Below are 288,358 nucleotides of genomic sequence, written 5' to 3'. Positions count from 1 at the left end.
TTTTGGGGTCACAAGTGCCTACGCGTCATTAATCTTTAACAGATTTGGGCACCCGCCGCACATCATGCCTTAGAAAGCCCCTCCATATATATTGTGTAATCACTTCGGAAGATACGTTTTTCTCTCTCTTTACTCATTTCTTTAGCAAGGCCGTTCATTACTTTACACTGCTACCAGGTGTGTGGGAAGACATGACAAAATTGCCCATCTCCCTGTGATTTGTTGACATGCCTGCCAGGGCATTTCCACCGCTCTGGTAGGACCTTTTAATAATGATACCTTGCATTTAGTTGTGCATTACAGTAAATTTGTCATCGCTCTGCAACTATCATTTGTAGTCCTTATGCTCATTTGCTAGATAGCTAAATTGCCTAAGACTCACACTGCAGTGGCTGGGTTGTATCACCTCATTAAGCAAAAGAAAACGCAGTTTCATTCAAAACCAGCAGATAGGCTGGCAATGCGTTTCAACCAGAAATCCTTCATGCCCACTCAATCTCTAAAACACCTCGAGTCAGAAATGTTTTCTTCAGCTTAAGAACCAGCTAGGAGTCCTGTTTTACAGGTGACAATGCTTTTTTAATGCAAAGGAACCTTCTAGGAGCTGAAAATGCCTTCCCTGCATGTCTCTTGTTTTCTCAAAGCCAGGACAGTCTGGGCGTTGCTCTGACTTCCAGAAATGTCAGGAACTTCGGAGTTTGCTCCTCTTTCAGCTCTGTACCTTTCCTGTCCGTGACGTACTTTGAATTCCTGACCAGGTGGGGCTGAAGGAGCTCACCTGCTTTAATGTGATGCCTGTGCCCTTTGCGGGACGAGCCCAGAGCAGCACTGGTGTGGGTTGAACACTCTGGCATTTTGCTGAGCTTCCCAGCTCATGCGGAGCTATAATCCGTCATTGGTAAGCTCTGCCTAACTAGGCTGGCTTAAAGTTCGCTTGGGCTCAGCCAAGCTGCCACCATTGTGCTGTAAACATCCTGATAAAAGGGCAGCCTGCTCCCTTCAGCGTCTGCTCTCTCTGTCTCTCCCTCTGAAGGCTACTGAACGCATGAAAAAGTACAAGATTGTCCCTTCTTCTACTTTCTTGTCATGAGATTCCGCCCGCTTGTCTACCTGGAACTGAGCAAATCTTCCCGTGACAATCACTGCAGACGTTTCGCAATTAATGAGGCAGGCTGGGGATAAGTGGGTTATTCCCCTCTGATTCATTATCGTGGCGCAACACCCTTCTACCAGTTCACTCCTCGGGCGTCCACAACTTCTCGTCTCCTCACTCTCTACATATTCTTCCCTCCCATTTCCCGACTCCGGTCTCTCTGTTCTCATTTCTGACAGCTCCAGACCCCCCTTTTGCTCCTCTGGACACTCACTTTTATTTTGCACCTGAAGTGGTGACATCTCAGGATGGGTCAGATCGGTTTATGAAAGGCAGGTCGCGCCGGACTGACGTGATCTCTACGAAAAGATGACCCACGAAGTGGATGAGGGAAAGCTGTACAATGGACTTTAGCGAAGCCTTTGACACCATTTCCCACAGCAGAAAGAAATTCAGGGAATGTCTGAAACCCGGGAAAGAAGATTTTCTTTTGCTGCTAATCTTAAACATACTCTGAAAATTAGGATAGAAGGGTTTTAGCAGCATGTGGTAAGTGGAGCAGAGATTTTTTCTTTTCGTAATTTGATCAAAAGATGATTTTACCTGAAGCAAAAAGCTCCGAAAGGGAAATACACATGCAGTGCTGGGGATGGGTGAGTCAGACAAACAACAAAACCAAACCAGTCTGCAGAGTATTTTCATTGTACTCCATAGTCGCTGAATTTCAGCCTGAAACTGAAAATGACGAATGGCATTGGATTGATTGACAAGGGAAGCGACAGATGTCTTAGGACAAGAATAGCTATTTGAGCTGTTAGAAAGCAAACGCTGTTTTTTACATGCAAAGACTAGTTTGACACATTTTGGAATATCGGGACAGAAAATATGGGCTAAGAAATAAGATACAGAAAGAGGCAGAGGGAAAACGAGACAGAGAAGGGGGCCCGTGAGCAGATGATACACAAAGGAAGACTCTGATTTCATAGGAAAGCTGTGAAACAGTGGTGAACCCATGAGGGTAGAGACACGGAGACAGGTCTGCCTGTCTGTCCAGACCGATGCTGAGATCACCAGGGGTTTTTTCTTCATCTGCAGCAATCGCTTCTCTGCTTTATTTTGTTTTCTCCCCACTTCATTTCTTCCCGGAGCACGTGTCAAATCACATCCCAATGGGGACAATAAAGAAAGATCGGACAGTTGGTGTTTCAGTGCGAAAGTCAATGCCATGAAGGCAAAGCTCAAGTTTTATCTCCCAGATAACTGCTAACAAAATATAAATGCCTTTGCCCCGATATTCATGCCAGCTGCTTGTCTTTATTGTGTTAGAACTGGATTCAACAAGCTTGAATGTCTCATTCTTCTCTGCTGCCTCGTGGAGAAGCACGAGGGTCACAAGTTTTCTTTGGGTTGGGTTCCTTTGTACTGTGAATGGCAGTGGTAAGCCAATAGCTGGATCTTTTCAAGACCTACAACTTAAATGACCATACTGGGATAAGACTCTTAGCAAGATGGGAGGAAAGAAAAGAAAGGAACTTTTTGACAAAGAAAGCAACTAAATAAAAACGCTTAACTGTTAAGGTGCATCAAGATCTCACTCTATATAACTTCAGAATAAAACAACGTAACATTTCCTCTGCCCAATTAAAAATAAAATAGCATAATAATAATTTAAAAAGCTACCCGAATGGTTCCTCACTTAATCCTCAGGAAATTACATCTACTTATTGCTTTAACCATGCTGACTGAAGTCTGTATCACCACAAGTTATATCTTCGAGCTATCACACATGCAGGGAAGATTCCAGATCCTTTGGCTTTTCACCTGACCAACCTTTGTGATAACCCCTCAGACAAACGTAACAGTGGGAGGAAAAGTGTATTTGAGCCTGGGGAGAGACAGCGCCTGCCCAGGTATTCCTACTGCCATCTCTCCCTAGGATGGACGGGCCCCATCTCAGACTAAATGGACTTAAAACCTTTTTGCGTTGATATACGCTTCGACGTTATGATAATTAAAATATGTGATTTCAGACACTGGCTCCTCTACTTCTTGAGCATCTTTGGATTTAGCACAAGGCCCATCCAGGGTGTGTTTTGGAGCAGCCCTTTGCCTAAATAGCTGTTATACCGGAGACGGAGGCAAACATGAAACTGTGTTAAGTACATCAACTGCTAGTGAATAAAAAGAGAAAGTTTTGCATACAACTGAGAAGCAGCTTCTCCGAGTAATTCCTGTATTTTAGTGGTGATTCTACAGTTGGAATAATTTCTTAGATGCACTTTTCAGATGGGAACAGAACAGCTTTCTTTTCCGCCGAGGTAAATTGGGCAGCGAGGATCAGCTCGGCTGGACTACACTCAATTTACAACATGCGCATACCACAGTTTTAGCCATGAGCTCAGGGGGAACATTCTAATTGGGGACATTGCAGAGTCCTAGATAATCCAGAGACTATTTTTAAGCTGGAGTAAATCACTCTAGAAGGCCATGTTGTCTCACTTTCAAACGTCTTCGTGTTGAAATGACGTGCACAGCTATACGTGAATGCGAATTTTAGGAAAGGTTGTTTATGAGAAACAGCAATAAGACCTTATTAAATTAGCTTATTATTGAATTAATGTACCGCCTTGGTTCTGCCAGTAGCTGAGCAGATGTTTCAGAGAAAGGTGCATGAGTATCTTTTGATACCAGTCACTACATGGAGAGCTACCTTCGTTAACCACACAGCCAATTACTGTAGATTATCCCTTTCCAAAATGAAGAAACCCCTACAGCTAATTTTATTATGTTTTCCCTTTTTGCTACATAAGCTCAAAGATTCTAGTCAGTGGTTACTAGCAATAGATCCAGTATGACATAAGATGATAAATAATGTTTGGAGTCTTATTCAGTGTATTACAGCCTACCACAACATTCTAGACTATAAAATGGGAATCTATTTCAGTTGGACAGAAAAGCTCGCGATACGTCACAATTAAAGATGTCTCATTTAGTTCTGCTGGTTTGCAACAGCGAACCTCAGATGTGCAAACTTGCTCTTTCAAGTCTCTTAGGAACGTTTTGCCTTAATTTGAGCAAATGTTTCCTTTCTTTTCTGACAATTGTCATTTTTAATTCACGACAAGGTGTCACGTTAGTCTTTTCCACTGTGTACTCTATTCCCTCTTGCTTTCAGGCACCTTTTGAAATCTATAAGCTACACAATTTACAAGGAAGCTTATTACATGTATAGAAAGTGGCAAAGAGAGAACGATAAGAGCTTGTTTCCCTACCCAACAAGACAAAAAAGGGAAAGGAAACTCTCTGCATTATACTGCAGTTTATGCCTTTTTTATGAAGAGTTTTACTAAACTTCTTATCAGCATACGGCAAAAAGCTGGTGTGTTAGCACAGTCCCCTCTGACCTGTGGATGATGACACCAAAACCGACTCTTCCATTTGCTGTCACATACTAAGAATTACTGTCACAAAGGTACATTTGTATTCTAGAATTAATTTTTCCAAACAAAAGGGAAGTGATTCATTTAAGACTATAGAGTGAACCTCGAACGCATATTTAACTACAGAGGTCGCATGGCACCACTGATCTTGTGCTACCATAACAAAGCGCTTGACAAATACCACGTTTTCCCAGGGACTAACTGGCTCTTCATACCAAATTGTTAAACATTATTTCTAAGACTCGACAAAAACGGATCACTAGTTTTTATATATATCACAAAGGAAACCTCAAATGGCAAAGCGCTCTAGAAAGGTAAAAGTGATGTGACAAAATCCACTTATAAAATCATGTCCAACGTGGTTCTAACAAATCTAGACTAAATCTGCAGGGAGACTGAGTTTTCGGGCTGTATAAAATGTCCAGCTGAGAACTCCACACAGTAGCGTAGTGAGAGATGTTGATGGTCTGGAACCACCCCAGCTGGATTAACGAATGGTCCTTAATGAACTCATCTGGCTCCTGCTTCGTGTGAGTCAGGGAACGCGTGGCGATGTAACACAGGCCGCAAGCACAACCCGGAGTAAACGGGATTATTTATTGCTTCCAAGAGCGTAGCCACAATTCTGCAGACACTTCACAAGCTCTTTTGGGAGCGAAGGTGAAGCCGAGTCCCTCGGGTGCGTCTGAAATAGGCCCCTTTCCAAGGGAATGTCACATTGCTCTGAACGCACCCCCGATAATTCACCACCACCTCTGGTGGTTCAAGGGCTGCTGATATGCGTTGTTAAATAGCTTACATTAGGTTAAATAATTCACTATGGAAGGACAACCAAGCTGAAAAGGAAGAGCAGATGGCTAACTTAACAGAGCAGAACATATTGCTATGCTAAGCATTAATTAATTCAATTGGAAACTATTGCTTTGGCGATGGCTGAGCTCCAGGAGAAAAACTGGTAGACCTGGGAGTGTGCGCTGATGTCTTGAGAACTTACAACATGAACTGCTTATCTACCACCATTCACAAACACTCGTTATTTAAGAGAATTTCCAGGGAAATAATCCAAAATTCACGTAAAAAGAGCGTGCGCATAGAACAAGCTCTGAACTCTTGGAGGTAAAGGGTTTGGTCCAGGGAAGACGCAACAGAATGATTGGCATGAACTTTCCCCAAGGGAGAAACCTCTGTTCTTACAGTCATTCTATGATAATTGTAAGTAGAGCAAAACAACTGTGTGTAACACACCCATACGAGCAAAAAGGGCAATTTAAAAAACGCTGGCATTAAACTTACTTATCCTTTGGGAAGTATACAGACAAAACGAGGGTATGTCTGCCTAATGAACTATAAAGTGCAAATGAAGCAACCTGTATAGATACGTACAGTGTATCTACTCCACAATTTCTGTTACCGTGTGATTCGGTTTGAGTTTATTTCTTTTTTAATAACATTGATTTTTAATTGTGATTGTTGTATTAATATTTGGCCACTTCTGGTAACTTCTACTGGCTTTGTGCTTACAGCTCTGGTTTCCAGCTTGTCCAATTCTTGATTAAAAAGGGTCTTTAGGTGCCTGCTGGTTAGCGCTGGCCTACCAGCCGTCAGCCATCAATAACTTAAAGCAGTTTTAAAGTCATCAACAAGAAGGCAGAAAATAGATCAGAAGATTTATGTCTTCATAGGTAACACGCATTTGCTTGACACAACAAACACGCTCTTGAGGAAACCTCATAGAAAATGCTAAGCTTAAAAATAAGAGCTCTACTTAGATTTCTGGACTGTGTAAAATATATTCTGCCTTTTCAGAAAAAAACCCTTTACTACAAGCACAAAACCAAGGATTGAGCCAAGCTTAAGAGGGAAGCCAAGCAAGACTTCCTCACTCAATTCTCAACAAGGAAATAATAATAATTCTGGAGTTTGGCAAAAAAGGACATGAGTGCAAGGGTGGAGGAGAAAGCAACGGCTGGGTACAGGAATCACAGAACCATGGGGTGGTTTGGGTTGAAAGGGACCTTTAAAGATCATTTTGGATCATTTAGATGATCTTTGGATATCATCTGGTGCAACCACCTAGTTCAAGCGTGTCCAATTCACGTTCCCCGGGGGCCACATTGGCCTGGCGGTCGCCTTCGAAGGGCCGAATGTCATTGTAGGCCTGTGTCAATGTAAATACTCCTACATTGATACAGGCCTAAAATGACATTTGGCCCTTTGAATTAGACGCCGGTCTAGTTCATTTATCACAGGACCATGTATCTCTCTGAGACATGGAAGAGTCCAGGGGAAATAAACGACTATGGGAAGGAGAAGGAGAATGTGGAAAAAGAAAAAGGGGCCCGATGTGAAAACGAGGGATGGAATTCACAGCAGTATCAGCTGCACCTGCACGAGGCATTCACACACATTAACGACCAGCTAATAGACGATCACACCATATAAAGTTACCTCCTCAGCTTTCTTCTGAATTACATGATTTATGAGTCAACTGTGAAAAGACACAAGATAATCTGTCTGAAGGACATTGCTGCTCACACATCTCCCAGAAATCCTGGGCTCTGCTACACAGGAATTGACCTCACACCACAAAAGAGAAAGGAAGACACAAGATCTCTGAGGCAAAAGCAGCACCAGTATCACATCACGTTTTAGAGGTGTGAGGGACGGGACAACTGCTGCTGAAAGATTTCTGCGGTGCCAAAGACCTCTCAAAAAGTCAGCCTGAGATATTTAGTTGGCAGTTTGCTGAGGAACCTTTTCCGTTTTGTGTTAAAAAAAGCCTACAGCTCCTGCTATTAGAAATCCTGCATTCAGCCTCCACTATGGTTGCCATGAACACCGATACCACTGGAAAAACCTTTCTCAGGCTATTTTATTAAGGACATACAGTTGGAAGCTGTAGTTAACTATCAGCTCTTTGCACTTTTTTTCCCCTCCAGCAGCAAAAGGCCCAGTATTTGCTTCCTATTCAAAGAATGTCGTCCTTTTCTTGTGTTCCAGATTGGTTCTGCTGCACTTTGGATGCCAAACAGCATTGTGCTCCACTGTGGAAATACTAACATTTGGATGGACAACAAAGACAGGAATGTCTTTGATAACTGGTGCGGCCAGTTATAATCTGGGTGGGTACACCTAGGAACTAACAGGGATCAACTATTAGACATTCATCATTTTCAAACCTTCTGAGAAATAAACAAAACGTTTTGCACCTTCTTTACGATGTACTATGCGTTCAGTAATGATTTGCCTGTAAGAGGCAGGTTTGGATACAGCAGGATAACTATCAGTTTCTAAAAGGGATGTATACATATACATATTAATATTGATGTTTGTGAAAGATCTGCAGCAGAAAAGAGGGTAAAAAACTAGATGTCCACTGGGGAGAGGCAGAAAAGGATGAGTTTCCAAATAGCAGCAACGGGTAGAAGGAGAAACCTTTCACAGAACGGTGGTGAAGCGCTAGGATGAATTATCTAGGCAGGTTATGGTGTGTCATTGGAGGTCTCTGGTAACATTCTGAAACAGTCAGAAATCTTAAGATCAAGTTGCTCCTGGTGTAGAAAAGCTGGGTAAGTAAGATGAGCTCTCAGAACCCCTGTGTGGCCTGTCCGTATTCACATATACAGCCTTCTTTTCCCCTCTAAGGCAAGACAGAACTGTGACGCACATGCTAATCTATGTAAACCAGTCATTTATTATTTTAATGCTTCATTTTTAGGTGCCTAATTCACTCTTTCTCAGTAATGGAGACATGTGGATTTACGGGATGGAAGAACGTGAAAAATTAGAAAAGCGTTTGTTTTTTCGCCTCCTGCATTTTCAGTGATGTGACACAGATTGGCCTGGAGCTGCACCTGTCCCCCTGGAAAATGAAGGATGGATCAGAACCTCCGCTGAAATAATGATAAATAGCATCAAAGTGATTTTGGAGACGTCATAATGATTTGCACCAAAAGAAGGTAATGTCTCGTGTTGGTAACGCAGGCAGTTTGATAAAGGAAAAAACGAGATAATTTTGGGACCCGAGCTACAGAAGTTGTCTCCATGTGGAAAGGACTGATACCGCTTTGGGTACAAAGGATAGAAGAATGAGCCTTGTACTGCTGGCCCAGGCTGCCCAGGGGGGTTGTGGAGTCTCCTTCTGTGCAGACATTCAAACCCGCCTGGACACCTTCCTGTGGAACCTCAGCTGGGTGTTCCTGCTCCATGGGGGGATTGACCTGGATGAGCTTTCCAGGGCCCTTCCAACCCCTGACATCCTGGGATTCTGTGGATGCTGGTTAATCTCGTTTTTTGCCTTAATTTTTATTTTTTTAAATACCCACTCTGTCCTATAGAAATGCTGTTTCATGTAGTCAAACCATATCTACCCATGTGATGTTTCTTTACTTCCATTTAGACGGTGATCTCAGACAGGGTTTGGTCTTGTTTCAGAGCGTTGAAGAACTTTGCTCCATAGTATATTGATGCTATAACAAATTGTATTGTTTACCAATTCATGTGGCTCTGCACAGCTCACAGAAAAGCAAATGACATTTTTCCAATGCTGCTAAACATCCTTTAATTATTTCTTTACATTCCTATGAACTCAAATGCAAATGCTAATGTTCAGTCACATATTTAATTGTGACTTAAAGAAGAAACTGATTTCAATGTCCTGAATCCAGCGCATGATGAGATATGATTCCCCCCACTCCCCGCTATTTAATTTCACCCAGGAGTCAGCTGCACTAATTATTAACAAGGGATTTCTCAAGTTAATCATCCTCTTAGAAGACTTTTGAGACCTTAACTTGTGTTTACTGGAGGGCCTTTTGAAATGCAAATCACTTATGCCAACTTCAGAAAGCCCCAAACTCGATCTGGATTCATTTGTAAGTATTTAAAGATCAAAGTCACTCCAGCCCAGAAAGAGGACGCAAAGTCTTTTTCTTCCAAAACACTGATTTATTTTCCCTGCAAACTTTCAGAGAAGTGTTTTGTCTCGTACTTTTTGGTACCTGCAAACAGCAGTCAGAAACCCTTCCGACCGTTTGTCTAAAGATTAATAAGCCGTAAGATTTGTTTCTTTATTTCATAACCTTTCCCAGCGCAAGAGGTCACTCAATCTATGAAGATGACAGGTTTGGATATAACTTTCCAGCATTCAAAATGGGCGGCCCATGGTAAATTATACAGCTTGTGCTTTTTTGGGCAGTGGCTGTCGGTGTTTTTCATCTGCGGCTTTTCTGCAAAGGAGCCGAGGTCTCGCGGCCCCATTCGTCACACAGAAAGGACTCGGCGCTGGAGCCCATTCAAAAATTCTCATGGACCACATTTTCAGAAGTGAAGTGTCTGAACTTATCTATTACACCAAGTCAGAAGGAACCGTGGCTGCTCCAAAATACATCAGACCATTTGTACCCAGAGCCCTGTTTGGTACTATTACACTAGATCTTAACATGCATTAGATAAATTATTCCAGACTGCGAGTTCCAATGCCATCTGGATGAATTCATTTCAACATGCCACCCATATTACAGTCTCAAACGTAACGATTCTGTTATTATACTTACTGCTGGACCCGTGTGAAGAACTGCTGTGGTGCGCTAGAGTAACACTGTCAAAGGACATTCTGTGATCCAAGTGCTATTCCCCAAATTAATTCCAACATCTGACCCCGTCAGACTTCACAGCAGAGGCCTCACCAAAGGTATAACATCAATACTTGACCTAGGAGGCTGTAGATGTTTAAATTACACCCAAATTCATAGCAGCTGGAGAGATTCGTGGAAGAAAAATACAGATAGTACTCTCAATAAGATTAATGTCATCCAATTTCTGGCTCCAGGTATCCTTGGCTTTGAAGGAACATGACGAGAGTGTTTAGTGCTGTTCTTACACAACGGCCTGCTGGAGGAATCCCATTTGACTCTAATTAATGACCTGACTCCAATACGCATTAATACACACTCTAATGTTGCATTATGCACATTCGATAGATGAGAACACCGACCAGCTTCTGACATTATAGCCCAATACCAACATCGTGACGGGACTATAGCCCTTCTGCACGTCAACACAGCATTTTGGTGGCAAAAGCTGTTTTATCAAACTTCAGCTTTTTTTGTTTTCTCTTTTTTCAGCTTAGCCGAAGAGTTAAATGCAAAAAAAGGACGACGTAAAAACTGATTTTAAAGCACAGTTTATCCAAACTGCAATTCAGTTACTCACATACTGCATGAGAGGGGTTTTTATTTCAGTCTGTCTAAGCCACAGATGCCAAACTCACTGGTTAAAGGCAGCAAGTGCTCCAGGAGACATTACACGAGTCAGGTCAGAGAGCAGGCAGGAAAGGAGACGACAAACCACAGGTCACTCCTGCGCAGGGACAGGAACCCAAGGCACCAGCTATAATTAACTAGTGCTAGAAAGCATCGCTCACCTTCCTGCTGAAATAAATGGGCCCGCATTTACCAAAGTCAGCACACCTGGGACATTCACACCGGCAGAATATCTGACCCACACACCCACAGGTTCTTTCAGGCTCATTCTGGCCTGCGAACAACATAATTTTCATCCGTTCTGCGGCTGACATCTGCTGCTGCCTCGGCTGCTTTTTGTCACATAACCCCATTTACGATCTCTATTTACCTTCTTTACCGGGGGATTAGTACGATTCCAATCAGATAACGTCTCTTTCAAAGAGAAGATTACAAACGGTGCGGTAAAGTTGGTAAGATATTTTTAAAAAGCCAGGAGAAGGCAGTTACTGCTCAGCACGAGGGTAAGGGAGGGTGGAGAGGTTAATACACTCCACAGACCCGTTGCTTAAATTAAACACGTCCTTTGAATGGTATCTAGCAATAAGTTACGCTGGGTAGGATATTAAATTGCCTCAGTCTTGCTGTTTTCTTCTCTTCCCTTTTATCCGTTCAGTGAGTCCTGACTCCTGCCCAAGGGACCCGGCAAAACGCCTCAGCTCCAAAGCCTCCTCAGAAAATCGCTTTTAGGGCCTTGTCCCTGCATGCGTTTTTCTGCTCACACCTGGGCTGCAAACTGCTCCAAAATGAGCAGTTTATATCCATTTAGTCTCAGGATTCGGCAGGTATTTCACTGCGGCCATAGTTAAAGATTTACATATGCATTTCGCAGCGTTTTGATGCTGGCGGTGGACGCGCACATGCCAATATCATCCTTCAATTTGACCTCATACCGATGTTAGACTATGTAAGAGTGCTTAGAAACTGTTGGTGTATTTATTTACACACATAGGCAATTGCCGTTTGCATTTCCTCACATGTTAAAATGAGATAAGGTGTTATGCTCGGATGAAAATCCACTGCCTGTAGTTCACATTCACAACCGATGCACCGGCTTCAGGCCTACTACATGGAACATCGCTAACTTGATACTTAATATTAACCCAGGGAACAAATGTTTCAGAATCACAGCTCCAAAAGCCACAAGCTGAGGTGATGTGGAGCGTGGAAGAGGCTCTGAGTGATCTCCATAAGCTCGGACGTGGGCATCCAGGTCTTCTGGGCCACCTGGGCCTCCCAAACACCTCAAAAGCTCCTCCTGCCCACACCACAGCTCGCAATCCAAACCTCATTATGAACTGACAAACTCCATAAAGCCCAGTTTCTGGAATGGGAATGGAATAATCCCTCTCTAATGCAAGAAAATTGACATACTTACTCAAGATAATTAAATATTACATGCATGTATAATTAATAGGTGTCTAAGCCATCCAGAACAACAAATCCATCTTCATTTAAATTTCAAAACGGAGGACATTTAGATAGAAACTGATGGATGCAATCACGATTATTACTTTCCCCCCCCACCAAGTCCCTGACAGCGATTGTTTGTAAGTTCTTGGCACCGAGAACCTCTGTTTTCATTGAAGTCAGTGGTAAAACCCCCATGGGACTAAACCTGACAGCAGACACTGCCAGCACAAAACAAGGGCTTTGTAAAGTGCATCCTAATGTTTCTTCCAGGATGGGAACTGTGGCAATTTTCATATACAGCAGTTTAGTTTTACGACATTTTCTATTCCATTTTAGAACAAATACAAGTGTTCTACATATATCCCTAGGAAACACCCCTTGGTAAGGTTACAGTTCAAACTGAAGTGGGAAGCGGGCTGTTGTCAATTCAGACTGATTACATTTTAAATGGGGCTTCGGTGCATAATGATTAATATTTCACTATAATTATTTGTCCCAATTAAACGTAGCATGATTAAGTGGCATTTTCCCCTGTGCAGTTAAACTGCTTTGCTTTTTTTTTTTTCCCAAGTAATGATAAAATTAATTAAGGAAGGTTTGAGTTGCTTATTTTGCAATTTAAACTGCTCTTCTTTTTCAAATGCTAATTGAGAAATTTAATTTCTCCGGTATGGTTCTATTGTAAACAAAAGTGGCTGCGATCTGAAAATTAAAAAGAAAAAATCAATGATCCTTTCCAGGAAAATAAAAATAAGATAAAAGAGATTTACAGTATTAAGACCAATAATAGCTCTTGTTGACTTGGTCACCCAATTTGCATGTGATGATGACTTCTTGGTGTTTAGTTTATGAAATACATTAGATACAACAATGGAAAGAAACGGACTCTTTACAATTCTGAAATAAATAACTTCTGCTTTTTCTATGGATAAACAACGTTTCATCCAATTCCTTAACTGTATTCCTTAAACACGTGTTCATTAGAGCATAAGCAAAACAGCGCTGGGTGCGCGGGGGATTTACTCCGCCCAACACTCACACCTTTTAACAATAAGAAGTGTGCTTAAGGACAGTAAGGTGTTACATATTCATAATGACCCCAGGAACGCCCATACATATTCATTACCTTTCACGATTCTTATTAAAATGAGTCTCAGATAACCCTTTCCACAGTCTCCTCTTGACCCTCCCCTGCTGCGCCTGCGCAGTCACTTGGTGGTTTTGAGGAGGGGTCTTTGGATGAAGGCTCCTTCAGCTTCGTCACAGTGAACATTTTACCTTTGGCTCATTGTGATGAATTGGCTGGAACCCAAGTCAACCTAAATCAGTCTGGCACCCCCTTTTTGCTGTAAATCTTGGCTCTCTTGTCTGCTCAAGGGTTACAGCTGGTGCTGTAAAACTTCTGATCTCGGCATTCCACGAGGTTCTGTTTTTTTATTAACAAAACTGGTTACATACAGCTCTAAACTAGATACTCATTATGCGGCTTAAAGTGTTAGTTCGTTAGTAGGCCCTTATTATGTGGTTGGTTAACTCTTAAAATGTTGGTTCCCTCTATCAATACAACTTCATAAACAAGTTTCATGACTTTTTACATAGAACTTAACCACCTTTTCCTTTTTCCAGGTTCAGAGCCCATGCCTCATTTGGTTATATCTGTAAACATTAAACATCTTAGCACGAATCACAACTGCATTTCTCACAATTCCAATATTTGAAACTTCCGTGAAATAAAAATGCACTAACTGAAAGCTGCTGAAAAAACTCTTTGCATGTTACTTTTCTAATAGATGAAGGGGGTTCACCTCCAAATTTTAAAAGAAAAAGTAGATGTGCAGAAGGATAATTAAGCAGATGGCTAGAAAGGAAAATGAATGAAAATATAAAGTAAACACTTTGCAGGGGTAATAATAATAAGCCATATTATGAGAGAAAGAAAAAAACATAAAATTAAAAGAAAAGAGGTTGAATATTGGCAGAAGAACTTGACCGCTCGTGACTCCTGACAATGAAAAGAACAAAATGGCTCGTCAACAGAACTTTTACAGATGAGAAGTTCCAACTTGCTCTGGAATTCCCTTCCCTTGGATATTCATTATATTCTGGCAGATATTTTTAAACCTGCCTGTGGGATTTGGATGCCCAATTCCCATTAAAATGAATGTAAATTAATGGGAAACGACTAACCAAATTAATTAATTGAATTAAAATTAATGAGAGCTGGGCATCCATATCCTTAAGGCAAGTTTTAAAATTTCAGCCGGTGACTTTTAGGACAACGTATAGACATAAATATAGGGTTTGGATATCCACTGACCAACGGTAAATATGGGAAGGTGTTTCTGGCAGATCCTGGAAAACAGACGTCACTTCTGTCACTGGATGACTGACATCTCTCCAAACACTGACCAACGCTAAGGAAATGATGGTATTAAAAACCCTCTATATCTATATCCACATCCCAGGCGATGGCTGTTCATAATTCAGCTTAATTCCAGATAAAATGAGCTATCAGAACATGATTTAGAGCTGTAGTTTGATTTTTAAAGAGGGATTGTCATAATATATTTAAACGTTAGTATATCCTATTATTCAGAATTCCCCACAGATTTCACTAACTGTCACTTCTAGCGCTATTATTTCCTATTTCTAGAATATATTGATCATTTCCATTTAGTATATTTAAAGCTAGTGATTCCTCCCACATAGCTCTCCTATCATAAAAACCAGCCCGTAAAGTTTACAGGCCAGCAAGGAGCCGGCCACTAATACAAATAATGGATTTATATTAGCATCACAAGCAGAATTTTGGTCTCCCAAAAGCATTTATACAATTTGCTGATGACAAAAACCACACAGCAATAGAAACAACAACGTACCCGTGGAAATCCAATTGATTTAACATTGTTTGGCAGTTTTTCGAGTGACCTTCCATCAGTTTTTACCTGTAGTGAAGAATTCTAGATATTGAGTGACCTCAACCAGTCGATTATTAGGACAAATTCACTTCTTGTAAAAGCATCGACACAGAATTCTCTTGGGAGATGAAGGTACGGCAAACATGAGACCTGCACGCACCGTTTGGGTCAAGAACAGAACTTTCTATGAAATAAATTAGCTAAAGCAACAGCCTAGTACTGACTTCAGTGTCATAGTTGGGCCTTGACACTGGAAGTTCTCTTCCAATAAGTTTCATAAGCATTTTCATTCACATAGGCTGTCAGAGAATGAAGTTTTTCATGTCATTCAATAACGGAAAAGCACCACTTTATATAAAACACGGCGTCTTTCAGATTACATCCCATGTGCAGGACTGTGTTTTTATGTCAATGTTTTACAAAAGTAACATTAAACAGGCTGTTTCGAGCACTCTCTCATTTTTCTGACTGCAGGATGATATGGACTTTTAGGCTAACGGAGTCTAACAGAGTGAACGCTCCTTATCAGTCCTGCAGAATAGGACACAGGCACATCCCAAAGGAATTTTGTTCTTGCGGAAATCATTCTACCATTTCACGATTGTGACCACATGTCCACATTAAAACACTGATCATCCCTCTCAGGGACATGGGGTAGTGCCAGAGTCAGGTTATGGTTGGACTCAATGATCCTGAATGGTATCTTCCAACCTAAATGATTCCATCATTCTATGATTATTTTTTATTATTACTCTATCTGGTAGACACTGCTGTACAAATAGGCCACCATATAAACCGAGCTGAAATGGAAATTAGAAGTGAATCATCCAGATCACTGGCCTATTTCTATGCTTGACTTCCAGCCCTCAAAAAAGTGCCTCCTATTGCAGCTGTGACAAGTGACAATAGGTTGGTTTTAAATGACATATGAGGGTTTAGCACAAAAATTACAAAGGTTATTTGTTGTCCCATTATGCCCTGTTATACACACAACTATTGGCCACATCTGTTCATTATCTCAAACTTCCACAGCTTTTCCATTCTGCTTTTTTACTAATTTATCACCAGACACATCTAAACAAGAACTCCTGTCACATTAAGCACTTTAAAGGATTTAGACTATATGCTTGTTACTGTAAATGTTGAGTGTCATTAATAAAACGGCTGCTAAATTTAAATAAACTCCAGACTTTCACATAGGAACGCACGCGGATATAAAAGCCGGGAAAAAGATCAGATTTATAATGTCATAAAGGATAATTACTGAGAACATTATCGAGGCAAAATTTCTACTGTACTCCCTGTAATTAGCGTCCAAGGATCTATCTGAAACACAGCGGTTCAGAGGAAACACAGCACAGCTCGTCAGCTTCACCACAGATTCACGGCTTAAGCGCAGTTTTGGTGACAGCAAAAGATACGCATCGGCTTTTGGAGCCTTTTCTAACACTGCTACCCAACTATATGTTTTATTGTAATTAGATAATGAGAACTTTTTAAATATTTATGCCTTCCTATGCAATTCTTCCAGGAGAATATGGAAGATGTACAGAAGGAGCTGCAGAAGATACAGCTTTTATGGAAAATAGTGTCCTGAAGAGCTCCCATCCGCATCTCAGCTTGAATAAAGTCTCTTTTTTAAGACTACCTGAAAAAGAAGCGTTTCCACCTACGTATTACAAACCCCGAACAAATCCTGGCAGATATCATAAAAGAAAGCTGAATGTTCCAAGTGGTGAAATCACATTTTGAAAACTTTGAATGAACGACTGTGTTCTAGGGGTGTTTTTCTCTATACAAAAGAGAGAAACCTAGAGATGTTTCCAACCTCGCTGCTGATTTTCAGTGTTGAGCTGCCAGTACACAGCGGTTTTCTGCACAAAAGCGACGCTTTAGTTACCGAAGCAGGGCATGGAGCGAGCGCTGTGACTGTCACTGAAGTCACTTTGGAACCGCTGCGGTTGGATTCCCGCCGGGCCTGGGGCTGCTGAAGATCATCACGTGTTGATGCTGCACGCTGACTTGGCTACGTCCCAACCTGTATTTTTACGTGTGGTGGTAAGAAGAGGGAGAAAACCACTTAGTGAATGAATTCACACGGCCTGAACCCCCGGGAGATGCGGGGATCTCCAGCGACAGCATCTCCTGGGAGCGCTGGCGTTAATACATCGGTGTTGGAGCGTTCGAATCCAGGGATGACAGCGGCGTTCAACTACGACGTTACAAGCCTGCAACAAACCTCTGGAGACCTTTATTTACTCCAGTGCTATTCTTTTTGGAGCCCAGATAATTGGAACAATCCAATGTATAGTCTCTCTGACATGCTGGGGTGTTACAGCAGACCTCTGTCATGACACATCATATCTGTCTGTGAGGAAAGCGTAAAACAAAGCCCAGCCTACATTTTTCCCTAGAGAATTTTCTGCTGCTTGCCAAACCTGTCCCACAGTCCACCCTTGCTGCAAATACCGAGTGATTTATCAACAGCATGTGCTCTTTGAGTATTTCCTTCCAGCTGTTTCGGATGTGCGTGTCACTGTTCCATTAACAAAACGTTAGGCGCTATGATATATGCAGTCATAACTGTATTCACACATACACTTCTCCCACAAAAATAAGACAGGGTCTTATATGAATTTTTGCTCCAAAAGATGCGCTAGGGCTTATTTTCAGGGGACATCTTATTTTTTCCATGAACAACAATCTGCATTTATTCTTGAACAAAAAAATCAACATTTATTCCAATATAGTCATGTCATCACACCTGTCCTGCTGCATTCTACCGCCAATTAATTTTAGATTTTCCATGTATAGCTGCCTGGACAGTATTTAAATTGACTTTTTTGTGAACTGAAACTAGGGCTTATTTTCGGAGCAGGGCTTATATTTTGAGCATTCCCCAAAATCCTGAAGGATCATGCTAGGGCTTATTTATTGGGGTAGGGCTTATTTTTGGGGAAATAGGGTACACTCCCCACCCTCAGCTTTAAAAAAAAAAAAAAAATATTAAAAATTGTTATCTTATAAAAAGAGTTATATTTGCTACCACGGGCCAAAGAAATAGTGGCATTTATTTAAGTACTTTCGCTCTATCAACCACTGTTGGAGGTGGGATGCCAAAAAATACAAGATGAGGCCAAGAATGGGATCTTCTCTTCATAGAAAACTCAGTAGGTCCAGATAAAATATCTTAATGTGTCTTCGGGATGTCTGGAAAGTTAAGCCCTGCTTGCCTGTGAATTCTGAGTTTAGTACCTAATTGATCACCTGTGTGTTGTTCACGACTAAAAGTCAAGGGACACCGGCACGACATCCGTCTCATATCAGGACCAAGTTCTGTTGTCTTAATTGTTATAAATGTGTTTTTCACTGACCAACACTACTCGGTTACCACTGTTGGGTGGCCCTACTGACTCTCACAAGAATGATATTTCCAAATAGAGAAGAACCACCAACACAAAGCCCTTCTGACAGATTTTCCAACCTTGCCAACACCCCCGTGTGTCTGCAAGCGAGCAAAAGTGTGTTTGCTTAACCTCAGACAGCGGTTTGACAACGCACTCAATCTGGCTGCGCACTCCCAGGAGCGATTACAAATACTGCAGCCGCATGATAAAAATCCTATTTACTCTCTAGCAATATTTCTTGAACAGTATGAGCCAGCAGAGAAAATTTTGTGCCAGATAAGTTTCCGCCTGTGTGCCATGCTAAACTTTATACTGATATTGTCCGTCTTTCTGCACCGTCTAACTTTGGAAAAGTCAATGCGTACTAAATAGAATCAATCAGAATCATAAGGCAGTGTGATTTTTAATATACTGTCTGCTTCGTGTTACTTAGTAAGCTGAATTTGCTGAAATCTTGAGCTGTACGTTGTAAGGTTCTGTTCATATTCACCAAACTTGCACCTAATGAATGGAAACAGAAGTGGCGGCGGCGAACAGCTGCGAGATAAGGCCTGGTTTGCGCTTTGCTGGGAAGAAATAGGATTCGCTCAGACAAAACAGCACCTTCAAGGCTATGAACTATAAAAAATACCTGCAGTTAAACAAAGCAAAGGCCTGTGCGAGGTCAGCGAAAAGCGAGAAGCAAGAAGACCCCAGACTCAACTATTGCTGTTGGACTGAATCACGGTGTGAGTGGCGGGTAAATAGTTGTGAGGTATAAAAACCCGGGGATTTCTGTGCTGGGCTGGGCCCTCTGCGAACGCACCAGCTCGAGCCCGCCCTGCTGCTGTCCTACTCCATTACATTATCTATTTCTATGAACTTCGATACCTGAGATCTTGCTTTGAGAGCCCTGGGATCCAGACTTGGGAGCGACCTGACACCGGGAGGGGAGGTGAGCGGGTTGAGATGCAGAACGGTGAAACTTTGAAACCCCAGCCAAGCGAGGTAAAGAATCGGGTGTGCACACATAACCCTTTGGTCATGAATACATATAATCCCTTACCTGTTTTCCTTTGCTTTCTATGCCTCTTAGACTTGAACCGCTGCCCAATACTGGGGCCAAGCCTGGACCCAGCCCCACCGGGACTCCTGTCTGAGAAGGAGTTCGGAGAGCAAAGGGGTCCATTCTGTTTACGGTCAATCAGTTCCCGTTCACCTCCTTACTCTGTCACCCAAGACACAAGTTCAGTGTGAACATAAGGCAAAAAGACCTTGTAAGTTTATTTTTATTACACAAATGCCTTGAAGGCTCAGGAAATGTGCAACTTGCTGTGTAAATGCTGTAGGTGCACCTGCTGTCACAGCCACCGTCTCTAAAAACTTATAAACCCAACGTAATGAAAAGCGTAATACAATAATTGTTCTAGAAAACATGAGTAATGAAAACACTCTTATTACATTTTACTTCTTATGCAAGTCAAATATTTGTTTCAAAAATTGCCCAGATGTAATAAAAAGGGATAAAGCCAGAAAGGAATTTTAGGAGCAAGATTCAATTGTGGAGATGAACCAACTTCTTCTCTAGGTTCTTGTTCCATCTTTCATGTTTCACCAACCATTTCTTTTTGGTTAAATCACACCTCACTTGTCATTGCAGGCAATGAACCAAAACCATCTCAGAAAGCGCCAGCCAGAGAAATGGAGCGACTTGCCCAAGGTCACAGAAGAAACTCGGAAATTATCTGAGTCACAGTCCGATGGTTCGACATCCTCCCTCAATAGACCTCATTAATAACAACTGGCTGAATTATATTAATAGGAATTAATTTTGTCCAGGCTGGAGTTGAGTATGGTAGGAATATAACAGAACGATTACAGATGGTTCTCCGTGGCATTTCTAGCACTTAACTATGATATATACAAGTAAGTGCGTGACACCATGACAAGTGAAAGGTCTCACATGAGCGTCGTTATAAAAGAAAAATGGAACGTGTAGGTTAATAGGCACTCCAATACAAATTCCTTTTCATGTGCAGAAGTTCTCGCATTGTTTTATTTGTTTTGCCATGGCAGGGGCATTTATACAGACTCCCCCTCATGTCTAAAAAGTAATGAGCTTACGTTGCATTCCATAGGATAATGGATGGAAAACACAAAGCATCCTTTGCCGTAGTTTGAAATTCATATTCCAGAGCACCAGGATGGACATTGCCAGCCTATGAACTTCACGCGTGTACTTAGTACATGTGGTTTTTTGGACTCGGATTCTGTCTAGTTATGTTCTCCATGGAGTTTTATTATACTAGAGCAACGTGGCAATGCAGATTTTGCACTGTTGCTAAGTAAACCATATTTTTTTCAATGGTTGTTGTTTGATAAATGCTAAAGCAGCAGCTTTTGGTGTTCCAAGATAACACCGGAGAGCTGTAACCAACACATTCATGCTCAGCTCATGAGTCTCAGCTTTCTTCTTGTGTTTGCGTCTTCCACATTTGAGCCCACAAAGCATGTTTTCCAACAATTAACTAAAGTGAGGTGGTGTCTGTTCCCTCTGCAGTTTCTACGCCCCTTTTTCTGCCAGCCTATGACTTTGCTACTCAGCAATATCCATTCTGTGCCAATTAACAGGCAAATTAATACGGCAATAAAGGTTGGTCGGCTTTAGTTTAGAGCCTCTTGATTTCCCTTAAGGATTTCCTTCACCTTCCTGCATTAGATATTTTGTCCATCAGTATATTAGAAGCATTCACCTGAGACAAGAGTTACCTACCAAAGCAAACACGAATTTGCATGTAGACGACTTGCTTGATTTCCGCTGATAGAGGTTACCTGGAAATACTGATTCATTAAACTGGAGATTCCAGAATGGACGTCTGGTTTGGTCCAAAATGTCATAATTCGACTCATTTCCCATCCTTCTCACCACCATTAATGCAAAATCCCAGAAGAGCTGATAAAGATTTTGCCTGCTGTGCGTCTATACCTGGCACGATGTGGCCGTAAATACTGCACAATGTCCTGTTCTGCATTTCCTGCAAAGTCTATTAGTATCCACAAAATGTAAATCTATAACCACTGACATCTTTAATACCCTGAATCATTCCCAAACATTAAGGCTCTCACAGTGTGACAATATAAAGAAATATATGCTGATTTAACGCCACAATGCAAGATTTCTTCACAAAACACTCGGAACTTGGAGCACACTCTCATTTGCTAATACTCATTCCAAAGGCGTAGAGATTCAAATCCCTCTGCCCATCTACATCCGTAATGACAGCTCTTTGCCTATATATGTGGAGACTCACTACTGTACATTGAGTTCGTGCTGCATAGATAATAGTATCAGAAACAGAAAATATGCTCAGGTTTTCTATAATGTATTACAAGGCCAAACCCTGAAGCTCTTATTCAGCTGCATAAACAATAAAGTCATTATTTTTAGTTTCTGCACTCTGTTGCATGGATTCTGCCCCCAAAACATGGTTCTCATATCATTATTTCAGCCCTAAAATTATTCACGTTCTAGAGTGACATGACCATTTCTCATTTCCACCTCTGCAGACCAGTTTCTTCAGTAGGAATGGAGGATTTGAGGCTGGCTTGCTAATGCTGATGGACTAAGTTCTTGTCCGCGTTACGTCTCACAGCACGACTTCTCCTTTTTGCTCCGCCTCTATGGGATCATTTATTTCTCATATTTAATTCACCATCGACTTTCTGTTTGGAGTTGTTTAGCTATTCAGAACAAGGCAAAACTAGACGTCCCTGTTTTCATATAAATACGTATGCAAAGTAGCATGGAAATAACTTTCTTAGTAATTGCCGTATCAATTGCTTCCTCCCAAAGTAATTCATTATTTGAGCCATTACCTGAAAGACCTTCCTCACCCTGCCCTACATCAGAGCAGGGCTTCGTTTCCTCTTGGAAATCAGTGATTTGGTTAAGACTTTTAATCTCAAACCCGCTAAATTGTGATAACAATTAGGTTGATTTCCTTGCCTCTGCAAGTGCTATACAAAAAGCCATCAATCAAGGTGTATCTAATTATGAAACTAAGTTAAGAGGTGTTTGAACAAGATGGCTGAGATTCTCAAGGGACCAGAGAATTGAATTGGTACTTCAGACATATCAAATTAGTTAATGATTTGGGGACCTTTATTCTGCAAGAGCATGTAAATTAAAAAAGAATAATGAAATTCATTAAAGCTTGGCAACATGGAGGAAGGAGGACATGTGGGCCTTGCTGCACGTAATTTTTAGAACCTGCTTTATCTTAGTAGAATGAAAAGCAGCTTGGTGAGGGGAGTGCTTTTCTTCTGGAATTCACATTACAAATGACCACAGTTTGCTGTGTATATCTAATTATCAAGCACAACTCATCCCTTGAATTATTTCAAGCACTTTTCAACTACTCTGGCTCAGACTTGCTATAGTTGGGTGGGTGGACTTAGTCCTTGCACATCCAACATCCAGAGGACTTGGGGGGACCTTTCCCAGCCACCAAGCAGCTCCTTTTTGGAGCAATAAGGAGGAAGAGTGATGGAAGATGATCTGAAAGGAGGCTGGAGCATGGAGGGCGTTGGTCTCTTCTCCCAAGGAACAAGTGATGGGATCAGAGGAAATGGCCTCAAGTTGCACCAGGGGAGGCTGAGGTTGGATCTGGGGAACAATTTCTTCTTCCTAATTGGATACTACAAAAAAATTCTTCATGGAGAGGGTTGTAAATCACTGGAACAGCTGCCCAGGGCAGTGGTGGAGTCACCGTCCCTGGAGAGGTCTAAAGGACATGTAGATGAGGTTCTCAGGGACATGGGTTAGTGCTAGAGTTGGGTTATGGTTGGACTGGATGATCTTGGGGGTCTCTTCCAACCAAAGTGATTCTGGGATTCTAGTACACCCCACGATGTGCACAGAGAGCACCAGGACACACGAGCAGTGTCGGTACCTGCCCTTACAGACTTGACACACGAGGAGAAGTTTATTTAAGCCAGATGGTTAGAAACAGCGCTTATGCTAATCTTGCATTCATCCTCTCTATATTAAGATTCTGTTTTATAAATCAAGCTTGCTGCTTACGAGTGCTTAGAGTCTTTAAAGTCCATCCTGAATCAACACACAGAAAGCACCCATGTCCTTTGAATTAAGGAGTGAATAGCTTGACGACAACACCTTTGAAGAGGGCTGGAGTGGTCTACGTACATTCAACTTCAAGTGGCAGGTAGATTGGTAGAACACTTCAGGTCACACTCTGCACTGAATCCTGTTACCACGTTAGATTCTCTTCTAGTTTTTAATTAACCTTTAGTTTGAGAATCTAGCATACTTTTGTGAAGTACCTGATCGGCACCCATTTTAGCAATATTCTTGAAGTGTGCTGTTATAAAGGTGGATAACAGAAACAATGACCTGTTGCTGCATTTGAGGTGTTTTTGGTTTTCTTTTTCCAAAAGTGAGTATGAAATATAGCACTGAGATTCCAGTAAGAACTCAGAAGACGTTTTTAGACTAGGAAAAAGCAACTGGGTAAGTTCCTTGCATATTCATTCATGCTGTAATACAGTCGCTCAGTAACACTGTTGGTATCAGTTGATATGATTCCTCTAAGCAGAGCAATTCCAAAATCCAGTTTCAGAGCCTGACCTACAAATACAGGTGAAAAACTGATATGTTGCCAGCTCAGAATATTACTACACATTTTTACTCTGCCCACTGAGAAACAGTGACAAAACGTGTGTTTTACTCCGCATTATTTGCTCCAAAGTGTGCGGTACCCACACGAGATAACCTCAGACTTCACCAGATGAGCGCGAGTTTATCACCCGAATCGCGCTGCCAGAGGACATCAGGCACTAAACCAAACGTTTTCTGGTTGGGATTCATTTTGAAGAACTGGATGACTTAGCACACCTCAAATTTCGCTTCCGTTTACGTATCTGTCATCTTTTTATCCCCCCCCACTGCTCATGACCTACAAGGTTTTGGGGATCACCCACTCCAGTCAGATATATTTGCAGGACATGGTTGCCTGGGGTTACCAGCCAACATAACAAGGTGTATTTCCAAATATTTGTTTTTTTCTTTTGAAAATTAAAAGCTATTATTTAAGTGCCTACTAGGACCACATTTAACCCAGGTATTTCATATATGGGGACCTGGAACATAAAGAGGAAACTACTCACACAAGTAAACATTCCATTGGAAAATACTGATTAGAAAACAAGCAGAAAAATAACCATAATAATTGAATCCTTTAAAACCACTTGACTGGTTTTAGCCAATGCAACTAGATCCAGGTTCATGGCAGCTTCAGTTTTCAACATCTGCTAATTTCTTAATTAAATATGTTCAAGAAAATAATTACGAAAGTCCGTTTCCAGTGCTTTTGGAACTCAGCCAGTAAATAAGTGCTGAGTAAACAAGCTGTTAATATATAATTATCCGAAAAGTAGATTTTGGTCTCCAAGCATGGCTCGGCAATTCTGGAATCCACCACCCAGGAAAACTAAGATACTTTTGACTTGAAAATCCCTCCCAAACCACAAACATGCAGCCAAGGGTGGCGAAGATTGGCCTGATATCATCGAGGGATCAGCAACAAAATTAATTTAGCTCATTCCACTAGGATTGCACGTCAGATTCCAATATATTACCATTTGCTCTCAATTTCCAAAAATGCTTCTAGCTCCCTGGGTACACAAGCACTATAACTTGACCTAATCTGTTTCCTTACCCTGTGCTTTCCCTAATTGTTTCCTCGTCTTTAACATCATTTTTAAATTTCATGGGCTTTTTTTTAAGACGACACGATAATGAGTCACCGGGTCCATCCCACCCTGTGCCGCAATCCTGTGTTATGTGTTCCCAAGCACAAGACCTTAAACTTGTCCTTGTCGCAATTAATCAGGTTCTTGTTCTTGCATATTCCGCCCTATTCATTGTAATGTATCTATTCACACACAACTCTTGAAAGAGGTGTTCTTTTTGCTCCTGAAGCAACCCAAAAACATGGTGTCCAGAAAAGCGTCAAGTCACAGCACAATTATTTTTGAGCGACGCTGGTTTTGCAATCTAGTCTGAAACCTTTTCTTAGTTGCTCCAGCGTTTCTGCAATCGATTCGAAGAGTTCCGACTGATTTCAGGGGGGTTTGGAACAGGCCTTTGCTAAATGGGATTTTACTTCTTCGGGGTTCCAACGGCCGTTATTTCCTCCTGTTCAAAATGTGGTTCTCTTAGGGCTTTGTTAGCACAGAGAAGCCCTGAACTGACATCCTGAAAAGAAGAAAGACTCACGGAAGCACAAAATCCTGCAGCCAGCGTGAGTTATTCCATTTGCTCGCAGTACGGAATTGAGAACAGAGACGCGGATTCTCACCGGCATTAGTCAGAGCCCTCAAACAAACCAAAAATCAGTAAGAAGAAACTCTGTCATTTCCCCGCTTTTTGATATTTTGTCATTTCTTCCTATGGAGACAAATTGTGCGTGAGAGAAAAAAGGGGATTGCATTATAATATCTGGTCTGATACAGTCTAACGGGGTAAAGATCTCACATTTGTATTTATCTTCACTGGTCTCTCCACCCAAAGGGCAAATTGGACTTGTATTTTTGAGATAATTCACTTTGAGTCTCAGAGGAATCTCGAATGTTAGAGCATGTGAGTAGAAAATAACATTTCTACCATATCTTATTAAAAATCCTGCTCTTTCACGGTTTTGTAAACTTTCGTATAAAATGCATTCCAATAAAATGTTTTAATCATGCTGTATTCAGTATCTTTCTTTGATCCAATTTCTTCCTAATTATTTAGGGTCAAGCACATCCTTAGGCTGTCCCCATGGAGATGCGGTAAATACTCAATAGCATTTACAACAGGTTCATAAAATGTGTCTTTATTACAAGCACAATGCTACATCCCTTACCACCCGGAGTGGCTTTTTAGGATGAGAACTGTGCGATCTGTCTCTGCGCTGATTCATGCATGACAAACTCAGCTAAAAAGCACATCCGTGATTTAAAAGCTTTTCTCTTTAACTCACAGAGCAGCCAAGTCAGTCAGCTAGAAAACACCTCAGGATTTGTATTTATTTATGCTTTTTTTTTTTTGCAAACTTACTGTTTTCAAATAAGAGAACAGACCTGATACCTAAAATCAGAAATGGGTAATCAAATCAGTGTCTTCAACTTGCAGATTTCACAGTTTCAGGCCTAGTTTCTGGACTGGTTCCTCATTGTAACATTGCCACGAAGATACAAGTGGTGAAATGTGGTTTTTGAGATGAAGAAAAGGGTCAATCCCTTGGTGAGTGGGCAGAAAGCTGGAACAGTCTGACAAGGAAAATCCTTCATTAGTGTGTTTCGAAAAGTGCATTTTGTTTCATTGCTAATCTGAAAGGGGCAGAATGAGACGAAAAGCTGCAATTCCAGAGAAAGAAATCCACTTCCATATGCAAACCTAAGCAATAAAAGATCACATTTTGCATCATTTTCTTGGATACTTATCAGTTGTTCTTTTTCAGTCGCTCCTTTCCAGCACGGCCTCCTGCACCACTGAAGAGCAGGAATTTCGACACCGTGACGTTTGACAGATGTGGAGAATTTCTCGCTTCCTCCGCTGTTTATAAACATGATCGTATCAAAATTTGTTTTGCCAAGGGCGAACATTACCTCTGGAAGGAAGTCATGAGGAAGAAAGCCGTATTTCAGGAGCTGTCTGCAGCACTTCCATTAGCCCAAGGTACATTCCCCGGGTCCCCAAGGTTCCATGCTCTGCGAGGCACATTACCCACTATGTGCGCCGCTTCCATTTTCCTGACAGGAACAATTACAAATGCCACGCAAGAATAATTTCCTACAAAGCACTGAAACAGGCACCAGGAATTCTCTTAAGGAGCAGTAACAAATGCTCATGCTAATGCTGCAAGCAAAAATACTGACTAGTAAACAGGTTTAGAGTTATCTTAAAACCTCATTATATGCATTTATATCAGGGCACTAAGTATTATCTGACATGCTAATCGTGACCTTCAAGGCTTCAGCATAACATTTAAACGAGTTTTCTTGTTCAGATCGTGGAACTCTTCACCCCATCCCTGTCCCAGTAACACCAGCAAGAGCTGCCATGTGTCCCATTGAGACTGGCACACGTTGCACTGGTATTTTGGATTAAAAACCAAAGGAGTGAGGGAAAGAGAAATTTGCTTTAATCCCCCAACACACGCAAAGCTGAAGAGTCAATGCAAATTCACTCCACAAGGACTGCATTTTCTTGCTGACTAGGTATTTGGGCTTTAATTCTTGAAGAACTGATAGTACACGCAGAACGCTCAAGTGCTGCCTTACTCTTTTATAGGAATATTAATTTTTGAATATACCTTGATATACAGCACTACGAATGAAACAACCTGTTCTCAACAACCACTTTGTTTTGACCGGAGGATACGCCGCCGTCATAGATTCATTTTTAATTTTCCTCTGGACGGCTCCAGGATATTTTGGCGCTTTTTCCACCATTTCTTGCCCTCAGCTCCTGTGTCTGTGGAGTGAGGAATAACCGAGCAGAACGCTGTTTAATAAAGCACAGAACCGGAGCAGGGAAGATATATAAGTGAGCGCTAACATAACTTATCTGAGCCGGCGCTGCAGGTGGCTGACGTTGGAAAGGAGCTGGGAAAAGAGGTGCGCTCGCAGCTGATAAAGGTCCTTCCGACAAGGTTAATGGAAGAGCCTCTCCCACCAATTATTTGTTTTGCAGGACTTCAGTCTGTTTGCTGTCACGTTTGGCTGGATTTTGTATTCTTTAAGGTTAAGCTCTTGATATTCCCCCCTCCCCAACTATTTGGTGCAGCGGCACTTTCCCCTGAAAAATGCTATCTCATCAGAACAGTGACGGTTTTGAGAAGCAGCACAATAAACTCATAGAGTCATTTTGGTTGGAAGAGCCCCTCAGGATCATCGAGTCCAACCATAATCCACCCCATGTCCTGAGAACCTCATGTCCGTCTGTCCAACCCTCCAGGGATGGTGACTCCAGCACTGCCCTGGGCAGCCTGTTCCAATGCCCCACAGCCCTTTGGGGAAGAAATTGTTCCCAGATCCAACCTCAACCTCCCCTGGCGCAACTTGAGGCCGTTTCCTCTCATCTTGTCACTTGGGAGAAGAGACCAACCCCCTCCATGCTCAACCTCCTCTCAGGCAGTTGTAGACCACCAACAAAGTCAACAAGAAGCCTTCTCTGGTCCAGGATGGCATTTGTGCTTCATACAGAGGAGAGAAAGATAAACCCAGCACAGGTGGAAGGTGAGAGATCCCATTTCAAGCCCACCTTCTGCCTGGCTCTCAAGAGGGCCTTGAAACTACACCTGAGCTGCTCGGCTCACGGCTCCTGTATGGCTATGCTAGAGCATGCGAATTCTTTCCAAAAGCAAAATAACATCGAGCCTTCAAAACAAGAGCTGTTTTTCTGCCGTTCAGCTGGGCTGAGCAGATGCCTTCAACTCTATCATCTTAAAATTAGGCAGGTCTTTAATGACCTGAGAACACACCTGCCTGCTGCTTCTCTGCTCCAAACTTAGCTCTCCTCAAGTGTTTTAGGACAACCATTGCAAATGCTACTTTCTTGTAGTAAAAATGTTTTGTGCAGCTGAAAATGGTTTCCCATCCAGCCACAATAACAACAGCATCTATTGGCCAAGTATCACTGGAGAGTGGTGACTGAAGACCGGTGACTACTGTGACTTTTCAGGCAGAGGCAGAAGTCAACCAGAATCTTTTGGGTTCTGGTTGGTTGGTTGGTTTGATCTGGTTTTTTGTTTGGTTTGGTTTGGTTTTTTCTCCTATTTTGTCATTATCATCTCCCCCAACCGACTGCACCCCTTCAAGCATCTCGACAGCTTTTTGCTTTCCAAGAGTTTGCTGAATCCCAAAGCATGGATTTTTAAGCTACAGGAATAAACAAACTTATTCCTCATTGGCAAAAATGTGCTGATCCCGATATTGATTACTAAAGATGTGCTTGAGCCTTGTTATAATGACTTAAAATTCCCAGTCCAAAACCGCAATTACTTTTGCACCATCTAACAGCATGCCTGCTCTACAGGGCCTTGGCCATTTGTCCCAAAAAACAGAGATGTTCAACCGAATTTTGGCACCAATATTAAGCCCCAAGGCACTACAAGTCTTTGAGGAGCACTTCTTCATGAACATACCCACAAACTGGGCTGAGCTGTCTGGCCGCCGTTTCCCCAGATCCTCCTGTTGCCCCAGTTAGGCGCAAAGGCAGGACATTAATCATGGATGATGAGTTAAAATTTACTGAGGAAAGAACGGTCAGGGACAGAGGCTTCTGCAGACAAAACAGTCTGTTTTCAGGAAAAACGCCACTCGGATAATCAGAACAACTTCCATCTCCTCCTCAAACCCTGTGTTTTGCACAGGCTGAGACAGAGGGAGCTTCACAGCCTTTCAAAACCCCTTTGAGGACACCTCTTTGATGGGGCTCGGCCCATCCGGACAGGATCACGCAATTAACCATTTTGGGACTGCATTTGTGGCCAGGAGCCCCCGTTCTTTGTGTTGTTTTGTGCTGTTTGTGTTGAGAAGAGGCCTAGTTTAATTGGACACTAAACCCTTTCACCGCAGGGCTCTTTGAAGGGCAAGTAAACTGCAATAATTCCAACATCACCTTCACAGCTTTTTTCTTCCATCTGCAGTTGCAAAGCACACTGGGAAAAAAAAAAAAAAAGGATTAAAAAAAGAAATCGATAAAGATTAATAAATATGTTGTTGACCTACCCTTTAATCCCTCTTCACAAAAGTGCCCAGTTAGCTGCCGATTTGCATCGGCTGATCTGCTGCTGTTTATACAGGTCTTGAATTTCCATCAATTCCACTTCCCAGGGAGCCCCTTCTTGTTTCAACTTTTAGAAACTAATAGTTTAACACCTTATTTTTCCCCAAGAATAAGGTTGGGATGAAGAAATCATCCTAGACCAGACCGAACCCAATAGATAGCTCCATTTCAAACACTAAACTTTGTGAAGTTTTTTTTTCTTCTGGAGCATTACTTATGGAATTTTTGAGCTTCTTTCTGCACTATTCTCCGATCTAATGCTGCTCATTCGAGCGGGATGCTGTCACACAGGGTTTGAACTGTACCTACAGGAACAAATCCCTCCTGCTTCCTCCACCCCACTGGGTTTCACCGTTTGGTTACACAGCTTTGATATCCACATGGAAATCCATTCCAACTAGTTCATTAGTACAGAAAAGTTGCATTTCAGATAAAGGCTACCCGTTATCATTACATATAGCTAAAAGAGACATGCCAGTGCTAGACAGGACCTTCTAAAACCTGTTTTACTTGTTAAGATGGGATTATCATCTACTTTTAGCACATAATCTGCTGACGCGCGTCAGACGCTGACGGAGCTTTTGAACGGCTGGCGAGTCGCACCGATCTGATCTGTGAGCCTTTCCTGAAAGGCAGGAAAAGCCAGCAGCAAAAAGCCATTTATTAAATGCCTGCAGGCGTTCCCAAGCCACTGTACCTCAAATCGCCTTCCACAACATTCCAACTGCTGTTTCCACCCGTGCCCTGATGACCCTGTCAAGCATATTAATCGCATATGGTTGATACTATACAGAGGGAGAATGTACTGTAGTTGTGGCAAATAATGGAGATGCACCATATTATTAAATGCAAAGTATTTCTTCTACAGCTGAAATTTTTCATTGATATTGCATTATCCACTCTTAGGACAGCAAAAAGTATTTTGGGGAAGACTCTCATAGATCAATGTCTTTTAAGCGCAAAATGTTTCTTTGGTGTGTACATTCGTGAACTGAGGCTTGGGGGTGTTTCAAGTTTGCTGCTGCCCCCAGCATTTAGAAATGCAGCATACCTCATATATCTGTGGAACAGAATGGTCATTTATATGCTTTGGGTATCTTGTATTAAACAAGAGGTGTACAGAGATTTTTCTTCAATGAAATAAATCATCTTTGTTTCAAAAATGCGGGGAAAAAAACGCAGTTTAATGTTCTGTTCTTTAAAAGACAGCCCTGCAGTTTCCTAACCCTTTCAGGGCCACCCCAGCTCACCATCTGAAATCCTTACCCACGTCCTCCCCAATATGGTATCTTGAGTTTTCTGAGTAGGGGATTCAGCCTTATTTCTACTTGTTCAGGTAAATATTAGCTCCTTTTTTCTCCTTAAGCAGCGAAAAGATGGCAGAAAATGTAAGACTTTGTTTTTTCATGATGTATTTCTACTTGGGCCATCTGAATGACTCAGTCCCAAAGAGTTGATAAGGTCTAAAAGCAGGAAAACATTATTCTCCGATATCTGCTATTTAGAAAAGGCGAGAACTCTCTTCGAGTGGATTTAAGTAACATTTTGGCTCTAGAAGTTACACACGTGCTATTTCTTCACTAGTGCGAGCCAACATTTGGTGTCTGCCCTGCTTCCAGATATTAAAAATCACCTTGCTTAACTGTATCTTTCTTCCCATCTTAAACTGCGGTTGCTCATTTCCTGAAACTTGCTCCTCGCTCACACCCGAGTCAGACGCCGCAATAACCGGGGTCTCTTCATTCCTGAAGGTTTACAGGTCATGGGGAGATACCAGCCAGACGTCTCATCTATTCCCACCTGCCTTCACCAGCCACACTCCATTCACGGCTGACACAAAAACGACAAAAGCAGCAGCTAACAAGACGGTACAAGCCAGACCAATCTGACTACGATTGGACATGCTGAGCGGGTAGAAAGACATTATCCAGCAATGGGTTTCATGTGGGTATTTCATTTATGGATGGAGTTATGCTGACCCCCAACCGTAACATCCGCACGTTTCATGTGCACCCACTCTCAGGCCTAACAGCTCATTTCAGCAGCTCTTCTTGTATGGATGGACCCCCCTTGACCTGACATCAGAGCACACAGATCACCAAACCCAGGAATATACATTCTATAGAGGTCTTAAAGAAACATTTAGAATGCCTTTTGACCCAGTGTTGCACACAAACAGATATATCGCACGTTTTCGGGTGTTCTTGCTATGAAAGAAAGCATCCTCGTTTTGCACAAGCCCTTCAGAATGTGTTAGGTAGCGTGTTTATTTAATCTACGGCAAACCTTAATCGGTGTTGGGGATAAGCATGTACGGAATCATGGTGAGAAAGGAAACAGGAAAACAAACAAAAGTCCTAAAGTCACAAAAATAAGTGCAGTTAAGAGCTACAATTAAGAGTTCGAATTTCCTTTCAATGTTATACTCTCTGTAGGCCATTTTTGATCAGGATTAGGAGGCGTAAGACATGCTGTTTGTTTCCCTGCAAGAAACGCCACAAAGGAGGGTACGGAACTATGAGTAAACCCCAAATTACATCACCTCATCGCATTTCGATTAGTGAAGTTCTCGGTCCACTAGGACGCCTGGCACTGTGTACCATGAAAACCTCAGGCCTACAAGGTGACCTCAGGGCCACCGCTCGCACCTCGGCACAGGTGACACTTGCAGCCTCGGGAAAAGGGAACAGAACACCTGTGAAAGCCAAACAAAAACCAAACCAGCTTGAGACGCATTATGGACAAGTCACGGAAGGGCCATGAAGGAGTCACGGCACAGTGACAAGAAGATTTAGGGAGATAAAGTGAACTTTCCTTGGTAGTGGCCACAGCCACCCAGCCTTTTCAAAGTCTTTGAGCCATTGCGGAAGCGGCTGTCTGGTGTTTGAACAGAAGTTGTCACTGCAGCGTGGGTTTTCCCGAACCACCTTGGGAAGTACTGTGGTGACTTACAATAAGGATCAAGGTGGAAAAACTGAAAATATTTCTCACTGTTCCTTCTCTCCTTCCTTTCTGACCTAAAGATCTTCTCCGCAATACACAAAATAACAGAAATATAGGGTATATATTGCCGACAACTGCTGGCTTCACAGCACAAGCTGCTGAAGGGTGTGGGTGTGATAAACCTCCAAGGCACACGAACTCTTCCAAAACTGCTATCATGTTGCTCTAAATTCTACGGAAATATCTCTATAGAAGTCTTGAGACAACTCAAATGTATAAAACTAATTTCCCTTCAGGAAAATACTTTAAAAAAATAATTATAAAGAAATCACTCCATCGATTTCCAGGTACAAACCATGTTAAGAGAAGTCTTAATTGTACCTACCATACAACTGTCCTTAAAAATTGGTGGTGGGTTGACCTTGACCTTCTCATTCCTCCTCCTCAACAGCATCTTGGTGGGTGGAAATAAAGTGAAAAGGCTAAAGATCATATACCAATTACCTTCACAGGCAAACCAGACTCATCTTGGGGAAAATTAATACAACTGATCACCAGTTAAGTTACATTTGGGTAGGAGAAACAAAGACAAACCCACCTTAGGCTATGCATCACCCATGTGTAACCACTGTTCAGATTGATTTGTAGGTTTGCACTAAATGGATTTTCGAAACTGTTTTCCCTAAACCCTTCCCTCCCACATCTATAATTAACAGTGGAAGATTTCAAAATAATCACGACATCTGCACCTCTTTCAAATATGAGTTATTGCTGGCTTTTGGTTAAACTTGATGTTTTACCGAGGAAACGTTTGGTTCCTTGCACTGAGACGTTCAGACACGAGCAGAAAAATAAACCTGGAGAGAGCAGCACTGCAAGGCTTCCCAGGCTGTAAGGAATAAGCTAACACTAGTTAATTTTAGCTTTGGGACCAGATTCATTTGTGCTGTCTGGTTTCTTTGTTTTGTGCCTTGCGTTTTCCCTCCTTTGCGCTGCTCCCAGTACAAGCTGGCCCAAAAGCCCAGCTCTCCAGTTAGCAAACTCGGCTGAAGCACATTCATCTGCAGCTGGAGATCGGAATAAGGAAAACAAGAGGCACTCCAGGATGGAGATGTGATGGGAAAACACCCAAAGAGAAAATATATTGCCACGCCAGTTTGTCGGTGTTTCCCGCACAGAGAAATACACATCCCACCACATCTGTTGTCATGGAAAGAGCTAAGACTTTGAATGCTTCGCTTGCCGCTAAATTCATCGGGATAAATTGTGATGTGTTTCTAGGGAAACTGTCACGGAAAACATCCCCTGCGACCTGTTGTTAAGGTCAGGGGCTCGTCCTCAGCCTCACCCGAGCCCCACGGCAGGGACGAGGGACACTCGGAGCTCATTCCCTGCTGCAGTCCCCAGGATCAGCTTGGCTGCTGAACCTTCCCACCACAAGTGCCTCTGACGCTTATTTTCTGGTTCTACTTAACCCATTTCTCAGCAAACTGGCCTACAAAAGGGAAAGGTCTCATTCTGTGAAATTAGCAGCTCTATCACAACATTTATTGACACGTTAACATCACTGTGGTGGTACAGCCCATTAAAATCATATTCTCTATGTAAAGAAACCCCATGGGGACATCACGACTCCTGTGACAGTGTTATGCGTATGACAGACTGATGTGCATTTTGCAGACTGCTTTATCAACAAATATTAAAAACCCTCACAGCAAATATACTCATTTAAAGCCATTGATAGGGGGCTGGGAAGAAAGCAAACCTAGAAAATTCCCCAAGGAGACACGGACACGAATCCTGCTGCTGTGAAAAGGAACAACAGGGGTTAGAGAGGAAAGTGCCTTTATGTGAGTGGAGCAAACATGGATGCGGTACGTGGAGGAAGGACTAGAAGAGGACGCTCATAAATGCAGAGAGTTTACGGATTTCTGTTTATTCCACAGTTCCTGTCTTTCTCGCTCATCTCTGCTGGTGCCAGGGTCACAAACAATTAAAACAGAAAAGCAGATGAGTTTCCGAGTTCTGGACGGTGCGAGTGTGTTGGTTCTTTGGAAAGGACAAAAAAGGGGAAAACCAAAGAAAACCAAATCTGTTCCATGCCGGTGTGGATGAACGGGGGAAGCAAGGCTCTGATTCCAGTCACATCCTCACAGCTGTGGAAAACCTTCCGGAAAGTTCTGTAGGTCAGAGGTGTGATCTTCACTCTGCATCCCCCTCTCCTCAGGGTCAATATCCCCACAGCTCCCGACCAGCGGTGACACCGCAGCACAGGTGACACCACCCACGCTCCCAAGGCCTCTGTGATGTCACCGTGCGTTGCCATGACGACCCCACGCTGTCCCCAAGGCCATCTGGCCGCTGACAGCCCAACTGTCTGGTCGGATTGCCCAGCGCTCTCCAGTGCCTGTCACTGCGAGAAGAGCAGACGAGCCCAAACTCATTGATCCTCATCCTCACCCTCATCCTCAGCCAACTTCATCCTCATCCATCATCACCCAACCTTATCCTCGTCCAACGTCATCCATCCTCAGCCAACCTCATCGTCTTCCGTCATCGTTCAACCTCTTCCCCGTCCATTATCGTCCAGTATCATCCTCTTCCACTCTCATCGTCACCCTCGTCATTCCTCCACCACCCTCATCCTCACCCCGTTTCGCCACCGCAGCTGAGACAGGTGAGGGACCGGGACTTGTCCTGGGGAGGTTTCAGAGCTTCCCTGCCCCAGTTCAGCACCAATGACGGGCTCCATTGCCTGTGATGGCAGATTCATCACCAGCTGGAAGCGCTTTGGGCACCGAGGGAAATTCTGTCCGGCTGCTCTTTATGAGGAGCCAGCCCCTCCGTGCTGGCAAATCCTCCTCCTGTCTGCCCCGCTGCAGGAAAAGCAGCACGTGGGGTGCACGGGGCAAAGGACCATGTGGGTCTGAGGCAAACATGAGCCCGTTAGCCCCTAGAGACTCCTCCTTGTGCAGAAAACAGGAGAGAAAAACTGCAAGTGGTGAAAAAACAAAATCTTTCCTTCCCGGCCCTTTTCACTCCAACAAATTGGGGTGAGGAAATCCAGCCCCCCAAAGAAATCACGTTTGGAATGGGAAATTGTGGGGACAGGAGACCGTCAGGATGGGAAACAAATGCGGAGCTGAGAAATCATTGTTAGGAAACCGTCATTCAGGGCAAACCAGGCCAGGCAATCAGCAGCAGGACGGGAAATCCCTGGGATGGGAAGTTGTGCTGTGAAACTCAAGCCCTCACCCCTCTGTGCTTCCCCAACAGAGAGGATCCCTCTGCAGCTGCCCATGGCGTCGAAGGGACGGACCAGGAGCTTCACCACCCCGGCCGTGGCACCACCGGTCCCTGCCCACGTGCTGCCCTCTGTCCCAGGGCTGCTGGTGTCCCCCCAGCCTGCCCAGTTCCACCCTGTCACCCACCAGCTGGGACAGGGCAGCGTCTGGCAGGGGGTGCCGGGGGCCCTGGGGCAGCTGGTGCAGCTCCCGCAAGGGGTGCAGCTGTGCCAGGGGGTGCAGCCAGCCCAGCTCCCCCAAGGGGAGCAGCTGCTGCATGGGCTCCAGCTCCCCCAACCTGGGCACCCCGTCCAGCTCCCCCAGGGGCTGCAGCTGGTCCCGGGGCTGCAGCAGGTCCCGCTCCACCAAGGGCTGCAGCTCCAACCAGGGGTGCAGATCCTGCAGGGCCCCCAAGGGCTCCAGCTGCCCCAGGGGGTGCAGCAGGTGCAGCTCCCCCAAGGGGTCCAGCTGGTCCAGCTCCCCCAAGGGGTCCAGCTGGCCCCTGCCCCTGCTGCCTGTCCCCCATCCTACCCCTGGGGACAGCAGGTGGTCACAGGGACCACGCTGGTGCCACATCAGCCCATGGGGCTAGGGCTGTGGGCTGGGGTCCAGGGGCAGCCCCTGTACCCCACAGGCTCTTTCCAGTTGCCTGTGCCCCCGAAACAACGTGGCCCCGCAGCTCGGCGGGCGCAGGGCCCCCCTGTGCCCCACACCCTGCCCGGCAGTGCCCAGGAGCCAGCGGAGGCCTCCGGCAGGGACGGGGTGGCCATGGGGCTGGGCGTCCCCGCTGCCAGCCCCCACCAGCCCGCCCTGGCCGCACCAGCAGACACAACCACCGGGAAGCCCACAGGTGAGTGCTGGGCTGGCAGAGCCCGCGGGCGGGTGGCCGAGCTGAGCACAGCTCCCATCACCCACCTTGGGGGGCTTTGTTTGCTTTGGCAGGAGTGGTGACCACCCCGGCAGCCCTGGGGAGCCTGGTGGAGCTGCCCCAGCAGGGACCGGACGCCTGCACTGAGGCCGTTCCTGAGCCAGCAGAGGACACCACGGCTGATGACGTGTCCGCCTGGCTCGACGCCATGGATGTGGGGGACGCCATCCCCGATGTCCCCGTCAGCCCCGACTTGGCCGCCTTCCTCAGGGAGCTCCCCGACCTCTCTGAGTACGTGGCACAGGGCGGCTGCCCAAAGCAGCCAGCGCTGGCACTGGGGCTGGGGGACAGCGAGGTCACCAACCCAATGTCCCTGACACCCCAAACCCAGCACCTGCCTCAACGAGCTCCCCGATCTCTCCAAGCACAGGGCACAGGACACCAGCCCCAGAGAGCGAGGGCCGGTGGCACTGGGGCTGCAGGACGGCGAGGTCACCAGCCGTGTCCCCAGCTCTCCCGCCTTCCTCAGCCAGCTGCCCGACCTCTCCGAGTACGTGGCACAGGGCGGCTGCCTCAAGGACAGACTGGTGGCCGTGGGGCTGGGGGATGGCGAGGACACCGTCCCTCATGGCCTTCATTTCCCCAACAGCCTCCTGGAGATTGACGGTTTCTGGGAGCCCACGGCCGACAGCACCCACCCCCAGGAACAAGTGGTGCTGTCACCGCTCGGGGACAGCGGGGACACCGGCTGTACAACCCACGGCCCCAGCGTGACCAACGATGTCTACGACGAGCTCCCCAAGTACGTGGATGAGGGCAGCTGTCCCCAGGAGCCCGTGGTGGCGGGGGGCTGAGGGATGGTGAGGACACCGTCCCCCATGTCCCCACGTCCCCCACTTGACCCCCTCCCTCAACATCTCCCCACCTCTCGGAGCGCAGGGCAGATGGCGGCTGCATGGAGGAGCCAGCGGCAGCGGAGCCGCTCCTGGATGGGGCCACAGAGCTGCCCCCCTGCCTGCAGAGGAGTCCCCTGCAGAGCCCTGAGCAGAGTCCCCAGCAGCCGGCAGAGGACAGTCCCATGGGCAGTCCCTGCAGGGACAACCAGCCGGAAGAAATTATGTGGCCTTGGCTCAGCCCCCTGAGGATCCCACTGCTGAGCCCCCTGTCCAGCCCTCCACCTGCTCCCCAGACAGAAGACCTGAAGTGGCCTTGGCTCAGCCCCATGCGGATCCCCTTGCTGAGCCCCCTGCCCAGCCCTCCACTTGCTCCCCAGCCAGAAGACCTGAAGTGGCCTTGGCTCAGCCCCATGCGGATCCCCTTGCTGAGCCCCCTGCCCAGCCCTCCACCTGCTCCCCAGCCTCAGCCGCCCTCCACGGCCCAACTGATGGAGGAGCTGCTTCCCCGCCTGCCCCTGACACCGGGCACCGGCTGCTGCTGGGGGCTGCCAGGACCGGGAGCCGCAGCGGCCAACAATGCCAAGCGCCCAGTGCCAGCCAGAGACCCCCAGGGGCAGGAGATGTCACCGCCTGACGAGATCCCAGCAAAGCGGAGCAGAAGATGAGGGACACCAGGACCCCCCTGCCCAGCACGACAGCGCTGGCCCCGGTCCTGCCAAGCGCCGGCTCTGACACCTTCACCACTGCCTCCAGCGCCAGTGATGGCAAGAAAGAGATGGCAAGAAGGAGCCGGCAAGAAGGAGCCGGCAAGAAGGAGCTGGCAGCGGCATCGAGGAGCAAGGATGCACCAGGGGATCCAAACTGCAGGAGCGGGTGACCCTGTCAATGTCACTGGACAGTGCCAGTTTTGTGCAGAGGGACACGGACTGGAAGGAGACACCAGTACGGCCACCAGTAACGCACCACTCCAGCACCGTCCCCATGGCTCCCACACCCAGAGGAGATGAGGAGAGAGAGACGGGCACCCTCCCACCCTCTCCAGCCTCAGCACCTCCCAGATCCCGCTTTCGCGCTTCTGCCATTAAATCAGTTCGGTGTTGGCTTTGCGGCGCCTCTGCCCGCGGCATTTGTGCGCTGGGAGGGGTGAACGCAGCCCCTGCCCAACCCGAGGGCGCTGAGCTGGGCTGGGAACAGACACGGAGAGAGGATGTGGACAGAGAGCATCGCTCCAGGGGATGGGCACCCGGGGGAGAAACCATGGGGACAGCATCAGTGCTGGGGTAACGGAGGCACCATCACTGCCCCAGTGTCACCGTCACTGCCCCAGCGTCACCGTCACAGACCCTGAGCTGCTCTCACGGGACATTCGCACCCGTTCCGTGCCAACTGAGGCCAGAGCGCAGAGGAGAGAATTTCAAGGGCAAACACTTTTTCCCGTGCAGGCCATGCCCCAGCCCTACTGAGACATCCCAAATGGGGCCTTAAGGGGGTTCTGATGCCCTTCAGTCCTGCAGGTACAAGGTGACTTCACTGATCACCAACACTCACACCTCCCCTCACTGAGCACAGTCCAACGTGGCAAAGCAGCTCTAGGTTCGCAGCATTTGTTCTTAAGGCTTTTGGCTACAACTACAGCCAAGAAAATTTACCGTTAGAAGCAACCGGCTTTCCCTCCTTGATCGGCACCTCTCTCTCCATCAGCTCTGTGCATTTCTTTAGTTCCTGGGCAGGACGCACCGAGATTTTCCTCATTCAAAGAGAGGAGAAAGCACAGTCACAAGCCTGCAGAAAACCTGCACAAATTAAGGACCAATTGAATACAACCACCACTTGTGGTTACTGTTGATGGCGAGGAAGTGGAAAGAATGAAGAATTAAAGCTGTTCCATCAGCGACACCAGGACCGTGAGGAAGCTGCTGTGGCCTCCAACCCCAATGCCTGTGCAGAGCTGCTCCTCACTTCAGCTCTACACGCATACGGGACATGGCTCTTGACTTGTGGCCGCAGGAATATCTCAGTTGGCAGCTTCACAGACATGGTGGGGAGGGGGATGATGTCGGGCTCACCCTTGACAAGATGTGGGACGAGACGCCAAGGACGGGGGGGTCTAGTGAGGACCCTCAGCTGGTGGCCCTGGGACGTGTTGGCCTCACTGCAGCACTCCTGGAGTCTCATGGGGAGGAGCCAGGGGCTCCTGAGGTACCAGAGGCCAACAGGGAAACCCCACTGACATACTGCAAAGGAATTTAGGGACTGATGTCACCGTGCGTTGCCATGCTGACTCCATGCAGTCCCCAAGGCCACCAGGCAGATGACAGCCCACCTGTCTGGCCGCATTTCCGAGTGCTCTGCAGTGTCTGTGACTGCGAGAAGCAGCAGCAGACAAGGCCAAACTCATCCACCCTCATCCTCGTCCCTTTGACTGTGACGGCTGAGACAGGAGACGGACCAGGACCTGTGCCGAGGCCGTTCCTGAGCTGGCGCAGGACACCGTGGCCGATAACGTGCACGCCTGGCTCGACGCCATGGATGTGGGGGACACCATCCACGATGTCCCCGACAGCCCTGACTTGGCCGCTTCCCTGACCTCTCCGAGTACGTGGCACAGGGCGGCTGCCCCAGAAACAGAGTGGTGGCCGTGGGGCTGGGGGACAGCGGGGACACCGTCCCTCGTGGCCTTCATTTCCCCAACAGCCTCACTGAGGCTACACGCGATAATCTGGGGGATTTTGGTGCTGTCTTTGTTTTGTTTTGTTTCCTTCCCCCCAGGGAACTTATGAGAAAACAAAGGTACATTTCTGTGTCATGAGCAGACATGGCGAGATTCAGGCCACTCATGGGGAAATATTTTACCCCCTGAGGGTGGTCAGAGCCTGTTTCTGAACCTCTTGCAAGTCCCATACGATGCCATCTGCATGGACAGGGGACACTGCTGTTCCTGCAGCAGCCCTGTGGTGGAAGCAGAAGAACCTCAGATGGAGCGGACAATTCCCCTGGGGCTCTTCTCTGTATAGGCCGCAGGTGGGTGATGAGGCATTTGCAGGGAGCTGGGACTGAACTGCTGAGAAAAATGCTCCTTACTAAGTTCTCCTTGACACCCCAGGGACACACATGGCCTGCCTGATTTCAACACTGACAGCTCTGCTTGCTGCCGTGTTCAATAACATGGGCCTGTGAGGAAGGGGGCAGGCCAGGCTTGGGTTTAGCTTAGAATCATAGAATCATGGAATGTCCTGGGCTGGAAGGACACACAGGATCATGGAGTCCAACTGCTGTCCCTGCACAGGACACCCCACAGGTCACCCCGTGTGTCTGAGGACGCTGTCCAGTCTCTTCTTGAACACTGTCAGGTTGGGGCCGTGACACCTCCCTGGGAGCCTGTTCAGTGTCCAGCACCTCTGGGTGAAGAACCTTTTCCTCATGTCCCACTGACCCTCCCTGGCACATCTTCTGCCATTCCCTGGGCTCTGTCACTGTCACAGAGAAGAGCTCAGCCCTGCCCCTCCTGCTCCTGCTGAGGAACCTGCAGCCCCATGAGCTCTGCCCTCAGTCCCCTCTGCTCCAGCTGAGCAAACCCAGAGACTTCAGCCGCTCCTCATACGGCTTCCCCTCCAAACCTTCACCAACTTTGCAGACTCTTCTGGACATTCTCCAGCAGCTTTGTCTCCTTTTCTCCTGTGTCCCCAGCCCTGCACTCAGTGAATGCTCCAGGTGAGGCCGAGCAGAGTGGGACAATGCCCTCCCTGCCCGGCTGGCCGTGCTGTGCTGGATGCACCAGGACACGGGTCCCTCTTGGCCCCAGGGACACTCTTGGCTCTTGTTCAACTTGCCCAACGTGTTCAACTTGTTCTGTACAGCCAGGGTTGCCAGGTCCCAGGTGCAAAATCCGGCACTTGCCCTGGTTGAACTTCATGCAGCTGGAGATTGCCCAGTTCTCCAGTTTGCCCAGATCCCTCTGCCGGGCCTCTCTGCCCTCCAGAGCGTCGACAGCTCTTCCCAGTTTTGTGTCATCCGCAAATTTGCCAAGCAACCCCTCAAGTCTTGAGTCTAAGTCATTTAGGAAGGCGTTGAAGAGCGCTGGCCCTAAGATGGATCCCTGTGGAACCCGCTGGTGACTGGTCCCCAGCCCTACATGACCCCATTCACCAGAACCCTTTGAGCCCGGCCCGTCAGCCAAGTGCTCACCCGCTGTACTGTGTGTTCATCCAGCTGTGTGCTGGACATCTTGTCCAGAGGACACTGTGAGAGACACGACCCAAGACTCCTCTAAAATCCAGAAGGATCACATTGACAGGCTTCCCTTGGTCGACTAGGTGGGTGACCTTGTCACAGAACGAAATTAAGTTTGTCAAGCAGGACTTTCCCCTCATGAACCCGTCCTGGCTGAGACCAACGACTGTGCTGTCGTTCTGATGTCTTTCAATAACTCCCAGAACAATCTCCTCCATGATTTCGCCATGCACAGAAGTGAGGCTGACAGGCCTGCAGTCACCGGGGTCATCCCTGTTGTTCTCCTTGGAGGCTGGGACAACGTTTTCCATCTTCCAGCCATCCCAGCCCTCTCCAGATTCCCAGAAGCGCTGAAAAGTCACGGAGAGAGTTCTCGCTATGCCGTCAGCAGCTCTTCAAGCACCCCTGGATGATCCCATCATGCCCCATCCACTTGTAGGGTTCAGGCTGCAGTAGCAGAGCCCGTACGAGCTCTGCATTGATTGGGAGTTCATTGCTCTCTCAGCCATGGTTCTCTAACCAGGGCTATGGGGGCCTCCAAATCCATCTTCAGTGTTGAAGACTGAGGCGAAGAAAGCATGAAACTTCTCTGCTTTGTCTACATCCCTGCTAATAAGGTGATCATGCACATCAACTAATGGGCCAATATTCTTTCTAGTTTGTCCTTTGCCATTAATGTATTTTCAAAAGCCCCTTTTATTGTCCTTCACAGCACTGGCCAGCTTCAATTCTAGGGGAGCTCTGGCAGCACAAACTTCCTCATGGAAAGAGCTAAGACTTTGAATGCTTCGCTTGCCGCTAAATTCATCGGGATAAATTGTGATGTGTTTCTAGGGAAACTGTCACGGAAAACACCCTCTGCGACCTGTTGTTAAGGTCAGGGGCTCGTCCTCAGCCTCACCCGAGCCCCACGGCAGGGACGAGGGACACTCGGAGCTCATTCCCTGCTGCAGTCCCCAGGATCAGCTTGGCTGCTGAACCTTCCCACCACAAGTGCCTCTGACGCTTATTTTCTGGTTCTACTTAACCCATTTCTCAGCAAACTGGCCTACAAAAGGGAAAGGTCTCATTCTGTGAAATTAGCAGCTCTATCACAACGTTTATTGACACGTTAACATCACTGTGGTGGTATAGTCCATTAAAATCATATTCTCTATGTAAATAAACCCCATGGTGACATCACGACACCTGTGACAGTGTTATGCGTATGACAGACTGATGTGCATTTTGCAGACTGCTTTATCAACAAATATTAAAAACCCTCACAGCAAATATACTCATTTAAAGCCATTGATAGGGGGCTGGGAATAAAGCAAACGTAGAAAATTCCCCAAGGAGACACGGACACGAATCCTGCTGCTGTGAAAAGGAACAACAGGGGTTAGAGAGGAAAGTGCCTTTATGTGAGTGGAGCAAACATGGATGCGGTACGTGGAGGAAGGACTAGAAGAGGACGCTCATAAATGCAGAGAGTTTACGGATTTCTGTTTATTTCACAGTTCCTGGCTTTCTCGCTCATCTCTGCTGGTGCCAGGGTCACAAACAATTAAAACAGAAAAGCAGATGAGTTTCCGAGTTCTGGACGATGCGAGTGTGTTGGTTCTTTGGAAAGGACAAAAAAGGGGAAAACCAAAGAAAACCAACTCTGTTCCATGCCGGTGTGGATGAACGGGGGAAGCAAGGCTCTGATTCCAGTCACATCCTCACAGCTGTGGAAAACCTTCTGGAAAGTTCTGTAGGTCAGAGGTGTGATCTCCACTCTGCATCCCCCTCTCCTCAGGGTCAATAACCCCACAGCTCCCGACCAGCGGTGACACCGCAGCACAGGTGACACCACCCGGGTTCTCAAGGCCTCTGTGATGTCACCGTGCGTTGCCATGACGACCCCACGCTGTCCCCAAGGCCATCTGGCCGCTGACAGCCCAACTGTCTGGTCGGATTGCCCAGCGCTCTCCAGTGCCTGTCACTGCGAGAAGAGCAGACGAGCCCAAACTCATTGATCCTCATCCTGATCCATCCTCAACCAACCTCATCCTCATCCATCATCACCCAACCTTATCCTCGTCCATCCTCATCCTCAACCAACCTCATCCTCATCCATCATCACCCAACCTTATCCTCGTCCAACCTCATCCATCCTCACCCAACCTCCTCTTCCGTCATCGTTCAACCTCTTCCCCGTCCATCATTGTCCCGTATCATCCTCATCCACCCTCATCCTCACCCTCGTCATTCCTCGACCACCCTCATCCTCACCCCGTTTCGCCACCGCAGCTGAGACAGGTGAGGGACCGGGACTTGTCCTGGGGAGGTTTCAGAGCTTCCCTGCCCCGGTTCAGCACCAATGACGGGCTCCATTGCCTGTGATGGCAGATTCATCACCAGCTGGAAGTGCTTTGGGCACCGGGGGAAATTCTGTCCGGCTGCTCTTTACGAGGAGCCAGCCCCTCCGTGCTGGCAAATCCTCCTCCTGTCTGCCCCGCTGCAGGAAAAGCAGCACGTGGGGTGCACGGGGCAAAGGACCATGTGGGTCTGAGGCAAACATGAGCCCGTTAGCCCCTAGAGACTCCTCCTTGTGCAGAAAACAGGAGAGAAAAACTGCAGGTAGTGAAAAAACAAAATCTTTCCTTCCCAACCCTCTTCACTCCAACAAATTGGGGTGAGGAAATCCAGCCACCCGAAAGAAATCACATTTGGAATGGGAAATTGTGGGGACAGGAGACCGTCAGGATGGGAAACAAATGCGGAGCTGAGAAATCATTGTTAGGAAACCGTCATTCAGGGCAAACCAGGCCAGGCAATCAGCAGCAGGACGGGAAATCCCTGGGATGGGAAGTTGTGCTGTGAAACTCAAGCCCTCACCCCTCTGTGCTTCCCCGACAGAGAGGATCCCTCTGCAGCTGCCCATGGCGTCGAAGGGACGGACCAGGAGCTTCACCACCCCGGCCGTGGCACCACCGGTCCCTGCCCACGTGCTGCCCTCTGTCCCAGGGCTGCTGGTGTCCCCCCAGCCTGCCCAGTTCCACCCTGTCACCCACCAGCTGGGACAGGGCAGCGCCTGGCAGGGGGTGCCGGGGGCCCTGGGGCAGCTGGTGCAGCTCCCGCAAGGGGTGCAGCTGTGCCAGGGGGTGCAGCCAGCCCAGCTCCCCCAAGGGGAGCAGGTGCTGCATGGGCTCCAGCTCCCCCAACCTGGGCACCCCGTCCAGCTCCCCCAAGGGCTGCAGCTGGTCCCGGGGCTGCAGCAGGTCCCGCTCCCCCAAGGGCTGCAGCTCCAACCAGGAGTGCAGATCCTGCAGGGCCCCCAAGGGCTCCAGCTGCCCCAGGGGGTGCAGCAGGTCCAGCTCCCCCAAGGGGTCCAGCTGGTCCAGCTCCCCCAAGGGGTCCAGCTGGCCCCTGCCCCTGCTGCCTGTCCCCCATCCTACCCCTGGGGACAGCAGGTGGTCACAGGGACCACACTGGTGCCACATCAGCCCACAGGGCTGGGGCTGTGGGCTGGGGTCCAGGGGCAGCCCCTGTACCCCACAGGCTCTTTCCAGTTGCCTGTGCCCCCGAAACAACGTGGCCCCGCAGCTCAGCGGGCGCAGGGCCCCCCTGTGCCCCACACCCTGCCCGGCAGTGCCCAGGAGCCAGCAGAGGCCTCCGGCAGGGACGGGGTGGCCATGGAGCTGGGCGTCCCCGCTGCCAGCCCCCACCAGCCCGCCCTGGCCGCACCAGCAGACACAACCACCGGGGAGCCCACAGGTGAGTGCTGGGCTGGCAGAGCCCGCGGGCGGGTGGCCGAGCTGAGCACAGCTGCCATCACCCACCTTGGGGGGCTTTGTTGGCTTTGGCAGAAGCGGTGACCACCCCGGCAGCCCTAGAGAGCCTGGTGGAGCTGCCCCAGCAGGGACCAAACACCTGCACTGGGGCCGTTCCTGAGCCGGCACAGGACACCGCGGCTGATGACGTGTCCGCCTGGCTCGACGCCATGGATGTGGGGGACGCCATCCCCGATGTCCCCGTCAGCCCCGACTTGGCCGCCTTCCTCAGGGAGCTCCCCGACCTCTCTGAGTACGTGGCACAGGGCGGCTGCCCAAAGCAGCCAGCGCTGGCACTGGGGCTGGGGGACAGCGAGGTCACCAACCCAATGTCCCTGACACCCCAAACCCAGCACCTGCCTCAACGAGCTCCCCGATCTCTCCGAGCACAGGGCACAGGACACCAGCCCCAGAGAGCGAGGGCCGGTGGCACTGGGGCTGCAGGACGGCGAGGTCACCAGCCGTGTCCCCAGCTCTCCCGCCTTCCTCAGCCAGCTGCCCGACCTCTCCGAGTACGTGGCACAGGGCGGCTGCCCCAAGGACGGACTGGTGCCCGTGGGGCTGGGGGATGGCGAGGACACCGTCCCTCATGGCCTTCATTTCCCCAACAGCCTCCTGGAGATTGACGGTTTCTGGGAGCCCACGGCCGACAGCACCCACTCCCAGGAACAAGTGGTGCTGTCACCGCTCGGGGACAGCGGGGACACCGGCTGTACAACCCACGGCCCCAGCGTGACCAACGATGTCTACGACGAGCTCCCCAAGTACGTGTATGACAGCAGCTGTCCCCAGGAGCCCGTGGTGGCGGGGGGCTGAGGGATGGTGAGGACACCGTCCCCCATGTCCCCACGTCCCCCACTTGACCCCCTCCCTCAACATCTCCCCACCTCTCGGAGCGCAGGGCAGATGGCGGCTGCACGGAGGAGCCAGCGGCAGCGGAGCCGCTCCTGGATGGGGCCACAGAGCTGCCCCCCTGCCTGCAGAGGAGTCCCCTGCAGAGCCCTGAGCAGAGTCCCCAGCAGCCGGCAGAGGACAGTCCCATGGGCAGTCCCTGCAGGGACAACCAGCCGGAAGAAATGATGTGGCCTTGGCTCAGCCCCCTGAGGATCCCACTGCTGAGCCCCCTGCCCAGCCCTCCACCAGCTCCCCAGACAGAAGACCTGAAGTGGCCTTGGCTCAGCCCCATGCGGATCCCCTTGCTGAGCCCCCTGCCCAGCCCTCCACCTGCCCCCCAGCCTCAGCCGCCCTCCACGGCCCAACTGATGGAGGAGCTGCTCCCCCGCCTGCCCCTGACACCGGGCACCGGCTGCTGCTGGGGGCTGCCAGGACCGGGAGCCGCAGCGGCCAACAATGCCAAGCGCCCAGTGCCAGCCAGAGACCCCCAGGGGCAGGAGATGTCACCGCCTGACGAGATCCCAGCAAAGCGGAGCAGAAGATGAGGGACACCAGGACCCCCCTGCCCAGCACGACAGCGCTGGCCCCGGTCCTGCCAAGCGCCGGCTCTGACACCTTCACCACTGCCTCCAGCGCCAGTGATGGCAAGAAAGAGATGGCAAGAAGGAGCCGGCAAGAAGGAGCCGGCAAGAAGGAGCTGGCAGCGGCATCGAGGAGCAAGGATGCACCAGGGGATCCAAACTGCAGGAGCGGGTGACCCTGTCAATGTCACTGGACAGTGCCAGTTATGTGCAGAGGGACACGGACTGGAAGGAGACACCAGTACGGCCACCAGTAACGCACCACTCCAGCACCGTCCCCATGGCTCCCACACCCAGAGGAGATGAGGAGACAGAGACGGGCACTCTCCCACCCTCTCCAGCCTCAGCACCTCCCAGATCCCGCTTTCGGGCTTCTGCCATTAAATCACTTCGGTGTTGGCTTTGCGGCGCCTCTGCCCGCGGCATTTGTGCGCTGGGAGGGGTGAACACAGCCCCTGCCGAACCCGAGGGCGCTGAGCTGGGCTGGGAACAGACACGGAGAGAGGATGGGGACAGAGAGCATCGCTCCAAGGGATGGGCACCCGGGGGAGAAACCATGGGGACAGCATCAGTGCTGGGGTAACGGAGGCACCGTCACTGCCCCAGTGTCACCGTCACTGCCCCAGCGTCACCGTCACAGACCCTGAGCTGCTCTCACGGGACATTCGCACCCATTCCGTGCCGACTGAGGCCAGAGCGCAGAGGAGAGAATTTCAAGGGCAAACACTTTTTCCCGTGCAGGCCGTGCCCCAGCCCTACTGAGACATCCCAAATGGGGCCTTAAGGGGGTTCTGATGCCCTTCAGTCCTGCAGGTACAAGGTGACTTCACTGATCACCAACACTCACACCTCCCCTCACTGAGCACAGTTCAACGTGGCAAAGCAGCTCTAGGTTCGCAGCATTTGTTCTTAAGGCTTTTGGCTACAACTACAGCCAAGAAAATTTACCGTTAGAAGCAACCGGCTTTCCCTCCTTGATCGGCACCTCTCTCTCCATCAGCTCTGTGCATTTCTTTAGTTCCTGGGCAGGACGCACCAAGATTTTCCTCATTCAAAGAGAGGAGAAAGCACAGTCACAAGCCTGCAGAAAACCTGCACAAATTAAGGACCAATTGAATACAACCACCACTTGTGGTTACTGTTGATGAGGAGGAAGTGGAAAGAATGAAGAATTAAAGCTGTCAGGGACACCAGGACCGCGAGGAAGCTGCTGTGGCCTCCAACCCCAATGCCTGTGCAGAGCTGCTCCTCACTTGAGCTCTACACGCATACGGGACGTGGCTCTTGACCTGTGGCCACAGGAATATCTCAGTTGGCAGCTTCATGGACATGATGGGGAGGGGGATGATGTCGGGCTCACCCTTGACAAGCTGTGGGACGAGACGCCAAGGACGGGGGGTCTAGTGAGGACCCTCAGCTGGTGGCCCTGGGACGTGTTGGCCTCACTGCAGCACTCCTGGAGTCTCATGGGGATGAGCCAGGGGCTCCTGAGGTACCAGAGGCCAACAGGGAAACCCCACTGACATACTGCAAAGGAATTTAGGGACTGATGTCACCGAGCGTTGCCATGATGACTCCATGCCGTCCCCAAGGCCACCAGGCAGATGACAGCCCACCTGTCTGGCCGCATTTCCGAGTGCTCTGCAGTGTCTGTGACTGCGAGAAGCAGCAGCAGACAAGGCCAAACTCGTCCACCCTCATCCTCTTCCCTTTGACTGTGATGGCTGAGACAGGAGACTGACCAGGACCTGTGCTGAGGCCATTCCTGAGCCCAGGACACCGTGGCCGATGACGTGCACGCCTGGCTCGACGCCATGGATGTGGGGGACACCATCCACGATGTCCCCGACAGCCCTGACTTGGCCGCCTCCCTGACCTCTCTGAGTACGTGGCACAGGGCGGCTGCCCCGAGAACGGAGCGGTGGCCGTGGGGCTGGGGGACAGCGGGGACACCGTCCCTCATGGCCTTCATTTCCCCAACAGCCTCACTGAGGCCACAAGCGATAATCCGGGGGATTTTGGTGGTGTCTTTGTTTTGTTTTGTTTCCTTCCCCCCAGGGAACTTATGAGAAAACAAAGGTACATTTCTGTGTCATGAGCAGACATGGCGAGATTCAGGCCACTCATGGGGAAATATTTTAGCCCCTGAGGGTGGTCAGAGCCTGTTTCTGAACCTCTTGCAAGTCCCATACGATGCCATCTGCATGGACAGGGGACACTGCTGTTCCTGCAGCAGCCCTGTGGTGGAAGCAGAAGAACCTCAGATGGAGAGGACAATTCCCCTGGGGCTCTTCTCTTTATAGGCCGCAGGTGGGTGATGAGGCATTTGCAGGGAGCTGGGACTGAACTGCTGAGAAAAATGCTCCTTACTAAGTTCTCCTTGACACCCCAGGGACACACATGGCCTGTCTGATTTCAACACTGACAGCTCTGCTTGCTGCCGTGTTCAATAACATGGGCCTGTGAGGAAGGGGGCAGGCCAGCCTCTGGGTTTAGTGAGGCTGACAGGTCTGTAGTCGCCGGGGTCATCCCTGTTGTTCTCCTTGTAGGTTGGGACAACATTTTCCATCTTCCAGCCTTCCCAGCCCTCTCCAGATTCCCAGAAGCGCTGAAAAGTCATGGAGAGAGTTCTCGCTATGCCGTCAGCAGCTCTTCAAGCACCCCTGGATGATCCCATCATGCCCCATCCACTTGTAGGGTTCAGGCTGCAGTAGCAGAGCCCGTACGAGCTCTGCATTGATTGGGAGTTCATTGCTCTCTCAGCCATGGTTCTCTAACCCAAGGATACGGGGACCCCCAACTCCATCTTCAGTGTTGAAGACTGAGGCGAAGAAAGCATGAAACTTCTCTGCTTTGTCTACATCCCTGCTAATAAGGTGATCATGCACATCAACTAATGGGCCAATATTATTTCTAGTTTGTCCTTTGCCATTAATGTATTTTCAAAAGCCCCTTTTATTGTCCTTCACAGCACTGGCCAGCTTCAATTCTAGGGGAGCTCTGGCAGCACAAACTTCCTCATGGAAAGAGCTAAGACTTTGAATGCTTCGCTTGCCGCTAAAGTCATCGGGATAAATTGTGATGTGTTTCTAGGGAAACTGTCACGGAAAACATCCCCTGCGACCTGTTGTTAAGGTCAGGGGCTCGTCCTCAGCCTCACCCGAGCCCCACGGCAGGGACGAGGGACACTCGGAGCTCATTCCCTGCTGCAGTCCCCAGGATCAGCTTGGCTGCTGAACCTTCCCACCACAAGTGCCTCTGACGCTTATTTTCTGGTTCAACTTAACCCATTTCTCAGCAAACTGGCCTACAAAAGGGAAAGGTCTCATTCTGTGAAATTAGCAGCTCTATCACAACATTTATTGACACGTTAACATCACTGTGGTAGTACAGCCCATTAAAATCATATTCTCTATGTAAAGAAACCCCATGGGGACATCACGACACCTGTGACAGTGTTATGCGTATGACAGACTGATGTGCATTTTGCAGACTGCTTTATCAACAAATATTAAAAACCCTCACAGCAAATATACTCATTAAAAGCCATTGATAGGGGGCTGGGAAGAAAGCAAACGTAGAAAATTCCCCAAGGAGACACGGACACGAATCCTGCTGCTGTGAAAAGGAACAACAGGGGTTAGAGAGGAAAGTGCCTTTATGTGAGTGGAGCAAACATGGATGCGGTACGTGGAGGAAGGACTAGAAGAGGACGCTCATAAATGCAGAGAGTTTACGGATTTCTGTTTATTTCACAGTTCCTGGCTTTCTCGCTCATCTCTGCTGGTGCCAGGGTCACAAACAATTAAAACAGAAAAGCAGATGAGTTTCTGAGTTCTGGACGGTGCGAGTGTGTTGGTTCTATGGAAAGGACAAAAAAGGGGAAAACCAAAGAAAACCAAATCTGTTCCATGCCGGTGTGGATGAACGGGGGAAGCAAGGCTCAGATTCCAGTCACATCCTCACAGCTGTGGAAAACCTTCCGGAAAGTTCTGTAGGTCAGAGGTGTGATCTTCACTCTCCATCCCCCTCTCCTCAGGGTCAATATCCCCACAGCTCCCGACCAGCGGTGACACCGCAGCACAGGCGACACCACCCACGCTCCCAAGGCCTCTGTGATGTCACCGTGCGTTGCCATGACGACCCCACACTGTCCCCAAGGCCATCTGGCCGCTGACAGCCCAACTGTCTGGTCGGATTGCCCAGCGCTCTCCAGTGCCTGTCACTGCGAGAAGAGCAGACGAGCCCAAACTCATTGATCCTCATCCTCACCCTCATCCTTAGCCAACCTCATCCTCATCCATCATCACCCAAACTTAACCTCGTCCAACCTCATCCATCCTCAGCCAACCTCATCGTCTTCCATCATCGTTCAACCTCTTCCCCGTCCATCATCGTCCAGTATCATCCTCTTCCACTCTCATCCTCACCCTCGTCATTCCTCCACCACCCTCATCCTCACCCCGTTTCGCCACCGCAGCTGAGACAGGTGAGGGACCGGGACTTGTCCTGGGGAGGTTTCAGAGCTTCCCTGCCCCAGTTCAGCACCAATGACGGGCTCCAATGCCTGTGATGGCAGATTCATCACCAGCTGGAAGTGCTTTGGGCACCGGGGGAAATTCTGTCCGGCTGCTCTTTACGAGGAGCCAGCCCCTCCGTGCTGGCAAATCCTTCTCCTGTCTGCCCCGCTGCAGGAAAAGCAGCACGTGGGGTGCACGGGGCAAAGGACCTTGTGGGTCTGAGGCAAACATGAGCCCGTTAGCCCCTAGAGACTCCTCCTTGTGCAGAAAACAGCAGAGAAAAAATGAAGGTAGTGCAAAAGCGACATCTTTCCTTCCCAGTCTTCTTCACTCCAACAAATTGGGGTGAGGAAATCCAGCCCCCCAAAGAAATCACATTTGGAATGGGAAATTGTGGAGACAGGAGACCGTCAAGATGGGAAACGAATGCGGAGCTGAGAAATCATTGTTAGGAAACCATCATTCAGGGCAAACCAGGCCAGGCAATCAGCAGCAGGACGGGAAATCCCTGGGATGGGAAGTTGTGCTGCGAAACTCAAGCCCTCACCCCTCTGTGCTTCCCCGACAGAGAGGATCCCTCTGCAGCTGCCCATGGCGTCGAAGGGACGGACCAGGAGCTTCACCACCCCGGCCGTGGCACCACCGGTCCCTGCCCACGTGCTGCCCTCTGTCCCAGGGCTGCTGGTGTCCCCCCAGCCTGCCCAGTTCCACCCTGTCACCCACCAGCTGGGACAGGGCAGCGCCTGGCAGGGGGTGCCGGGGGCCCTGGGGCAGCTGGTGCAGCTCCCGCAAGGGGTGCAGCTGTGCCAGGGGGTGCAGCCAGCCCAGCTCCCCCAAGGGGAGCAGCTGCTGCATGGGCTCCAGCTCCCCCAACCTGGGCACCCCGTCCAGCTCCCCCAAGGGCTGCAGCTGGTCCCGGGGCTGCAGCAGGTCCCGCTCCCCCAAGGGCTGCAGCTCCAACCAGGGGTGCAGATCCTGCAGGGCCCCCAAGGGCTCCAGCTGCCCCAGGGGGTGCAGCAGGTCCAGCTCCCCCAAGGGGTCCAGCTGGTCCAGCTCCCCCAAGGGGTCCAGCTGGCCCCTGCCCCTGCTGCCTGTCCCCCATCCTACCCCTGGGGACAGCAGGTGGTCACAGGGACCACACTGGTGCCACATCAGCCCATGGGGCTGGGGCTGTGGGCTGGGGTCCAGGGGCAGCCCCTGTACCCCACAGGCTCTTTCCAGTTGCCTGTGCCCCCGAAACAACGTGGCCCCGCAGCTCGGCGGGCGCAGGGCCCCCCTGTGCCCCACACCCTGCCCGGCAGCACCCAGGAGCCAGCGGAGGCCTCCGGCAGGGACGGGGTGGCCATGGAGCTGGGCGTCCCCGCTGCCAGCCCCCACCAGCCCGCCCTGGCCGCACCAGCAGACACAACCACCGGGGAGCCCACAGGTGAGTGCTGGGCTGGCAGAGCCCGCGGGCGGGTGGCCGAGCTGAGCACAGCTGCCATCACCCACCTTGGGGGGCTTTGTTTGCTTTGGCAGGAGTGGTGACCACCCCGGCAGCCCTAGAGAGCCTGGTGGAGCTGCCCCAGCAGGGACCAAACACCTGCACTGGGGCCGTTCCTGAGCCGGCACAGGACACCACGGCTGATGACGTGTCCGCCTGGCTCGACGCCATGGATGTGGGGGACGCCATCCCCGATGTCCCCGTCAGCCCCGACTTGGCCGCCTTCCTCAGGGAGCTCCCCGACCTCTCTGAGTACGTGGCACAGGGCGGCTGCCCAAAGCAGCCAGTGCTGGCACTGGGGCTGGGGGACAGCGAGGTCACCAACCCAATGTCCCTGACACCCCAAACCCAGCACCTGCCTCAACGAGCTCCCCGATCTCTCCGAGCACAGGGCACAGGACACCAGCCCCAGAGAGCGAGGGCCGGTGGCACTGGGGCTGCAGGACGGCGAGGTCACCAGCCGTGTCCCCAGCTCTCCCGCCTTCCTCAGCCAGCTGCCCGACCTCTCCGAGTACGTGGCGCAGGGCGGCTGCCCCAAGGACGGACTGGTGGCCGTGGGGCTGGGGGACGGCGAGGACACCGTCCCTCATGGCCTTCATTTCCCCAACAGCCTCCTGGAGATTGACGGTTTCTGGGAGCCCACGGCCGACAGCACCCACTCCCAGGAACAAGTGGTGCTGTCACCGCTCGGGGACAGCGGGGACACCGGCTGTACAACCCACGGCCCCAGCGTGACCAACGATGTCTACGACGAGCTCCCCAAGTACGTGTATGACAGCAGCTGTCCCCAGGAGCCCGTGGTGGCGGGGGGCTGAGGGATGGTGAGGACACCGTCCCCCATGTCCCCACGTCCCCCACTTGACCCCCTCCCTCAACATCTCCCCACCTCTCGGAGCGCAGGGCAGATGGCGGCTGCACGGAGGAGCCAGCGGCAGCGGAGCCGCTCCTGGATGGGGCCACAGAGCTGCCCCCCTGCCTGCAGAGGAGTCCCCTGCAGAGCCCTGAGCAGAGTCCCCAGCAGCCGGCAGAGGACAGTCCCATGGGCAGTCCCTGCAGGGACAACCAGCCGGAAGAAATGATGTGGCCTTGGCTCAGCCCCCTGAGGATCCCACTGCTGAGCCCCCTGCCCAGCCCTCCACCAGCTCCCCAGACAGAAGACCTGAAGTGGCCTTGGCTCAGCCCCATGCGGATCCCCTTGCTGAGCCCCCTGCCCAGCCCTCCACCTGCTCCCCAGCCAGAAGACCTGAAGTGGCCTTGGCTCAGCCCCATGCGGATCCCCTTGCTGAGCCCCCTGCCCAGCCCTCCACCTGCCCCCCAGCCTCAGCCGCCCTCCACGGCCCAACTGATGGAGGAGCTGCTCCCCCGCCTGCCCCTGACACCGGGCACCGGCTGCTGCGGGGGGCTGCCAGGACCGGGAGCCGCAGCGGCCAACAATGCCAAGCGCCCAGTGCCAGCCAGAGACCCCCAGGGGCAGGAGATGTCACCGCCTGACGAGATCCCAGCAAAGCGGAGCAGAAGATGAGGGACACCAGGACCCCCCTGCCCAGCACGACAGCGCTGGCCCCGGTCCTGCCAAGCGCCGGCTCTGACACCTTCACCACTGCCTCCAGCGCCAGTGATGGCAAGAAAGAGATGGCAAGAAGGAGCCGGCAAGAAGGAGCCGGCAAGAAGGAGCTGGCAGCGGCATCGAGGAGCAAGGATGCACCAGGGGATCCAAACTGCAGGAGCGGGTGACCCTGTCAATGTCACTGGACAGTGCCAGTTTTGTGCAGAGGGACACGGACTGGAAGGAGACACCAGTACGGCCACCAGTAACGCACCACTCCAGCACCGTCCCCATGGCTCCCACACCCAGAGGAGATGAGGAGACAGAGACGGGCACTCTCCCACCCTCTCCAGCCTCAGCACCTCCCAGATCCCGCTTTCGGGCTTCTGCCATTAAATCACTTCGGTGTTGGCTTTGCGGCGCCTCTGCCCGCGGCATTTGTGCGCTGGGAGGGGTGAACACAGCCCCTGCCGAACCCGAGGGCGCTGAGCTGGGCTGGGAACAGACACGGAGAGAGGATGGGGACAGAGAGCATCGCTCCAGGGGATGGGCACCCGGGGGAGAAACCATGGGGACAGCATCAGTGCTGGGGTAACGGAGGCACCGTCACTGCCCCAGTGTCACCGTCACTGCCCCAGCGTCACCGTCACAGACCCTGAGCTGCTCTCACGGGACATTCGCATCCATTCCGTGCCGACTGAGGCCAGAGCGCAGAGGAGAGAATTTCAAGGGCAAACACTTTTTCCCGTGCAGGCCGTGCCCCAGCCCTACTGAGACATCCCAAATGGGGCCTTAAGGGGGTTCTGATGCCCTTCAGTCCTGCAGGTACAAGGTGACTTCACTGATCACCAACACTCACACCTCCCCTCACTGAGCACAGTTCAACGTGGCAAAGCAGCTCTAGGTTCGCAGCATTTGTTCTTAAGGCTTTTGGCTACAACTACAGCCAAGAAAATTTACCGTTAGAAGCAACCGGCTTTCCCTCCTTGATCGGCACCTCTCTCTCCATCAGCTCTGTGCATTCCTTTAGTTCCTGGGCAGGACGCACCAAGATTTTCCTCATTCAAAGAGAGAAGAAAGCGCAGTCACAAGCCTGCAGAAAACCTGCACAAATTAAGGACCAATTGAATACAACCACCACTTGTGGTTACTGTTGATGAGGAGGAAGTGGAAAGAATGAAGAATTAAAGCTGTCAGGGACACCAGGACCGCGAGGAAGCTGCTGTGGCCTCCAACCCCAATGCCTGTGCAGAGCTGCTCCTCACTTCAGCTCTACACGCATACGGGACGTGGCTCTTGACTTGTGGCCACAGGAATATCTCAGTTGGCAGCTTCATGGACATGATGGGGAGGGGGATGATGTCGGGCTCACCCTTGACAAGCTGTGGGACGAGACGCCAAGGACGGGGGGTCTAGTGAGGACCCTCAGCTGGTGGCCCTGGTCTGTGTTGGCCTCACTGCAGCACTCCTGGAGTCTCATGGGGAGGAGCCAGGGGCTCCTGAGGTACCAGAGGCCAACAGGGAAACCCCACTGACATACTGCAAAGGAATTTAGGGACTGATGTCACCGAGCGTTGCCATGCTGACTCCATGCCGTCCGCAAGGCCACCAGGCAGATGACAGCCCACCTGTCTGGCCGCATTTCCGAGTGCTCTGCAGTGTCTGTGACTGCGAGAAGCAGCAGCAGACAAGGCCAAACTCGTCCACCCTCATCCTCTTCCCTTTGACTGTGATGGCTGAGACAGGAGACAGACCAGGACCTGAGCTGAGGCCGTTCCTGAGCCCAGGACACCGTGGCCGATGACGTGCACGCCTGGCTCGACGCCATGGATGTGGGGGACGCCATCCACGATGTCCCCGACAGCCCTGACTTGGCCGCCTCCCTGACCTCTCCAAGTACGTGGCACAGGGCGGCTGCCCCGAGAACGGAGCGGTGGCCATGGGGCTGGGGGACAGCGGGGACACCGTCCCTCATGGCCTTCATTTCCCCAACAGCCTCACTGAGGCCACAAGCGATAATCCGGGGGATTTTGGTGGTGTCTTTGTTTTGTTTTGTTTCCTTCCCCCCAGGGAACTTATGAGAAAACAAAGGTACATTTCTGTGTCATGAGCAGACATGGCAAGATTCAGGCCACTCATGGGGAAATATTTTACCCCCTGAGGGTGGTCAGAGCCTGTTTCTGAACCTCTTGCAAGTCCCATACGATGCCATCTGCATGGACAGGGGACACTGCTGTTCCTGCAGCAGCCCTGTGGTGGAAGCAGAAGAACCTCGGATGGAGAGGACAATTCCCCTGGGGCTCTTCTCTGTATAGGCCGCAGGTGGGTGATGAGGCATTTGCAGGGAGCTGGGACTGACCTGCTGAGAAAAATGCTCCTTGACACCCCAGGGACACACATGGCCTGCCTGATTTCAACACTGACAGCTCTGCTTGCTGCCGTGTTCAATAACATGGGCCTGTGAGGAAGGGGGCAGGCCAGCCTCTGGGTTTAGTGAGGCTGACAGGTCTGTAGTCGCCGGGGTCATCCCTGTTGTTCTTCTTGTAGGTTGGGACAACATTTTCCATCTTCCAGCCTTCCCAGCCCTCTCCAGATTCCCAGAAGCGCTGAAAAGTCATGGAGAGAGTTCTCCCTATGCCGTCAGCAGCTCTTCAAGCACCCCTGGATGATCCCATCATGCCCCATCCACTTGTAGGGTTCCAGCTGCAGTAGCAGAGCCCGTACGAGCTCTGCATTGATTGGGAGTTCATTGCTCTCTCAGCCATGGTTCTCTAACCCAGGGATACGGGGACCCCCAACTCCATCTTCAGTGTTGAAGACTGAGGCGAAGAAAGCATGAAACTTCTCTGCTTTGTCTACATCCCTGCTAATAAGGTGATCATGCACATCAACTAATGGGCCAATATTCTTTCTAGTTTGTCCTTTGCCATTAATGTATTTTCAAAAGCCCCTTTTATTGTCCTTCACAGCACTGGCCAGCTTCAATTCTAGGGGAGCTCTGGCAGCACAAACTTCCTCATGGAAAGAGCTAAGACTTTGAATGCTTCGCTTGCCGCTAAAGTCATCGGGATAAATTGTGATGTGTTTCTAGGGAAACTGTCACGGAAAACATCCCCTGCGACCTGTTGTTAAGGTCAGGGGCTCGTCCTCAGCCTCACCCGAGCCCCACGGCAGGGACGAGGGACACTCGGAGCTCATTCCCTGCTGCAGTCCCCAGGATCAGCTTGGCTGCTGAACCTTCCCACCACAAGTGCCTCTGATGCTTATTTTCTGGTTCAACTTAACCCATTTCTCAGCAAACTGGCCTACAAAAGGGAAAGGTCTCATTCTGTGAAATTAGCAGCTCTATCACAACATTTATTGACACGTTAACATCACTGTGGTAGTACAGCCCATTAAAATCATATTCTCTATGTAAAGAAACCCCATGGGGACATCACGACACCTGTGACAGTGTTATGCGTATGACAGACTGATGTGCATTTTGCAGACTGCTTTATCAACAAATATTAAAAACCCTCACAGCAAATATACTCATTAAAAGCCATTGATAGGGGGCTGGCAAGAAAGCAAACGTAGAAAATTCCCCAAGGAGACACGGACACGAATCCTGCTGCTGTGAAAAGGAACAACAGGGGTTAGAGAGGAAAGTGCCTTTATGTGAGTGGAGCAAACATGGATGCGGTACGTGGAGGAAGGACTAGAAGAGGACGCTCATAAATGCAGAGAGTTTACGGATTTCTGTTTATTTCACAGTTCCTGGCTTTCTCGCTCATCTCTGCTGGTGCCAGGGTCACAAACAATTAAAACAGAAAAGCAGATGAGTTTCCGAGTTCTGGACGATGCGAGTGTGTTGGTTCTTTGGAAAGGACAAAAAAGGGGAAAACCAAAGAAAACCAAATCTGTTCCATGCCGGTGTGGATGAACGGGGGAAGCAAGGCTCTGATTCCAGTCACATCCTCACAGCTGTGGAAAACCTTCTGGAAAGTTCTGTAGGTCAGAGGTGTGATCTCCACTCTGCATCCCCCTCTCCTCAGGGTCAAGATCCCCACAGCTCCCAACCAGCGGTGACACCGCAGCACAGGTGACACCACCCACGCTCCCAAGGCCTCTGTGATGTCACCGTGCGTTGCCATGACGACCCCACACTGTCCCCAAGGCCATCTGGCCGCTGACAGCCCAACTGTCTGGTCGGATTGCCCAGCGCTCTCCAGTGCCTGTCACTGCGAGAAGAGCAGACGAGCCCAAACTCACTGATCCTCATCCTCACCCTCATCCTCAGCCAACCTCATCCTCATCCATCATCACCCAAACTTAACCTCGTCCAACCTCATCCATCCTCAGCCAACCTCATCGTCTTCCATCATCGTTCAACCTCTTCCCCGTCCATCATCGTCCCGTATCATCCTCTTCCACTCTCATCGTCACCCTTGTCATTCCTCCACCACCCTCATCCTCACCCCGTTTCGCCACCGCAGCTGAGACAGGTGAGGGACCGGGACTTGTCCCGGGGAGGTTTCAGAGTTTCCCTGCCCCAGTTCAGCACCAATGACGGGCTCCATTGCCTGTGATGGCAGATTCATCACCAGCTGGAAGTGCTTTGGGCACCGGGGGAAATTCTGTCTGGCTGCTCTTTACGAGAAGCCAGCCCCTCCGTGCTGGCAAATCCTCCTCCTGTCTGCCCCGCTGCAGGAAAAGCAGCACGTGGGATGCACGGGGCAAAGGACCATGTGGGTCTGAGGCAAACATGAGCCCGTTAGCCCCTAGAGACTCCTCCTTGTGCAGAAAACAGCAGAGAAAAAATGCAGGTAGTGCAAAAGCGACATCTTTCCTTCCCAGTCTTCTTCACTCCAACAAATTGGGGTGAGGAAATCCAGCCCCCCAAAGAAATCATATTTGGAATGGGAAATTGTGGAGACAGGAGACCGTCAGGATGGGAAATGAATGCGGAGCTGAGAAATCATTGTTAGGAAACCATCATTCAGGGCAAACCAGGCCAGGCAATCAGCAGCAGGACGGGAAATCCCTGGGATGGGAAGTTGTGCTGTGAAACTCAAGCCCTCACCCCTCTGTGCTTCCCCAACAGAGAGGATCCCTCTGCAGCTGCCCATGGCGTCGAAGGGACGGACCAGGAGCTTCACCACCATGGCCGTGGCACCACCGGTCCCTGCCCACGTGCTGCCCTCTGTCCCAGGGCTGCTGGTGTCCCCCCAGCCTGCCCAGTTCCACCCTGTCACCCACCAGCTGGGACAGGGCAGCGCCTGGCAGGGGGTGCCGGGGGCCCTGGGGCAGCTGGTGCAGCTCCCGCAAGGGGTGCAGCTGTGCCAGGGGGTGCAGCCAGCCCAGCTCCCCCAAGGGGAGCAGCTGCTGCATGGGCTCCAGCTCCCCCAACCTGGGCACCCCGTCCAGCTCCCCCAGGGGCTGCAGCTGGTCCCGGGGGTGCAGCAGGTCCCGCTCCCCCAAGGGCTGCAGCTCCAACCAGGGGTGCAGATCCTGCAGGGCCCCCAAGGGCTCCAGCTGTCCCAGGGGGTGCAGCAGGTCCAGCTCCCCCAAGGGGTCCAGCTGGTCCAGCTCCCCCAAGGGGTCCAGCTGGCCCCTGCCCCTGCTGCCTGTCCCCCATCCTACCCCTGGGGACAGCAGGTGGTCACAGGGACCACGCTGGTGCCACATCAGCCCATGGGGCTAGGGCTGTGGGCTGGGGTCCAGGGGCAGCCCCTGTACCCCACAGGCTCTTTCCAGTTGCCTGTGCCCCCGAAACAACGTGGCCCCACGGCTCGGCGGGCGCAGAACCCCCCTGTGCCCCACACCCTGCCCGGCAGTGCCCAGGAGCCAGCGGAGGCCTCCGGCAGGGACGGGGTGGCCATGGAGGTGGGCGTCCCCGCTGCCAGCCCCCACCAGCCCGCCCTGGCCGCACCAGCAGACACAACCACCGCGGAGCCCACAGGTGAGTGCTGGGCTGGCAGAGCCCGCGGGCGGGTGGCCGAGCTGAGCACAGCTGCCATCACCCACCTTGGGGGGCTTTGTTTGCTTTGGCAGGAGCGGTGACCACCCCGGCAGCCCTGGGGAGCCTGGGGGATCTGCCCCAGCAGGGACCAAACACCTGCACTGGGGCCGTTCCTGAGCCGGCACAGGACACCGCGGCCGATAACGTGTCCGCCTGGCTCGACGCCATGGATGTGGGGGACGCCATCCCCGATGTCCCCGTCAGCCCCGACTTCGCCGCCTTCCTCAGGGAGCTCCCTGACCTCTCTGAGTACGTGGCACAGGGCGGCTGCCCAAAGCAGCCAGCGCTGGCACTGGGGCTGGGGGACAGCGAGGTCACCAACCCAATGTCCCTGACTCCCCAAACCCAGCACCTGCCTCAACGAGCTCCCCGATCTCTCTGAGCACAGGGCACAGGACACCAGCCCCAGAGAGCGAGGGCCGGTGGCACTGGGGCTGCAGGACGGCGAGGTCACCAGCCGTGTCCCCAGCTCTCCCGCCTTCCTCAGCCAGCTGCCCGACCTCTCCGAGTACGTGGCACAGGGCGGCTGCCCCAAGGACGGACTGGTGCCCGTGGGGCTGGGGGACGGCGAGGACACCGTCCCTCATGGCCTTCATTTCCCCAACAGCCTCCTGGAGATTGACGGTTTCTGGGAGCCCACGGCCGACAGCACCCACTCCCAGGAACAAGTGGTGCTGTCACCGCTCGGGGACAGCGGGGACACCGGCTGTACAACCCACGGCCCCAGCGTGACCAACGATGTCTACGACGAGCTCCCCAAGTACGTGTATGAGGGCAGCTGTCCCCAGGAGCCTGTGGTGGCGGGGGGCTGAGGGATGGTGAGGACACCGTCCCCCATGTCCCCACGTCCCCCACTTGACCCCCTCCCTCAACATCTCCCCACCTCTCGGAGCGCAGGGCAGATGGCGGCTGCACGGAGGAGCCAGCGGCAGCGGAGCCGCTCCTGGATGGGGCCACAGAGCTGCCCCCCTGCCTGCAGAGGAGTCCCCTGCAGAGCCCTGAGCAGAGTCCCCAGCAGCCGGCAGAGGACAGTCCCATGGGCAGTCCCTGCAGGGACAACCAGCCGGAAGAAATGATGTGGCCTTGGCTCAGCCCCCTGAGGATCCCACTGCTGAGCCCCCTGCCCAGCCCTCCACCAGCTCCCCAGCCAGAAGACCTGAAGTGGCCTTGGCTCAGCCCCATGCGGATCCCCTTGCTGAGCCCCCTGCCCAGCCCTCCACCTGCTCCCCAGCCAGAAGACCTGAAGTGGCCTTGGCTCAGCCCCATGCGGATCCCACTGCTGAGCCCCCTGCCCAGCCCTCCACCTGCCCCCCAGCCTCAGCCGCCCTCCACGGCCCAACTGATGGAGGAGCTGCTCCCCCGCCTGCCCCTGACACCGGGCACCGGCTGCTGCGGGGGGCTGCCAGGACCGGGAGCCGCAGCGGCCAACAATGCCAAGCGCCCAGTGCCAGCCAGAGACCCCCAGGGGCAGGAGATGTCACCGCCTGACGAGATCCCAGCAAAGCGGAGCAGAAGATGAGGGACACCAGGACCCCCCTGCCCAGCACGACAGCGCTGGCCCCGGTCCTGCCAAGCGCCGGCTCTGACACCTTCACCACTGCCTCCAGCGCCAGTGATGGCAAGAAAGAGATGGCAAGAAGGAGCCGGCAAGAAGGAGCCGGCAAGAAGGAGCTGGCAGCGGCATCGAGGAGCAAGGATGCACCAGGGGATCCAAACTGCAGGAGCGGGTGACCCTGTCAATGTCACTGGACAGTGCCAGTTTTGTGCAGAGGGACACGGACTGGAAGGAGACACCAGTACGGCCACCAGTAACGCACCACTCCAGCACCGTCCCCATGGCTCCCACACCCAGAGGAGATGAGGAGACAGAGACGGGCACTCTCCCACCCTCTCCAGCCTCAGCACCTCCCAGATCCCGCTTTCGGGCTTCTGCCATTAAATCACTTCGGTGTTGGCTTTGCGGCGCCTCTGCCCGCGGCATTTGTGCGCTGGGAGGGGTGAACACAGCCCCTGCCCAACCCGAGGGCGCTGAGCTGGGCTGGGAACAGACACGGAGAGAGGATGGGGACAGAGAGCATCGCTCCAAGGGATGGGCACCCGGGGGAGAAACCATGGGGACAGCATCAGTGCTGGGGTAACGGAGGCACCGTCACTGCCCCAGTGTCACCGTCACTGCCCCAGCGTCACCGTCACAGACCCTGAGCTGCTCTCACAGGACATTCGCGCCCGTCCCATGCCGACTGAGGCCAGAGCGCAGAGGAGAGAATTTCAAGGGCAAACACTTTTTCCCGTGCAGGCCGTGCCCCAGCCCTACTGAGACATCCCAAATGGGGCCTTAAGGGGGTTCTGATGCCCTTCAGTCCTGCAGGTACAAGGCGACTTCACTGATCACCAACACTCACACCTCTCCTCACTGAGCACAGTCCAACGTGGCAAAGCAGCTCTAGGTTCACAGCAGTTGTTCTTAAGGCTTTTGGCTACAACTACAGCCAAGAAAATTTACAGTTAGAAGCAACCGGCTTTCCCTCCTTGATCGGCACCTCTCTCTCCATCAGCTCTGTGCATTTCTTTAGTTCCTGGGCAGGACGCACCGAGATTTTCCTCATTCAAAGAGAGGAGAAAGCGCAGTCACAAGCCTGCAGAAAACCTGCACAAATTAAGGACCAATTGAATACAACCACCACTTGTGGTTACTGTTGATGAGGAGGAAGTGGAAAGAATGAAGAATTAAAGCTGTTCCATCAGGGACACCAGGACCGCGAGGAAGCTGCTGTGGCCTCCAACCCCAATGCCTGTGCAGAGCTGCTCCTCACTTCAGCTCTACACGCATACGGGACATGGCTCTTGACTTGTGGCCACAGGAATATCTCAGTTGGCAGCTTCATGGACATGATGGGGAGGGGGATGATGTCGGGCTCACCCTTGACAAGCTGTGGGACGAGACGCCAAGGACGGGGGGTCTAGTGAGGACCCTCAGCTGGTGGCCCTGGTCTGTGTTGGCCTCACTGCAGCACTCCTGGAGTCTCATGGGGAGGAGCCAGGGGCTCCTGAGGTACCAGAGGCCAACAGGGAAACCCCACTGACATACTGCAAAGGAATTTAGGGACTGATGTCACCGAGCGTTGCCATGCTGACTCCATGCCGTCCCCAAGGCCACCAGGCAGATGACAGCCCACCTGTCTGGCCGCATTTCCGAGTGCTCTGCAGTGTCTGTGACTGCGAGAAGCAGCAGCAGACAAGGCCAAACTCGTCCACCCTCATCCTCTTCCCTTTGACTGTGATGGCTGAGACAGGAGACAGACCAGGACCTGAGCTGAGGCCGTTCCTGAGCCCAGGACACCGTGGCCGATGACGTGCACGCCTGGCTCGACGCCATGGATGTGGGGGACGCCATCCACGATGTCCCCGACAGCCCTGACTTGGCCGCCTCCCTGACCTCTCCGAGTACGTGGCACAGGGCGGCTGCCCCGAGAACGGAGCGGTGGCCATGGGGCTGGGGGACAGCGGGGACACCGTCCCTCATGGCCTTCATTTCCCCAACAGCCTCACTGAGGCCACAAGTGATAATCCGGGGGATTTTGGTGGTGTCTTTGTTTTGTTTTGTTTCCTTCCCCCCAGGGAACTTATGAGAAAACAAAGGTACATTTCTGTGTCATGAGCAGACATGGCAAGATTCAGGCCACTCATGGGGAAATATTTTAGCCCCTGAGGGTGGTCAGAGCCTGTTTCTGAACCTCTTGCAAGTCCCATACGATGCCATCTGCATGGACAGGGGACACTGCTGTTCCTGCAGCAGCCCTGTGGTGGAAGCAGAAGAACCTCGGATGGAGAGGACAATTCCCCTGGGGCTCTTCTCTGTATAGGCCGCAGGTGGGTGATGAGGCATTTGCAGGGAGCTGGGACTGACCTGCTGAGAAAAATGCTCCTTGACACCCCAGGGACACACATGGCCTGCCTGATTTCAACACTGACAGCTCTGCTTGCTGCCGTGTTCAATAACATGGGCCTGTGAGGAAGGGGGCAGGCCAGCCTCTGGGTTTAGTGAGGCTGACAGGTCTGTAGTCGCCGGGGTCATCCCTGTTGTTCTCCTTGTAGGTTGGGACAACATTTTCCATCTTCCAGCCTTCCCAGCCCTCTCCAGATTCCCAGAAGCGCTGAAAAGTCATGGAGAGAGTTCTCCCTATGCCGTCAGCAGCTCTTCAAGCACCCCTGGATGATCCCATCATGCCCCATCCACTTGTAGGGTTCCAGCTGCAGTAGCAGAGCCCGTACGAGCTCTGCATTGATTGGGAGTTCATTGCTCTCTCAGCCATGGTTCTCTAACCCAGGGATACGGGGACCCCCAACTCCATCTTCAGTGTTGAAGACTGAGGCGAAGAAAGCATGAAACTTCTCTGCTTTGTCTACATCCCTGCTAATAAGGTGATCATGCACATCAACTAATGGGCCAATATTCTTTCTAGTTTGTCCTTTGCCATTAATGTATTTTCAAAAGCCCCTTTTATTGTCCTTCACAGCACTGGCCAGCTTCAATTCTAGGGGAGCTCTGGCAGCACAAACTTCCTCATGGAAAGAGCTAAGACTTTGAATGCTTCGCTTGCCGCTAAAGTCATCGGGATAAATTGTGATGTGTTTCTAGGGAAACTGTCACGGAAAACATCCCCTGCGACCTGTTGTTAAGGTCAGGGGCTCGTCCTCAGCCTCACCCGAGCCCCACGGCAGGGACGAGGGACACTCGGAGCTCATTCCCTGCTGCAGTCCCCAGGATCAGCTTGGCTGCTGAACCTTCCCACCACAAGTGCCTCTGATGCTTATTTTCTGGTTCAACTTAACCCATTTCTCAGCAAACTGGCCTACAAAAGGGAAAGGTCTCATTCTGTGAAATTAGCAGCTCTATCACAACATTTATTGACACGTTAACATCACTGTGGTAGTACAGCCCATTAAAATCATATTCTCTATGTAAAGAAACCCCATGGGGACATCACGACACCTGTGACAGTGTTATGCGTATGACAGACTGATGTGCATTTTGCAGACTGCTTTATCAACAAATATTAAAAACCCTCACAGCAAATATACTCATTAAAAGCCATTGATAGGGGGCTGGCAAGAAAGCAAACGTAGAAAATTCCCCAAGGAGACACGGACACGAATCCTGCTGCTGTGAAAAGGAACAACAGGGGTTAGAGAGGAAAGTGCCTTTATGTGAGTGGAGCAAACATGGATGCGGTACGTGGAGGAAGGACTAGAAGAGGACGCTCATAAATGCAGAGAGTTTACGGATTTCTGTTTATTTCACAGTTCCTGGCTTTCTCGCTCATCTCTGCTGGTGCCAGGGTCACAAACAATTAAAACAGAAAAGCAGATGAGTTTCCGAGTTCTGGACGATGCGAGTGTGTTGGTTCTTTGGAAAGGACAAAAAAGGGGAAAACCAAAGAAAACCAAATCTGTTCCATGCCGGTGTGGATGAACGGGGGAAGCAAGGCTCTGATTCCAGTCACATCCTCACAGCTGTGGAAAACCTTCTGGAAAGTTCTGTAGGTCAGAGGTGTGATCTCCACTCTGCATCCCCCTCTCCTCAGGGTCAAGATCCCCACAGCTCCCAACCAGCGGTGACACCGCAGCACAGGTGACACCACCCACGCTCCCAAGGCCTCTGTGATGTCACCGTGCGTTGCCATGACGACCCCACACTGTCCCCAAGGCCATCTGGCCGCTGACAGCCCAACTGTCTGGTCGGATTGCCCAGCGCTCTCCAGTGCCTGTCACTGCGAGAAGAGCAGACGAGCCCAAACTCACTGATCCTCATCCTCACCCTCATCCTCAGCCAACCTCATCCTCATCCATCATCACCCAAACTTAACCTCGTCCAACCTCATCCATCCTCAGCCAACCTCATCGTCTTCCATCATCGTTCAACCTCTTCCCCGTCCATCATCGTCCCGTATCATCCTCTTCCACTCTCATCGTCACCCTTGTCATTCCTCCACCACCCTCATCCTCACCCCGTTTCGCCACCGCAGCTGAGACAGGTGAGGGACCGGGACTTGTCCCGGGGAGGTTTCAGAGTTTCCCTGCCCCAGTTCAGCACCAATGACGGGCTCCATTGCCTGTGATGGCAGATTCATCACCAGCTGGAAGTGCTTTGGGCACCGGGGGAAATTCTGTCTGGCTGCTCTTTACGAGAAGCCAGCCCCTCCGTGCTGGCAAATCCTCCTCCTGTCTGCCCCGCTGCAGGAAAAGCAGCACGTGGGATGCACGGGGCAAAGGACCATGTGGGTCTGAGGCAAACATGAGCCCGTTAGCCCCTAGAGACTCCTCCTTGTGCAGAAAACAGCAGAGAAAAAATGCAGGTAGTGCAAAAGCGACATCTTTCCTTCCCAGTCTTCTTCACTCCAACAAATTGGGGTGAGGAAATCCAGCCCCCCAAAGAAATCATATTTGGAATGGGAAATTGTGGAGACAGGAGACCGTCAGGATGGGAAATGAATGCGGAGCTGAGAAATCATTGTTAGGAAACCATCATTCAGGGCAAACCAGGCCAGGCAATCAGCAGCAGGACGGGAAATCCCTGGGATGGGAAGTTGTGCTGTGAAACTCAAGCCCTCACCCCTCTGTGCTTCCCCAACAGAGAGGATCCCTCTGCAGCTGCCCATGGCGTCGAAGGGACGGACCAGGAGCTTCACCACCATGGCCGTGGCACCACCGGTCCCTGCCCACGTGCTGCCCTCTGTCCCAGGGCTGCTGGTGTCCCCCCAGCCTGCCCAGTTCCACCCTGTCACCCACCAGCTGGGACAGGGCAGCGCCTGGCAGGGGGTGCCGGGGGCCCTGGGGCAGCTGGTGCAGCTCCCGCAAGGGGTGCAGCTGTGCCAGGGGGTGCAGCCAGCCCAGCTCCCCCAAGGGGAGCAGCTGCTGCATGGGCTCCAGCTCCCCCAACCTGGGCACCCCGTCCAGCTCCCCCAGGGGCTGCAGCTGGTCCCGGGGGTGCAGCAGGTCCCGCTCCCCCAAGGGCTGCAGCTCCAACCAGGGGTGCAGATCCTGCAGGGCCCCCAAGGGCTCCAGCTGTCCCAGGGGGTGCAGCAGGTCCAGCTCCCCCAAGGGGTCCAGCTGGTCCAGCTCCCCCAAGGGGTCCAGCTGGCACCTGCCCCTGCTGCCTGTCCCCCATCCTACCCCTGGGGACAGCAGGTGGTCACAGGGACCACGCTGGTGCCACATCAGCCCATGGGGCTAGGGCTGTGGGCTGGGGTCCAGGGGCAGCCCCTGTACCCCACAGGCTCTTTCCAGTTGCCTGTGCCCCCGAAACAACGTGGCCCCACGGCTCGGCGGGCGCAGAACCCCCCTGTGCCCCACACCCTGCCCGGCAGTGCCCAGGAGCCAGCGGAGGCCTCCGGCAGGGACGGGGTGGCCATGGAGGTGGGCGTCCCCGCTGCCAGCCCCCACCAGCCCGCCCTGGCCGCACCAGCAGACACAACCACCGCGGAGCCCACAGGTGAGTGCTGGGCTGGCAGAGCCCGCGGGCGGGTGGCCGAGCTGAGCACAGCTGCCATCACCCACCTTGGGGGGCTTTGTTTGCTTTGGCAGGAGCGGTGACCACCCCGGCAGCCCTGGGGAGCCTGGGGGATCTGCCCCAGCAGGGACCAAACACCTGCACTGGGGCCGTTCCTGAGCCGGCACAGGACACCGCGGCCGATAACGTGTCCGCCTGGCTCGACGCCATGGATGTGGGGGACGCCATCCCCGATGTCCCCGTCAGCCCCGACTTCGCCGCCTTCCTCAGGGAGCTCCCTGACCTCTCTGAGTACGTGGCACAGGGCGGCTGCCCAAAGCAGCCAGCGCTGGCACTGGGGCTGGGGGACAGCGAGGTCACCAACCCAATGTCCCTGACTCCCCAAACCCAGCACCTGCCTCAACGAGCTCCCCGATCTCTCTGAGCACAGGGCACAGGACACCAGCCCCAGAGAGCGAGGGCCGGTGGCACTGGGGCTGCAGGACGGCGAGGTCACCAGCCGTGTCCCCAGCTCTCCCGCCTTCCTCAGCCAGCTGCCCGACCTCTCCGAGTACGTGGCACAGGGCGGCTGCCCCAAGGACGGACTGGTGCCCGTGGGGCTGGGGGACGGCGAGGACACCGTCCCTCATGGCCTTCATTTCCCCAACAGCCTCCTGGAGATTGACGGTTTCTGGGAGCCCACGGCCGACAGCACCCACTCCCAGGAACAAGTGGTGCTGTCACCGCTCGGGGACAGCGGGGACACCGGCTGTACAACCCACGGCCCCAGCGTGACCAACGATGTCTACGACGAGCTCCCCAAGTACGTGTATGAGGGCAGCTGTCCCCAGGAGCCTGTGGTGGCGGGGGGCTGAGGGATGGTGAGGACACCGTCCCCCATGTCCCCACGTCCCCCACTTGACCCCCTCCCTCAACATCTCCCCACCTCTCGGAGCGCAGGGCAGATGGCGGCTGCACGGAGGAGCCAGCGGCAGCGGAGCCGCTCCTGGATGGGGCCACAGAGCTGCCCCCCTGCCTGCAGAGGAGTCCCCTGCAGAGCCCTGAGCAGAGTCCCCAGCAGCCGGCAGAGGACAGTCCCATGGGCAGTCCCTGCAGGGACAACCAGCCGGAAGAAATGATGTGGCCTTGGCTCAGCCCCCTGAGGATCCCACTGCTGAGCCCCCTGCCCAGCCCTCCACCAGCTCCCCAGCCAGAAGACCTGAAGTGGCCTTGGCTCAGCCCCATGCGGATCCCCTTGCTGAGCCCCCTGCCCAGCCCTCCACCTGCTCCCCAGCCAGAAGACCTGAAGTGGCCTTGGCTCAGCCCCATGCGGATCCCACTGCTGAGCCCCCTGCCCAGCCCTCCACCTGCCCCCCAGCCTCAGCCGCCCTCCACGGCCCAACTGATGGAGGAGCTGCTCCCCCGCCTGCCCCTGACACCGGGCACCGGCTGCTGCGGGGGGCTGCCAGGACCGGGAGCCGCAGCGGCCAACAATGCCAAGCGCCCAGTGCCAGCCAGAGACCCCCAGGGGCAGGAGATGTCACCGCCTGACGAGATCCCAGCAAAGCGGAGCAGAAGATGAGGGACACCAGGACCCCCCTGCCCAGCACGACAGCGCTGGCCCCGGTCCTGCCAAGCGCCGGCTCTGACACCTTCACCACTGCCTCCAGCGCCAGTGATGGCAAGAAAGAGATGGCAAGAAGGAGCCGGCAAGAAGGAGCCGGCAAGAAGGAGCTGGCAGCGGCATCGAGGAGCAAGGATGCACCAGGGGATCCAAACTGCAGGAGCGGGTGACCCTGTCAATGTCACTGGACAGTGCCAGTTTTGTGCAGAGGGACACGGACTGGAAGGAGACACCAGTACGGCCACCAGTAACGCACCACTCCAGCACCGTCCCCATGGCTCCCACACCCAGAGGAGATGAGGAGACAGAGACGGGCACTCTCCCACCCTCTCCAGCCTCAGCACCTCCCAGATCCCGCTTTCGGGCTTCTGCCATTAAATCACTTCGGTGTTGGCTTTGCGGCGCCTCTGCCCGCGGCATTTGTGCGCTGGGAGGGGTGAACACAGCCCCTGCCCAACCCGAGGGCGCTGAGCTGGGCTGGGAACAGACACGGAGAGAGGATGGGGACAGAGAGCATCGCTCCAAGGGATGGGCACCCGGGGGAGAAACCATGGGGACAGCATCAGTGCTGGGGTAACGGAGGCACCGTCACTGCCCCAGTGTCACCGTCACTGCCCCAGCGTCACCGTCACAGACCCTGAGCTGCTCTCACAGGACATTCGCGCCCGTCCCATGCCGACTGAGGCCAGAGCGCAGAGGAGAGAATTTCAAGGGCAAACACTTTTTCCCGTGCAGGCCGTGCCCCAGCCCTACTGAGACATCCCAAATGGGGCCTTAAGGGGGTTCTGATGCCCTTCAGTCCTGCAGGTACAAGGCGACTTCACTGATCACCAACACTCACACCTCTCCTCACTGAGCACAGTCCAACGTGGCAAAGCAGCTCTAGGTTCACAGCAGTTGTTCTTAAGGCTTTTGGCTACAACTACAGCCAAGAAAATTTACAGTTAGAAGCAACCGGCTTTCCCTCCTTGATCGGCACCTCTCTCTCCATCAGCTCTGTGCATTTCTTTAGTTCCTGGGCAGGACGCACCGAGATTTTCCTCATTCAAAGAGAGGAGAAAGCGCAGTCACAAGCCTGCAGAAAACCTGCACAAATTAAGGACCAATTGAATACAACCACCACTTGTGGTTACTGTTGATGAGGAGGAAGTGGAAAGAATGAAGAATTAAAGCTGTTCCATCAGGGACACCAGGACCGCGAGGAAGCTGCTGTGGCCTCCAACCCCAATGCCTGTGCAGAGCTGCTCCTCACTTCAGCTCTACACGCATACGGGACATGGCTCTTGACTTGTGGCCACAGGAATATCTCAGTTGGCAGCTTCATGGACATGATGGGGAGGGGGATGATGTCGGGCTCACCCTTGACAAGCTGTGGGACGAGACGCCAAGGACGGGGGGTCTAGTGAGGACCCTCAGCTGGTGGCCCTGGTCTGTGTTGGCCTCACTGCAGCACTCCTGGAGTCTCATGGGGAGGAGCCAGGGGCTCCTGAGGTACCAGAGGCCAACAGGGAAACCCCACTGACATACTGCAAAGGAATTTAGGGACTGATGTCACCGAGCGTTGCCATGCTGACTCCATGCCGTCCCCAAGGCCACCAGGCAGATGACAGCCCACCTGTCTGGCCGCATTTCCGAGTGCTCTGCAGTGTCTGTGACTGCGAGAAGCAGCAGCAGACAAGGCCAAACTCGTCCACCCTCATCCTCTTCCCTTTGACTGTGATGGCTGAGACAGGAGACAGACCAGGACCTGAGCTGAGGCCGTTCCTGAGCCCAGGACACCGTGGCCGATGACGTGCACGCCTGGCTCGACGCCATGGATGTGGGGGACGCCATCCACGATGTCCCCGACAGCCCTGACTTGGCCGCCTCCCTGACCTCTCCGAGTACGTGGCACAGGGCGGCTGCCCCGAGAACGGAGCGGTGGCCATGGGGCTGGGGGACAGCGGGGACACCGTCCCTCATGGCCTTCATTTCCCCAACAGCCTCACTGAGGCCACAAGTGATAATCCGGGGGATTTTGGTGGTGTCTTTGTTTTGTTTTGTTTCCTTCCCCCCAGGGAACTTATGAGAAAACAAAGGTACATTTCTGTGTCATGAGCAGACATGGCAAGATTCAGGCCACTCATGGGGAAATATTTTAGCCCCTGAGGGTGGTCAGAGCCTGTTTCTGAACCTCTTGCAAGTCCCATACGATGCCATCTGCATGGACAGGGGACACTGCTGTTCCTGCAGCAGCCCTGTGGTGGAAGCAGAAGAACCTCGGATGGAGAGGACAATTCCCCTGGGGCTCTTCTCTGTATAGGCCGCAGGTGGGTGATGAGGCATTTGCAGGGAGCTGGGACTGACCTGCTGAGAAAAATGCTCCTTGACACCCCAGGGACACACATGGCCTGCCTGATTTCAACACTGACAGCTCTGCTTGCTGCCGTGTTCAATAACATGGGCCTGTGAGGAAGGGGGCAGGCCAGCCTCTGGGTTTAGTGAGGCTGACAGGTCTGTAGTCGCCGGGGTCATCCCTGTTGTTCTCCTTGTAGGTTGGGACAACATTTTCCATCTTCCAGCCTTCCCAGCCCTCTCCAGATTCCCAGAAGCGCTGAAAAGTCATGGAGAGAGTTCTCCCTATGCCGTCAGCAGCTCTTCAAGCACCCCTGGATGATCCCATCATGCCCCATCCACTTGTAGGGTTCCAGCTGCAGTAGCAGAGCCCGTACGAGCTCTGCATTGATTGGGAGTTCATTGCTCTCTCAGCCATGGTTCTCTAACCCAGGGATACGGGGACCCCCAACTCCATCTTCAGTGTTGAAGACTGAGGCGAAGAAAGCATGAAACTTCTCTGCTTTGTCTACATCCCTGCTAATAAGGTGATCATGCACATCAACTAATGGGCCAATATTCTTTCTAGTTTGTCCTTTGCCATTAATGTATTTTCAAAAGCCCCTTTTATTGTCCTTCACAGCACTGGCCAGCTTCAATTCTAGGGGAGCTCTGGCAGCACAAACTTCCTCATGGAAAGAGCTAAGACTTTGAATGCTTCGCTTGCCGCTAAAGTCATCGGGATAAATTGTGATGTGTTTCTAGGGAAACTGTCACGGAAAACATCCCCTGCGACCTGTTGTTAAGGTCAGGGGCTCGTCCTCAGCCTCACCCGAGCCCCACGGCAGGGACGAGGGACACTCGGAGCTCATTCCCTGCTGCAGTCCCCAGGATCAGCTTGGCTGCTGAACCTTCCCACCACAAGTGCCTCTGACGCTTATTTTCTGGTTCTACTTAACCCATTTCTCAGCAAACTGGCCTACAAAAGGGAAAGGTCTCATTCTGTGAAATTAGCAGCTCTATCACAACATTTATTGACACGTTAACATCACTGTGGTAGTACAGCCCATTAAAATCATATTCTCTATGTAAAGAAACCCCATGGGGACATCACGACTCCTGTGACAGTGTTATGCGTATGACAGACTGATGTGCATTTTGCAGACTGCTTTATCAACAAATATTAAAAACCCTCACAGCAAATATACTCATTAAAAGCCATTGATAGGGGGCTGGGAAGAAAGCAAACGTAGAAAATTCCCCAAGGAGAAACGGACACGAATCCTGGTGCTGTGAAAAGGAACAACAGGGGTTAGAGAGGAAAGTGCCTTTATGTGAGTGGAGCAAACATGGATGCGGTACGTGGAGGAAGGACTAGAAGAGGACGCTCATAAATGCAGAGAGTTTACGGATTTCTGTTTATTTCACAGTTCCTGGCTTTCTCGCTCATCTCTGCTGGTGCCAGGGTCACAAACAATTAAAACAGAAAAGCAGATGAGTTTCCGAGTTCTGGACGGTGCGAGTGTGTTGGTTCTATGGAAAGGACAAAAAAGGGGAAAACCAAAGAAAACCAAATCTGTTCCATGCCGGTGTGGATGAATGGGGGAAGCAAGGCTCAGATTCCAGTCACATCCTCACAGCTGTGGAAAACCTTCCGGAAAGTTCTGTAGGTCAGAGGTGTGATCTCCACTCTGCATCCCCCTCTCCTCAGGGTCAATAACCCCACAGCTCCCGACCAGCGGTGACACCGCAGCACAGGTGACACCACCCGGGTTCTCAAGGCCTCTGTGATGTCACCGTGCGTTGCCATGACGACCCCAGGCTGTCCCCAAGGCCATCTGGCCGCTGACAGCCCAACTGTCTGGTCGGATTGCCCAGCGCTCTCCAGTGCCTGTCACTGCGAGAAGAGCAGACGAGCCCAAACTCATTGATCCTCATCCTGATCCATCCTCAACCAACCTCATCCTCATCCATCATCACCCAACCTTATCCTCGTCCATCCTCATCCTCAACCAACCTCATCCTCATCCATCATCACCCAACCTTATCCTCGTCCAACCTCATCCATCCTCACCCAACCTCGTCTTCCGTCATCATTCAACCTCTTCCCCGTCCATCATCATCCCGTATCATCCTCATCCACCCTCATCCTCACCCTCGTCATTCCTCGACCACCCTCATCCTCACCCCGTTTCGCCACCGCAGCTGAGACAGGTGAGGGACCGGGACTTGTCCTGGGGAGGTTTCAGAGCTTCCCTGCCCCGGTTCAGCACCAATGACGGGCTCCATTGCCTGTGATGGCAGATTCATCTCCAGCTGGAAGCACTTTGGGCACCAGGGGAAATTCTGTCCGGCTGCTCTTTACGAGGAGCCAGCCCCTCCGTGCTGGCAAATCCTCCTCCTGTCTGCCCCGCTGCAGGAAAAGCAGCACGTGGGGTGCACATGGCAGAGGACCATGTGGGTCTGAGGCAAACATGAGCCCGTTAGGCCCTAGAGACTCCTCCTTGTGCAGAAAACAGCAGAGAAAAACTGCAGGTAGTGAAAAAACAACATCTTTCCTTCCCAACCCTCTTCACTCCAACAAATTGGGGTGAGGAAATCCAGCCCCCCCAAAGAAATCACATTTGGAATGGGAAATTGTGGGGACAGGAGACCGTCAGGATGGGAAACAAATGCGGAGCTGAGAAATCATTGTTACGAAACCGTCATTCAGGGCAAACCAGGCCAGGCAATCAGCAGCGGGACGGGAAATCCCTGGGATGGGAAGTTGTGCTGTGAAACTCAAGCCCTCACCCCTCTGTGCTTCCCCGACAGAGAGGATCCCTCTGCAGCTGCCCATGGCGTCGAAGGGACGGACCAGGAGCTTCACCACCCCGGCCGTGGCACCACCGGTCCCTGCCCACGTGCTGCCCTCTGTCCCAGGGCTGCTGGTGTCCCCCCAGCCTGCCCAGTTCCACCCTGTCACCCACCAGCTGGGACAGGGCAGCGCCTGGCAGGGGGTGCCGGGGGCCCTGGGGCAGCTGGTGCAGCTCCCGCAAGGGGTGCAGCTGTGCCAGGGGGTGCAGCCAGCCCAGCTCCCCCAAGGGGAGCAGCTGCTGCATGGGCTCCAGCTCCCCCAACCTGGGCACCCCGTCCAGCTCCCCCAAGGGCTGCAGCTGGTCCCGGGGCTGCAGCAGGTCCCGCTCCCCCAAGGGCTGCAGCTCCAACCAGGGGTGCAGATCCTGCAGGGCCCCCAAGGGCTCCAGCTGCCCCAGGGGGTGCAGCAGGTCCAGCTCCCCCAAGGGGTCCAGCTGGTCCAGCTCCCCCAAGGGGTCCAGCTGGCCCCTGCCCCTGCTGCCTGTCCCCCATCCTACCCCTGGGGACAGCAGGTGGTCACAGGGACCACGCTGGTGCCACAGCAGCCCATGGGGCTGGGGCCATGGGCTGGGGTCCAGGGGCAGCCTCTGTACCCAACAGGCTCTTTCCAGTTGCCTGTCCCCCTAAAACACCGTGGCCCTGCAGCTCAGCGGGCGCAGGGCTGCCCTGTGCCCCACACCCTGCCCGGCAGTGCCCAGGAGCCAGCGGAGGCCTCCGGCAGGAACGGGGTGGCCATGGGGCTGGGCGTCCCCGCTGCCAGCCCCCACCAGCCCGCCCTGGCCGCACCAGCAGACACAACCACCGGGGAGCCCACAGGTGAGTGCTGGGCTGGCAGAGCCCGCGGGCGGGTGGCCGAGCTGAGCACAGCTGCCATCACCCACCTTGGGGGGCTTTGTTTGCTTTGGCAGGAGTGGTGACCACCCTGGCAGCCCTGGGGAGCCTGGGGGATCTGCCCCAGCAGGGACCGGACGCCTGCACTGAGGCCGTTCCTGAGCCAGCACAGGACACCGTGGCCGATAACGTGTCCGCCTGGCTCCACACCATGGATGTGGGGGACGCCATCCCCGATGTCCCCGTCAGCCCCGACTTGGCCGCCTTCCTCAGGGAGCTCCCCGACCTCTCTGAGTACGTGGCACAGGGCGGCTGCCCAAAGCAGCCAGCGCTGGCACTGGGGCTGGGGGACAGCGAGGTCACCAACCCAATGTCCCTGACTCCACAAACCCAGCACCTGCCTCAACGAGCTCCCCGATCTCTCCGAGCACAGGGCACAGGACACCAGCCCCAGAGAGCGAGGGCCGGTGGCACTGGGGCTGCAGGACAGCGAGGTCACCAGCCGTGTCCCCAGCTCTCCCGCCTTCCTCAGCCAGCTGCCCGACCTCTCCGAGTACGTGGCACAGGGCGGCTGCCTCAAGGACAGACTGGTGCCCGTGGGGCTGGGGGATGGCGAGGACACCGTCCCTCATGGCCTTCATTTCCCCAACAGCCTCCTGGAGATTGACGGTTTCTGGGAGCCCGCAGCTGAGAGCACCCACCCCCAGGAACAAGTGGTGCTGTCACCGCTCGGGGACAGCGGGGACACCGGCTGTACAACCCACGGCCCCAGCGTGACCAATGATGTCTACAACGAGCTCCCCAAGTACGTGTATGACAGCAGCTGCCCCCAGGAGCCCCTGGTGGCGGGGGGCTGAGGGATGGTGAGGACACTGTTCCCCATGTCTCCACTTGACCCCCTCCCTCAACATCTCCCCACCTCTCGGAGCGCAGGGCAGATGGCGGCTGCACGGAGGAGCCAGCGGCAGCGGAGCCGCTCCTGGATGGGGCCACAGAGCTGCCCCCCTGCCTGCAGAGGAGTCCCCTGCAGAGCCCTGAGCAGAGTCCCCAGCAGCCGGCAGAGGACAGTCCCATGGGCAGTCCCTGCAGGGACAACCAGCCGGAAGAAATGATGTGGCCTTGGCTCAGCCCTCTGAGGATCCCACTGCTGAGCCCCCTGCCCAGCCCTCCACCTGCTCCCCAGCCAGAAGAACTGAAGTGGCCTTGGCTCAGCCCCATGCGGATCCCCTTGCTGAGCCCCCTGCCCAGCCCTCCACCTGCTCCCCAGCCAGAAGACCTGAAGTGGCCTTGGCTCAGCCCCATGCGGATCCCCTTGCTGAGCCCCCTGCCCAGCCCTCCACCTGCTCCCCAGCCTCAGCCGCCCTCCACGGCCCAACTGATGGAGGAGCTGCTCCCCCGCCTGCCCCTGACACCGGGCACCGGCTGCTGCTGGGGGCTGCCAGGACCGGGAGCCGCAGGGGCCAACAATGCCAAGCGCCCCGTGACAGCCAGAGACCCCCAGGGGCAGGAGATGTCACCGCCTGACGAGATCCCAGCAAAGCGGAGCAGAAGATGAGGGACACCAGGACCCCCCTGCCCAGCACGACAGCGCTGGCCCCGGTCCTGCCAAGCGCCGGCTCTGACACCTTCACCTGGCGACCCTGCTGGCTCCAACCCTGGAGAAGAGGCCACGGCCCTGACTGGCACCTCATGGTCACCCAGAGGAACCAGCACCCAAGAACCAGACAGAGACCGGCACCCACCCACCCTCTCCACTCCCAGCACCTCCCAGATCCCGCTTTCGCGCTTCTGCCATTAAATCAGTTCGGTGTTGGCTTTGCGGCGCCTCTGCCCGCGGCATTTGTGCGCTGGGAGGGGTGAACGCAGCCCCTGCCCAACCCGAGGGCGCTGAGCTGGGCTGGGAATGGACACAGAGAGAGGATGGGGACAGAGAGCATCGCTCCAGGGGATGGGCGCCCGGGGGAGAAACCATGGGGACGGCATCAGTGCTGGGGTAACAGAGGCACCGTCACTGCCCCAGTGTCACCGTCACTGCCCCAGCGTCACCGTCACAGACCCTGAGCTGCTCTCACGGGACATTCGCACCCGTTCCGTGCCAACTGAGGCCAGAGCGCAGAGGAGACAATTTCAAGGGCAAACACTTTTTCCCGTGCAGGCCGTGCCCCAGCCCTACTGAGACATCCCAAATGGGGCCTTAAGGGGGTTCTGATGCCCTTCAGTCCTGCAGGTACAAGGTGACTTCACTGATCACCAACACTCACAGCTCCCCTCACTGAGCACAGTCCAACGTGGCAAAGCAGCTCTAGGTTCGCAGCATTTGTTCTTAAGGCTTTTGGCTACAACTACAGCCAAGAAAATTTACAGTTAGAAGCAACCGGCTTTCCCTCCTTGATCGGCACCTCTCTCTCCATCAGCTCTGTGCATTTCTTTAGTTCCTGGGCAGGACGCACCGAGATTTTCCTCATTCAAAGAGAGGAGAAAGCGCAGTCACAAGCCTGCAGAAAACCTGCATCCACATGCACGGTGCAACACAGGAACAGGCTTGAGGCCCTGCACATACACAGAGTATTGAACTAAGGTCCTGTTTTCCTAACCAGGGAGAAATTATGTATCAGCTGAATACAACCACCCCTTGTGGTTACTGTTGATGGCGAGGAAGTGGAAAGAATGAACACGGGACCACGAGGAAGCTGTGGCCTCGCACCCCAGTGCCTGTGCAGAGCAGCACAACGTGATCTCAGGGCTCTCTTCATTCACTCGGCTCCCATAACGCGCTTTGCAGCCAGCCCTGGGTGCCGCGGCGTTTGGGCAGTGGCGCTGCAGGCTGAGCTCCGGCTCCGGCAGGGCCGCACCAGCTCCTGCCAGCAAGCTGGGATGGGGAACATTCCCCATTTTCCCCAAACACAGGAAAAATATGGTAAATGCTCTGCCAGTCTTCACACAGCCCTCATTCCAAAGTGACTCGGAGACCAGAGTGTTTTACTACACATAATATCCATTTAAATTGCCCACGCAGCTCCCAGTATCATAAAGGCTATATCTGCTTATTTTTGTTGATGTTTCTTCTATTTCCTTAAAAACATATAAATTGGTACAGAAACCTCAAATCCGCTAATATTGCTAGTACCTGCTATAAACAAAGCTCTTCATCCCAATCCAAACATCGTTATTTGATAGATATACTTTGCTGAACAGCTGCCAGGCACTCAATTAATATAAGGTGTCTCGGAAGCACTAAAGCCATACGCTGACTCCTGGTGTACAAAGGTGAGTACAAACACGTGTCTATAGGTAAGGAGGTTGGTTTCGCAGAGCCCAGGCTATGTAAGAGCTTCACAAGCACAGCAAACACTTCACTAAAACATAAAGTCAACATACAACGCTTTTCTAAGGCAAGTGCTTGAAGATGCTCACCCCATTCCTCAGTGCTCCATCTTGCTTATGGTTTGATTTGCTGGGAAGGAGACGGCACCTGAGGAGACCAACACACGGGACTTCACAACCCCTTAGGAAAAAATAAAGGAAAAAAAACCCCACCAAACACACAAGACTGTGTTTCTGAACCTCTTGCAAGTCCCATACGATGCCATCTGCATGGACAGGTGACACTGCTGCTCCTGCAGCAGCCCTGTGGTGGAAGTAGAAGAACCTCAGATGGAGAGGACAATTCACCTGGGGCTCTTCTGAGGCCACAGGTGGGTGATGAGGCATTTGCAGGGAGCGGGGACTGAACTGCTGAGAAAAATGCTCCATACTAAGTTCTCCTTGATAGCCCAGGGTGCTCCAAAAAGACAGAGCCAATCTGAAAGCTACACTGCTTTGAAATTGGGCGCATCCCTTTGAAACACCCTGTAGACTCAAGTGTTCTCTAGGATAAGGAGGCTTTAGGGAGGGGTACAGGTTTTGGGTTGGAAGCTGAGCTGGTGAAGATGTCCCTGCTCATGGCAGGGGTTGGACTGGATGAGCTTTGAAGGTCCCTTCCAACCCCAAATATTCCATGGTTCTATGGTTCTAGGAAACAAGGGGAGGTGAGAGCTGCTGAAGAGTTAAAATGGACAGATGTGGACACAGAGAGAACTGAGGTTGTATCTGGAGCTGGATTAAGACCACAGCTCTTAAAGGGACAACTTTTTCTGTGAAAGGAATTAAGTTAATGATATCAATTATCAGCTGTTGCAATTAGAAGACTACAGAAGCCAGTGACAGTCCAAAGCACAGCTGTTAATTATGTCCTTTTCCCTGCACAATGAGGTTTTCAGCCCCTTCCCAGGGCTGTGTTGGATATCACAAATTAATTGCTGCACGAAAATGACAGCAGGACAAGGCCCATAAACTTCAGTACAAACAGCAAAAATAAGATAATAAATGAATAAAAACCCAGAGCAACTAACTGCTTCTCCACTCACAAACAAAAACAGAACAAACCAAACAGGAAGATGGGAAGGAAATGTTTTATCCGTCAAGATTTAACTGCACCATTACTTTGGCTCTTTATGGGCCAAGAGAATAATCTTTTTCGGTGCCTGTGTCAGGTAGAATCAATCATTAATTTATAATATGTGCTTTGTAACCTGGTTCTCTCTTCCTAACTAGCAGTTGGCTAAATTACTTTGCAATGTTAAATCCATAAATATGATACGCTGTCTCTTCAGGCTCCAGGGATGTTTTCAGCTGTTAATCAAGCTGCCTCACTTCTTGATTTTAGTTGTCTGGCTCCACTGTGACTATTAATTGTTTGTTCGGCATCAGGACACGAGTATTAGAAATCAGCAGATGGCACTGATACCAGTAACGCTTGGCTAATACTAAACACACACATTGAAACACAATCGCCTTTTATTTTTGAGGAAACACCTCCTGATACAATTGTGAAACCTAAGCAAATGCCATTAACTGCGGAGAAGGCGATTGCAAAGGCAGCACAAAAGGATCACAGCTTGGTAATATGTTGGTTTTCTTCCTTGAGCCTGAGACATTCTTGTATCGGGGAGAAAGACAATTAATAATAGTCCCGTATTCATCTTCTCTGTTCCACTCACGATTTACAAACCACAGTCTCATCCCCTTCCCCAGGATGATCCTTCCTGCCCTTCTGTGTTCATTTTCTAGCTCTCTTACATCTTTTTTTGATGCAGGTAATCAGAACACCAAATAATACGCACCACGCCGGGATATTCTAGTTACATACATTACATTTGGGGGGATTTTTTTCCCCTTTCCAAAAAAACCCTAACGCGATTTGATTGTGACTGTAATGGAGCGACGGTGTGAAGAGTTTGTAAATGTATATATTATAACTTCTCAAGGTGTAGTATTTTGCAGTTCAATATTGAAACCTAGACTGGTTTTCGTATATGTTCATCACCGTTGAATTTCATCTACTCTTTTATTATCTATTGAGTTACTTTTCCAAGATCCTTCTGCAATCCTTCTTAACTCAGCTTTCCTGGTTTTCGAATATTTCCGGCAAACCCGGTCACCTTTAAAAAACATTATAGGAACAAAACACTCTTCCCAAACAACTGACTTGCTCTACTGCATAACATCTGTATACTTCCCCAGACACTTCTCTATTAAGACATTAAAATACCTTTTAAATGGGCATGAAACACTGAATTGCTGATTCTTCGCTTTACCTAATTTCAATAGACCTTTGAAAGCAGCGTACGGATCACGTTTGCATGAACAACTCAAAGGCTGTGGAAATAACAAAGGCATCCTGAGAACCAATTAAACCTTCCGTAGGGTTACTGTGCCGAAAGGAGGCATTGTTATGCACTTTTTTTTCCAATTTACAGAAAGTGAGGAGTGATATTGCCATGGCTTAGTAACCACCTGCTGAGCAACGTCAACTGCAAAGCCGCACATTGAAATGAGCGTCCCGGCCATTTGCAGGAACTGTTTGATAGCTTAAAAAGGGATGGATTTACTTGTTTTCTAACACGATAAACGCAACGACGACGTTTGAATTAGAACCGAGCTGCTATTTTTACAGGGTTGAAAAGTTCATAAGCAAATAAAACTTTGCAAGGCAGACACAAGCCTGGTACGTGAAACTTGGCACCTTCTGATCCCTTTCTTCGCTTTTTAGAGCCCCTCGCCGCCCGTCAGGTGTTTGTCCCTACTAACAACTGTTATGAATCTACTATCGATATCACTGTTATGGGTGGTTTTCCACCTCCTGCCACCCACACTTATGTAGAAGTGTGGGAAATGGGAAAAAGCCTTTCTGAAGGTTTCTCTCCTTGTCTAAACGACGGGTTCAGGTTCTCGGTTTATTCAGAGGCATGTGATAAACAAAGCTGATCCAAGATGCTGATCTGATCCATCAGCTCCAGCCTCCCGATACTTCTGTTCTCGGCCAGCCAAGAATGGCCACTAGAGATTGCAGGGAAACAACCCATCTCACTTCTCTTTTCACCCTGAAGGTAATTTCAGCATCGGGTGTTGAAGAAAGTACAGCAGGACTTCACCTTTGCACTGGGATCATCTTATTATTGCACGTCCAGCCCCACAGTATCTACCAGTGGTACCACAAAAACAAAAGAGCATAAAATCTGATCCATGTATCTTAAGGGTTGGCCTGAGGAAACATTTTTGTTTCATTTATCACAGTATCTAAGCAAAGAACAGGCATCTCAGGGAACTGCAAGAATAAAAGCAGCGTAACAGATTGGCACAGGCTTTAACGCCTTAACGCCAAAATGGCAATGCCTGTAACTTCTGAATTTTAAGATGCAGCTGGCATTGAGAGATATAATGTGAGTTACAACAAAGCACTAGAGCTCTAAAGCAACCTTCCACACTTAACGGATCCAATTAACCATTTTGAAATAGACACATGCTCACTTGCTTACGACATGATAGGAACCTCCAAGGCAGGATAAATTGGGTCATACCAGCAGCATCAAGATCAGCATCAGGATGTGTCAAGTTGCAAACAAAAAGCCACCTCAGGTACCTGTACACAGAGATACCGGCTCATCTCTCACCGCTGCAGGTGCTACAGCCACTCTGAAGCTTCATGGCTGAAGACGCTGGTTCATACTGAATATAATGTTTTTTAAAGTATGGTCTCTGCTGTAAAAATATTCATGACATAGAAAAGTACCTTTGTTTTCTCCTAATTTCCTTGGGGGGAAGGAAATAAAACAAAACAAAGCCGCCACCAAATCCCCCCAGATTATCGCTGCTTCCCATATTGATGGGAAAGCTCATCGTCTCGATAGAGCTCGAGATGTAAAGAGCAACAGCCAGGCCACAGGGACCGCTGAGGCCTGAAGAGTCAGCGAATGCTCTCGTGCTGAACAACGGAGAGAATGAACAACCTGACCACGACATGAGGGAGTAAGTAACACCCAGACAATAACACCCTAAATCTCTTTTCCACATGCTAGTCAGACATACTCCGCACGCTAGGGTAACCATAGCACAGGCACACTCTGCCTCATATAAAATACATGTGGCAAATGCTGTAGATAAATGGCTTTGTCAGCTTGCAAAATTCTGGGTAATTATCGAAATTAAAATTTTAAGACAAGGTAAATTGCTGCATTAGCCTTTTGAAAGTACAATTTAATTATTCTCTACGTGGTTTGCATTATTGCAAGCTTTTGGTTGGAAAGAATATGTCACTCCTCTTAATTGCTCCAAAGGCCACTAGGAAATCCGATTTATACACATTCATCAACACATCAGTTTATTTTTAAAATATCCTGGGTTTTAAAGGCTTTTCCATGGCTGTAAGTGCTGTCTATAGTAAAGAAAGTGTAACTGGAGTTGGAAGAGCATCAGCCCTTGTAGTTAACACTGGGCATCGAATCCCAGCGCTGTGCTTCCCCTTTTCTTCGTGTTAATTTGTTAATTCAGAGGTTCTAATCTTGTTTCCATTTCAGCAAACAGCTCCCAGTATGCAGACTGCATTTTCCTCTAAATCGCACCCTTTCTGATGTCTGCTCATACTTTTTTTCTGGCAATATGTATTTTTTTCTGGTTATATTGACAGCTCCTAGAGAATATACAAAAATACATCAAATAATGTGTATGTGCAGTTAGTGAACAGAATAACTGCAGGACTCAGGGGACTCTTCTGTTGTTATCACTTTTAGATAAGACTATTTTCAATAATGGAGCTACAGCTACAAAGATGTAATGACCACAAAGACGGGGGGGATAATAGTTCAAAAACATGTGTTCCCTCATTTTCACCACCCATCTATACAGAAAGAGTTCAATTCTTTTCCCCTCCACTCCCCACCCTCAAGAATTTCAATATTACTCACCGAAGAATCCCCAAAGAGCACCTGAAATATCTCTTACAGTCGGGGCAGTTCTACCAATATGTTCCGACTTAGTGTAAATGAGAAAGGTATCCCTGGGAGGATCCCATATATTGAAGTGTTGCCTTTCAGGCTTATTGTAGCCAAACGCAATTCAATAGTTTTCTCTGACTGACTGGACTTTATCCCGCAGAATGAAAAAGCATCTTATTATAAAGATATTAGCCCTCTATTGAGCACACAATGGACTGTTTGGGGGATTTTGTCTGCCGAACAAAGTTAGTTCTTATTTGTCACAGTGACTCTGTCAAGGTCCAAGAAAGAGCATTTCAAGCTGTGTGCCTGCAGTGGGAAGCAGATCGAGGATGATGAGGCTCTGAGACGAAATGTGATGGACCAGCTGGAGGTCTTACCAAAGGCAGAGCAAATGGAGACACACATGGGCTTGTCATCGGCTCTCAACTGACAGGAGAATCACCGGGGAGCAGATTTAAAAGAGCTACACAATTTCTGCAAGCAAAATACACCTGTCCCTGGGCTTACTCACTAAAATAGAGGGAGGTAAATCAGTGAATAACAAGAATAACTCACCAGAAGGATGAAGGCACCACTGTTAGTTCTGGCATGCAGCTGAAGGCACCAGCAGAGCGGGTTGAGCTCCGTGTGCGGCTGGCGGGGAGGATGGGGGGTGCGGGTGACGATGAGGATGAGCTTGGCCTGACCAGCCTCTGCAAGCTGATCCATCTGCACAGGACCTTCCTCCTGGAGGGAAGCGGCGAGGGAGCCACAAACTGCGTTCGCGCCACTGGTAACAACAAAAGCAGAAAGGCGTTTTGGCAAGGGTTGTTGCTGACCCAGCTCCAACCACAGCATCACAGAATCGTTTTGGTTGGAAGAGCCCCTCAGGATCATGGAGTCAACCCATACCCCACCCCTGGCACTGCCCCATGTCCTGAGAACCTCATGTCCGTCTGTCCAACCCTCCAGGGATGGTGACTCCAGCACTGCCCTGGGCAGCCTGTTCCAATGCCCCACAGCCCTTTGGGGAAGAAATTGTTCCCCACATCCAACCTCAACCTCCCCTGGTGCAACTTGAGGCCGTTTCCTCTGCTCCTGGCGCTTGTTCCTGGGGAGCAGAGCCCGACCCCCCCGGCTCCAAGCTCCTTTCAGGCAGTTCAGAGATCAGAAGGTCTCCCCTCAGCTCCTGTTCTCCAGCTGAACCCCCCAGGTCCCTCAGCCGCTCCCATCACACTTGTGCTCCAGCCCCTCACCAGCTCCATTCCCTTCTCTCAACTCGCTCCAGCACCTCAAGGCCTTTCTTGAGCCCTCAGGTGATTTTGGTGCCACTGGCGCCGCCATTTTGTGCACTGAGGTGATCCCGCCACCCCTGGTGCCGCCATTTTGAGCCCTGAGCTGAGGGGCCCAGAACTGCCCCAGGATTGGCGGTTTGGCCTCCCCAGGTCCCAGCACAGGTTCGGTCACTGCCCTGGGCCTGCTGGCCACACCAGTGCTGGTCCCAGCCAGGATGCTGGTGGCCTCTTGGCCACCTGGGCCCACGCTGGCTCATGTTCAGCCGCTGGCACCAACACCCCCAGGGCCTTTTCCTGGGGCACTTTCCAGCCGCTCCTCCCCAGCCTGCAGCGTTGCTGGAACCGCCCTTTCCCTTGTCTCTTTACTCTCCAACAGAGGGAAACAAAAGTAAGGGAGGTAGTTTTGAGCCAGATCCTGCAGTGTTGAGCCCAAGAGGTGAATAAGTGGCAGTAAGACCCAAGATGGGTAACAGATCATACCCTCTTCCTTCAGCAAACCACAATTCACAAAAGCACAATTCTGCCGCATTGACTTTTGTCTACGTGCGTTACACCAGGGCGAGAGATAGCCCAAGTTGTTGTCTTCAAAGAACACGATTAACTATTTAATCCTGAAAGCCTCACCAAGTCATCTTCTTGTTTAAGTCCTAACATGGCAGCTCCTGAAAAGCTTCATTTCCACAATATGTGGATGGACACGAAGACTTTAAGTATTTTCTGTTTATCTCGCATCTTTCTGGTATTGCCGGTGCTTTCTCCTTTTCAGGAAGCCTTATCAAATCCATACTCCACGTCCCTGAGAATCTCATGTGTTTCATTTATTCCTGAAGCAGAAAGGACTTGTCACAGCAAGATGATGTAATACTAATGAAAATCTGCAGGTTTATAAGCAGATGGTTGACAGCAACATTCAAGATGGCAAAATTTCAGAATAAAAGAATATGGAGAAAAAATCCTTTACCAATACTAAGGTGGAAACAATTGATCTTGGATACGTATCTCAAAAACTAAAAAATTATTAATATTTTTGAGGACTTGCAGCAGATTTTACTTTTTAATGTAATGTGTAATAAAAAGTAAGCTATGTCAATGAAAAAAAAGACGGTAAAGAAAAAGAGCCCTTGGAACTCTTTCAGAAAAACAAAATGAAAAGCAACAGTGTATGGTGAAAGGCACATCCTGTCATCTGGGGGAAAATCCTCCTAGATCCTGAATCCAGATCTGTCAGGTCACCCAATGTTCCAGGTGTTTCTCCGGCGGAAGGGCACAGAAGGCCTGACAAGGTGTCCTTAGGCTGGCACGCTTTGCCATGTTCCCTATTGAACTGCAACAAGAGGTGACGATGCCTCGCGTGTTAAGTGATGTTTGCACGGCGCCTTCCTTAGTCCTTGCAAAATCGATTTATCTATTTAAAGAAATCTCAGTCGCTCACAAGTCTGTCCTGTTGAGATAAGGCATCATCGCCTATACATTACATAGTGTTATGACACACGTAAATATAGGACTAATTCTGACCTTCTGTGCAACTCCCAGGATACATGCAGTTTAACTCTCCAGCTTGTAAAAGGGCATTAATAACTTTAATATATCAAGATATTACTCAGAGGACTGAACAGACGGACATCACCGGACTTTATAAATATAGCGGGCTCTGAAAGGCACATCAGTTTATGGTAAAAAGCTATGAAAATTCGCATTTGATTTATTAGTCGTGCACGCACCGGAATTTTAAAATTGCTGAAAGCCGTATTTTCAAGGACTCAGCAGCTTTCCTGGGCTGTGCAACACTGCCATACAAACCTCCCAGTCCGCAGGTGACCTAAGAGCGCTGGGTTCGACTCGCATGATTTGCACAGCTCTTTAATTATCTTGCGACCCAGGGAGCTGCAACGTCCGATGAAGCTGCTCCTATAGCTGGGACTGCACGACTTCTCCGGGGTCTAACCAGGCTGGGGCCACTCGCTGCCCTGCGCTCACTCTGAGCTGCCCCGGCTTTTCCAAGACTTGCAGGAATTCACTGTTTTGGGGTCTGTACCCTGGTGTGGGGTTTGGCCGCACACAACCTGTGGGGCTGAAGCTGGGGCTCCTGCGGTAAGGCACTGGGATCTGTCTGCTCTACGGCCACGCACAGCACAAGTCGTGCTTTCTTGGGTTAAAAACTCCTCTTATTGGTGTTTTAATGAACGTTTCTTAACAAATGTCCTCCTGTGGGCACCCCCAGAAGTGTGCGGAGTCTTCCCACTCGCACAACACTCTTGCAGGGTAACCAACCTTTCCTTCTGACACCAGCCCGTTAAGAATCAATCCATGCATGACACAAAATGTGCATTTTGGGTTCTTTCTAGACAAGCAAGGAAGTTGTCAGATAGTTTCAAATTACTTAACAACAACATTTCCAGACTCTCCTTTCTCTCGTTGAAGACAAGCAAACGAAGATTCACCATAACTTGTCATAATATCTCAGTCTAGTGAAAAGAAAGCAGTATCAGCTGGATACACAACAGCCTTACGACCCAGCTCACCTGGCTATGGCGCGTAATACAATTCTATACCAGTTGTTTGAAGGAAGGCAAAAACAACGAACAAGAAAATATACCTCTTATTTGCTGGAATAGCACTTTCTTTTAAATATTATAAACTTTGGAATATAATGAACCTGTATTTCACTTGCGTGGAAGGCCCTCACACAGTAGAAGAAGCAAGGTAGATATGTGAATCAAACCTATATTTTAATATCATCTCAACTGTAATTAAACAAAGGAGAATCAGGGCAAGATGAAACATCTACACTATAGAATGAATTTTTGCACTCTTAAGTACCTTCATTGGAAATGTACTTTTTCTTCACGACACAGGAGTAGCCAGAACTATAAAAGCATAATTTAACGCCATAGTAAAAATAAATCGTAACACATTTATTCTATATCATATTTATTATGAATGTTTCTGCTCAGCAGGATTGTTAAAAATTAACATACTGTAAGTCACTGAGTGGAAGTTTAGAAGGCAAAAGGTGAATCTGTCATTTGCCAATAGATCGGAATTTGAACAAAACCCAGGCATGCTACTGTCATACGTCTGTTATCTACCCAAACCACAAAAACTGTGGGAGTGCTGAGTAACTCCTACTCTTCAAGACTGCACAAGCTGAGCTTTTCAACGCATACGTTGCAGTTTTGGGTCAGTGGTGTCAGGCTTTCACCCCTAAGCCCTATGGAGACGGGAAGAAACGCAAAAATATTGAGGCCTACAGCTCAGGTTGTTAATGCCGCGGATGGGGAGGAAGCACAAAGGCGGGATTTATTCTGCTTTGTCTCTGTATCCCAGTGTGTGGCGACTCGTGTTGTCTCAGAAACCAGCATTTTTGGAGGGGATTACGTCTATCTTTTCCAGTCAGAAGAACTGTTAACCCAACCGCTGGCTTCCATCCCCGTTTATCGACGCCTCATTTCTCTGCTTCTGCCAACCTGGGCCCGCAGAGAAAGATTTTCAGTAACTCACAGCCACGTCTAAGCCAACAGCTCCTTTTGTCTTCTCACTGTAGGTCTGTATAGAAAAAATAGTCTCATTTTCTTTCTGTTTGTTGCTGCTGTTTCCCCTTCTGGAAAACGGATAAAACATCAATACCCTCAGTAGTGCTGCAGCTGCTGAACAATGTGTACGTTGCTCGGGTATTTTCAAGACGCCTGAATTAAGGAGTTTGCAAAGATTTTGGCTTTAAAGGGTGCTCCTGCAAGGCAGTATTGTCCTATAGCAATACGGCAGATGTTGATACTTGAGTGCTGCCGACAGAAACTCACGTGGAATGAAGATTCGGGACCACGATCCTGCATCCCCCGTGCAGAACATCAAAGGCAGCGGGGTGGTATTCTCGGGGAAAAGATTTTGATTTCCCATGAGAAAGAACAAAGTCATCTTAAATTGTACACCTGTCTATTCAGGAGGATGCTGGAGAAAGTATCCATTATTTACAAGCTAGATTGCTCAAAGCATTTAGTTTCTCCCAGTTTCTTCTGACTTCTGGGAAGGAAAAACCACCTTAAATTGCCTCCTGTCTTTCTGTAGTTCCAGGCGCGTCTCTTGTGCTTTTTCCACCTCTGCTTTTATTCATGAGTTGTCACTAAAGTAAGAAAGCAAGTGGAAAACAACGCAAAATAAAACAACAGAGCGCTCAGAGAGCCTGACAGTAGGTTTTGCCCTAGGGCCACCAGTTCAAACCCATCATAAATCAGCAGCAGCTCGAGCATCCGATATTTAATGGTTGTCTGACGACATACAAGGTTTTGTGTGGCAGATCCAGGCTGTCACGGCAATGAAGTCTTTGCAGACCCAATAGAGAATATATGTATAGAGAGTGAGGTCAGGAATAAAAACATGAAAAAACAAATATTAAAAACAAAAGTTGGAATCCTACATGTTTTCTTTTCAATCACACTAAAGTGCTCTTGTTCTAAACACCAGTTGAATGAGTGGGAAAGAATCAAACTCTTAATGGAAACTGGATAACAGGTATTAACTTAATGCTTCTAACCACTCTTACGAAACAACACGAGACAGAACAGGCTGAGAAAAGAGATTAATGAATGAGATAGCCCAGTCCTTTCCTTCTGTGCTGAAGTTGCATCCTCTGTTACTTAGGGAAAAATACCTATTTTATTACTGAAACAGCCACTATGCCTCAATATAATCTTATGGAAAATCAGCATTGTCCTTCTGTAAAAAAAAAAGGATAATTAAAAAAGGGATCACTAAATCACTTCCACTGACAAGGACATTATTTCTATGGGATTGAAGCCCGGTTTCCATCCAGGTGTTCCCGTGTCAGGGTGAAGAGAAGCTCTGCCGTCCTCTGCTCCCATCTGCAGCGTTTTGCTCGCTCCATCCAGGAGATTTTCTACCTCCGGGGGGAAAAGCCGCTAATTTTTGCACAGGATTGCTGCAGCTCAGCTTCCAAATGAGATCCTCCATCTCCAGCAAAATTAGCTGCTTGACGGCAGAATGATTCTACGAACTTTGCTGGCCGGGGTTATCTGGAGTGCAGATTAGAGTGTCATAAAGGTGCTTTCTGGTGTTGAAATGTGTGACAATATACGGAGCACAATTAAGCTGCTTTATTGCTGGTTTACTAGGGAGTTGATAGCCAGGGCAACGTTTGTTGGTGGTATTGTTACAAAGAGGGGATTTTTATTACAGCTTTTCATAGAATCAGAGAATGTTCTGACTTGGAAGGGACCCACAAGGATCATAGAGTCCAACTCCTGAATTGACCATTTCCAGCCATTGAAAAAAAACTACGTCCCTTCATTAAACCAATAGTGTTAAATGTCTTTTGCTGTCCAAGCGTACTGATAAAAGTGTGCATCTGATTGTTAATTAACGACACATGAACCAGGGAGACCTGTGGCTCCTTTGTAATGGCTGCTTCAAGTAATCAAACGTACAAGTTATAAAACAATTAAATGACATTGTCACCATTGCAAGTCGCCCTGTGTCACCAGCGCCACGCGACCACCTCCACAGCTCTAGGGTTACGTGTGGTCACAGCAATCTCTCCTTGTGGCCACCACAAGTCACACATCTCCTCCCAGGAACTCGGCGTGAATCGTGCCGTGCTGTCTGCCGTACTGCTCTCACCCAGGGAAGTTTTTATCACATAGGTCCTTTGTGTTAGGAAGGGCTAATCTTTTGGTCCTTGATGCACAGTACAGATCACAGAGAACGGTTGGGGTTGCAGGACCTCTGTAGATCCCCAGTGCAACCCCTGCTCACGCAGGGTCACAGAGCAGATCACACAGGTGGGTCCAGGCGGGTTTGAATGTCTCAGAGAAGGAGACTCCACACCCGCTCTGGGCAGCCTGGGCCAGGCTCTGGCACCTCCCAGCAAACAAGTTCTGCTCATGTTCACATGGAGCCTCCTGTGTTTCAGTCTGTGCCCGTTGCCACTCACCCTGGCGCTGGGCACCACTGAACAGAGTCTGGTCCATCCTCTGACACCCACCCTGAGATATTGATCCATTGATCAGATCCCTCTCAGTTTCTCTTCTCCAGCTCAACAGCCCCAGCTCTCTCAGTGTCTCCTCAGCACAAAGATGCTCCAGACCCCTCAGCATCTTTGTGTCCCTGCACTGGACTCTCTCCAGTGATTCCTTGTCCCTGTGCTTGTCCTACATGCTCACAGAAATTCTGCCACTGCCCTAGAGTAACCAACCCCGCTTTTCCCACTATTCCTGCTATTAACGCTCCAGTGTAAATTTAAACCTCATTGAATGCCGCCAAACACCCACCTGCATGATCACGGACTTTTTTGAAGCGTGCTCGGCTGAAAAAAACCCATTCGTGGTGCAAAAGCCAGACATCAACTTCACTGTCAAGTTCCTCGTCCCGAGCATTTCAAAATAACCACTTCACGATGAAGACTTTAATCATGTCAGCTATTCTTAATGCTGTTTAGCTTTTCGGCGTGTATTTCTTTTGGGAAAGCAGCTCTTCACTATACCCATCTGTGAGGGGGCGCTGGGTGGATGGTGTTCGCCTCCAGAACAGCACCGGTATGCTGGGACCAAGAAGGGAAATGGCAGCCAGTTTGCTGCCTCCACACCAGGAACCTTATTACACGTGATGAATAATAGCTCCGGATAAATAAACATGCACTCCTTTTTCCAGAATAATTGGCTTTATCTTCTGCCTAGCAGCTAGAAGCTCTACTTCTAATTTACTCTTTTTCTTATTCACTTTCTGATGTAACAGTTCAATGAGGGTTTAAATTCCTTTCCCCATGCAGCCCTTTTATCGTGCTTCTAATTACCTCACCTAATTGCTCTGAACTGGTATGAGCCCGTGCATTTTTAAAAGATTTTCTTTAATTACAATTCTTTACTGAAGAAAACGTCACTGAAATACATCTTACTAAAACAAAAAAGCATCTTCCAACCTCTTGAAAACACGGAAGTTCAGTTTATTTTAACTTCGCCCTCATCTTGTCCACGAAATCATGAATCACCACACACAAAAATACACAAAATATTAAAACAAGAAAATCCTAGAAAAAGGAAATGATAATATAATACCTGACATTCCCAAAGTGGGTCCTAGGGATAAAAATTAACAACTGCTTATTTTATGAGCGTAAGATATGTTTTGGATTTTCACCTACTAAATGTTTTCATAATTCTGATGTATTGTCCTTTTAAATAATCTAACGCATTATCTGAGATCACTCCAACACAAATCCCCAAAAGGGAACAATCATTTATTCGTTTAATGATATGAGAAGCTGAAACTCTGAAGACCGGTGCATCTTTATGTACATGTATTGGCTCATTTCTTGCTTTGCAAGGCTTAGCTTCAACTTTCCCATTAACCACCAGCACAACAGACAAAATATTCTCTGTTGCCTAGGATGGCTTTTCTCTCAGTGATGTGTATCACAGCTGCTATATGAAAGATGAATGTTACCCCTCATTGGTATCCTCTACAATTTAATTAATTTCTCAGCAGTATATTAATTAGGCAACAAAGTCAACCTAGAACTCTGGTACTTATGAGATCAGAAATTGATACCAACTTTCCTAAGTCAGCAAAACAAAGTCATGTATGAGGGCATTGCCTGTTTATGATAGAATCACAGAATCATTCAGGTTGGAATAGCCCCTCAAGATCATTGATTCCACCCATACCCCACCCCTGGCACTGCCCCATGTCCTGAGAACCTCATGTCCGTCTGTCCAACCCTCCAGGGATAAGAAACACCCGTTATAAGAACACCTGCTGTCCACCAGGACCGCGGGAGGTTGCTCAGGAAACGACCAGTGCACGCAAAGCTGGCTCACAAGGAACGTTGGTTTCTGCCCTCTCTAATGACCACATCCCACAGGATGAAGTATTCATGAACCTGCAAATGGCTGTGAAATGAGGACAGCTATGGACATGCTGAGATGGAAGTGTCTGGTGATTTCAACACTGCCATCCTTGGGCAAGAACAGAAATCTTCCACGGAAGACAAATTCAACCCAATCCACACCCCTCTGATGAGCAGAGAGACTTAGGCTTCAATAAAGCCTTTAACACCGTATCCCACAGCATCACTTTCTACAACTGCCTGAAAGGAAGTTGAAGCACGGAGGGTGCTGGTCTCTGCTCCCCAGGAACAAGCGCCAGGAGCAGAGGAAACGGCCTCAAGTTGCACCAGGGGAGGTTGAGGTTGGATCTGGGGAACAATTTCTTCCCCAAAGGGCTGTGGGGCATTGGAACAGGCTGCCCAGGGCAGTGCTGGAGTCACCATCCCTGGAGGGCTGGACAGACGGACATGATGTTCTCAGGACATGGGGCAGTGCCAGGGGTGGGTTGTGGTTGGACTCAATGATCTTAAGGGTCTCTTCCAACCTAAATGATTCTATGATTCTAAAAGCATTCACTGTCCATCATCGGGGCAATTCCAACAAACCACTCCAGTTTTAGTGGCACTAAACACAGCAGGCTGAAAGAGGATAAAAGCTATTTTGCCATGGCCATACACTTGCTGGCAATGCCTATGGCCTCGAGGACAGACCTGCTGCAAACGGGACCTTGGAAATCAGAAGCCAGCTCCGAGCAGGGCTGGAAGCGGCTCTGCGCAGGGAGCAATGGCGAAGGTGTCCTGGGTTAGTGTGACAAGTCATCCAACCGAAGTTCTGGGGTTAAAGTTCTTCAACACATGGAATACATGGAATCCTTCCTTCACAGAAGGACACTTCACTTGGTTTGTTTATTCCGGGGCAGTTCCTTCTAATTCGGCCCTCGGGGCTTAAGCGGAGTGTCCCAAAGGTTTTCTTTGCTGAAGAACCTCACGGCACAACATAAACACGGCTTTGTGTCCGAGGTTGCAATGAATCACTCAGGAGTTACACGCACGGTGGACTCACTGCCAGGTTACCAGAGAAAGATTTTAAGTGTTCTTTTCACTGCTTTAAATAGGATGTAAATATACACAAAGTGCTCAGGTAATTGTCTGTTGAGTTCTAAGGGAAATAAGAAAGATTACGCTCAAGTCAGAGGCTCCTCTTGTTGTCGTCGCTTAAAAGAATGAATCCTGTCTGCAATCGCTAACTTAAAGATATATAAATCCTTTCGGTTTTAGGCTGGCCTGCTCATATAACAAAGTAAGTGTGACATGCAAAACACCTGATCATGAACTACAGACACCACTGACCATGCAGCTTTAGGCCTTTTGAAGCCCGCACAATTAGATGAGTTGCTTTAACACATATCTGGAGACTGCTGGATAAAGTGTCCTTCAGCTGAACACCACTCATCATACGCTAAAAGGATTGTGTAATGCACTATGTAAAAGTGTAACCAACTGGCTCTTTAGGGTGTGAACTCAGTGGCGAGATTTTCTATATAACACCTTTTATTTTCTTCCTAGCGTGCTGGCTTTGTTCAGCATCCCGACCTGCCCAACTCCACAATGAAACATCTCATCTCTGTGTGCTAAATTGGGCTCAGCTGTGTGCACAGCGGGCAGAGAACCCGCAGTTTTGGGACAAAAGCCTCGTATATGTGTCACACAGAATCACAGAATCCCAGAATGTCAGGGGTTGGAGGGCCCTGGAAAGCTCATCCAGGTCAATCCCCCCATGGAGCAGGAACACCCAGCTGAGGTTCCACAGGAAGGTGTCCAGGCGGGTTTGAATGTCTGCAGAGAAGGAGACTCCACAGCCTCCCTGGGCAGCCTGGGCCAGGCTCTGCCACCCTCACCAGGAACAAGTTTCTTCTCATATTTCAGTGGAACCTCCTGTGTTCCAGTTTGTACCCATTACCCCTTGTCCTATCATTGGTTGTCACCGAGAAGAGCCTGGCTCCATCCTCCTGACACTGCCCCTTTCCATATTGATCCCCATGAATGAGTCCCCCCTCAGTCTCCTCTTCTCCAGCTCCAGAGCCCCAGCTCCCTCAGCCTTTCCTCACACGGGAGATGCTCCACTCCCTTCAGCATCTTGGTGGCTGCGCTGGACTCTCTCCAGCAGTTCCCTGTCCTTCTGGAACTGAGGGGCCACAACTGGACACAATATTCCAGGTGTGGTCTCCCCAGGGCAGAGCAGAGGGGCAGGAGAACCTCTCTGACCTACTGACCACCCCCTTCTAACCCACCCCAGGTACCATTGGCTTCCTGGCCACAAGGGCCCAGTGCTGGCTCATGCTCACCCTGCTGTCCTCAGGACCCCCAGCTCCCTTTCCCCTACACTGCTCTCCGACAGCTCATTCCTCAACAGTGCTGAAGACAAACCTGTCCTTAAGTTACTATCTGAGAACAATCTACAAAGCGTGGTTTTGATACCTGGGCACAGGATAAACCATCAGAACCGGCGGAATGAGCAAAACGAGAACGCGTGACAGAAGTGCTTTTAATGTACTAAGAATGTCGCGGTGCTTCAGCCAGGACCCGGTTTGGCTGAACGACGTACTTCTCAAAAAATAACAGGGGAGGCAGGCCCCGTGCCCCAAAGTTTGCAATCTAAGCAAAAGCACGGTTTGCCATAAGGGCAAACCCATGTGGAAGAATCAGTGTCTCCTATTCTCTTCGGATTCTTTGAGAATAGCAACAAATAATGGATAAAATGAGTCAAAGTAATTTATTTGGATTTTCAAAAGCCTTTTGTCAAGCTCTCTAGAGAACATCAAACTCAGCAGTCTTGCAAAAAGAGGTAAAACAGCAGAAAAAAACCCTACTTTAATCAGTGAGAAAACCATAACGCTTTGGAGCTGCAAGATTTCCATACCTGGACAGAAATGTACAGACTTAATATAGCAAATATAGTAAAGTTTGCCAATTATTTGGGTAAGTTTAGATGAAAGGAGACACATTAAAGCAGTTCAAAGGAATCCAACGAAGCTGGATGAACAGGAGGGATATTGGCTCACAGGCAGGTACCGATATTGGAATAAACAGTTTGAGCTACTCAGACACACTCCTGGTCCCTCTTCTGGAAACACCACCCAAAAGCCCCATGATTGGAGTGAAGGAAAGTCTCACAGACCTGAGCACATCTCAGACTTTTGCTTTTGAACGTGTACAAACTAAGGGCGCTGGTCAGAACTCTTAAAAAAGGAAAAGTTCCTATGCAAAATTTTGGTCTGGATTTAGGAGTCAGGCACGACTAACGCTCAGCACCAAGTCATGCTGCCTCCTGCTATCGAAAAGCGCCTTTTTACCCTGCCGGGGGTGGTTATACCTGAATTTCCGGCAGGGGGGACAAACCCCCGTGTTTTTCACTGTGTTGGGGTGGGTTATCCAGGTCTCTCTTTTTGTTTGGCTTTCTTGCTCGCCCATTGAGCTGAGGTGTCATGCTCCACGCTATATATTGATTTAAAAGCACAACGGCGGCTGGTGCCTGCCTTTAAATCTATGATGATAACCTTTCCACGGAAGACTCTTAATCAATAACTCGCCGTATCTTTGATGTCCTTGGATCTATCTCAGCGATGCATTTCTTACTAATCACACCCTCTCAAGGTGAGCGGAACAGCAACACCTAAAAGGCGGCTTTTCCGCAGCACGGGGTCGGCCACTGACGTGCACGGAGCGCTGAGGAGCATCACCTGGGCAGCAGGTGATCCACGGCTCTGCCAGCGGCAGCACCAGAATTAGCGCGGCCGTGCTGACCGCCGGGCCGATGCTACGCTTTGCTAAATAAAACACATCGCACCCATTAGCAAAGCCGAGATTGACAGACAGCACCCAAACATGTAATACATGCAGAATTACTAAGGCGCAGCCTTCTAATATGTCTGAACAAACAAATTCCAGCCCGTTTCAAGGTTTAGATCGTTGTACTTTTCCATCAAAGCAGCCAGCCTTGGGCACATGGAGATACTTTCTTCATTGCATCCTTGAAATAATATGTGTTTGCCATTCCTCTGCTGCCATCTGCCCTCCAACACGTATGCGTGCAGCCAGGTTTGTCCTCCCTTCAGAAAGCTTCAAAGGCATTAAGCCAAAGACTAAAACCAACAAACGGGTCTTAACAACATGCGTTCCCACTTTCTTAAAGACATTTAAAAAGAAAACGATACGGTGATATCAAACTAGAAAACGAAAGGATGACTTATTACCCACTGCAAGGAAACTCCCTCAATAAAAAAGAACTGCAGGCATTTAAGTGGTATAATGGTATATTCCGTGTCCCCCAGCGGGCAGGTTGGTGGGATGGGGTTGGTTTGTGCCCGTTTTAATCCTCTCCTTATCACGAGATCTTTTGGAGCGGTGTTGCAAACCAGGATCGGTGATAGAAATAAAATCAATAGAAGTTCCAAAGCACATTAAAGCCCCTTTATATGGTAAATCTGAACAGATAAATGTGCCCGGGAACAGGAAGTGTTCAGGCTGCGGTGCAAGGTGACACATCTGCCTTTCACATCACAAAAACAACAGGCCAGATGTTTTCTTTGGGGTAGTTTTTCTCCTTTCTCGCGTTCGTTCGCACTGAAAGTGAGGAGGAATAATTAACAATACGTGTTTAACGTTCCTCAAGCACACAAAGCTCTGAAGTCGAAAAGAGGTGCTGAGGGAAGGCAAGAATTTTTTCTCGGTGTAATTCAGTGCCTCAAGTATTTAAGCCTTGTGTGTAACTGGGCCATATGTTCTCTGTAGGACACATGGGACTGAAGAGGTGTCTCTTACTCCATACAGCCTGACTTCAGGAAAACACCTTATAATTTTAGAAGCCGGGCAGATCCTGCTATTCACCGTCCTATGGAAAAAGCCCAAGTCCACGGACAACCCCGTTGGTTTATTTCTTTCATGGCTATCTCTTTGTTTCTCCATATCCCACAGAATAAGAAACACCAACCAGTGTTATATCGGATTAACTGAGACATGAAAGAGTAAATATCCCCTTTTTTTTCTGCTTATAGCTCTCATCCGTGAGCTCCGAGCGTTGCAGCACGGTGCCAAAGAAAGAGGATTAGATGTAATTCAGTTCAAAGCTACTCTGATAAAAATCCAACCCAAGAATCTAACTTATTTCAGATGCCCTCTCCCTCCTTACCCACCTATCGCTGCCAGTTGCTGCGCTGCCAAGAGACCGACGGAAGGTTAGAAACAAGCCCCTTCCGAAGCAGGAACAGGCGGTGGTTATCGCACCATCTGTCAGCAGAGCCCGCGCTGCCCGGCTGCTGCGGCTCCATCTCCACGTGCCCCCGGCCCCCTGCCCGCTCGCGCTACGTCTGGATGATATCCGAAAGCAGCTCGGCGTTTCCAGCCACTCTTCTCCTTTTTCCCCGTTTTTACAGAGATCCTCCATACGAACGCATTAATTCACGCGGGTGTCTCGCTTGTCTTGATGGAGAAATGGGGAATCTACAATTTTACTTTGACGGTGGGAGCGAGGAAGGAAAAAGGGTGAAAAAAGTGTAAAATCTTCAGTATTTCCACTTATTAGAGAGACTTTTCCAAACGCCTCGCTAACGGATTGCTTTAAATCACCTAAGAAGTTAAAAAAGCAATTACATGTAATGATAAATTACTCCTTCAGGTGGGCTGCAGGTGTCACATCTGACGCAAAGTGGAGCAATGTACAGAACGTGTCAGCTTCTTCCCTTGCACACGGGTTATTCGCAAACAGATCGGAACTACGGAGCCACCTTTGCTGTCACTGCTCTCCACAGCGCTTGCGAAGGGACTTAACGTGAATGTTTCCGTTAGCAGCAAAATGCATCGACTAAACTAAAATAAACAACCAAAAAACAAAGCACCAACACGAAACTCCCCCATTTTTAGATGTCCCTGAGCCACGCATTTTCACAGAGATCCATACAAGTCACAGCCTAAGAACAAGTTAAATTAACAATACAAGCTGTGATCTAATTAGAAGTCAACGCCAGCTCCAGACTGACCTTCCTGGCCAATAACAACTATATTTGACTCTTTTGTTAAATCGGAATAAGGTACCAGATGGGGAAACCAACCGATATTCATGTGCAAACCCAGCGATGGTGCGTCTGTAATATGAAAAGATAACGTACCATATGTGCTCCAAAAATGAACCAAAGTAAAAGGCAGCTAATTCGCTTCATTTTCATTTAGCTGGTCTGAGCTTCCATTTGCAGGCACTGAAGGTGAAACCTGAACCGCTGATCTTAATCATTGTTATGTCCATGCAAAGATCTACAGTCGTACACGTTCCCATAGGAACAAAGGGGATCATTTACAAAGATACAACGAGGATGGTGTGAAGTATTACACATCGGGAAATATTTTGCTGAGAACAAGGAACTGGACCTCATGAGTTTTCCTTGAAATAATACAGTTTATGCTGTTCATTATTTATACTTTGAAATAAACTGCTCTGCCTGTTGGTGGAAGCTGCAAAGGACACGTTCCCAACAGCCAGCCCATTGCTAAAGTTACTCCCTCAAGTTTCTGCTCCATAATCCAAAAAAAGGCCGATCTTATGCTGCATCTGCTGCCTAGCGGCGAGACTAATAGCACCTCGTGGCTTTATGTAGCCACATATTTCAATGAGACTTGTAGCGAGGTTACTGTTTTATTGATCTCTTATCCGCGGTTTATTAGGGTTGAAATTGGCCACTGGATTCAAAAGGTAAGAGGAGGAGGGTGATATCAAAGCTTTGGCAGACAGAGAACTCGCTTATCAGATTTTTCCTTAGGACAACCAAAGCTACAAAACCGAGAAACACACCACAACGGAAATAAATGAAAATAATCCTAATAATTGAAAGAAAAATCCTTGATGGGCTTCAGAGTTCAGGCTACAAAAGGCTGCCCCGTACAATGAGCTATGGTCACGTAGCTTAGGCGGAAAAGAGATGGGTATCTTCTCATATTGCTCCCAAAGCTATTAAATACTGGCAAGATCAGTTTAGCACATATTTTGGAAGCTCGTAACAGGCCTGTTAGTGAGGTTATTACTCTGTAAAACTAATTCTTGCAATAGCTGCTGGTGCTGCTTCTCTTCTTCTATAGTAAGTTAAACAAATCTGCTCCCTGGACAGTTGAACAAATACAAATGGCAATACTATGCCCCCACTCTAATCTACCATCTTGTGTCCAGCAGCCTGTGAGAGTTAAAGTAAAAATCCATAACGGTAAATTCAGCGCAAATAAACCAAAGCTAAAAATCCATGGAAGTAAGTGTGAGGCCCAGAAGCGGCACAACAGCCCATCTCTGTGCTGGGGACAACCCCCAAATGCAATTAATGGGCACGTTCCTTCTGCAAAGAAGGGTGAAAATACACCGCTCTGGTGTTAAATGACACATAGGGCTATGTGTTTATTTGAGTGTTTCCTGCTGACTTAATCTCTGTGCACAGAACTTAGGTATGGCTTCCAGAGCCGTTTCTTTTGCGATCGGCACCCACCACAACCACGTGCACTGAACGAGAAAACTCTGGATTCTTGCCTGTGATCGAAGCAAAACTCACCTGAGATCCTATGTTAGCATTTGACAAATATCCTCCTATCAACAATGTTTGCATTGCAAGCGCAATGTACATATAGGCACATCAAAAATCAAAGCTTCTAAAGCAGCAGCAGGGATTTGAGACCTGCTCTATTTCCTTACCTCGGGCCATTTAATGAGGGTTGCTCGTTAAGGGATATGGTTGGGGCTCCTTGTGCACAGTTTAAAGCAAGGTGAAGATCACTGAAGCCACTGCAGAGCCTGTTATCTCCTCCCCAACCAGGGCTATCATCACCCAAAAGCTTTTCAAGCTAAAATAAAAGTGGCTTGGAAGGAGCTGTGAGATTGCTGGCAAAAGACAGCTTGAAAATAGATTCTAGCTGAAGGAAAACGGCTCCTGGGAAACTTTCATCTATGGATCTCAAACAAACCCCGAGGGTCTGCTTGCAGTGCCTGGTGAGAGCTGAACAGCATTGTAGGTGTTAATGAGCCCTGAACAGGCTGAGGTTGCAAAATGAACCAGGACCAGCCTCTGATGCCCAGGAAGGGAAGAAGCGAGGAAAAGCCCCCACTAAAAATAAATCCTGGTCGCATGTGCCCAAAGTGGTTTTTAATACCCTTCCCTCCTCCTTCCACCAATCTCACAGCACAGCCAAAGTTCCAGGGTTTCCCAGCCCGGAATTCCTATTCGCTACCCCAAAACTCCACTGAGCCCAGCGTTCCTCCCTCATCTTCCCACCTCAGAGCCGCTTTTGGGGAGATGAATTTCTTCCTTCTCTCTCATCCACCCGTTTGTTTGCTGAACGGTATTTTTCTCCCCATCCTGGTCCGCTTTGCTCACGCCCCTCCCCACCTAAATAACCGATGTCTGAACCTCATCCCGAAAGCTCCTTTGCTCGCTGCAATCTGAGCTGCCCCACACCGACCCCGCTCCGCTGCCTCATTTCGGGTGCGTTTGACACCTCCTTTCCCCCATGGAATGTGCAGAAGGCGACAGGGGAGCAAAAAGTCCCGTTAGACTAGATCTGTGGAAATACATTTCTATTTTCATACAGGTCAACATGGAAAAGTGAATGATACTTTTTTGGCCCAAAAAGGCTTGTTTTGCATTTCTTTCACCGTACGGCAAGGCTGCAATAAAACGAATTCACAGTCTTATTTGGGCTGAACAAAACATTCCGTCCATTTTAAAACTTGTGGCAGCCTGTGAGAATCAACTCAGCAGCATTTCTTTTTAATGAATACATACGAGACGGATAACACAACCACATAGCTTCACACACCCATCAGCTTTACAACAGACGCGCCAAGTTCAGCCTCTAAATAGGCTGAGATTCATTAATTAGCCCCCCCAGTCAACGTAGGGTCACATCCAGCAATTACAGAATGAAGAGTAAAATCCCTCGAGAACGGGTCAAGCAAAACAGCTGCGGCAGATGTTGCCCGGGCAGAAAGCAGCAGACACACCAACAAGAGGAAACATCTAAAGTTCTGAAGAGCAGTAGAGGGCTGGCGCAGGCGGTTTGTGCCCCGCAGAGATTCATCCAGCGCTGGCGGCAGCCGAGCACCGCGCAGGGCCTACGCTGTGATCAGCGACCCTGTCTAGAAAGGCCAGACTATGAAAGCTATTTAGAGAATAGTCTTTTTCCTCCAAAAATTCTCCACTTATTAACATGGAAAGTGATTTCTTAACAAAAGTCAAAATTTCCTGCAGGGAAGAGATTGTTCCCGTAGGATAAGGTTGTTAATTAAACCCCGTGTTTCCCTCTAAGGCAAACGAGCTGCTTTGGCCGTGTGTGTCTTACCAGCCTTTAAAGGTCTTTGCCCGCCACGGAGCTGCTGTGAGACGGGAATCTGCAAGGTGGCCGGTTCCCCCTTCCCTGCTTAGAAGGGACAAAACGGTAAGAGGACCTACTGTGTTGTCCCTTTTCTCCCCGTTATCACTCCCTTTCCCTGCGTACGCACACAAACCCAGCCCTGATGCAAGGTCCTCGGAGTTCTGGGATCCAAGCAAACCAGCAGGGCAGCCCAACGGGGTTTTAATGAGCTGGGGGGGTCAGAACGAGCTGTGCCGGCGTCTCACGGACTATCTCTGCCCAGCGGTGATGGGCAGATCGGCATCGCCCCACCACGACCCTCCCTGGCCCCACCACGTCTCAATAGCTCCTTTTTCTTAATTGTTTGTTTTAGTTTATTTAATAAGAAATCTGGAGTGATTTAGAAGTATCTATAAGAATTTCTCGCCGAGTTGGGGGCCATGTTTCATTTAGCTGGGAGACACAAAAAGAGCTTGTTTACTCTTTTTTCATTGGAATCAAGTATGCGCTGTTTCTATAGCAACCCCAACACTCTAACTGTTGTGCAGACAGAAAGCGTTTAACCCTTTGAAGTCTAAGGACCGGAATCGTTCCGAATCGATACCACAATAATTACACTTTATCATACAGTCAGGCTTTGTTTAACAAAGCATGGCGCGGGCTTTGTGCTTTATTTTGTGAAATATATCCTGCCCAAGTTTGTGGCTTATTGACTCATGGGGCCATGAGAAGCAAGGAGACGTTACTATGCTTGAATTTATGACCAGGGCGAAAAAATAACTGTTGTAGCATTGAGAGCTTGCGGTGCTTGACCCCCAATCTACGAACTCAACTGAAAATGTGCGGGATCCTTAAGAGCAGATAAGAAACCCAGCAGAACAGTTTTAGAATAACTGGACATAACACAAATCCCAGGTTGGAAACCACAATTGTGATGGTCCTGACCTCGCGGTTTATTCATCCCTCTACCGAACATTTATCTGATGGCAACACCTTCAGAAAACAACCTTTTTTCCCTCATTTCTCCTACCTCCAACCACATAAGCCCTTTCCTTCAAAGCAGCTTATGGCACATGATGCTTCCCTCTGGTTAAACCTCTAATATCCCCAACTGGGTAACACAAGCACAAAAACCATTGGGATATCTAAATATTTGTAGCATTTTGGATGGTTCTGTTCTGGATTGAAGTGCCGTGACTAAACGCATGGCTCAAACACGCAGTATCGCACCCTATCTGCTGATGAAAAATCTGAGACGGACTAAAGCAACTTAGGGATCTTTTCTATGAGGTTTGCAGAGGTTTCCATGAAGATGTTTTTTCTATATGTCTGCTAGAAGGCGCAATATTGATTGACCTAGATTTTGCTTGTATGAGACGAGACGTAACACTATCCCTAAATAATCTCGGAGGAGTTTCAGTGAGCACAATACCAAGGCAAAGATCTTTCTCAAAACACCGATTTAGGGCAATTATTTGCTTTCTTCAGAATGATTGTAGAAAACTTCATTGCTGGGGCCAAGGAGGAAAAAAACATAAAGAAACAGTGATGGAATGCATAACCGGAGCTTGGTGATCTACCCTTTTAGCTAAATTGCTCCATTTCTTTCTCTTCAAGTTCCAAATTGGACAAATTTCAAACACGCACATATGTATTCTATATGGTTACAGCGTGCTTTTAAATACTTTGTATTTCAGAAATAGAGGAGTGAATTGATGTGTGATAATGAAAGAGGAGGAGGCTCCCTGGCGCAGCAGTCTGAATGTATGCACACCACAAATACAGCGCCGCAGCGCAGATTTGCTGATTAACTGGCCAACCAACCTCTGGCTGGGAACCACGGCGCTGCTCGCCAGATTCCCCCGCGACTTCGGTTTCCAGCGTTGGGGTTGAGAAAGGGTGGAAACGTCTAAATTGCTGTTGGGAGAATGTGAGAGTCGGTCTGAAGATGGAGCAGTATTTGCCTGAACTTCGCTATCAAGAACTTAAGAGGACTGAAGCTGAGACCGAAAGAACCCATGGACAATGACTTGGAGAGAGACCCGAGGAGCAGCATTGTGTTGCACTCTTTCTCCGATACCGGGTGGCTCCTGCTAACAACGGCTGTTGTGTGGACTTTGCCTGCTTCTCCAGCCAAACCAGCCCCAGCCTCCTGAAAGGGATTGTTATGAGGGTCTCTTTGACCCAGGGACAATCGCTGCCATCCAGAAGATGTGTGCTCACCTGCAGCCTCAGTCACACCTGTCCCTCACCTGCTCCCCCAAACAACGGCCAACAAAAAGGAGCATGCCCAGAAGCTCGCCAAGGGTCCTGAGGTCATCCAGTGGACCAGAGAAAGGCCCCTGAATGCTGGACACGTAAGCGTTGGCAAAAGAAAGCGTGAATCTTTCAAGCCTGCACAGTACAAGCTTGGGCTGCGAAAACAATAGGAGCAAGGGGGGGTGAAGCAGCATAAAAGGTGACTCCAGAATGAACACCGTTGATGATCTTCCCACCAGAGGATCCCAAACCATGACACAGGACTGGCTTGACTGAATCATAACCCCTTGGCATTTTGGTCGCCTTCATTTTGCGCTCTGAGATCAAGGTAAAAGAACCATCAGGAGTCCATCGCCGAATGGACCGTGACAGAAGGGCCGGGCGCTGACGCCGCGGGTCGGGGTTCGATGGGAGCGCAGAACGGAGCGGCTCTGCAGCCTGACTGCGGCAGGCGGGGGGTGATCAGAGACAGGGGCTGTTCGCCCAGCAAAGACACCAGAGCAAGACAAAGTGTCTGAGATATAAATAAAGAGTGTGTTACTACCAGGGATCAACATACATACAGGTCATAGAGTAATAAAAACAACACAAGTGACGAGATAGAATTGGCTGCATCACTCAAAATATTCTTTCATGTTGTGGTCCATAATGATCATAAGAAAATATAAAATGAAGCTGGCAAGCTGTAATTAAAGGTAAAGTGGCTTAATAGGGGACGTGTCCTAAGGTGGTTTTCTAGAGGGCAAGTCATCTTTTTAGGCTGGATTTTCTTGCAAGATTCATTTCCACAAAGTTTAAAACACAGGTTGTCCTGTAGTGTGCAGAGAAGTTTCACTTTGTACCTCTGAGGCCAGGACAAAGTAACATTTCACTTTTTAAAAAGTTGACTTTAAAAGTCGAGTCACACCACACGTTAGTGAGGAGGATTTTTTTCCTTCTCTGGAATGTGGGCAAGTTAAATGAGTGTTGCTTTTCACTGAAACCAGACTTATTGAGCTTAACCACCTCTACACTAATTAAAGCATCTCTCATCCCGTTTGACCTATTCAGCATTATACTGCGAGCTTCGAATGGGTTTCACAAAGCCAAGGCAGTAATAAGTAGTTAATAGTGGTTTATTATTTCTCAGGTACAATGAAGATATTTCTCTGGCTACAGCCAAGAGCCCCTGGGGAGGCAAAGTGTGTAAGACGAGTGGGAACGTACCCTCTCAGCACCACTGCTTCTGCGCAAAGGGGAAATAACATTCAGTGTCTGTATGATCTGCTGAGGACAGCACCAGATGAACACCAGACACTGACTATTCATTAGGAAACTGCAAAGAGGAGTCACTTTTCTTTTCTTTTTTTTTTCAAGAAATGTTGTCTCTTAGCAACTCAGCTTCTCTGGCTCCAAATAATGAATTAGAATATGACAATGTCAGGTTATTTTCCACAGTAATTTTGAAATTTGGCTTAATTGACGCTTATGCTCTAGCTGGATTACCAAACAAGAAGCTGGCAGCTACATTGGTAAATAATTTGGGGTTTAAAGGGCGGCCCTTCAGAGACCAGAGCTTGATGCCGGACTGAAATTTGTGGCTGGACGCACCTACAGAAACATTTCCCTCAAGACTCTGGAAACCCAAACCCCTTTTGGGGCCTGATGGTGTAAATGTCAGAAGTTCCTGAGCTCCTCCTGGGTTCTCACCTTGCCGTTTTCATATTATCATAACAATTCACTTGCGAGTTTACACAAAAGCAGAAGACTGATACGCCCAGAGATGCTGCATGTTCTGTAGAATCTATGCTCCGATATAGTTATACAAATACAACACAGCTTAGTGCCTTCAAAATAAAATATCGCAGTTCAGCTGCATAAAGGTCACTCTCAGGTCCCACTGCCATCATTTAAACACGGGGATCCACTGAGTTGCAGTAGCTGGGCTTTGAAGCATAATGAACCCGAAGGGCGGAAGAATGTCCTCTGAATCTCCTCCAAACTGAAATGTGAAAATCAAACTGGGTGGAGTGTTGATGTGCTGGAGGCTGGGAAGGCCATACAGAGGGGTCTGGCCCGGCTGGATCCATGGGCTGAGGCCAATGGTCTGAGGTTCCCCAAGGTCCTGCACTTGGGTCACAACAACCCCATGAACGCTGCAGGCTGGGGAGGAGCGGCTGGAAAGTGCCCCAGGAAAAGGCCCTGGGGGTGTTGGTGCCAGCGGCTGAACATGAGCCAGCGTGTGCCCAGGTGGCCAAGAGGCCACCAGCATCCTGGCTGGGACCAGCACTGGTGTGGCCAGCAGGCCCAGGGCAGTGACCAGACCTGTGCTGGGACCTGGGGAGGACAAACCGCCAATCCTGGGGCAGCTCTGGGACCCTCACACCAAGAAAGGCCTTGAGGTGCTGGAGTGAGTGGAGAGAAGGGAATGGAGCTGGTGAGGGGCTGGAGCACAAGTGTGATGGGAGCGGCTGAGGGACCTGGGGGGTTCAGCTGGAGAACAGGAGCTGAGGGGAGACCTTCTGATCTCTGAACTGCCTGAAAGGAGCTTGGAGCCAGGGGGGTCGGGCTCTGCTCCCCATGAACAAGCACCAGGAGCAGAGGAAACGGCCTCAAGTTGCACCAGGGGAGGTTGAGGTTGGATCCGGGGAACAATTTCTTCCTGGAGAGGGCTGTGGGGCATTGGAACAGGCTGCCCAGGGCAGTGCTGGAGTCACCGTCCCTGCAGGGTTGGACAGACGGACATGAGGTTCTCAGGACATGGGGCAGTGCCAGGGGTGGGGTATGGGTGGACTCCATGATCCTGAGGGGCTCCTCCAACCAAAACGATTCTATGTTATTATTCCCATAAAAGAAAACGAGGTCAAAGGAATAATCATAGTTCTGTTGCCTATGGCATATGAAATACATTTTAAAATCCTCCTAGCTCATACTGAAGGTTCATGATTTCTTTAAAATGGCAGACGACACAGTCTTTGAACCTTTTAAATATTTAATTTGTATGTTTTTAAATCCAAAAGTTTGGAATGCAAGGTGCAGTGAGGAAAGCGAATATTTTTGTTCTGGTAAACAAAAGTGTTGCTAATGAGTCGTAATCAAGAGACACTGCAGGGACACAGGACATAAAACAAAACAGCGAGGGAATCCAATATGCTGCCATTCCTGGCAGTTCTAAAAATTAATTCAAAACTGCATCCATTAAAAGAGTAATGGAAAAGTAGAGCTCCATGTCTGTAAATATTAGGACTGTGGCTGATAGCTTCATTTTCTCCCCTACCTCAATCAAATATGGTAGCTTACAGCTAAATTACACAATGTGGCCACAGTTTGTAAACAAAACCATCAACGTTACAAATGTTTGTGCCTAATAAACAGATATTCCACTGTATCAGTTGGAATTACGCCTCGTGCAATAGCTGCTCATTTCCAAAGAGGTATATCTGTTATTAAGCATCTGATTATTCATTTCTCCACTCCCAGTGCAAAATGGTTGAACAGAAAGGAGCCTGCTGCTGCCACATTTTTACAAATCACCCCCAAAATCTTCCTAAAGTAGCTCCCATTCTGTTCCAGATCGAATTGCCCCAGACAGCCGTATGTTGTCAGCCTGACCCAGATGCTTAAAACGCAGTCATGTTTACGCTTTAAACTGGAAAAAACCAATCGTTGAGTATGATAATCCAAGAATCAGCCTGTGCCCCGCTGCACCTCGGTGGATTTCACTGCCTGGTCTTTTCTCATCCTTGTGTAACCCCAGCATCCCTGCTTCATTTAATTCCTTAAGCTTTAATTAAAAAACTGCAATGAAAGCCAGCAAGACAAAGCAGCTGAAAATTCCTTGATAGCTCGCGGAACAGCTAATATCGCTCTGAGAAGAGGCAGCGAGCACCACATCCGAATACAAAGGCGGTCTATGGAAACTTAATCTCCCCTGTTTCATCCCGCGTGTACTTCACAGAGCTGCTCTTTTATTTATGTTCTTGCGCCGGGGGAAGGGGGAACCATAAAACTTGTGCAGTTTGTGTGTACATCCACTCTGGTTTTCTCCTCCCGTCTTTCTGCAGGAGAATAACAACAAAATGTTATTAAGGACGCTTCTTTTTTAAAACACAAAGCCCTCGCCTCCGTGTGGGGCGACAGGGAGACTTGGTCATCAACCCGGGTTGGTTTGGTGCTGCAAGAGAGGGACATTTTTATCACCTATAAACTCACTTCCCAACTACCAAAGGTTTTATCTGAGTGCGAACCTTCCTTCCCGGGTGTTTTGCACAGGCACTGCGATCAGCTCGCAGCTCACAACAAAGCCACCGGTGAATCGAGAACATTTTCAGGTGTCTTTTCAAGTGTTCTCAAGTCATCCCAAAATGGAAACAAAACCAGACCTTACCACCCAATGTCTATTCGCATGAAAATGGGTAATAAAAATCATTCTAATCAGTAAGTTCTATAAACCTGGATGTGGTTACAACCAGTGCGATCCTGCGTTTCCAAAAGCCCTTAGGAAGCCCCGGTCTCCTGGCCCACCAGGACCATTGAGCCCGATCCTACATTGTCTCACAGGCAGGTTTTGCACAACGGCATTTAAGGCCACCAAAGCCGGAACCAAACGTAGGCGCAGCTTTCACTGAACGACATTTTACATCAAAATAACAGGCGGCTAGAGGAGAAGGCCCCAGTGTATTAAATATTCTAATGTGGTGGGTGGACCTCTGACCTTCATTCAATATAAATGTTAGTCTTTCCCAAAAATTGGTGACCATGCTTTAAATTCTCCATTTTCTGACCGGTTTTGAGCCATAATGGGCTGGCACTGAAGTAAAGTATGCTCTGCATTCCCTTTTTATACAGTTGACTTCTTCAGTTCAGTAGTTTTACGGCTTTCAATTTGACTTTTTAAATACGAGTTTATAGCGTTTCACCTTTCCCTCAAATGAATAAGCGTGTGAGAACTTTGCTGTTTGATTAAGTTATCATGCATGAAGAACCAGAAAAATTTAAGACAATTGTTCATTTAAATGGCTGTTAATTACATCCTCCTGACACAGTTATTGTACTATAAGCACACTTTGGATAAAACTGCTGTACTATCTAATTGAACTCAAAAATATTTCTGACATTTTAATGAACACACCAATTAGTTTTATTTTACAAGACTTCCAAATGAACCGCAGAGGATTAGAAAATGACATTCAAGGTCTGCATATAATTAAATTGCATAACACAGAAGGGGTAAACGCAGTGTCATGTTAAGAAAAAGATACGTCGGGCCACATCAGCATTCCAGATGTGTGCGAGTCAATAAGGGCTTTGTAGAACAGACGCCACTCGCTTTTTGCCACCACAGCTGGCAGAAGTCAATGCAATGACACAGCGTCACTGTCACCAGTCGCAGATCGCGAGGGGCCACCGGGGCCACTGTCCTATTCCTCCTCAGAGACCCCATTTCTATTTCACTTCCGTGAGGATTTTTCCGTAGTTATTTGCGTAAATCAAGTGAGGTTCCCAGAGCCAGCGGAGCTGTGGGGAACGAACCAGGTGCCAAGGACAAACACTTGGACTTCAGGACAACAGCGGAGCACACGAGGCTTCCTACATGGGAGATCAGCTGCACAGAACAGATATTAAAGGCATTTAAATCAGTTAAATTAGACTTAACGGATTTCACAGCCGCCTGGATGCATTTGACTAAGCTGCTGAAAAAGCGGGACAGATCACACGAGTTTTCCATGGAAATAAAGGGTCTGGGCTTCTCTCCCCAGCAGGAAACTCAGACCAAAGGAAGGAGCACCCTGTTTCCCTAAAAACAACACAGGTTCTTATACAATTTTTGCCTTTTTTCAACATGGGCACTATTTAAATTGACTTTTTTAATGAACAGTTTTCACTGTGATGTGTAGCGACAAAATAAGCGTAGTCAAGGAAAAAGGGAAGAAAATAGTGGTGGGGAGGAAATATCAGTAAACTTGGAACAACATTCAATTATAAAACCGGATACAAAATTCAATGCTCAGGAGCATCCATCTGAATTTCATTATGCTCTAAGTAGAATCTGGTACTTGTTAAAGAGGACAAATGTTCTTGTGAGATACGCTGCTCACGATAAAAAAGGTAAATAGAACGAACTAATCGGTCTTTGTGCCAAAGCCGAAAAGAGGAAAGCAAAAATCAAGGATGAATGTTCAGCTCTGGAGGAGGTTGCCACTTAGACAAATAAAGCCACAGGGTCTTGGTTTTTCTATGTAAATCAATTTACGCCAAGGGAATTACTCAATCTATACCACAATGTATGAGCAAGTTTTTGTTCTCTGAGATATTGTTTGCTTGTTTTGGACTGGGCTTCCTCACCGCCAGCCCCAAAATACCGAAGAAAGGAGGAAAAGGCATTGCTAGAATTTTAGGAGCTGTATCTGTGTGGTTAGAGAAGCCCCTCCAATTCTGCACGTTCTAGGACAGCGTTGCATCCCTAGAAAAAAGCTTAGATCTCTCACACTGTCCTAATAAGAATGTAGAAATTAATAGGAATTTGTCCTTGGAGTAGTCAGCATAAACCAGAGAAGGTAAAATAAATCAATAGCTGAGTAATCTCAGAGAAACACAACTGATCCGATTTGTCCTGAAATTCAGCAACCACTATCACCTTTAATTTGCTAGATCCCACACAAACATTAAATTAAAGAGTGGCTAAAGCAATTCCACATCCTGATTTTGACAATTTTATATCGCTGTAACTATAGACTTGCGTAGCATCGCTGCCAATCTCCTCCCTAAAGTGCCCAACTAGATCCTCTATTTAACAGTTACCTGCATTTAAATCCTTAAGTCATCGGGTCATTTCCTATATGTGGAGGCAACCGTGCAAATGTAAAGCCTGATCCTTACACAGTCTCGATCAATATAACTTTGCTAAGGGAGAAAAAATAGAAGTATAAAATGCTTGACTGCGCAAGGCTTTCTCACTTAACACATCTTAACAGCAAAGAAGTACTGATAGATGGCTAAAAACATCAAAAACTTACTAGATGTTGGTGAAACATGGAAAACTGCACGTAATTCAGTAAATCAAATACAAGTTTTCACACTGGGACGCCAAAGCTCCATCCAGAAACAACAGCATTTCCAAAAGTATTTCCTAAAATATTTATTTCCGTATTGTTTAAAAGCAGTTCTTCAAAAGACTCATTCCTTGTGCTTGGTGGAGAGATCCATTTTAAAGGTATATGGAATTCGCTGTATGGAACGAAGAGGCACTAAGGTTAGATAATGTCTTACCTGTATCAGTATATGTATATTCGACTTCATTTAGCTGTGTTTTGGCATATTTTGCCACTTTATATGCAACACAAGGTTGGTTGCCTAAAACTTAATGTCCCAAATACATTTGTGTTTACTTCTCATGCCTATTTTAACATCTGCTCCACAGCAGAACATTTAGTCCATTATCTAGACAATGTATATTTACCACATAGAGTGTGAAGTCTATAAATCAGTAATATTTCTTACCCCATCTATTGCATAAATGATGCTCAGACCTTCCAAGAAAAATCTGTCTACAGAACCCCAGCTGGTTGGGTTTTGGGACCTCTGCAGATCCCCAGTGCAACCCCTGCTCACGCAGGGTCACAGAGCAGATCACACAGGTGGGGCCAGGCGGGTTTGAATGGCTCAGAGAAGGAGACTCCACACCCGCTCTGGGCAGCCTGGGCCAGGCTCTGGCACCTCCCAGCAAACAAGTTCTGCTCATGTTCAGATGGAGCCTCCTGTGCTTCAGTCTGTGCCCGTTGCCCCTCACCCTGGCGCTGGGCACCACTGAACAGAGTCTGGTCCATCCTCTGACACCCACCCTGAGATATTGATCCATTGATCAGATCCCTCTCAGCTTCTCTTCTCCAGCTCAACAGCCCCAGCTCTCTCAGTGTCTCCTCAGCACAAAGATGCTCCAGACCCCTCAGCATCTTTGTGTCCCTCCCTGGGCTTTCTCCAGTGATTCCTTGTCCTTCTCAAACTGGGCAGCCCAGAACAAGACTACAGTTTTATTAGTTTTACTTGGTTCTCTTTTAACTTGCATCACTGGTGGTCTCCTAACGTGGTGTCCACCGAAGATTGCTGTCTCCATCCTGAGAGGAAAACCATGGCAACCGTGTCACCGCACCACTGGAAACCCCTTGCCCCCCAGTTCCTGTGGCTGTTTGCGCTTGGTCCTTTGCAGACGTCACCTCCGCAGACCCTGGTGGCTCCCCATAGCTCCTCATGCACAACCAGAGCAAGGAAAGCTGAGGTTTTCAGAGCACTTAAATGAACAGAGGAGACCTCTATCAGAGATGACCTCATGGCAGCCTACGGCTCCTTCAGCAGGGGAGCAGGAGGGGCAGGGCTGAGCTCTTCTCTGTGACAGTGACAGAGCCCAGGGAACGGCACAAGATGTGCCAGGGAGGGTCAGTGGGACATGAGGAAAAGGTTCTTCACCCAGAGGTGCTGGACACTGAACAGGCTCCCAGGGAGGTGTCACGGCCCAACCTGACAGTGTTCAAGAAGAGACTGGACAACGTCCTCAGACACACGGGGTGAGCTGTGGGGTGTCCTGTGCAGGGACAGCAGTTGGACTCCATGATCCTGTGGGTCCTTCAGCTCAGGACATTCTGTGATTCTATGAAGCTGAAGGATCACAGTGAAACTCTGGACATGCGGAAAACGGACGGGAAAAGATTCAAACCGCTTCAGCCCTTGTCTGCAAGCAAAGGGACAGGGACAATGTGTGGAAGGGAGCGATGTTTCTGATAACTGCTGATTCAAGGGCACTTGATGTGTTTAACAGTTCACACGGGAAGGTTGACTCCGCTCCTCACAGAAATGACATCCGAGACTGACAGATTCTCGTCGGGTTCCACGGGGAAACAAGGCCAACTGCAAATTGCCAGAGGCTGCACAAGTATCCCGGGAAAGCATCACTAAATGCTCTATTTTACCTCCTTCCCCAGGCACCTGCTGCTGGCGCCAGCTGGAGGCAGGACACGGGGTTAACTGGGTTGCTGATTTGATTGGAGTTGGCCCCTCTTGCGAGATGATTGTGTTGCGCCTCGTACCCCGATTAGTGCTCGACCTCATTGGCCGCCTTGCCCTGGTTTCTCGAAGTTCGCAGCCACGTTTCACACAGAACGACAACAGGAATTCTGAGGGCAGGATGGCTGGGTGACACAAAACACGTGGGTGCCAGATCTCCAGGGACAGCCGAAGACCCTTGGGCACCACCAGCATCCTGATGGCCATTCTGCCTGTGCTAGAGGCACTGACCAAGTCAAAATCATCATTTACCACTCGTGTCCTACCGTATCACTCACCACTTCCACTCCAGCCCTCTCCCCAGGCACCAGCGACCTGTCCCAGCCCCTCTCCCCTGCTTGAATGTGCCAGAGCCAAAGTGATACCCCCCTCCCCAAAACCTTACCTCCTCTGCTGTGCTGCAAAACTGAACTTCACCTATACCGCTAACAACCCTAAACTGCTGTGGCTACGAAGCCACCGAGCCATCAGAAAGCAAGCCTGTCTTCTGCTGCTCATACAGCCAGATAATTCAGGCAGCAGGAACGCAAGCCATGATGGTGGAGGAGCCGACCAGGAGAGGTGCACTGCTGGATCTCATCCTCACTAACAAAGAGGGTCTGGTTGAAGCAGTAAAGGTTGAGGGCTGCCTGGGTTGCAGTGACCACGAGATGGTGGAGTTCAGCATCTCGTGTGGCAGGAACAGAATAGCAAGTAGAATTGCAACCCTGGACTTTGGCAGGGCTAATTTCGGCCTTTTCAAGCAACTGCTGAGGGAAACCCCATGGGCAAGACTGCTTGAAGGAAAAGGGGCCCAAGAGAGCTGGATTGCATTCAGAGATTGCTTCTTCCATGCTCAGGATCAGAGCATCCCCACACGTAGGAAGTCGAGGAAGGGAGCCAGAAGGCCTGCGTGGTTGAATAGGGATCTGTTGGGTATGCTCAAGCAGAAGAGGCGAGTTTACAGGTCATGGAAGCAGGGACTGGCCACTTGGGAGGAATATAAGGCTGCTGTTAGAGGATGCAGGAAGGCAGCTAGGGTAGCCAAGGCCTCCTTAGAATTACAGCTGGCGAGAGGGGTCAAGGACAGCAAGAAGAACTTTTTCAAATACATAGCAGATAAAACTAATACCAGAGGCAATGTAGGCCCACTGATGAATGAGGTGGGTGCCCTGGTGGCAGAAGACACAGAGAAGGCAGAATTGCTGAATGCCGCCTTTGTCTCTGTCTACTCCGCTGGAGGATGTCCTGGGGAACCCTGTACCCCTGAGACCCCGGATGAAGCCAGGTTAATGGAGGAGTTTGCTTTAGTCGATGAGGACTGGGTTAGGGAACAATTAAGTAGTCTGGACGTCCATAAACCCATGGGTCCAGATGGGATGCATCCGCGGGTGCTGAGGGAGCTGGCTGAAGTCATTGCTAGACCGCTATCCATCATTTTTGCCAAGTCTTGGGAAACGGGAGAGGTGCCCGAGGATTGGAGGAAAGCAAATGTCACTCCAGTCTTTAAAAAGGGCAAGAAGGAGGACCCGGGTAATTATAGACCGGTCAGCCTCACCTCTGTCCCTGGGAAAGTAATGGAACAGCTTATCCTTGGTGCCATCTCAAGGCACATAAGGGATAAGAGGATCATTAGGGGCAGTCAGCATGGCTTTACCAAGGGTAAGTCATGCTTGACCAACCTCATAGCCTTTTATGAGAATGTAACAAGGTGGATGGATGATGGCAGAGCGGTGGATGTGGTCTACCTTGACTTCAGTAAAGCCTTTGACACAGTCCCTCACAGCATCCTCACAGCTAAATTGAGGAGGTGTGGTCTCGACAATAGAGTAGTGAGGTGGGTTGCAAACTGGCTTAAAGAGAGAAGCCAGAGAGTGGTGGTCAATGGTGCGGAGTCCAGTTGGAGGCCAGTATCTAGTGGAGTGCCTCAGGGGTCAGTACTGGGGCCAATATTATTCAATATATTCATTAATGATTTAGACGAGGGAATTGAGTGTACTATCAGCAAGTTTGCTGATGACACTAAGCTGGGAGGAGTGGCTGACACGCCAGAAGGCTGTGCCGCCATCCAGCGGGACCTGGACAGGCTGGAGAGTTGGGCGGGGGATAATCTGATGGAATTTAACAAGGGAAAGTGTAGAGTCCTGCATCTGGGCAGGAACAACCCCAGGTTCCAGTATAGGTTGGGGCATGACCTATTAGAGAGCAGTGTAGGGGAAAGGGACCTGGGGATCCTGGTGGACAACAGGATGATCATGAGCCAGCACTGTGCCCTTGTGGCCAGGAAGGCCAATGGCATCCTTGGGTGTATTACAAGGGGGGTGGTCAGTAGATCGAGAGAGGTCCTCCTTCCCCTCTACTCCGCCCTGGTGAGACCCCATCTAGAATATTGTGTTCAGTTCTGGGCCCCTCAGTTCAAGAAGGACAGGGAACTGCTGGAGAGGGTCCAGCGTAGGGCAACAAAGATGATTAAGGGAGTGGAGCATCTCCCTTATGAAGAAAGGCTGAGGGAGCTGGGGCTCTTTAGTTTGGAGAAGAGGAGACTGAGGGGTGACCTTATTAATGTTTATAAATATATAAAGGGTGAGTGCCATGAGGATGGAGTCAGGCTCTTCTCAGTGGCAAACAATGATAGGACAAGGGGCAATGGGATCAAGCTGGAACACAAGAGGTTCCACTTAAATTTGAGAAAGAACTTCTTCTCAGTGAGGGTAACAGAGCACTGGAACAGGCTGCCCAGGGAGGTTGTGGAGTCTCCTTCCCTGGAGACATTCAAAGCCCGCCTGGACACCTTCCTGTGCGACCTCACCTAGGCGTTCCTGCTCCAGCAGGGGGATTGGACTAGATGATCTTTTGAGGTCCCTTCCAATCCCAAACATACTGTGATACTGTGATACTGTGATACTGTGAAATCTGATTTATTCAGTCCTCCTGAGTCAATCTTGCAATTGTGAAGGGCTACATACATATGAAGGTACCCAACACGAAATCCAGAGGCAGAGAACCTTCATAAGGCAAGTAAAATGCAGCATAAAAGTAAGGACAATGCACACCGAGTACAAAGATAGACAATGTCCAGCAGCTCTGGCATTCAGAAAGGTTCAAATACCCAAAAACAATTTATGCACTGAGACTGTCCTCAAGGGAAGGTGTAAGAGATGCAGTTATCAGTTGTACATGGGTAACATCCCATTCCACAGACAGTCAGGTACTGGAGATTTGCTGCAAGAGAAGGTGAGCTGGATGAACGTGAATCCAGCACGGCAGCGCTCGTGTTGGAGAAAAGTTTGGTTGAAATAACCGATCACCAGTATCTCTGTTTGTGCCAACCCACAGGAGAAAAGAGTTTAGCTCTAATTTCAGGCAATGACAATGATGGATATTAGTACCTACACTGAGCCCACAAATAGATGAATAAAATATAAATATAAAGGGCCACAGATGTATACCTGTCAAACACTCAAATGACTAATTCAAGAAAAAACAGAAATAAAAAAATGAAGCATGCAGAAGAGATTGGCATGAGGTGGGAGAATGTCTGATTCTTGTCAAACGATCCCAAAAGAGAATTATTTAAGAGCTAAAAATACGGAGGGAGAGACTGTGATTCAGTTGCGAAGGCACTAAAGACAGCGGTTTCTGAATACAGCCTACAGTTAGAGTTTAAGACATCAAAGTTACTGTATTATTAATGTGCCTTAAGCAGCAGGTAAACTGGCAATCTCTTCCTCTGCAGGCACCTGGTGCCCCCACAAAAGAACGCCGTGTTTGACATCCCCGTCATGCGGCGCAGGCTGTCTGGCAAGGGACGAGCTGACGAGAGGGATCCTGGTGTGGCTTTCACACCTGTTGCTGTGTAGACCTTAAAAAAATAAATATCTATACATATTAAAAAGGCCAAGCAACATATAAGCTTTATCTTCAAGGATGCTGGCGCCTCTGTTTCGGCACCAGGTGGGCTGTGGTTGCCGTCACCCTCCGGCGCTGCTCCAATGAGGAGGGTGTCATTAGGAGAAGGGCCTGGTAGGCTCCAGCAAGAGGAGCAGGAATAGTCTGCAGAAAGCAATATTTTATCTATCATCTATCTATCTATCTATCTATCTATCTATCTATCTATCTATCTATCTACCACCTATCTTAATCCATTTGTAGAAAGCTGTAGATTTCCCTAGAAACCGCTGAGCTGGATGCAATTGGATTCTCGATGAACAGACCGTCCCATCTAAAGGTGTTAATCTTACCTTTCATATAAAGGCATATAAAGGTGTTTTCAGATATTACCATACCTTTAACTAAGCACCTACCTGCACTTTGAAAGGGTCACAATAATTCTTCTTAAAGAAAAAGCCCCAAAATTCCAACATCTTAATGCAGTCACTTTCCTTTTATAGAGAGGCCTTTCCCAAATGGCTTTAGATTGATGTAGCAGCTCACCCTGTGACAGCAAGTTAGGCAAAATAACCCACCCTTACCGTCATTGTGTAAGTTTCCTTACCTTCTCTACTGTTGAAAAATGGTATTAAAAATTTAACAGACGCTTTAGCAAAGGAATTTTTCAAATGCACCCCTATTTAATTCCAAAAGCATCGTGAGGCTGAACCAACATGAATTCTGCACAGAGCTGTTCACTGGCCTCTGGCACAGAAAAAGTACTTAATAAGAAAATTCAGCAGCTCTCTCAATTGGAGACACAAACAAATAATGGCCGCAGTTAGTGGCAAAACGCTATTTGAGATTTATTCTGGAAGACGCACCTTTCCATTTAATAGATGTACTACTGGGTGTTGTGAATGTCGTGATGCAGCACCCCGTGATCCACGCGGCGGCTGAAGGGCTGTGCAAAGGTATGATTAGAAGTCTTAAGTGTGTTATTCTTCCCTTTGTTACTCATTCAGATTCAAGTGCTGAAAAAACCTCCGCGGCTCTAAGAAACCAACTTTTTATCTGATGAAGTGCCTGCCTTGCCTGCGAATTGAAAGTGTAATGGGAAAAAAAGAAGATGCAGTAACATGAAAAGTTAACTGAAGAAGTTTTTTTAATGAAATAAGGTTTTCTAATTTCTACTGCAGTATTTCTACTCCCACTATTTACTCCGATTTCAGTGCTTGTTCCTTAAAGTCAATGATTCCCTCCTCAGTTCATCACATTTAAATGCTACACTCCCAACAAGTGAACATACGGCGGCTCCTTCCTCCCTTTTCCCTCTCATCTCCACCACCACTCTTCTATCCATATTCCTTTAATTGGAAACATTCATTTTAATTCTGCTTCGTACAGGATGAGCAGTTTGTCTTCAATCACGACGGGGCAGGCTCCGGCGCAGCCTGCAGGCTGAAAATCCACAGTGCCTCTGCCATCCGAGCCGCTTTTCCAGTCACTCGGCACCTGGAAGTTTGGAAGCGCAGCGGCGTGGGACGCGCGATGAAGATGGATCGCTGCGTTTTTAATGAGCAGCCCTTCAATATTTACTCGGTTAAAAGACAGTGGATACTTTATCTTGCCTGTCATAACAAATACGTTCCTCCCGGCAACTCGTGTTTAACGCTACGTTGACAAATGTGGCAAATGCAAGCATAACTTTTAAAATTTTAAAGGGAACGGACCTGTAGTTTAACTTGGTTTGGGTTTTTTTTGTTTTGTTTTTCTCCGCTATTCTTTTAATTTTATAAACGCAGTGCTTATGCGAGAGCTGAAGACAGTTCCTGCAGTTTAAGTCTAAAACACCGATTCAGCATCATTTCCTTATAACTTCTCAGCTTCATGCTCAATAGCGTAAGTCAACAGAAATAAAAAGGTTAATGCGGAAGTCCTGAAGTCTGATAATAAGGACCAGCTTCCCAGCCTGGCAGCCAAAATGGGATTTACCGCTCTAAGGACGAGGACAAAGCGACGCCTCCCTATATACGGCGTTTATCAAAACGGTTCCTCCAGCCCCTTCGCAAGCATCGTCTTCCTTGCAGACCCTAAAAAGGATTTGAGTGGGCTCAAAAAATAACGTCAGGGTGGTAAAGATAAAAGAGACTGGTCCTTCTTACCTCACCGGCTGTTCTAACAGCGACTTCCCCTTGCCCGGGTGTGCTTTACATGGTCACACAGACGTGGCTGCGGGAAAGGGCAGCAGGAACTGCTGGTTCTCAGCTTCCTGGGAGCCCTCAACATCACATTTCCTGACACGACTTCCCGCTATTTCACTTGGATGTTGCCAACCAACAGCGGGTCCACCGAGCCATGTTCCCTCCTTTCGCAATTCAGCTGGAGCTGACGATCGAATTTTCAGGTCAAAAGAAAATGCATAAAGTATGGAAAAGTCACAGAGGACAAGAATAAGGAACATGTGAGCTGGCAGAGGAAGGGATGGATCTAGAATGGGGTTTATGGATGAGAGACGCGGGGAAGAACGTGGCGTGGGAGTCACGGGGCCGCAATGCAACAGTTGACTTGTGTACGCGCACAAGCTCCGTTCTACCTGCACATCACACAGAAATGCACAGACATTCGCCTTCCAGCCTTCTGACAGCAGCAATAATAGAAAAATATATCTCTGAGTATTCCTATTTTCCCCCCAGTCAAAGTCCAGCCAGATTCCCTATTTATCATCATTTACTCCAGTACATACCCAGGCCAATTATCTTGCTGTCACCGCTTGCAAATGGTGTCTTGGTATCATGGGATTCCTGTTCGGAAGCCTTGTTTTGATTTTGAGGCCTCTAATCTTTATCAGCTATTCCACACCACCCATCACTGTCAGCATCCCGAGCAACATCAGGGCCGTATAGCACGTGAATCATCCTGCAGCTCATCCTCCGCATTCAGACTGCCCCGAAAAGTAATTAACCCTCTGGTTTGATGAGTCATTCAATGAACCAGCTGCATGGCTCAAAAAGGTTTTCTGAGCAGTGTGGCCCAACAAGACTTCTGCCAGAGTTGATACGAAGAATTCTTGCTTCTAAGAAACAGGCACAGACCCTTTCAGAAATACTTCGGAATGAAAGGGCCTTGGAGAGCATCCCCTTGCCAAGCGATGCTCTCCCACAGAACTTACGCTTCTCCCTGTAAGTCTAAGTGCAACGTGTAAGTCCCAGCCTAAAGGATCTTCAGGCGCCCCACGTGGATTAAATAGCAGACGAGGTCAATGGCTCCTTGCTCACAAACACAGGGCAATTTCCACACCTCCTTCCTTCGCTTCTGCTCGGCTGTTCGGCTTTAGTTCTGCATCGAATCAAAGTGCTTTATTAAATGAGAGGAGGTAATTACAGCCGCGCCAAAGCCTGCTGAAGCACAAACAATGCGGGATAAGGTGACTGATGGTGGAAGATATTATGTGTATGAGAAATAAATATGCCTCTGACTATAAAAAAAAAAAGTATTGACAACCATTTTTTATCTTAATAACTTTATCAAAAGCGACATTAATGGTGCAGAAAAAAGCACAGTTTATTAACTGAAAGTATGATGATGTGGTTTCTCATCTTTTTGTGAATTAATTTCATTATAAAAATTCCTTTTCTCAGCCTCTTCGCTACGCAGAACAGAGGAAAAGAGGGAGATAACACTATGAACTGCTTTGGAAATATCCAACTCAGAATTCTTTATATTTTTGGATTTTTGTCTGGTTGGTGTGGGTTTTTTACAATCCAACAACCAAAGGAGGACATTTTGACACTGAGTCAAAGCTTCGATCCCATTGTTAAGCGGGAAAATGAATGAAAAAATCCCCAGGTTTTAAAAACAACAACAAAAAAAGAATTTATAAAAACCTATTTTTACCTTGAAAAAGATGATAAACATGTAATTCTTGGACTTCACAGGTACACTGCAGAGTAGCATATGGAGGTGCCTCCCTTGCCCCTTCCCTCTGATTCCACTCACACCAGCAGCGGTGGGAACAGAGCCTTTAACGGGGCATCTGACACTAAACATTCCCCCCAAACTGTGCCTGTTTTTCCAAGCAGACTTTTAGAATCATCGGATCATTTGGGCTGGAAGAGACCTCACCTCCCTCTTATGACTACTTGACTCGGTAACTTCCTTCCGCAGCTCCAGCATCTATCAGAACACGGAATCTGGAAATACATTGATTATTATTATTCGCTTCTCCCCACCTCTTTTCTCACTACAAGCAACACCAACGGGCGGCTCCATTCTCCAGGATGAAAAATAAAGTTTTAAGATATCATCTTAAATCGACAAGAGTCTTCTCTTGTTATAGCACATGAGCATGTAGAAATGGTTATGAAATACACAGAAGACAAACAGAACACAGACCCCTCCATCCTCGTCACACAGCTGCAATTCCTATTGCGGTCACGCCGAGCTGTGCGTTCTCACGTTAGAAATATGAAGTGTGGAAGAGGTTTTTAGTGCCGTTATTTATTGGACAGGTTCTCCACATTTTCACCATCCATAACTCACGCCTTTGAGTGGATTCGCTGCCGATTCCCCTAAGTCATGTACAGAAGGTCTCCGAGCACGGGATTTCTAAAAGACCATTTTTTAAATTTCACATTTACATGCATTCCATCTGCACGCTGAGAACATTAAATATCATAGATGGAGAGTTAATGTCTCATTTTTTAAAATTATGCAGTTTTGTAATTACATTAAATGAGGGGATACTGACTTTTAGAAACTGCGTTCCAAGTCTCTTCCTATTGCCAAAGGAGTCAGGAGTATCTTTAAATAAGTTTGTGCTGTAGGGACCCTTTAATGATCCATCTGCTGGAACTAGAAGAGGAGAAAGTGGTGGAATCCTAAGAAATGAACCTTCAATTCTCCATACATTAATAAAGAGTTCAGCCATTCATCAGCAGCAAGACTTTAACCAAGTTTTTCAAAGTTATATCCATTTACGCTTAAGAACAGGCTTCCATTAGTTCTCTCCAACACCCAAAGAGAATTAAACATATGAACTGAAAATTTCTTACCCAAGTCTATTTTTCACAACTCATAGCTAGAAATCCATTATAAGAATCTCAGGAAGAATTATTTCATTTTCACCCTTCACCTAATTATATTAATTTTCAAAGACAATAAGACTACAGAGACACCTGTATTTGACTGATTTTACTTAGTTCCTTTTTTGTATCATGGTAAATATACTTACAGAGTTCCCAGTAAACCACCAACTGCAGTTTGCTATTTCTCAAAGTCTTTAGGAAATGCCTGGGAACCGTGCCGGTAAATATGATTTAGCTAAAATCTGGTTATTTGGGTTTGGTGCCAGAGTATTTGGTGGAAATCTATAGACGACCTCATAGTCATTGAGAGGTTGGCGCGTACAATCCACTTTAATATTGCAGCATAACTTTCATGCAGAGTTTACTCTCCAGGTTAAATATAATTCAAGTTAGATGGCAACTATAGAGACTCTGCTCTTTTTCTTCCTGCAGAACAGCACTTGAGTAGCAGGCGAGCGGCATCTGCAATCGGCAGGAAGATTTACAAAAGCAGCAGATTTTCCCCCGATTGCTTTTCGACTGAATTATATCCTCGGACCAAAAAGGGTTCGTGTCATTCAGCAGAGGTGCTGCGACAAAACAACTTCTTCGGCTAAAACAAATCCACAGGTAAGTAGTGTTGATCATGACGAAATGTCTGGTGGTGCCTTGGGTTGTCCTGTTTTGATTTGGAGACTATGTGGAGATAGACCCCTAAATGAAAGAGCCAACAAAAGCAGTGACAACCTCATCCAAATACCAACAATACGCTGAACAAAATCAGGGAGTTAACACTGAATATGGGATTGAAGATGCTGCTGTGAAAATCTTGTTTTTCAGATAAGGGGAGATAAGGTTCCAGTTAAGTTCCCAGGCTCCAGTGTAAGTTGGGGAATGAGCTGTTGGAGAGCAGTGTAGGGGAAAGGGAGCTGGGGGTCCTGGGGACAGTAGGGTGACCATGAGCCAGCACTGGGCCCTTGTGGCCAGGAAGGCCAATGGTACCTGGGGTGGGTTAGAAGGGGGTGGTCAGTAGGTCAGAGAGGTTCTCCTGCCCCTCTGCTCTGCCCTGGGGAGACCACACCTGGAATATTGTGTCCAGTTGTGGCCCCTCAGTTCCAGAAGGACATGGAACTGCTGGACAGAGTCCAGCGCAGCCACCAAGATGCTGAAGGGAGTGGAGCATCTCCCGTGTGAGGAAAGGCTGAGGGAGCTGGGGCTCTGGAGCTGGAGAAGAGGAGACTGAGGGGGGACTCATTCATGGGGATCAATATGGAAAGGGGCAGTGTCAGGAGGATGGAGCCAGGCTCTTCTCGGTGACAACCAGTGACAGGACAAGGGGCAATGGGTACAAACTGGAACACAGGAGGTTCCACTTGAATATGAGAAGAAACTTGTTCCCGGTAAGGGTGTCAGAGCCTGGCCCAGGCTGCCCAGGGAGGTTGTGGAGTCTCCTTCTCTGCAGACATTCAAACCCGCCTGGACACCTTCCTGTGGAACCTCAGCTGGGTGTTCCTGCTCCATGGGGGGATTGACCTGGATGAGTTTTCCAGGTCCCTTCCAACCCCTGACACTCTGTGATTCTGTGGTTCTGTGGCCATCGCTTGGTGTCACAGTCAGATGTCAAAAGTGCAGTTAAAAGGCACGGAAAGAGTTTGTTTTGCTGCAGAGCGAAAGGCGCAGAGCACAGGAGCAATAGAGGGTTGGGACTTAACAGTAAACAAAATATTCCTTTTTTTTTTAACAAAGACATCCCATTGAAGTTTTACAACCTCAAAAAAAAATGGTGCATGCTGCAAAAACCACACTGAAAAGGTCATTTTGCCAGGACCATACCTGTTTTAAGGACTTCTTTTCAAAAAGCAAAGGCAGTTCTTAAAAAAAAGGGGGCAAAACGCCGGTTTTGGAGCTGATTTTTGACGGTGTTTGCTGTCGGCAGCTGAGTCAGGAGAAGCAGCAGGTACCGACCACCCGAGGACAGGCAGCCATGGACTCAAAGCCCCTGAAACCAAAGGGGCTTCGATGGCCCCGCATCCCGCAGCTTTTGAGGGCCAACGGTGGATGGGCTGCCACTGAAACAAAGCCTGGCCCCGTTCCGAGGTGCTGCCAGCTCCCTAACGCCCCCCAAGTACAAAGGCCGGTGCAGACAAAGAAAAACGTCTTTTATTCCTCTCTTCCGCACAGTTTTGCTCTTCAGCAGGTAATTTTTATTTAGGTTACTTTCTACTATAAATTCACCCCTTTGGTGGTGTAACCATTTCCTCTGATGTCAAGTCTACCGCTATCAGTAAGATATCCCAGTGGTTAATTAACCTGCTTGTTCAAACCAAACAAAAGCACAAAAACCCAAAACACACACACGAAAAACCCGAACCAAACCAAAACATTTTAGCTTCAACTTCGGGACATCAGGTCTTGTAACAGTCACAACCAACCATCAAAATCTCTCTTTAAAATTGCTCTTTCCTGTGTTGGAGTTGCAAGTTACATACCCTGTTTCCCCAAAAATAAGACCTACCCTGAAAATAAGCCCTAGCATGATTTTTTGAGGATGCTCGAAATATAAGCCCCACTCCTAAAATAAGCCCTAGTTACAGTTCATCAAGAAGGTCATTTAAATCGTGTCCAGGCAGCTATACTCATAAAAAAGTAAAATTAATTGGCAATAGAATGCAGCAGGACAGATGTGACACAATGTGACAACATGACTATATTTGAATAAATGTTGATTTTTTTTGTTCAAGAATAAATGTAGGTAGTTGTTCAGGGAAAAATAAGACATCTCCTGAAAATAAGCCCTAACGCAGCTTTTGGAGCAACGATTAATATAAGACCCTGTCTTATTTTGAGGGAAACAGGCTACTTTGTGCTTCCTCATCTTTCCAAGCGTCCCCTCCCGGCGCGCAGCCCCTGCACAAAGTCACCGCTTCCCAGAACAGCCACCGCCAAAATTGTTTTTATTACTAAATGCAAGACCACCTGCCCCACTTCATACATTCTCAATGCAATGGCCCCGAGTGGTGTGGTTCTGTTCTCAGGACCACCTCACCCCTCAATTCCCTTGAAACACCAACACAATCCATCCCATTCCATGCTCAGATGTGGCCATTCCCCAATACACCTGCTCAGGTTTGCTGGAGTGTATGCTGTGGGTAGTTTTTTCTTTGGTTTTTTGTATGCAGCTTCTTTTTTCCAACTGAGACCGAATGAGTTAAAAGAAGGGGAAAAAAAACCCATAAATATTAAGCGATTCCAAGTAGGAAGAGCTAAGCTAAAGTATTTTTTAGTATTTTCAACTGTAGTCAACTTTGAATAACATGCACAATGCAAAGAAATTACCCAAGTGTAAAAGACATTTATCTGAACAAGTAAATGACAATGGCACTGAGAGCAAATCCGCCTGCGACCAGAGCTGCCAAAAGCCTTTCCTGCTTTCTCACAGTTCCAGAGGCAGGGTCTAACTCAGCTCAGCACATCTGTCTCCAGCAGCTTTTCTGGCAACCGCATGCAGGAAGAGACAGTTACTGATGGCTAAGAAAATACAGAAAATATATACGTATATACCTAAAGGAGCCGTTTGCAGCCTCTGTTTTCCTGGCTTCATTGGCATTCGTATGTGTAAATCAATGACTTCACTGATTTCAGTGAGATAATTCTAAAGTGTAGAGGTAAAAATGTGTCTAGGTGCCTTCCGATTTTAGTGAAAGCTTTGAACGCTACAAGAGCCACCTGAGCTTCTTAACTATGACCGGGTTGTACTTTCACCATGTTTTTTGTCCTTGTCTTCCAGCATAAAGACAAAGAACGAGGTGCAGTATCAAATACAGAGACGTGCTACCTCTGTTGTAGACAAATGTCCCCACGCTGGCCGTGTCGACCCGGCTTCCCTGTATTTCTCCGGGAGGAATATTGAGGAATCCGGAAAATCAAGTGCTGAGTTATCTGAGGTGTTACCTGCAGCGATTATCAAGACTTTAAGGGCAAGTGCTACATAATTCTTAGAGCTGAAAAAAGGTGTTTAAGTGAGATAAAATGGCATGGTTCAAAATACCAGAGGCTATCACGTAAGCAGGTGTTCAACTGACGGAATAGTCTCCAATGCCTTATATAAATATAGGAGTAGTTACATTGATACAGGCCTACAATGACATTCAGCCCTTTGCAGGCGACCGCCAGGCCGATGTGGCCCCCGGGGAACATGAGTTTGACACCCCTGACTTATATTAAAGGTACCCAGAGATGGTATTTATTGATTTAAAGTGGTGCTGTGTGGGCCTAGAGAACCCTCCAATCCTGATTTTGACAATAACTCTTAACAGGCCCTTGTCCCATCCACTTGACCTCTGTCTTTCTACTTCTCCTCAAGCATCTGGTGGTATCACCAATTCAAAATTCATCAAGACGAGGATTTTGCTGTTTGTGAAGCATCTTGCACACCGTGGCCTTGGTGTCCGGGCTGCTCGTTCCTGCCGCTGCATAACTAAGGCACAACAAGTACCAACAAGTTCCTCTCCATACAAGGGCCGTTGGTTGATCTTTTTAATTTTCTTTGTTTCGTGGGGTTTATTTCCCCAGAGAAACTCCGAAGAGGGTGGCTGCAATTCCAGCAGGGTCACTCTGGTCATCAAAAATCCCAATTCAAAGCGGAATATTCATTTTAGAGCTATTTGAACCTGTTGGCATCGTCACTTCCAGTGAGCGGATGGGGTTTTAAAAGCATTCCTTTCCTCTGCGTTGGTATCAGGAAACCAGCGGCCGTCCCACAACGCATCCAGGCTGTACGCATACAGATTATATTTGTTCTTTTTAGTCAGTGATCCTCATTTCTTTTATTTCCCATTTGACCCCTCTCGACTGGCAGCTAAAAATTTCAATTTAAGCAACCGGTCGAGGTTCATTTACTAGAACTTATAAGCAGAAATAGTGCTCTGATTAGCAATGAGGCTCTCGCCCTCCGAAGAATAAAGAGAAACCAGATTTGGAGAAGAGTATGAATATGTATACAATACCGAGGCTGTTATACAAGGATGATATGATTCATTTAAATTACCTCCGGTTATTTACTGCACTTTTTAAAAGTTCTGCAGTTTGCAAGAGGAGCCAAGCTCGAACAAAGTGTCAGCAGATATTACACATTCTTAGGCATGCGCTTTAGTCCTGGCTTACAGCTTTCCCGTTCTATTGTTCATCTGCTCCTGGTTATGTCTATTACTGGAATCCTCTGCTTGCCCAAGTGCCTCAAACCCACCACTTTGTTTTTTTCTTGGGCCTTTCCCACCTTGGTTTTGCCTTCAGGTACCTGAAACAACCAAACTGCGTGGTGCCATTGAGCAACGGAAATTATGAAGATAAGACAAAGGGAACTGAAGCCAAATGCAGCGTTTTCATTATATCCAGACCATCAAAAAAACATATTTTGGCTTGGGAAAAATTGTTACTCATGTTGAATTCATACATCACATGAATCTACGTATTCATATAGAAGCTGCAGTATTATATCTAAACAGGAGCACTGAACACATTCTCCCATCTGAATTTAATTTTGTCCAGCTAAATAACATTTATTAACGCAGACACTAAATGGATCTAATTGCAAGACCTGACAAATGCAATCCTGTCAGATTAAGACTGATATTGACTAAATGTTATTATGAAAACCGGCTGCGTTCCTGTTTGACCTGGCAAACACCCCACTGATTTCCGAAAAAAACCAACCAGGCATTGGCTAGTAAGGATAACAGTGGCAGCCTGAGCTGTCCCAACAACAATATTTGCATTGCTCAAACTCACGACACCTAATTCAGCACTTTTCACCCTGTTTTTTCGTTTCCCAGCTAGAAGAACCCATGCAAGCAGCCTGTTTGCGCACCCCCTGGCCACGGCCTTTTATCCAAACACCTGTATCCGCATGCAAACAAGACAACGGGTCGATACTCGTTATTTGCTATTCCCTGTTTGTCATTTGTTATTTTAATTATCTTGGGCTATAATCATTTCAGGTGGCTGATTAGGGAGTAGTCGAGTCACCGAGGAGGAGATCGCACGTCCCGAATGGCAAACGGGTCGGGCAGCCAGGGACCGATGTGACCATTGCGGTGAACACGGCAAATGAACACGTTTATTAAAAAGAAAAAGCAACCTCCAAAATGTGCCAGAGCTAGGCAAAAAATACATTTAATCAACTAGCACGCAACAGTTAATAGCTCTAATGGTTATTCTGAATTTAACAAAAAAAACCTTCAGTGTTTTTTCTTTTCATGGGATCACAGAATCCTTTTGGTTGGCCTCGGGGGTCAGTACTGGGGCCGGTATTATTCAATATAGTCATCAATGATTTGGATGAGGGAACAGAGTGACTGTCAGCAAGTTTGCTGGTGACACCAAGCTGGGAGGAGCGGCTGACACTGGAAGCTGTGCTGTCATCCAGAGACCTGGACAGGCTGGAGAGTTGAGCGGGGAAAAATTTAACGAAATATGACAAGGGAAGGTGTAGAGTCTTGCATCTGGGCAGGAACAACCCCAGGTTCCAGTGTAAGTTGGGGAATGACCTATTAGAGAGCAGTGTAGGGGAAAGGGACCTGGGGACAGTAGGGTGACCATGAGCCAGCACTGGGCCCTTGTGGCCAGGAAGGCCAATGGTACCTGGGGTGGGTTAGAAGGGGGTGGTCAGTAGGTCAGAGAGGTTCTCCTGCCCCTCTGCTCTGCCCTGGGGAGACCACACCTGGAATATTGTGTCCAGTTGTGGCCCCTCAGTTCCAGAAGGACAGGGAACTGCTGGAGAGAGTCCAGCGCAGCCACCAAGATGCTGAAGGGAGTGGAGCATCTCCCGTGTGAGGAAAGGCTGAGGGAGCTGGGGCTCTGGAGCTGGAGAAGGCTGAGGGGGGACTCATTCATGGGGATCAATATGGAAAGGGGGAGTGTCAGGAGGATGGAGCCAGGCTCTTCTCAGTGACAACCAGTGACAGGACAAGGGGCAATGGGTACAAACTGGAACACCGGAGGTTCCACTTGAATATGAGAAGAAACTTGTTTGGGGTGAGGGTGGCAGAGCCTGGCCCAGGCTGCCCAGGGAGGTTGTGGAGTCTCCTTCTCTGCAGACATGCAAACCCGCCTGGACACCTTCCTGTGGAACCTCAGCTGGGTGTTCCTGCTCCATGGGGGGATTGACCTGGAGGAGCTTTCCAGGTCCCTTCCAACCCCTGACATTCTGGGATTCTGTGTGAAGCACAGCGTCTACTCTTAGTTCAATCACAGAAGTCCAAATGACCTGCATGATGAAATCATGAAACAGGTGTCCTGAAAAGAGTTGTGACATCATTTACAATAAAAACCAAAAAGCCTTGGGTACCACCATCAGTAAAAGGATGGACTGAAGCTGCTTTAAGTTCAGTTTTTCCCATACTCACAGTAATGGGCTTACCCAGAGCCAGAAATGCAACATTGGGTACTGTCAGACAACTGCTCGCAATTGATTCTGCAGGTTTCTCATGGTTATTAAGTCAGATTTGGGTTGGGTTTTTTTTGTGGAGATCAACAATAAGCCTGTTTGGTGCCAACATCGATGCACTACCATGAAATCATCCTAAATCAGACCTACTGCTCTGAGAAACCGAGAGATAAGGACTCACAGTTGTTTGTGTATGTGATGACAGGAAAACATGAATTTATTCAAATTTAACGTCTTCCAGGTAAAACCAAAAATCTATAGTCAGCTAAATGATTTGCCTGATAAATGCATCTGTTTCTTAATGAGCCTTTTTCATTTTATTCTGAGGTAGTCTGACCAAGTGGTGTGTCTGAGCACATCATCAGTAACCTTGAGGACAAGAAGTCAATATCTGGGAAAAATCCTTGCAGCAAGATGCCAGAAAACTTAAAACTGACCATCTCCGCAGGGACAGCTGCTGGGTGATGACTGGGCATGTGTGACATGTTGGTATTTAAAAAGGATTAAGTATACAGAATAAAAGACGGGAGCTTCCAGCTGTGGGCTGAGAAGACTGAATTCCAGACCCTGTGTATCTGCAGGTCCACCTGCAACATTTTGAGCGCCATCCCCAGCTATATATGTTTATCTTTTGTGTGAGAACAAGAAGCAAAGGTTTAGTGGAACTTTGCGACTCGCAGAACTGCACATCGAGCGCACACCTGCGACCCCAGGGAAAACAGGGAAGCGCCAAAAGAGAAATCCTTCTCGTTTAAGGGAAGAGAAGGAAATTTTCATGCTTGAAAACAACGATAGGCTGTAATTTTTACTTCTTCTCTTTTTAATTTTGGAATTCATAATTTCACTAGCTAGATGGCAAAATCCAAAATACCTGACCGACGTTACTCATCACCAGCGTATTAAAGCATTAACATCATGGAGAGATTGATGCTGTTGCTATAGGTGTTTTTCTTTAAATAAATTCTAGTCTCTTTAAAACATTCACAGCCTAGAGACAGGTAGAGATTTTACTGTTCCCCTTCATTCTCCCTTGGGGATTTGTGCCGGCTTTTGTTTCTCAGCTGGTTGTATTATTACCAGCCCTAACATGCTCCAGTAGCCCCAGTGATCTGAGAGCACTGAAAAAAATCAACCCTGAGAACGGCAATGCTGGCAGCTTAGTGGAACAAAGAAGCCGACAAGCTCTGCTTTCAAATGGCAATCAATATTAGCTTACATCGCGCCTCACAGACAAGACAGATTCGACAAATAGGATCAAAAACCTACCTCCAATTGACTTTCGTAAAGGAATGTTTCTCCTGTATTCCGTTTATGTTTTCTAGAGGTTATTGAAGTTGTTTAATACTGTTCTTGTGTCATCAGAGAATTTGTTATTATAACTGAATATCTTTTGTGCTTAGAGAACTTCAATCAGCGAAAAACAAAGATACAGAAAAGATATTCCAAATAGCTCAGTAACATGTAAGTAAGCAGGAGACGTTACCATGTTGCTCGCTTCTCCCTGCCAGGTGAGATTCACTTCATTATTCAGGCAGAACGCTCTTTCACACAGACAGCAACGTGGAAACTTCTGCATGTTTGATTCTTCACTAAATCTGCGTTTCACTAAACCTCCTATTTCAACATCTACACGGAACGTTTGCCCCATTTTAAAAAGCACGGTCACCTCCTTTTCTGAACTGCTAGTTCGCTAGTTTACCCCAGCAAAGAATAAACCTTTTCAACATCCTTACTAAACATCCTCAGAGACTGCTCTGGCTGGAGATGTATTCCCATTAAGACAGAAGAAAATTTCACCAAGAAAATCAAGTGTGCCTATTTTAAGGTGATGATTTCATCGATCCGATAATAATTTCAGCTACGCAGAAAATGATCCACGGCACACTGAACAGCACTATCTACAAACAGAGCAAATACACGTACTTCATTAATGGATTTGCACAAAAATTAATACTGTTTGCTAATACTGGTCTAATATACACGCTGAGCCTACTATATGGATCAGGTTGAATTCCTCATTGCCATGCACGTCATGCAGTCGTCTAAATCAATGGGAAAAAAAATCAACAGAATGCTATCAAACTGAAATGGCCCCCGAGTTGTATTGAACCAACGGAGCAGATTTCACGAGGAAGACATCAAAGAACAATCAGTCTTGGACTGTTCAGCATTTCGAATGCAAAGAGTCAATCTTGATTTCTAACAATTAGCAAAGGCAGATGCCAAAACACAGAAATATGAAGTAACAATGTCTACACGGCTATACCAGAGCAAAGGGACAAGAAGTGTTACAGTGAAAAAAACCTAGAACTACAGATACTCTGTCAAACTTGAGCTAACTAAATGCAGGCCAGCTTCCAGAAACAGAAAAGTAACGTGTTCAGATAGTGCTGTTTCCAAGTCCTGCACTCAATAAGGTTCACTCCTAAGGCCAGGCCTAGATCTGATCTATTAAAATGTGCAGATTAAGGTCAAGTCTGAGAGAGGGACGGTGCCTGCAGGAGCGGCACCCTACAGGGGGACGGGAGCTGGAAACGAACTGCGACAAATCCCGCTGGTCAGGAACTGGCCGGTCTCAGGGCCTTTGTGTCTTTGGTGAAGTTCTGCAGCCAAAGTTGAACAAATTTGTTCCTTTTGATCGCAGGGTGAAACATCAGGGAAGTGACCGTCCCTGTGCTGGGACCCGGGGAGGCCAAACCGCCAATCCTGGGGCAGTTCTGGGCCCCTCATGCCAAGAAAGGCCTTGAGGTGCTGGAGCGAGCTGAGAGAAGGGAACGGAGCTGGTGAGGGGCTGGAGCACAAGTGTGATGGGAGCGGCTGAGGGACCTGGGGGGTTCAGCTGGAGAACAGGAGCTGAGGGGAGACCTTCTGATCTCTGAACTGCCTGAAAGGAGCTTGGAGCCAGGGGGGTCGGGCTCTGCTCCCCAGGAACAAGCGCCAGGAGCAGAGGAAACGGCCTCAAGTTGCACCAGGGGAGGTTGAGGTTGGATGTGGGGAACAATTTCTTCCCCAAAGGGCTGTGGGGCATTGGAACAGGCTGCCCAGGGCAGTGCTGGAGTCACCAGCCCTGGAGGGTTGGACAGATGGACATGAGGTTCCCAGGACACGCGGCAGTGCCAGGGGTCAGTTATGGCTTGAAATGATGACCTTGAGGGTCTCCTCTAACCAAAATGATTCCACGATGAGCACAAGCCATGGTTACGGCTGCTCCAGGCAGGTACAACATGGGCCCAGCTCGCTCCTTGTCTGGGAATGGCTTTTCCACCCCACAGACAGACCCGAATGGTCCTTTATTTACACACCACCCCCATTTTTTGGCTCCAAGAGCTCTGTCCCCTGCAGCCGGGAGCTGTGCTGCCCCACAGATACAATCCCAATGAGCAACCAGACACACAAGATAGAGACTTCTTTTTTTATCCAGGAGACGGAGAGCAAGCTGCAAAAAGAAATCACATACAGTTTGTTTGCTTCTGAGCCCTTCCCATCTCGCTTCTCAGAATAAGCAGAAGTGTCTATAAAAACTGAATATGACATATATTGTCGTTATTATTATCCTCCTTGCGCTGTAAAAGGAACGGAGTTAGCTCACCACGTTTGTCTCTTCTATTTACTCTGCTTCCCTTTTCCAGATAAATCCTCTCTCCATATGCATTTCTCAGAACAGCACCTGGATTGCTTTTATCATTTTTTAGTCCAATTTCTCTTTAATTAAAACGTGCACTTGCCGAATTAGAATAAAATATCACTAGTGGCAACCGTTACAGACAAAGGTCCCCCTGGATATCTCAGCAAGGTTTTTGTTATATTCTGTGGTTGCTCTTGTTTCGTTGCCCTGCTTCATCCAGGGTTACAAAACACAATCTAAACCCCTCAGACAGCCACATGTGCTAAACTCTCGTATCGACTTTTAAGAGTTTGATGGTGGATTTTCAGATGTACCCAGCAGAGCTCTGGAGCCTGATTCCGCTCCCCGTTAGCGCGCTGCAGACCTCCATTCTCACACCCAATCCCACCAGACACCCTACACACAAATCCCATAAACATCTCAATATTTGGTGTCCGAAGTGCTTCAGCTCTCCCCTCGCTCCAGATTTCCCTCTGTGTAAATGTGGCTCTCGGACCCCCCCGTTCTGACCGTTCCCATCTCCCCTCACCCAGACCCCAAATCTCCAGGACATGGCTGCACAGGCCAGGGAGAACCACCAACACTGTACTGCAAGACTGGCCAGGAATCCCCTCACTTGCACTTCCATGGACTTTTATGGACTGGTAGAAGGCTTAACACAAACTGGAGTTTAACGGGTCTTCGTTAAAAAATGCATGAAGTCATTTTTAATTATGGTCGTTATCAGGAGTACAAAGCTAAAGAAATTCAGGGTCTTTTGTACAAATCAGAAAACTGCAGTTTTTAGCCAACCTAAGCTAAGAAACACAAACCCCCATGCAGCAAGGATGGCACCAGCACTTTTGGCTGACCACCAGCATTTCCCACATGTGGGGAGCAATGCATCTTATTTGTGAGTTCTTATTTCTATAAAAACAATGATTCATGCTTTTTTCCCTCCCCCCAAAAAGCCTTTGTTTCTGGGAGTCTGGTCTGACATACATGGCATGCAAAGAACTGAGCCTGGACCAGTTCATGGTGATGAACTCACTAATCCAAATGCGAGGAGGTGCTACCTGGATCACGCCATGGTAATGTGAGAGTCGGTCTGAAGATGGAGCAGTATTTGCCTGAACATCGCCATCAAGAACTTAGAGAACTGAGGCTCTGACAGAAAGAAGAGATGGACAATGACTTGGAGAGGGGCCCGAGGAGCAGCATTGTGTTGCACTCTTTCTCCGATATGGGGTGGCTCCTGCTAACAACGGCTGTTGTGTGGACTTTGCCTGCTGCTTCAGCCAAACCAGCCCGCACCTCCTGAAAGCTGTTGTTATGAGGGTCTCTTTGACCCAGGGACAATCGCTGCCGTCCAGAAGATGTGTGCTCACCTGCAGCCTCAGTCACACCTGTCCCTCACCTGCTCCCTCAAACAACGGCCAACAAAAAGGAGCACGCCCAGAAGCTCGTCAAGGGTCCTGAGGTCACCCAATGGGCCAGAGAAAGGCCCCTGAATGCTGGACACATAAGCGCTGGCAAAAGAAAGCGTGGATCTTTTGAGCATGCGCAGTACGAGCCTGGGTTGCGAAGTCTAGGCAGAGACTGGCCTGAAACAACGGGAGCGAGGGGGGATGAAGAGACATAAGAGATGACTCCAGAATGGACACCATTGAAGATCTTCCCACCAGAGGATCCCGAACCAGGATGGAGGACCGGCAGGACTCCACGGGACCAGAGACCAGAGGGACGCTTCTGAAACTGGACTGGTGATAAACACAACCTCATGTCTCATCTTTACTTTTACTTTTCCTTTTCCCCGTTTCTTTTCCCTTTTCCCTTTTCTTACTTTCTCTATCGCGTGCCACTTTACGGGCAAATTAATAAAGTAACACTGCTTGATTGAATTATAATCCCTTGGCATTTTGGTCGCCTTAATTTTGCACTCTGAGATCGAGGTAAAAGAACCATCACAAGTCCATCATCAAATGGACCGTGACAGGTAATGAGGCCTCATCGGCGCTGTTTAAGAGCAACGAAACACATATGTTGGTGACCAACAGTTTGTACCACCAGAATCACAGACGGGTTGGGGTTGGAAGGGCCCTCTGGTGATCATCCAGACCAACCTACCTGCTAAAGTATGGTCACATATTATTCATCTTGATGACCAAGGAAGACCCCCCCTATACCTCCCATGTTCATTATATAGTTTTGTTCATGTTCATCTTTATTACCATTCCTAAGCAGATAGCTGAGAGCCACCACTGACAGTGACCATTCTTCCTACAAATCCTATGCCCAGGGAGTTACCCTATAGACGTGATGTATTATTTGCATCATATTTGAGCCTTGTAACTAAGAGACAGTCTGTAATAGATCACCGCTGGTAATGTATAAGCAGGACTGGGTTTGATTGCAGGTCCTCTGGTCACACCAAATACATCAGATTTTCCTCCCATCTCCTCCCCAGGGTCTGCAGTGCAGACAGAAAACGGGGAAAAGTTCGCTCTGGATTTTTTACCTTCTGCTCAGGGATCTCTTTTGTGTACCTTCCACCAGAGGTGACACTGGGATCTCGGTTTAGGTGACATGTGCTTCAGCGCTGGGTTTTGCTGCTCTTCTCACATTTTTGGACATTTGCTTCAAGCCCAGCAAAGGTTGGAAGCATCAAGGGGTTTCTTCACTGCTCGGAGCAACCTGTTGTCCTAGTGGAGCCCTGAAGTTTAAGCAAGCTTAAGAACTTGCTCCGAGACTTGGGGACATTCACTCGGCCTGATGACGTTCAGGTCAAGCCAGAATTAGGGCCTGAAGTTGTAAGTTTCTCGGTCTCGGCCAAGAGCGGTTACTTGGTGAACCACGGAAGCAACGAGACTATTTAATTAACCTGAAATCTCCCACTGGCACAAAATTAAAGCTCTTTTGCCAGAATCATTAGTAATTTGCAAGCTCCGTTCAGCAGGAGAGTTAACGGATATTTGATCCAATGTGCCCTTTCCAGGAAATGACAGCCTTTATGGTGGAGGGGTGGGGGGGACTCGCTCCAAAATCCGACCCATCAAGCGGAGCATTTGGAATACGTCATGCTTAAAAGGCTGTTAACCCTCACTGTCGTTTCACAGCACGTGCTGGAGAATGAGGATGCTGTACTGCCTTCCTTCTCCTCCCAAACCTGACATACATCTGGATTTTAAATGGTTGTTAATACGTACCTGCAGGCAGCAGCAGGGAGGGAAGGCGGCAGAGCCCTCATCACCTCCCTCGACTGCGTCATGCTCTAAACTAGGAAAAAGCAATTAGTTATTGTATATATCATGTATATTTGGCTTAAGTCATTGTCAGGAGCTAAATTTTTTATTGATGACAATTCACGTATCAGGTAATTGCACACGGGATGGAGTGGAGCATCCACAGGGGCAGCCCAGGAAACACCACCCCAAAGAAAAAGCCTAACAAAGCCAGGCTTATCTGTACAGTGCTGCTTGCGAGAGCAGTCTAGCCCACAAAAAACACTGCCCCCTGCTGTTTTATTCTACTCATGTTCAAAGGAGGAACATTGCCTACCGTCCTCATAAATAAACAGGATTACATGATAGGATGGGTTCTGCAACGAGCTCCGCTGTCTCTGCCCATGGGCGACCTCCCCAGCAAAAAGACTTGTGGGGACACAAGCCAGAGCAATGGGAAGAATTCTGTGACAATGGTCCCACAGTTTGGTGTACGGGGCAGCTGCTCTTCAGGGATGAGAAGTGAAACATTGGAAGTGCCTACATCTTTCATTTCCTTTGCTATCGAGTGTCATGTGCCAGAGTGAGGAAAAATCCAGCACAGCTTAAACACGAGCAACGGTGACCACAGAGGAGATGGGGAAAGATCCAAAAGTGGCCAGTTTGGAAATCGTTTTGATGAACTTGCTAAGAGTAACTTGAAGTGATACACGATATAAATGAGCCTGTTGGAAACCTGTAGCTTCTGCAAGCACTTTATCAAGACAAGGAGAGATGAGGCTGAGCTGCCAAAAGACAATATTTGTCCTGTACCTTTACACGCACCAGGAGTTTCCAGTTAGCTGGAGATAAGGATAATTGAATTAAAAACCTATATAAATGACAGATCTGTAATTTGAAGAGGAAAAAATGGGCTGAGCTAAAGATAACTCACGCAGCCTTTTTTTCCCCTATAATTTCACTTTGGTCCTATAGACAATTTTAAACAGAAAGCAGATCATTCTCCTGTTTGACAGCGCACTGATAGGATTATTTTCACGTATATCTGGCACCAAATATCGCGACGTGGTTGCAATAGTTCCTGACACCGGGACACTCTCCCTGCCGGGTCGGACCAGCACAGTGACGTGGATCAGAACCAGGGATATCTGCATGTCCACCCGTCTGTAATACATAGGTGACACACACAGCTGTCTGTTAAAACGTGATTTCATTTTATTTCTTTAGCCTGAAACAAGTTTACAACTAGTTTGCTATTTTTTCTGCATTTCTTTCACCTTGAGCAATTGAACTACACTAAAATCAGCTTCTCCCTCAGTCCGTTTTTCTTAAGGATCACAGGGTAACTCAGGCTGGAAGGGATCTCGAGAGGTCTCTTCAAGAAGAGACTGGACAACATCCTCAGACACATGGTGTGAAATGTGGGGTGTCCTGTACAGGGACAGCAGTTGGACTCCATGATCCTGTGGGTCCTTCCAGCTCAGGACATCCTATGATTCGATGACTCTAGGTTTCTGGTACAACCTTCTACTGAAGACAGGGGCAGCTCTGCCTTCACACCAAGTTGCTCAGGGCTTGATCTGGTCAGGACATGAAACCTTGGAGGCTGGAGACCCCAGAATCTCAGTTCTTGTCCCTTGTCTCCCACCTCCACTGGCCTCACTCCAGTTTGCCCAAGTCAATGATTTTGGTTCTTCCCAACCTGTACGTAGCTTCTCCTGACCCATGAGGTTCCCCTTTGACTCTAAGCCCTCCTGACTTCATGTAGCTTGGGAAAAGAGATTTCTGCTGGGCACAGCAACACGCTCAGGAGCTTGTCTATACCAGATTCACCCTGAAATGAAGCCTTGGGTCAGTCTTTACGTTCTCCATAAGCAAAGAAGGTGAATTCCTTGATGCTTGTCAAGTGGTTCTGTGCTAGTCCGTTATCTCTTATAAGGAGCTTTCCTTTCCCAAAGTTACATGTTGGACAGAATCATTTTGGCTGGGGAGACCCTCAAGGTCATGGAGTCCAACCATATCCCACCCCAGCACTGCCCCATGTCCTGAGAACCTCATGTCCATCTGTCCAACCCTCCAGGGATGGTGACTCCAGCACTGCCCTGGGCAGCCTGTTCCAATGCCCCACAGCCCTTTCCAGGAAGATACTTTCATGCTGAGCAGCGCAGTGAGGCCACAGACCACGGGCAGATCCATCAGCGCAGCCCAGCGCAGCCCGTCTGCACTGCACGGACACAGCCCAAGTTTACACACTGGGTTTACATACTTTGATCAGAAATTACATCTTAAGGCATCTTTATACATTAATTTCTCCTTCAAGTCGTCCTTCAATTTAAGATGGCCTGACAGAGATTCTACACAGGCCATTCTTCTCACAACATACTCAACAGTCTCACAGATGCACTTTCCAGAAGAAAAAATACCTGTTCAGTTTCTTTTGCTTCATTGCGATGACAAAATGTCCAGGAGCAGGTTGGATGGGGTTTGACCAAGGCTTCCAACACCAATATTTTTTACCTAACTTTATAACAGCTTACAGTCTTTACTTATAAGAGAGAATCCAACAAAAGCAAGAATACTATATTGTTATCTTTTTTTAAATGGGAAAAGATGAATATTATGTCTTGTGAGCAGGCTATATATGGCAATGAGTTACATTTATTCATCCCACCGACTGAACATGGGGGCATGAAATCAGTACAAGAGATAAAAATGGATGCTTTTCTGCATATGTTATGAAATTTATGGATGCACCTTTGCTCGCATTGTTCCAAAGGGAAAATTTTTCACAGTAGGCATCAGTTGCTTAATTAGCACAGAATAATTAAAACTCACTGCAGGGAAAATTCCATAGCCCCACAGCAATTATATAGGGAGAGTTCTTGGGTACTGCATGTACAATACAAAAATAACTTTCAGGTAGGTTACCAAAAAAACAGCAGCTATTCAAAAGTGCCTTGTAACTGCAAGAGTCCTCAAGCAACTAAGACAACTAAACCAGAAAAAACCCCAATCTAACAGCCATCAGTGAGGTCCAAGCAAGAAGGATTTAAATGCTTTCATTTGGTTTTCCAGGGTCAGTTCTTCTTATTGATCTATGTAGATTCCTGAACCTAGAGAAATAAATCCAGTGTAATTAGGCACCTTCAGAGTTCATTAATAATCGTGAAATAGTTCAATCAGGACCAACAAGTGCTCATTTACAGTATACTTCTTTTTAGTATTCATATAGTCATCAATTTCAACAGATTTTAGACTTGTAAAAAGTTAATTTAATACCCTTGTTTGATGCAGAAGAAGTCAAAACTGTCCATATGAAAATGTTTTTGCCTACAGAATGGCACATGTCTTGGTAACAGAACGAAAAGAAGCATCTGTCACGATCAGTGACAAATTTTAGTTAGACATGGGTTTGGTGATATATAAAAATAAAGCTCATTAATTTATTTTGTGCTTCCCACTTCCTTTTGGTACCAATATTCCCACACAAGCTTTCTTTTTCATTTTGCTTTCACCTCACTATTTCATTCCTTCATTAGAGAGCAGTGCAGGGGACAGGGACCTGGGGGTCCTGGGGACAGCAGGGTGACCATGAGCCAGCACTGGGCCCTTGTGGCCAGGAAGGCCAATGATACCTGGGGTGGGTTAGAAGGGGGTGGTCAGTAGGTCAGAGAGGTTCTCCTGCCCCTCTGCTCTGCCCTGGGGAGACCACACCTGGAATATTGTGTCCAGTTGTGGCCCCTCAGTTCCAGAAGGACAGGGAACTGCTGCAGAGAGTCCAGCGCAGCCACCAAGATGCTGAAGGGAGTGGAGCATCTCCCGTGTGAGGAAAGGCTGAGGGAGCTGGGGCTCTGGAGCTGGACAAGAGGAGACTGAGGGGGGACTCATTCATGGGGATCAATATGGAAAGGGGCAGTGTCAGGAGGATGGAGCCAGGCTCTTCTCGGTGACAACCAATGATAGGACAAGGGGCAATGGGTACAAACTGGAACACAAGAGGTTCCACTTGAATATGAGAAGAAACTTCTTCATGGTGAGGGTGTCAGAGCCTGGCCCAGGCTGCCCAGGGAGGTTGTGGAGTCTCCTTCTCTGCAGACATTCAAACCCGCCTGGACACCTTCCTGTGGAACCTCAGCTGGGTGTTCCTGCTCCATGGGGGGATTGACCTGGATGAGCTTTCGAGGTCTCTTCCAACCCCTGACATTCTGGAATTCTGGGATTCTCTCCCAGGCAGCATCAAACCCATATTAACCTGGAAGTTCTTTCCTTTGCATGGTGCCATTAACTCCAGTCACTTCCATCTGGCTGGTTCCTTCGCACCTGAAAATCACCCATTTCTCATGCCTGGCAATGCCTCGTTACGGACAGAAATACCCAACACAATCAGGGTGCTTGTGCAGGGCTCCGAGCTGCTATGTCCACGTGCTGCTGCATCCCAGCAGGTCCTGCTCTGCACGCTATCATCTGAATTTTAAACCTGTGTCAGGCTTCAGTTCAGCTTAAAACACAAGACAGTGGTATCTACGAACAGAACAACTTTTCTTCTCATCTTACTTTACTAAAAATATCAATAAGCTCCGAATATATTTGGCTTTGGTGTTCTGTATGGGTCGCAATGATGTAAAGCTTTTGCAGAGGTTTTTTCTGGTGAAGAAGCTGCCACACAATTGGAAAGACTTTGGGTGTGAGATCTCCCATACCGGACATGCTCACGAGAACACCTCACGCCTCTTGTTTTGCGGACAAATAGATGCGTGATGCAGATAGATTCCACAGTTGAGCTGGGTTTAGGGGCATGGGAAAGGAGGGAAAACCAACGCAGGTTTACATAGAACAGCTAATAGATCGTTGAACTCATCTTCTCCCCAAAGTTGGCGTCCAAAGAAGCCCGTCCCAGGGCCAGCCTCAAACCTGACTTGTTGTCTCCAGCCACCTTTCAAGAACATGTTCCTCTGCATCTCAAAAAAGGTCAAAAAAGCCTCACTCTGCCCTCCTGTCCTAAAGATTAACTTAAGCCAAGCCTTACTCATCTCCCTTTGAATAGGCCCCTTCACTGTAAGCCCTTCAGGCCATCTGCGTTTTCACCAGTCGGTCCTGGATGAAAATCAGCAAGGAGAATGTCCACAAAACTCATTAAAAAGTCTTATTTATGTAATTTATTAATAACCATAACATTACACTCCCTTCATAGTGGAGTAAATTAATAAGTAAACAAGATACTATGCAGTGAAGATTGTGCCTGCTGCAAAAATAACATCTAGAGCTTGCTTTATTAACTTCTGCAAAGCATCTGGGGAATTGAAAGAGGAAACAAATCCCCTTTTCGGGTCATTTAAGCCAATTTATAAGGGACAAAATCACATCAAGACGCCATGAACAGATTTGTCCAGGTGTAAGTTACGCAGAACCTGAATTACTGTGACATTTTAAAATTAAATGACTGAAAAAATGATTTAATATGAACCAGTGTGGTTGGGTACACTACGTGACAAGCTGTATTTGTTGCTGCGATTCATAATGCACTCGCTGTCTGATGGAGATGCTTTTTCCATCGCTCTGGTTTCATTAGCTGCCATGGAATCACTCCTGTTTACGCCACCGTTACTGAGACCGCTTTAATTCTGAATATGCTCTCTTTTGAGAACGGGAGATCCTTAAATGACGCTACTGTACCTTTTATTAAGGGGAGACAGAGCAAAGGCGGTGATGGATTTGCAGACACACTAAACAGAGAAGTGGAGGCGAGAGTTCAGTCGAGGAGAACGCCAAGGTGATATACGGTGAGGATAAAGATAAGTTCTGATCGGGTAAGAAAGTTAAAGCCTTTGGAATAAATCTTCTACGGCGGAGTAACGTCCCGAAGCAGGAGCTTACCCGATGAGTAAGTTTGATCTCTGTCCCTGAATACGGCATCAACTTCATGCCCCACCACACACGCGGGTGTGATTTAGCAGCATTTTTAACTGGGGAAAGCCAGGTTCATCTTGTCAGCTTCACTTACTTGGTGTATGTATATATACATATATATATATATATGGCATTCCCGACCCTATGCCTACACCACTCGACCAGCATATGGGAAGCTGTCATTTGTGACCAGCAAAAATCAATTTGCTGTTCTTGGTATTACTGCAGCCACTAAAGACAAGTGTCCAAAGATAAGCCAGACCTGTCAAGTCTGGAATAAGCATCAGTTCCGGTCTTGCTCCGCTAAGTCGCCCATCAGATTAAAGGCACTAAGCTCCTACAAGTGCAGTGATACAAAATTTGTCTGTAAAATACTCTGGGAAGCTTTACAAAGGCAAATTTCTACGAAGCACATGAATTCCCATTCTCTGTCGATGGAATGTGCCTAACTAGCATTTCTGCCTTGAAAAATCGAGTCCTTTCTGGCTCTGAAAGTATGAGGTAGTTACTATAAATGAAGGTGCTGTGTTTCCCATCTTTATAGCATAAATCTCTCCACAAGGACAGAATAAATCTGTCCTGAAAGGATGAATTGCAAGACCTGGACCTCAGCACTCTGCTGGAAAAGCAGCTCATGGGCATCCCGTATCACACTCCAGGGTGTGTGATACAACAGAATCATTCTGGTTGGAAGGGACCCTCACGATCATCGAGTCCAGCCATAACTCCAGCACCAAACCCTGTCCATCAGAACCTTGTCTATGCACCTTCGAAACCCCTGCAGCGATGGTGACTCCACCACTTCACTTTCTGCTGCTGTTTGACTAAAGCCAGGAGAACAGGAGTATCAAGAAAGTCCCACAAACTTCCCTTGCAACCTCATTTCCCTCTTTTTGACTCATGAGCTCCCTTCCGCAGCTCAAGCATCTATCAGAATAGAGAATCTGGAAATGTATTTACTACAATAGAGATTATTATTAGTCACTTCTCCCCACCTCTTTTCTCACTCGAAGAAACACCAATGGGCAGCTGAAGTCCTGTCCCAACGTCTGTCTTGTCCTGGGCTTTGCAGCGGTGCCGTGGAGGCCCATCCACTTGGCCTGAATCAATTTGCCTAAGACCAAGCAAATATTATACTCACCAAAATGCTTCTCCACATATTCTCCCTGTTTTCTGGTCATTCTGATGACTTTGAACAAGAAGTGATGCGTGGTCCTATCAGGCTGAACTACAGTCGCCAGTGCCAAAAGTGGAATCTCGAACCCTCGCAGCAGGTCCTGCGGGAGATCTGGTGAAGCCAGAGAGTCCCCTGGATCCCATCCCAAAAACAACTCTGTGGAGCTGATGGAGCTCCCAGAATGAGCTCCTTAAGCATATGTAATTTCCACGATGCCGGCAGCTCAATTAACTCCAACAGATATTATCCATATGCTTAAAGGCTTTACTAGCTCGCAGTCCGAGCTATTAGCAGCAATATCATTTACTGATTGAAATAGACTTTTCACATTATAAATATTGTCAGCTGGAAAGCCTCAGCTTGGGTTTGAGGGGGAGAAACATGGGCAAGGAGCACGGGATAAATATTCCATATGGCAATACTCAAAAGGAAACAACTCATGTAATACAACAACAAACCCCTAGTTGTCCCGTACTGAAGCAGCTGGATGGTTAATTATGTTTCTATCAAATACATAAGCAAACCATAAGCAATACACACTGGTAGGTAAACTCTCATTACCGCTCCTCCCAGCCAAAGCTGGGTCCAAGATCTTACGGGGAAAAATGATTTCTTAACTACTTGCATATTTTAAACTGTGAGCAAAACTTTTGTTCTTACTTACTTGTAATAAATAGGAACTAGAACCAAAATTGTCAAGGGGAAGGGTAGAGCTTGGTGCTTGACTTTCAAAATAAACGCCTACTTCATTCTGAAATACTGAACAGTCAACTGTGGTTATTGTAATAGTTTTTAAATGCCACTTATCTACAAAAATGTCTAAGCAGAAAACCAGATGGTTAAAGGGATAAATAATTGGAGGGAAAAAACATTTCAAAACCTTCTGTAATGGCCCAACATGAAACGTCGTTTGCTTCACCGGGAACAAAAAAATCCAGATTTTATCCACTGAATTGCAATGTTGCAGAAGAATCGCAAATTTTGGCTCCAGGGGTAATCCTTTGTATCTTATGAGCTTAACAGAAGTAAAGGTGCCAAGTTCCTATTAGCATAAAATAAATCCGTTTAAAAAGCTGCCAGGCCTGAAAGAACAATTGCAATCAACTAGCATGGCTTTCTGTACAACACGACTTTGCTGGGTTTAATCCAGGGGGTATTTTTCAGGACTCTTTCCAACACAAAACCTAAAATCGCACCCAGGGCCCATCCAAGCCCTGACAGCAACACGAAAAATGGCATCGCCCTTGGTACCTGACTCCTCCACTATTAAATATCCATACACGTACACCTGAATTTGTTTGCTTTAGAATGGGAGGAATTAAATGCAGTCATGACTTGGATCTTTATTCCTGTTTGACGGGAAACATTAGTAAACACTGCTATAAAACACAAGTGCAACATTTCCCATCGGGTCTGACCTCTAAAAACGCCACTTGCACCTCAGCATGAAGGGAACATCTTTTAAACATCCCCGTTTTCCAGCAAAGGTTGATGGAAACGTCCCCATAAAGCATATGTTCGAAACTATTAATTGTATTGCAGGAAATGAAATCTCAGCAACGTTACGCAGAAACCCCAGATGTTGTATCGGCAAAGCCAGTTTCACCCATTGCTGGTTGGTGTAACCACCCCAAATCCAGATGATTCCTTTCCTTTAGGTGTTCGCCGAGGCGCGAGAGTTCAGCATCTCAGGGGCGGATGAGTTTGAAGACAAGTGCAATAAGAAGAAGGTTTCTGTAGAGTGAAGAAGCTGATGTTATGGGAGATCAAGGCACAGCATCCTGAAAAGCTTACAGAAAACCATGCAGCGTGAGGGCGCACGCCCCATCGACATCCCAAGGAATTTAAGCAGCAGCTGGAAATAAAGCTGGTCCACAAATACTTTCTCTGAATCAGGATGAACAGACTGTATATGGTTAATAAAGTATGGTAATCTAAATGCTTTTAAAATGATGAAGATATGGAGGATGCAAAGTTTTTCGATCGTCTGAACTGGACTTCCCTATTTGACAATGATGCCCTGTATAGCAGATAGCTATGTAAACCTGACGTTAAAGATTAGGTATGTACAAACGAAAGTAACTGTGGGGTTTTAGGTGATTTGTATAATAAAAATGGAAACTAACAACTAACCTTGAAGGTGACTGGTCAAAAGAAAGATCAGAAAGGCACGGTCTTCCAGAGATGGCTGGAGAAAATGAAGATTAGGTGAACAAGGAAAGATCTGATCGGGAGATCAGGATCAGACTGGAGATCCCCAATATAAGCACGAGCTGTGCCAGATCACTTTGGGCAAAGTTCTTCTGAAGATGCTGGGGAGACCAGGCAGTGAACTCAAACGACAATCAGAAGATAAAACAAGGACACTAATAGAATCATGGAATCATTTTGGCTGGAGGAGACCCTCAAGGTCATCAAATCAACCCATACCCCACCCCTGGCACTGCCCCATGTCCTGAGAACCTCATGTCCGTCTGTCCAACCCTCCAGGGATGGTGACTCCAGCACTGCCCTGGGCAGCCTGTTCCAGTGTTTAATAATCCTTTCTGGAAATAAATTGTTCCCCAGATCCAACCTCAGTCTCCCCTGGCGCAACTTGAGGCCTGGGGAGTAGAGCCCGACCCCCCTGGCTCCAAGCTCCTTTCAGGCAGTTCAGAGATCAGAAGGTCTCCCCTCAGCTCGTGTTCTCCAGCTGAACCCCCCAGATCCCTCAGCCGCTCCCATCACACTTGTGCTCCAGCCCCTCACCAGCTCCGTTCCCTTCTCTCAGCTCGCTCCAGCACCTCAAGGCCTTTCTTGGCGTGAGGGGCCCAGAACTGAACACAGAACCAAGAAGCAGAACTCTTAGAAAGTCTTGTGTAGCAACACATGAGAGGCACAGCAGGAAAAGGTCACTTTTAATAACTGGGTAGGGGTAGATGCCCTATTCACTATCTGCAAAACACACAGCAAGAGCTCCCTGTAGCTAAACATGAGCCAACTGCTTAGACTGTTTCACCAAACACCCAAGTCTAAACATTAGATCCCTTAATTTACACAGCAGTTGAATCAGCGTTTATTTCCTTTTATAAAATAAAATTGTATTTATTCTCCCTCTTTCTGCAACTTTTTGTTAAATAAGGCACAAAGTTCTAAAGCACAGAAGTGACAGAGAACAAGTGCGCTGACTTTCTGCAAATACGTGGCAGGCTAATTGCAGATTTTTCCTCCTCGAATCAGAGCAAAAAAGAGCAACTGATGACTACAGCTGGCTGAATGCGGCAATCATTACCCTTGTTATAATGATATATTGCAATAACAACCGCAATACTTGATCCCCGTGGATGGTTCTATAATGACCGTGGATTATGCTGAGAAAATGCTATTCCTAATTTTATTCTTAATGGAGTGTGAAAGTCTTGCTATGTGGTAGAGACTAATAGTCACTTTAAACGCAATTTACATCACTCAAAGAACATGTATGCTTCATGGTATTAATTAAGGGATACCACGAAAGGTTTGGTTGACAAGAAATGGTGGATTTCTTACTTCAAGCCAAATGGAGCACTTATCTCACTACAAGAACTCTTATTATAATTTAAGAAAGCACATTTTAGCGCCGATAGTGTGTGGCCGTGCAAAAGAGCACGCGTGGCCCTCAGAACGCTCGCTATCCACGTAATTAAACCACCTTGGCAATTGCAGAGCAGTAGTCAAAAGTCAAATCTTAATGACCTGGAAAAACAATACTTCAATTTTCTGTCTCAAATCCCCAAATTACCATGATGAACACAACATCCTTCTAACCGGTGAAAAAACAGGGACTCTTTTCCTTATTTTTGGATAGTTCCTGGGTATTAAAGACATTATTTGCAGCGGCTTTGTGAACCATCAGTTTTGAGTAGTTTAATCACGTAAGTTCTTGCCCCCTTCTGTGGCATTTTTGTTGAAAATACCGTTTTCTCCCTATTTTTTTTGGTTGTTGTTGCTAAACTTCCACTCCATTAATGCCAAAATACGGACATTAGACGTGTGGTGCATATTTCCCAGGGGGTGAAATGTTGCTGCCTTGCCCGAAGTGGTGAAAGCACGAGACGAAAAATCTGGCCCAAAGTGCAATTGTTACCTGAAATCAAGGAACTTGAGCTTGAGACGTCGGTAGGTCCTTGTTTCATGGGCATTTTGCAGCAAATGCATTTTCTGAAGTCATTCAGGCAGCTCATCAGCATGTCTGTCTGTCTGTCTATCTATCCATCCATCTATTTAATTAATGTGCTATAACTGAGCCAAGAGAAGATATTACCTAAGGGAAGGAGGCTGGGGAAAAATCCTAAGCCATTTTTTTGGGATGGATTCATAGAGGATCATCCTCCCGTCCACAAACAGGTGAACCTGCGAATATGACCAGTGTTTCTCCACAATAAACCTCATTTTAGCCCTGAGAAATAGCCAAAGCTTTAGAGAATAGCTCAGCCATCTGCGCCTGCAGGTGTTTACACCACAGAATAAATGAAGGAGTGACACGGCATCCAGAAGGTTACAGTTGAATAATTACCGTGGAAAACTCAAAATCCGACGCGCCATTTCAGCGACTGAAGACGGAGGGTTTTTCTCTGTCCTTTGAAAATCGGTTTCTGCTTCAGTTTAGTTTGCCCAACTGCCCGAAGGACAGCGTATCAATACCTGTTCGAACACAGTATCTCTTTCTTTTTGATTCAGTTGATGCAAGAAATTCAGTTTCCAGCGCTGAGCACGAAGAGCTGAGCTTTATTATCTCCAGCTTGTTTGGCGAGAACTTCTGGTTTTGTCTGAAAATCTCTAGAAATGTTCCGTCCGGACACGGTGAAAAGAAACACACGGAAAAATGCGGGATGGGGGATGCTCCCAAGCCTTTTTTCCCTAATATGATCCTGTTTTGTGGAAAGCGTTGGCATTTCACACACAGTTTTCAGAGGTGAAGGTCAACCTTGAGATTAATTACACACTGTCCACCTTCCACACGCATCAGGTATGTGGTACTAACAGTAACACAAAGTGCTTAGATCTCATCACAACTGGGCTGGCCTTGAAAAATTGAAAAGGCATTTTTAAAATTAATCAAACATCGCTATTTCAGCACTGAAACACGAGAAATTATTCCATTCATGGAGAGCTGCTGAATTTGGAAACAGGAAGTTTTTTAATATATTGCTTCTAAGCATCATATACGATAAATTCTTAATAATGAGAAATGTTCACAACATCTTATAATGTAAAATTCGGCACCTTTTTTAGGCAAGGGAAATGCTTCACCTTTCCTAAAACTGTTGAAAATCGAAACAAAATAGATTAAAAAAATTAATTGAAACATTTTAATGGGTTGAGAGAGGTTCTCCTGCCCCTCTACTTTGCCCTGGGGAGACCACACCTGGAATATTGTGTCCAGTTGTGGCCCCTCAGTTCCAAAAGGACAGGGAACTGCTGCAGAGAGTCCAGCGCAGCCACCAAGATGCTGAAGGGAGTGGAGCATCTCCCGTGTGAGGAAAGGCTGAGGGAGCTGGGGCTCTGGAGCTGGAGAAGAGGAGACTGAGGGGGGACTCATTCATGGGGATCAATATGGAAAGGGTGAGTGTCAGGAGGATGGAGCCAGGCTCTTCTCGGTGACAACCAACGGTAGGGCAAGGGGCAATGGGTACAAACTGGAACACAGGAGGTTCCACTTGAATATGAGAAGAAACTTGTTCCTGGTGAGGGTGGCAGAGCCTGGCCCAGGCTGCCCAGGGGGGTTGTGGAGTCTCCTTCTCTGCAGACATTCAAACCCGCCTGGACACCTTCCTGTGGAACCTCAGCTGGGTGTTCCTGCTCCATGGGGGGATTAACCTGGATGAGCTTCCCACGGCCCTTCCAACCCCTGAGATTCTGGGATTCTGTGAGAGGAGATAACTATCAGAAACTTTCATATAGCAGGTACTATACTGAGCCACAGCAGCGGTGGATTTAAGGCTATTTAGAGACAAGCTATGCACAAGAATAAATAAATCAGTAATTAAGCGTTCTGGTATCTTCCTCATGTGATACAAGATCTTTTATTTTTCTGTATTCACAGAAGACCGTGGACACAAATTTCCACAGCACTTAACAAGCAAAGCAATTAGTAGGACTCTGAGTAGGACAGGGATTGCAGCTAAAGCCCAAGATCTGGCTGGGTTAGTAACACTAGATGCATTCGGGTGGCAATCACAAAAATACTTAGAATTAAATATACAGCAGTAAAAAAACCTAACAGCAAACCTGGACATGGGTTATCTCTGTAAAGCAGATGTTATTAATATATCATATGCTAGCTGGTGTGCAGAGGAACTAATAAAATGATTTACAGCTCTAATTATTCTTATTTTAGTATGTGGAATGAACCATACTGAGATGCAAATCCAGGAAACCCCGCTGAATATTCCTAATAAAGGAATTTAATCGTGACTTTGAGCAAGACCCATGTGTGCAGGTCGATACAAAAGGCTATTTCTGAATATGATTTTATAAGTCCCTACCCAAAGGGCAGCAGTTCCGGCAGAGGCTGTTGAACACAACAGCCCAGGATCCATGTGGCTTTTTGTCCCTCGGTTCCAGCATCCAACATCCGCTCAATATTATTAATTTTTCCTCTTAATTAGCAACATCTAATTCTTTGCTTCGGTGTTGTAGTTTTCAGAGGACAACTACCATGGAGCAGAATCCAAAACACATGTCTCAGCAGCATCATCCGTTTTTAGTTTTGGTATTTTAGCCCCAACTTCAGTCAGTTTTACCGTCAGGATGTAAATCAAGTAACAGGCAAACGTGCTAAAAAATAAACAACATATGTCATCACAGAATCACAGAATCCCAGAATGCCAGGGGTTGGAAGGGACCTGGAAAGCTCATCCAGGTCAATCCCCCCATGGAGCAGGAACACCCAGCTGAGGTTCCACAGGAAGGTGTCCAGGCGGGTTTGAATGTCTGCAGAGAAGGAGACTCCACAACCTCCCTGGGCAGCCTGGGCCAGGCTCTGACACCCTCACCCCAAACAAGTTTCTTCTCATATTCAAGTGGAACCTCCTGTGTTCCAGTTTGCACCCATTGCCCCTTGTCCTCTCACCGAGAAGAGCCTGGCTCCATCCTCCTGACACTGCCCCTTTCCATATTGATCCCCATGAATGAGTCCCCCCTCAGTCTCCTCTTGTCCAGCTCCAGAGCCCCAGCTCCCTCAGCCTTTCCTCACACGGGAGATGCTCCACTCCCTTCAGCATCTTTGTTGCCCTGCACTGGACTCTCTGCAGCAGTTCCCTGTCCTTCTGGAACTGAGGGGCCACAACTGGACACAATATTCCAGGTGTGGTCTCCCCAGGGCAGAGCAGAGGGGCAGGAGAACCTCTCTGACCTACTGACCACCCCCTTCTAACCCACCCCAGGTACCATTGGCCTTCCTGGCCACAAGGGCCCAGTGCTGGCTCATGGTCACCCTGCTGTCCCCAGGACCCCCAGCTCCCTGTCCCCTACACTGCTCTCTAAATGTCTTCTGTTCTTATGTTTTGAAGTGAAACTGCGTTTTATAAAATTGCATAATGCAATTTTTTCCCGGTGTAATAAGCCTCCTCCTCCAAAGGCAGGTTGGCTTTTCATTCCGAGTTTTTCAAATGCTTTTGGCGTCCACCTCTGAGAACAGAAAAGCAAATTTTCTCCTCCTTTTTTTTTCCTCCTTTCCCCAGCACGTAGTTGTCACTAAAAACAGAGCAGGGGAAAGGTGGTGAGATGTGAGAAACCTCACTTTGCAACTACTTTTGCAGCTGCACAAAAAGCCAGGAAACTCAGACAATTCAGAGTATTGCGGCAGGAACTGCAACACGACACAGGTGAGCTGCGATAAAAGCAAGGAAACGGGGACACACGTTTCCTGTAGTGAGTGTGGGAACAACCACCAGAATCACCGGGTACAAACTCATAAAATATTTCCAAAATTAAATCTGGCACCGTATTCCATTCCACTCAAGTGTTTTTTCCCGCCGCAGAGCGATGCTGGGTAAGGCGGTGCGAATATTTGCTGCCAGTATTTTGCATGGAAATTTAATAATTAACCTGTTGTTTCGCAGGTGCTGAATAATATTAATTGGGGCAGTGATATTTGCAGCAGCATTTTGATGGTATTTTTGCCGCACAAAGGTCTGCGCTTCATGTGAAAACACAGATTTCCCTGTTTGCTCCCTTGTCATAATCAATTGGGAGACACGGGTGCCTCTGCATGAGCAAATGTATAGATTTTTCTCCCACACGCCGGTAATTTTGTGTCCCTGCGTCACCACCACTTCAGCTTGTCCAACGCACCTCTCAGCAGTGGGAGCCTGAGGTTATCTCAAGGTACGTTATGAAACCCATCACCGGGGTGTGGAGAAGATGCGCTGAGGAACGGGGACAAAGGTTTTGTTACATGTGGCACTATTTATTCTACATTGCACTGTCACGCATGGCAAATAAAGCAAACAATAAAGGGTATTTTTGTGCTTCCTGCCACCTGGGAGTTTTTACATTTCACATGTTTTACTGCAGCAGAAAACATACAGGCATTCCTAAGCATTCCTAATCAGCCTTCATGTCTGAAATATAATTGGAGTTTGCTGATTACCACTGGTTTCACCCAAATTAGAGCATTAAATTGCAGAATCATGCATTCATGTATATTCAGATCTGGGAGGGCGGACGTTCATACACTACCTGGCTTCTTACTCAGAAACACTCTCATTCAATGAGATGCTGTCCAGCAGAATAAATTAATCAAAATATTATTATCACCATTTTTCTTACTATATTTTCTCTTCCTTTGCTGTCTATTAAACTCTTCTTATCTCAACTCACAAGGTTTCTTTTTTCTTTCCAATCCTCTAAGCATCCCACTTGGGTCAGAAGTGAGTGAGTGGCTACGTGGTCCTGTTTGCTGGCCGGGGTAAACCACACCAATCACTTAGCCCCTCCACCTATTGCTGTTGACTCCTGGGTTACCAGAGCACAAGAGTGGAACAGAAGAAGCCTGATACCCGTCCTCTGATCTTCCACGGTTTACCACGCCAGTCTCATCCTCTCTGCTCCCTGAATATTAAGGAGAAATATTATTTACCACCGTAACTACTATAAATGCAAGAGAAAGCGGTAGGCTATGCACATAATTCCTATCTGGTGGTTCTAAGGCACCATTTTTCCCCAGATAGGAGAGGAATAAAAGTGGATATTCTTGCAAGAGATCAAAAGCGGAGCGGACGGAACTACGGCAGAAAAAGAAACGCGCACAAATAATTGGGCTTAGCAGAAAGGTGGTGCCTCGGACAAACAGATATGGGAAGGGCTTTGTGAAAAACAAATGAAACGGAGACACAAAAATAAACAAAGAGAAAGAAAAATACATGGCATAAAGCTAACAGGCTTAGACTTACCTGAGAGTGTATGTATTTAACGGGATTGCTCTGCTTGCCCTCGGCACTTCAAACTGCAGGGCTGGTACCTCTGTTTTTCAGATCATAGCCTTGTAGATCCGCCGTGAAGTTAAACTATGCCCACAGGCACCAGACTATCTGGTTATTAGGTTTACTGTCTCCCTGTAGTTTGGACATCTTTGGGTCTCTATGAGGCTATTGTGAGCACAGTAATTTCATCCTGTGCTATCACAGCACCAGAAAAGTACATAATGAAAATGAATGCAGATCTCCAAAACTTTTAAAACTTTTGTAGAAAACAATTCAAAGTAAGAATAGACACAGCTTAGGAAATGACTGCATAGAAACCATGAGCAGTTTGCTTTATGAAAAAGAAATTATAATACAGGCCTATTTATAGAACTTTATAAGGCAGAAAGATTAAAAACAAGCTTTTCAAATACTATTGTAAAGAAAGTTCAGGTTTGTACTGAACTGTACTGGTACTTTCGTAAAGTTCAGGCCCAGAACTGCCCGAGGACTGGTGCTTTGTCCTCCCCAGGTCCCAGCACAGGTTCGGTCACTGCCCTGGGCCTGCTGGCCACACCAGTGCTGGTCCCAGCCAGGATGCTGGTGGCCTCTTGGCCACCTGGGCACACGCTGGCTCATGTTCAGCCACTGGCACCAACACCCCCAGGGCCTTTTCCTGGGGCGCTTTCCAGCCGCTCTTCCCCAGCCTGCAGCGTTCATGGGGTTGTTGGGACCCAAGTGCAGGACCTTGGGGAACCTCAGACAATTGGCCTCAGCCCATGGATCCAGCCGGGCCAGACCCCTCTGTATGGCCTTCCCAGCCTCCAGCACATCAACACTCCACCCAACATGGTGTCATCTGCAAACTGAGGGTGCCCTTGATCCCCTCATCCAGATCATTGATAAAGAGATGAAACAGAACTGGCCCCAGTGCTGAGCCCTGGGGACACCACTCGTGACCGGTCAGCAACTGCATTTGGCTCCGTTCACCACAACTCTTTGGGCTCAGCAGAAAACACAGAAGTTTGGGCTGTGGTGCTGGTTGTGGCTGTGGTTGCTGTCTGGGCTGACAGACTCCTGACAGTTTCCCTCAAACCAATGACGGACTTTGCTTTTACACCAAAATATCCTCCAGCACAGCAGTGTCCATGATAACAACCTCATCACGTTTGGAGGCAGATGCTCTAAATTAGCTGTGCTCTACAAACGGGAGCAGCAACAAGGTGGGGAGAATGGAAAGGCCATCAGAAAGACCAAAGCCTTTTGCCAAAGGTCACGTTTCATACCAACGCATTTAACTTCATTTAAAAATGCTTCTTGCCACAAGACTCCTCAAGACTCCTTCTTTTTAACACAGCATCAACAAATAGGCACTTTGGCTTCCTATTTTAGCTCTTTTCTTTCTTTTCAGTGAGAAAAAGAAAAGAAAACCCTGGAAATAAAGCAAGTCCTTTGACTTCAGCCCTGAAAACTGCTGGGACTGTTTAAACTCCATAAGCATTTAGTTTGTTCAGCTCTTTGGCACAGTAACAGAAAGCACGGCTTCTGTCAAACCATTTAAGTACTGGTATCACTTCACCGACAAGCAAGTCTTTGGATCTCCACAATGTGCTGCCAAAGCAGCTGAGAAGGATTTAACATGCCTGAATTTCATCACTTTGCCACAAGCAAGAAGCACTACGCTGAATTTTTAAGCAAGTCTGTGAATAAGTACTATGGAGAACAAACCTAAGAAGTGCTTTATTTTAATATGGCAGAAGGAAAGTTGCACGGCAAAGGAAATCACCTCAATTCCTAACTTATTTTACTCCATCTTTTTGAAATATTTCACTTACATTTCTATCCTTTTCCAGTTGTATGTGCCGTACCATTAACTGAGATGCCTAAACAAAAGTTTGGTCTAACCAAAAAAGAAACATTATTACCTAGGTAAGACAAGGAAAGTGATTTTTCAACAATTTCACAACTTTGTATTCAGTTGTCCAATAAAAGATTAACTAAAATCAATCCTCCAAGCGATTTGGTTTTTCTGAAACTGTTTCCCAATGAAAAACAAACCTGAACATGCGACACCTGATTAAAAAGTTCCACCTAGTTGTAATTAGTATGTTCCCAGTACCGTGTGGTACTAGCGTAAAAGAACAGGCACAAAGTCCACGCGCTCTTAGCTGGTGCGGACTCAGCCTTTTTGGAACGCAGAAATCGCACGAATACGAAACTCGGATAAATAGGGTGTCTATAAAAAGAAGGTGAGTGCCAGAGAGGAGTCTGGATGAAAGGAAATTGAGAATATAAATCACACATGTTAAAAAGAATGGTACTATTGCTTGTTCCTGGGCTGGATGTCTGGTAGGATGGGCAGTTGCCTCTCACCACCCCAGCATGGGATGTTATTTATTCCCAAGACTGTCTAGTTTGGAAGAAGCAACCTCAGCTGCATTGAAACTCCTAAAATAAACCACCTCTCCACCTTCAGCAAGTGTTCCCACGCTAAAGCATCACCTAATCTTCATGGAAAAAGTTTTCAAAGACTACAATAGGCCGCTTTGTTTTCTTGCGAGGTTCAGTGTGTTTTATCCACACCTTCGAGCTGTGAGGTGCCAGCTGAAATAATCTGGTTTACACAAGAACCAGTTAATGAGAACCAAAGCGATGCCAAGTGAACTTGGTGTGATCATTGCAACCCCCTCCCCATGCAGCAAACTGCCAGTGACCATCAGATCTATTCCAGCTGCTTTGGGCCCCGGATATACGTTCTGATATATCAGTCATTTGTTACTCACTCCTTCCTTTAAGGATCGCTCTTGATAGCTCGTCAACACCGCCCAATTATGGTTGGCTCACGATTTTGTTTCACCTGAGCAGATTAAAAAAAAAAGTGGATTTTAATTTAAAGATTGTAAAGGTTTTCTCTCTTGTGAAAATACTTCAGAGAGCTTCAGTGAGAGCTGAAAATCAATACTGTTTTCTTTTTCCTAGAAATGCTGGTTATTTCCCAGCCGGGCGCTGGAGCGCAGGGCAGAGGGAAAGGCGCACACATCCATCTCGTGGATTCACCGCGGCTTCGTCCCTGGCTCCCGGCTCCACGGCATTAAATCCTGCTGTGTTGACTCGGAGTTTGACACGCTCCTAAATCTTCAGTCCCCAAGCTGAAGCGTCTCAAAATCATGTGTTTCACTAGCTCAGACCATAAGTGTCACCTTCACTGGAAATTCTCTTGTCCCAAGTGTGCTTAAAACATCCTCGTACTTTCTGATGAGCTTGGGCCACGCTCCAAAGCAATCGCAAAGCCAACACCCTGCAAGGGGATGTTTTTGGTTGCTTGTTGCTTTCCTAAGCACCCTTTACAGCCCTGCGCAAAGTGGGGCTGCTATTATGCAAAAGCAATTTAACAGGAGACGAGTTATGACTGAGAGGATCCACACAGGTGGTCATGGGGTTTAATTAATGCGTTCGCTTCGCACCTTTAATTAATCTGTGACAATGTTCTCGAGTGTCACTGAGGCAAAGACTTTGTGGCCCGAGGCTCGGCAGAAACATTTCACATTGGATGGGTTTGCCCGGGCAGATGGGGCTGTACCAACACCAAGGGATGGACCAGGACCGACAGAGACGCGATAGCTTTCTGTAATATAAAAATAGGCAAATAAATCAATAATCAGCTACAAAAGACTGTGAAAAAAAGAAAAACAATGTTGTCTAAAAGCAGGAATGAATGCTGCTGTATTAATGAACCACCTCTCTGAGTTCATCTATTAAGCCGTGCCATTGGAATAACGTACCAGACAGATTTTTTATCAACAGGCTTATTTTACAGACTCTGCTTCCAAACATTTTTAATCTATTCAGTTCAGTCTGTCCCGAAGTGTTCTCAGCAAACGGAGCTGTATGTCAGCATTTGTCTGCGCTGCACAAACAGGGGATTTGCTGACACGGCAAATCGGAAGCTGGTTAATTGCATCAAATTTCTCCCTGAAAAGGCTTTTTAACTACCCTGGAATATCATCGCGGTGCATGTTTGAATATTTCCTTCGGTTCTCTGGTGACAAAACTGCTGAGGTGGTTGTTCTCACATCTATGATTGATCCAAAGAAAAGAAAGGATGAAAAAACAGGCAAAGCAAAAAAAAAAAGGCACATTTTAAGCCTAGTGCAAACACCCAGATGAGAGATGCTCCAAAGGAGGCGATTCTGTACAGCACTGATTTCCACGCATTTCATCTTTCAGCAATGTTTGCTTCTAAATATCAGACACTAAAGCGAGGTCCCTCTTACTGACAGAATGGGACATTATTTTGGTGGCTTTTGACCATATTTTACCTTGTAATTTGTTCTCAGTGGTAAATATTTGATGAGCCTTTGATCGCTTTAAGTTATTTTTTGTCTGTGGGATATCAAACTTGTCTTGCTTATTAATTTACCATAGTATCTTATGCCTGTGTTATTTCAGGTGGGTGTGATTGCCTTTATTCACAGATCACTTGGTCCATCTTTTCCCCTTTTCAAATATTTTGAGAACGAGAACTAAATTTTAAACAGAAAAAGAGACAACTCACGAATTAAAAGGCAACTCTACATTGCTCTAAGCGTGTCAATCAGAAGGCGCTTAAAGCAGCCAAACTGATGCAAACTGTTGGTGGTGGCCATGTGGTGTGACACTATTTGCAATCTCTGCGCCTGGGGCTTTCAGATCTTCAAGCCATCAGACACTCATATTCCATTGTGGATGTGGACTCCTGATTCCCTCCAGTTTCTCTTAACATTACAGACTTCTTTGGGTGAATAAATCAAGGCCTAATTAGAACTTTAAGTTGTTTCTTCTCTTTGTCAACTTTTACCACCCCATCACCAGGGTTGACAGTAAGGAAAATGCGCTTATTTTTGAGCTATTCAATCTCATCTCCTGTAATCTTGGTGCAAAACCGCATCTCAAGATGGGCAGCAGGACTCGGAGCCCGAGCACTGAAGCCATGAACGAAACATCCTCTTGGCCGACTCTGCCGCCCCTTTAACGTCCTGGGCAAAATTTCACAGCATCCTCTATTATTCTGACATCTGATTTGCCTGTAATGCCACAACTTTGAAATACACCTAATCAGTTCCAAAATCCTAAATGAAATCAAGTGTTTTGACTTTGTCACTAAATCATCATCCACAAAAGCTGCCACACGCTGCTGAGACGTCTTCTCCCACCTGCTGGAAGCCCCTACACCCAGTTTGATTTGCTATGTCAACAGGTCGTTGAGTTTCTGCTCCCAGTAAGACGTGCATTTGACACACAACTCCTAACCAGACATCCAGAAGGGCAGGGTTGAGTTGCAGATGACGCAGCTGGGACTGGAGCAATGACAGCAGAGAGTCCAAAGGGAGAAAGAAGAGCTGAAGGACACAGGAACTTCATAAGCCAAGTCTCCATAGGGGCTGCAGAGGGCCAGAGAATGGGGAAGAGCAAACTGAGGGCAAAACTAAATCTGTAATTATATTATGGACCTGGATTAACAGTGATGAATGAACTCTGGCACAGAATTAGAGGTGAGAGAGTCAAAGAAGGAAGATGAAAATGGAGATGGGTAAAGATAATGGGGATAACACGTCACAGGAAAACAAGGCGAGTAATCAAATAGAGACAGTGATCAGGAGGAGGTGGAAGCAACACAGGGCTGGAAAAGAAACTACTTCACAATATTAAGCTGGTACAGTGTGAGGTAAAGAGTGGGTGATCAGAAAGGAGTCTTTGAGATGAAGGAAAATGAGATCTATAGACTTTAGAGGACTACGTAAAGGAAGAGAGAAGTCCTGGAAAACTTCCTGTGTTATTCACAGAACCCCAGGCTGGTTGGGCTGCAGGATCTCTGTAGATCCCCAGTGCAACCCCTGCTCACGCAGGGTCACAGAGCAGATCACACAGGTGGGTCCAGGCGGGTTTGAATGTCTCAGAGAAGGAGACTCCACACCCGCTCTGGGCAGCCTGGGCCAGGCTCTGGCACCTCCCAGCAAACAAGTTTCTGCTCATGTTCAGATGGAGCCTCCTGTGTTTCAGTCTGTGCCTGTTGCCCCTCACCCTGGCGTTGGGCACCACTGAACAGAGTCTGGTCCATCCTCTGACACCCACCCTGAGCTATTGATCCATTGATCAGATCCCTCTCAGCTTCTCTTCTCCAGCTCAACAGCCCCAGCTCTCTCAGTGTCTCCTCAGCACAAAGATGCTCCAGACCCCTCAGCATCTTTCCCCCCCACATATGTAGAGTTTTTTCTCCTTTCACCCGAAGACAAGAAATCATTCCAGCCCATCAGTACTCAGCAATCCAAACTTAAGCTGGAGCAGCAAAGTGTGATTATTCACATAAGTCACACGGCGGTTGTTGTTCTGTTCCCTTCATGGCTGAATGTAACTTATAATTAGTAATTGAAGCAGCCAGCGGGGCTTTGAATCTCAACGGAAAAGACAGCGGAGACGCAGGCTTGTTCTGATTTATTCTGTCTGGGAAAATCCGTTAGCTAAGGCTCAGCACACGTCCTCTCCGTTATTAACCTTCCCAGCACAAGCCAGCGAGCAAAGCTGTGCTGGGGGAGCCTGTGCCACGGGGAGTAACCATGTACAGCACAATATTTGACTATTTGCACATCTGAAGGTGGAGAGGGAGAGGCTGCTGCAAGTTTTGCTAAAACTCTTTAAATTCCCACGGGATATATGAATTTGCATGCTCCTGAATATCCTGGCTGGCACTGGTTTGCACAGGAACGGGTGAACAAGAGCAGAATATCTGAGGATCTTTAGAGATGGAAAATCCCGCTTACGACTTTGGGCAGGAACATAACACTTAATCCAAATATTAGTCTTACCATACAGGGACAATTTTGGGTCTGTTCACAACTTGTTCCCTGGCCCCTTGCACACACAAGCTGCACATACACAGACACAACCAATGAACCTTCCTCCTCATCTGCAGATGCACAGCAAAGAGACCTAATCTGCTTTCTAACGGCACCAACAGTCATTTACTATGTTACAAAACAAAGAAAAATTAAGATGTAACCTGTGGTTCAGTTACCTGTGACCCCAAATCCATTCTGATTGTGGACACAGTGGGATTTTAAGCTGTGTAAATATATCCAAATTAATACTGCACAAGATAAGAAAAATAAAACCACAGAAAATGAATATGTCAGATGGTAGTGCTTAGCAACTCAAGAGAAAAATCTTGATATTGAAAGGTTTTTAAGCCCTTTTTAGAAGATTTTAAACCCTAAAGAAAAAAGGAAAGCAAAGAGCAAGGAGACAGGACTCAAGGATTGGCTCATTCTGAAGAGCAAAGGAGACCAACATTTCCCCATTGTGGGGTAACGAACATATTAACACTCAGCCTAATTACTTGGTAACTATATGCTCTGTGCATTAGCCCAGGTACTCATGGATTATGCGTGTTGTGAATAACCTCCAGCAGGATTCCTCTGCACAAAGGGCACGATGCTCAAGCAGAAGTGGTTTCCCTTTGTGTCACAAGAGGTGGGGACACTTTTCACCCATTCATCAACTGAAAAAGTCCTTGCTTTATCACAGAAACACCTGGACAAAAAGAACCATGTCCCCAGATTTTTGTTGTATGTTGTCATTGAAGGAGAGTAGAGGACCTTGGGGGACAAGCAAATATATCATTTTAATTAACAACTAATTGCTCCCGACACCTGCTAAGCCTCTCTCCTGCCAGAACCTGTATCTGAAGGACGTCTGTGCACCGCTGTATCAACACATGGGAACAGAGAGCAACTTCCATGGTCAGGATGGAACTTCCTCCCTTCATTTCCTTTTTGAGAAAGCACAGCATTTTGGTTTTAAATCCTACAATCAAGAAGAAAGAGGAGCAGATTTTCAGCTAGTGAAAACCAGCAATGATTTCCATGCAAGCGAGAATTTTATTTGTAGCTACAACTCCTGAAAAGTTATATATAGAACAAATCAATCGCCGATTTAAAAATATATATATGCACCACTATTCTCCTTTGTGGAGAGGAATTCAGCCAAAAAAACATTTTAAAAATAATACGTACATGTAACCTTGAGATTATGGGGAAAAACCCACATAGAGCAAGCTGGAGGAAGGTTTAATTACATGTTCTCAGGTATAACATTGGCATCGTCCCACCTTATATTGTTCTACTTGTATCATTAGCTTTTATTAGCACACTAGATTCATCACATCCTGGTTTATGACACGCTGTAATGTAAATCAATGCGGTGCCTCCCAAATGACTAATATAAGCTTGCTAGCTCAACTATAAAAGAAAGACTTGACAGATGGGAAGCCAACAGAAAACTGCAGAAGGCTGTTAAACTTATTTTTCACCGTTTTATATCAAAGCATACAGCTGGAAATTAGACTATTTTTATAGGTTAAGTATCAATGGAAGAGAATGACGGAGCACTGCAAGTCCCCCTTTGCCTGGGCCCCCCAAGCTACTCTCCACATGAAGTTCACATCGTTTTAACAATATTGCTGTCCCAAAAACATCTTGTAGACCCTGTTACACTGCTATGAAGCATCCTGGAAGCCACAGAGTTTATTCCCCAGTGGAAAGAGGATTAAAAAGATGATCCCATGTCTTCTGGAAGAAGCTGATGCCCAGTTTTCTGTCACTGTCCTCATACAAGAGGTCACTCCAGCTGGGACATGAGTCAGCCGCTCCCATCACACTTGTGCTCCAGCCCCTCACCAGCCCCGTTCCCTTCTCTCCACTCGCTCCAGCACCTCAAGGCCTTTCTTGGTGTGAGGGGCCCAGAACTGTCCCCAGGACTGGTGGCTTGGCCTCCCCAGGTCCCAGCACAGGTTCGGTCACTGCCCTGGGCCTGCTGGCCACACCAGTGCTGGTCCCAGCCAGGATGCTGGTGGCCTCTTGGCCACCTGGGCACACGCTGGCTCATGTTCAGCCGCTGGCACCAACACCCCCAGGGCCTTTTCCTGGGGCACTTTCCAGCCGCTCTTCCCCAGCCTGCAGCGTTCATGGGGTTGTTGGGACCCAAGTGCAGGACCTTGGGGAACCTCAGACAATTGGCCTCAGCCCATGGATCCAGCCGGGCCAGACCCCTCTGTATGGCCTTCCCAGCCTCCAGCACATCAACACTCCACCCAACATGGTGTCATCTGCAAACTGACTGAGAGTACCCTCGATCCCCTCATCCAGACCATTGATAAAGAGATGAAACAGAACTGGCCCCAGTGCTGAGCCCTGGGGACACCACTCATGACGGGCCAACAACTGCATGTGGCTCCATTCACCACAACTCTTTGTTGGGTTAGTCAAGACACATAGGCAGCAGGGAAAATTCAGAGGTCACTACACCTCCGCAGATCACCTACATAATAAGTTTTTCATGTACCCCTTACTCAAAATGAGAGAGAACAGAGACAGAGACAGGAACCAGAAGAGCTCCAGCAGCTCCAGCAGCAGAGGCTCACGCTGGGTTTTCTTCCTCCGAGGGAAGATTTTGGTGACTTTTCGGAAACCGTGCCATCTGTGACAGGCCAAAGGTGCAAACTCCTTCAAATGGTTTTGCCACCTATACCAGTGTTGGTGTCAGCCCGAGTTTAACTTAATTACATTAATCAGTTTGACAATCTGAGAGGAGATGGTGGTTAGCAGCTCTGGAGCAGGGGGGGACATTAGCAAGGAAAATGGTGATAAAATCAAATTCCCTTACGGACAAAGAATTGCGAGTAATTACTAAGGGGGGTGAGGTGTGTAGCAGTGGGTAGTGCTGCAAAGTGAAATGTCTCTACTAGGGCCACATTTTCTGATGAAACAGAAATGAGTATTTTGGTTCCCAGTCTCTCCTGAAGTTATTTTACAGGGCTTGGCTTGTTCCAATCAGAACTGCTTTGAAACAGTGTTCTCCTATCAGCTCTTTTTACACTTATTTTTTTCCCAAAATGTGTATTCTTTCAGATTTAGGGATTATTTAAATATATTATCCTTAAGAGGTTAAAAGAAATTATTAAAAAAAAAATCTCCCAAGAAATAACAGTTTGAATCTCACCTGTGATGGGCTTGCTCTATTCCAAATGAGATTCTCAATGGCATTTGTAATCAACAACCAACTCCTTGATGTTGTTTAAGTCGAGTAAACAGAAATCCAGTTATCCTCCCAGGTAATACTCAAAATGGAAAGTGGTTCTTGGGACATACCGTATTTTGCAGTTCCCTATTGCTAAATTCCGTTTAGAAAGAGCAGTTAAATTAGAGATAAACAGATACGCACATCGATATAAATAACTTAGCTTGAAAGACCCGTTTCCCTAAATTGGTGCAGCACCCTAATGCTTGGACACTTCAATCATTTCCAACCTCATTGAAAGGGATTAGCCCTACTTCAGTGAATTACAGGCTCACACTAACACTAAGGTATATTAACATCGTTGAGCAATTACGCCAGGGGGTTCTCAAACCATTTAATTAGCCTAACACCATGCGCTAAGATGGAGCAGGCGGCAGAGGACTCGGCCATTTAAACGTATGGCAGCTCAATAACCAGCACCTAGAAGTAATTGAAGAGCAAAAAGCAGGACTGAATGGAGCCTTTCTGGGAAGGAAAGGGGGGAGAGAGAAAAAGGCTAAACACGAAACAGAAGCCAAAGTGACAAGCAAAAAAGTATAGTCTCACAAATAGAATTTACAACATCTGCTGTTTTCTCTACAGTGAAACATTGAATCTAGGGGGAGTCGGAGGTTGGAGCATTATGAAACGGAGCATGCTAAAAACAGATCGGTGGCTCTACAAGAGTATCTGAGTTTGGGAGGAAAATCTATCCCGAATTGGAACAACAACAATAACAAAGTTGAGATATCCTGATGTTCCTTTGGCTTGGTTTGGATTCCCTGAAACATTTAATTTCAACAAATTTTGTTGATATTCTGGTTTATTGCATTTTCAACTTCCCAGTAAAAATTAGCTTTAAGTTTTACAATAGCTCAGAAGAGGTGGCCATTTGTCAAGAGGATGCCTCAAATCTATTACAACAGATTATTAAAGCTCACAGAGAAGCTTTCTCAGAAAGAATCATTTTCATGTAAATGAGCAGCCTAAATTACAGCGGTTCATGGGCATTTTGCGACCACTGCTGGCTAAGACTTTGTGTTTTGCTGTAATAAATCAACATGAGTGACACACTGCTCCAAAATATCTGTGTTGGCTCCCAATTTGAGGAGAGTAATGCTGTCTCCTGGACATCCAAGAGACAGTCCTTGATGTGATTACCTCTTGCAAGACACAGTAAACCCTCAGAAGCAGATGCTACTGCAATACATCAAAGCCTTCTTGCTCGCCAGCTTAGTGAAAATCACAGAGTTGGGGTCGGGCTCCAACCACATCCTGAGGTGCTTATGGGCACAAGCAGAAGTAACAGACTTTTACTACCTTCCATCCATCTATCCATCTACCTTCTATCTGATGATTTTGCTGCCCATCAACATACCACAGTAGGAATTCCTGTTTCCATAGAGTCATTTTGGTTGGATGGACACTCAAAATCATGGAGTCCAACCGTAACCTAACCCCGGCACTGCCCCATGTCCTGAGAACCTCATGTCCGTCTGTCCAGCCCTCCAGGGATGGTGACTCCAGCACTGCCCTGGGCAGCCTGTTCCAATGCCCCACAGCCCTTTGGGGAAGAAATTGTTCACCCAGATCCAACCTCAACCTCCCCTGGCGCAACTTGAGGCCATTTCCTCTCATCCTATCACCAGTTACTGGGTGAAGAGACCCTCTCAGCAGGAGTTACCACGTGCAGACAGGGATTTCTCACTGCTTGGTCTGATCTCCACCATCGTGAGTGTTTCCATCTTTCATTTACTTACATTTTTGATAACACAAACACGTGGACGAACATTAATTTGGAATTCCAACACTAAGCACACGGAGGGGACAAGATGAAAAATGAACAGGTGACATTGTCTCCATCACCGCCCTGGATACATCTATGGAACGTACAGAACTTCACAGTGACCCACGACATAAAAAACCTGAACATCAGAAAACAAAGTCTGCAAACAGCGTTTGCAATTATATCGCAAGAAGCTTAAATATCCAGTTGAGACAATGAGACAGGACACGTGGAAACTCCAATCAAAGCAAAGCCAGTGAAATGTCTCAGTCTTTTCAATAAACGGATTATGTTTTCTGGTAAGAAATCTGACGTCAAGCTTGAGAAAGAAAAAAACGTCACATTCTAGGAGCTTTTCTAAATGCAGAAACAAGGTTTTTAATTCGGTAAGCCTTTTTCTAATTCTTGCAAAATTATAACAGAAACAAAGAAAAATACGCATGAAAGTGGGAAAAGAACAAACACGAGATAATGAAGTGGCAAAGCACCAAGTCGTTTCTGGAACTAATCAGAAATGCCTTGGAAAACTTGACTCCGTGAGCGCAGCTCCCTTCACAGCCCGTCGCGCTCGGAATCAGCATCTTCAGTTGCTCCTATTACCTGAGTTTGTGTGGACAAGTTTTATTTGGCTGTTGGTTTTGGAAGCATTTGGGCAAACGCAAAAAGCCCCACAACAACCAAGGAAACAAAACCCAGCGAAGCAACAAGCAGCCAACCGACAACAACAAAATCAAACAAATGAAGAAGAGAAGAGAAAACCTTTAAAGGAATGCTTTAATTTTGCATTACGGTACGATTTTTTTCTACTTTCTATAAATATACAGTATAAAACTTCAAAGGAAACGCAAAGCAACCAGACTTATTCGCTATAATTTAATTCACGGTGAATGTAATTTTAAAAACCAACGTGCAGGAAAAGAGGAATTTGACAATTCAAAATGCCGTCTTGGAACTGAACTTGGACTCTTTTCAACGCTATAGACTATTTCAGAAGCTGGACCCTGCTAAGTGCTGACTTGACCATTACGCACTTATGTGCTGGGCTTCCATGAGCCACGTTATCTTCCCAGTTTGGGATCCAAGAGAGAAACCATTAGACAATCCACTCAGATCTAATTTCCATTGCACTGAGTGTCTTCAATGTGCAGGTCCAAGATGAGTACTAAGATTAGTCTCCCTTAATTTCTCTTTTTCAGCAACAAGGCAGTAACGAAAGCCATGTGAAGGGACCTCGAGTCTCATCAGCGCTTCTCTCCTAAAGCTTCAGAAACCAGGAGAGCTCATGTCACATCCTCAGAGTCTGAACTCAGCCTGATGCAGAAGCAGAAATGGATATTTTGGTATTTTTAAGCTTTTTTTCTTCCAAGTCTTGCCTTTGGGAAACTTGCAGAACTCCAATATTTCTTTCACAAATAAATGAGTGACCACTCCGCATTTTTTTGGTCAAATCACAGCTGTTACAAGGAATACAAAATCTAACCTTTGACCCGCCAAAACTACAGAAAAATAAACCCGCTCCAACTGGTTTAAGCATAAATTATTTAAAGGAGTGGGGAAGCTATAGCTTTATTTTGCTGACGGGAGGTCTGGTCAGATCTGTTGAGTCAGTCGTTTAACTCCAGTAAGAAACAAACCCAATCATTCCCACACCCACTGAAGCCATTTCAACATCCACACCCAGTGAACCCCTCGCCCCCTCTCTCCAGTGACTCCTCAGCAGCCCTCACAAGCATGAACTGGGGTTTTTCTGGGCAGGAACAGTAAATCCAGCTTGTCAGGAGGCACTGATCCCGACTTGCAAAGCCTGGCATCCTCTTAACATTGTGTGTGCCAGGCCCAGCATACAGACCAGCCCACATGTGACGGCTGCAGAAACTGTTAGCCTGGGAACAGCCCCGGTCAGTGCTCAGATCATAGAATCACAGAATGGTTTGGGTTGGAGGGACCTTCAAAGCTCCCCCAGTGCCCCCCCTGCCATGAGCAGGGACATCTTCACCAGCTCAGGTTGCTCAGAGCCCCGTCCAGCCTGGCCTGGGATGTCTCCAGGGATGGTTCATCCACCACCTCTCTGGCCAACCTGGGCCAGGCTCTCACCACCCTCAGGGACAACAATTTCTTCCTCATGTCCAGCCTGAATCTCCCTCCTTTAGTTTAAACCACCAGCCCTTGTCCTATCACAACAGGCCCTGCTCAAAAGTCTGTCCCCATCTTTCTTATTGTCTCCTTTTAAGTCCAGAAAGGCCACAATAAGGTCTCCTCAGAGCTTCTCTTCTCTGGCTGAACACCCCAACTCTCTCAGCCTGACATGAGATCCTCAGATATCCTAGAATCACAGAATCATTTTGGTTGGAAGAGCCCCTCAGGATCACGAAGTCCAACCATAACCCACCCCTGGCACTGCCCCATGTCCTGAGAACCTCATCTCCGTCTGTCCAACCCTCCAGGATGGTGACTCCAGCACTGCCCTGGGCAGCCTGTTCCAATGCCCCACAGCCCTTTGGGGAAGAAATTGTTCCCCACATTCAACCTCAACCTCCCCTGGTGCAACTTGAGGCCGTTTCGTCTGCTCCTGGTGCCTGACATGAGCCAGACCTTAGATTTTCCAGACCTTGGACTTTCCAGATGTCTTCACCAATTTGGTCAGAACGAGCAAAATTTTGCAAACAGATAAAGGAAGAATGACCCTAATTTTGAAGTCTACAGACCAGCAGTTCTGCAGCAGGGAGAACAGAGGGTACAAGACCACGAGATCCCTGTCTTCGGTGTGGCTCTCCAGTATATAAATCAGGATGGGCATCTCAATCAGAGAAATTCCGTGGCTGAGGTGGTGTCCTACCCTTTGACCAGGTAATGACACACTCCAGAACACCGAGTTTACATGATGTCTCTCAGTCGCCATCACAGCAACAGATAATACACCCGCTATGAACAACACTGGAAGAAATGAACCCCGTGTGCCAGGGTGTGCAGAGCGGCTGCAGCTCCCGCCCGGCGCAGCGCTGCCGGGGCCATCGCAAAAGCCTTTAAATCCCCCTGTTGGAAGCGGAGAAGGAAAAACTGCACTTAATTATAACAGCAGAATCTGCTACATCACTGATGGATGGATGGAAACAGAAAAACATTTTTTCTCATTAATTTACAAATCGTCAAATTAGAGAGAAAAAGTGAGTTATTGCCCCACCTGTTTTGACAATTTTAGTCTCTTAAATACATGAATTCGCTAAACCATTTTCCTTCTTTAAGAAAAAAAAAAAGGGAATGACAGAGAATCTAGAAATATGTTAATCTCTTTCCTTCATCAAACAACCATGAATATACATGACCATACTTATATTACTACTTCCAACCACTTTGATTTATGTTATGGATAACATGTTTATATAAAACTAATCTCCAAAAGAAGGAAAAGAAGAAAAACCCACAACAACATCAACAGTAGGAAATCAAATATCACCTAAATGAAACCAATCCCTAAAGTAGGCCAGACAAAAAGCGGTAAAGTACCCGCGGTTTCTGAAGAACTTTACTATGAAGGTTTTTCTTAATATGAAGATTTGTGAAAATATGATTTATAAAGTTACAGCCGAAGGCAATGACGCTGCCTGACCTAGGAAACCTGCTCCCACATCTAGTTATTGATATTTGTCACTTCTGATTTCATGTTAGTGGGTCCCAATCGCACACCCAGATCATTAATCTAACCCAGAGCAAGCTGGTTTCGGTGTGGCACGAGTGTAACTGAACAAACTCCCACTCGTAAAGCTTCTGCGATACCTGTTTTCTGAGGGATGCTGGTGTTTCCATGTGCTGTGCTTTGCAGACAGTTGGCAGCTCTACCCTGGGTCGTACGGGCCAGATCATGTCTACATGACAGATAACTGTCGCAGATACAGGTTTCTGGGGTGGTTCGGTGCTCACTCCACTCTTCAGAGCAATGGAAAGGACATTCTTCCGCATGGTTCGCTGCTCCCAAAAATAGACAGTATCATTAGTGCTATCTAATGAACCTTAATCTTAATGACGAGCGCACGCTTAATGAGACCCAAGCATGCGGGCATGAAGCGGATCGGTTGCGCTGTATCCATTTTAATGAATTTTCTTGATGTTTTCCTATTTTAAAATGGAGAGTGCGTTGGTACCTACGTGATCCATGGGCAGGTATCTACCTGTTCCCATTTTTCTGCCAAACCCTAAGTGAATCATGAAACGTGGTTTTTTCCAATGCAATATATGCATTATTTATTCTCCTGTTGTTCTGGAGATACAAAATGCACGTTCTTCAAAGAACTGCATTGTGGTTATCGGAAATAACGATCTATATGTATTCCAGGACTTCATTTATAATTCCCCAAGTGTTTTATAACGTGCAGGAGGCAGAGCTAAAGATCTTTAAGATATTTTGGAGTAAATATATATTACTGTGTTTGTCTGGATTTCTTCGGGCAGGTCTCATTACCAGAACTCTTGCATTTACCTTTCTGTTCTATTTATGTGCTCTGTTTTCACGTTGCTTTGCCTAGTTTGGATAGGAGTAAGTTTTGTAAGAGATATTTTTATGAGCCATAGCCAGCGAAACCAAGAAAAGACAGTTTAAAAATTGATATGCAATATTTATGAATATTTCAGTGTACAAAGAACTAAATCTGATTTCCAGAGCCTCCGAAATAAACCTTTAGAAACAGGAATTCAGTCCTGATGGCCGTGCAAAGAGCAATTTGGGTTTTATGTGATTATGAGGAAGTTTCAGCTCCTCCAAATAAATATATTATGGGTGAGAAAATGAGTAACTTCTTTTTTTAAAAAAACCCATCTCTGATTGATGGTTATTCTGGAAATCTCTCTTTTTATGGGCTTGTAAAAGATAACGCTAAAGCAGATGGAAATCCTGCCAAGTCCACAAATTCGTTATTAATGGGAAATGTATTGTGAAGAATAAACTACTGGATTTAGAAATGCTTCATCATTTTAAGACACCTCTAAAAGAAGCCATGACCCCTTTGTGCTCTAGGTACCTGCTCTATTAAGTGGTCATAAAGCAAAACGGCAAAAATGTTTGGGGTTTTTCTTTCTCATTGCAAAATCGGTTGGTCCATACTGGTACTTCTGAGCATCTTTTTCTCTGCGAAAAGAGTTGTGAGCCACAAACAGGAAAGTCCTCATTTACACCAATTGTCAAAAATGGTGCCGCTTTCTCCACCCACACCTTCCATACATCTTAACTGGGTCTTATGCAAATCCTCCGGGTATATCGTTTGGTTAAAGTGAAAACTGTGATCAACGCACAACGTGTTCCCTCACAGCGGCCTTTGCTGACAGCCCTGTAAAATTCAGTATAAATGAATATTAACGTTTGCAGATTCAAAACATAAATCCCACTTAAATACATATCAGTCCTGCACTTACTGAATAGGGGTTGTTTAAAGTTCCTATAGCAGACATTGTAGAAAGACAAGAGAAATCTATCCAGAAAATATTTTTAAAAACAGAAAAAAATAAAAGTTGAGAACACTCTTATCCATCTCTCTCCACGTTGTGCTGCTATTGAAGTGCTGAGATGCTTGTCCCAGCCTTGCATCTGGGGACCTGCTTACCAATATGTGGAAAGGCCGCCCTGAGACAGAGTACAAGCCTGTTAGGTCTGATATTCTGTATTTATTGGTAGTTTTGCGGGGAAAGAGCACTAGAAAAAGGAAGGAGAGCCATCCTTTCTCCATCATTCCCTCCCAGCTTTTGCCGGTCTGTACTTCAGGGAGCTCCTAAGCGGAGATTTAAACCGCAGTATCACGTTTAACTGCTCTCCAAAGACCGCTCTTCCCTGAATTCTAACCCATTTACTCCTCACCCTTGCTATGGCACTGGGTAATATCAAGTTTTTTTCCTTCTCCATTTGTTTGGTAGCCCCTTTCTTCCTCCACTGTGCTGGCTCTGGCTGCATGCTAAAGATTTGATCAGCTCAGTGAATGAAAACATGGTTTTGTTCATACGATTTTTGCCATTATATTAGGGAGGAAGAAAGTGTGCTTGTCCAGCTGACAGAAACTAAGTGGCTGTATCTGCCGCCTCCTGCTTCCTTATCATCTGCTTTCTATTGTTTCTGGAAAAAAAAACCCTTTCTAATGGGGAAGAAACTAGCTAAAAAGCACAGAGTAAGGACTGGAGTAATTCAAAAGGACGTTTTTCTGTCCTTGGATGTTAAAGCCATGACCCCATTTGTGAACATGAATGAGATGTATGGATGTTCACTCCGTCACCTCGGCACAGAGAACATCCCTAATCTGTTCAGATAGCCTGAGGGGTGAGAGCCACGGACACGCTCTCTGCACCTCTACTCCTACAGAAGCTATTCCATTTGTGCGTATGAAATCCCTAACGCCAATCCCAGAATCTTTCTTTCTTCTGTGTGTCCTCTCACGGGCACAGCCCCTACTCAGATGTGCTCTGGGGGACCAGAAAACAGCCCCTGGAGAGAGGACAGGCTGCGATAGGGGTGGGGGAAAGTGCAGAATCACAACAGTTTGTGTTGAAGGACCTTCCCAGCTCCCCCAGTGCCCCCCCTGCCATGAGCAGGGACATCTTCACCAGCCCAGGTTGCTCAGACCCCGTCCAGCCTGGCCTGGGATGTCTCCAGGGATGGTTCATCCACCACCTCTCTGGCCAACCTGGGCCAGGCTCTCACCACCCTCAGGGACAACAATTTCTTCCTCATGTCTGGCCCAAATCTCCCTCCTTTAGTTTAAACCATCACCCCATGTCCTATCACAACAGGCCCTGCTCATAAGTCTGTCCCCATCTTTCTTATTGGTCCCTTTTAAGTCCAGAAAGGTCGCACTAAGGTCTCCCGGAGCCTCTCTTCTCCAGCTGAACACCCCAACTCTCTCAGCCTGTCCTCCCAGCAGAGCTGTTCCAGCCTCAGATCATCATACTGTATGACATATGATGATTATATTATGTGGTATATAACAACACACGTATCATTATATTATAATTTCCAATGCCTTACATTACACTCATTTCTTAACATTAATCCATCCTGGTGGAGTCTACAGTCAACTTCAGCACTGGTCCAAGGTGTGACAGCACAAACGCAGGTTTTCTGGGCCAGGCTGACCTCAAACCATCTCTGACTTCAATCACCGTGTGTACATCGACCCCTACAGAGCTACAGTCTCCAATGGATCCCGGTCTGTGCAGCCAACGCACCCTGTGGGCAGCGGACCAAACCTCTCGGTGCCTCGGTCCCCTGCAAAGTGCCCTAATATTCCTTTTCCCCTCTGTATCTATTAAGCGGTGGCAATTTGTGAGCGCAGCCAGCTTTAGGCAGCTGTTATTAACCAGCTGGTCGTGATACACCGCGGTGGTGCCAACAGCTCGAACAACAACCGAAAGCTCAGAATCCTGGCACTGACTGCTTACATCTAAATTGATTTCCTGAAATGATAATACACAAATAACAGAAGCAAAACAAAGCAAAACAAATGACGGTTCTAACTGACAGTTGCTATTGTACTTGAAAATGAAAGCACCTCACTAAAGTGATTTTGCTGCGAGACAGCATCTTTCAGGAAGAGCTACTGGAAAAGAACTTTCCATTTGAAATAATAATCGCATATATACCTGTGACTGAACTGCCAATGAAAGAGAAGGCCTTGAGACAGTCATAAAGCTCAGACAGATTCATTTGTCTAGAGACGATGCTGTTTTCCTCCACCGCCCTTGCGAGACTGAATTATGCAGCAGGTGGATCCGTCTCATTTCTCAGGTCGCTTCCCTCTCGCTGCCACCCACGAGCAGGACAAGCACAACGTGAGCACCTCATTGCCTAAATCACAGCAGAAAACACACAATGCATTTTCTTATCGTGCCACTCGCTGTCCCAAATCTAACAAAAACCCCTTTCCCACTCATTCCTTCCCGCTTTCTCTGCTTTTCTGGTGCAGCTTGGCTCTATCCTTGTCTAGTTTTTCGTCGTGCAAAGCAACAATCACTGCATGACACAATTTCTGTGTTGCAAATAGCAAGTCAACCATAATTACTATTTTTTGGCTAAGATTATTTTCCGGAGGTGCCCCTAACTCTTCCAAAAATGAGGAACTTGAGTTGTGTGATTATGCATTTTTACAGTTGTCTTCAGTGACAGGGATTGTGCTGCGCTACAGGTAAAGAAAGATACAGTCAGTGTATTGGAATGATCAGAATCCAGTGATTCCCCTGGAATTACCGTAAAGACAAAATCAACCTGATGCTTTCAGCCAAAAAAAGCCAAAAATTGAACATATTCAGAAGGAAAATGTTGACTGTGAGTTCATCTGTGGGGTGATAACACATAATAGTGAGCATCTGTATATTTTGATGCATCTTATTTACACCCAGGGAAGACACTGGGAATGCTCTAAAATTCAAGGGCCCTACAGTCATGTGGAATTTACACGAAAACTGGCGAAAATGTTATACCTGACATGCAAATTCATTGCAAAAATATGCAACGTACTTTTTCAACCATAGCAAATATGCAAAAATATGGTTGCAAACGGAACGGGAAAGCACAGAGGCATTGTGGTTTTCACTCTGGTACCATGGCAGGGAGCAAAAGCCTGAGAAGACTGCATTTTTATTTTCTGTATTCCATTTGTTCACCTTCTTTTACTAGGAATGAGACATAATTAAAATTATTGCAACATTTTTAGTAGCTGATCTAAAATGACTTAAAACAGGGTTTAAGAAAAACAAATAAAAGGTATTTCCAGTGCCTGTCAGCATCAGTTTTCTTGTCAAATTTAATAGAAAACAGCTAATGAGGGCAACTCAGCCCCACTAAGGCAGCTCAAAATGCAAACTTGATTTTCAGAATACTCCCCTCCGTATTTAATATGGTGATGATTACAAGAAAAGCCGTGCTCCAATATGGTAATTCTGCCTCTGTTTTTCTGCTGATGTGACTCTTCATTTGAAGATGACTCTCAATCTCTTTTCCGCAGAAGATCAAAGCGAGACAGCCAGTTTGTACCAGATGCCATCATACAAAATTACATTTAAGAGATCTCCAGTGTAATTAAAAACTCTGCATAAACCATCTCAAAGAGAAAGACATACTGTACCAATCCTCCACCCTTTAAACAGCTCCTGGGAAGGTGACAAAATGTGACTTAAAACTTATGCTAAAAGCGCCATTTTCTTCCTTTGAAGTCCTAATTAATTATTTCACCTGAAAATCGCTGTAAACAGGAGGGTGTGGGTCTGTTTGCATATTGAGATATGTGGGTATAGCTGAGATATATATACATATGAGATATATGCATCTGAGATATCCCCACTGACGTACAGACCATGGCAAGCTCTGGGGAGCAACCGCGTCTTGGACCAAGAAATGCAGGGATAGAATATGGCCATGGGATTGTGCCTGTGGTTGGGACATGTCCTGTCACCAAGGCTGTCATGGAGCTGAAGTGACACAACTGGTTGGTCACAGTGTCCTGACCCCATCAAGAAGTCCCAGTCACAAGTGGGACCTCTGTCTCCCCCGGTAGTGCTTGGCACGTGTGAATGGCCAAGGCCAGAGGAGAAGAGATGGACTGACCCAGCTTCTGCTTCCAAAACCCAGCCCAAAATGCTACCAAGAAGAAAGGAGGATGCCAGAGAGAAAAGCCTCTGTTTCAGAGCTGAATCTTGATTAATTTAGCTTGTAATATCACGGGGTTTTTCCACCACTTTCTTCAAGTTTTTGACCAAATCTCTTGTTGCCTGGTACTCTGCCCTGGGGAGGCCCCATCTGCAGTTCTGGGCTCCCCAGTTGAAGAAGGACAAGGAATTATTGGAGAGTCCAGGGAGGGACACAAAGGTGCTGAGGGGTCTGGAGCATCTTTGTGCTGAGGAGACACATAGAGCTGGGGCTGTTGAGTTGGAGAAGAGAAGCTGAGAGGGATCTGCTCAATGGATCGATATCTCAGGGGGGGTGTCAGAGGATGGACCAGACTTCCAAGGGAAGGCTGTCTCCCCCCAACTGCTTTTATTTAACACGTCGCAAAGGTTCCGCATTGACTCAGCACCACAAAGGACTCTCACTGAAATGCATCCAGCCAATTGAGGATGCCAAGAACTTGACTATAAGCAGCTTCTACTGTTTATAGACTTGAAAAGGATGAAAACATCCGCTCTGGCGTCTGAAGGGGCTGCCAAATCCATCCAGGAGAGCAAGGAACGGAGGTAGTGTTCATTAACCCTTCGCTATTCACTTTTTTAATAAAATGAGATACATCTAGGCCCAAGCAATGAGCAAGATTTCTTTTTAAAAGACACACAGAAAATACAAGGCACTTGGCAAAGTTTTTCTTTGAGTGCCTTGGCAGCTTGTCATTGATAACGGAATTGTTGTCTGTTTCTCAGGCATTTGCAATTTAATTTAACCACAAAATCTACCACTTCTTGCACAGATTTCTCCACAACGTGGCTATTTACCTTCCCGACCCAGGAAGAAATACATTAGATGATTTAAAGGGTAGCCCTTAATGCAATTTAAAGCCTTGCAAATTGATTTTCCTTAATGAACTTTATATCCTGACATCCTGTCTTTTTAGCTCTAGTACATTCAATTAGGCTATAATCAGTTATTAAGGGGTAGATAATGGAAATGTGACATCATCCGCACATGGCAGAAAATTTTGCAAGAGATTAATTAAAATCTCATTTTCATGCAAGAGTGGGCCATCTGAGCCAAAAGGTGCCTACGATAATTGCCAAAGTACAAAAATTTTTAAAAAGCAAAAAAAAAAGGTCCCAGAAAACCGAAGATGAAGAAGGAAGAACCTGGGGAGATGCTGAGATGAGTGAGAACCGTTAGCAGGTGTAAGAGACAGAACCTTTGCACCTTCAATAAATATCCATCTAAATGATGGAAGAACCAACACTGTGTGTTTCACTCCATTCCTATAAGAGTTGACCACATTTCTCCATGGATAAAAAGCCAGAACCATTCGTGTTGTACATCCAGATACGCACATGTTAAGAGCAGTATTAGTGCTACTTAAAGCAGAGAGGCTTTTGTGGGTTTTGCTAATGTTAACTCCTGATAGAGAGGAGCTCTGGGCTCAAAATATGTATCTAAACGGAAGAAAACAGCTCAGCAATTCCATTTGCCCCATATGAAAGAAGGAAAAACTGTTGTTATTTTGCCAAGAAAATGGATGTTTACCTGATAGAACCTTCTCTGTCAGCATTTCTGTACAGTTCTCCCCACTCAATATCACGGCGGGATGGCTGTAGAGGATTCACGTTCCAGAGGTCCGTAAGTCAGGGCCTGGTTATCCTTCCCTCTGTTTGTTTTTAAATAGGGATATTCTAACTATTCTCAAAACTAACTGAAATATGTAATGGTCACATTAACAACCAAGAACTTTGGAATAACAGTATCCATATCACTGCAGTAAGTTTGGAGACCCTCACTTGTCAGAACTTAAACAAAAAACAACCCCCCAAATCACCGCTACTCAATAAAACAAGCCAACAGAGCGCATAACAGCTCTTATAGTAACATTCATCACTGCTTTTCCAAACGGCATCCCAAAGCATGCCGACCTATCAGCAATTTTGGGATGTTACCTCTAAGGGAGGTGCTGGAGGGAAAGAAAATGAATAGAATAGAATAGAATAGAATAGAATAGAATAGAATAGAATAGAATAGAATAGAATAGAATAGAATAGAATAGAATAGAATAGAATAGAATAGAATAGAATAGAATAGATTCAACGCCTACAAATAGTCCTTGCTCATGTAGGTAATCCTGAGCTGACACCCCTATGCCGGCCTCGTCTCAATTGGATTTTGTGTCCATTTATGTCCAGGACAACAAGAGCCAAGCCCGAGGGTCACAATGTTCCCCGAGATCTCCTGGTGGGATCTGGGATTTGAGTTGCGGTTATTTCTTTTTGGCCTTTTGACTCTTTGCTGGCTCGTTTTGGTAGGATTAAAACTCCAGCTTTTGTCCAGGGTTTCACATGTTAGATGGTTTTGAATCTGCTGGATAACTCTTTTTCTCAAAACTATTTACAGAAGCTACAGCTTTTATTGAATTTTAAAGAAATGTGTACCCAACATTACATTTTTTTCCTTGAACTTTCTAGGCTTTCTTTTTCCCCCAAACCTTCCAAGCATCCCAGTAACCATCTATAACCATAGTTTTAATTAAGAAGCAAAGAAGTTCGGATCATTAGCTTAAGTCTGTTTGGAAAAATTGTTCCAAAACTCTAACGGAGGTTTTCAACACTGCATTTCTTCCCCAGAGATGAGGCAATTAAAGCCATTTCATATAAAATCAACCTTTTCCCCATTGCCTCAGTGTAGGTGTGCAGGAGTACGAACCAATCAATACAAGAACCTATTCACAGGGAAAAAGGAAGAAATAGATCTTTATAATTACAATATGTAACACATTCCACAGCTGCACTCCTCTTGTGAATAGTTCTGATCTGAATGTAAATACACACTTTAAGCTGAGCATAATTTAAACGAGGAACCGGGAACACACACAGAACAAGCCAGTGCTTTTAAATATGAGCCAGGTTATCGGTATTTTCTCCGCATTCCCATGATGTACTGAAGAGCAGCCTATGTTGTAATGTATAGCGCAACAGAAATATAAACTAAGTAGTAGTTAAATGACCAAGAACCTGCAATCTCTCTTTAAATCCACACTCTTTATAGGCCTATCAACGTTACCTAACTCAGTTATTAATTAGATGAGACAGAGAATATATTGGAAGGACAGCAAGATTTAAAATGAGGCTGGTCAAAGTACTGGAGACCAAAGATGAAGATTCCTTAGACTTCATTACACTGAAATGAACCTGTAATTCAGTTTTGGGGCTGCTTGGGCCATGGGCAATACTAGGCCAGGTCTGAGAAACTTGTTCAGATTTGTTCAGTATTCACTCAGATGAACAACAAGGTTTTGGTCTTCTCTGAGAATATAAAGATCTGTAGATCCCATGTGCACTGGGACAAGGAACAGTGAACTTCAGGATGCTGAGTTCTCGACGTAGAGTTTTTCCTTTCTTTTGCTCCCTGTAGGCCTGGCTTGGTTAGGGCTGAGACACTGTGCTGAGGAAAACTGGGTGCGCTGATGAGTTGCAGAATGGGCCAGGTTTTTCCATGTTGAACACCAGTCACGTCTCATTGTCTGAAACCCATCAACAAGAGTTTGTGCCCGCAGTACAGTGTGGAGAACTGACGTGCTGTGCCCACAAAGGCTTCAGTGGCCAACAGCAGCCAAGCTCACGGCACAAACCTGTGCCTGTCTGAGTCTGTGGTTAAAGGTGAGAGATACCATAAGAGAGCACGTGGAGCCTGGAATTACAGTGATTTCTTTTAACCAAATGCCTGATTTCTGTAAGGGCACCTTTCCACTCCTTTTAGGTATTAGTGATTTATCTATTGAGTTATCTAAGTAGATAATGACCACGCAATGAATAGAAACTCATCTGTCTGCAAATCATGGAATATAAGAAATGATGATGTTTTCAGCTTCAGAACTGTGGACAACCCAGTTCATTTTCCCTTCTCTGAGAGGTACCAGCACATGATGCACTGAAGAATGATGCAACAGCCTCAAGTTGCACCAGGGGAGGTTGAGGTTGGATGTGGGGAACAATTTCTTCCCCAAAGGGCTGTGGGGCATTGAAACAGGCTGCCCAGGGCAGTGCTGGAGTCACCATCCCTGGAGGGTTGGACAGACAGACATGAGGTTTCTCAGGGACATGGGGCAGTGCAAGGGGTGGGTTATGGTTGGACTCTGTGATCTTGAGGGGCTCTTCCAACCAAAATGGTTCTATGATTCTAAATGTTTCTCATATTCACTCCTCAAAAGTGAACCCCCTCAAAGCCATGGAAACATCAAATGAGCAAAAGCAGCCTTTGTTGTCTCTCAGTACCTTGCCTGGGGCTTCCACCCTTAGGAGCTGGCTTGTGCTCTCCTTCTCAGCTACTCCTAAGCCACATCACCTGGAAACCTCCACAGTTCATGTTCGTCAGCTGGAGGGGACATGCCCTATGGGCAGGATAAGTAAGGCTCCTGGAGGAACAAAAGTGCACAAAATACTCCCAGACCATGCCCCAGGCCATTTCACTTCATCTAAAGGAAGAAAATAACTACAGGAAAAATATGCTAGGCATTGAATGCTTTCAGAGAAATTGCTGTTCTTCATAATTATTTTTGAAGTTATTCTCTGCTGGATGAGAACCGGGGCCCTCGTCTCCTCGTCAGCACAAACTTCGCATTTCTTGATCTGCATCTGGGGCTTGCTGAAAAATGAGTGTGTTGATTACGCCTCTCCCCCTCCCCTGCTCAGCCCCAGCTGCTGCTCTCCTCATGCAGTTACAACAACTAAAATGCAGAACCATTTACTTCGTTATTTTTATTATTTCTTTTGCTTATGTGAGTTGTCTCATCTCCCTTCCCAGCTCTCTGAGAGGAGCGAGCAGTACGCTTTTGGTCAAGTGCCCAGCTGTGCACACATGGGACGATGGAACAGAGGGACAGCTGGGGCAGCACCGCCACCACCTAATGACAGTAATGAGCCCTAAAGCCCCAACTTTTATGGTTCTTCAGTCCCACCTCTTGCTGAGAGGAGTGAAGTTATTAGAATCGGTGAGAGGAGGAAAGTGGGGATGGGGAATGAACGGAAAAAGACTTCTGTGTGCTCTCAGTGACCCTAATCGTTCGCAGTGCTGGGTGAGACATACTGAGAGGTGGCAGAACTTCCAGAGATGTTCTGGATTGCTTCCCACAGCTCACAGCCTGGTTGGGCTGCAAAACCTCTGTAGATCCCCCAGTGCAACCCCTGCTCACGCGGCGTCACAGAGCAGATCACACAGGTGGGGCCAGGCGGGTTTGAATGTCTCAGAGAAGGAGACTCCACACCCGCTCTGGGCAGCCTGGGCCAGGCTCTGCCACCTCCCTGCAAAGAAGTTTCTCCTCATGTTCAGACGGACCCTCTCCCAAGAGGAACTCAGCCCTGTACAGCTTCTCATCCAACACGTCAGGATATGCCCACTCTCCATTCACAAGAAGATGGGTCTATATGTTCCCACCTCCTTTCACTTCTGTTCTTGAGCTGCAGCCACAGCAGAACCAAGGCGGGACACCACCTCTCCTGATCTGTAGATAACTACTCCACCAATGCGAGGCTGACATGCCACCTATTTCAACACAGGCTGATGAAGAACAGAAGTGGCTCAACACAAACAAAAATCCAGACTGAAACCTTGCTCTTCCCCTCCCCATCCCATTATTTCATCTCATTCTAATAACCTTGAAACTTTGTGAGAGCATCTGGACTGACATGAAACCAGCAGAATATTACTTGATGCAAAAATCTATTTCGAACAATGTTTTTGAGTTTTGCCATGGAAAACTTACTTCTAGGCTGCTAGTGAGAACAACCCCTTGCTTGAGTATGATTTACCTTCAGCAAGAAGGTTTTGCACATCAAATAGCACCAGTCAAGAGGCTTTTTGTGCACGGCAGAACTCACTGCCTTGTGATTCACCCTGCAGTGGAGGAACTCAAGACGGTCCTCTAATGGTCCTACTGCCATTCCCAGAACACAGCAAAACCTCCAATAAAAGAACACCCACATCAAAAGGTCCTGCCTGGTCCCCACATTGATCATCTTCATAGCTGTTTTTTTCTTTTCCAGTGTCGTTTCTCACCTCAAAAACCAGAAGTTACCTTCTCCAGCACTGATCTCCGGTGAAGTTTCCGCTCCAGAGATGCCGTTTTACCCAGTGTTGGCTCAAGACTCGGCAGGATGGCTGATTTTTAATCAGCCCAGCGAGTCACTTGGGTCTCTCACTGCCTGGCAGAGATTTACTTGAGGATTTTCGGGTTTGATGAAAGCACAAGTGGGAAGGAGCAAAGCTTGCACTCCCTTTGTAATTAATCACAGGTTAAAGTGCTCTATGAATTATACAGGCCTCAGGAGAGACATCGCTTCTTGAATTCTCAGCAAAGCACACAACTTAAGACAAACTTTGCTTTGTGATGTGGCTAATAGAAGCATTACTCACTGAGCTGGAGGCGGGTTTTTGCTTTTCAAAGTTTGGAAATAACCTTGATAGTCTGCAGAAGATGATTTTCGACTATGAGCTCCACCTTTACCTGGTAGGAAATTTGGTACTATGTATGTTTAGAGACCACGGCAACCTGATATGATACAACAGAAAACTCCAATATAAAGGTGTTTTTCAAACCAAGCGCTCAGGTTTCTTTTTGATGGGGGGTGGGCGGAGAAGCCGCTTGGCACATTCATTTCCAGTGAAGCATATGGATGAAAGTAGCATTCCAGCCAACTGCAACTCTTGCAAATTTATCAACAAATATCACCGCAGCTTTAACATCCTTCCCTGCTACGACTCCAGACCCATCTCATTGTTCACACCCAGCAAGAGACAACTGGTTAATAGTGTCGCTCTCCTCAGCGATACTTCAAAAGGTGTCAAATCTCCCCATATGTGCCTGTTTCACAGATCCTAATGAGATTGTCTTTGTTCGGCTTCTTATGAAGTACTTTTTAAATTCAGATAGGAAAAGTCTACTGGGGAGAATAAAAAATGAAGAAAAAACTCCGAAAGATAATTTCACTTAAATAGTAATCTAGAGGAACAGCAGCAAAACATGTCCCTTTAGGGAATTTCAGGTGCAAACCTATATTCTCAGCAGCTCTGTGGAAAGATACACTATCGACCCTCTGGCTTCTTCAAAAATGTCAATCTGAATAATAGAATTAAGGTGGGGACTCCCATCAATTGTCTTCTATATTCAAGAGCCGTTTGAAAATGCCTTGTTGCCAGAGAAAGAATTATCTTACTACGTGACTAACCATTCAAAGAGAGCGATGGAAAACTGCTGAGAATATAAAGATTTGGGAAAACCGTTCAGGGAAAGAAAAAACCCAACTATGACTTATGCATTTTGCTTCTATTAACAGTGCAGAGTAACTCCGTTCTTCCTTCCTTTCTTCCCTATCAAAAGCTTTTTTCTTTAATTAGCTACCTACTTGAATTGTTTCAAAACACAGAAAAGGGACAAATGCAACAATATGCGAACGGCCTTTCAAACGGTAAACCATGAAATGCAGAAATACGGCAACACTTTGTCTTCCAGTTGCCTTTACCAAAGTGCTGCGTTATCTGCAGATGGGTTAACTCGCCGTTTACAAAAGGAATTCAAGCAATTCAGTCATTCCAGGTTGTTTAACAACATCAGGTACAAGGGAATGTGAAGCAGCTCAGCCGCATCTCAAGTCACCGGCCTCATGGAACAACTTGGGTCCCAGTGAATATCTATCAACATGGTTTATTTTTCAGAAAAAAGACCCTAAGAAACATTAAAATGACATCAATAGCATTTTTCTTAACAGAGTGGCATAAAGTAACAACTGGAGATGTCCCATTACATTGTAGAAGAGCTTATATCAGGTTTCAGAGACTTGAGTATCTGATGTGGTTACTGACATTATTTCTTCGCATTAAAATCTGTTATTTTAAATAAATTTTGTTTTATACTACCAAAATGTTCTTTTTTTTCATTATAAAGCCTATCTTTATATTTACTGTAAATGCTGTTAGGTGTAAATGGGGGGTGTGGGGAGCGGATCTCCTCACCAAAATTTAACAGTGATACGTTTTTCAGCTTTTAGCCAAAAATAAACCCCAAATATATATATACATACACAAAGCAAGTAGTTGTGTTTAGGGCAGTGTGTTTATCACAGTTCCCAGGTTATTTGTTTTTTTTAATAAACATATCTATCCCAATTTATCTGCCTATAAATACCATCTATCTCCTGTGATGAGCATCTGAAGGCCCCTCACCTGCAAGACTTGTGGAAGAAAAGAGGTTGTTTGCAGTTCACTTCCACGGAGCCACGTGCCGAGTCAAACAGCTGGTTTTCTATATTCCTCTCTCTTCCTAAACTCGATGTGTTGCTCTGCGCATGCCTGAAGAGGCATGGACACCTGAGCTTTGTACTTAGAGTAATGCAAATATATGGAGTTTTTAGAAGTATGTTTTAACTTTTTAAGATGTCTATCGAGATAAAAAAAGTCGAATATCCCAGCAAGACAACTCATTTGTCTCCTGGCATAACTTGCAGTACTTTGCCACAGGCAAGTTTGTAACATTTTCTCTAATCGGTTTCTTTAGGAGCTGCTCTTTTCCACCTGCTTCCATTTTAATGTGTCCTCAATATCAGTTATTTTTGCTTCAGCTCTAAGAGCCACATAACTAGGATGAACAACAGCGCTTCCCTTCACAAACAAATATATGATATTGCTAGTGGAAGAAAACACAGAAAATTGCCATAGAAATAAAATCTCAGCAAGTGTTTTCATTCGTCAAATTTGCTCAGCAAGAAGGTCCTCGGTAAAGAACACACAATCCACGAAGGCAGCATCAATTACCGCAGACGGCAGCACTAGGCTCATCGGTTCTTCAGTTTTGCATATCAGAAAATGATGATGACACACACCCCAATCAAAGGGAAAGCAACGAATTCATTGAAATGGGAAGAATCCCCATCTCATGCTGGGCATTGTGGAAGTTTATGAAATTCTGCAAACTTGCAACGCTACGATGAATTAATCCATCCCACTGACTCGGTAGCGATGGAAGAGCTGATGCTTAAAGAAAACACAAAGAATGAAGATGCTGTCTTAACTGCACATTAGTTCTTCATAAAAATAACTCCTTTATGACCTTTTTTCCCCTAATTGGTTTGCACTCTGAAAAGTGTGGTTTTCTTCATCCTGGTCTTGAGCCTTTCAGGGCACACAATAGGGTTTTATCTGGAGTTCTTCACTTCCCACTCTGATAAACTATTAGCGTTCTGTTTCGACAAAAATTAAATGAAATAAAAGGAAAGGAGGAAAAGCAGATAACAGAAGGAGAGGAGACTAAGAGTGGAAATGCCATGACTTAGGGACTTGTTTATAGAAATTTATGGAAATTGCTAAAAAAACATAATACACACACGTGGCTTCTGAAATGCCATTAAGCAATGCTGGAAGCCAATCCACTCACTCTGCAGTGCAGTATCAACAATAGAAGGCTGGGACAATGAAAAGCAATTAATAATTATTCCAAACATGCATCCATCAATACTGGAGGTGCAGGCTACTATTTCAACATCATATGTTGACATATTGCAAGGACATTGTTTCCAGGAGCGGTTTGCTAAGGACCTAGAAATGAGCATCATTGTCACTGCATTCCTCAACTGGGCTAATCCACTTCAGACTGCCCTTCAGATCCAATTAATTCGCGGCTAATGGAATGTTATGTTCAAAGGAATCCTGAGTATTACTCAAAATTCCCAACTGATGATGCTAGCCAGCTATCTTGGAAGGGCTGATAAGCAGCACAAGCACAGTGGCTACTGGTGGTGCATAATTGAGTTTTGCTTCTGGTATATGCTGCTTGGATTCTGCAAACAAATTGTAGTTTAAGTTTCTTAAAAGGCTTGTTGGTTCTTCCTTTGATACAAAGGCATCTGTGATACCTCTTAAGGTAAAACAGTCTCATTGAAAGTGCATCGGCTCAACCCTGAAATGACTCTGACCATCTTTATTGATCCAGGTCTAACTCTCGAGTTTGCTCCACCGCTGAGAGCCCATGGTGAGGCTGGAGTCCACTGCAGGTAGACTTCTCACAACTCACTCCTTGGGAAAATGTGCTGTTACAGATACCCGAGGAGCAAGCAACAGGACAAGAAGAAACAGCCTTGTGTTGTGCCAGGGGAGGTTGAGGTTGGATGTGGGGAACAATTTCTTCCCCAAAGGGCTGTGGGGCATTGGAACAGGTTGCCCAGGGCAGTGGCGGAGTCACCATCCCTGGGGGGTTGGACAGACAGACATGAGGTTCTCAGGACACAGAGCAGTGTCAGGGGTGGGGTATGGGTGGACTCGACGATCTTAAGGGTCTCTTCCAACCAAAATGATTCTGTAATTCTAACTGCAGAGTTTGGGCCAGGTTCTCAGTTTAGTTACCTCAACTTGGGCCCAGGATCTCAAGGTAATGATGGAAATGTGCTTTTTTCTGGTTGGGCTCCCTAAAAGGAAGAGTGTGATGTGCCGCAGTTAACTGAGGGACATGTCCCACTCCGCACCAAACAATTTCATCTCTGGGATTTACGTCCTAAGGAGAAAATGAGAGTTACAGTCCTGGGCAGCAGGGCCTTTGTGCAGTCCCAGCACACCTGCTCATCAGTTCCCTAGGTGAGCAAGGACTTACAGAGCCCAGCTCCGCAGAGATAACACAGCCTGACATGAGACATACTTGAGATGAGGTGACTGACTAAACTCTTAGAATCACAGAACCACTTTGGTTGGAAAAGCCCCTCAAGATCACAGAGTCCAACCATAACCCACCCCGGCACTGCCCCATGTCCTGAGAACCTCATGTCCATCTGTCCAACCCTCCAGGGATGGTGACTCCAGCACTGCCCTGGGCAGCCTGTTCCAATGCCCCACAGCCCTTTGGGGAACAAACTGTTCCCCAGATCCAACCTCAACCTCCCCTGGTGCAACTTGAGGCCGTTTCCTCTTGCCCTGGAGAAGCATCTGACTGAGTGTGGAAGCAGCTCCCCAGGAAGGGATTCTGGCCTCTCCTGGATATCCCCCCAGCAGCTCCTGTTGTGCACAGATCAACTGAAGCTGGAATGAATTGATCAGCATCACAGATGGCGACTCCGCAGTCCCAGCATCAACCCCAGGCAGCTGCAGAATTGACCCAACTACCTAGATAAGATACTTTTAATTAGTCAATAAAAACTGTTCCTGCAGAGTCAGAAGTGTACAGCCACACAGACCAGACCAGATGTAGCTGAAGTAGGTGGGAGGCATTTCGTGCCTAGTTCAAGGTAATAAATAGCAAAGGAGCTATTTGCTGCCACCTCACAGGACCAGATTGTCTGTTTCAGCAGCAGACAGGAACAAATCGTCTCTGTAGACAAGGAAGCAGCTATGGAGCTGCACATCAGCCATGAAATAAAGCTCTACCATAATATTAGAGAAGGTAGGGCAGCAAGATACCCATAGAAACAGCTGTTCCCTGCACAGAGTTGTCTCCCACACTCTAGTGCTCAGAACGATCTTCTCCAGGAGACACAGAACATCTCTGACAGGTCCAGTTTTAACCACTTACCCTTTTTTCTTGCTGAAAGGCAAGAGGTGTTTTATCTTCTAGTGTAAGATTTACCCAAAGGAAAACTTTTACAGCATAGCAGGCATCACGAGTCTGTAGCTGCATATTTTAAACCTGGTTCTTAAGCATTCAAGTCATTATAAATCCCCTGACTCGGGCAGGGCTGTGCAGAGTTATGCCAGCTATGAATCCAGCTTTTCTCTCTGAGTATTTCCTAAGCACTAAATTCCTTCTAAAAGTCAGTCAACCAGGTGATGTTTGCCAACATAAATCAATTAAGACACTGAAGGCTGTATGCAGGCATGGGGATAAGAGGGGAACAATGGGGAAGAGGAAGGAATACTCCCCTTTTTAACTTTCTAGGTAGTATTTTTCCTCTAGTGTGTCCTGTCTCCAGCCCACTTTGACCTATGTGCCCAGAGCTGCCCATTCCACAACACGCACTGTCATCAAAGGTTCATCAGGATTTACAGCATACATCCTTAAGGTCATGTTAATTGTATATTGCTTCGTGAAATGGGAGCTCTGCATCCTGGGGTACTTATGTGATGAACAGCCTGCCGTAGCTTTGGCTAGAAATACAATTGTGAACCATTCCTCTATAGTCTTTCTAATGAAGTGACTGGCTTGTTTCTACTTTCCATCTTCAGATTTTGAAAATAACAATAATAATAATAATAATAATAATAATAATAATAATAATAATAATAATAATTAAAAGAACAGTGTATTCTTATAAATCAGTGATGTCCTCCTGACTCTCCTGTCAAGTGATCACTGAATAGCATTTTCTTGCTTCTTTGGGCTAAACCTCAAAATAAAAACTTGTTTTTGTTTCACTGTTAATCCCAGGATCAAGGTGGCACCGTCAGAGCCAAAATGTTTCTCTTTTGATAAATTAATTCTGCTTAAAACCACACTCAGAATCATTACTATTTTTCCAGGCATCATTGAGGTTCACGACAGTTTTCACCATGGAATACTCTTAACTGGAAACATTATCCAAGATCTGTGCTAAATTTATCAGCATCTGCAGTTGCCTGTAGCCCAAGCCTGGGCTGATCCACACTTGCCAGTGAAGACCAAGGGGCAGGTTTTAGGCCCGAGCTCAGGCTTAACATTGAAGTATTATTTCTGACATGGTCTAAAGGATTCAATACAGCTTTTTCAGCAATACAAATACCTGACAAGCAACAAAACCTCATGTGGTGGTCAGAGAAGCCAGAAAGCACAGTGGGCAGGATGAGCCAAGAGCACAGACTGGTGACCAAGTCCATGGGGCTGAGGCAGGTCCAAGGTCCAGGTAGGAAACCACAGCCAGGATCAGAGCAGTGTGTGCCCCTCCACAAGCTCTGTCCTATCTGTCTACTGATTTCACGTGAAAAATTAAAAAATCCAAGGGTTATGATAGGATTGTTCTCATTATCAACCCCAAAAATGGAACACAGGTGTACAGCAGCTCACAGCAGCTGAGGTCCATCTGAATTAGATGGTAAAACCTAAGGACAGCTCAGCTTAACTAAACGGGTGTTGCGAGGCAGTCATCACAAAACAAACTGATCCAAACCCCATGGTTTAGCTACATGGAAGAAGAAAAAGGGAAAAGCAAATCATAAAACTGAGCTTCAGTCAATCCAAAGGGCTTTAAACCGGGAATAAATATTTGCTATGTAACACATGAATCTGGCTTGTAGCTCTGCTATTGGCAACGTAAGAATACGTGAGATTTTTCTGTTATTCTTTGCTTTTCATTTTATTTATCCATCATAATTTGGCCGCTGAGACCATAAATCTCCCGCCTGATAATAATATTTCTCAGTAGATACTCTTCTGAGATCATATTTAGTGAGATATCATACATAAACACTATGAAGAAAAAAAACCAACACAAACAACAGGAATAATTCTATTGTTTAGGGAAAAATAGCACTGCACCAATAAAAGCATTTAGTTAGAAGCTACAGATTTCCACGTTGAGTTTGCAACCCTAAACCTGCACCTGTAGCTTAGTGACTGAAAATTCAGAGCCTTGAAACAAATGCCAAGTTGAATTTCCCTGGATTCCTCTCCCCTGCACCTTAGGAATAACAACATGAGGAAGACGAGGAAAGGTGAAGGAAGAATTATACAGGTAGTTTGATTTTAGAGATATTTGTATCACAAATAAAGACTTGTACCTTCTTCTCAGTTATACTGGTGCTGAGAAACCTGAGGCGTGCAGAGGATTGCTGGATAAAGGAAAAACCAATAAAATCTCAGAGGTTTCAGACTCATCTCGCAAAGAACTTACTTACTCAACCAAGAAAAACCAGAAGAATAAACGCCCCATCCTCAGCTCCTGATATAGATTCAGCTCACAGCAAGCTGCAGTGAAGCCCTTCGCTCCTCGGCAGCGCCGGCCGTGCCAAGTGCTTTGTGACAGCTGGCTCTTAAAGCTCCACTTGCAGGAATCTTGTGAATGTGTGAATAGATCACTCTCGGTTTTATAAAATGGCATCGCTAACCCTGATAGCGACAGAGAAAGGCTTCCCAATGTGACCCAAGTGAATCCTAAAGTGTTCAGAATCTAATGACAAATAAAAGAGCCCGCTAGCTTTATTACATTTCATCCTTCTCCAACATTTGGGCTCAGCAATATCATAACCATAAAAATAGCACTTACAGACCTCATGTAAAAGGAAGGTCGATTATTTTGTGACAATGTAAGGACCCTTCTAGACTCAGCTCTGCATATCCTTGACCATGTCCCTTACACGTGCTCCTTGGTGGGTACCTGAGCCAGTTCCATCACTGAGTTGGGTGCAGGGACAGCAGAGTAGTGCCTGAAATCATAAATCCTTTGCCCCAACACACCTCCCTGATGGGTACGATGGTCTCCAGACTGTCTCCAGCCTGTCTCCAGCCTCTCACACTATCAGGAACAGTATTCATTGCCCATGCAGCTTGGCAAACACATCTGGTTTCCCTTGAGCTCTTCATAAAGAGATAGTTTTTAGTCTGCTGAGCGTAACTTGGCACTAAGGTATCAGCCTTCACATTTAAAATGCCAGCTCCTTCTCCCCACTGCTCATAAATTCATGTTCACCAGTAATTCTGCTGGCCAGGAACTGGTTTTTATCGCACCCTTCACATGTGCAACGAAGCTCAGAGTGTGGTGAGCACCTCCAAGTGTTTTTATAAAACATACGATTAATACCAAGTAGAGAGACTCTGCTCGTCAGAAACAGCATTACCTCTGTGTAACAATTTGTGCATCTTTTTTACCTCTGCATCCCCCAGATATGCCTGGGAACCTGAAATTTCCACATCAACATGTTGGGAGAGACTATTCCCAGAAGGTTTGCTGCTCAGGATTGTACTCACCGAAGGTTTGAGCACTTCATACACAGAGGTGCACGAGAAGTTGACTCTGCTCCTCCAAACTCACAACTCACATATTACTGGTGGTAAACTCATAATAACACTGCTTGAAATTCTGGGAGCATCTCCACCCGGAATTATAGTTGCTGATCTCAAAGGAGTTCTGAGAGCCATAATTATTGCCATTGTCTGTGGGTGTCTGGTCTCGGGCAGCAGGAGCTCTGCAGTCTCTGCAGCACCATTTCTTTGTCAACAGCACCATCTACCTCTAATAATCGAACGCCGGAGCAGACCGGGTTCGCTAGTGCTCCCTTGCTCTGCTTGTTTCTCTCTGTAAACCTATTAACAGCTACCACAAGGTCTCTGGATGTAAACCAAGGTTTGGAAACCTTGAGCCTAAGTTTTCCATTTCTATAGCTCATAAAGCATCCCGAAACAGCCAGCACAGCGTAATTACCCAAGTCATTACAGGGCAATCGGCAGAACTAAACGGGCACTGCACGAAACACAGCTTTGTCCCAGGACGTGCCTGGGTGGAAAGCGAGGACAAGCACTGTATAGAAAAGCTAAGAGTCAATTACCTTTTTCTGTGTCAGAAGACAAAAATACATAACTTGTTCATTTGTTGGAATTTTACAGAATATACCCAATCCCAACAAGCAGCAAGGAACCTTCTCCCTGGCTAAACTACCCGACTGGTCTTTAGGATGGAGATGCTCCAAAAAACCAGCAGTGACACTGCAGCGCCATAACCAGAGTCATAAAAAAAACGCAGCAGTATCTCTGTGCTTCCAAAGCACTTTGAAGGGTTGGAAGAAGAAAAGTTCTGGTTTTTTGCCCTATTACCATCTTTTCTGAACGGTGGAGATTCAGGAGGAAGCCGCAGATCCTTCAGTTTCCTCCATGATCGATAGGAGAATGTGAGAAATGTGAACAGACATTCCCGGTGCTCTACAGAAAACCACATCCTGAATCAATGGCAAGAGCCCTCGGCATCAGCAGACCTTGGCCCATTGAAACAGAAAGACAACAAAGCCTGAACAAAAGTACGTATGAGTACATTTAGCAGAGACCTGAACCCTTGTCCAAAGCCCAATGCAATGCCTGTAAATAAATAAACACATAAAAATGGAACTCATGTCCATCTCATTAACAGTCATTATTGATACTACTTGACCACCAAGATTGCAGTGGCAGTTCAGTAACCTGATTCATGAAATATGACAGAAAATACAGACCTATCCCTTGTTTTCTGTTTCAGTTTTAGAGGTTACCACGCTTTCTAGCCTTCAGTAAGAGCAAATTGAAAATGGACATACCAAAATCTCTTCACGTTGCCGCTCACGTTCACAGGCAGTACGAGTTCAGAGCTCAGCCAGGACTCAGGATCTACGGCAGCCCTTCTGAGAGTCCAGTCCTAGAACCAGAAAGAAGTCGTTTCACCTCAGAAATCAAATTAGACTAAAAATTATCGCAGTCAACCTCTCTCAACATATTCAAAAGAGACAATAAGTAACTAAAAGCTTGGGTCGAAAACTGCCTGCGCTCCCCTTTGTGATGCTGCAGGGCCAGGTTCCCACAAACCAGGGCTCCATCAGTCCTGACCATTCCTTCGAGCACCCAGGAGGGGCTTTTGTTCCTTCTTTTCTCACACCTGACTTCGCACCTGCTCCTCAGGCTCTTCTGGAAAGCACAGGGATTTAAGCGCCTACATAAGTCTCCTTAAAAAACAATATTACTTCAAACCGTAAAATCTGTTAAGCGTCGATGGTCATTTTTGAAAAGCAGACTTTGTAATATAGATGAGCATAAACACGATTGTAAGACGAAGCGCAATCACTGAAAGTCTCGAAAATATTGCACCTTGCTGTGCAAGCAGGAACGCTCAGCACCTCGCAGGACTGTACCGCGTTTGTTCAAAACCATCCCTTGTTCCTAGGGCTGTCTATCAGTACCTGCACATCAAACATCACCCGTGTATTTTGGAAAGCTGAGATTATTTTTTTTTCTTGGTGAGAGGAAGAATTTAATATGCAATTTTTTGGTTTCCTCAAAGAATGTGGTCCAGCCCCTTTTCTTCATCATGATTATTGCATATCATTGGGAAATCTGATTAAATATTATATATTTCAGTCCATTCAGCACTCTGAATGCTTTAACTACTTAAAATGAGCAAGAAGGGCTTGGCTGTATGAGGGAGCTGAGGAGACCCCCACTTACGTTCTTTCACCTCCAACTCCCACCACAACATAACCAACACACCTTACTCACATCAGTGCTCTCCCTCCCCCATTGCTACGGCCTTGAATTTCAGGTCATTTCCTCATTGCCAGCCCCACGCAAATGGCAGCCCCGATGTTTTGTTATGGGAGGATTTGTTTAGGGGAAACCTGCAGGGGGGGGACATTCTGCACCTACTTGCTGTGTCCTCCCACACAGAGGTCGAGGTTATTTCCCCAGTTTCTTGTCCCTGCAGTGGTGAAACAACATGTAATCCTACTGCAGGTACCCACATTCTCTGGGATCGTAACCAAGACAGAAACATTTTGGTTGGAAAAGACACTTAAGATCATAGAGTCCACCCATACCCCACCCCTGGCACTGCCCCATGTCCTGAGAACCTCATGTCCGTCTGTCCAACCCTCCAGGGATGGTGACTCCAGCACTGCCCTGGGCAGCCTGTTCCAATGCCCCACAGCCCTTTGGGGAAGAAATTGTTCCCCACATCCAACCCCAACCTCCCCTGGTGCAACTTGAGGCTGTTTCCCCTCATCTACTTCCCATTGCAGAATTCAGACCTGGGAGCATCATTTCCCCATAGAAGTCCCCTCACACAAAAAAGAAAAAAAATCCCTGAACGTAAAGGTAAATGTATTCATTATTTAAGGTCCTCATGCACTATAGTGAGAGAACGAGCTGCCAAAATATACTGAAGAAAATTTACCGTGGCAGGCAAAGCATCTGTAGTAACGAACAGCATATAACATCTCCAACAAAACACAAGGGGAAGAAGAAGAAAGCGAACAAGCAAAAACTGGGGAAGAGGCTGTGCTGGTTCGGGAGCGACTTGTTGCAATTCCCCGCTGCCCAGAGCGGTGTTTGGAGCGGCAATCGCTGAGCCGACGGCAGGCGGGATGTGGTGGGGAACCGGGCTGCTGGCAGTCCCACCGGAGCTGGGAAACGCGGCTCTGCCTTCCCTGCAAAAAGGGTTTATTAAAGCTGCCGGCCTGCTTTACAATGACAGCAGGTGTTACAATCAGCAGCCTTCGTTTCTTAGCAAAATGCCAAAGCCTGGTGCAGTCGTACAAAGTTAAATATGAGAAATTAAAAGAAATAACGAAACGGGATGAAAACGGCCAACATATACATCTGATTTGCTGCTGTCATTATGGAACTGGGAGACATACAGCAGTCATTTTAATGTAATAGATACAAATAGTACGGATATTTCCATTTCCAACACCCCGAGCTGGACAGGCAAAACAAACTGCTATTTATCTCATCCTTGTAAGGTATTTTAGCCCAACGTCCGTAAGTAGTTAGGAAAATTATGATGATTGTAGACTGATTCTAACAAAGTCCCAGAAAGTCTTTTCACTGATCGGTGGAGACAAACTGCAGAGATTTTTTGCTGGAGGTCTGTGATCTGGAATATTGTCAGTCACGTTGTTCTCACCTATACAGACTGCTTGCACTGTTAATCCTGGGTTGTTTTAGCACTGATAAATAATGATTAAATAGGAAGTTATGTGGAGTCCTGAGAGTGGATAAAGCCACCTGTGGTTTGACCAGAGCAAAGTTTTAAAGCACCTTTTATTCTGTCAAAGAAACATCACCGCCAAAAGCAGGAGGAGAACCTCAGCCAACAGCACCGTGCTCCTGAGTCCTCAGAAATCAGCGTTCTGCCTTTGTCCGAACACATTTACCTGGCTCCAAGGGAAGTTTCCTACCACGCACACAAACTTCTTCCGTCACAAAGTGGGTTTTAGTGCCACCGTGCCTCATCCGCAAGGGTTTAGCTACAAGATTTTCATGCCCTGTTTTCTAGTTAAAGAATTTTTAGCAGTAGTTGCAGTAAATGAGTGTTTTCCAGTTCAGAACAACCACTTTTACCTGTTTGAGGTGAAAAAGAGCTGCTGAGAGGTTACTTTGTGGCTTATTTCTTAAAACCCAGGAAGATGAGGTTTCTACTAGCAAAGGGAATCTCTTAAAAAATGAAAAATGGATTCAGTTATTATGAGCTCATTCAAAACTCTACCTGCAGCATAATTCACTCACCATCTACACCTGAGGGAGGTGGTTTAGTGCTAGAGTTAGGTTATGGTTGAACTCCAGCTTAACCTAAATGACTCTGTGATTTTATGTCTTGGAATGGCTGTGGCTGTCCCCAAAGAGCCGCTACAGTCAGGAGGTACTTACATGTCTTTGAAAAATCTGATTATGGAGCTAATTTTATAAAATCCACCCGAACAGCACGAAGGTGGAACTGATCCCTTTAGAAACAGTTCTTCCCAATCTTCTGAATAATCTTCTTTAATGACCACAGTATCTCTTCGATGCTTATCCAGCCGCAATGCTTATCTGGGAAACGTCTGTCTCCAGTTTTAATGGAAGGTGTAGATTTGGATATTAACTGAAAACCAAACATCTTCACGGATGAAGCGGATGAGATGTAAACCCAAACGCTGCAAGCTCTGCTTTTTCCCTTGCACTTTGAGCTAGGTGTCTCTCAAACAGCATCTTTCTTTCTTTCTTAAACACTGAGGTGTTTTCAACCTGTTTCAATCTGAGGTGAGGACCTGAGACGTGAGGGAAATGAGCCTGAGTTTGGGTGAATAAGGATATGAGGAACCCACTAGTAAAATCACATCAGGCACTGTTCTACGTTCAATAACTGGAGTGCAGAACCAACATTATTAACAACAGAAAAAAGAAGTCTCTTTGCCATGATTCTTTTCACTTTCTTCTCACATCAATTTTCACTATTTTGGATATACTTGCACATTGAAAAAAAAAAATCAAACAAGGAATAACACCAGATTTTTCCTTAGACATTTTAGGAGTAAGAGGAGTGTTGCTCTCACTTGTATACAGACCCTCCTATCCTTTAATATCCAGCAGTGTGAATAAGGGAGAATACACAAAACATGAAGTCTTTACTTCCAAGCATATTACATTGAAAAGGAATGTAATTTTCCTTAACTCCTTCCCTTCCTTAACTTAAAATGGTGCTAAAATTGCGTTTCGCAATTGGGTTCCGAATTTTATGCATCCATTGTTTTTTTTTTGAGAACGACACTCAAAAACACAGACTGTATTAGCACTAGATGCTCCACTCTCCAATGGAACCAGAAGCGTTGAAAACTAAAATAAAAATCCAACGTGAACACAGAGATAAATGGTTAAAAGCACTCACAGTTACACACACGGTCGTATTGACTTAAATTAGTTCTGATTTAACACTCTGGCTTTGCATAGTCTTGACTCAAAACCACTCAAGAAACATAGTTATGAATATCTGGGTTTAATTTGGGCTTGTACAGTGGCAAATTGCCTCAAGAAGCCACACGCACCTGCTCAAAAGCCCAAGATTCAAATAGAGCCTCCAGAGGTGACTCCCTGAACGGTGTCCAGCTCTCATTAGCGGTGCTCTCTGTGTTCCTCTCCCTGCAAAGCTCAGAATACCAATCAGCTTTAATGCTTGCAAAGAATTATTCAGCCTGTTTAATAAAATTGCCTTCAAGCTACACAGAGGCTGTGACAAAGTTTTCTAATTAAGCAGTTTCATTAAGCAGCAGAGCACACCTTTCTGAGTCCCCAAGCTGATCCTCCTCCCTCCCAACTCCAGAGCAGCATCCCGGTATTTACATTTCTCCCTGTTCAGGAGAATTTAGGAATCAATAAGCAAAAGTTATTCTAAGTCTCAAAAAACAGGCATTCTCTTCGGGATTCTCTGGCCAAATTGCTTATTGATTTTTCTCAGCGCGTACCGCTGATTTTCATAGGTCTCAGAGCATTTGGGTTTTTGCTAGCGTCTCGTCATGTAATCATAAAAATTTGCTTCTGATAATACGGATATAACCCACATTTATAATGTGTTTATATCAATATAAACTTAGACTGTCTCAGAACACCAAGGTTATAAGGTCTGTGTATCTGGCAAGTAAATATTGCTCGACACACGTCAATCACTTCAGGAGAAGAGCCCAGAAGTTTAGACAACCCACCTGAGATGGACCAAAATTCCTGTGCTCCCAGGGACACCCAGATACGGCTCCTGGACAATTCCTGCTCCAACCTGAGCAAACCCTCCGGATCACAACATCACCCTCAGCCTCCCTTGGCCTGGCCCCAACACATGGGTAAACCTGTTGGTGAGAATTCTCACTCAAATTGACAAACTGCCATTCAAAAGATGGGTTCTGCGTGTCTCCCACCCAGGCCTTCCACAAGCCCAAGGAAAGCCCTTGGAAAGGCTGTCGTCACGCAACTCTATGTGAAATAATTTAGGGAAAATGAGAGGAGCCATCTAAAAACCTTCCAGGAGAGAGTCTTCTCTGTATTTTTAAAATAAACGGGAATGGCACAGAGGCCAATGGCAAATTCCTCCGTAGGCAAGGAGAATTTGAAAGCTGCAAGTATATACGATAGGTTGAAAGAAATCACATCCTCTTATATCTGCTGCTGCTCAGCCCAAGTAAGGAGAACAGGATCCATGTTATCAGTGTTGCATCTTTCCATCACATCCTTCCAGTTGTGCAAAACATCTCTTTTAATTTTCCTTCCTTCTTCCATGAGGAAAACCTATGAAGTTTTTGCCAGCAAGGAAAGTTCATGTTGAAGAAGATTTTTTCACCTCCCTGAAGTGAAAGAAGCAGCAATTCTTTTCCATAATGGCATCTTTAGAGTGGCCCTCCAGCAAGTGTGGCCGCTCTCTGTGGATTGCTTTATCTAGAGAGACCCTGTCACATCGAGAGCTAATGGATCAGCCACAAACAAGCTGCGTCGACCCATACAGGCACATAAATAATAGAGAATACGAGATGTTTGTGTGAGCCCAGAGATTTCTGGAGGGCACTTTAATATTTTGTTTACATCTAAAAGCAAATACAGTTCCTTAAACAGCTGCCTCGTGATCCCCAGCTGGTCATAAATATAAAAACAAAGTGACATTTGCTTCGAAACAGCTAGTAAATTATGTATCTGGAACAAAAAATCTAGTAATTCTGCTTAGATTTGTACTGCAGTGAAAACTTTGGCTGGTGTACAGAACCGTATTGCACATGGGGGGAAACACACGTGTTTCCCCACCAACCACCACACTGGAGCTCCAGAAGCCTTGAATTACTACTACTTCTGGTTTGGAGGGTTTAGTTGTGTATATATACATTTTTTAATTGTTATTATTATTAAGTGGTAGTCACAGATCTGAAGGGAGCACAGTTTACAGGCGTGCTTTTCATTCCTTGCTCCTATATGTATGAGTTTAGGAACGACTTATACACACCCGAACATTTTTTTCTTGTTTGTTTGGGGTTTTTTTGCAGCTACAGCAATTGTTATTAAACCAAAGAAGATAGAAGCCTTGCCTGACCTTACCCTGCTGATATTAAAACAAACTCATTTTGAGTGGGCTGACTTGTCAAGCTATCTAGATGGTTCCCAAGCCTCCTCATTATTTATCACTTCATCAGCCCTCTGTCATCTCTCCGCTTTATCTGCAATGAGTTTGCACTGCTTCTAGATAACAATATTGAATAGGTTCTGCCTACTGCTGATCCGTGCAGACCTTAGTTACGGGGAAAAAGAAAATACAAAAAAATCTGATGGTTATTCTACAGTAACTACATCAGTTTTTAATTCAAACAATGTGAACTTCCCTGATAGGGTATCACTAATTCTTTTATGGAATATAATGCAAACTAGGTTAAATAGCTTATAAAAGACTACTCGGGTACGTGGATCAAGATCACCACTTTCTTTACCACCCAAATTTGTAATCTCATCAAGATTATACAAGTCTTGCTTGGCAAGAGCCTATTTCTGTAAAGCCCGCTCTGTGGAGTTCATTCTATTCCCGTCTTCTCATTCCGTATTAATTGAATACTGTATTAGACCCACAGTTGATGTCACGCTAACCAAGCTGGAAATATTCAGATGACATGTGAACTTTGATGTGGAGGGTTGTTCTTTTTAAATATTTAATCGTGTTGCCATTTCTGAATCACTATTAGAGATTTTTTATCATCTTCAGGTCTGTAACACTGAAAATGCTTCTCCTTCCAAAGCTACATAAGAAAACCTTCTGCCAGATGTGGTTGGTCCTCAGTATTTTTAGATTCTGGATCATATTGCCAGCTAATTTCCTTTTTGTCCCTTTTTGCATTGCTTTTTCCTTCACATCTCCACTGAATTAGAAGTAACTTTAAGCTATGTCGTCTATGTTTTCTTTCCCTCCTCACTCCAGCTGCTGAATTATGACATTTTGATGGGAAGGTCTCTGAAGCTCCTAATTCCATTGACATTTTACTCTTGCAAATTTTCCTTTGAACAGGTTTTTAACTTCTTTCACTGTAGGAAATGCACCTTTTTTAAGAATTAAGAACATATGGGCTGCCTCCTATCTACATCGACTATAATCTAGCCACAGTCAGTGACCCTTATGCAGTAATCAACAGCCTCCATTTCACAGGTTAATTTACCTTCATTCCTCATAAAAAGGTCCAAAATTGAGTTGTGTTGCAGAAGGTACAACAGCTCAAGATGAGTGAGTCCAACCATAAACTGGATCCAGCACTAAACCACATCCCTAAGAGCCTCATCTATACAAAGCATCTCATCCCTAACCAAGCCAGGCCTACAGGGAGCAAAAAGAAAGGAAAAACTCGAAGTCATGAAATGAGCATCCTGAAGTTTATCCTGAAGTTCCCTGTTCCTTATCCCAGTGCAGATGTGATCTATAGATTTTAATATTCTCAGAGAAAACCAAAACCTTGAGATGGCACCTCATTAATTTGATATAAAATCCCAAACTGTTACTACAGTCACCACAGTCTACTGCCTCCTCCTGCCTCTGACAGCAAACTTCATCAGGAACCCTTGGCTGTTGTGGTCAGTCCAAAGAACAAGAAGACTTTTGAAGTATCACAGAATCCCAGAATGTCAGGGGTTGGAAGGGACCTGGAAAGCTCACCCAGGTCAATCCCCCCATGGAGCAGGAACACCCAGCTGAGGTTCCACAGGAAGGTGTCCAGGCGGGTTTGAATGTCTGCAGAGAAGGAGACTCCACAACCTCCCTGGGCAGCCTGGGCCAGGCTCTGCCACCCTCACCCCAAACAAGTTTCTTCTCATATTCAAGTGGAACCTCCTTTTTTCCAGTTTGTACCCATTGCCCCTTGTCCTATCACTGGTTGTCACCGAGAAGAGCCTGGCTCCATCGTCCTGACACTGCCCCTTTCCATATTGATCCCCAGGAATGAGTCCCCCCTCAGTCTCCTCTTCTCCAGCTCCAGAGCCCCAGCTCCCTCAGCCTTTCCTCACACGGGAGATGCTCCACTCCCTTCAGCATCTTGGTGGCTGCGCTGGACTCTCTCCAGCAGTTCCCTGTCCTTCTGGAGCTGAGGGGCCACAACTGGACACAAGATTCCAGGTGTGGTCTCCCCAGGGCAGAGCAGAGGGGCAGGAGAACCTCTCTGACCTACTGACCACCCCCTTCTAACCCACCCCAGGTATCATTGGCCTTCCTGGCCACAAGGACCCAGTGCTGGCTCATGGTCACCCTGCTGTCCCCAGGACCCCCAGCTCCCTTTCCCCTACACTGGTCTCCGACAGCTCATTCCCCAACTTACACTGGAACCTGGGGTTGTTCCTGCCCAGATTCAAGACTCTACACTTGCCCTTGTTCTATTTCATTAAATTTTTCCCCGCCCAGCTCTCCAGCCTGTCCAGGTCTCTGATGGCAGCACAGCTTCCAGTGTCAGCCACTCCTCCCAGCTTGGTGTCATCAGCAAACTTGCTGACAGTCACTCTGTTCCCTCATCCAAGTCGTTGATGAATATACTGAATAATACCGGCCCCAGTACTGACCCCTGAAGCACTGCACTAGACACAGGCCTCCAACTGGACTCCGTCCCATTGAGCACGACTCTCAAAGTATAAGGAAGGTTCAATTTTTACCAAATATATCTGAAAGCATCTGAATGTTCTGATTTTCCTAGAAGATGCTACACTCCGCAGTGCTTTCGGCACTATATGTTAAATCCTAAAAAGTGATTAATTTGGTGATGCTCTGAAATGGCCTTGGTCCCAGCTGTGTCACCGACTCCAGCGTCACATGAGGACGGGGGTGTCTTCTTCTGGAAACTCTGGTGTCAGCACAGAGCACGTCCTCCCAGAGCTTGCTGAGTGTTTGCAAAACCAACCTCCCTTCCTGCAGCCACTCAGCTCCCCGGCACCTGGTTTATTTTATTATAAAACCCGTTGTCTAACACATAAGAGGAGTTCACAAGGATCTCTCCACCTTCCTCACGACTCTGTAAGAACACCTGCGGCAGAGGGCAAGCCCACCTTCCGCTAAGTTGGCTAAATTAGGCTGATATCTTGAAAACGGTTGTAAGCTTTTCTCCTTTTCTTCTTTATCTGTCGCTGCAGAGACAGCCTGTGAGAATAGATTTCATTTCTGAAGCTGGCCAGCAGTACGTTTTGTCCTGAACTATATTTATTTTTGTGTTTCCAAAAAGTTTCCAGTCAGAGTATCAAGTTTAGTTCTTATCAGATAATTACACAGCACTTGCCTCCTGAGGCAATTTTAAATCAATCTCGGGAAAGGCAGTAACTATACACTGTAGATAATTATAGTCCATTAAAGTACCTTAAGATTAGATTCAGAGATCACTAATCACACAAGGTCATAAATGTACTGCACCTTTCCGCGGTGGTGTCTGAATTTTGATATGTAGCCCTTTTGCAGGAAAAAAGTATTTTCTAGGGTTTTTTATTGAGCAAAATATCAGAGGCAAATAGCAAAGTAATTAAAAACGTGCTAAATTATTGCCCCAAAAGCAATTTCAGTTCTATCCAGTCAGTCACAGAGAGGAAATCAGACCATAAAGCAACACTGTCATTTTAAAGATACTCTTGACAAAACATGTCATATTTTAAATTTAAAATACTGTCTAACCAAACGCCTTCCTTACTTCAGGAAAATGGCTCCTTTAATTGCTCTGAGAGATGTGTCAAGTGTGCTTGACAAGTATTTGATTAAACGAAGAAGCTTCTTTGCTATTCGCACCAATCAGAAATTCTCCATCTAAGTGTTTTCCCTACAGCAAAACATCATTTTTGCTCAAAACATACAAAATCCATTAAGACAATCAAAGCAAATCTGCAGCCAGACTGTCCCGAGCCGAAACACTCCGTTCTTTGATTCCATAGCGAATTGTACCTGGGACGCGCCGTCACCATTTAATGTATTTTGCCGCGGCTGTTGGCAGTCGCGACAGCAGCCGTGCAGGTTGATGCTCCTCTGACACGGTCACAACGACAACAACAAAGTCCCCAAGCACTGCAAGGCCAACAGTCTTAGTCAGGAGGCCCCAGCCCTCTGACCTGTTCAAATAACAACCACAGCCAGCTTTAAAGGACAGACTTGGACAGATTTACTGAGCCCAAAAAGAGTCAGGTTTGGTCTAGTGACTTTAAAGTTAAGCCACCTGTGTCTGAGAAAAAAGCTTCAACTAAGGTCACCATGCTCATCGCCAGGTCTTTATCCTCTTTTGTATCATGACAAGATGGTTTATGTAAGACGTTTCTTCCTTATCACAATATCATCTGAGATGTTCTCATTCCATTCTTATCTAGATCCTTTTGCAGTTGGTACAACCTCACCTGGCTCCCAACCTGCTCAGGTTGCACACAAAGCATTATTCATCCCCCTTCAGCTCAGGTAAACTTCAGTTTTCCTGTCACATTTGCTGGTAGGGCCAACTTTCATCAACGCTCGTTCTGAGAAACACACTACCTGTGTGATCTACTCAAGGTGAACCTGCTCTAGTAGATGGGTTGGACTGGATGATCTCCAGAGGTCCCTTCAACCCCAACCAGTCAGGGGTTATTTGATTCTCTGATACGGAGCAACAGCTACAGTACCACGGGAAGAATGTCCACATGTGATTCCTGCAGAAGGACGTGGTCCCTCTATACTGAGCACCTTCTGCTGACAACCAGCAGCTGAATCAAGCTATCTGACCTCCCAGGTCACTTCTGAAGGCCACCACCACGCTTGTGAGCCTTCTGATTCACAGCTTCAGCTGCCCAAAATTCAAAGACAAGGCTGTAAAAGACAACGGAAAGTAAAGATTTATGGTACAATCCAAACCACCTTCTGACCTGATGCAGCTGTAAGCCAGTGTTGCTGATCCTGCAGCTACGTGGTGAGTGGCTCCTCAGATCCTCACACACTCAAAACGCAGCTCAGATGAGATACCGGACAACTGGAGGGAGGCGTGGATTAGTATCAGACCTAGTCAAAACCAAATATTTCACTAAATTCCAGCTGATCTTTTAAAGCTCTATTTTTCCTACAAATACTTTAAACTTTCTGTTCCAATACAAGATTCAAGGAAACATTTAAAAAGCAGAATTTGCCTTAGGACAAGCAATCTGGTTTTGCATTGGCCCCATTCACTAGCATGATAGAAAAAATAAATGTTTCCATATGACATGAAATACATCATCTAGTGCCACCCAGATAAAGTCACCCTTCACTGGGGACTTTCCATACCTACATGATTGCAGTTTCTCCAGTTTTCAATAGGCTGTTATTACTATTTGTGGCTCCATGAAGTAGTTTTACATTAAGTACTAGTTCTCGAGGAGAAATCACATATTTTTTCCAAAGCCCCAGTTCTCTAGATCAGTTATATCCAAGGTTATCTCTTCCGTGTATATGGTGTCAAGACAACAACATAGGGCTTCCATGGGTTCTTCTGGTGTTTCAGAAAACCACCCACATCCAGACTAGAAAAAGGTATAATTATAAACACAATAAACCTCTAAATATATTGATCTGCTCTATCCAGCGCCCCACATTCATTAAGACAAAGTTGAATCACAGTATTCCACTCCCTCATAATGCAAGAAAACTTCCGTGCTCCCGCAGAACAAAACTGTCCTCAGAGCCATAGGGCAGCTTCTCCTATCTGTCCTGCGCATCCATATCCGAGTCTCTCGGAGTTCTCTCGTAGCCCATCACAAGGGGATTAACCTCACCCAGTGCCAGGTAATTAATTAATCTGAGCCAGTTGCCCACATTGCTACTACAAACACTAGGAACAGGCACTTTTAAAGAGCCATCACCTGATTTTCTTCGATGTCTCTGCCAAAGTGAGATTAATTGGTGGTACCGAAGCTTCCTAACCTCGGTCAGAATCTGTGAAGTGTACATACAGAAATATCCGAAAACTGCTGACTTCTTTCACAGGCAGAGAACTACCTCATTAATTTTGGTTTGCACATAATTAAACGACACTAAGAAAGCCTGAAATGACACTGCTTTCCATATTCTTACAGTGAGGCAGCAAATGCAATGAATGTGATGGTATTTTTACCAAAAATGCCTGCTTTTGAGGGCTACAATAAATTTTAAGTATAGAGTACATGCAATAACTTGTTCTTGTAAGGGTCAGAAATGAGAAATATTCTATATGTGGCCAAGAAGATTTGTATGCAAGGTCATAAACCAGTGTTTCTAAACAACGAAAACAGATGAACACAGAGAGTTTTTTTTTTTTAAATCTTAATTATCCCCAAAATTGCTAACTGCTTTAACTTTCAAAACTGTGCTTTAGTATGCTCATCTGGAATATAATATTAACCGTGAGTATTAGAAATGCTACACAGTAATGACTGAAGTCCCTGGGTAAGATCAGGGTTGCACTGAGTTTGCTCTACACATTTCAGTAACAAAAAATCCCATTCCCTAAGACATTTACAGTCTTTGAGAGACAAGGCAGATGAAAGGCAGAGGAAAAATAGACACAATTAAGTCATAAGTCTGTGAGTAAATATCAGGTCCGTGATGAAATCAGCAGTAGAATCGAGGCCTCTCACATCCCAAATCAGTACCCTACACACAAAGTCATTATATCCTAATTAAAAATCTTTATGAGTAGTAACTGAATGGAGCATAAACCTGGGATGAGTCTGGTTTCTAGGAGAATAGTAGCTAAAAATAATATTCTGAAGAAAATTAAGCAAAAGGAGGAAAGCTTCCTGAGAACAAAAAGTATGGAGGAACAAGCCACCATTTGGTGAACCACAGAATTTACCACTGATATGAATGAGGCTCCACCGAGGCGAGTGGGACACAGGACACTGGAAGCTGCTGTCTCAGGCTCTTTGCAGCCTTAGTAGACGCGGCTTTTACTTCACATTTATTATGTTACATCGCATAGTTATTCTTGAGTCACATTCAGACGGTTTTCTCTGAACTGTGTATTCGCAAACAACAGCCACGACCTGAGGGAACAAGAGAAAATTCCATCACTTCAGAACTGGCACATCAGAGTAACGCGGATCTCTGCACAGATCCACAAACACACACAGTCCTTTAGGTGACAATCCCCTTGTGGAAACAATCGCCTTGCTATTACTAATAACCCCTTTGCGATCCTACTTTTTTGAGTAATGTGTGTTAGCACGTCACATGGGATTGAGCAACGCCGCTAGATACAGCACAGAAAACCAAAACAAAAGTCCTCCCAAAATACATCATGGTCTACTAAAAGTAAAAAGACACTATATATTGAAATCCAGACAGAAAGATTAAGGGCGACATCTCAGAGGAGTAAAGTGTGTGTTGAACCCCACTGAGATGTGGGATGCGGGACTCAGAGTGAGACCGGCAGCATCATGAGGTTCTGGACGAAATCAAATTATTTCCTTTATTTAGAACCAGTCAAGTAACTGAGGACAGAAATCAAATCCTATCTTCCTCCCGTGCCTTTACTCATGTATTTTGTCAGTTACCCTAGACGAAAAAGAAGGAGAAAGAGAAAAAAAATCAGATGGTAGAAAACTCTACACACTAGTCATTTACCCAGAAGCGGGAATGCTCAGTTCACTACCCTGCCCCAGTGAAATCAAGTCTGTTCTAGTAAAGGAGCAGGGAAGATGATCTTCACCTTGTCCAACACGAACCCTTTGCTGGGCACAAAGGGAGAGCAAGATGCAGTCTGAGCACACAAAGTCACGGCCGACACATTTGTGTGAGCCCTGCCTGGTTCCAGCCCTTTCTCCAAAGGCTATTGAGGCATTTCAGCCCATTACTATGTAATTTGAAAGACTTTCCCAGGACATAAGTGCCTGTTCTTGCAGAGAGCCCTGCGGACCTCTCATGTTTGTATAACCAAATTCCTGTTTGCTGAGGCAGCACTGAAGGGAATTCACTACGCTGCAAAGATAATAGTATTTAGCATGGCCACCTTTCATTTCAAAACACATTTATCTCATGCAGAGGGTTATACAGTCTCCGTTTTCATAATGTTTCATTTAAATACATCCCGTGTAATGGAATCTTGGTATTTTAATATCACATGGCTGGTAAATGAAACTCTCGTCTCGCTCAGTAAGAACGGTGTTTGCTTTTGGCCTAGAGCGGAGAGCGGTGATGGAAGCACTTGGGAATTCATTTCAAAGCGCTGAGGAACGCGCTACCACGAAAACACCCACTAACGCCGCCCGTCCAGAGGGGCTGCTTCTGAAAACATGTGTTGGCAATTGTCAGAAACTAAATGGGAGCCTAAAGGAATGATTAATTAGGAGTACAACCAGCAAATTGGCACAAATGGAGAACATGAATAACACTTGTCTCGACAAGCATTTGTAATTTCCTTTCATGCTGTCAGAGGCAAAGCCCAGCAAAGGTGAACACAGGACTCATTTTCAAAGTTTTTGCTCAGTTTGATCGGATCACTCAGTTTTGAGCCCCTCTAATTCCAGCAGGCAGCAATATTTGCCCCTGTACAGTACAGTGGGAAAATCATTATTAAAAACAAAGACGGTCAAGAGAACAAGGTATGGAAGGGAGATGTTACAGGCAGAAGCTGGAGAAATGTTTAGCACCAAATCGACAGCAAAGGTCGTTAGTTAATGGTCAGGATAGTCTTTTCCATGCTGGACAATCCACAGCAAGTACAGTTACTCCAGTTTGCAGATAGAGAAGTACATATGATCCACAGGAATTCCAAACTGGAACAAATCCCAAGGAGTGAATTCTTGTATTGCAGGAAAAACAATTCTGTTATCCTCACTTAGAAAAGGTCACTACATCAAGAACATCCAGAATTGTTTCAACTCCATCTGCCAAATTTCCTTAGACACAGCTTCTGGAGATGGAGACAGAGCCCGTCCCTCCTGTCCACTGTCACATCAGACATGGGTTTGAGGCCAAGTGAAGGGAAATTGCTGGCACAATATTTCCCTTAATTCAATACAGCAAAGTAAACCAATTTTCTGTATTTTTGTACTTCCAACAAGTTATATATTGAAGAAAGCACCTGTCTTCTGCTTGAATGCATGTGTTTTTATTGCTCAAGAACTCATAGTTTCATCTTAGAGTATGAGTTTTGAAGAATAAAAGCACAAAAAGCAGTAAGTTGGAACAAACCATGAGTTGTAGCAGCACTTAAACTGAGTAGTTTTAGCTTTGAAAACAGAGAATCTAATCCCATCATTTAAGTTCTCAAAAGACCTCATGAATTCTTCCTAGAGTTAAGCTCAAGAACAGAGCGCTGAGCAGCTAAAGAAAATTGGCAATTAGAGAATTGAATACCAATACCAATATTAGTGTTTAATGTTGATAAATACTAATAACTACTTAAATTATCATAATTAAACACAGTTTCTTTACTCCACAAGGGAAGGGTAGGCAATACCAGTTACCGGTATATTTGGCGTCTAGAAATCATTGAGTAGGCAACATTTACTACAATCAGGATAAAGGAGCAAACAACATTAAATGTCCAGCTGCAGTAGAAACCACATTATAGGCAAAAGATACAGCGATATGGGGTTGATTTTTGATACCTTTCTGAAACTAATTAACAGCAAAAGTATAGTTGAAAATCTCCCCTTACTCCTTTCCAGTGGAGGGTTTATCTCAGGTCAACAGAGCTCAGATACACAAGAAAACATCTGTTTTCAATGTTTGAAGAGTTTTTCTCAAGGAAACTCACACTTTAAAAGGTTTGATAATTGTGCTAATAAGTCACACTTTTTGGTACATAGTGAATTATTTTAGGACAACATAAAACTTGGGCCAGTTTAGCGCTGCAGTAAATAAGATGTTGGTTGCTGTGAGTAACTATCCAAAGGTGGTTAATATTTTCTTGGTGAAAATAAACACTTCCTTTGCTGGTGTATTAAAAGCATCTTTTAAAGGATTCATGAGAATTTATATATGAGTATGTATATATATATGTATATATATATCTCATAAGGCAAAGATTTTCAGCAGTAAGAAAGGATGTTAACACACAACCTCTCACAGAGGTTGGTAAGCCAGCCTACCTGCAGAATTATAGCAATCGTGGTAACAACCAGCCGTGATGAACATTTTTAAGGGAATCAGATCGGTTTTAAAAATAAAATGTTACACAATAAAAGCTTACAATGCAAATTGTGATTTAACGGGAGGGAGGAAATCTAATAGTGATAATCAAGGTATGCTTTAAAAATATTCCCGTCATGGCTGCTTCCCAGAGATCCCTTTTATCACAAACTAAGGAGTATGTGAATACAGATAAAAAGAGAAACACACCTCAAATATCAACAGCACATGTGAAAACAAGAACCAACGGATTCCTTCAAAGAGTCTTTTCACAACTGAGAACACACAAGAAGAGATTTCAGGCTGTCTCCATTCACTTCAGGGGAAGAGAGATGGGTTTCAGGGGTTTTTTTAAAGGACGATAATAAAATACATGTATAATATTGTTCTGCTTTTGGGGAGAAGCTGATGGGTAAAGACCTTGCAGCAGCCAACTGAATTAAAGAAAAATGAGAAGCAACCGAACTTTAACATTGGCCGCAGGTAGCGCTTTCTTTTATTTATTTTTTATTATCTGTAAGACATCTAACGATGTCTAAACAAAATATTGTTTAAAAGCTACTGCCATTAATTCTTCATGGAAAAAATTCCCTGGCACCAGAAGACTTCTGCCATCAGCTAACGCTTAGAACGTTAACAGAGATCCTAATTATGTTTCATTACTTGAATCAAGGCACTAGGTGAGGTTGCTTTTCTCTCGGAAATCGTGACTGCAAAGCACGTGAAACCCGATCTGTGAAATCCGCACCGGTTTTAAGGCAGTATCTTCCTGCTTTGGAGCGGTTTTAAACAGAAGTTACAAAGAGAAACAGTCTTATAATGAAATGTGGATGAGGGAAGCACGGAGGAGTTTGGTTGGTTTGATTTTTCTGGAACCTTCATGTCCGCATTGGAAAAAACCTGTACTTAGCATAGCATATTTAGTCCAAAACCAATGCAGGCTATGGCCTTTGTGTCTTTCACAGTAGAAAATCCTGTAATCTCATTCCGAAGAATGCAATTGCCATAGCCACGGTGATGAAATCCTTCCAGCAACCAGAGCTAATCCTGTAAAAAACATTGGAAATCAACCTGGGCGCCCTTCAGAGAGGGACCAGAGACACAACTCAGCGCTGCTTCACTGTTCCTATCGCAGGGTGTGTGGCTGGAGCAATTCCAGCAGAAGTTAATAAATCTAGACGTTTTAGAAAGTAAAATGTACTCTGTATGAAACATATCAAAGACAGGAACGGTTGGATGGAGATCTGAAAATTCCCAGTTCACCTGACTACTCAAAGGTTCAAGTCCACTGGACACACACGGTGAATTTTATTCACAAAACATATCTGAAATCCCTTTGCAGTCACTAGTCTATAGCTAAAAATAATCACAAGCATCCTTCGGCACATCTCCACTCATCTCACCTTTCTACAGTATCTTTCTTAATTTCCTTGCTATTACAGTTTCAAAGGCTAACAATATCCATTCAAATGTAAAAACAAAATTTATTCTAAAATCCAGAAGTCTTCCTTTTACTAGAAACGGTTCAAATGGTATGCACAGTTTCAACCATGGTCTTTCAGTAGTGTTGTTTAGATTTTGCATGTATACGTATTTAATAATTCCTCCATTCCTGGAGGTCTTGAGATTACCTCAGTCTCTCTGACCTCCTCATAGGGCAATGGTGCCAGCACGAGCCCTTCACTTTATAACATTGACACGATATGAAAGACAGCAAAACATTGATTAGGCTGCAAAACAAAGAACGCAAAGGAGAAGCAGCAGAAGAGTTTTTTAAAAAGACAAAGTCACAGCTTTATCAGGCGTGTGGGGGAGGCCTGGCTCATATGTTTTAATGCTTCCCTGCACAATGCTAAGTGCTTTCAGACAAAAGACAAAACAAGAATCTCCCTGCAGATGAAAACGTCTGTGGTATTTTTGGAAATCGTAAAAGAACAACGAATCACTTCAAAAGGCAATCTTTTTTGGACAGGCTGTGGAATCCCCCTCCTTGGAAATAATCACAACTAGCAGCAGAATTTATTTGTTTAACAGATTAATAAATAAAATTTTTACTAACTAAATGGTGAGCTCAAGTATAAAATGTAAATCATTGATTTAAGTGCAATTCTATTCTTCAGAAAAGCAGCTACAAAATTATGCGCTCTTCGAAGTAAAAAATTGAGCTCTGTTACATGAAATAACTCCATTTTTCACGTAGGCCACAAATCCTAAGTGCCTAAGATAGTGGATGACAAATGAGATTCCCACTCCCAGTAAAACTTGCTTCCTGTTCTTCTCTAAAGCAACAGACATTAATTTTTAAAAGCTTTATTTTAATCAGGTATTCAAAGCCAATTTAAGTTTGAAAAGAATGCGGCCTAATACAAAGGGGGGTTTGGTTGGGTGGTTTTTTAATAGCAATACTGGATTTTAAAATACGAGGCCTGAGATGGAAGGAGATTTAAGGATGTAAAAACTGGGCCGTAGTGGGACCGGCTTTGAAGAGTTGTAGAGAAAACAACTGACCGCACAAATCCTATTTGCTGTGTTAATTTTACCATCTCTCACTGCTCAGGTAGCCCCCCAAAGCCCAGGGCCTCATTTAACTAAAGGTCAAATATTTGCTTGCTAACAGGATTAACACGCTTAGAGAAAGCTATTGGATTTTATTCCTATTTCTGAGTCGCACAGTTGCACGAAACACCATTCGTGGAAAAATGCTGTGGGATATTTTTCAATTCTCTGAAGTAATGTTCCACCTAGAGCGAAGAAAATAACCCAAACCCTTCAAGTTGCTGCCTTTTCTCTGCCTTATTGAATATTTTATAAGAATTCCACAAGATTGAAAATGTTTGTGCATAAAGAATCATGATATTGATTTAGTTCCCATAGTTATAAAATATAAACCAACTACCAACGAAGCACCATTCCCAACCTTTCAGTTGTTATATTTTGCATTCCATTTCATGTTCACAGGATGGTGCAGCACATTTATTTGTGTTATTGGCAACAATCTTCGCTGCATCATGGGAGTTCATTATGGGAGTTTGCAGGGTACTGGCTATGAGAATATTTCTCCTGGATCCGTAATTCAGTAACAAAATACAAGTGATGAGTAATGACAATTTGTACATGTTTTGGAAGTCCAGGAAGTATCATTATTTATCATTTCCATATGATACACCTTGCAGTCCCACCACCCCCAGCAAACCTTTTTCTTTCCTCTGACTCCTCGTCGAATTCTCCCTTTTTCCAGCCCAAATTTTCCCCTAAGCCTTCCTGAATTTTGTCTGCATAGCGAGTGCTTCTTGTCCTAGGTTCATTAGGACTTGTTGATCCACAAAAAGTTGCTTTTGAAAGCTCTTTGTGCAGCTGTTTGCCAGGAAGCTTCCAAAGCCCAAGTTCTGCCTCCTAAATGCATGCATACAGTTTATGGTATTTGTTTATTTACAATAAAATTCTATTTACAATAGACAAATGCAAAAGAAAGAATCTTACATGATTAGACAGGTAAGTAAGAAAATATTTATCTTTTTAAAATTGCCAAAATAAGTGTATTTGCAAGGATATACATAACGCCGAATCTTTTTAACAGGCAACACTCATTAAAAAAACTCCACATCACTATGAACTGTGACTTACTTCACTAAAACTAGGGAAAATGCACTAAAGCAGAGAAAGAAGAAAAAGGGAAAACTGTGGTTTACAGTGGATGGCACAGAAACGTCCCTTAAAAGGCTCAAGGATTAAGATTCGAAGCCTGGAGTCCTTATTATCTGAGTTTATCGGTAAAGTTAACATGACCCAAACACCCGGATCATCTCTTACCCACAAAGAATGGGACAAAGGCAAAATTAAGCACAGAAAAAGGGGGAAAATAGACTATTCAACGTCTGAATATATTGAATTTGTTTGGCCAAAGCAATGCTTAACTTCCATTTTATTATGCTGTGAATAGAATGACCATAAACTGGTACTTTTTCAGCAAATCAAATTAACAGCTAGTATTAAGCTATGCGTTTGTAGTCACTTGCACCATACGGCCTACACTGAAGTTGTGGAACAAGATCAATGTTCAAACCTACTTCAGCAAAACTGAAGCCACTTTATGGAAATGGAGGACGCGATCCTTCGGAGAAAAAAACGGTAGTTTTGATTTTCTTTATGCAGGTTAACGTCTCAGTTTGGTTCCTGTGCGCTTCCTAAAATAGGAGGAATGGAAAATCATGTTGTCTATCAAGTCTTTGTGCAGAGAAACACTGCAATCTACAATTCCGTACCCCCAATTGCCAAAAAATGTCAGAACACTGACAGTTTCTATGTCTGCTTCCAAACCGAGCGGTAATAACACAGCTTCTGCTAGAGATTCCATGTCCATCTGACATGCTGATAAGGCAGAAGCAGAAATTAGACAGGCCTAGAAGAGACAAGGGAACCAAAACCTGCACCACTAGAGGTATTCAACAACCTACATCCCCCCTCAGAGTTATTAAGCCAATGATTCAATTAATCAGACCAAAACGCATTCAAAACTATCCTTTTGAAACCCTCCTGTCCATCCTGTTTCACTTTCTTGAGAGGTCTGAAATGATGCAGCTGTCATTGCATTTGGCTTTTTAAGTGTATTATTGCTGTTCTAATGCTTTTCATGGTAACGCTTTAATTTTTTCCATATACTTTGAAAATTTTTGACATACAAAACAAGCATCTGCTATAGCATCATTTATTTTTTTTCTGCCAAAAGTAAAAAGTCATACAGACAAAAAAAAAAAAGTCATGTGGGTTTGGTTCGGGAGTTTAATACATTTGAAGGATGTGCGATCCAGGATTTTCCACAAACCGCAAGCCAGATGTTGGGCTCAACATCTGCATTCAGCAGCACAAGTGTTTTAGAAGAATATTCTGGCAATTCCTTTAGTGGTGAATGTGGTTCTTAAGTAGTACAAAGTTCATGGTCCTGAATCACCCAAGGCCATTTAATTTTACACTTCCCTGGCATCGTTAGCATAATTCCCAGGAGATTTTTTTTGTCACATGAGGGTTCCAGCTTCTATTCAGCTGTGTCCTCTCATCAGTAACGAGCATGCTAATTAGCCCACATGTAAATATGAACTCCCTCAAGGGCCTCTCCAACCACAGTCTTGGACCAGCCACTTACTTCAAGGCACAGAGCAAAATTTCAGCAAATCTGTTTGGGTTTCCAGGCAGGATCTCCCTCTATAATTTTCCCTCTGTGTGCAAGTGGAAGGTGCGGCCGGCAATTTCATAGCGTAAGACCTTTAAAATGGGCTTTAAAAAGCAATTTTTTAATGAAAAATCATACAGTAATATAAAAAGGCAGCCAAGTTTTTTGGCAAAAGCGTTCTACAAGGATAAAGAAAAATAAAAGCAATTTGGAAGGTTGCAAATGGTTTTAAAGCCTATACCCTGAGAACAGCACAAGAAAATCTCTCCTAATGAGGAGATGTCTTATCTGGATGAGACAGGATGCTTTCCACCACCTTTTCCCCTCCCAATTTTTGCCTCTAAGTGCAATAAAATAGTAAATAGGGGTCATATGCCTGTGCATGGACAGATGCCCTCCTCTCCTTCCCCAAAAATGAGGCTGGCTCTGTGTTAGGATGGAGAAGCACCCGGCCCCCCTCTTCCATTCAACCTGTTCAAGATTTATATGGTTAAGGAGAAGGGGAGTACGGTGCCTTTAAAACACTCGCTTTGAACCGGCAGAAAGAGGCAACGGTTTCAGTTTCTGCTCTCACAACAAATTGTACAAAATCAATAGTTTTATTAAAAAGCAAAAAATAACCCTGGCAGCAGAGCCTTCCCTTCCCCATTCAGGTGAATTATGAGTCGTGGAAGAGAGATGTTGCATGGTGTTTTCTTAAGCGTGTACTGATAATTGGTTAAATACGAAGGAGATAAAACTCTTTAGAAAAGCTTTTCTCTTCTCCTGATTTTCATTTTAAAGGGTAAATTAAAAGTCAATATTCGCATCTAGGAGCACAACAAATGTTGGTGTGTGCACAGCTTGGAAAGATTCTCAGCAGGCTACAGCACACAGGATTTGCCTTTCAGATGAGGACTCCATGGTGGTTGGAATACATCCTCTAATAGAGTTAGAAACATTGCTTAAATTATATGTCAGTCACGATTAGCGCTGACACAACCATGCAATCAACAAGCTAACAAGTTCAGCATCTTCAGCGCTGGATTATACTCTAAGTGTTTAAGCGATATATCTAATACCTTGCCTGAATACCTTCATTAGAGAACAGGTGAGGTAGTCAAACTTCCATTTTTATGTATTACAGACTCCACTTAACCACGCTCGTTTACAAACTCAGTTGTGTTACTTCTAATATCGTCAGAAATAAGTTCACGTTCAGGGAAAGCCACTAAGCTCTGCGGTGAAGTAACTAAGGGTGGAAGAAGTGGTTTTATTCTAATCTGCAGCCTTGTCTATGGTTTTAACAGTCCATTAAAGCAATTTGGTGCCTCTTCAACAAGAAAGGCCTGAACCCGATGTTGCACAGAAGCCGGCTCAGAAGGGCAGCAAGAGCATCGTTCTTTGTATGAATTACCATCACCTGAGCCCAGCGCTTCGGTCACCTGGACAGCAAGTGGTAAAAATGAATTACTGAAGGGGCTCAACCTCTTAACTGTAACTACACAATACTTACAGATAAAAATCAAATGAGAAAATAAGGAATAAGATAGGATTGTGAGCAAAGAGAAATCAGACGTTAGTCCTCACAGAGAGACATTAAGCCAAGAAGCAGGATCAGAAGGGCTTTTGCTGGCGTGAACAATAGCAGAAAACTCTAAAAATCACACAGTGTCAGAGCTCAAGGCTGGTGGCAATACGAAGTCTGCATTACGCGTTCATAAATTGTCAGAATAACCAATTATATCATGTCACAGATAAAAGTGATTATGGCAGGCGCTGGAATTCCAGGCCTCTCGAATTTCATGCTAAGAGCTATGTTATAAAAGCAGTAATTGTACATAGAGTACCTGCCAGATCTGGGGTTTGTGGAGCACACGAGCTGCTCGGTCATTGTGCAGGGACTACACGACACTGCTCCCTCCCCAGGAGATCTGTTACCGCCAGAACAACTCCAAGAAGCCAAGGCAGAAGTCACAGCTTGAAACTCCTCGGGTTGATCTCTCACACTTTTGAAAAGCATTGCTAAGAATGTTTATATACCTACTATTAAAATACTTTTTTTATTCTGCAAGGCAACTCTTAAAATGACATCCAGGCATTCTATATTTAATGTTTCACAGAAGGAGTTTGCTCGGTTGACGAGTAAAAAGATATCTTCTTATCGCTGGTCACACAGACCAGCAAACTGTGCAGAAGCAGCACTTGGCTCTGACTTCTATTGCTGTCAGCAACAGCGTTATGCACTACCTAAAGTCTGCCTTTCCGCACACTTTCCTGGGTTTTTTTGTCCTTACCACCTTTATATTTCCCTCCTGTAGATACACGGACACCAACGACGACAGCATTTGGTCCTGCGCTCTTCTGACAGTACATTGCGACAAAAAGAGAAAAAAGCTCCCCCTGCCCACACACATACACACACACAAAAAAGCCTTTTCAAGTATTTCTTATGCGGTTCTGTCTAATTTGCTGCCTTGGTGATGAAAATCCATCCAGCTGAATAGCTCTGCCCACGTTCCCTTCACAAGCCCAGTAAAGCACACGCTGTTTGGGGCAGTTTTTCCCCTCACACACACTTGGAAAGTCTCTGTTCCCTTCAGGATCCTCCAACTGATGTGCCAGGTTCACTGGACCTCGCAGTGCCTGGGCTTTAATTGCATCTCAGCGGGTCTGTACAGCTCCCAGTGGTCACCCGCACTTCAAGAAGGGGCTGGTAGGTCTCTTGCCCTTTGAGAGTCACAGCTGAATATGGTTCTGAATATGACACAGAGGGAAAACACTCCAGCTCCCTCCTCTCCACTGCTTCTACATCACCCTTGCTACATAACGCAGCCTTCAACATGCAATAGCTTTGCATCCCCATGAAGGCAGCTACAGAGTGGATGTGCTGAGATTTACTCTCTCACCACCTTCCTAAATGTACACGTACACATATCTTGGAGCACTCGGGAAAATACATTTATATTGGCTCATCGACAGGGAAAATAGAGTTGCTCGCAGCAAGAACTTTACGTGCCCTAAAAAAACCAAGAAATGCATTAGCATCTTTATTACAAATGTAATTGGGTTTTTTTTAAATTTGTGATTGGGGAAAGGGTCACCAGTTAAAATACTCCACTGTAAAATTTGCAATTTAAATTTCATTTCATGCCGGAATGTAGAAACAGTCTACATAAATAGTATCCATTAATCATTAAAAAGAAAGGTTAGATGTAAATTAGGCCGCTATTATTTTTTCCTGTGATTATTTATGGGTTGGCGATGAAATTTGTTTTCCCAAGGAAGAAGAATTAAGGGGTTTTGACACAAACCCACATTCCTACACAAAGTAGAAACTTCAAGCAAGGAGAACAGAGTACTTATTGATTTGACCCTAAAGGGCAACCACAGAAACACAGTTTACTCTTGCTGACCTTTCCAACAGAAGCCTTTCATTTCCATGGAGCAACTTTCGTACTGCCTCTATTCACACTACCAGCTTCTGGCAATTTATTTGATATCCCACTTCAAATTTGGGGGAGAAAATAAGATTAGAAAATATCCTGAGGGTAGAGCGCATAGTGTAGACTGATCTAATGACTCTGATTATCACAGATAGCAATCATCAGCATTTTACCCCCACCTTTTTTAAGACATTCAGTTCCAGAAGCAGGAACAATCCTACTATTTCAATGAAAATGACTCAGAGCAAAACTGCATGCTCTTTCAGAAGAACATATGCAGTCAGCAAAGACGCAAGATGTTCCGCATCCTCTGCAAAACCATTCCCATGCATCATCTTTGCACAAAAGCCCAAGAAAAAGTACTTTTCTTTCAAAGATATCCATACTGTGCTATGGAATACCACGTACAGTATACCATATATTATAGATCAGTGTGGGATACCATACTGTGGTACGCTGTAATACTGACGGGAATACATTCTGGTTGCAGCAGAAGAGATTATTAGTAGCAGTACATCATGTGCCCTAAGACTGTGCTTAAGGGTCATAAAAGATTAAGATTTTTCGCTAGATGCAAAGATTCTACTCTTTTAGGAACCTTAGGCCAGTTTAAACTAATTCATCTCAGTCTTTTTGCACAACTGATGGATCAACAGGAAATGTTTTCCCCTGGCTGTAAGAGGAATCTTATCTATTCCTCTGCTATGGAACCAAATAAATAAATAAGTGACCTTTGGATTCTGAGAAGCCTATTGTTTCGAATGATGTAACTGCCCTTTCTACAAATACAGAAACCCTTAACAGATGTTGTTAGCTGCATGTCCTGGCTTTGAGGGAAGATCTCCCCAGTTTATGCTACAGAATAGCACTCTGGCTTGCACTAAAATTCAAACTTATACTGTGCAAACTTGTTATATAAAGATGCGCTAATATTCTATGACCTATTATTTAAGCTCCATCTACACAAGGCCTTCCTGTAAGGATCAATGAGTTGGGTCCAAGCTTCTCATACGGATCAGACATCCCAGACAGATGATGATCAGTAAGAACCTGTCTATAAATGCTTCTTTTCCCTCAGAGAAACATGAAATGGGACAAACACATGAAGAGTATGTAATTCAAGAGTACTTGAATCCTGGACCTGAATCTAGCCCTGAATCCACAGCCTTAATTCACCCTGAAAGGTGATGGTCCCATCCTAATTCCTGACAGATGAATTTTATACTTCTCTGAATTAATTTGCACTGAAGGAAGGACTTTCCCTACTCTCTGAACAACTTTGAAATAGAACTATAAATAATAAAAACTGGTTGTCAAAGTGACTCACTATCATTGCCTTTTTATAATACTTCTTTACTCACTCATTAATACACAGACTGTGCTTATCCACAGTTAGGAGTCAGGTCTTTAACAGCACTCCTCTTTATGTGCTATTTGACTCCTCATGGGACCTTGGCTTGCAGCTGTAGCTCATAATTTATGATTTACTGGAGAGACCCTGCTAACCCTTGAAAAACAACAGAAAAATAACAATCGCTGAAATTAAATAATTCAGTATTCAAAAAATGAAAGCAAGGCTTGCTTTCTTTGCAATCTGAAAGCTTCAAGGTTGATATTTCAGCAGTTCAAGGAGTGCCCATGGTAACACAATCTCAAGATACACTTCTGTGTCATATTTGTAAAGGTTTACAATAGCACATCTTTCTCGAGCCTGGCACACTCGACTACTCCCATTTTCATCTATGTTATTACATTAATTGCCACCACGGTAATATGTGTTATTGTATAAAGGGTTTCAACCATGAAGGTTTATGAACGCATCTGCCGAGGTCCCCACAGCCGCTCCAGAGCGCCCCAGGGCTCTTTAGAGCAAAGCAATTTAAACATCAGCCTTTGTTCCACGTTGAATTCAAAACCACACTCAAGGCCTCAGCAGCAGAAACTTTTTTTTCCCATTGTACATATTGGTTATTTCACCTGAGTATTAAAAACACCAAGAAGATGGAAAGGCTTAACAGCTTTTGAAATCTCATTGCAAATGCATAGAGAAGAAGTGCTCAAGTTTTAATATGTTATCGACTACACCACTGGCCTGAACTTCTTTCCACTTATTTTTCTTCCCCCCATTTGAAATGGAAAACGAGGTCAAACCTTATTTTATGTCTCCAGCCGAATGGAAAAACACTAATAACTTACCCTATTTACACAGGGAAAAAAGCGAATAGCCTAATTTAATATTTCAAGAACAACTGTCAGACAAAACAAGTTCCTGGTGGTGTCCCTGAAGGACGAGTGCCAGGCCTTGAACTCTGTATGGGGTGTTGATACGGTGTCATGGTGGAAGCGCCAGCACCATCTCCTATAGACACCTCTTAAAAATGTATGAGGGTCTGGAGAGCACAGCAGGGCACCAGAAACCTCCTCAATTCTGCACATTAGCATATTCATTAAGGTTAATCAATAATTAACATGCCACTTCAAGGAAACATACGGATTAAATTATGCCTTGGCAAGGACTATTCTGAAAAGACTCCTAAGTATTCAGTCCCTTATTTAAGGTGCAAGTTTAATCTCGAAGTCGACGTCCTGGCATTAACAGGGCTTTTCGTCCTTTTTCCTACTGATAATGCTGAAAACTTCCCAATGGATGATGACATTGTTCGAGAGCAAACCCAAGTCTACTCACGATACACTTATTTTTCTCAGGTATTTTCTGCAGCTCTGTCAGAGTCAGCTCCATATGGGTTTTATTGTTAAATGGCCAACATATCTTTAAAACAGCAAGTGTTATAACACTTACTGGGATAAAGAATAATCCAAACCTAGTTTTTCCCCTTTTAAGTACACCTCCAGTGTTGCCAGTCTTCACTGCGTAGCCATGAGCCATCTACAACTTATAGCAGAAAAGTTAAAAATAAATATACTTTTAATGCATTTTTCCATTTTCCATTCAATCTTCATACCAAGCGGGAAGGGTAACAGAACAGTCGATGGCACATTATTCTGTAGAAGTGTTTGGCTGTGCTGTTCTCAAGTAGAAGAGGGGAGGGAAAATATGAGATAAAAATGTCATTGCAAATATGAGAATTTCCTGCTCTGTATCTGTCCCTTCCTTTGTGTTTGTCTCTGGCTCTGATTTAAGTGATGTTCCCTTGAGTTTCCAAATCATATTATTACCAGCTCAGAAACATTAAAGGACTGAAATACAACAACACTGTAAACTATTTATCAACAAATTCTGATTTAAAACATGGGATGAAATGTTAATGTACCAGACAGAAAAACCTACCGAAACATTATATAACACACTCAGGTTTTTCCTCTAAAAATCCATTTCCATTGAATTATTAGCTTTTCAGAATGAAATATTTCTGAAAGATTATTTAATTTCCCCAAGAGCTATTGGTCTGTGCTTGAAATGGGATACTGGGTTCTGTCCTGATGATTAATTTGGGATGTGATCAATAGCGTCAGATGCGGAAGTTATACTTTGCATATATTAATAATATTAGAGTTTAGGCATTTTTCCCTATTTCAGAAAACAGTTATGACATCTAGAATATAGGAAGAACACAAGTGCATTATTTAAAAATATGATTTATGACAAAAATAAATAAACTAAGAGTCCAGCCCTGAAAGCGCTAAGCAAGCCTGGGCTGTACAATGCCTCAGTACTACAAACTTTACATAGATAAGCATTTGGGGCTCAGATGTTATTTCTCTTTTGCTTTTAGGTTTTTATAGTCTTCACCTGTTATTAGCAAATATTTTTAAAAGGTTAAGAGACACCTCCAGCCATCAGTGCAAACAGAATTGGATGCTACAATATGGTAAATCATCACGCATGACCAGAACCCCTACTGCATACCGAATTACTCAGCAAAAGAACCATGTCTTCAAATAAGTAAAATTATTGTTGTGATTAAAAGACCTTTTCATCTAGCTAGAACTGACAGCGTTTGATGCAGGTTTTTTTGCCACAACGTATTTATTATCTGACAGCAAACGAGGAAAGGCATGAGTTACCTTCTTCAGAAACATCTGGGAAGAAAAAGCCTATCGATTATTCCAAATGGTTGTATAGAAACGTTTTCCAGAACCATTAACTGTATATTTTAAATGCCTTGTTTTCAAGTGAAATGGCAATTTTTAGGTTTTTTCTTTTTCCAGGCTTTCTGTTCAAAACTCGTTTCAACATCTGTTTCTATCCAGAGTGCAGTACCAGAGATGTTTCACAATTCTTACATTTTACTTGGCCAGAAAACCACGATTTATTACTAAATGCTAACAATCACCTGTATTTCTGATAAAAATACATTTTTGGTTTGTGGAACAAAAAGTTTAATATTAAACATATATTTTTCATGATCCATTTCACTCTCTTCAGAGACGTCAACCTTAAATGGTTTGTCTGACTCCCACAGGATTTACATAACTGTCTCTTTGTAATATATAAGCAAAATCTATTTACTGTGCTTCTCCATCCATCTGGGCAGATCTCCTTTTTAAATTGCAGAAATGTTATTCTCATTTTCCCAGACAGAGCACTTGGCAATTTTTGCTAGCGATGCAGTGATTGCAAACATTCATACCATGAAATCATTTTGCACTTTGTGTGTTTTTTCCACGAAATATTGCAGATATTTAAACATATAAATTAAGGAAATGCTCTTGGAATTCAATTTTAAAGTGGTAACTAGAAAATGATTAAATTAGACCTCTGTAATTTAGCTAATAATCCCACTACATTTCTTTAACATAAACTTGATCGCTGTTTTCCAGTTATATTTTAGTCTCTCCTTGATTAAACATTATGCAGCAATATACAGCAGTGCAAAACTCTGAGTTGTAACGATAATTGTAATTCATTAAATATTGATCAAATTAAATCTAAAATTGCTTGGATGCCATTCATTTGCTAAATATAAAATAAAATTCCATAACAGGCAAATAACTTAGTAGCTGTATACATAAACTAATAACATGAAAATATGAGTGCATAATAATATTCTTGGTAAGTAGTTTTACTTAAATTAAAAACTAATCTGAACAAGATTATTAGCCCTGATACTGCCCTTGAAAGCCTATCATTTGACTGCTGTCACCAGCAGCTTCATTCTGAATGCAATGTTAATTTAAAAACAACATAAACTTCCATAAAAGTTTCAGCTGCACTTTGGATTTTGGAAGTGTGTATCAAACATCGTATTTTTGCAAACAAGAGGCTGACATGTACCATTTTATAGAGAAAACTGGCACTTGCAGTTACCATTTCCAAGCAATGTGTTTTCCTGCCAGATCAGCATCTGACCCAGGACCCGCGGAGCAAACATGCTCCCCCTGGTTGCATTCTGACCGGGTTGGTGGGCAGCAAGTTCCGCATTTATCACCCGCTGACACTCATAGGAAACCTAAGCAGAAACAGGGCTGGACCTTGATTTCTTAGTTCTATTTAGGTTTCTACACTATTAACACGCTAAAAGGTTGGAGGTGACGACTAACGTGGCAGCAGTACTGCTGAAATTCCTCACATGTGAGGAGTTATGGATGTTTTTCTATTTCATTCCCCATCAAACTTGCAGTAGTATTCAAGACAAGCAGGTCCAGGAGATTGCTGTGTTTGGTTTTTTTACCTAGGAGCTGAGAAATGCTTCTACAATGGAGAAATTGTCATCACATTAAATAGCAGCTCTGTGGTCATCATGCCTTCATCCAAACTTGCTTGCATGCAAGTATTAGAAGGTCGTATTTCTTTTTCCACATCTTTTAATTACCTTGTTATTGGATGATTATTTAGCCTCTCATAATTTAAGAACCCTAAGTAAAAACACACTGAGGTCTTAAAAGCAGAGTCAGGAGAGAATTATGGAGAGAGTTTCTTAACAGCCTTCGTTATAAACATTCTTGCAGGTTTTGCAGATACATTTACAACTGGCCTTAAAAAGTGAGAAATACTAGAAGATATTGTCCAACTTGCATTGCTCAGGAGCTTATTATTTTGTTTTCTGATTTTGAGAGTTTGCTCACACAAACACACATTACCCAAAACAGGCTGCAGGGGGGATCCATTGCCCCTTATGACAATTTTGAAATATGGATACTTCAGTTAATATAATTCCATAGTGTGAAAGTATCCTAGGTGTTCTTTCATCATTTCAGTGTTGAGCTACAACAAAGCTAGATTGCAAATTTGGGTCTTTCTTTTTCAGAAAGTGACCCAAGTCTTGTAGACTACAGAAGGCTTCCAATACAAAGGTCATCAACTCAACAGGACAACAAAAGTTGCCCAGTCAGCCCTTAGAATTTATTGTTGGGAAGTTCATGTAACAAGGACTTAAATTCACATTTAATAGAAAAAGAAGGGAAATACAAGAATGCAAGTTCACTACTGTACAGCTACAGACAACACACAAATCCAGAACATCTATGGCTGACATCTAAGGGGCTGTCCAGCCTGGAGAAGAGAAGCTCCGGGAGACCTTAGTGCAGCCTTTCCAGACTTAAAAGAGGCCCAGAAGAAAGATGAGACAGATTCTGAGCAGGGCCTGTTGCGATAGGACAAGGCGTGATGGGTTTAAACTAAAAGAAGGAGATTCGGGCTGGAAACGAGGAAGAAATTCTTGTCCCTGAGGGTGGTGAGAGCCTGGCCCAGGTTGGCCAGAGAGGTGGTGGACGAACCATGCCTGGAGATATCCCAGGCCAGGCTGGACGGGGCTCTGAGCAACCTGAGCTGGTGAAGATGTCCCTGCTCATGGCAGGGGGGGCACTGGGGGAGCTGGGACGGTCCCTTCAACCCAAACTATGATTCTATAACTCATTTCATTTTTACCTCCAACAGAAGGTGCTGCATTCTATTTGTAATTTCTTTCTTTCTAAAGGTACAACATGAAGCACATTGATAACAGCCACTTTCTATTCAGCACTTTTATTGTTATTTGCAATTGTGCTTATTTAGGGATGTACAGCACATTTGACTCGCTGTGTGGGAACGGACACGTTTTGAACACTAGATGCTGACTGCACTCTTGGTAAGCTCACACACGGCCCCACATTCTCTGAGCCCAGACACTTCACCTTGATTTTCCTTCACAGACAATCCAAACTCCTGGTTTTCAGCAAGGGCCATGGCCACCTGGTCTGCCCAACAGCAGCTGTGTGACACAGGACACATCACCTTATCCCTGCGATGCTCCAGTGGGCAGCAAGTCTGGTCTTCAGCCCCACATAGAGAGCTACAGTCTAATAACATGATTAGGAAACCATCATGATGTATCAAAAACTTTAGATGCTCCAGGAAGAATTCTGCTGGCTATTTTCTTCATCTAGGTTCACTAGTTCTGGTCCTGGTTCAAGAAATCTTTAAATTTGGTCATAACCTTAAGCAAATGCTTCACTTTTTGGGGTTGTTGGAGTTTTTTCCTGAGTAAAGGCGTGAGATTTAAAGTAAAAGCAGCTCTTGCCACAGATTTGAAGGGAGCCAGATGGACAAGGATGCTTTGTCAGCATCTCGTACAGAGAGAGGCACGACCTCAGTAAAAAAAAGACCCCCACAGGCATGCTGTAGAGATTCCATTTACATTGCATTTTATGCATAAGTGGGATGTGTTCAGTAATGAGAGCTGGTTTTGTAAAGCTGATGGACTTGTGACAAATTACAATATCGCATAAAAGAACAACCCAGGGAGCAGAGGGCCTGGCATGGCCAAGCAAAGTGCACACAGCAGGGGTGGCTGATGGAGAACGCAAACAGTACGAAAGATGAGCAAGATGCACCTTGATGTGTACAGTGGATCAGTTTTATGAAAGACAGAAACTTGATAGTGGGGACAACAAGCACGTGCGCAATTACAGAGAGCTGCTGAGAGCAAAAGGCTTGACTATTTGGAAAAAGAACAGCTCTGGTGAGATCTTTCTAGCAGCCTACAGCTACTGACACTCAATCTCCTGTATTTTCTGCATGTTTAATCAAGAAACTTTTAAAGAACCCTTTCAGTTTATTCCCCTGCAGTTTTTGTCCCCAGCTCTGTGTGTGCAGCCAAGCACAAACTGGCTGCCAAGATGCACAAAACTTCCACATCTGGAGACAAACCAGAGCACATCCACAATCAATTTAATACTGAATAAAAGGGGATGGAGTAATAAGACATCAAGAAATATATGTTTCCAGGAGAAATTATTTGAACGACCAAATCCATTGGTTATCACAAAATTTCAGAGAGCTTTGACTATGTACAATTTGTTATATCTGCCCTGGGCAAAGCCAGAGGACAGGTCAGCGGGTAATGCCATCACAGAGCTAGCACACCAGGTATCTGTCCAACAGCACGAGCAAGACTGCTTTACTTTTCACCAATCCAACCTGTTCTTCAGAACAATAGTTTATAACAAGAGAAAAGTATGTATTTTCCTTGAGCAATGTCATTTCTGTCAGCTAATACACCACAGCACTTGTGGACTACTTCTTCTTCGTCAAACCGGAGAGCAACGTCATCGACGATGGAAACAGTTTGCTATGTTTCGATCAATAGACAGCCCTAAGGACATCAATGTAGTTTTTGGGCACCAGGGTTCATTCACTTGGAGGTGAAGCAGAATAGACGATCACTGACCGTGTCAGCGACATGGCTAAGAAAGAGATACTAAGAGGAAATCTGCATTGCATTAGTCAAAAGATCTTGTATTTAAAATTTCCTAAAAGACTCCAAATCAAAATAGAGTCTCTCTTATTGGGAATTTGCACCAGAAACATCGTCTGATACCAGCATCTCTTCCAAATGAGAACTGGAAGCTCTGTAGGAAGGTGGTTTGGTTCTCACCCAACTCAGTGTTTAGTGCATCTCCCAACCTGAGGATGGCACCAGGGAAATCAAGTTTGGAAGCACATCCATCCCGCTGGTAGTTGGCAGCACAGCACAAAGGCAGTTTTACGGAGTGCTGAATTCTTACAACTGAGTTGTATTTCTTTCCTCCCTCTGTGAAACCATGACACCCATAGAACTTGGACCAAAAGGTTTTCTAAAATTACTACAAATATAATTTAAAGGCAAAAACGGAGTAGTAGCAATGTGTGGCAAACACTGTAGTGAAAACAAGCAGATGTTTTCATTAAGACTGTCAGCTTCAACATGTGCTAGTATTTCTTACAACTAATTATGTTCCACATTCTTATTAATTTTATATATGATCTTAGATATAACCACTTAGAAATGTTTGGATTTATGCCATGATGTCCTAAAAACTGTAGCTGGAGACACTATGACAAAACATATCTCAAGTAACAATTACATTTAATTTTATTGTTTAGAGATAAATAGCAGATTATTATTGCAAATAAATACTGGATAATAAATTCAACACTAACTTATCTCTGTTTTTACACATTTGCTGGACAGTTATTTTTATGTGTAACTACACCCAAGGGGAAATAGGATACCTTTCTAACAGAAATTGAACTTGATTAGAGTTTTCTGTTGGCTGCTACATGGCCTGATTCTTACCTACCCCTTAGTCTTTTGATTTTGTACTGAAAATAGATGTAATAAGTAGTACAGCAGATCCTAAAGTACTGGTATAAATGATGCTTACACAAACTACAAGCCTGTTTAATATGGGGGTGAATCATCTTTTGAAATGATAATAGATTGCAGAAGCTGAAAATCTCATTTGCTTTAAAAAGCCTTCAGATAATAGAGGACCAGGCAATGGCTTACAATCAGTGAAACTGCCGTATGATATATTAAGGACATGGACATACGACAAAAACTTCAGCTAGCAGGGTGTAATTAAGTGAAAATATTATCTTTATCAGCCTTGTTTAAGCAAATGAAACAGCAAATACTATGAAAGATTAGCATGATCAATACAAAAGCAAATATTTTCCATCACAAATCGAGGCAAATTTTTATTACCAAAGCACTCCACTAAAACAACTCAACCTTCTTTCCTCTGGCTGGTGGCAAATCCAAGGCTGCCCCCAAGAACGACAGCTTCACAATCTGAAACTAAAATAGAGCTTCAGGTTTTTAAACTAAGGGAAAAATGGCCAGACTGGGAAGTCCAGCACAAGAGGAATCCCCAAACTGGAAAGTTTTAACAGCAGTTCCAGCAAGGCTGAATTAACTTTCCCCAAGCACCTGGAAATGCCCTGTGCAGAGGTGCCGCAAGTGTCAGGACGGTACTGGGAACGCATCACAGCACAGAACTCAGAAGATCTATCAATGTGACATTCAGATGGTGCAGTCCTAATTGCAGATCAATAAGCAAAGAAAGCCTGCCCAGATATTTTCAAACTAGGAATAATATTCTTCTTAATTTCACATGTTACTTTGAAAAATGCATTAGAAATTCTCTATTACCTTCTGGTATATTTCTATATTTCTACCCTATTCAAAGGTTATACCCTATCTTCTACTGAGTTTATCAGTTGTATAACCATTAATTTTTTTGAGGACTTTTTCAAGTAATCTTGACTAGTCAGGTCACTAAGACATGTCTATTTCTACCTGTATATTAAACTTCATAGCTTGGAATCTTTTCAAATGCATTCTCATCTGTTTATGTCCAACCTGCTCCAAAGTTCATTTTAGGATTTCAGGTGCTACTAATTGCATAATAAATGCTACACTAATTTCTATTATTTCATTTATTGCTACACAAGAGAGAATAATTAAAAGGCCTCAGTACAGAAAGCTTTTTTTTAAAGGTAACCTTTATTAATCAGAGAGATTATCTCCCCGGGTTATCTAGCCTCAACATTACTGTTTTGATTAAACATCATTCTAAAATGCAGAAACTATAAAACAAGCTTTTCTAAGTCACCTTTCTGTGGGTAATAGATAGAAATTCTCAAATATAGGTAATGGCTGGGTATAACCATCTGTTTTATCTGGATTTTTCAAAGCCACAGTATTGAGACATGCAGGATGATCCATGGGTGTCATTGATGTTAAGTAAACGTTTATGTCTCAGGAAAGTACTGTTTGCTGTTTTTTCATTCACTGTAGTCTAAGAGTCTAATGGCAGACAGGTAATACAGCACCCATTAAATGTGTAAATTATGTAGTCGTTTACAGACCCGAGGCAGCAGACAAATCTGTTAAGCACTTTGGTAAGACCATCATCTGAGAGCCATGACATTATCAAACCTTTCCACAGTTCAGCACAGGTAACGCATTCAAACCCAGCGCAGTACATTTGTTAATGCTGTCAAATCCAGTTTATTTGACACTGCTTATCTGCCATGGGCAATTGTTTGCATTATCACTCCTTCCGAGACATCCCTCTTGTTGCAATGGGAGAAGGAATGTTGCCCTTGTAGCGGGGACAAGAAATATCCAAAATATTAGTGCTTTTGTTGAAATAAAGAAAAAAGAACAGATTGTTCAGTTTTATTCTCCATTAGCCAGTTAGTTACAAATTCTGAGAGAGGAAGGTTCAGCGACTTAAATATCATTTTACTCATTAATCACTCAAAATTATGGACAAGAGATCCGAAGGTTGCATGAAAAAGAATCAGGCTGTATGAATCTGCTAGGTAATTAAGTAAAACTTTCATGCATCAAGGGGAACATTTGGGGGATTCTTCACACTTCCATTTTCCCATATGTTACTTCAAGCCATTGTTTTAAATTTATACCAAGATAAATTTAGCAGGGTTTCTAATCCTTATGTAATTTGGATAAATACAAGAAAATTTCATGTTTAAAATCCAATTTTTCAAACTATGCTACATTTTCAGCAACCTTTAAAAACCTAGAGCGGTTACTGTTTCTTCCAGTATATTACTGCAAGTTTGAATGAAAATAGCTCTCATTAGTTGAAGTGCCACCTATGGCTCTCTGCTCCTTATTTCTCACTGAATATACAAGTTATGTCCTAGTAAGTTGTCCTTTTTCTCAATTAACTAAAATATTCATCTTTTTCCATTTGCTCAGATTAGCAGATAAAACTGCATCCCCCATGGTGGCTAAAGCAAATTCCCCCACCTGGTATTTCCAGCACATACCTCACAAATACATTGGTGTTGATTTTATAATCCTGTTGTCTGTAAGACTATTACAACATTTTACAATCCTAGCAAATATCCATAATAAATACACTGTAGCAAGCTCACATTCCCCACTTGACTTTGGTTGACAGGTAAAATTAATAGTCTAGATGACACTTCTGCATTAGGATGCGCATCCAAGTACCTCTACGAAATTTCAGCAGCTTATGCTGCCACAGTGGCTATGGGTTTGTTTCTTACTGATGTGTGGGGGTTTGTGGGTTGAAGGGAACACAATGTAAACAAAAAGCAGTTTCTGAATGGAACCTGGACCACGACAAAAATTCCTCCACGGGTACTCACACTGAAGGCTTTATTTCCCAGCAAAGCATTCTCTTTTGATCGAGATGTCACACTTTTGATGTAGAGAGGTGTCAGCTCCAGTTTTAGCTACTTGCTGTTAAATGCATAAAAAAATAATCAACATTCATTGCAAGCTCTGGAGCCTGAGCTGCTGGAAGCATCACTGATGATGTAAATAAACACCACTGTAGCCTTGACTTTAGCATAGGATTTGCAATCATAGAAACACAGAATCGTTTGTGTTGAAGGCCCTTCCCAGCTCCCCCAGTGCCCGCCCTGCCATGAGCAGGGACATCTTCACCAGCTCAGGTTGCTCAGAGCCCCGTCCAGCCTGGCCTGGGATGTCTCCAGGGATGGTTCATCCACCACCTCTCTGGCCAACCTGGGCCAGGCTCTCACCACCCTCAGGGACAACAATTTCTTCCTCATGTCCGGCGTCAATCTCCCTCTTTTAGTTTAAACCATCAGCCCTTGCTCTATCACAACAGGCCCTGTTAAAGTCTGTTCCCGTCTTTCTTATCAGTCCCTTTTAAGTCCAGAAAGGTCACACTAAGGTCTCCCGGAGCCTCTCTTCTCCAGCTGGACACCCCAGCTCTCTCAGTCTGTCCTCCCAGTAGAGTTGTTCCAGCCTCAGATCATTTCTGTGACTCCTCCAGCCCCTCTCCAGCAGGCCCATGTCTGTCCTGTGCTGAGCATGGATCATCCACACAAAGTAGGCTTCTAGTGAATATGGCTTTGTAAAGTGACTTCCAAGGGCTCCTGAGAAAACTGGAGGTCCCCACTACATTTTAGATAAAACACACATCACTGGTTTTCTTGAAATACTAGGACCTGTCATAAGCTTTTCTTCTCATTATGCTTCCAAAGGTCCCACTTTATTACAAACCTGATGTTCTTCCTCAGTTCTTGTGATTTGAAAGTTGCTAGTATAAGAGTAACTGAAAAGGACTGATGAAACCTGTGAAGATCCTCATTTGTCGTCTATTAAAAAAGATTCCCAGCAGATCTACTTCAAAAGAAAAAGCATCTTTACCTCATTAACCTGCACGGAAAGCATTCTCTAGGAGAAGAGAAGCTATTACATTAGTGGGCAATTAAAACCCTCAGATATGTTTCATATTATATTCCATGCACGTGCCAATATTTAAGCATCTGCCAGATAGCAGGTGGTTTGTAAATCATTATCTTTTCAAATTACGTTGCTAATGGCATGTGTGAAATGACTGAGAAATTACATGTTTCCCCTTCTCCATCATTAAAATAAAATAGATTGCTGCAGTACATTATCTAGAGCTGGAGAGCCATAAAGCACTGGCAAACCTGAGATTGCTGCTCCCCACCCTGTTCCGTTGGAGTTGCACACTCTGCAATATTTGACTCCTACAACTTCTATCTACCAAGAATAACTACAGACCACCAAAAGCATCCACACCAACTAGTTTTCAATTGTAGTACAGCCTATTAATTAGGAACAATCAGGTAATTCTTTCAATAGTATTGACAGTACAGTCTGGCTACAAAAAGTGACGGATTCCTGTAACAATACAGGGACAAATGGAAAAACAAACCCAAAAACATTGTTTTAAAAAAGCATAATTAGAACTATCGTTTTTGTTATACAGTGGAGTGGCAAAGAGCCTAAATATTCTAATACCAATATATAGACAAATCTCTTGTGGTTTTTTTTTTTTAAATCATGCTGTAGTTCAGAGCTCACAGTGGCTTCTTGTTCCTATCTCTCCAAACAACTTGGTAAATTAGGGATTTAGCTTCTTTTCTGCAAGCTTAGCCTACACAGCATGTGGTATGCAAACACTTGCCCTTCCAAACGGCATCACCAACAAGCTTCTGAGGATAAAACACTTGTACAAGTCCAGATGCTGAGCATGGCAGCTTTTGTTCCACTTTCCCAAGCAGCATTCCTATCGCAGCTTGCTGAGAAAACAGAAAGGACACATCCAGGACTGTCCTGCTCTTCTTCATACAGAGCAAAATCATTCCCATGGCCATGGATGTCCTGGCTGCAACCAGAGGGAAAGGTCAATCTCTGCCTCACCAAGTGGGCATGACGCTTGAAAATCTGCTTTATACACTAGATAAACATATACCCAAAAGGAAAAAAACTACAGCCCTGTATAACCACTCTGTTAGGAAATGACCTGAAAAGAAATTATTTTTAAACATGGGGTTTTCAGGGTCTCTCTGTGTTAAAAATGAAAGCAGCACAAAGGGCACAAAACCCATAATAAAATTAGGTTAAGCATTTGGATAGCAAGCTGACTTCATTTTGTGCTGGAAAAGTTTTCTGCATTAAATTAAGCAAAACAGTTCACCTTTTTTTTTCCCATGCTAATTTTATACCATTTCTATTAAATGACTAGTTGCTTCAAAAATTCATACTCTTTCTGGATCCTGAGTATTCCAGACATTTTGTGACTTCCAGATACTTTCCATCAAGATAACTGCCAGTTAAAATGACAAATGAGCAATGCAAAAGTATTGGAGGATAGCAGTTATGTGCTTTAGCTCAGGAGCCTTCTGGCACAGCAAATAAAGGCAAAACAATAGGGAAGATTTACTACAGAAAGTAACTGTAAACAAGGCGCTAGTGAGTCAAAGAGCTGCAGTGCAGACAAAACACCATGCAATTCAGGGATATTTTTATTTTGCTACCCAAAACAAACATATAAAAATCATAGCCAATTCAAAGTAGTTTTTTTTTTTCATTTTAGAGGACTGGTACATCAGGAAAGTACTGTAGTTTCTAAGGACTTCACACAGATCTCACACTGAATTAAAATACCATGGCACCACTGTTGATTACCATTGTATTTCATCTGTGTCCGTCCTTTATTGCCTTTTCCATATTACCTGGTACCATCAAAAGATGTGCCTCATTTACTTTAATCAAAAGTTCCCCACAAATATCTCTAGTTAGTATTTAGTCTAAATGAAGCACCTCGTCAAAATCTCTAATGATTCCACTAAATACAATGCACCCAGCTGAAAGGCAAATAACAGCAAAACCACAAAATCGGTATAATACATCACAGAGAATGGGTTTTCTCCTAAATATTTCCAGCTTCATTAATTAAGAGAGCCTTATCCAAGCTTGTTGAAGTCTTAGGTGAGTTTTAGAGTACTGCCATGCTGATGGTTCTCGGGTCAGCTGTATCACTGTGCATACTGAGTTATTTACCCAGAAGGCACAAAGCAGTTCAATATCACAAGTGACCTGTTGAAGAGTTTTCTGTAATGCTTGGATTGAAATTTTCTGACTATAAACTCAACTTAATGGTGGCTCAAGTCTTCTGAATCATTCTCTTCACGTTTTTACGATAAAGGTGGTAGCATAGCAAATTCGGTTTCTGCACCGTAACCAAACCTAAGAATTTGCAAAGTGCAGATCTGATTTGTTTCTACATCGCCTTTACCACAAAACGTGCCGATGAACAGCGTATGCACATTTGGGTTTGAGCACAGAGATATTCCATTTTAAACACATGCATATGATGCAGCAATATCAAGAGGGGCCACAGTCATATCAAATACCATAAACTATAAAAAAAGGCAAAATGGAAATGTAAATTGAATATTCAGGGGAAAAATAAAAAATAAAAACCATTATGAAATGTTGGCATTGAGACAGTAAATGTTGCAATATTAATCAGTGCCTTTTAACTCTTGCTCGGGCACGCTGGTAGCAGAGGCAGCAATACTGGATATGCTTTGTGCTCCTCCTGCACCCAAATTCGATGCGGACGCGAGCAGCGGCATTTCCAGCACAGCAATATCTCACTTTTCAACATGGGAGCTCCAACCTATTCAGACATCCTCCTCTGCATTTCCGCTGTGTGCAAAATTAACCTGTATTTCCCATCTAGGGCTGTCATTCAATGTGAGTGATTACATGAAGAAGCTGTTCTTCACAGTTAATGACACATACAAATAAGCAGTATAGAATATACACCTCAGATAAAATATTCAAAAATTTTTAAGTAGCTTTAAGTCCAGGAAAACCCTTTAATTTTTTTTTCCCAGAAAACAAGAGAGCAAGCAGCTAAAGGCCACATTTTTAGTGGCATTTACCTAACTAAAGATGCAGACGGATTTTAGTTTAAGAACCTGTTACTGTTTTCCAGAGTACCTAAATTTGCATCTTTATTCATGTAAGCACTTGTAGAATTTTCTCCTCTGTCATGTCTGAAAATGTAATTTCAGCTTCTCATTCACTCAGGCTTTCTGAAACAGGTCCCTGCTGTGAAGAACACTTGTAAAGCAGTTTTAAAAGTAGTTACATAAACTAAAATGCATAATGTTGAAACACGTACTCAGAGATTGTTATTTAAGCTGAAATCACTTTTGGCATGAAGATTTTACAAATAGCATAGTTCTGTATGTCTAAGATGAAAGGTGCCTTATTAAGATTTTCAAACTCCTCACCATAGCAAGGGAGAGTGCTAAGCATAGTGATTAATACATCTTGGTCCAACTAATGGCTGCTTGCACTTGTAATTTCAGCCTACGACCTTCCCTGTCTATCTGAAATGTTCATGTCAGAAGCAGAGAATGCAAAAAGAGCCTGGGAATAATTTCACTAATATCCGTATCTGCTCCCAAGTCGAATGGTTTTCTCTGGGAAATAGCAGAAAAGACACAAGAGGCAGGGAGGGCATTAAAACAGAAATAACTGTAAAAAGAAGCGGAGCACTGCAAGCCAACCTCTGCTTCACATTTCTCAGCTGGTACCGTGTTTTTTACTCCAAGATCACGAACTTTGTGCGTGACTCCTTGTTTCTAACACTACATTCAAAGCCTTCTGCTCAGCTTGCCAGAGCTCAGACCAAAGGCTCTCCAGCAGTCAGGTTTTCATTAAGACATTCGTGAACTAGATTAAACTGAAAGACTGAAAACATATATTCGTTCTAAGATAGGGAAGACAGTTTGATCCTTGTACTGCAGAAGGTATCAAGTTTCTAGATTAAAACATGACTTGGAGACCACATTCTTCATTACCAAAAAGTAAAGAGAGGTCTTGTTGATAAACTGAAGGGCACCTTAGTTTGGGTTTTTTATTTTAATCGACAAGTCCCTTGCCCTCCTAAAGAGGATGCAGAACTTATTTTGCATGTTATAGCGCTAACAGCATATGATGGTGTTCTGTTCTTTCCAAATTAGATACAACTTCGCTTATACAATTGATTCACCCACCTGAAGACGTTAATCTCAGGGGGAAAGGAGACTGTATACAAAATTTTCACCTTCCTAATAGTTCTTAATAAGTAAGAAAACAAATCAAAGAGTAACATACTGAGTTTTCGAGAATGACTATGTGTCTACAACAAATATCCAAATAATCTTGCAGAAATGGCAGGTTTGTATTAAAAAAGAAAATATCTTGAACTTAAATACATTATTAATGCTTATATTCAATAACAGAACTTGAAGGCAAATCTGGAAGCTCATTTTGAAACCAGAATTTATTTTGCAAATGGAGATTTTGAAGAGTAATTTTTAAGAGCCCAATCGTGATCATCTTTAATAGCATACGTTAATTACAGATGGATAAATAGAGTAATTAGTTTGTAATTAAAGTCACTCTTAGGGAGCGAGAATGAAAGATTATATAAATAACTTCATAAATGCAATGGAAAAAAAATGAAAAAAGCAATTCAATAAGTAGTCATGAACTCCATAAACAAAATAAGGGGTTGTTTTTGTAGATTTGCCTAGTTTATCTGAAATAACGCCTTTTGAAGAGTGGAATACAGAGAGAGAGTTCAATTTAAAATTCTCGGGGTTTAATAGAAAGCCAACTTGTCTCAAAATCATCACATTTGTGGCTGAAATAAATGGTTGTATAAGTGAATGGGAGTCTAATTATGTACCACAGGTAGTAAGTGTCATGTTACGTTTCAATGATCTTTATGGGTAAGAAGTTCATTTGAGTGCTATTTCCAGTATGAGTTTTATGACTAACACTAATAAATAAGAGAAAATATGTTCTGATTTTTTACAAAATACTGTTTCTTATCACAGCAGTTTCTCAGTTATAACAGTTTCTTATACCTGGGGACAAGGCTTGGGCAGAGCTTAAAAAGCAAATAAAGAACTTATATTAATTCTGCTCATCACTGCATAAATACATACCGTATTATTTAATTGCCTACCACCGCCATAAATTCTTCTCATAAAGTTAATTGGCAATAAACTTCCTATGATGATAGTAAGATTACAAAAAAAAAAAAAAGGAAGGCAAAAAGCTCCCAATCATTTTCTTTTGCAGGAGTCACCTTTCTCTAGCACTCAACGAACTGCTATTACCATACCACAGATCACAGCGTGACATCTCTTTTCTTCATTTCCTTTTTCTTCGTATGAAGAAAGTATTTGCCCCTTCCTTTAACTCCAAGTTAGCCTCTTAGTTTGTATAAATCAATACAGTAACATCAGCTTTGACAGAACTAAGCCAGTTTACACCACCAATTAAATATTAATTAAAAACAACGCAAACAAAACATCTTGCCAACGGAGAATCTGAAAACCTATCCGGTGTTACACTATTTCCACCAGCAATTGAGACATTACACATGAAGGTCTGGAGCTTGCAAAAAGTAAACTGCGGTAGAGGAAGGGAGTGATTTAAAAATCTATAAGCCCAAAGCTTTCAAATATTATTCTGCTCAGAGGTGTAAGCTCTATGAGGGTGCATCTATAAAGTGTGCAGTGCTGCCTTGTTACTGAAGTCACACTTCCGTCTCGATTCATATCACTCCATGAAGGCCATGGATTTATCACATTTTATAATTGTGATGGGCTCCCAGGAACGTAATCCGTCTCCAGAGAGAAAGCCAAGAGCAGGATGAATTGTACACTGCCTGTAGTTATTTTAAGATCTAGAAGTTTAAGGTATATTTCTGTAGGGTTAAAATGTGGAGGAGAAAGGTTCTGTAAAGCAGAGTGAAGCAGGCCAGGGGCTGACAGATAAAGTTACTCCATAATTCAGCTCAAGGGGCAGAGGGGTGTCAAATCAGCAGAATCTCCTTAAAAGGGGAAAAATCAGGGGGAAAGGATGCTTTTTCAATGAATTATAAAAATCCCCTTTCCTAACTGCTTGCTAACGCAACACGCCTGAGTGGATGTCAGCCCATAAACACTGCAGGAGCTAATGAGTTTAATGGCCCAGCTAAATTAATCAGAATTATTTGCAGTACACCACAAGAGCGGGGAATCTACAGCAGAACATCTTGAACACCGTGGTTGTTACCAGTTCAGCTATCAGCCTCAGAAACAGAGATGATGGATAACTCCTTCCTTCTGCTGATAAAAGAACTGTCACTGTTTTCTATATGCTCAAGGTTAAAATCAATGGTTTACCTGTTAAAATATCTGTTTACAAGCTTCTCCGGGACAGATTCAGAGGTCGGTTATTCGTCTGGCTACAAAGACAGCAGAAGGTGAACAACCAAAGCTTTTGCGAGCCAACTGTCTATTTGAACCTGGTATAATTAAGACAAAACTACATGAAAAGTGGTGGTTAGAAGATTGGCATTGTCAGATTAAAGTAGCAATAAGATTTACATTTTTAGATTTTATTTCAAATTAAATATTGTATAATCTGGCTTCCTGAATATATCTCATTGATGATTAGCACCACTGTTCATTAAGCATAGAGCTTGGGTCTGGCTTTGATAATAAGCTCAGGTAAACTTTCCCACTTGTACCCAAAAAACGCTGCTGAAGTTTTGTCCCTAAAATAGATTTGCAGACCTGCCGTAGGGATCAATTGCGCCTTTATTCAAGTATTGAGATAAAGGACAGAGAACTGGGCCATCTGAAGATGCAAATGAGGAAAGAGCTTCTCTCTCCATAGTTGATGCTGATGCTATGACTGCTAACATTTACCTTCTTTAATGTGAATGTGAGAACAAACACAGTGAAGTGAATTAAGGATTCTGTTTAACCATATTACTCAAACTTTTCTGCTCTTCAATATCCATCATCTGCCAGGAAAAATCTTCCTGACGTAGCTAATTCACAAGTGATAGCATTATTCTGCATAAACTGCCCGTAACTGGCAATTATTTACCAGGTTAACCAACAATTCTGGGACTTTCAGAAAGCTGGCCTCAATCTGCTCCTAGCAATGAGAACAAAACGCATTTAGTGTTATGAAGAAAGCTTCTAAAATCCTATTCTATTTTGTGCAAATAACTTTTTTCTTGCTTGACTGTTGCTTTTATTCTGAAATTTCATGGGCTACAAAGAGGATGTACTGTCCTGATACACTTCATGAGAACATCAAGTTCTCATGTTATGACATATGAGACTTACCATATGTTGTATATGATGTGAGACGACAAAAGTTTTCTGCCAGTTTGCGTTATCCCATGCAGACATTCACCTTTCAGCCTGGTAATAAGCAATATTCATCTCTTCAGAGCACTTTATTATGGGAGTTTCTAAACCACCTCCTTAATCACAGCATGTATCTCAAGCCTGTCTGTTTGAGAGCTAGTGCCTCAGAGTTATTTTCCACTGTTGATTATTTATTCTGTGCAAGTAGCATCTAAAGCTTTGAGCTCATCATTGTCAGTAAGAGTCCCATGCATGTAAACAAGGACTGAACTTCCCTGTTATTTAAGAACATAGCTCAAGTCCCCTTTTTGATCCAAGCCCATGTGCCTCTTTCAATTTCTGAAGGTTAACACCAGTCTGTTCTTAAAAAGGTGACACAAAATAAAACCCTGATTGCAGTCTGGTCTCTAAATCAGCAATTTAATTTAGCTGGGTTTTTGTAAATGTCCTACTGATGCCATGAGACACAATAATGTCCTTGCATAATAAATAGCAGGCCATTTAAATGTTCCCCAAGCTCTTTATACACCATAAAATGAAATTTCCAAACAGGTTTATATTATAAGATAGTCTGAGGTGAAGATTTTGCAGAGGTCTGAAACTGGACTATGTTCTATGTTCCTCCCCCTTCACCCATCAGCACCTCAGTATTAGAATTTGGGGATGGATCGGACACATAAAACTAAATTGTAGTGAAGTCTCTTCCATCTCCATCATTGAGGCCACTTGCAGACCCAAGCTAAGAATTATCACCCTCATTTTAAAGAGTGGAAAGTGAAAAATATTTAGCATACCAGAAGACACTGCACATGTAAGGACGGAAAACAATAGCCCCAAATTACCTACACAAAACCACACCACAGTTGATGCAGAAACAAAACCAGATTTCTGACTCTTGCAATGGCTCTACCATGTATTTCATTTGGGGCGCTTTTTTTCACCACCACTGGGAGATTGGATCAGGCGCTCAGAAGCTTTAAATATGGAAAGACAGACGTTTTTTCTATTATTTCCCAATTCAATAACTAAGACCAGCTTTATAAAACTCTCACATTTCAGCTGTAGTCAGATTTTTCTCCTGCCTGTAAACAGTATTCCAGCAGCAGAAGTGAAAATACCCAAATGCATTATTCAGGAACATAATAAGAAATACTTGTTTAAATTTAAAGATCAAATTACGTTGTCTATATACGGAGCAAAGAAAGCTAGTTATTTATACAGCATGTGTCTAAACTGACATTTGCAAAACTACTTCCAAGAACAAAGATACCCTTGTGATACACAATTTAAATTATAAATTGAATCCAAGATAAAGCAGTATTGCTGTATTAATAAATATTTTACAATTTCCATAGCTGTTCTCAGCATCTTCCAGCTGTCTCAATCCCGTATTTAAGTATTACGGCACTGATGAAATGGCTTTCCAGCTAATATATTCACAATGGAGAGTTTAAAAGAAAAAAGTCACCTACGTTTTTTCAACATTAATCCATGACTGAGCTTATGAGAAATTATTCGGTCATCAAGGTCAAAAGTAGATGTGTTCAACTGAACTGAAAGCAAACTTCCCAGTGCAGTCCTAATTATAGCAGACACGTGAACTGCCAATAAAACCCAGGATTTTTAATGTCTTTGTTCTAAAATATCTTCATGCCATCATTAGGAGTCTACTATGCAGCTGTAGGAGCAGAGACGTTACTTTGTCTGAGTAGAACTACTGACAGTTACTTTACCAGGCTCCTTCTTACTAGCAAATAGGCCAGGAGAAAAAATATATTTAAATTAAACTACCTGGGGAGGGAATGGAAAGGAAAAAAACAGTCTGATTTTGTTTGCGGAGTGAGCACTAAGAGCCAAGGCAGCTGACAAACCTTACAAAAAGTTTAATTGCTTTAGTGGTGCCATTACCAATGCAAACCGAAATACAGCTCGATAGCCAGTTTCTCACAGCTGCAGCTCATCTTACAGTTAAAATGGCAAATTTAAGCACTTATCTGAATACAAACATACTTAAGTATATCCTTAAGTGTCAGACACGTGCTTAAGTGATTGCCTCGATTGTGTCCTAAAGCAGGGCTCCAAAAAACATAAATGATCCAGCAAAAGCATCAAAATTCATCTTAGATCGGTTTATTATCCACTCATACAGAAGTCATTAAAAATCTAACAATATATATTTCAAAACTGTTGTGATATTTCATGCAAAACCATTTATATTGTAAAACAACACATCAGATAGTTTATTTAAGGATGGCAATGGCTACTCTAATAAAGCATGTAATTTAATGAAACATCTACTCTCTTTTTCATGAAAGAGTAATTGAAACGTTAATTCAAATTGGGCTGGACACATCCAAACCCCGGCTAATTGAATGCAAACAAAAGACAATGAGGAGTAGCAGTATGCCAAGCTGGCATCTTCTGCAGCAACAAGGGAATTGTGTCCATCATTCCTATTCTTTAATGTTTTCCTAAAACATCCAGAAGAGTGAGAAAAAAATCATGTTAAGAAAACCATCAAATTATTCTATAGTGGCAGATAAGGCTGACATCAGAAAAGCAAATAGTGGAAAACACACACCTTGTTAAAAGGGATCTCAAAGGCAAAAATATCTACAGCCATGGTGAAAAGAGATAAGAATTAGTTTACTCCAGTCTATGTATATTTCTTTTTCATTAATCAACAGCTGAACTTCCCTTAGTCCTTTATGCCAGTGCAAGGGGGGTATTATTATAAAACACTATGTCAAAAAGAGGCTGAAATGATGATATGAAATACACGACCCAGATCCCTGAAGGGAATACGAGTGTCTCAATATGGTGAGTTGAATTGTAGTATTATTGGATAAAGATGAAAAAATTGGGATTAATAGACTGAACACCTATAAAACTTGCATGCAGGTCTTCTCAAGGAATGCTGGAAGCTTAAAGGAGGTTTAAAGAAGCGCTAGAAGTGGATAGTCTTTTAGATCAGAGTGGGGCTAGTTACATAATATATCTGTCTTCCATCTATAAATTATGATTCCATGTCGAATAATTTTAAACAGGAAATCCAAGCATCTTCCCTTCTTTTTCTGTATGTAACTGGCATCACAATAAACAAAAGTAACTGCATATTTCAAAGAATATTATAGATCACTCCCCTGTCTGTTATTTTCAGCAAAAGTATCATTTCATGCTTCTGATTTTTGAAGCTGACACGTTGTTAGCATCATACATTGCATCTAAAGCAACTGGAGGAAATAGAATTGATAAAACAGAAATAAAAAGCATCCAGAAATGAAAAAGTAAAACAATAACGTACTCTGAAACATTCATCAAATCATATTAGCAATACATTTTAATCAACAGTATGTCACTTCCCATTGAGAACAAAGAGAGATGCTATGCTGTTCCCACTTACATAATATAACCAGCATTACAGAAAAATTGGTTATCAGTTGAACTCTCCACTCAAATCAGAAGAAAGGAGCAGGACAAAATAAAATTGAAATGAGGGAAAATCAATTCAGAGGAGTTGGAAAAGCATGTATGTCCAAGAAGCAAATTGTTCAAAGATGGTACGTCTGAAAAAGATGCATTAAAGGCCCGAAATAAAAGCCCATCACTATCAAGTCAATGGAGTTTTTCCAGTACACGGTCAGTCCCTGAGTGCTTTGTAAGGAGCATACAGCAAGTGTGCAGGACATTTCTAACCTGTTCCTGCTTTTTGCACTGCAAAATGCAGTGAACCAAGAGAAGGGAAACGTCCTCGAGACACACCCAGGTCAGCGTTAACCTTCCCGCCTCAGGTACCTACTGCTCAACTTGGGCAATTGCTTAAAACCCATCCCAAAAGACGAGCCCTGCGATGCCATGACCATCGTCCATATCCACTCCCCAGCTGAAAGCCAACCCTACCAGCCCAGGGTCTGTCTCCTTCAACCACCCTTTGCTACTGCGTGTGGGAAATATGATTAATGATCTGTTTTCTCGGCCTTGTGCAGAGAATTCCACTTGCGGTTTACCAACCCAGAGCCAGATCTCCTGCCCACACAGGACAGCCTTGGACAGCTTCTAACAACAAATAATCGCAATGTGAAGAAACTACCAGCGATATTAGTATCAAACTCACTCGGGCTGCAGAAACAAATCCTTCTTAAGAACACAAATTTATCCACAAAACACTAGTGGCACATTTGAGCAGCACCACCTCAGCAAACAGCCGCTGCACCCACCACAGCCCAACCAAGGGCGGTTTCCACAGCAGCGCCAGACACCAGCGCGTGCAAACAACCAACTCCTGACTGACTTTTTGCCAGCCACAACCCTTTAGCACAAAAAAAACAACTAAACCAGAGTTTACTGAGCATTATTCAGCACTCTGACAACATTTCATAAACGGCAGACCGACCTATAAGGTATTATTGTACAACCACACAAGAACAACGAGGGGTCCCAGCATATGCACTCACTCAGAGAAGCTTCTCTCGCTCCAGGGCACCCAGCGGAAATAACCGCTTGCCCGGGGGGCTCAAGGGCTCACTCACGGATAGAAACAGAAGACAATCACTCACCGGGGCACAGGGGAGGGTCTGTCCCGGGCAGTTCCCTCAGCCGGTCCCGATCTCAGGGGCTCTGCCCACAGCCTCGCTGCTCCGCGGCGCTTTAGCGCTAACGCCACGTTAGACCGCGGGCGGGACCGGCGCTGCCCATATATGGAGATGACCCAGACGCGTCTCCAGGTCTGGGTCTCTTATTGGCTGAGCGGCCTGTCTGTCAGCCGGGGTCCCGCCCCTCAGCCGTGAGGAGCCGCCGCGGCCGCAGAGCGGGATGGGCAGTGGGGCCGCGCGGGCGGGACAGGGGGACAAAAGAGGACAAAAAAAAACGTGATAAAGAGAAAACGTGATAAATGAGCCCCCAACTGCCCTGTGGGCAGCTCCGGAGCTCATGGCGGGGGGGATTGCCACAGTCCTTTCCCACCAAAGCTTGTATTTTAGGGATGCTGACGGATGTTACGCGCACGGTCTCCATATTCTCAGCAGAAAGAAAGAATTTTTCACAACTCGATTTTCTGTCATTTGAGCAACCGAAACACTGAATTTTAAAACGGGCCTGAGTTCTGACTCCTGCAAGGTGACTTTGAGAGTCAAAGTGTGTGGATAAAAGATTTAGACCTGCCAGAAATGCTCATTGTCCTTCACGTTACCATTCCTGTGAAATATTACACATTCTGTCAGTAAAAGATGCTTGTCCATAATCATAAACTTTACGACTACGTGTAGAAGAGGTGTTGAGTTGTATCTGTGCAGTCACACCCAATATCATGTAACATCAAATACCCACATTTTTAAATCCATTCTCTTTCTCAAGGGTTCATTTCCATTATTCACACAAGAAAACATTCACATTTGCACACAAAAGCATATAGCCCAAACTAATTAATTAAAATTATACAAGCGCAAAACAATTTCTGTTGTCTAATACCCTAGCTTTAACAACTTTGCTTAGTTATCGGTCCTCTAAGCGATAACGCTTTAGCAATTAAAATAAATTAGCTGTCTGCTTTGGATCATGGCAGAGCCTTAACATTAATAGCCAGAGATCCGATGGACAGCGATGGGTTTTTCTTTCGCTGTGTTGAAACGTCCTTTTCTTTGTCAAACTTCATCATACAGTATGCACTCCTCCCTCTGACCACAGAGCTGTCATCTTTAATTAATGAAAGAAGCTAAAATAAAAGTTAATACTAGCATGCCAAAATTATTAATTAAAACCTGAAGCATCCTTGCTTGGATTGAATGGCTCGCTCTGCTTCCAAAGGCAAATAATGACAGTGAAATCCGAAGTAATCCATCGTCGGTGACTACCACGCCTTGGCGTTTGATTGCCCCGACACAGCAGATAAATCCAAATGGCTTTGCTTCAATTTGAGGCATATGAGTGTGAAGAGCACAGTAATAATAAAACCAATTGTCTTCAACTGGCTCTGCATGTGGAAGCGATATTTCTTCTGCTGCTGTTAATATAGGCACAGAGATTGGCTTTTTGCATCGATGTCTGGAATAAAAAGAGAATTAAAAATAATCTATAGATACCTAGAAATAGAGCCTAATCTCAGGACTAGGCATATGAATGCCAAATATATATGCTAGAAGCTCATTAGCCATGGACTTCCCTGGAAGGCAATTTAAATAACGGGAGCGCACTCAGTGGTACAAAGGAGCCTCAAACACCCTTACTTTTACATTTATTAAAGAACTTCATCTCTCTTAACAAGCTGGGATAATTCGCTCTTCTGCTGAAAAATACATGTAAAAATAGAACTGAATGTAAACCAAAACCAAGGACAACCGGCAGAGAGGACAAGAAAATACAGGTATTTGCCAGCAAGCGAAACAGAAGAGTGTGAAATGATGCAACACAGAAGCAGGCAAAACAACTTAGTAACAGAATCACCCCAAAACAAAGTTTAAGGAACAGCGAAAAGCTTGTTTTCTTCATCCTACATTGAAATCAAGCTTAAAAAGCCTCTTGCGAGCAGAAGGGCTGCAGCTGTGGCAATCCCACTCCACCTTCAACTGCCTCTTTCCGAAATCCTCCGCTCCCCAAAGTAACGGATCCCCCCAGAGAGGCAATCTCAGGTTATGGCTAACGTAAAACTCAATGGATTTGAAAGGGACATTCTCTTTTATTCAGAATAAATCAAAGATATAGTCTCACATGAGAAAAAAAATCCATCCTGCTGCATATGAAAATTCCTCACGCATATTCAAGTCTATGCTGCATCAGAGCTTGCACCATTCCCTTCCTGCCATGTCTTCCCCACGTTACACGTGTTTGGAAAAGCCAAGATTGCTGCTCGATCTCAGCCTTTTTGTAGACGCACGACTCCAAGCTAAATGAAGAATCACCAGAAATAATCGCTGTGGCTTCTCGTATACAGATGCTTCAACCTCAGTCAAGCGTTTTGGGCAGCAAAACAAGAGGTTTTGTGTTTTCAGAGAACATCGTGCGGTTCCGCGGACATCCATGGGGGTGTGGGAGATACCAGCTGTGCCGCAATCAAAGCCGTAAATAAAACTCGAGAAAGCGTTTCCTTTAGATCCCCCGTAGGGAAACCATGGGGAGACCTTGGGGCACACAAAGTCAGTATTACCCCACTTTGAGGCCTGAATACATTTCAAGGTTTCATTGTTGGGATATTAGCTCTAAGGCTCTGGCATGCAATTTGGGTTTCAAAACCCTAATGAGGTTTCATGGCATTAGCTTCAGTGCCCAGTGTAAATTTTATCTCAGATATACTTATTCTCCCTCTCCACATCCCTGCATTTGAGCTGAACACAGGATTTCCATTCACTTCGGTCATAATGTACCGTGAATCCCTCTTTCCTATCATAGTCCCTCCAACACATTCCACTTCCACACGAGTACAAATTAATTTGGGATTAGAGCTACTCTAAATTCCAGCGTTGCTGCGTAAACCTACAACCTGCTGAATAGACAGCGGGTTGGTAAATTATTAATCATCGTTTTCAGTTTCGTGGGAGCAGGGAACAAGGTCATTTTTGGGGCAGAATGTGAGAGTTCCTATTTATTCTCCTTTAATTTCTCCTCCTGTTAGCCACGCTCTCCTATTGAAAACTTAAAAGGTCGGTGGCCACGATGAAACCCTGCAGACCTCTCCAGCTCGAGCTGCCCTCCTTATCTCCACAAACCTCTTCAAAAATCTCTTCTTGATATTTTTTCATCAGCCAAAATGGGTAGAGAGCAAACACCTCCCCAAACGCAGCGAGATTGGCCGTGGTTGGCCTAGATGGACATGTCCACAGAAGGTATCAGTTGCCCAGCTCAGCCTAAGGCCGCACCAAGTTAATTTCTCCATTTATTAGCCTCATAATTATGTCTAAATACTGCCACTCCTTGTGTGTAACAGTTTATAGGTGCTACAGCCAATGGGAATTTAATGAGCTCTCCATTAAGCCCTGAATTTCTTTAATTTTCATGCTGGTTTAGGAAAAGATTTAAACCTTTGACTGGTGTCCACTTTCACTGATACCAATAAAACCCTGCCCAACTAACGGAGCAAAATTTCAGGGGAAAGACACCAAAAAGGTTTGGTTACTTGTTAAACTTTGTCTCTGTCACTCATTAGTCTGTGTGCATTTTTATTAAAATAAAATCCACCAATAACTGTATCAGACATACAAGGAAGAAACAGCATCAAACTTTGACATAAACTCTGAGGGGAAAAACTGAGCTAAGATAACCTTTCAAACAAACGAGCACTGCTTAATTAAGTTACCCAAAAAACCCCAAGGTGTGGAATATGGGAACCAGGCCGAACACCACCAGCACTGCTCGAACTTAGTACAGATGAATCATGTTACTTGGACTATTTAGACCAGATGCTTAACTGGAAAGGCATTGTACACACAAAATGTTAATAATTTTTTAGTTAATTAGCATTGCCTACTCTCATGAGTAGGAGTTTTAGTCAATAGGCTCAAAAATCTGGATGACCGGGTAGTGAGGTGTACTGTGAACTGGCTGAATGGAAGAAGCCAGAGAGTTGTGGTCAACGGGGCAGAGTCCTGTTGGAGGCCTGGATCTAGTACAGTGTCTCAAGGGTCGGTACTGGGGCCAGGATTATTCAATATATTAATCAACGACTTGGATGAGGGAACAGAGTGACTGTCAGCAAGTTTGCTGATGACACCAAGCTGGGAGGAGTGGCTGACACTGGAAGCTGTGCTGCCATCAGAGACCTGGACAGGCTGGAGAGTTGGGCGGGGAAAAATTTAATGAAATAGAACAAAGGCAAGTGTAGAGTCTTGAATCTGGGCAGGAACAACCCCAGGTTCCAGTATAAGTTGGGGAATGACCTGTTAGAGAGCAGTGTAGGGGAAAGGGACCTGGGGGTCCTGGGGACAGCAGGGTGACCATGAGCCAGCACTGGGCCCTTGTGGCCAGGAAGGCCAATGGTACCTGGGGTGGGTTAGAAGGGGGTGGTCAGTAGGTCAGAGAGGTTCTCCTGCCCCTCTGCTCTGCCCTGGGGAGACCACACCTGGAATATTGTGTCCAGTTGTGGCCCCTCAGTTCCAGAAGGACAGGGAACTGCTGGAGAGAGTCCAGCGCAGCCACCAAGATGCTGAAGGGAGTGGAGCATCTCCCGTGTGAGGAAAGGCTGAGGGAGCTGGGGCTCTGGAGCTGGACAAGAGGAGACTGAGGGGGGGACTCATTCATGGGGATCAATATGGAAAGGGGGAGTGTCAGGAGGATGGAGCCAGGCTCTTCTCGGTGACAACCAATGATAGGACAAGGGGCAATGGGTGCAAACTGGAACGCAGGAGGTTCCACTTAAATTTGAGAAGAAACTTCTTCATGGTGAGGGTGGCAGAGCCTGGCCCAGGCTGCCCAGGGAGGTTGTGGAGTCTCCTTCTCTGCAGCCATTCAAACCCGCCTGGACACCTTCCTGTGGAACCTCAGCTGGGTGTTCCTGCTCCATGGGGGGATTGACCTGGATGAGCTTTCCAGGTCCCTTCCAGTCCCTGACATTTGTGATTCTGTGTGATTCTGTGAATCAAAATGTGAAGCTGCAGCCTAACCTGTTCTGTTGCTTCCATGAACCAAGACTTCACTTCCCATGTCAGCTAGGGAAGCGACAGCACTTTGGTGGTGTCGGAATTAACCTGTCCCACTTTGGAGCTCCCACAGAAACAGCCTCACTGAGCTGACACAAAAAGCTGTTTAATTCTTCAGTTTTCCGTTCAGGAGCTGAGCAAAAATATTGTTAAGAACATTAGAGTGCCGATAATACCCAATTTAATTTATTGTTGTCTTCTCTGAAATGAAATATTAATACCTGAAGGGCAGAAAACTACGCATAAAGCATTAAGTTCAGACACAATATTTTGGGATTCTCGTAAGGGAAAAACATGAAGAGTTGGGTGTAGATTCACAGACCTGATGGGGAAGGAAGAGGACATGCCAAAATTGTACCTATTTCATGGACATAAGAACCAGGTTGAATGTCGTCCTGTGCCCAGGTCTGAACCCTGGCTCTTCTAAAAGCGTGAACCCTTTGGCACAGCCTCATGCACATTTGTACACAAAGATGAAGAAGGTAATTAGAAAGCGCTATTTCCCTTTCCATTCTTTTCGCAGCTGACACATATATATATATTAAACCAGCCGTAAGGGACTTAATTTACTCACAAAGAGAATAATCTTTCTGTTGGAAAACTCACCGGTCTTGCTGGAAGTTTTGTTTCCACTCGATTACAAATTTCCCTTCAACTTCCCTGGGATCCGGAGTTCTACTCGGCTTTTATGGAAGCTGAAAACGATCATTACCAAGCAGAGCAAGATGGTATTTCGAATGAATTACAGCGAGTGCCACATTTATTTTGATAGATGAAAAGGAACTATCGCTTCGGGAGTGAAACATTAATCTATATATAGTTTTAATGTAAAAACCCATAGCTTTTGAGATAAATTTGGTGGGAAACAAATCCAGTGGGAAAAATGAGCTAATCCTAGTATTACCACAGTGCTAATCTGCAGAAATATATCAAGGAAATAAAAAACAATAGATACGCCTTATACACCTTTGTACTATACGTGAAAATTACCCTGCTCTTGGGGTTTTTTTGGTTCAATAATTCAGGTTTATTCTTCAGCAGCACCTCATCTGCAGAAAATCTGTGGTTTAATTTGTGTCTGTCCTTTTGCGGTTTACAGGTAGGATATGATGCTGGAAACGGGCTCTCGGATTTGTTTTCAAGGCCCATCACATCCTGTCCCGGAGTTTGGAACCGCTGTGGAAGCAACTAAATCAGTCATACACCATGAACTAGGACTTGCTGATTTAGAAGAAGTAATGGATTTGCTACATTTCTATCTCTCTGAAAGTTTTGCAGTTGTATTATGTTCAAAGACTCCAATTCTCTGAGGTTACTTACATGCAATAAAGTATAACTAAGAGAGGGTTTGTTGTTAAACACAGGATTTAAATTTTTGTTGCTTTATTTTTCCCATTACCACTGCTCAGATTGGCACACAAAAACAAACAAACACACAACAAACATACAAACAGCAACAACCAACCAAGCAAATTACAGAAAGAACAGGAATAGAACATCTGCTCTTGTTGAAGTGTGAGATTTTCCCTAAGACAAGGTCAAGATAAATAGCACCATCTTTCTTTTTCCACTTGAAAAAGGGTTTGTGCAGTTCCCACACTCTGCACTTGTTCGTAACTCTGCCTGTTCCCCAAGAAATCCCTTTCTGTATTTCCTTGGAACTGATTTTTTCCTTGTTTACTCTCTCAAACACCTCTCTTTATATGCTCTACAATAAATCGAGCTTAGCTTCAAATTCAGGTCATACATTTGAAGCAAAACCACTTGTATGTATTCCAAACTTCTTGAAGAACATTCATCTCTCTCTCTCTCTATATATATATGTATGTAAAAACAGAGATGAGGGTTGGGGGAACAACCCTCCAAGCCCTATAAACCTCCCCCATGCCCAAAGAGCAGCTCTTCCAACACTTTCCTGTCCTTTCCCTGCAAGTTTCCTTAGCGTATGACAGCGCGATTAGAGAAGCTGCAGTAAGTGGTGCCCTTCAGCGGTCGGTCTCGTCTCTGCACTCATTAGACGGGTTCTCCTTCAGGTCCCTGTGTTGTGCCACACCACCTGTGTGATTGTTTCAAAAAGCTGATTACATTCTGGGGAAATGTTGCACACTTGGCTAGCACAGGGTTACATTTAGCTCTGCATCCTTTGCTATTGTTTGTTGTTTTTTTGGTGCTGGATGATTCGAATGCCAGGCGCTAACTCCCAGCCCTTTTGGTTCAGATGTTGCTGTTGATCCACATTCCAGCTCTCACTTCACTCCTGCCTCCCGAGTGTTTCTCACTTGTGCATACCCCTTTATTTTTTGAGTCCGTTACTGGAAGCCATGATCCTCTTCCCTCCTCAACCCATCCATTGCAGCGCCACGTTAAGAAAACTTTATTATTCAGGAAAGCACGGGAGCATGTTCAATTTTACCACGAGGCTCTGGGTTGTTGGGTTTTTTGTTTTTACAGGCTCTCTTGAACCACAGTCTCTATTTAATCCACTTACTTTTGTTATTGATGAGCTCCACTGCCCACAAGCTCAAGCCGGCAAACCGTTTCTGCATACATAACTTGTATTGACTCCCATGGATTGCTCAGGATTAAGCACACGCTTAGACACTTCTCTACATTGGAGCCATGACTTCATTTTTTAATTCCACAGGGTGCAGCAGTAGAGCTATGAACCTCATTCCTCAGAGTCTGGAGAAGAATGGACGGATTTCCCATGAAACCACTTTATCAGGTACGTCAAGCCTTAAAAGATTCCACAATACAAGCCCAACATCCCTGCTTTGCCCCGAGTTCCACAAAAATGACCAGGTGCGATGGAGTACTGAGAGATGCCATTTGAATGGCCACAAAGCACAAATGGGGGATCACACCACGCATAAGGCTTGTCCACTATTTTGTCCACTTGACATCATCCTTCAATACTTAATTAGAGGCATTTTCTGTTGAATGCCTTTCTGAAATGATATTTTTCAACTTCCTATAATTAATCAGAATTTAGATTACTGCTTAGTTTTGAGGTACAACATAAACTTTTACATTTATTTCCTTTTGATACTAGTCCAAAATTAAATCCCTGGAATTAGAGAGACTATTCTCATGCAGAATAATTAGCTGACACCAATAACCACCTTTTCCGTAAAGCAGGAAGATTTGTGTAGGAATTTCACATTTACATGCAACTACTTTGAATTAATGCTGACCACTTTATACCCACAAGCAAAACCTGCTCACTGGGATTGCAGTAAACAAGGCTCTTCAGGGAAACTCTTAAGCATGTGCGTAAAGCAAAGCCCATGAAAAAAGCAGCTATGGTGCAGTTTTAGGAGTTCCCATTTAAGTGAAAAATCATCCAGCCCATGTTGCCCAGACTGGATAAACCATCCAGGCACTTACTCAGCGCTAAGCATCTTGGTAATGTCAGTGAAACCCAAAGGAATTCTTATATTCATCAATATTTTTGCACAACAAAAAGCTTCATGTCTAAAATGGGTTATTTTCAGTACATGGATCATATTAGAACTGGTGTCTTAGAAACGAGGTGGTTTATAGTGCTTCATGAACTAGTTCCCTCACTCCACAATTGCTCTTCATTATCCTTCCGTTCCTGCTGTTCCTAACAACTGTGCTTCCTATAAACCAAACTGTGTGTTCACGCTTGGGAGCGCTCTGGAAACAGCACTTCAGACTTTCTAAACTGTCTCCCCTAAACGATCTGTTATGCTACAGTCATTGCATAGGTGGCTTGAGCAGGCTATTCTCTCGTTAGCATGTAACATAATCATCTTGCTAGGAAATGCAGTAAAAGGAGTAAATAAAGAGATCTTTCACTCGGAGCATTTGCACGTGAAGTGGGCAAGCTGGCTTTGAGTGCAGCGACACTCAGCATTTCCGCCACCCGACTACAAGTGACGTGTCAGACCTTGCCATGGCAGCACTGGTAGGTCTGCAGCAGGAATTATTCTTGCACACCATGACAAAGTCAGGAGTTGCTGCCCTTTATTTCAGCCAATATTCCATCTTCTGCTTTCATCTTGCCTGGAGAAGATGAGTGAGGAACTACAGTGTGGAGAGACCACAGAAATGGTTTGACTTCGGAGAAAGGATGATAACAGCAGCTCTTTGTCACCTTTGTGTCCTACGAGTTCAAGGAGGGACCCAGTGCCACGAAGGAGAGAGCGGCTTGTGCTGAATTGTGGCCTCTAATGTGCCTGGTCTGCCCTTAGTCCTGAACCAGGGGAATAAAAACAATGATAACTTGACTTAGGCAACTCAGAGTCATTTTGGTTGGAAAAGACCCTCAAGGTCATCGAGTCCAACCATACCCCACCCCTGGCACTGCCCCATGTCCTGAGAACCTCATGTCCGTCTGTCCAACCCTCCAGGGATGGTGACTCCAGCACTGCCCTGGGCAGCCTGTTCCAATGCCCCACAGCCCTTTGGGGAAGAAATTGTTCCCCACATCCAACCTCAACCTCCCCTGGCGCAACTTGAGGCCCTAATACTCGGGCCCCTTGTCTGGATACCTTCATTCAGGTGTATGAAATCTCCCCTTTGTTCACACCACTTTCTCCTTTCTGCCTCTGCTGTTTATACATTTTCTTTTCCTACACAATGAGCTGAGGGAAGACAGTCATTGACACACTTTGCTCCTATATATCACCCTCTTACTGCACCTAACTCATAACAGGGAGGTCGTAGTCATGTCACTGAGCATCCACCAAGGTGAGCAGCACTTGCAGGCTTCCTGCTGCTTCTCCAGAAGTGATAGAAAATACAACAGTGAAGAAGGAGAATATAATAATCAGGAAAGGGGAATGTAACATCGGAAGGTAACACTAGTGCTAAAGAGAATGTGCAGAAGACAATTCCCGTGATTCTCTGTAATTCTAAAGAAAACAATAGACAGCATTTACTAGCAGCAATAAAATACAAGAAGAAACTGTCAAACGCAACTGAGCGTTACAGAATTTACGTGGCCTTAATTGATCCTCACTGTCGGACCTGTGGCCATGACGCACCAGTGCTTCCTCACTGAAAGTTAATGGGGAGGTGAAACCCCAAAAAGAAAGACTTACTCATTTCAAAAAGTACAACGAACTTATTTCTCATCCACGACTTCATAGAAACCTATGCCAAGGCCGGCTGGACCCATAACAAAACAGGTTGTTGGCCTGAGACTGGAGATTCTGTCATCAACTCAAAGCTCAATTCAGATTTCCTAAGGAGTTTCCAACACACCCATGACGAGCCAAACGGCACTACCAAACTTGCCTGTTCCAGACCCCCTAGAAATATTTTATATTCTTTACCAAAGTCATGATAAAGCAGCAGAGCGCAGGTAGTTATCTGGATGTTCACCAGGCATCTGTCCCCATCCCACAGCACAATGAGCGCAGTTTAATTTTGGAGGCTGTCTAAGAAGTCTGAGCAAGTCATCAGAAGGGGAAATCCCACGCGGGTCACCCCCTTGCCAACACTTTTCTGCACAGGGGTATCCCCACACCTAAGGACCACGAAGAAACTTAACGTCTTGATGGCTTTGCTGTTAAGAACTGCAAGAATTCAGCAGTTTTGATTATTTTCTTGTTAAAGACGCGGGAGAAGAAATCCAAACCAGAAAGCAGCGCAGCACAAAGGTCACGCTGTCTTCCTTCCCCTAGAACTAACGTGGAATATTAAACAATGAAAAATTTTGGTAATTTATGCTCGTGACAAAGGTTTTAACAAGAACAAGAAGTGGAAGAAACTAGTTCTTCATATGCAAAACAGTGCAATTATAATTCACTGTGATCGCTGCCTTAGATGTTAATTTTCTGGTTCCCTTGGGCTCCGCAGTAGGAGACACTGAAGGACCTCACAGAAGGACAAAAAAAATTTATATCATTGAAAAAATTAACTCATAAATAGGTATAGATTATATCGTAAGTTCTCAGCGGACCTGTTAAAACCAAAACAGCCTTATCTAGCTTGTCAGAGGTTTTTAATAACGGTCCTTTCAATTAAAAATCCAATAAATACATAACTGAAAAGTTACACTGTTTTCAGTAAATGTCACTATGAAAAGAGCTGATAGAAAACAACACACCAACCAAAACTCTTCCCTTCAATCTGCTTAGCTCTCCACTGTTTTTAGCATAGACAGCACTGAAAACTTATATATTGTACCTTTTGTTTTCAAAAGTGTGGAAAAGTGCTGACAACAGAGCAGCTGGGAAGCTGCTGGAACGCGACACTTGCTACTGGGGCAGCATTTGTGCGCTCACGCGAGTCTCGCTTGGCCCGCGGTCGATGGATGCGGATGAAGGGAAGGGGCTGAAAAGAAACCAAGGGGATGACTGAGACAACAGCTTTAAACTCCCAAAAGTAAAACACCTCAGCTTTATCATCCTCTTCCCCACATTAAATACCAAAACACCCTGTTGGACAAAAGCTACCAGGGTTGTTCAAGTCTCCTTCCCCAAAATCATTGCGCGATTTTCCATTTGAACGAAGCATCGCTCACCTCCAGGAGCCCTCCTTGCACTTGCAGGGTTGTCTTTCAAACAAAATTCAAAGTAGACCCATCTTTACTGCGGAGCGCGTTTCACAAGCTGCTTTGCCCGCTTAGGGGGCTTGACTCCATCGGAAAGCAAAAATAAAAAATAAAATTAAAAATAAAGCAAGCAACGACTGACAAATACAGAAGGTTGTTTTATAAGGAACAGGATCCATCCGCATTTTTAGCAATGGATAACTTTTTTTTAGCGCAACTTCATTCGGTTTATCTATTCATTAGCAAAACACAGAGATTAGATAAATTATTGGTCCTGGAAAAAAAAAAACACCAAAAACACAAACCACCACAGAAGAGGCTTTGCCGGAATGGTCTGGTGTCCCTAAGTAAAGCAATGCAAACGCCATGGGAGATGCTCATCTTAGGAGAGAGGAGCATTCACAAAAGGCTCCCAACCCCAAAGCAGCTCCTCCAGTACCTAAAGATGCGTGTGAAGTGGGGAGAGGTGCCCCCAGGGAGGAACGGGGGCTCTTCAACAGATGGAGCATTACATACATCAAGATAAGAAGGAACAGCACCTCAGTACTTCTTGTTCTAAGTCATAGAATGAGTTGAATTTGCAATTAAGATGTATTTCTGTTATTCAACCCAAACCTAGATATTACAACCCTTTGCATCCATCCGGTTTGGAACGCTGACAAAAACACGGCAATAGCTGGGGACAGTGAGCGCGTCTTTCACGAGATGCTCCGCTGCAGAGCCGCACACACCAATCCCATGGATCTCGGCATCAATTCCTGGATAACGTTGTGCTTTTCTCTCCCACACTTGAGCCAGCTGGGAATACGGAAAAACAGAATCATTTAGCTCTGTCTTTATGGAGTTCATTTCTTTCCACCCAAGGTTCCTGATTGTGCCTTGCTCACTCTGCGTTTTCCACGTCTCTCTAATAAACCAGTATAATTTACATTTTTTAAATTTCTTGTTCGTGTTGGGTAAGCCCATCGTTTAGGAGGTTTCAAACTACCTCACACAGCTAAACTCATATTTCTGTACATCTCCGTTATTATATCTATAGCATTTTAGTGCTGGGAGTAGCTCAGTGTCCTGGTAACACACAGTCAGGTGGTTTTCCCATACCTTGCCCCAAAAATGCAGCAAAACATAATTTGCAACCAAACAGCCCAACCGGTAAAAGTGTGTTCTGCAATACCGTTCCACCTAAAAACATGGAGAATCAACCCTAAGTATAACGGAATATTAAAAGGGCACAAATATGAAGCTAAGGAAGTAAATCCACTTTTTTTTCCAATATATTGTGGCGTGTTTATCCCAATCAAAGCGCTGAACTGTTGCGGTCAGTTCTTCACCTGCAAACGTGTCTCTTCCTCCGTCGCAAAGTGCATGAGCGGCACCTGAGAAGCTGTAGGCAATGTTCTTTTATTATTACATTTTCTACTCCTGAGAGGACGGTTTGTATTCAGCTGGGGACCTTTAGATGCTTCATTCTTGTGGCTAACTATTAGTACCAAAGAAAAGAATGAAACTGATACACAAAACTATACCCCTTCTTGTGGGAATCAGCCCAATGAGGTTATTATTTACCACTGTAAGTAATTGGAATTATTTTCTGAAATACTTTACACTTAAAAAAAAATAGTTCTTTTTCATGTTTCAATTTGCACTGATATAAAGATACATTTAAAAAAAAAATAAAAACCAACTTTGAAGTATTTTACTACTTCAAACAAATCCTTTTATCTAAGAGTGAGACCGGGTTGTTCCTTGAGATTGTTTCCGTAAAATCTCATTAGCCTATTGATTCTGCTTCTACCACCTTGGGTAGTACTTCATTACCATGCAAATAAAGACAGACTTTTTACATGTAGCTTAATGCAGGAGTGATTATTCTCTTTTACAAAGCCTGACAACAAAGCACTATTAATGAAAGTCATCAATAATTGTTCAACAGGTGAAAAAGATTAGAATCAAACTGAGCCTTTCTTATCAGCAGGAACCTCCTTTTCCCCTCTGAAACACAAATTTTGTTGATTATCATCGTTGGGAAACTGCACCTCAGTGAGTTTCACCTTTTCTCCCCTGGATGGACAAAGTGCTGCCCATGTGGAAGCTCACCGGAGTCAGAGAAACAAGAACATCTCCTGCGAACCTGCACTGTCTTTGTGATTTAGGCAATAACAATAATAACCAAGTAGTCTGTTGCTACACAGATTTTAAGAGTAAGTCCGCATAAAGAAAATTGCCACGTGGTCCACAGGGACACTATATCCAGAGAAATGAGAAGAGGCTGCTGAAAATCTTATTTTGTATGGGAAGTCCTCAGAGGCTCCTTCTCAGGTAGCTCCTCAAACAATGTGATATATTTACTTCTTCTATATATTCAATCTTTTTGCCATAGCAACTCCAGGCGGTGAATGCTGAGGAGGTGACGCCTGTGACAGATCACAGAATCACAGAATGGACTGGGTTGGAAAAGCCCTCAGAGATCATCCAGTCCAACCCTTGGTCCAACTCCAGTCCATTGCCCAGATCATGGCACTAAGTGCCATGGCCAATCTCAGTTTAAAAACCTCCAGGGACGGTGAGTCCAGCACCTCCCTGGGCAGCCATTCCAATGCCCGACCACTCTCTCTGCACAGAATTGCTTTCTAATCTCCAGCCTAAATCTCCCCTGGCAGAGTTGAAGCCCATGCCCCCTTGTGCTATTGCTGACTGCCTGGGAGAAGAGCCCAATCCCCCCTGGCTAGAACTGCCCTTCAGGTCGTTCTAGAGAGTGCTGAGCTCAGCTCTAAGCCTCCTCTGCTCCAGACTGAACAAGCCCAGCTCCCTCAGCCTCTCCCCATAGGGCTTGTGTTCAAGTCCCTTCCCCAGTCTTGTTGCTCTTCTCTGGACCCGCTCCAGCACTTCAATCTCCTTCCTGAGCTGAGGGGCCCAGAACTGAACACAATACTCCAGGTGTGGCCTCCCCAATGCAGAGTACAGGGGAAGGATCACTGCCCTTGTCGTGTTGACCACGCTGTTTTGGATACAGGACAGGATACCATTGCCTTCTTGGCCACCTGGGCACACTCATATTGAGCTTCCTGTCCATTAGTGCCCCCAGGTCCCTTTCTGCCTGACTGCTCTCCAGCCACTCTGTGCCAGCCTGGAGCGCTGCAGGGGGTTGTTGTGGCCAAAGCGCAGGACCCGGCACTTGGCCTTGTTGAGCTTCATCCCACTGGAATCAGCCCATTTTTCCAGTCTATCCAGATCCCTCTGCAGAGCCCTCCTGCCTTCCAGCAGCTCCACACTCCCTCCCAACTTGGTGTCAGCAGCAAATTTGCTGCTGATGGTTTCAATCCCCTCATCTAAATCATCAAGAAAGATGTTAAACAGGACTGGACCCACCACTGATCCCTGGGGACACCACTAGTGACTGGCCGCCAGATCGTTGCTTCTCTTCTGAGATGGGCAGGAAGGCAAAATAGGCGAGTTTTAGGAGTTTTAACCACCGAAACCTGCGCGCACACAAACCAGAAGGTAACTGGTTTAAACAGCACCGGCCTTGTACTGCTTCATCCTATAAAGTGGTATTTGCAATACAGTAGGCTCCAAATCTATGTTTGATTTAACCGTAAGTGGCCTCCAGGATGGAGCAAAGTGTCCCCATGACCCCTCTTGGAACAGAGATTTCCAGTGCACAAGCTCCAGCAGGGAATGTTTGCTGGTGAAACAGCGTCTGTTGGGATAAGGAACGTCCCTGCAAGCGGGTTTGCCCTAAATAACCGGCTTTCTGCAGAATTCCCTCAGCGTCGATCCAGCAGGTGTCAGGAAAGAAACCTGACAAGGTGAGGAAAAACACCTGAACAATCCCCCAAGCAGATCTGAAAGGCAGCAAAACGCAGCTGGGTTCACTGGAGAACAAGAACAGAGCCTTGACAGAACACCCAGCACGGCGCATGTAACCTGCCAAGCCCGAGCGAGCAGGGGTTGCAGCGCTTCTCCAATGGTGTGATGGCACGCGAGGAGCGCTGCCGTCTCAGACACCGCAGACCAGATTAACGGGAGCGGGCGCTATTAACGAGGTGAAATTTGCCTCGGTGAAACCAAAAATCTCATCTTCTTCACCCCTTTGTCCGCATACGGAGTCGAGGGGAGCTGGCGGCACAAACCTGCTGGGCCCATAATGCAAAAGCAGCAGCAGAGGTGGGCAGGGAGGAAGAATAAAGGTGGAACAAAAACACTGGAAGCACTTTTCAATAACATAGAGAAACGCAGATGCAAAGCAACAGAAAAAATCAGCAGTAGCAGCATTGGAAATGTGGTTGTGAGACAGTAAAAGGGACCCCTTTTGAGTAGAGTGCTAACTGGGGTAGGGGGAATATATCTATATATAAATGTTGAAAAATAATAATAAAAGCACTAGGATTTTAAGAGAAGAAAACACTCCCTCTATGGTTTCGGTAAAATTAGGGGTAATGGGGCTTCCCGTGGAACGAATTAACTTGGCTGTTAATTTTTCTTGCAAAAAAGAGGCTGCGAAGCAGCAAGCATCAAACAACTGGCCAAACCAAAGAGAAAACTGATCTGGCCTCACACTAAAAAGTTTATCACCTGTATTTTTTGGATATTTTGCTCTACCAGCTCTACCAAGTCCCAGATATTGTTTCACTGTGTCTGAGTCTTGTTGGCAGTAAAATATAAGGAAGAGCAACAAGATGCATGTGGCCATTGTGTTTATAGGTGTTCCCATCTGGTTCTTCTGCAGCCCAGCAGAAAGCCTGGTAATTACTCAAGTTTCAGGTTGAATTTTCTCCTTAATTAAGGAGAAGAGATACGTGGTATTTTGGGAACATGCTTATGAAAAAAAGGAAGGAAATTTCAACTGCTTGTGCATACAGTATACAATGAATTGAGCCCAATTTCTGCAGCGATTGCCCACTGGAAGCCAGAGCTTTGCTCTAATTCAGTTTGATTGCTGTTGCTGATGTCCTTTTCATTACTTTTTTCCAAAAGAGAGAGCTTCTATTTAGAAGAAGTAGGAAAAGCTAAGAATTGGTTCTCAAAAAGCAGAGCAAAGGGCTGAATATATGAAATAACAAGAAGCTGGGTGTTTTGAGTCGAATCTCCTGCTTAAAAGGATTTTGCTGCATAGGCAAATGTTGCTTAATTGCCATGAAACAACAAGCAATAGGGTAAAAAAGAAATATGTAAGAAATTCTGTGTGGTTAAAAGCAAACCCAATCAATTGTGCAAGTATACATAAAATACTAATGACGTTACACAACTCAAGCAAAACCCACTAATGAATCCCACTGACTAAAAACTTAGAAATGCATGTGTAATATTTACTAATTCAGAAAGATACAAGAATTCACATGCCTTCCACTGACAAATATAATCTGTAATGGTTTAACACTCTCTAAGACCCTTACTGCCCTTTCGCTTGCAACATTTGTAGGCAAGATTACATTTCCTTGATTGCTTTGGTTCTTTTTTTTAACAAAAAATGTATTCTATGCTTAATTCAGCATTATATGATCAACTAACAATAATGTTAGTACTGCCAAAGCAGCAAAGTCATGTGTAGGGTGGGAAAGAATTGGCACATTCCTGCCGCTATGAAGTGACCGACTCCAACTCCGCGATACACAAAACACGTCCATCGGAAAACGGGACGGCTTTGCGAGAAAAGATGCCAGTGCTTTTATTAATATCGTCAACAGGGCTGTGCTGCTGATTCAGGCAGCTGCTGCTATGGAGCCCCGAGAATCTCCTCCGTACTCGCTCCTTTGACGCACTTCAGCGAACAAGAAAAACTAAGTGAGCTTGATGAAAAACGCGGTCCCAGAGCTGACCTGAAAAGGTGTGCGGCTTGTGGTGGTTTTTTGTTTGTTTTCTGGTTTTTGAGAACAATACCCCAAATATCCAGATTTGTATTTGATTAGCCCAACCCAAACCACAGATTAATATGTTGTGAATCGAGTTAACAGAGGACCTTTCTGATGGGGAGAAAAACAGGAGGCCACCGGCTCTGAAGGCTGACTTTATCAGACAGATCAGTGTTAATAAACACAAATACTATCTATTCCACTCTTGACACTGAAGTAATATATGTTAATATGCAACCAGTTCTATGGTTAGGTTAGTTGTTTCTTTCCCAGTTCACTTGGAAAGCTATTAGGTTAAATTGGATCACTACAAATTGCAAGACAATTTGCATTCCTGTTTAAAAATCTATAGTCTGAGTAAATGGCCCTCAAAGCTTTATCTCAGTTAAACTAAAATATAAGACTCAATATTGCAGAGCAAAACTCACCTGCTGACATTAGTGATGGATTATCTTTGCTTAAAAGACATTGCTTAATTAAAAACAAATGGAGTTAACATGAATTAAAGCTACTAGCTCAAGTGCAATCAACAGTCAAGTCCATCTACGAATGGCGTGACCTTTAAAGAAGGTTTTTACTTGTTAAGCACATTGCTGATTTTTTGGAAATACAAAGTTAAAAAAAAAAAAAAGATGTTAATAGGCTGTGAGAAAATAATCAAAAGAAAATCAACTTACAGCTTGCTCTTCCACAGTAAGTCAGGCAAAGACGTGTATTTTTAATGAGTATTTTCTGCATTTCCTTCATTGGTCTCCTCTCTGTTCTCCCCAACTGCCTGCAGTTAAATCAAGAGACGCTCCCTAGGGAGAAATAACCCAAACGAGCCTAACAACACCACAAAGGACTATTATCCACAGAAATAACACAACTTCTAAGAAAAAAGAATATCAGGGAGCTAGTAATTAGAAAATTAGTTCCAAGCAAGCTAGCAAGGTTTATTTTTATGTGTAAAATGGGAATGCTGCTGCTTATATCCCTCAGAGGCCTTTTGTGACTGTGAAGAGAGTCAGGAAGGCTCAAAGAGAAAGGATGTTTCCACACTTCAAGGCTTGATGGTAAAAGATGGCAAAAGAAATAAGGTTTGGGCCCCTCAGCTCAGGGCTCAAAATGGCAGCACCAAAATCACCTTGGGGCTCAAAATGGCGGCACCAAAATCACCTCGGGGCTCACAATGGCGGCACCAGGGGTGGCGGGATCACCTCATGAAAGGCCTTGAGGTGCTGGAGCGAGTGGAGAGAAGGGAACGGAGCTGGTGAGGGGCTGGAGCACAAGTGTGATGGGAGCGGCTGAGAGACCTGGGGGATTCAGCTGGAGAACAGGAGCTGAGGGGAGACCTTCTGATCTCTGAACTGCCTGAAAGGAGCTTGGAGCCAGGGGGGTCGGGCTCTGCTCCCCAGGAACAAGCGCCAGGAGCAGAGGAAACGGCCTCAAGTTGCTCCAGGGGAGGCTGGGGTTGGATCTGGGGAACAAGAATTACTGATCCAAGAGCCTCTGGAGGATGCCATAGTGCTGATACAGCCCCAACCCCTTCCATGGGAGAATCTCAGATAGGAAATGCAGGCCTGTGGGGCACTTCCCACACAAGGAACAGTGTTATGAGTTACACAGCACAGTTTCCTGCAGAAAAAGTTATTTTGTCTTTTATAACTCGCTTGATTGCTTTTTCCGTTATTATTGGAAAGTCATTCCAGAAGCTCATTTGCTCTATCTGTGAGCAAACTTGTGAAGTCCGGCCTGAATTTATGAGCAGACGGTTTGAAAGCACTCATTCTTATGCTAACATTTTCCTCTAACTTTCTCCATTGATTACTTTTCTCTCTCAAGTGCTTCTAAGGAGAAAGTCTATCACCTGTCAACCTTAATTTCACAAGGTATCATCATATAAAATAGATCTTTATTTCTTTGTTCAACCTAATCATTTTAGAAAAATAGGAGACATTTTGCAAGATAAATGTTAAAGAGAGTTTAACATAATAGGACTTTGAATCAGAGAGAGCCTCGAGGCCTTATGGTTCTCTGTCCCTTCTTTAAAGGGACACCTCCAAAAGATGCTCTAAGGAGTCTGAACTATGCAATAAAACCTTACAGACACATATAACCTACAAATAAAATGAACTGGGCATTGTCCTCACCGAGGCAGGAATTTTCAGGGATTGAAGCACACAATTCTTCCCTTTCTTTCCCAAACAAGGGTGTATGTGCATCTTTGCTGGGTTAAAAACCAATTTGAGGGTCTCTTCCAAGGAATAGAGACAAGTCACTGATTTTTTTTTTTATGTCTTCTTCCCATTATTTTTCTATGTGTGAATCCTGGGCCCCGGAACACACTCGGCTGACTTGACCCACACCATCCCACTTCAACTAAAGCCAAACTGGCCAAAAATACATTTCACGAGTGGTTTAGAGCTGTTATAAAACACGGGAAGACAAAAGACGCGATAATTTAGCGTTTCATAAAAGGTCGCACAAGGTTTGTGACAGACAAGAACACAATCCATTTCCTCCACATCACATCAACAAGGCCACGCTTCCCTTCTCCAGATCAAGGTTATTTGCCTATGTCCTAATTTGTAGATAAACATCATGCATTTCCATTCTTTTTTTTTTTTTTCAAATTTAGATAAAAGTTGGAAAACGACGCTGCACAATCTGTCCCTCAGAGGTAGGCAATGATAGGCAATGTCATCCAAAATGTCCCTGATTCATTTATTGTCTTGCCTGGTGTAGGCAAAGTATAAACATCAGAATTTGCTACGACTCAAGACCTGCTACTTTCCTTCCTATCTCTTCTTTTTCAGACACGTTTTAATAAGTTTCAGAGAAATACAAATGCAGCAGACAGACACTAAGCGATACGAATAATTTACTGGAGCTGAGATACTCACGCTCTGCTTGATTTTAACACAACAGCAGCTTTTGCTCCCTCTAAAAAGAGAAGTGAGGAGCTTGGCACAGCATCTCCAGGCGGTCGCAGGTTCTCTGCAGTAGATGTGTGAGAAGAAAACAAGAGGCTGCTCTGAGTCAGCAGAACCTCAGACAGCACCAGGACCACAAATGCCAAAGGGGATAAATGAGCCCCATTCCCCCCGCATCTGGAGCCAGAGGTGAAATAAGGAATTCAAAAGAAGCTCTTGCTGCTGAGAGGATCTACAGACCTGGCAGAGCAGCGCTTTGGTACCTGGGGTTTGGGTACACTTGAGGTAGCTTAAAACATTCCAAGTTTCTGAAGCCAAACCACCCGACTCTTCCTCCTGCAAGTGTCTGGTGAACATTTGCTTCGCTGAGGGCTCTGAGCTGCCACTCCACCAACCCCTTCCCGCAGCTTTGGGAGTGCTTTAGCCAGACCTCATTAACCTTCTGCCCATTAGGAGAGAAGAAGAGTGAGGTACCTTTGAGGGTGATCTTCAGCACAGCTGTCTTGTTAAACTGACGTCTGGCAGGATGGAGAGAAGATGCCAGCTTCACACCCCGAGGGCTGAGGAGGATCATCCTTTGAAGCCACCGCGGGGATGTTCTGCCAAGGACCGACAGCGTCAGCAAGAGCGGCCTCTCCTACAACACTCTCAAAGAAAATGTTATTATGTTATGTAACCTTATAATAAACATGGTATAATTTACTGGCATTATTGCTTTTGTCCCGAGCACTGATTAACAAGTTAGCTTGGAGAAAGCAGCAGTAAATGAAACAGAAGATAAATACTTATCTTCACTGCTCTTATTTCAGAGGAAGTCAGGAGAAGTCCCATGAAACACCAGTTTGAAGCCCTGCAAATATCAGACCGAAACTACATCCAGCCCTCACCGCTGGGGGAGTAAAAAGCAAGCAAAAGGTGTAAGGGAACTGCAGTGCTCGAGGACGCTTTGGTTTTATCAGCATCCCCTTCTTGCCTGGTGTTCTGGTAGCTGCTCTCCCTGCGTGACCAGGACACACTTGTCCTTTCCACTCAGCCTTTCTGGATATTAAAAATCTTCAGGGAGCGTTGACTGCAAGTGGCAACAGTGCACAAATACCTGGTGCTAATGCCAGACGACCTGCATTGACAACACCAAGACACCGCAAAGTTTTGGGACCATTAGATGCCTAGGCTATTATTCGGACCAAAAAATGCTGTAGTGTTAATTCCTTCTCTATCATATGGCATCACTCTTTTTTTTTTTTTCTTTAGCAATTTTTAAAGTCCAGTAGCTTGTTTGGATATTGCAAGAATACCTGGCACCTCGGCTCTGCCAATCTGCATTTTAGTCAGTGAGCTTAATTTATCAGAGTCAAAACAGCCTGGGCACAAATGCTCATTCCCTCATGCCACTCAGTAACAGAGTTAATAAAATCCATTAAAGATGTAAAGTGGACAGCGAAACACTAAGATCTTGATCTGTTACACCAAAAGGTCTTGAAGCCCCCCCTACTGCAAACCTCCTCCTAAAATATCCCTCAGAGACAAATACAATAGAATTTCAAATCCGAGGGGAAAACACTGAGTTTACAGCACACTGATGCATCGGTAACAGGGCTTGGTGATGAAGTAGCCATAGCAACATAATGTACTGGTGGCTTTGAAGGAAAAACAGCAGCATGGAAGCCCACGCAGGGCCAGAGAAAGTCTGGTGCCCTTTAAAATTCTGGGCTGTCGAGGGGCTCTGGATTCACTGACTATATCCCATTTGAAAAGCCCAAACATACACGTATGTATCCCCTCAAATGCATCTTTTACTTCCTATTTTAAATACTCAAGGAATGGTTTGATCCGATGGTTGCAAGCATGCAAGTGCCATGTTCATGTACGTAAAAATATAAATTCAACTCGGCAGTCTATACAGAGAATAAGCATTACCTGTCGTACATGTGAGCTGACAAGCTGCTTACTTTCACTGAAAAAATTCTGTTTATCACAGTGCTTCCCAAATCAATACTAGGAAAATGTAGTCAATTTAGAGGCCCGTGATGCTTATAGACCATTAGTGGTAAATAATAATGGCTTTGTGTCCATAGCACTGATGATTAGCGTTCTCTAAGAACTTACACTAGCCAGGAGCCAGTTGTTAGTGAATGAATTTAGTTCTGTCCTGGTTTCTTGGTCTTTGAAGCACCCGCCACAGAATCACAGAATCATTTTGGCTGGAAGAGCCCCTGAGGATCATGGAGTCCACCCATACCCCACCCCTGGCACTGCCCCATGTTCTGAGAACCTCATGTCCATCTGTCCAACCCTCCAGGGATGGTGACTCCAGCACTGCCCTGGGCAGCCTGTTCCAATGCCCCACAGCCCTTTGGGGAAGAAATTGTTCCCCAGATCCAACCTCAACCTCCCCTGGTGCAACCTGAGCCCGTTTTCTCATCAATCTCCAGTCCTCTGATATGTATATACACATATATTCAGTCTACTACATCCTTCCTCCTCTGCAGCACGCAATAAAGAAGCTCCAACTTCCCCCTCTTTATACATCTCATCCATTTGGACTCAAACAGTCCCTTACAAGCTGTATAGCTCATTCTTTTTATACCAAAACTTGCAAATGAAGGAAGATATCCAACACAGACGCAGATGGGTGTCCCCTCTCTCTCAACATGATATTTTTCTGAGGGTTTTAGATGATGGAGCTGCAGAGCTCCTGCCACCGGCTTCAAACACGTTGCTCCTGTGCACCCACAGTATTCTCCAGCTGGTTGTTCAGAAGCCCCAGACTGACAGAGCAGCCCAGTATGATTTCAGTATAGCACTGAAATGAGAGCTAACAGACAGCAGGAGCCTTCCTCAGGCGCCTTTGAAACCTCCTTCAGGAAATGACAATGGGATATGTGAATATATTATCTCTGAGTAAAGATCAAAGCTGGAGTCATGCTGTGGTCATCATGAAAACTTGCTCCCTATTGTTTCTCATGTTACTCTGCATTTTTCAAAGTTTCTAGTAGTCGTTTCTCGATGAATCTCTTCTTCCGTCTCCTCTCCAAGTTTCATTTATCTAAATTTTATCAGAGGGCGAGGCGTGAATGACATTCGTACCTGAGCAGCAATCTTTCTGGCTATGTGCTGCCGGATAAATGAACACATCAAGGCGCCCTCCAAAGCTGCTGAAACTCAGGACGAATTCCTCCCGGCTAATTCGCACACGTATCACGCGGTGACTCCCCAGAGGTGCCGCTCCAGCAGCATTTAGGAGCGCGGCCCATCTGCACAAACAGCATCTTCAAGACAAGCAAAACATGTTTCTAAATATCCGTGTCGACAGCTTGTTGAGGAAAAGTTTGATTCAAAGAAACACAATAAAACAGACACTCTTTATTTCAAGACTAAATAATTAGATTTCCAAAGCCAGCTGAGGGATGTAGACCCAGCTCTTCTGTTTCTTTCAATGGAAAAGTGTCTGTACCAGTATAATCTGAAAATCTCTAGTGGTGTGACACCAACTCACTAGAGGCATATAGATCTAGAAATATAGTCCAGCCACGAAATGGATGGCAATTTGCATTAAACAATATATAAATTTAAAACCCCTCCTACAGAAAACAGGTGAGATACCGTGTCTGAGGGCCACCACCCCTTGCACCTGAACTCTGCAGTCCTACCTGCTTTGGAGTGTATTTATTTTGGCTGCAATGTCCCACTCTCCAGTTCTTCTTTGATGGGAAACAACTCTGTGCAAGCCAGAGAAAGCTCCAATCAACTCCTGTCTATAAAGTCATGCTTAGAATGGCATTTTTTTAAGGAGCTGGAAGTGTGGGGAGTAGCTTCTGGTCATAAACAAACCCATCTGACACGATCAGCTAATTTGTGAAAATCGTTGCTTGTGTAAACATAATTAGGTTGCACTAAAGAAAAGCTGCCAAAGTCACAGCACCCTCCACTGGGCTAAAGCAGAGTAATTAAAGCAGTTTTAATGCCTATTTATACCAGCAAAGACTACGGCTCTAACACTGGCTGTCAAATTAAAAAATTGAAAGTGGAGATGGTGAAATTATGCAATTTCATAAAAAGCTATTAATAAATAGTGAAGTGCTGGTGTTGAAATATCTAATTATCTATCAGTATATTTATATTTGTGCTCACAGATGTCAAAGTGAGAAGGAAAATCAGTGCATTGAGCATAGGCACACATTCCCTGAGCCCTTACCAGAAATCCTGAGCCACCGCCAGCGGGTGAATTCACCTTCTAATTTGCTCTGAAGGTTCTGCTCTGCAAAATCACCAAAAACGGTTATCCAAAGCTAAAAATGTATAGACAGAAAGGGTTTGGAGCAAGGGAAAGGCTGAAAAGAGCTTTAAGGGCTTGAGCACAAGCTGGATAACCCGAAACACAAGTTACCCAGTTGGTTACCTGAGGCTGGGCTTCCTCAGCTCAGCTCTCCCGCAGCCAGACTATCATGTTCTTGGTCTTGAGCACCATTTATTCCTATACTTCCTGCGAAACAACTTGCAGTTAAGATCTAAATGCCATCCACAAGAAGCTAAGAAAGCCTTAACTGGTGAAAAGATAAGCCTTAATAATTTCTAAACTCTTAGCAACATTTCTATAATTCCCACATGCTGTAGAGATTTGAGGGGTAGGGTTGTTTTGCTTTTTTAATTAAATAAACCAGACAATTTGTACTTTCTAATTTCCCCCTCGCCAACAGAAGACCTTTGAACAATCACTTATCCCAGTTCTCTCCACGTTACCGACCAACTCCAAGCTGACTTTACTGCTGACAAAGTGAACTCGAGCAGTAGGAAGCCAGTAAACCTCAAACAGCAGTGATGCTTTATGTACCTTAAGTACTGTAAGATTAAAAATGTGGTTTTATCACAGTGTGATATCAACGTTAATAACTAGTCCAGAGCAAGAATTCAAAGCTTTCAGTACCCTGTAATTGAAAGTAGCCAGGTCTGGTACAGCACTTCAAAGTTGCTTCACTCAAATGTTGATCACCACAGTCCCCATCACCCCATCTGCAAACAAGGCCACACCAGTTTGAGATATAAATGCTTAATTTTAAATGAATATATTTAATCAGCCTTGTAAATAAACACTGTATCATCAATTAATACCCTCCCTCATTCCCAGGGAATACCAATAATTCCTTTAAAATCTCTGCACTGCATATAAATCACTCAAGAATATGAAGGTGCACGACTGCCAAAGGGCAGGAGAAGCCCAACAACTACCAGCAAGAGCAATTTGAAAACATTCATCTGGCTGGCAACGCTATTTTCACGTCTCCTTTTTAGCCCTTGCCACAACTAACCTTAGCACAGAAGACGGAACCTGAAGTAATTTCCAGTAAAAGCAACATTTTCCTATCTGCTCTGGAGTTCCATTAAATTGGGGCCACTTGTAGTGGCCAAAACCACCATCTCGCCCTGACACGAGGTCCTTCCCAGGACTGTTGTGGGGTTTGCGCTGCTGTTGCGCACTTTGCTGCTCCTTTACTCTCCAGTCCTTGTACGGTATCAGGAGAAGGGCGTCTCCTATTGCTAAAAGATAAAACAATCAAAAATGTAAACGCTGGAGGGTATGAATTCCGTTCCTGAAGACCCCATGTCCATGGTTTCCTGGTACAAACAGCAGCTGATTTTCTCTATTAGAAGACACTGGAAAGCAGAACAGCAAGGAACTGTGACTAATACGGTATTATATACAATACGCTAATTCTCAGGAGAAATGGCCATGTTTGGACCTAATAAAAACGTCAGAATGTGATTTTAACAGCTTTTGGTTACCATTTCATGCCCCTCTCTCCAGTGCACACGTCAGCACCTGACCTTAGAAGATCATAAAAATGTCAAGGACACAAAAATGTTTTGTGTGTTCACAGGTATGGGTCTAAATCAACTCTACAGTTACAATTACTTACGAACAACAACAAAAAACGTCTCCTGATACGAACTGCCATCCTTTTTATTTTCTAAACCACCTCAATCTGATGTATAGGACTCGATACTAGCTATAACCCTCAGCAAATAGCTGTCTGTGCATACCAAATGCTTATTTACCGCATGGATTTTCTGGTACTCTGGTTTATTTGTGCAAGGCAGCCCAAGCAAGCCCGTGGCCGTGCTCCAGGTCAGTGTGCGGAGGAGCAGGATGTAGCGAAGAAGCTTCAGCACACAGGCAAACGCAAGCAATTCACTCCTCCCTCATCAATCATAATGAAACACAACATAAACTCTGGCAAATTCCCAAATTTCCCAGGAAGGAAGCCTAAGGGTACCAAGGAGACACCTCCCAGAGACCTCAGACAAAACCAACTTACGCAAATATAATTTTTAAAATGAAAGGATATCTAAATGAAGTGGGTGAACGTCCTAAAGTGGAATTGTAGGAGTGTTAGTATTCAGCCATCATTTCATTTGATTTAAATCCTTCTCCTTTTGTGTTACATTTGCTGAAAATGCCATCATAAGGAGATACTACATGCTGTTTCTAGTAGTGCATGTTTACAGTTATCTCACCCCAATAAATTGCCATATCTGTAAAGAAAATCCATCCTTTCAATATCCAAACTGTTTAAGAATTAATGTTCATTTTCTACTATAAGAATTTGACTTGGTCTATGAAAAGTCAAACGGAAAAGCTTCTACCCTTTAGTCAGGAAAAACATGGTCTTGAGTATCTTGAGACCCTGCAATATACAAGTTTTAAAGCCCGAGATATCCCTTCACATTCTGTTTTCCGCTGCTTAATATCTTTTCTGTGATAATAATTCCCATGTGGGATAAAGAGGCAACGCAAACATTTGTTCTGCACAAATTCTGTCTTGTATCAATAACGCTGACATGGATATAGATGTTGAAGGTACTTTCTGTGCATTCAACAAAAACCTGATATGAAACCGCAGAAGCATTTTTAGTTATATTTATCACCAGATGTTACATTTAAATATCCATGTGCCTGCAAAGTAAACTAAATAGAAATAAGAATTGTGGTCACACCTGCAAAAACAAAGTAAAAATCAAGGTGTGAAACTCACCTCCTGAACACTGTCAGCTTGGCTGAACACACAGATTTGCAGGAATATGTAGGCACATGATGCATGTTTGAATTCAGGTCAAACTCAGCAATTGGCTGTTTTGCTAAATACACAGCACTTCTGCTGCCGGTGTAGGCTGGGAATGGGGAAAAATTGTGAGCCATACTGCAAAACAGCTCCATCTCTGCTCTTTGGCGGCTGCGCACCCTTAAATGTTCAGAAAATTCAAGACTGTGTCTTGAATCTTCTCTTTCAATATTTCAACGATTAATTAAAACACTGAGTGAAGTAATAAGCGAGCAAAAAGAGTCGTGTTGCCAACATTTTCACAAATCGTTTGGAATGTTTTCTTCCATTTAGTTTGTGATCCAGTGTGGGGATTACGTACCTTCCGAAAGTTAGAGACCAGGAGATCCTCAAACCGGTGTTGTGTTGGCCCACATTTCAAATGAAAGAAGTAACAGCAACCATGGCCAAGAAGCTGTTGGCACACATGAGAAATCCCCACTGCATAAAAGAATATGGAAGAATTATCTTTCCATCAAAGACTTCCCTTATCAGCACTGAGACTCTACACCACTTCTTGTTCATTAGAAGAATCGGGCACATCAGTGAGGAACTTCACGTGAGAGGGGAGGAGGATTTCCCCAAGATGACTTTTGAAACTGCTTTAAATTGAGTGCATTCTGGTAAAAATAAGAAGTAAAACGTACGCTTGGTGAAGCTTTTTACGAGCTTGGAGGATCCACTGTGTGACAGGAATAACTTGGTGATGGAGGGAGGGAGATGAAGTAGCAGAGTGAATACGTTATACAAACACCTCACAATTTTTGCACGTTCGAAGATTATGACATAAATATGGTGGGGAAGGAGACAAGGAAATATTAATAACTCCACCACTCAATTACCTGACGTGGCTTCGCTTCCATGCAGGCGGGAAGAATTCTTGTGCATTTCTTGATTAATAAAACTGGGAAATCACATTTCCATTAGTCGCTTTCTGTGTCTGTCCCCACTGCCCAACTGCACTTCCAGCACTGTCACCAGCAAAATCCATCTCCCAACATTTAACCAGCATCATTTGATCACGATTCTGGAAAATGTCAAGATTTTAGAGGCTAAATCTAACTCAGTATCAATTGAAATAAACATACAAATACAATTAGGCAAAGGTACAGTTTGCCTCTTCATCCTACTTACATGCTTCTGATATTTTCCGTGTCGTTTCAATTATTTTTGTTTTTTTAAATGGGAAGAGAGCCAGTCACAGAAACTGTAATGTAATCGCAAAATTTAAAGGCTACTATGCAAGTATATTTTCATTTATCCTATTTAACTCTGAAATATGCAGCTAAGCTGCTGATATCTAATAATCCACTTAGAGCAGCTGAATGTTATCTATAAAAACGTCATTGTGTACGTTCACGATGTCATGCAGCAAATACAAATGCTCATTCATTATTTAAAATATGTCTCTTCGCAGAACATTTCCACCCTTGCCAATGTTGTTTTCCCCTGCTCTCTCTCCCAATGGAAGATTTAAATTGGGTCAAGAAATTGGGCCTGAGGTGGGGGGACTAAGCCAACCTGACTGGTCCCAGTTTATATTTACACTAAGGTGTAAAGACGCTGTAGCCCTGAAACTCAATTTTTACAGTTACTTTGATGTCTTAGAGTGGTGTCAAGGTGATTCTGGGTACAAATCAGGTCCACTCATTATTAATCAGCTATAGATACTTGTTTGCATCACATTGTTTTCATAAAACATGTAATATGGCCTACTCTAGGGATTTGCTGCTACTTTGCCTTTCAGCTGCACTTTGTACTTTACCTGGTGTAAAAAGCCCTAAATTCACACCAAAGATGATTTGCAAAAAGTAGTTTCCCTCCTTATGTTTTGTGTGGTGTGTTTTAAACTGTTTATTGAAATGAGTTAAAAAGGGGGATGAAAATGTTGCTTCTTATTTAGGCAGAAATCTCCACTCACTTCTGTATTAACATTATCCTTTTGTCAACTGACAAAATAGCGAAAAACTGACATAGTGATGAAAAATATCTTACATACGTGACCTCTACTGATGGACCCTCACAGGATCATGGAAAAGCAAGGATGGCTACGTATGCAGTGACCAGGATAGACGGAATGTATGCCAAGTAAGGCATAAATTCAGGAGATTGTACAAGCCGGACTGTTGGAATATTGGGAATATTCCAAAAGAAATGCAACACGTAATCAAACTGCCATTCTGCTTTGCAAAGCAGCCCTCATTCATTGCCACCCTCACCTACGAGGGCAGGATTTGCGCATGGCAGCAAGTGTTGCAGCTTTGTTAATCTACAGCAGAAAGAGAATTTATTGCATGACAGCAGCAAAAACCAGCGCAAAACTCACCGTAAAAGAGAAGCAATAACACTTAGAGACAAATCCGTGCTGTGTGTATTTAATACGGGCATTTTAAAAATCCGTATTTCCTAGCGACAGTTACTGGAGCGGGGTCAGATTGTGTGACTGAGCGCAACAGGACAGGCAGGAGGCTGATGAAAGGGGTTGTAGGCTAAAGAAAGTCCAATTAATTGAAATAAAGGCATCTAGCAAGTACTGTTAACATTGCCATAACCAGATGCCTGTTCAGATACGAATAGCAAATACTTACATAAGGGTTATATGTGTAATACAATATATATCTATAAAATCTGTATCTACATAATGTAACATACCTGTACTAAAACGTATTATTTTCTCTCTAGTTATGTCTTTCAGTCTTCAGGGTCAAGAAATCTGGAAGTCCTGAAGCAAGAATACATATATGCCCAAACAAGGATGTTTTAAGACCACGTGGAACCACGTCTGGAAAACAGGAACAAGACAATCATTTTCTTAAAAGAACATTGATCTGCATCTGAAGAAATTTATACCAAAATCAATAGTCAAAAGAATAACGGGTTATGTAAGAAAAGAGACACTGATGGATGGAAACTGGAATGGACATGCTATCAAAGAGCAGAAGAACCTTCTGTTGCAAACCAATCAACCTGTGTAGGGAATCCCATCATTCATCCACGCATACAAGTTGGCTACACAAACCGCAAAGGTGAAGCGACCTCTAGACTGGGTGTCTGAGCTGTAACAAACTGCACTGAGTTGTTTCTTCAGAACGGGAGGGGCAGAATAGAACCACAGAATCATGTTGGTTGGAAAGACCCTCAAGATCATCGAGTCCAAACATTAACCCACCCCTGGCACTGTCCCATGTCCCGAGAACCTCATGTCCGTCTGTCCAACCCTGCAGGGATGGTGACTCCAGCACTGCCCTGGGCAGCCTGTTCCAATGCCCCACAGCCCTTTGGGGAAGAAATTGTTCCCCACATCCAACCTCAACCTCCCCTGGCGCAACTTGAGGCCGCTTCCCCAGCCTGTTAATGGTGTTGGAGATGTATAGGCTAGCAAACCCCATATGTGAAATTTCCAAAAGTTGGGGGAGCTTTCTGTTCCCATTATTCAATAAATGAAGGGGGAAAGTGGTTACAGAGTAACACTACTTATATGCTTATACTGCTCCTGTTTTCCAACAAGAAGAACAAACCAAAAGGAAGGAAAACGTTTTTCATTATGTGGACAATGCAGAGGCAAAATCTGGAATCACATAAGGCAAGTTAAAACTGCTAGAAAGGAAAAATGAGAAATATAACGTATCCTTTGAATTTCAAGTCTAAAAAGTCTCACGACGTACCTGTTTGCACGAGAAAGTTTAAGTTCAAGGAGATATTTTGGGCAAAAAGAAAAGAGATACTAAACCCTGCATGTTCCTTTAAAGGTAGCAGCCCAACTTGTTGCAATTAGTTTAAATTGACTCAGAATTTAAACTAGACCAACCCCAAGTTTCTACATGGGAATACACTGACACAGTCAGAGTGGAGGGACTGAACTTGCAGGAGGGGTTTTTCTCTCTGTTGCGCTGACTTTACCGGTTATTTTTTAAAACTTCTGCAAGGCTTCTAAATCTATAGTTCAACCTTGTTAAATTTTTTAAGTATGGAAGCTTTGATATTCAAACCAGGAGGATACAAAACATGCACTTTTCTTTCACCTTCCCAGTTAATATTTGATAATTGGCTATGAAAGCACTTACTTGAACAGAATCCAGACAATCTCAAGTACTTGGGGTACCCGCCGTTAAAAGCGGCATTGTTGTGCAACTTCAAGATGGCAATTTTCCCACACCAACCACAAATTACTTTTAACAGTCATTTGGCACAGTGTGTGTCTGCTGGATCATTATCGAGGTAAATGTTTTGTTTATTGAAAACCCACTCTGTGTGAAGAAGCCAGTGAACGTTAGGTATTTAATAGCACTCTTCACGGCGGCCCCTGAACAAGTGCGGTGGCACTAATGGATTCAACGCCGTTACTGCAAGCAGAAGAACATCAGCTACTGCCAAACACTTAAATATTGCTTTTTTAAACCAACTAGGAACATCTTAAGGAACAGGGCTCGTCTGAGAGATCCGATGTCACTGTGACAGGAGCTGAAATGATGTGGCATTGCCATTGTCCCCTTATGCACAACAAGGAACAGCGTAGCAAGACAGGAAGAAAAGAGCATGTCCTGGAGTGTCCCAGTTCCCAAAGAGTCCAAAGCTGGTTCGGTATGTGGAGAGAGGACAGACTTTGCCATTTTTCTGGTCCCCACTATCCATCTGACCTTTACCATCCTTCTGGTCCCCACCGTCCTTCTAATCTCCACCATTCTGATCCACACCATCCTTCCTCTGATCCTCGCCGTCCTCCCAAGAAGCACCAGCAGGGGAGAAGGATGGGAGGGGGAGCTGTCAGGGACATGATCTTTCTGTAGAAGAGGAAGAGAATAACCAACTATTTCTTCTGCATTGAGGGATAGCTGAGAAAAACAGGTTTCGTCTCTCTAATATATTTCCCACCATCAAAAAATAGGAACCATACCAGAAGAGCTTAAAAACCAGAGCAAACCCAACCCAACCAACCAACACCAGCAAGCTACGCAGTAGTTGTCACCTTGGATGATCCATCCCCTTCTGTAAAGCTGAACGCTGCTCCCCTTTTGGCAGGAAAGCATTGTTTTCAACACTCCTAACAGACACGCTGCACAACTCAACACTCAGGTTTTCTTACCACATAAAACCATTTATCACAAGTCACTGAAGACCCAGGAAGAGATGAAATACTAAGCAGGCTGAGCCCTTCCCTGCTTCTAAAAATCAGCCTAAACACAAAAATGATATCCAACTTCTCAAAAGCACTACATTTCAGAGACTAAACCATAAACGTATTCAACCGAGTCGGTCTTTGAAACTTTTCATTTAGCTCTATGAAGATAAACAGTAGATCAGCATTTTCATTAAAAAGAAATGTCACGGCTCATTCCTTTCTGTGATTGAAGAGGATGTAGCAACATGTTTCAAAACTCAAGAGAGAAACATATGCTTGCAATAAAAAATAAATAAAAATGTGATTGTTGTTCCATTAAATATTTCAGCCTGTGATTATAATTACTTCCTGATTGGGAAGAATTCCCATGTTAAAAGCCCTATGTAATAACAGCTAAAATAGATAAAACAGGAACGGTAAAGCTCACTGGATCCGCTTCCCTAGACAAGGGGCAGGGTAGGAAATTTAATGGCTCTTCATATATTCTTCTTTTTGTAATTATAATTGTGCAGCTCAAGGAACTTGCATCCCCCAGTACTTCTCTGTTCTCTTTCTCCAAGCCATATCTGGAACAAACTACTTCAGCAACTGAATTTCCAGCAGATTTTGATTGAGGCAAGACAAAGTCCTCACACTGGCAGTCGCAGAGGAGAAATAAGATCTGCAGGTCTTTCGAGAGCAGAACTTTTCAATACAACTTTCAAGGAAGGATTTGGCAAAAAATATTTCTTCGGGATGAAATGACTGGTTTGAATGAAGGACCGAAGACTGGAAATAAACCGCCCATGTGCTGAATCAATCTTTCGGCAAGTAGGACTCCTGAGAATTTGTAACAACGTTCAAAACACCAAGAAAATCTCACAAGTGTGCATCAGTGCTGCTCCATATGGCAAGTTGGAAGACAAAGGTTTCCTCTTGCGTAAAACAGACGTGGATTACTGGACAAGAATTGCTGAGCAATCTCAAGCCAGCAGCAAGCTTCTCAAGTCTGCACTTTTCTCGCTTTTGGTGAAGGCTTCTTGCCCAATTGGTGTGTAACATCCAGTCTAGAGCAGAACACACTATTAATCTTCTCGGAGTATCTTTCTGCAAGTATCTAAGCCCACATTTGCAAAGCAAAGTGAAGACCTGAAAGAGTTTGGGATGTTTAAACAGGATTTTTCCTCCAGTCCTTTAGTACCATAATGCAGTATACTAGTAGTTTAACATAAATATATAACTGTACATAAAAACTATACAATGAGCCACTCAAAAAAGCATCCAGGAAAGCAACAGACAAGGACCTGGAAAGCTTTGGTGTTGATCGCGACTACTTTCTTTGTGTTAACTTTAAAATAGTAACGATTTTCTTTCATCTTAAATACACGAACAATGAAGTAAAACAATGTCAAGTCAGATGAGAAAATCCTAAGTCACTTCAAACACTCGAGATCTGATGCACACTGTGAGCACAGTCCTTCTTCAACAGATTAAAGTACTCTCAGATCTATTTTTTGTTCTAGTCAAAGGCAGACACATTGCATAAAACATCAGGGGGCTCGCTTTGATCACATGCAGATCTTTACATTTCTTGTTAAACAGTTATAAAAATAAAAAAAGCCTTACGAGAGGTAAACTCAATTGAGGTCTTGAATTTAGTACCACTTTGGAGGTGTAAAAATAATTATTTGTACAGTAAGTTTTGGAGTTGTATCTCTAGAGGAGATAAAGGAATAATCCACAGCTCTGCACAGAACCGGTCTCACTCGGAGAGGGTTGTTACCTTCATTGAAATAAACCTCTCCTTCATACCACTGGATTAGAACAGTGAGAGCTCCCGAGCGGTAATAGGGCCTTTTTGTGCCACTCTGGAAGTCCACGGGAATGATAAAACTGTCTTAATTAAGTCTAAAGATTTTCTCAGCGTAAGATGGTCCCTGTGAGAGCCAGCCTGAGCAGTTCTTTGTCTTCGAGAATGAGATCCGATCTGAGGTATTAGTGGCAATGCCCAGAGCAGGAGTTGCTAAAAATAAAGCATTGCAAGGATGGGGTGGTGTTCAGCCTCAACCTAGAGCCTCCTTTATCGCTTTTTTTAAGGCTTTTCCAAAAATAAAACTGAATTTGAGCCATCAACTTTTTATATTGATTTTCCTCCATGTCATGAAAAAAAAGGTTAAGCAACTGCTAAGAAATTGGAAGGAGATTAAGCATAGAAAATAGCTTGTAATGCAAAGGAAAATGGGGCTGTTAAGACCCTCACACTTAGGACGAGATAAAAGCCACGCAGTAGTGAAGAAGCTTGATTTCTCCATCCTTTATTTTATCTTGCAGTTCTGCAGACTTTAGCACTCAGCAAAATAAACCCAAGCACGCAGGGAAAGGCTTTTCCCCGGCCCACCGCGGTTTGTCACATCACCGAGTCGCGCCGAGCGCCGCGGAGGCCCGGGAACACTTTTCCTTCTCCGCGTTACCTTGGCAACTTCGTTTTAACGGAGCAAAAGAGGAGGAATTCTTCTTAAAACATCAAGAAATCAAATCACATTCTGGCAGATTAAAGGAGCTTTATCCTCGTTTATCTGAACTACTCGTCAACATACTTAAACTCAAAGAGATGTAGGTCAGCGGTTCTGTCCTTTTGTGAGTTGTATCTGCAACCACGACAGGGTAACCACTTTGAACGGCGTCTGCTCGTCAGTTCCACCCCTCGTCTCGGAAATTAGAGCTTTCATCATCCCGGTTATTTAGGGATTTTGTGTTTTTCGAGTGCATTTTTTAGTACGACAGCAACATATCGAGCACCAGGTAGCGTTTCTGAAGTCTTGCTCTTTCAAGAAAAATGCTCGCTGGTTATGCAAATAAAGGCCAGCTCAGCGATTTATGCTTTGAGTTAATCAACACAGAGCAACGGATTTATATGAACCATTTATTCAGACGGTAGAAAGCAATTTCAGCCTGATTTGCAAGCCCACAGCTAAGAACGATGGATTACAGCTCCACTCCTTTAGTGGGCCGCTCTCTGCACAACTCCTGCATCTGTTTTACCACGTGTTTAAACGTGTGTTATAAGACCTATAGAGTAGTTAAATTCCAACTCTACATGGGTTAAAACTACATACGTGTACTTATGCAACTTTGTACCTAAGGTAGGCTTTCCACAAAACTGATGTAAGAGGTGAGGAATTATTCCAAATTGGTTGCACCAGACCATTATTCTCCATTTCTCTAGAGGACTGGAATTCATATGGACTAATAAAATCTATTGAAATAACGTATAGCGATAGGGAGCTATTTTAGTCTGTAGGTGAAGCTTTGATATTCTGAGGTAAGACTGTTGGCAAGATGGCAAATTCACGTCATCCCTTGTAGGACATTTTTCATGTCCACAAGGAAATCCACAGAGACTTTTGATTAATCTTTCAACTGCATATCAGGCATTTAAGGATGAATATCCCCCTGGTAAACAAATACCTTTGGTAGCACAGCTTGGGAAAAACAGCTCCACAGTGACGATTTCCAATATTAGACATTCTCTTCTGTCCATGTTCATGCAAAATAATTTGCAAATATCAGGAACAATGGGATAAGGGTGAACGATCAGAAAAACTCTTTTTTGCATTCATAGGCTTCGGTGTATTCTTTTCAAGTAGTTCAACATGACTATATTTTAAAATGCTAATGTCAACCATTTGCATAGTCTCCTCTGAATAATAAATGGCAGAGACTCACTGAATAAAAATTAAACAGTGAATCCCACGTCTACACAGATGCGCACTGACCTTACCAGTCAGTCTCCTTTACCAGTTCCAGGATATTCTTGTTTTCACTTTCTTGGGCAATCTCAAGCTATATTTTGCTTTTATTTCCATGTTTATACTCACTATGATTTTTCCTTCATTGCACTGATCCCCACTGCGTGTGCTTCTCCATCCCTTGGAAAACTTCTCTCCACCCTGCGTGCCTTGATTTTCTCAGTGTGTTGACAGGTTTTTTCTGTATCTGCAACAAAATCCCAGAATCCAAGCGGTGATAGCTGTCTGAAGAAGAAAGCCTGTCTGTAGTAGCAACAGATCACTGGAAAGCACTGGGAAGAAATGCCCTTTGTCTAACAGGAATGCATCCATGCATAGGTGACAAATGGAGCATGTTGGAAAACCAACCCATATTGGAACACAACAGCTATTCAACCAATCCTCATCTTCGTCATTTTGGGGCCATTTTTCGGTGAAATACTTTATCATGTATTCAATTCTTCACTCCAGTTATGCAAAACCAAGCCTACACAGAAAACTAAGCTCTAATTATGACACCTGAGAATTTTTCTAAGCTAATAATGCAATATGAGGCCATGGTGGAAACAGTAAACTTAACTTCATTTAGGGGGGGTTCAAGAGTAAAAGGATCATCTCTAGAGCGATTAAAAAGCTATTGTTATCTATCTCTTTCAAATTAACTACATACGAGGCAATACAAAACAAAGCAGTTTGCAAAGTATTTGATTTTACCTGAAGTTTCCACTGGGCCTGGACTCCAGCCCTGCACTGTGTTTAGCCTTGCACGTCTGAGTAGCCTGGCTACTGCATGGCCATGGTGGAGGTGGCTCCTCGGAGGACACGGCTACATGACATGTTGTTTCGCAAGATGCAGCTCCTCCTGTGGAGAACCAGATTTTATGTACACATTTCATGGAATTATTAGAGTATCACACCTCAATGAGACAGAGATTTGGGTTTGAACACGGACATCACAGCTGCAACCACACAGCATAACCCATAATCAGTTTAACCGTACTAATTTCAGCTCACGAAGCAGCACAGACAAAAACCTCCTAGACAACTGTTACCCAGATGCACACATCCCCTCCAGCAAATGTTTGCAAAAAGGCTGAGACCTGGTTTTAAAGTTACCAGCACACAGTTCGTAGATGTGAGCAAGCCAGGATGTCGTCATGAATTTCTGAGTCTCTGCAGCATAAAAGGGATTGCAAACTAAAATCTGTGTTGTGCCTCAGAGCTGCAGGAATTGTTTGGTGGAGCAGGGGGGCTGGTTTTTTTCCAAAGTTAGCTCATGTGTATGTCAACCAGGTCAGAGGAACATGTAGCCTTTCACCCAGGGTCATCAGCTTTCATTCCTCTAATTACTTCTCAGAGAGCACAAGTAAGAGGTGAACATACTTAAACCAAAAAATTGGGGATTTAAAGAATGGATATCCGAAACTTCAGGGTTATTCACAGAACAGCTGAGGTTGGCAAGGCCGCCTGGTCTAACCCCTCAGCTCAAGCACCTACAGCTGGTTGCCCAGGCCCATATCCAGATGTTTTTTGAATACATCCAAGGCTGGACACTCTACAATCCCTCTGTGCATGGCTATCATGAGTGCTTTGGTAAAGTAACCAGTACTATCAAAAAATCTTGATGGCAGCTGCTACACAGCTACATGGCAGCTCTTGAAATCCCACTGAAGGGGAAAGGACACAGAACTGAAGGGGTTTTTTCAGCAGGATGAATTGTTGGTTTGCATGTTTTTATTAGCGATATGAGGAAAGAAAACTTTCCATCCTACCATCGCTAAGACTTGCAAATGAAACAAAGAATGGGGCAGGGGAAAACACGACTGAGAAACCATCACTTATAAAGAAAGGCTTCATCTTCAAAATCACTGAGTAGAATCACAGAATCGTTTTGGTTGAAGGGACCATCAGGATCATCAAGACCAGCCATACCCCACCCCTGGCACTGCCCCATGTCCTGAGAACCTCATGTCCGTCTGTCCAGCCCTCCAGGGATGGTGACTCCAGCACTGCCCTGGGCAGCCTGTTCCAAAGCCCCACGGCCCTTTGGGGAAGAAATTGTTCCCCACATCCAACCTCAACCTCCCCTGGCGCAACTTGAGGCCGTTTCCTCTTATCACTTGATACTCGGGAGAAGAGTCCAACACCCCCCATTCAGGAGCCCAGGTAAAGCCCTCTAAATACATAATACTAAATACTCCTCTAAACATAAAATCGTACGTCTGTTAGTATTATGGGAGAGCTAACAACACCTTGGTGCACATGGTTCAAATAGCCTACTGATAAATCAGAGTTCTGGGGAGTTCACTTCACACAGAAAGAGTCCAAGACTTCAGTCTTCTTAGTTGAACCACAAGAGAAGTCAATAGAATATTTCATCATGATCTGTCCACACCAATCTGGGGAATCTATCTGTGGCACTTGATTCTTGAATTTTAACCAATCAATCTACGAGAAAGGCCAAAGATACAAGAACCACCAAAAAATCAAGGCAGAAGATTAGATTCATGCGTATTAAGGGTTCTGATGGTGGCATTTCCATAAGATACAAGAAATTTTAATATCTATTTTTTTTAAGGTTTTTTTTTTAAGAAAGATATATGTTCTATACCCTCTTTTTATTAAAAGTTAAACTAAATAGTCAGAATATTTCCTCAGACACTTGTCTCTCTGTTTATTAAATGAAACATGTTCTTTCCTATCAATTAGAATTGCTGTAGGGGGACTTCTAAACAGAAACACAGTGTTCAGAAAATATCCATTATTATCACTGAGGTCAACTGTGAGCGAATATTATCTGCCATGGGCTGATTCTGGTTGTAAGAAACTCTGTTCTTTCATACCTATAATGTGCATAGCCCAGCTAAAGTTTGCAGACCAACCAGTGTCACCATCGAAACCAAACTGCAGGGAGTTTTAAATGAGGATGAAGCTAAGTAGAAGTGCCCAATATGTTCATCTCAAGTGGAAAGTGTTCTGTTATAAAAAGGATGGACAAAGGAAAGTCAATAAAGGCTTGACCAACACTCAGGTTGAACCCTAGTTAAATTCTATGCACAGACAGACTATCTTTTCGAGAAAATAAAAAATATTGCTGGCCTGATTCAAGAGAGCCAAAGCTGCCCAAGTCCCAGAACTGATAGAAAGCTTGATATTGCTTGAACGAGGGAACAGGAATTACAAATGGCCAACACCTGCTGCATTACTGATTTGGATTCTCTTCATTTAAGCCTGTGGGCATCATTTGAAATTTCAGTTCCATTTGTACTAGACCAAAGTCTTCTGTCAAGGCACCATCTGTAGCAATGAAATTCCCATCCAATTCCTGACACAAACCAAACCAAATGGAAATTATACCAAAGCAGCTACATGAAAGCACACAACTTCAAAATATCCAACTATTTATCTTCTCATATTTACACCCTGGATAAAATGCCCTCTGGGATGATGTGGAACAGCCACATCCAGTAAACGCAAAAGAAAAACAATCTGAAAAAGGCTCATGGCGCTGCATCCCTAAAGGGCTGTCTCCAAAATCACTCCATTTGTTCTTCTGGGGGTAATTGGGACTTTGTGGGTGAATCCAGCAGCACAGGTGTGCTGGTCTCAGCGCGTCCAGGTGTCCACGTCACTGTGCAATCAGACACAGGTGGGACAAGCACTCAGGACACAAGGGAAGTGCTTCTGATATAAACGAGCCTCTCGGAATTGCTCCATTTTAGTTTCTTTCATATATTCCGTGATCTTCTGAGAGAAGGAAATGACTGGTGATGGGAAGAGATCCAGCAGTTTTACATATATTTTTTTCCCAGGAGTGTTCAGAACAGAATCAGATTTTCAGCCAGGTAACAAAACTAGGAATGAGCATCTTAAAAGAGAAGAAACCGAAGGGTTTTCAACACTTTTAGTATTTTATGCTGGGACAAGCACCCCACAAAGTGTTGCCTAAACAAAAGATGTATCAGAGAAACGTGTCCACATCCTCGGTTCACTCTTGCTGAGGGTGACTCTCAGCACTTCTCTCACCCGCGCAAATACGGATTATTTTGGGCTGGTAACCCAGCTGAACTGTTTGGTAGGTGCGTTTTTTGGTGTCCTTTTCGAAGATTTTAAGAAACTAAATGCCCTTGGTACCACCACATCTGTGAGCACCAACTAATAGTCATGTTAAGGTTATTCCCCAAGGGAAATTAAACTTTCAGGAAGCAGAAGAGAGAGAAAAAAAAGGCTGATTTGGAGGTCTGGGTTGAAAACCTTTCAGATGGAAGAGAAAGCTGCACCAAGGCATCCTGCTAAAGGGATCACCATCACTGCTCTGCTCGGCCACAACTTCAGGTTAATTAGGGTGTATGTAAACATTTTAAAATAGTGCATGCAGAAATAACTGGGAACAGAATGAAATGCACCAGGATTCACTTGGAGAAATTTGTCATTTTCCTCTGAAAACACGTACCTGTGACCACAGGCTTTACACCACACACACGGAACTACGGAATCATAGTATCACAGAATCGCAGGGTAGCTTGGGTTGAAGGGTCCTTCCCAGCTCCCCCAGTGCCCCCCCTGCCTTGAGCAGGGACATCTTCACCAGCTCAGGTTGCTCAGAGCCCTGTCCAGCCTGGCCTGGGATGTCTGCAGGGATGGTTCATCCACCACCTCTCTGGCCAACCTGGGCCAGGCTCTCAACACCCTCAGGGCCAACAATTCCTTCCTTAAATCTAGTCTGAATCTCCCTCCTTTAGTTTAAAACCGTCACTCCTTGTCCTATCACAACAGGTCCTGATAAAAAGTCTGTCCCCATCTTTCCTATCAACCCCTTTTAAGGCCAGAAAGGCCACACTAAGGTCTCCCGGAGCTTCTCGTTTCCAGCTGAACACCCCAGCTCTCTCAGCCTGTCCTCCCAGCAGAGCTGTTCCAGCCTCAGATCATTTCTGTGGCTGACGAGGGAGATGTTTTGTGGCTGTTGCCTGAAGCTGCTGAACAGCTTTGAAACAAGCACCATCCAACCACCATCTCTCCCTGAACGACCTGAGAAGTTGCTGCTGTTGCAAACACTTTGGCTGCAGACTGATTTGTCATTTAAGGATAACCAATGCAGCATCACCTTCCCGAGCTCGCAGACAGCCTGCAACATCTTGGGGACATTCAGCAGGATATGTGAATGGTTCACCCACCCTAAACTCTCCAGCGTGATGGTCGATTGAAATCCTATTCATTACTTTCTGCACCAGCATCTTTTACTGAAGGTCTCCTAATCAGATGGAAGGAAACAGGGTACAAGTCAAGCTTGTGAGATAAACAAGGGCAAAGAGGGAGGATGAACAGGACAGAAGAGAAGCAAAGACATAACAATCCTCTTAAAAATCATTTTTCTTAAGTGCTAAACAAGAAGAAAAAGGAAAAAAACATGAGAACCCAAAGTTAAAATTAATTACGAACTTCACAGCATATTCCTTTAATCCCCATACTAATAACAGAGAAATGCAAAGCTCCTCAGTAATTCTTTACAGGATTTATGTCATAAACGCACAGAACAGTTAAAAATGATAGCCTTACTTTTTGCTATTTTGCTCTTTAAATTGTTGCCATGTACTGGATGCATTTAATGTGCTCAAAGAAAAGGGCAGGAGAGGTCCCCGCAACCAGGAGATTTCAAAGGAAAATTGTCACTTTCCACTCTTAAGTGACAATTTTGTAAATTCTTGATGTGACAGGAACAATCTAAAAAGTAAATTACGGAGCGGGGAGGTTGTTGGGGATGGGGACGGGTTTGACACAGAGCTCCTCAGGTTCAGTTAGAGGTTTGGTGAGGAATTCAGCGTCGCTGCTGCAGTGCATTTCTACAGAGCAACACCAACATCTAGTGGACGTGGGGGAAATTCCACAGCAGGACACTGTGGCTCCACATTCACCATTAGCAAAGCAAACAGATTTAAGGAGAAAACAAGGTTATGCCCTTACCATCCTAGCCCTTGTTTAAAAAATTATAGATATACGCCTGTTTAAACAGCCCTAGTGAAATCTCGCTACCACTGTGCCAAACTGAAATGCTTCAGCATTTCTGCGCTGCAGTTCTGAACCGCAAACTTGTCCCCTTCCTAAGAGGAAGACAATTGTATTAATTACCATGGTACACAACAGTCTGAAACGCTGAAAACCCAGGGAAGGGAAACGGTGAATCTTCTTTCTCCATTTTCTCAGGGTCAGCAGTCAGGAAGGGGAGAGGCACGTTCATCTGCCTGGCTACCTGTTGAAGTCTCATATCTGACGAGAAGAGATGAAAAACATCAGCTCTTGTAACAAAACATCTGAAAATCATCATTGTGAAAAGAAAATGAGATCAAGAAACAGACATTTGGAATTTTTTAACATATTAGAAAGCCACGTGTGAAGCTCTTCAGTGTGGATATTTTCATTAATCATTTTTTAAATCTGATCTGAAAGCTGTTTTCGTTTTGAAAACACGCTTTGGTTTCTGTGGTTTTGTTTCGTTTTATTTCAGAAGTGGCTTTCACATCAGAGTCAGTTTTCACTAAAACTCAGCAATGAGCTTGCCCATAAATTACAACCTGTATCTTTCTGAATAGGAAGAACAACTCTCTGTTGCCTGAAAACAAATGGATTTGGCTGGATCTGCGACCCTGTTGGAATGTCACAGTGCTAGAAGACATCCAATACTTTGGGACGGCAGCTTCTCCTTCATAACTTTCTTCTTTCCTCATGTATTTACTAAAAACAGGAGCTTGCTTTTTACCCCATTTTAAGAACAGCATCCAGATGTTTGAGCACCAAAAATCCCCACAGGATCCTTATCTCAGGCAGAATTCAAGCAATCCTTCTCTCTTTCTTTACCCAAAGCCTACCTAAACGTATCTCCTGAAAGCTTGCTTTTTACCCCATTTTAAGAACAGCATCCAGATGTTTGAGCACCAAAAATCCCCACAGGATCCTTATCTCAGGCAGAATTCAAGCAATCCTTCTCTCTTTCTTTACCCAAAGCCTACCTAAATGTATCTCCTGAAAGCCAGTTGCCTCCAGCCTTTTTGCTTCACCTTGGCTACCTTTTTAAAGGAAATTTCTACAGCTGGATTTGCAGTTTCTTTGCAGGAAGCAGTGCAATAGCAATCAGCTGGAATGAAATACACGCCACCTAAAAGAATTCCCTTCAGTCCAGAGAAAGATTTTCCACTATCCATACTCCATTTTTCCCCGGTTGCTGAAAGGTATATAGTCTTCAACATTACCATGAATATTCAACGTGTAGCTGAATTTTAAAGCCCATCCTATGAAACAGCTGTAGCAGATAAGATCTATCAAGACACGAAGTATTCAATAGGTTCTTCTAGGTGTTTCTTCCCTGTTAGCCTTATAATCGCCCTGTTTTAGAGGAATGGGTCACAACATTAACATCTGAATAACCTCTTGTAACTGTCACATAATGAGTTTTAATAAATCAGTTGCACCACTTTCTCTGTTTCGTCTTAAAAAGATCACAAAAAAGGCCCTTTATGCATCATATACACTGTTGCATCCAGATTTTACAAGAGCCTTTGTGGGCAGTCATACCAACACCCTCCCCGACCCAAAGGAACACGTCTGATATGCAGGGTCAAGACTTCCCTGATAGTCTCATTAAAGTCTCGACAGCCTAATCCAATAATTATTATTAGTCCAATTACAATGTTACGAACATTTATAGTCCAAAGCATCCGATTATAGCAGCTCTTTTTCAATAATGACATAATTAAAATCCATAAACGCAAAACTGTCTCACAGCCACCCCTTTCTCTAGTTTGTGCCCACCCTTCACTGAATGTTGTGACACTTGCGGTCAGTATCCCACACTCCTCACCAGGAAGGTTATAATGCGGAATGGAATGGAATGGAATGGAATGGAATGGAATGGAATGGAATGGAATGGAATGGAATGGAATGGAATGGAATGGAATGGAATGGAATGGAATGGAATGGAATGGAATGGAATGGAATAGAATAGAATAGAATAGAATAGAATAGAATAGAATAGAATAGAATAGAATAGAATAGAATAGAATAGAATAGAATAGAATAGAATAGAATGGAATAGAATGGAATAGAATAGCTCTTCACTAGAGTCTGCACGTGTTATTTTTATGACTTTCCTGACAGTTTGTTTACTCGCTCTCTCCTTGTTGGTGCATAAATCCCATATTATATCAGGCATTACTGTATATTGCAGAGTTACTGTAAGCTGGATATTTGTCCTTTGCTCTACCTGAAATCAGCTTTACCCAACGTCCACGGTCACATCCTTTAAGAAGCAGTAATGACCACTCATGGTATACATTCACAAGTAGTTAATAATTAATGGTTACTTGAAATTGTATTTAAAAGATCTACAGAAATAAGTCTGAGTAACTTATCTCATCCTCTCTGGGGCAGATTTTGCAGGACCAGACTTGGATTCATTTATTCATCTTCCTGAAAGTCAATTATCACTCAATTCAGGTTTTGCTCTAGTTACTTCTGCAAAGTTTCCAGCTGTGACAAAGGAAGATCGAGTCCATTAGGTCTGGTATCTGTCTTTTAATGTGATTACCAGCTTCTCCTGGAAACTGGATCCAACCTACGATGGCCTCACGCTAACTCTGAAATACCTGGAGAACTGTGAGCTGATTTTCTCAGGAGTCAACTGGATGGTGGATTTGGTGTTTCTGGGCAGCTTCTCGTTGTTGGAGAAGTCAAGCACCGCAGCCTGATTTCTCATAACGCATTAGGTGATACCGCCTTCCCTCTGCTCTCTTTCTGTCATCCCTCAAAATATATTAGATTAGCTCTGAATAAGCGATTACTATTTTTTTTTAATTTCCCAAAGGTAAGAAAAACCTCATTAAATTGGTCACTAAAGTTTTACTGCCGGGAATAAAGTGGAAGTGGCTTCCAGAAATAGAAATCAGCTACGGTAGCCGGCAGGACCCTGTGAGACAGACTGGCTCTCACCTCCATATAAAATACCTGCTCACGCAGGGGTGCTCAGGGACCCTAAAAATGTGGGGAGCTCCTGAGGACCGAGCTGCCAAAAGAAAGAGGTTAAGAACAGCACTGAAGTTAAGGACCACCTGGAGCGAGAGACACCAGGAAGAGTCTGCACACACACACAAAATAAATACAAACAAATTTTGCAATGTTACAGTACGCTAACCAAGCAAATCGCTAGTAAATATATTCCTGCAGAGAGTTTCTCCTCCGCTCCATCCACTGGGAAAGCAATAAAGCTTTATATCACCTCGGAGGCAGCCGCGGTACTTCGTGCAAACTGGGGCTTGGCTAATAATACAGCCTTGAAAGCAAAAATCCCCAAACACACTATTTTCAGACCATTCGGCTTAATATCCAGGGTTCTTCAGCTGAAATGTTTCGCAGCCCTGAGGGACGACAACGTGTCACATTTTACACCTCTAGCTTTAAAGACAGATATGATATCTACAAGAGGCTAAATTCTCTTTTACTCTAAGACCAATTTAAATGAGCAAATGAGAATTTATCTGACAGCATCTATATCTCAGGATGCGCTCGCTAGATCCCAGAGTGACGCATCAGCATCATTCCAGCCTTGATCCCTCTGACTTCCTCCCCTCAAAGAAATAAAAACGTGATTTTGAACAAGACATCATGCGCTGATATTATTCACAAAAGAAAAAGCCTAGTTTGGTTTGTTACTTAGTGCTTACTCGAACTACAGATTGTATCTTTCAATGCTCATCTATCTTCTCTCATTTGTTGGATGTAT

General features: G+C 45.6%; 3 long non-coding RNA genes across 5 annotated transcripts; all 3 read right to left on the bottom strand.

The window, feature by feature from the left end:
- Positions 1–44,097: 44,097 nt before the first annotated feature.
- LOC139828321 (uncharacterized) lies at positions 44,098–54,725 on the bottom strand. 2 transcript variants are annotated; one of them, XR_011739839.1, is made up of 2 exons: positions 48,848–54,725; positions 44,098–44,593 (listed from the first exon to the last, which is right to left on the bottom strand). It is a non-coding gene; the product is annotated as an uncharacterized lncRNA (long non-coding RNA). The 2 variants fall into 2 exon arrangements; XR_011739840.1 differs by lacking the exon at positions 48,848–54,725 and adding an exon at positions 44,884–45,828.
- A 55,999-nt stretch (positions 54,726–110,724) lies between these two features.
- On the bottom strand, positions 110,725–272,479 carry LOC136104024 (uncharacterized). Of its 2 annotated transcripts, XR_011739837.1 has the most exons (23): positions 272,356–272,479; positions 270,546–270,730; positions 270,026–270,144; positions 267,913–268,141; positions 267,531–267,616; positions 267,006–267,089; positions 266,802–266,864; positions 266,257–266,325; positions 265,694–265,875; positions 263,081–263,205; positions 262,577–262,670; positions 242,247–243,729; positions 205,111–205,300; positions 203,171–203,303; positions 192,103–192,200; positions 157,822–157,982; positions 157,141–157,214; positions 122,639–122,706; positions 120,679–121,852; positions 119,398–119,608; positions 112,624–112,834; positions 112,409–112,510; positions 110,725–111,212 (listed from the first exon to the last, which is right to left on the bottom strand). It is a non-coding gene; the product is annotated as an uncharacterized lncRNA (long non-coding RNA). The 2 variants fall into 2 exon arrangements; XR_011739838.1 differs by lacking the exons at positions 110,725–111,212; positions 112,409–112,510; positions 112,624–112,834; ... (7 more) ...; positions 205,111–205,300; positions 242,247–243,729 and adding exons at positions 248,073–254,637; positions 260,369–260,491.
- Positions 272,480–274,045: 1,566 nt separating this feature from the next.
- Positions 274,046–279,443, bottom strand: LOC139828238 (uncharacterized). Its single transcript, XR_011739615.1, has 3 exons — positions 279,304–279,443; positions 278,680–278,797; positions 274,046–274,484 (listed from the first exon to the last, which is right to left on the bottom strand). It is a non-coding gene; the product is annotated as an uncharacterized lncRNA (long non-coding RNA).
- Between the last annotated feature and the right edge of the window lie 8,915 nt (positions 279,444–288,358).

This window comes from Patagioenas fasciata, chromosome 6, assembly GCF_037038585.1.
Source record: "Patagioenas fasciata isolate bPatFas1 chromosome 6, bPatFas1.hap1, whole genome shotgun sequence".
NCBI classification, from domain to species: Eukaryota; Metazoa; Chordata; class Aves; order Columbiformes; family Columbidae; genus Patagioenas; species Patagioenas fasciata.
This window is presented reverse-complemented; position numbering and strand designations above follow the sequence as displayed.